This window comes from Lagopus muta, chromosome 3, assembly GCF_023343835.1.
Source record: "Lagopus muta isolate bLagMut1 chromosome 3, bLagMut1 primary, whole genome shotgun sequence".
NCBI classification, from domain to species: Eukaryota; Metazoa; Chordata; class Aves; order Galliformes; family Phasianidae; genus Lagopus; species Lagopus muta.
The window spans coordinates 51490535-51722509 of record NC_064435.1 but is presented as its reverse complement, the minus strand read 5'-3'; the positions used below and the strand labels follow the sequence as shown (position 1 = coordinate 51722509).

General features: G+C 40.1%; 5 protein-coding genes across 10 annotated transcripts; 2 read left to right on the top strand and 3 right to left on the bottom strand.

The window, feature by feature from the left end:
- Window positions 1–3821: 3821 nt before the first annotated feature.
- CIDEA (cell death inducing DFFA like effector a) lies at window positions 3822–16834 on the bottom strand. 2 transcript variants are annotated; one of them, XM_048939160.1, is made up of 5 exons: window positions 16626–16834; window positions 13152–13296; window positions 12798–12944; window positions 10822–11003; window positions 3822–7969 (listed from the first exon to the last, which is right to left on the bottom strand). In XM_048939160.1, exons 2-5 carry the CDS (start codon window positions 13242–13244, stop codon window positions 7837–7839), a joined length of 555 nt encoding a protein of 184 aa, XP_048795117.1. In that variant the 5' UTR covers window positions 13245–13296; window positions 16626–16834; the 3' UTR covers window positions 3822–7836. The 2 variants fall into 2 exon arrangements, with proteins under 2 accessions (XP_048795117.1, XP_048795116.1); XM_048939159.1 differs by lacking the exon at window positions 16626–16834 and adding an exon at window positions 15861–15988.
- Window positions 16835–30484: 13650 nt separating this feature from the next.
- IMPA2 (inositol monophosphatase 2) lies at window positions 30485–50437 on the bottom strand. Its single transcript, XM_048939157.1, has 8 exons — window positions 50206–50437; window positions 45227–45360; window positions 40882–40986; window positions 39487–39532; window positions 37004–37112; window positions 33522–33630; window positions 33226–33377; window positions 30485–32479 (listed from the first exon to the last, which is right to left on the bottom strand). The coding sequence occupies exons 1-8, from the start codon at window positions 50311–50313 to the stop codon at window positions 32364–32366; spliced, it is 879 nt and encodes a 292-aa protein (XP_048795114.1). The 5' UTR covers window positions 50314–50437; the 3' UTR covers window positions 30485–32363.
- Window positions 50438–50448: 11 nt separating this feature from the next.
- MPPE1 (metallophosphoesterase 1) lies at window positions 50449–77205 on the top strand. 4 transcript variants are annotated; one of them, XM_048939148.1, is made up of 10 exons: window positions 50450–50557; window positions 68714–69096; window positions 69709–69817; window positions 70145–70248; window positions 71506–71586; window positions 73084–73192; window positions 74025–74096; window positions 74205–74327; window positions 75206–75346; window positions 76731–77205. In XM_048939148.1, the coding sequence occupies exons 2-10, from the start codon at window positions 68822–68824 to the stop codon at window positions 76911–76913; spliced, it is 1197 nt and encodes a 398-aa protein (XP_048795105.1). In that variant the 5' UTR covers window positions 50450–50557; window positions 68714–68821; the 3' UTR covers window positions 76914–77205. The 4 variants fall into 4 exon arrangements, with proteins under 4 accessions (XP_048795109.1, XP_048795105.1, XP_048795106.1 ...); XM_048939149.1 differs by lacking the exon at window positions 50450–50557 and adding an exon at window positions 65138–66822; XM_048939150.1 differs by lacking the exon at window positions 50450–50557 and adding an exon at window positions 66859–67330.
- LOC125690616 (uncharacterized) lies at window positions 50569–64954 on the top strand. The gene is made up of 8 exons (XM_048939158.1): window positions 50569–53409; window positions 54167–54528; window positions 54622–57276; window positions 57550–57689; window positions 58292–58372; window positions 60752–60842; window positions 61764–61950; window positions 62738–64954. The coding sequence occupies exons 3-8, from the start codon at window positions 57244–57246 to the stop codon at window positions 62908–62910; spliced, it is 705 nt and encodes a 234-aa protein (XP_048795115.1). The 5' UTR covers window positions 50569–53409; window positions 54167–54528; window positions 54622–57243; the 3' UTR covers window positions 62911–64954.
- Window positions 77206–80159: 2954 nt separating the features above from the next.
- On the bottom strand, window positions 80160–191804 carry GNAL (G protein subunit alpha L). Of its 2 annotated transcripts, XM_048939154.1 has the most exons (13): window positions 191692–191804; window positions 190900–191209; window positions 190632–190704; window positions 189716–189770; window positions 189413–189532; window positions 135438–135535; window positions 91952–92006; window positions 89969–90042; window positions 88333–88391; window positions 87967–88087; window positions 87023–87153; window positions 85389–85456; window positions 80160–80406 (listed from the first exon to the last, which is right to left on the bottom strand). In XM_048939154.1, exons 2-13 carry the CDS (start codon window positions 191036–191038, stop codon window positions 80260–80262), a joined length of 1140 nt encoding a protein of 379 aa, XP_048795111.1. In that variant the 5' UTR covers window positions 191039–191209; window positions 191692–191804; the 3' UTR covers window positions 80160–80259. The 2 variants fall into 2 exon arrangements, with proteins under 2 accessions (XP_048795111.1, XP_048795110.1); XM_048939153.1 differs by lacking the exon at window positions 191692–191804 and having other exon boundaries at window positions 190900–191610.
- Between the last annotated feature and the right edge of the window lie 40171 nt (window positions 191805–231975).

Genomic DNA, 231975 nt, shown 5'->3' with positions numbered 1-231975 from the left:
CTACAGATAGAGCGCAACAGATATGTTTATGCTTAAAAACAAGCATGTCATTCTCCTCCCTTTTTCCTCAGTCACTGAGTACTTCTTCTTGGAACATGGCCTAAGGGAATCTAGGAAAGTTGATAAAAGGCCACAAGAAGAATAGCGTTAACAGAGCAGCAGAACAAGTTTCACGTGTTAATAGGAGAAAGGCACAGTGAAATAGCAAAAAGTATTGAGTGCTTGAAACTGGTGATGTTTAGATAATGGCATCAGGAGTAGAGGAAGATTTTGGTAGAGGAAAACTAGAGCAGTTTGAAAAGCGTTGGGAGCTTCCAAGTGAAAAGCAGAGGTTCTCTATCAGAATTTGGAATTTTGAGGCATCATGGAAACAGAAGTGACTTTTATCCACTAGGCTGCTACTGCCTTTAGTCACTGCTGATGCAGCTAGAGACAAGAACTGCTTTGTCTTCACTGATCACAACTCTTGTGAAAACTAAACATGGTACCATGTCAGCAGCAGATAAGAATAGGAGGTATTTAGAAAGCTGCTTACTGAATTCCATGGCCACACAGGTGAAACTCTATCAGAGAATATATGATTTTATCTAAATGAAATTCTACTTTAATGCGGTTTGCACACTGTGCTTATCATGGCAGGTAAAGACAGCTTGATTATCCTATCCAAACATGAAATGGTTTTCTCTATAGGGAAACTGGAATACTTAGCTATTTGCAGTAATTATTTAGTAATTTCTGATTTCAGACAAAATGGGCTTATCAAGTAATCATCTCAGAAAATGCAAGAGCTGTTCTGGAATATGCTGACTTTTATTGGGAAAGCATGTTCACACAGGCAGTCAAGTGCAGATTAGAACAATATTCTACAACTGCTCCAAGTTTTCCTGGCAAACTCCTTATGTAGGCAAGAAGGTCTGAAAGCTGCAACTGGCAGAACATAAGTTAAGGTCCTTTGGTACAGGAGTCGTTAAAACAATGCATTCTGCATTTTATATTTTTCAGGAGAAAAGTAGGGAACACTTTTGCAGATCTCAGTTTGTCTAGTTCAATAATAAATCAGTAGTTCTTCTTACACTTAAATAAAATTGCTTTCTTTCCTATTCTTTCCTGACTTTTGAGAAGTGGAAAGAACATTAGAAAGCATTATTTTATGAAGAGTAGCAGCAGAACAGTCAAGTGCCTATGCAAGGGAAGATGCTTTGTAATTAGAAATGCTTTAAACATGAAATTACGATAGATTTCACTGTCTAATTACAAAATGTGTCAGAAATAATTATACCTAAGTGGACTTTAAAGGACTTTTCAGATGTCTGAGGCTTCTCTGTTTCTATAATAGATAAACTATGCATGCCATTAAGCTAATGCTTTCTTAAATATTGTTGCTGTCTCAGGAGCTAGGACTTTTTTTGGTTTCTTTTAAACACACAACAGACTCACAACCAACCTGTAGCGCTGGCAGCAACTCTATTACTTTAAAAAAGAGGCATACCTCTTTTTTACCTCTAACTGTAACGTACAATGACTAATTATATAACAGACTTCTTGGAAAACTGATGATCGATCAACTTCTTATATTGGAAGTGCATGGAACACATTATTCTGATCCCATAGTTAATGTATCAAAACATACTATTTTCCTATTTCATTACGTTTTATAAAATAACAGTATTGTTTCAATGTTCCTCTTTAAAATGGTAATTAATGTTTATAAAAAATTATTCCTAACCAATGGAACCTAGTATCAAAGAACCACAGAATGGCTGGGGCTGGAAGGGACCGCAAAGCCCACTCAGTCCCACCCGGTGCCATGGGCAGGGCTGCCCCCCAGCAGCTCAGCTGCCCATGGCCCCATCCAACCAACAATTCACATTGATGGGTGACCTTAGATTGAGGCCAGTATATATTTTGTATCTCATTATTGGAAGTATTAGCCCTGTCGTTTATATAAATGCAGTTAGTCTCTGCAAACACAGCTGTAAAGAAAAAAATGGAAAACATGCTGAAAGGTTTGCTTCCAAAGTTACTGACCATCTATTGCAGAGACAACTTAGTTTTGGCTTACTGTTACTGCTGTTGTTTTGTCTTGTGGTGAATTAACATTGACTGGCTGCCAGGTGCTCAGCCAGCTGATCTCTTACTTCTCCTTCTCAGCAAGACTGGTGGGAGAAAAGAAGTTGAAAAAGTGTAAGGCCTGAGATAAAGATAGGGAGACTGTTTACCAACACAGACTTGACTTGGGGAAGATTAATTTAGTTTCTTACCAACTAAAAACAAAATTGCTCTCCTTCCCAGCACACCTTCATTCCATGCTCAATTTCACGATTCCTCTACCTCCTCCTCCTGCCTGAGTAGCAGTGCAGGACCATGAGGAACAGGAGCTGTGGTTAGTACCTAACACTTTGCCTCTGCTGCTCCCTTCTTCTCTCACTTTTCCATGTCAGCATGTGGTCCTTCACATGGGATACAGCCCTTTAAGAACTGCTCCCGTGCTGGTCCTGTCCGTAAGGTGCAGTCCCTCAGAGGGAGACTGTTCCAGGATGGCTTACCCATGGGCTGCAGTTCCTACGCTCTGATCCTGCCTGGGCTCTCCACAGGCTCACAGAAATCACACTACAGTTGGAGTTGGAAGGGCCCCTAGTCCAACTCCTTCTCAGAGCCCCTCAGAGCAAAGTGACCAGGCCCACACCCAGGTTGGTTTTGAAGATGTCCAGTGAGGAGACCCTGCAGTCTTTCCAGGCAACCAGTGTCAGGGCTCAGTCATTCTTACAGCTTCCTTCAGGCCACATCCACCTGCTCCACCATGAGCTCCTCCACAGGCACTGGGATCTTCTTCAGCACAGTATCCATTGGCTGCAGGGAGAGAGTCTGCTTTACTATGATCTTCTACAGAGCAAAGAGGTTGCAGAGAACTCCTGCTCCAGTGCCTGGAACACCTCCTTCCTCTCCTTTTTCAGTGACCTTAGTGTCTGTCCAGCTGTTCATCTCATGGTTTTTCATCATTCCTCTCTCTCACAGCTGGTGCAGTGTGCCTTTTGGTCTTTCCTTAGGTACATTTCCAGAAGTACCACTAGCACTGCTGATTGGCTCAATTTGGAACACTGGCAGGACTATTTTAAAGCATCTGAGACCAGCTTTGTTGAGCCCCTAATCTCTCCACTCTGAGACCACTCTGCTACCAAAGCCTTGCTGTATTGGGTTTATTTTGTACTCTCCTAAACTAGTAAGTCAGATTCCAGTTCTCTCCCAAGAAGGAAAAACTGTTCAGTGGTCAAGCTCTGTGAAACTGTCACTTAAGCTGAGCACAGGATGTACTCACCGGGCAGAAGCATCCTAGATTCATACCACACTAACATGCTATTGCTCCTTATGCACAAGTTAATTTTGGATTAGACAAATCTAATATTTCACAAAATTTAATGAATATTTTTATGCAGTCAAAATGCATACCATTGTAGCTGCAGGTAAATAACTGCAGAGAGTCTTTCCTTAGGTCATTTCCGTGAGCGTTTTATTTAGTGGCAACTCCTACCAGCTGTTTCCTAATCCCCTCCCTCTCCCGTACTGTATAGTGGGCAATCTTCTGCAACTTTGGTAAAAGACGGAGGAGGGCATTCCTTTTGTGTGAAAGGAAACATTCTGCATGGTTTCTCTGAGGCCAGAAAGTGAGTCAGCAGTAGAGAAGTTCAGAGCCACATAACAGCATCCAGTTACTTCACTACTGCGTCCAGCATTTGGGAATATTCTGCAGCAGACCATGGATCCATTAACAATCATGATCATTTCTGGAACAAATTATTCTGGAAATCAATAGAGACAACATCCAAAGCCACAATTTAACTTTATTCATGGACACTTACGCATTTCCTCAAAATTGGCACCACGTATCAGAAAATATTGCCATCACTCACATCATTCTCACCCATCTCAGTTTCCATAGCAAGTTAAACTACCGTGTTCTAGTTTTGAAATGGTAAAATATTATCTTTTCCTTTAGCAAAACATCAATTCTCACGTTCATAAATATTTTATGGCAAAGTATAGAAAGTAGCGATAATAGCGATAAATGTTAAACCCCACAAGGATTATTACTATAACTGAAGTACACTGTTAATTATGTTAATACCTCCAGTAATGAAGCATTAAGTTCAAACTCCTTTGTGCTTTGACTTTAAACTTTAATTAAAGAAGTTTGTGCCTTTAGTTCAAGTTCTACCTCTCTAAGAAGTATGCTGAAATGATTCAGAGTTATAATCCTAGTCCATTACAAACAATCATATGTTCACATTTAGAATTATGAACATTTCCTAAATAGTTAATGCCTACCTCCCTACTGTGCTGAAAAAGCTTCCAGCCCAAAGTCCTGTTTTCCTTTCTTTAACCCCTCCCTTTCCTACAGATAAGGGTTTGGGGTATTTCCTACAGCATATTCCTAATGCTCTAAGGAATTTAGACCCTGCCTTATCCCCTCCCCCAGGCAGAAGAATCTGTACTCCTGTTTCTCTTGAAAGAATAGGAAAGTGCAAGAAAGCAACTACTCTGTGAGTTTGTGAAAGGAAGGAAATTAAGTAGTAAGTTATACACACACAGAAAAGCTATTAGATCCTTCATCCTAGTCATGAAAAGAGCAGCTTTGTTTTGCCTGCAGAGCATGAGCAGTGCCTGAGTCAACAAGATCCAGTACTTCAGTGAAAATTCCTTTTTTGGTAACTACAGAGTACGACTTGGTGCATTGTTAGTAAGTGATGCAAAGCAACAGGGAAAGAGGGTCAGGGCAAGCAAGGAGGGAAAAAACATGTTTCATGCTTTTGAAATTTTAGTGTTACCAGCTTTGCCTGCAACAGTAACAAGTGCAGATTAACAGGGCTCTGGGAAAGAAAAAAAATAATAAATAAAAACACCAAGTAGAAAAGCTAGTTTCACTTCTTCACACTGGCAAAGAAGAGTCTGTGCTTTTATTTTTTGTAGCTTTCTGAAAGTTGGATAAGTGTTGTTCCCTGCTGTGTACCACATACAGCTCAAGTAAAAGCTACACATCTTAAGCAAGCTGTTTAAAAAGAAAAAAAACAAAAACCCAACAACCCTCAAACTGGCTCCAACTCAGGAAAACAAACTCCTCTAGGTTTGACCAGAAGCCAAAACCTTATCTCTGGAGAATAGTTGGTACAGCAGCAAATATCTTCTAAATACTAAATGTGTGGCAAAATCCAGATTCAGAAACAATGGAGTAATTCCACAAACTCCAAACTTTCCAAGACACTTCTCCCACCCTGAGAAAATATCAGTCAAGCTACTTTCTTCAGCTGTTTGCATTTGAACCACAGTGGAGATTGCAGCTCACATGACCTTCAGCAACTCAAGCATTAAGTGTTAGCCTGCCAGAGAAACAGCTGCTTAAAAACATTGCAAATTCACGTTGAGTTAGCCTTTTAGTCCTACAGTAACACCATTGGAAACTATGGAGTGTTAGCTTTGTGATAACTGCCTCTGGCTTTAGGAGGACAGAATTTGAGATCGACATGGTTCAGACTTACAAAAGCCTTCAAATTGTAGAAAGTTTAAGAAGCAGATGAATGCAATATTGAACTATGCAAGTATATTGTTTGCTTTTTTCCTACATTGATGCTTCCACCATTAGCTATGTATATATTCCTAGAAAGTTTTCTACATGTAATGTAATGTTTGAGGTGGGCTCGTTTAAATGCAATAAATGGTCCTTCAAAGCTGAAAGAGTCCCTGCACTACATCAGCTAAGCGCAGTTTCTTGATAGGGGGTAGAAAAATTCCAACATTTACCACAGTAACAATCATGGTAGGAGTGGGGGAAAGAACAATGTAGATAAAGTCTTCATTTTAACATAATCTCTCTCTCATCACCTGCTGAGTAGTCTGTTTTCTCCTGAAGGAAACCTAACAGTGTTGCAAGGTGCAGACACTCTTCCATGGGAAAAGATGAGTAAAATAAACCAGTCCACCTCTTGCCTGGAGCTGCATGCCTCACCACCCCTCTTTCCTCCAGCAAATATTCAGAAGCGTATGGGAAACAACAAATCAGGGGAAAAAAAAGCCACAAAGTTTCTTCCTTAGCTGTCTACTCATTTGTAAACCATTACTGAAGAGACAGGTAGAGACTTAGCAGACTTATGTCTGTTAGTCCTTAAGATCGATTTTAGGCTGCTTTTCACACAACACTGATTTGAAGGAAGCAGCTCCAGCTGGCTAAAAATCAGATCCATAAAAGGCAGGCAAAAAAAAGCATATGAAAGTGAACCTGGCAGATAAATGTGAGCAATACTCCCACGTACTAGTAACTTTTGAAGTAAAGAGATCCAGCTTACAGATAAAATGGATCCCACCAAACATGATGCTTGGTCATCTCAATCCATCTGTTCTTCTTTCAGCACATCAGGTTTTCCTCCAACTAATCAGTGCAGTTGATGTATGTGGTTAAAGGACTTTTGTCTCTGCAGAAGCAAGGCAAGCACCCTGGAGCCTGTGTTGGTCCTTCCACTCCTACTTTTTTTCTTCCCTGTCACCACAGTTTCTCTTCCTGAGTGGCACTTGCAATCAGGATATTTACCTGCATGTTATCTCCTTAATGGCTTTCAGTCTTAATAATGTAACTTATTAAAATTCATCATAAGAACGCAAATAAAAACCTCAGAAGCCACAACTATGAACAACAGGAATTGAACATTCCCCCTTCAACAAGTGTCTGTATTTTGTCACAACTGCCTACCACTACTTGTTTTCCCATTTGCCTTCACAGTCAAGGAGATCCTTTCCAAAAACCAGTCTGTTCACTAAACTGTATAAAGCTTTTTGGACAATTATATCCGAAGGTTAAAAACTTTTTCCTTTTATATAGTTTGTATTAGAGACTAAGACTGCAAATACCCAGTTTTGAGTATATGTTACACAGTAGGTAAGGTCCTGCTGTTCCCCTCAAACGCAGGGGCATCAAAATCCAACATTTCAAGTGCAGCTTGGAATGTAGTGTTATCTATATGCATAGCTGAAGAGCAAAAATTACAGAATTGGAGGTTTAACCCCCAAAGGAATCTTCAGAAGGTTTTCTGTAAGCCATATGGATGGATCTATGACAAGTTACTCAATGCATTAGGGCAGAGTGGAACATCACACATAGTAAAAAAAAAAAAAAAAATGCTTTTCAACTGGTATAAACTATATTAGCCAGAACTTCCTATAGACTTGAAGAACAACACAAGTAGTTATACAGAACGTTTACTTGTTTTAAGGGAAATAAGGCTAAATTTTAAGCTTCTGCATAGTAATTGTGCTTTGTTGAATGAGACTTCATGACAGTATTGTCACTGAACCAGTTGTATTGTATATTCCCATTACTTGAAAAAGAAAATAAGTACACTTCAGCTTTATGCACCCAGTGCCAGCTGGACACTAACACCAGCAGTGTTAAGGATAAAACAAAACAAAAAAAAAAGGACAGCCCTGTCTGTTCAAAAGGCAAGTAGACAGCCACAAAGAAAACAAACCATGTTTTGATCAGCACAAGGAAACGATCCACAAAGCACATGTTTCCAAACAATCTTATTTTCCACCAAGTTGCTGGGGTAAAAATCTGCCCCCCTCTTCTTTCTTTGCCCAGTCATTAGGCACCCATCCTTTTGCTGTGTTAAGAGCCCATGAACACCAAACACTTATTTTACAACTAAGGCCTATAAGCATTCCCAAACGGGGAAAAAAAATGTTAGTTCACCTTAGTGGATATCTCCCTACTAAAACATCATTACATTCAAATTTGGGCAAGAGACCATCCTTAAACAAAAGGATCCAATATCAGAAGTGCTGCTGTAGTCTCTACTTGTGCTGTGCTCTTGTACAAGTGGCATCTTCATCATATTCACCCATCAAATGCAACATGTATGTTCCAGTATAGAGGAGAAACTGTCCAGTTATTTGTGCCATGTGGGATATCATCTGAAGCACCTTCCTACAAGAAAAGCCATTTGTTAATTAAAAAGTCAACAGGGAAACACAGTCCAAAGCTCTCCCATCCCCCGCACCTTAAGGATGAATTAGACACATTTAAGAATTCTCTTATTCCTCTTCGTTTCTGAGAAGTCCATACATTCCATGGGCATTGACTGACAGAAAATTATTGATGTGTTGTAGACTTGGGCAGAACCAGAAAACACATTTAACAAATCAGTCTGTCATCCTGTTAGGCCGTCTGGAAAACCATCACTCAAACTATCAGAGCACCACAGAAGATTTAACTATGCCTGAAAGCCCAGCAGCATTCCTGCAGCATGTATGAATGCTTACCTTCAGGCCAGGAAGTAAGAACACTGCGTGCACCCCAAAGCTACAGATCAGACTTTATTAGCACTGAAGCTGAGCAATTGCATTACACTGAGTGCCCAACAGCAAAACAAGTGAAGCCAGCCAAGTTTACGCTGTCCAAACTGCAAATATTAAGAATTCTATTCACAGCTGTGTCAGTTTTAACACATGAAGAATCAGCACTCAGATGTATCACAAGGTGGAATCTGTACAGATCCAAAAATTGAGACCAGGCAAGTATCAGAAGTTTACAATACAGACTATGGATCCACACAGGATATCTAAGGAATGGAGATAATCATATCTGAGTGTTCATTTATTCAATTTTGTTGTATCTGTTTTTACCTTCCAGTCTCCACGAAACAATGGGGACAGTGCTGAGAAAGATATTTAAGCCTTGAAAGTAGGCCCTCAAACATGTGAGGCTGAAGCACTGGGGAAATGGTATACAAAAATCAGAACTACATCAAAATTGGAAGGGGATCAGTTTCTGAAGGTGCTAAAATGAGACTAGTGTCTCCTAGATTCCCCTTCTAGGGGATCTAGGGTGGAAGATTTTCTGAATTCCTATGCAAACAAGCAAGGGGGTTCACAATTGCAGTTTACTTCTCCTTTGGGCTCTAGCAGAGAACATAAAAGTTATCTTATAAATTCAGGGTTTGGTTTTTTTTCTCCCCTCAGTGTGCTAAAAGGTTTACAGTCCAAATCTAATGCTTCAAAACTGTTGATTACTCTGGGTACACAGAGTCTAGGAATCCTTTAAAGCACAGCATACCCTTTCCTATGCTTCCCACAGATATGCCACATTGATATGTCCTTCCCTTCACAAGACAGTGCATGTCAAAGGGCCACACAGTCACAAAGAAAGCTGCACCTGGTGCCAAGCTTTGAGCAGCTGCAGCGTGTCACTTGTACTTGAGACCAGTTGTCACTTAAGCCATGGAGGAAGTTATTTGTTGAACTGGACATTTGATCCTTTAGTTGGACAAGACAGGAGAAACTCTTAAGGGAAATGGACTAAACGGATCTGGCAGGTTTTGAGCCTCTCCCACCAATGAATAACTGCAGTATTTTAAAGTTGTTTCTCCTCACGCTCCACAGGTGGCTCAGAGGGAGCACAGAGTTAGCAATTTAGAACTCATTAGCAGAGAATACACTGAGAATTGAACGCCACGCGTCCCCCATTTAAATGGCAAGTTGAGAGAGACAGCCTCACTGTAGTATTTGAGAGCACCCCAGGTTCTTTCCTCCCCCTGCTCTTTGCTAGCAGACTGTTTTCCCACTGTCACACTGGCACTTCCCCTTCCACTCTTTGTAACATAACAGTGTTCTAGAAGAATTTCAAAGCTATTTCAGCTGTTTGCCAGCACTGTTTCTTTCTCACCAGCTGCACTGTGTTGGAAGCAAGGCAGAACTGTCACTTAAAATTCTCTTTGACAGTGCAAGTTCTAGTGCTGACACTCATCTCCATAACAGCCAGAAATCAGGAGTCTGTTCTGGCTCAAGAGGCTGACAAACACAGGAACTGCAGGAGTGCAGCTGTTTGAAGGTAGGTGTTTGCTTTAAAGAGACCAGTAAGACAGTACTGTACATGAGTGTAGTGTACAGCTGCACAGTCACTGCTGTAGTCTCATCTACAGTTACACAGGACTATAGCCTGAACGAAGCAAGGATTGCCTAGGCAGAGTGACAGAGGTCTGAGGCATGGAACGGGATCAGCAATACAGTGCTTAATATCTGCATCAATGAGTCTAGAGACTATTTGAAGACTTCATAGTAAAGATACGTTGTTTAGGTCAAGTAAAAACTTTGCTTACAGGTATGTAATCTCCTCTGTACAGAGTAGATCTGGTCCTCGAGTAAGAGAATGCAGTAATTACAGTCTTGCATCTCAATCAGATTGGAATGAGTCAGGTAGGGAAATTAAGGGCTGCTGCTTTAACAGCTGTCAAAAATCAAAGTACAGTATCTCTGTGAAGGAGTCTAAACTCAAGAAGTTTTCTTCATTTGGGCAGCTGGTTTTGACATGGCACTGACTTTCACAGTTGAAAGCAGTAGGCAGGACAAGGTGCTGTCATTCTGCACTTGCATGAGATGGTGTTTCCAAACAGCCTGTTTTACCAAACCTACAATTCACTACAGCTCGGTCCTGTAGAAGTCAGTGGTCCTTGCTAGGCTTCTTAGAGGTGAATTTGGCAGCCAGATTTAAGACCTCTGCCAGCAGATCTCCAATTCCTCCCTTATTTAATCTCACTGATGTTCCCCACCAGTGAGCTTTCTTCAGCACACTGTATTCCTTAAACAAGCCAAAGGAATCTGGGGAAATCCTCTAAGGAAAAGAGCATAGCTATACAGGACAGCTATTGAAGGAAGACTGGTTGGATGTAAGAATTAATAAAAAAAATACAAAGTCTATAAATATACTGGCTTCATAGAGCTGATAAGCAAACAGATGTTACATTAATGCCTATGCCTGATCAGTGATGGAAGCATACTTACCGCAATATACTTTTCGCTCCCATACACTTGATGTCATATGACACTGAGTAGATCTCATAGAAGGTTGCCTTCACATTTAAGCAGCCAATAAAATCCTTAGGGTTCAGCTTGTAGAGATCAAATGTGATGTTAGCTACTCCCATTTTCTTCTTTTGTCTTGCAGGGACAATTCCATTTCTGGTCTAATATGAAGAAGGAGACAGATCATACCATACACCAAGGAACTATAGAAAGACAGTTGTTAATGGTGCAGTTCTTTGGAGGCAGCTCACTCACTGCAGTCTTTGCAGTCTAAACAATCAGGACACTAAATTAACAGGATGTTAGATCCTTTCATTTAGGACAAAACACAGTACTGATCAGCAACCTTGGAGATGCTACATAGAGTACATGTTTCTCAGGTAAAGTAAAAACTTTGCTTCTTGCAAAAACTGTCAAGTTCTCATTTCAAATCCTGGCTCATAACACTTTTCCTTCTTGCTAAAGAATGACAGTAAGAGGGGATCACCATAGATTAGGCCTAGGTTTTAATACTGAATTTATGAGGAAAAAGGAGTATGAAAAGTCATTTTCAACTTGAAATTGACCTTCTTGCAGTCCTTTTTCAAGATTGGGCCATTTGCTTCAATAAGAAAAAGTTAGCAAGACCCATATTTATAGAGACATCTAGTGGATACATGGGTTACTCTGCTCAGCACATTTGATTCAAGGTTCGTATCCTAGCAGCTGCCAATCTGCCTTATGATTGCCATATGAAGCAATAAGGTTGTGCAAGACTGGAGCTTTTTATACTTGTCACCCCAGCGCTCAAATAGCACCACGATAAGTTAGTCCAAGTTAAACACTATGGTATATCATTAGCCAGCAATTTTATGCCTGATTTACTTTTGATAGCCTCTGAGCTCCCAACTCCAACAACTGGAACCCCATCAACAAAAGTTTTGTACACACAGTTGATAGCATTATGTTCATCTCCCATTAGCAAACAACATCTGGATAAAGCATGACAGAGTTGGTGCTACCCTCCAAATGACACCTGAAGAGAGGCAGCACTTACACTTGTCCTGCTGCCACGCCAAGCAGGACATAAGGCAAAAGAGCAAGGTGGAGTCACATCCTGGTTACAATCCCTTTTTTGGACCCTTGGTGCTCAAGACCAAATGTGCAGGTTGATAATTCAGTGAGACACCTTAGGGAAGCTGCCCACACAACCTGCCCACACTGCAAAAGCCCAAACAGTGGGGCCACACGATTGAGCTATGCACGTACAAACAAACAGCAGGCCTGCCTATAACTGACTTAGCTTTGCACCTGGTAGAAGAAATTTTGACACTAGCTTTCTAGTAACAACTATTTCACTGAAGACACTAAGGAGTTTGATCATCTTATTAATGTACAGGTAAACTACACTCCTTCACTGAACTGGATAGAGTGCACACTATTAGAAAACCAAAGCTAGGCAATTTTAATAGTTCTTAAAATATGTCAAAGTATAAAGACCAATGTTAGGTTCTGATGACAACATTTAGCTATTTGCAAGATTAAATTCAGGCATTTTTCTAATCTTCACTAAGTTACTATTGCAAACAAGGCAAAACTTGTCTTATACTGCTTAATTTGGGCATTTTCCTGTCTAAAATTAACTTAAAAGACAGTATTTTTAGCTTAAGGCAATGGAAGTCCTTATTTCTTGTGTTACAGGACATCTCAAGAACTGTTATTCCTGGAGCTCCGTAAAAATAAGAGCTTTCACCTTTTTTTTTCCCCAGTTGTAACATGTCAGTTCATGGCAGATCCTTGTCAACAATTTATGTCCAAGCAAGAGACAATGAATGGAGTGACTAACAGGGAATTGGTACTTTCCCTTCTTTAGGGAAAGTTTTCTTCCTCTTCTCTCCTATTCCCAAGAACTTTAGAGCAATTGACCTCTTCCCATACACTTCTGTTCAAGTAGGAGGGAGACAGGGAGCACTTACTTGTGTCCATTTCTGTCCTTTCTCTAGAACCATGAAGTGTGTGTTATCATCCAGGGACTGAAAGAACTCTTCTGTGTCCACAACTGTGCCATCTTCTTCCAAAACCAGAGTAATCGTGCCAGCAGCTATAAGGAAGGCTTCCAAAGTCTGCAAAAAACAGCAGATGACAGAATTCAAATGGCAGTTCCATCAACAGGATTTTTTCCCCACCCTTTAATACTTAGACTGCTTATCTGCTGCATTCTCCTGAACTTCCCCTCTAGTGACATTCAGAAGAACACAATTTTGTGGGTTGCCTTCCTGGGATACTGTACTTCAGTATAAATTTCAGCCAAGTGGGAATGTTTGCTGTACCTTGCTGATGAGTTCTTGCAGGCTGCTTGCAACAATTCCTTTCCGGCTGCTTCTGGAGGCATTTGATACACGGAAAGGTCTCCCTGCAGGCATGAGGGGAGGGAACAGGGTCTGTTTTGTTGCTGCTCCCACAGATACCAAAGATCTAAGATAAATAAAAATTCAGGGTAGTTATAAGAATACGTCAAGTACTGTGAGAAGGACGACTGTTGAGTTCAGTACATAAGCACATTAAACAAGTAATTCAGAGGTCACGGCACACTTGCAGAGCTTGCTCTCAAAAGCAAATACTACATAGCCCTATAGGAAGCTGTCTCTGAATCCTCTCTTGCCAGTGACATTAGAAAACCCTTCTCCAATGAAAACCATCTCAAGCAGATGTGGGCCAAGTTGCTGCTCAGTTCAGCTGATGTCAAGGTTGCAGCGAGGTCAAGAGGTTTTAACACAATAGTGAATTAGAAAGGCAGCGGCTCTTACTGAATTCAGCCATAGACATCACTCTACTTACCTTCAAGACAAACACTCGGAGGGTACACAAGACTAATTTTGACTGTGCATTAAGATGAGTTTCCTTTATGAAGACTGAACATATTAGCCATATTCAAAACACAGAGCTGGAATTCAAGTGGAACTTTCTGATAGCTACGCTTGATTTGCAAATTGCAAAAGTGTTTATAAATACCCAGAGAACTTCATTTAGCTTTGAAAATATCATAATAAGGCTTATTCACGCCCTAACATATCAAAGGAAGTCAAAGGCAATGAAGATCAAAGAAACTGGGAGCCTGCTCCAGTGCTGAGAGGCTTAAAGAACTGAAACGGAATGCCAAAAACCACCACCTGGAAGACTGATTTCCAGCAGTCATGCCTTTTCCACATCTCTTACGTGGTCTTTAGACAGACTTTCAGGATACACAGAAAGTCACTTTGGTGACTAGCTAGTGAGAGCTTCACTCATTAACTTTTTCCTGCTCTCATTCTGAACCATTGTTTCACAAGTCTTTGGGATATTACTTTTCTGGATTTTGCTGTTACCTATCTTTTGGGCTGGTGAGTTTCATTCCCACATTTCAGTGACGTGCACACTAAGGTGTTTCTTTTCCTAAAAAACTAATAAGCATTACTGGAGCTCTCATTTATTTTTAAAGGAGGGTGATGTTCAAGTGTTATTTCGAGCTGAACCTAATAGCTTCTAGGTAGTACTGTCTGAGCTCTGTCTCCTCTGGCTTTCACCAAATATATACATGGCATAACAGAGCGGGTACGCGTGAACACTCAGTAAAGGTTGTAGAAACCAGATTAAAAAGCTAAGTGTTTCCTTCCTGAAGGAGGACAAGATGACAACATAGCATTGATGACGGCATTAACTACCTCTCCATAGAAGAAAAATGTGCTAGTACAGGGCGTGTGTTAATCTCTACACTTAACTCCATGAGCAGTTCCCCAATCACCCTGTCAGGCTGCAAGCAGTTCCCAACCTGAATCACTCCAATCTACTCCTTGAGTATGAAGTGCATCCATCTACCTCCGCATCGCTGGGCACGTACATGCTGGAAGTGCAATACTCAAGATTCAAGAGACAGCACTTTTAGAGCTAGCACAGCCCATCCCCTCTCCACACATATGAAAACTCTTGCGTAAATAGTCACTTGAGTAATATATATAGCAATAGCACCAAGTTGTGGTTTTTTTGTGAATATCAGTCCTGTTCTCTTTCATTACTTAAGCCTTGTTATTATTCGTAGAAGACAAAGCATAAGGAAAGAAGTCAAACCACATATCCTGATGCAGAAGCAATAGCACTGGGGACACAACTTGAGGACTTGAGATCTTTCGGGAGCAAGGGTTCATCTCAGGCACCAGCAGAGCCAAATACATGCCATGCTTGTAGCTCTGAAGAGCCTTCCTCTGGGCTAAAGAACCACACATGACCTCACACTGCTGTCTAATTCTACCAGAGGGAAAAAAAAAAAAAAAGAAAAGGCTTGTAAACCAGGACTTATTTTTAGCTCCAGATTGCCACCTCACAACAATCCAGGACTTGGGTAGCTCTTTGAGGCTGATTTCACCCATGTGCTCCAGCATTATCCAGCTGGCCCTAGCTCAAGAGGGACCTGCAGATGCTGCCCCAAGCACTCAGCACAGCACCAGGGCTGATGAGACAGATTAATTTGCTTTTTTTTTTTTTTTTTTTCTTGGAGGCAAAGCCAGGGATTAAAGCCTGCCCTGAGCCCTGGACACTAATTTCACTTGTTATCTCTACTTGCAATATATCTCATATGTTTGTCTAAGAACATGGTGCAATGGTCTTCGGGAACGTTGCACAATATGCAGGGCTTCAGAATAAGGCACAGTATGATTTGTAGGTTAGAGTTCACAGACAAATGACGGTGACAACAAAACAAAGCCAAGAAAAAAAAAAAAAAGCTAGAAATCAGAGAGGAGACTTTGACTCCTGTCAGATCACAGTCGGTTCCTCTGCTAAAACCTAAGATCCCAGAAGAGGGTCTATTCCCAGGGCGCTCGTGAGGCACACCGCCGGACCTCCCCCCACGCAGCACACCTGAAATGCGAACACAGACACGGCACCACCGCCGTGCTGTCAGCCGGTACGAGCTATAAACACACGTGCACGGAACCACGAGCCCGGCACCGACTCCCATCCCCGGGCCGGCAGGGACGCGGCCCCGGTCGCACACGCTCACTCACCTCAGCACCGAGCCCACGCAGTCCCGCGCCACCTCCATGGCCCAACCCGGCCGTGCCGCGAGGCAGCGCCCGCCGCCACACTTAAGCGGGAGCGGAGCTGCTCCGCCCCTCCGCCCGGCCCAGGGGCGGCCCCGGCAGGAACGGAGGCACGGGCCGCGCTGAGTCCCGCTGGTTTGGTAGCCGTGGCGTTGGTCCGGCGTACCGGTAGGTGCGAGGCAAAGTGCCGGAGATGGAAGGTGTTTTTTGTTAAGGCTTACTTAAAAAAAGATTGGGAGCGATTTCTTGTTTCGTGTACAACTGATTGGCAGCTAATAGAGCAACAGCAGGAGCCAATCTCATTTGAAGCCTTTAAGCATTAGAGCAAATCAACAGATTAAACTACTTCAGCTTCTGATTTTAGAGCCTGGGAATAAGCTTACAGCTTGGATTAATGTGTGTAGTGGCTTCAGAGGAGGCGTTTAGCCTTCCTGGGGCCAAGGAGCAGCAACTTGTGGTTACAGAGCAGGTTCAAGTGCAGTATTTCCTTTTAACATTGGCCTCTGGGCCAACATAAAGTATTCCTCAGCTCAAAACCACACAGATAAAACAGCATGGGAGCCCCAGGGCTGGCGCTGCGCGATGCACTGATGCAGGGCTAGCAGCTCCCTGTTACTGCCCATCAGAGGTGACAACCCAGAGGTCTCCAGGTCCTAGGTTACAGCTGGCTCACCCAGTGGCCAGGATCGCTCTCTGGCCCAGCCTGTGCAACACAGAAGAACCACTCACCATATTTCCTCGCTTTCTGGTCTTCTTTCAGCACTCAGCCAGACCTAGCTGGATATCCTCAAACCTCAGCATTGGAACCCTTATCAGCTCTAAAACAAACCTGTTAACCTAAGGCAAATAATCCGCTTTGCTTGTTTTAGTTGTTTTTTTTTTTGAAGCTTGTCTTTCCAACTCAGAAGGAGTAAACTTCCCCCTGCCCCAGTAACAAAGCTCAGACCAACAGCCTTCCCACTATAAACTGAGCTCAGGCTTTTATTTCTTCCTATTCAGGCCACTTAGGGCTTACAGGTGTGAGGGTATCCTTCTCCATGTTAACCCCTTCTTTTCCTGTGCTCTAATACATGTTGCTCAGATTAGATACTAGGAGGAAATTCTCTACTCAGAGGGCAGTGAAGCATTGGCACAGCCGCCCAGAAAAGCTGTGGTGCCCCATCCCTGGAGGTGCTCAAGGCCAGGTGGGATGAGGCCCTGGACAGCTGAGCTGGTGATCCTTGGCACAACCAAAATTTTTTGTGCAGAGTGGGGCATTTATGAGGTGTTGTTTTGTTTGTTTGTTTGTTTGTTTGTTTTTCTTCCAGTACCCCTAAACAAGCAGCAATAAAACTATCAAATGGGAAAAATCATTGTCATGGGAGCTGGGCTCCTCAGCACTGAGGTATCTTGGAGCACCAGCAAGGACATCATCATACAGATAAGATCCAAAGCATGTGCAATGCTAATTATATAGCGAAAATGTTTCTGATGAGTGTTGTCTATAAACAACTACAGCAGGTACTGTAGATTGTCCTGACTGTCTCTCCTAGATAGGCAGTGGAAGGATTTACTCCATATGGAGTACCTCCAGTGGGGCAGGTTCTGATTCCGTGATTTGATTTGCTTCGTTGGAGAAAAATCTCAGTATGCGATGCTATGGTTTCTGGTGGGCTATAAAGAGGGCTTCTACTGCATTGTTACCAGTGCTTCCAGAGGGCTGGATGTTATTTACTTTTTTAATTAAGCACAGGAGTTTTACAAAGAAACACAGTTGTGTTTTTAAACTGCAGTATGTTGGACGTGACTGTGGTACAGAAAATGGAGGAAATAATTACCTTATCTAAAAGAAATCTTTTGGATTTATTTCTGGCTAGTGAAAAGAACTACACTGAGAATGTGGCAGTACAACTGAGATCGTGAAATGATAGGGGAACAGCAGTACAGAGCAATGCCCTTCAACAAAACAGACATAAGAAGTCTCTCAGGACTGTGGAACAAGACCATGTGGGATAAGCCTGAACTGTCATTTTCTTAAGGAAACATTATTGGTGGGATCAATATATTATGATGGAGGAAAAGATGATGGAGAAGAAATGAAAGAGGTTAAGCTGGTCAAATAGTGAACTGAAACTTAATGAGGAATCAAGTAGAAAGAATAAACCAGTCTTGCTAAGGAAGAGTAACAAACGGTAGCAGGAGCTTTGGCTCAGGTACATAAAAAGAATGAAATATTGTTAAAAACAGACTTGGTGAGATAACATTCAGTATAGGAACATTAACTGTAAGGAAAGCCAAGACAGAATCGTCCCGCTGTTTCAGTGGGAGAGAAAACCAACTAATCATAAGCTGAGGTAAGGAGACCAAAATACTCAGCAAGGTTGTGCTCTAGCCTTCACTGTAAACATTAATCATGCAGGGGACAAAGTACACAGATGGTATGAAGGGAGTGAACACTGGAGGTGGAGTTCAGTAAATAATTGTGCTGATCGATCCCACTGACTGCATTTCTGCCCAGCTGCCCCTTGGCTGGGTGCAGCAGCTGACGCCATACATCTCATTTGTGCGCCCTGGTTCAAGTTGAACAAGTTTGCTTGACCCACTTCTCACAGTAATCGTATCGTTATGAAAAAAAGTCTGAATGTGCCATGTTTTACCAACAGCAAGTTCATGGAATCATAGAATGCTTAGAGTTGGAAGGGAACCTAAAAGGCCATCTAGTTCAACTGCCCTGCAGTGAACAGGGACACCTACAGCTCTGTCAGGTTGCTCAGAGCCCCTCCAGCCTAACCTTGTGTGTCTCCAGGTTTGGAGCATCCACCACCTCTCTGGGCATGTAATATCAGAGAACATGTAATATCAGAGCAGGTTTTCAGGAAAATTGCTGACAAATCACAACAGACACAGAGTAAAGCAGATTGCAGATCCAGAAAACGTGGTGTGTGGGCTGTGTAGCTCGGGAAATAGGAGGAGTGGGTGGAGAGGTGAATCACAGGCTTTGGTCATGTCAGAGAGTGCAGCAAAGCATCATGTGTATTGCTGATTAACCCGTAGGAATGGAGAATAAAACTATACATTAGGAAACATTTTGACTGGGGGACTGATAGGTGTGAGGATCAGTTTCCTGCTGAAAGTGTGCAGTCGGTCACACACAAGCATTGCTTTGGGCAGCATTCAGGTGACACAAGGGACAAATCAGGAACCCAAGGATCAATTTGGACATTTCTTCTATTTCCTCAAGGCTCTGATAAATTATGTGAGTGAGATCAAGGCAGAATAAGAAGTTTCTGTATCCGACCAACCTTAGTCTGAGAGGGGAGTGCAGGAAGTAAACTGTGTTTACAGCAGCATTAGGAACAAGGATAGCAGATTACAAGGGTCAGCTTACATTTGCAAAAGCCGACCTTTTGTGCAGCCTTTCTGCCCTTTCCTGTTTTTGCTAAGCAATCCTTTGGTCTGATTTCTGCAAGAAGCACTCCTGAGACTCTCCTTAAGTAAACTCAATTCTTTCTTATTGCTTTCATGCAGACCCAGCATTCTATTCTCCACTTTGCACACAAAATATCTGTATTAATTTCTAAACTGCTCTTACTATTCAGTGGATTCCTGCCTGTGTTGCCTCTGGCTTTGGTTTATTTCTGCCAGGCCACATGCATGATATAGACAGGGTTATATGATAAAGACATTGCTCATTCTCAGTATGCTTTGAGATAAGACTGTGCAGTAGATGCTCTCATGATGTTACTTTTTACCATTTTCTGTAGTTTTCAAATCTCTGTTGATAAAGCCTTAACGCGTAATGCCCAACACATCCGCAGGAGTCATGGGGTTTTTATTAGCTGTACAGGAGAGAATGAGGCTCCTCCTGACGGTCATCTTGCTGCTCTGCAACACTATGCAGAAAAAGATGGAGGATTATTATTATTATTTTTTTTGCACCAAATAAAATCCTGTGTAATTGCCTGGAAACGGTTCTGTGGTCTGCAAAGATTCTGATTCTGAAAGCCTCTTTTGAACAACAGCCTAACCCTTTGCTTCACTGAACCATGTGGCCCAGAAAAAAAAGCCCTTTGTTGTGAGATTTCTTGGGTGGGTATTTTGCTTTGTTTTTTCTTTGAATTTGTCGATAATTTTAACAATAGCATCAAGATGGTGTTGATGGATGGGCACATGCACTGTACGTGGGGAAAAAGACCCTACCAAGAATATTTCAGAGGTGTGACGTTTGTCAAACACATGCTTATATGTGGGTGTTTGATAGATAGGGTGTTAAGATTGGAAGGTGGGGCTTTGCCCTGACTGCCCCCTTGGCAGTGCTGTGGATGTGAACGAATTGCAGATATCTGTGGGCAGCATTTGGCTGAAAGCTGACTCATGGGGAGCTGTATGATGACACTGCTAACAAAAAGCAAAAATTTTGCCCGTGAGATTTATTACTGGAGATAATGTACTGACTATTAATATTTATTTATTGTTGGATTGCAAGGATATTCTGAAATGCTTTATTTTACATTTCAAAAGTTGCAACTTCCAGAAGATATAAGCTCTAAATAAGACTGAATAGCTAATAGAAATGCTTCTGTTTCTAACATCTCTACAGTTTAGTGATACTCCCTCTAGGAAGAAAAGTGAACCTCATTCAGACAGAAACGTGACTTTTCATTTCATAAGCTTTACATTTTACTTTACAAAACGAGAGGCGATCAAGCATGGAAATGTCCCATGGTGTACAGCTGTGTTATGATTTTTATGGCAGACCTTGAAGAAGTTCAAGACTCCAGGAAACACTTCAGAGCTATTAATCCTCCAAACTCAACTGTGAGCTCAAGGTTTCCTGGTAGCTGCACCAATTAATTTTAAAAAAGGATATTTTAAAATATCTTATTGGGAAAGGAATGTCTGTATTTTACATCTTATAGTACATGTTTTAAAAGTTTAATTAAAAATATGTATATTTTTGACTTCTCTTTTTGTAAAAAGAAATGTTAAGATCAAGGCAGTAGTAGCCAGACAGCTTAATGGGTGATCTTCCTAAGGGTCCCACTGCTTTCAAACCAATGTTTTTCAGCCTGTGGTTTGTTAACTTCCAAGTCTGATCAATGATTTTTAAGGGATGTACGCTCAGGTTGTAGGTTCATTACACAGTAACCTACTGCTCTTGGTCACTTCTCCAATGCCATTGTCTTCCCCCATATCACAACCTCAGATTTGTGTTACTACCTCACACACCGAGCACTGTCTGAGCAGCTCTCTCCCAACCCATCCACCTCCTCAGCTTTGGCTTTGCTGATTTTGATTCTAACCATTGAGTAACAACCTGACAAACATAATTACCTTGGGTTTTGCTCCATTTGTATGTTACTATACTGGTGATGCTCCTTCTGTGCTAGGAACTGATACTTCATACCATGAAGTCACTACACCCTTCACTTAGAGTGAGGCTAGAGAAGGTGAGCATTGCTAGCCAGTCTCTGGCCTTGTTTTTCTGATGGCTTAGCAGCCAAGTTTTGCTTAATTTCTGAAATGAAGTGCATGGAATGTGTTGAGGAGAATATGGGTCAGCCTTATCTCATAGTCACGCTTGAGCCATTCTCTTATTGGCAGATACTAAGGACCTATTACTCCCACTGCAGACATGATAAGAGAGCTCTGAGACATACCCAGAGCTGGAGTATTCACTGTCTTATCCACATTTGATCCTGTGATGAATGACTAAGAATGAGTCTGTTCTTGTACCTTATTACAGAGTAACTTAGGAGCCAAAGAGCAGATGCAAATCTGGTTGTCAGTCATTCTCATGGCTTTCGTGAGGTTCAATAAAAGGCATTGTAGCCATTTTCACGCAACAGAGATCTCATCAGCTCCTTCCACATGAGTCATCAGTTACATACTTTGTCATCATTTGTTGCCTTTGGACTTCTATACTGAGCATACAAATCAATATGTTCTGAAATGCCACTGAACTCATGTTAAGTTATCATAAATATTAATTTTGTCCATAAAATTGATCATACTGAGGAAATATTGTCTGGGCCTTCTGCAAATCTGAAATTATAAAGTGATTTCTTTGGAATGGGAATCAGTAAAATCTTCTGGATGCTTTTGGAGGATACCTTTGGGCCTCAGTTGTGAGTGTGCCCATTTTTTGTGTAACCAAACTCAATGCAATTCATTGGAATCAGTTGGATCACCTTGGGCCAGGGACTGACTTGTGACGTTCATTTAGAACGAGATATTTCACCCTAGACAAAGGATAGCTCTTTGATGAAAATAAAAAAATAAACAAAAATCTCCCTCTCTTGGGCAATTGGTAGAGGGTATACTGTAAATCTGCAGTTAAAGCAGCTGTCTCTGGAGGAAATTGAAAGAGCTTTCCTTTTTCTGTTTGATGTCATTGCCTGGTGGAGTGTTGCCAGAGAAGTTATGTTTCCAGTCATTTTGTTAGATAAGGAGCCTGGTAAACAATTGTATGCTTTCAGTGAGAGTAAATGGCTCAAGTACTTTGTATCCCTCTGGCTTTGAGCTACTGGATTCACTGGTTGTATCTCCTTCCCATCGAAGGAGACTTCATGTCCCCTAAAAAACAGCAGTCAGCTATGTGCCCTTCTTCCCTCTACAACTCTGATTTTTCAAATTGTTAATAAAATTCCATGCTCTTACTTGTAGATGATTGCTCTAAAGAGAGGATTTGTCCTCTTATTAGAATGGATCCAATAGTCTGGTCCTCATAATTTTCTTGTCTCTATGGTGTCCCTCTGTTTTGTCCCCCACATAGTCATAGCCATGTATAAAGTGCATGTGGTGATACTGGATTCCTGTCATAGAATCACAGAATCATCAGCTTGATGTCCATATAGCTGGGGCTAGACTTTAAGATAATAAAGAGAGTCAAACAGTCACATGAAAACATTACTAATGTGTTACTAGAAGAGACATAAATATTACTCTTTTCCACTCCCAAACCCAGGTAATGTTACTATTCCTATGAATATATAGAGATCTTAAAGCAGCTCTTAGCAACTGAAGAAATATGCTTCTGTATGTAAATTGCAGTACATATATGTATACATACTTAACACCCATCATAATCTCTTGTTTTTTGGTGGTGCATTGTATCTACTTAAGGAAATATTTCACGTGGACAATGACTGTAGTTCTCAGGGAAGGTGAGAAATGGAGATGGACCATTCTGGTGATAACTAATTCTCTATCCACCTTATAGATTTTCTGCTCAGGCCCAACTGAGGGGGTTAGCAAATCAAAAACAGATGGCAGTGGATTATTTCAAATACTTCTTTGTTAGTGTGTAATCAGCAAAGATCCCTCCTTCCCACCCCCGCCTTCACTCAAGGCTCAGCCTAAAGCCCATTAAGTAAATGGAAAGACTCCTATTGATTTTGATGGGCACTCAGCCAAGGCCTCTGCCTCAACAACTTTCTCAGCTAAAGTTGGGCCTACTCATCATTTTAAAATGTTTTAGGATTTTTGTTTTTGTTTTAAGAAAGAAGAAAGAAATGCTGATATAGTCACATTTGGGGAGCACCGGGGTGAGAACAAGCTGTACTTTTATACGCCCAATATACTTCTTAAGTGTATCCAAGGTAAAAGGTCATCCTTTTTTAACTCTATGAGTTTTATGCCAATGAAACAGAATAGTTAGGGAAAGCGTAGGGGTGTGGGATCTGTCTGTGATATGTATCCCACCTCCCTTCGAAGAGGTAGATGATGAAGATGGATTTGGGCATGAGTACTAGAGTACTGTATTCAGTTCCAGAGTCCCCAGCACAAGAAAGACATGTTAGAGCAAGTATGGGGGAGGGCCTCAAAGATAATCAAAGAGCTGTGAAGAGAGGCCAAGGGAGATGGGCTTAGAATCGTAGAATCATAGAATCACAAGGTTGGAAACGACCTGTAAGATCATGTAGTCCAACCGTCTTCTCATTACTTCTGCTACCACAAGCACTAAACCATATCTTGCACGTTCTCATCCAGACAGCTTGTTCAGCATGGAGAAGAAAAGGCTGCAAGCATACTTTGTAGCAGCCTTCCTGTACTTAAAGAGGGCTGTATGAATGGATGGAGAGACTTTAGTGGGGAGCATATAACAGAGGATAATGGCTCTAATCTAAAAGAGGGTAGGTTTAGATTAGACTAGGAGGAAATTCTCCACTCGGAGGGCAGTGGGGCACTGGCACAGCTGCCCAGAGAAGCTGTGGACGCCCCATCCCCACAGGTGCTCAAGGCCAGGTTGGATGCGGCCCTGGGCAGCTGAGCTGCTGGGTGATTTTTGGCACAACCGAAATTGTGCAGGGCGGGGCATCTACAAAGTGGGCGTCTGAGTGCCGGTACACTGAAAAGCGGCATAGCCAGCCACGACAGAAATCCATCTAAACGTAGGACTGCCCTCTGTTGGCAAGACAGTTTGGCTGAGTTAACTTCTAAGTAAGGCTTTTGGGGCGTGGCCAGGTCAGAGCTAAAGTTAGGGCAAGGAGCAAGCTGGACTGCACGTGCCCTGAGCTCCAAGGAGGAGCAGGATGGCTCAGGTGCAGCCCCGGGCAGTAGCAGCCTGCCAGTCACACAGGCAACCTTGGAGGATTTGTGGAAAACAAGGCCAGAAAGGGAGCAAATAGCTGCATCAGGTTTTGTTAGGCTGCTTCTTTACAGCTCTGAGAAGGAAATAAACAGGTATCTGAGGGCTTCATGTGTACACCCTTGCTTATTTCTTCATGCAGCTCTAAATTGAAATAAACAAACACCGGTCATGAGGATTTGCTGAAAAGATCCTGCTTTTTCATGGCCGTTAGTCTTCATGTGTACTTGCCACCTGACACCAGAGCATGCACAGGTTATTTGGTATCATGGGTGAAAGCATCTGAGATGTTCACAGGTACATGAGGCAGAGCAGGCCAAATAACCAGCCTGCAAAGTGGTTTATTTAAAGCCCCAGACAGAACTCGTCTTTCAGAGTAAGCTACCCCAGCTCACCAGGTGGTTCTGATGCAGACGGTGGTTGGAGGTTGGTTGTGTTGCATCCTGCGCTTTTTAATCTGGATTTGGCAGCTCATTTCACTGCCAGACAGAAGGAGGGTGAGTGCAGATTTGGCTGACACTGAAATGAAAATTTGAAAGTGTTGGTAAATGCCAACAATTTTTCTAATATTGCATGCGCTATCTATGGTGTTTTACATGTATTTTAGGGTACAACAGGATTGCAGTGCAGTTGCACTTGATATTAATGGTCTGCTTTTTAGCTTTTCTCCCTCTTCTTGATAAAGAGCTGTAGAAAACTTACTATGAACTGCTGTTTTCTAGGAAAAAGAAGCTAGTCTAAAATCAGCATATGTAGGAATAAAATACTTATGTTTGCTAAGATTGACTTTTCTATTTTTTATTCTTTATTTTCTTGTTATCAGTATGTGTTATGAACACCACCTCGTTTTGACTTTAAGGATTTGAGAGAAATATACTTGGTTGTCAGCAGGTGGCTCCGTGCTAAGTTTGAGCTCTGTTCTTGGTGTGCCCACAGAACCCGAGCTACTTCAAGCAATCTACTTTATATTTTTTTAGCCAAGGACTGAATGATAATGAAGGTGTGTGATTTATCAGTACAAAAGGCGTTTGTTAGAATAGAGATAAGAAAATGAAAATCTTTTGTTTGAAGGAAACAGTGGGGTGCTGTTACAGAAAACAAGCAGTCATTTTAACAACAGCTGTGCCAGCTCTGCTCCATACACAACCAGGTTTTCAGGTAACTCAGCAAGATTTTATTTTGGAGTCCCTTGGTTGTTTTCTTTTAAAACTCTTGCTGTGTACACAAGGAGCGTATTTGGGGGTGTGGTGTCATCGAGTGACAGGAGTGCCAGTGGTTGCAATGAAACTTAGGATTTTATTTATCTAATTGCAGTGAATAGGGAATATTCAATTTCTGTCAATGGGAGCAGGGCTGGCTTCCCCAGCCCCAGGACTCACCGTATCAGGCTGCGGGGCTCTCTCGGGGAGCTGCAGACCGGGTGGTGTCTGGAGCTAATCCAGCTGCAGCAGCTTCGTGAATATATAACAGTATACCCTGTGTGAAGCTGTTTGTGTAGCGATCAAAATCGCGATCACGCCCCAGCCCAGGATGCTGTGCAGCTCCTGAGTGTAAAGGCCAGCCCCAGACCATGAGCACAGCGTGGGACCCTTGCTCCTCAGTTGGGTGTTTTTCAGCCTCTCTTTTTTGAAACTGAAATAGCATGCTTCTCTGCATGTGTCTTTTATCCAAAGGGTATTATGATTGAATTACTTAGATGGCGTATACTGGATAAACTGGAAGAATGCCCTTTCCCTGTGTTTTTCCAGGGCTAGTGTTTTAGTGGGGTGGTAGGTGAATGGTTGGACTAGATGATCTCAGAGGTCTTTTCCAATCTTGGTGGATTGGATTCTATAAGTCTTTCTTATTTTAATGGTGGGCAGGCATGATCTTCCATGAATGGGTGAGAAGATCCTCAAGATCATAGTCTCAAGAGCTCACACTTAAACTGGGTGGTGCATATGTTGTGAAAGTTGTTTACAGATAGAACAAAACATTCTTCCTTTCTTTTTTATTATTATTTTATGGATAAAATGTATTTGTGCATGAATGACGATTTCACGATGCTTGAGTTTTCCTAGTTTGCACGCTGGTCTGTTAATTTCTGTGAACACTATTTTGTAAGAAATGCTAGAAATCAACAAGAAACTCTTTAAAACTATGCTTGTGAATGGTACAGAACAAAACCACTGCTGCAGTACGAAGAATAACATTGCAAAAGAGAAACAGAAGAATGTAGCATGGGCACTTATTTTTTTTTTTGATAAATATGCTTTCATAATGAAATCGCTGTATGACAGACATGAGCTTAAATTCAGCAGATATCAGTGGGTGGAGAGCATTCATAGACACTGCACATAGAATCACAGAATCCTTAGAGTGGGAGGGGCCTTCAAAGGCCACCTATTCCAACTCCTCTGCAATGAACAAGGACAACCATAGCTTGATCAGGTTGCTCAGAGCCCTGTCCAGCCTGTACAAGAGGAATTCAATTTCTTGATCCAAACTAGGTTATCAGATAGAGTCCATGCTTGCCCTCACTTTATAAAAAAAAATCTAAACATAATTATTCTTAGCTTCCATTACATAATTACAGAAGAGAGATGCCATAGACAAAACTGTGAGTAAGAAAAGGAGTTTATATGAATTATTACGACTTTTTTATCTTGTATGTTTCCAGATGCATGCTACAGGCTAGCAAGCCAGTGGAGGGTGTGCTGGTGTAAATAACTGGTCTTAGTATCTGCTGAAGTCAGGTCACATCTGTAAGACCAATTCCTCCTCCCACTGTTGTTTTATATCTAGATGAAGTACTGCAGGGACACTGTTCATTATAGTAATCATCTGAAGTAATATCACTGAAATATGATTTTATCCCAAATTTTGGAGACACGTTATTAAAAATGTGTGAGCCTTTGTACTTTATTTCTCTATTTGCAAACCTAATGCAAAATACTAATATTCTGTTAATGGAGCATGTCTCATCCTTTTTAAAAACAATAAATGAATTCACCAGATGCAAGGCGGGAGTTGACCAGCTTTAATTTTCTATTTTACTATATGTAGATGTAGCGATTGTATTTTATGGAAGAATAATTCATTAAAATATTTGTTGCCTGAAATAGTAAGCATGACTCTGAGGCATGCTGAGTGTCTGGAGTAACAATGTGGGGTCACCTGGTGTTTCCAGACAGTCCAGCTACGCGTCACCCCATGGTGACCGGACTTACATGCCAGGAGACTTCGCTGCAATCTCAGCACAAAGACAACTGATGGTTTTGCTGAGTTGTAGTGGTTAGTCATGCTGTAGCCTGAGCTTCACTGACATCACCAAAGCTTTGTCCCCTTGTGCCAACAGTGCCTTTGGCCCATGTTTCCTTCAATTGAGTTTGCTGGCATTATCTGGTGGCTCTGCCCGATTACAACAGCATTAGACAGCACTTGGCAAGACAGAACATCTGTGTTTCTACACAGAACAATGTGTTGGTTATTACAAAGGACAAACAAAAGTGATGAGATTCTGATTTTAGTTCCATCTTGCCTGACAGCCTGAATAATAATGCTTGAATTCATTTCAAAACAGAATAAACCAGTATTCCTGTTATGAATATATCCAATTCATAGTTTTACAAACAGCCATTAATATCGCGGTATTTAGGAGGAATGCTGTGTCACTGATACAGCAACAGTGTGCTTGCACATGTAGTTCTAGTCTCCTAAATAGCTTGAAATTCAAGTACTGCCAAGGCATAGCTGTGACTAAGAGAAAGGCACTGCTGAATGGCAGAGACCTTTCACAGCTGAGGTTTCCAGCTTAATGTGATGAAGTTCATCCTTTCTCTACTGACCTCTTTAATACCTGGTGTAATCTCTCTGTTTGAAAAATGTGTTTGTATGTATTAACCGATCTCATAGCAGTTCACAAGGGAAATACTACACAATGTTGTGTAACCAAAGCAGTAACGTTTGGCATGCTGAGATACTGAATTCTGATTTTCTGTGTTGTGAAATACTCATCTTTCAATTTGTGTTCCTATTCTGTGATGAGAACAGACACGCTTTGTCCTTCGGTGCATTTTACTCTAAAATTCACTGTAGAAATACAATGGGCAGCAAAGTACAGAAGCACCAAAGCACAGCTGTAACACAACTTAAAAACAAAACTTCAGGAGCAAAACCCAAGGAACTCCAGAGTTAGCATCCTTAATAGTTTTTCCTCTCTTGAATACGAGCAGGCAGGTCTTTTGCAACTGGATCAGAGCATGCATATAAAATGCAGTGTGCTATAGTGCCACTGTCATACCCAGTGTGTGGACTACAGGAAAACAGAATTCCTCTTTTGAGTATTGGTGGGCGATTTGTCACATTCCTTAGTGCTGTGGAGATGCTTTATGAAAGACTTTAACTGTAACGCGTTGTAAAATGGAAACAGCTATAGGAGACATGGTTCTATCTGCTGTACGTTTTCAATCTTGGCCATACAATACCGAAACAGTCTTGCTTGCACTATGAATCTAATAGGAGAAAAGGGTGAGGGTTACATTAGTTTGCTATAGTGCATAGTGGCTTAAATCTCTTCATTTTTTGCAGGTTCTCTTGCACTTGTGTGTGCACACTGACCAAGTCCAGCCTTGCTGAGGAGCTAATATAATAACTCCTAGGTGCTGGTGGGTGGTAGAAAGTGATTTTGTTGTTTTAACTGAAGCCAACAGGAACAAAATGCTAGTTGAAAAACAGAAAACGCGTGCTACGTGCTGGTACTTGTCCTGTAAAAGCTGCCAAGCTCAACAAGACAGTGCAAAGGGCTCAGCCACTGACCGTTTTCCTGGAGCACACAGCTATTCCTGCTGCTGATACCTAAACATCCTTAGTCATGGCATGTGTGAGACATTCCGAACCACTGAGCTGTTGCAGGATGCCAAAATGAACCAGGATGATACAGGGAAACTGAGCACTGCTTGCTTCCAGAGGAAATGTAGACTTTTCTGAGCACAGAGGTTCTGTGCCAGCGTTAGCAGAGAAAATCCTCTGTAAGCATCCATCTCGGCTGCCTAATTACAGATGCGCATACATTCTGCATAATGTATTTAGTGGAAAACAGTTGCAGCATTTTATAACAGCCAGTAGGAAAAAAGCCCACAAGTTTAGCTGGACGTTTAGAGGGGTTTAGGGTTCTGGCATCTGTCCTATACAATGAATGCACACTCTGGAAGGAGAGCTGGCAGTTATGCCTGCTGAGCAAAGCTGCACTTCACCAGCAAGACAAAGTGACGGAAGGATTCCTGTACGGTTTATTTCTGTCACAATGTGTAATCAGGTGGCTTTAAAACCGTACTTTGATAAAAACTTCAAGCTGGTGTAATTTGGCTCTGCTTCTGCAGAGGAGCCATGCTGTTGGCAGCCTTGCTACCCCTCTGCTGCCTCAATTAAGCCCCTGGCGGTTGCCGGGGGGTGAGTTGGCTGAGGAAAGTGATACATCTGTAAAATAATCCTGTTTTTGTTTCCCGGGGTACTTTGCAGGCAGATCACTTCACTCTGGCCCCTTGGAAGGATTCAAACCGCCTGCACTGGTGCACAGCAGGCAGGGAAAGGCGGGATGGCTGCTTCCCACACAGTGCTGCTTGAATTGTGGCCCAGCCCCACATGGGTAACCAACACAAGAACTTGCAGCCAGTTTTCTGCCCCTCTCCCTTCCCACAACTTTCAGGGCTCAGTTTAGCAAGTCAATCTTGTGTGCCATTTCAGTCACCACCCAGATGGCCCAGCTCAGCCTAGCTCTGGGACTGGGTGGGTCAGGGCCTGGGGTTGTGCAGGCTGAGCTGCTGGGAGGCAAGCGGAGTTCCTGTCCTGGCAAGGAGAGGCCTGGTGGGGTCAAGCCTCTGCCATGCACGAACCCTACCAGTCTAAGCTTCCTTACACAGCTTATGGCATGAACAGAAGCTCCAGCAAAGCCCCTGGGTCTGAGTGCCTCAGGATCAGAGTGGTGCTGGCAAGCTCTGTACAGGTTGGTGCTCAGAAATTGGGAGAAGGGCAAATAAGAGACAAGCAAGACTATTAGTATTTATTATTTGTATTATAGCACCTCAGTGCCTAGTCACAGACAGAACTGCATCCTATGAGCACTGTGCAAGCCCCAAACGAAAGTACTACAGTCCCTGCCCCGAGAGGCTTACAGCCTAAGTTTCCACAGAGATGCGAGGAGATGGAGAGGTGAAAAGGAACAGTGACAGCACAATGACCACTGTGACAGCATTGTTTTGATGACAGGAAAGATCCAAGTTCCTAAAAGCTTAGTTATACTGTGGCTTTCTTCACCTGGTCAATGCTTTATATTTCTCATGGGGAAAAAAAAGCATCAAGAAAATCCCACAGAATTCGCGTTATATTCAGTGAAAACATTTGTCATTACAAGAAACACATATAAGGTTATTTTTACAAATTATCGTTCACTTTGTGTGTTTTAAGAAGGCATCTAGAACACGTTTACAAAGTCTACACATGCAGTGTAAAAAAGTTTTAGAATTTTTAACTGTTTCTTTTTGACTCATTCATGTATTTAATTTGCACTCTTGCAGAAAAGAAGTATCTTTTTTATTCAACTTTTTAATAAAAAATTAGAAGTGATTTCATTTCAACCACAACTGTTATGGGCACTGTTGTATCCCCTCTGTGCCCAAGATTTTAAAAATAACTTAAATAGAAACAGTCACCGTGGCATAATTAAAAACAATGCTAGATAGAAGGACAGGGAACAAGTGGGTATTGAGGAAAAATATATAACTGATTTTCAGGTTTCTCTGATCAAAATCTGTGATTGCAACTTTGTGTGAGAAGGGCATGTGGTTCACAACTAACTTTTTTGCAGCATATCTTATGTGCATATTAAGAATTTCCCCATAAAGGGCTGAATCCTGCTGTTCTTCAAGTTTCACTAAAACCAACCTCTCTGTGACGCTGCACTCTATTCTGCTACTGTGTGTCATGGTTAATACTGTAAATAACTCAGTGGAGTTCAATATCCCTGGTTTTAAACATCATTATTCTATGATACTAAGAGTTTGCAGGTGGCCTGCAGGACAGTATGATTTATGCCCATGAAATAGGATGAAAGGGGAGAAGAGTTATGTTGGACAGTTTATAAAATCATATAAGCACTTTCCATGATCAGCTCTGTTCTCAGCTATTGGTTAGCCTCCCCCGCTGAAGACATGTAAGTAACGTACGTTCTTCATCTGAATACAACTTCCAATATGAACTTTCTTTTATGCATTCTCTAAATTGCCATGAACATCCAAGATATCCATGTACATACGCACATAGACATACACGTGTATGTCAGCATGGATCTATGTGCGTACGCATGTCTAGGTGTACCTCTATACACAAACAGACATACACAAATATATATACCTACACGTATCTATGGATAATATAGCTATGACATAGTTAGGAAACAGCAATGTCATTTTTATTGCATCCTTAAGTATCATAGAACGAGGGTATTGTAGGCACACATCTTAATTACTTATCCTTACTACAGTCCTAAAAGCTCATTTACCTGAGATCTGCTTCTGTAAAAATAAAGTTCAATTTTTAGCTGCATGTTACAAAAGACTAAATATCAGCCCCACAGATATGAAATTACAAGTTACTTTGAAACTAGAGCTACCAGTAAAATACGCTATCCTGTAAAAAAGATACTGCCCAAAGAGATACATATTAAAAAGGAAACATGATTCTTACACGTTTAAAAATCTCTCTATGCCTTCCCATATTGTAATAAATTTATAAAAAATATTTGACACAGAAAATCTCCCAGAAAGCATTCTGCTGAGATCACGTACCCTTTAAGCCACTCATCTTGCAAAAGTTACATAGTTCAGGAGAGCAGACTCCAGATTACATGTACTTAATTTCCATCAGTTTTCATCATCCCGCCTGTAGTCAATAGTTTGTATTTCCTGAGCTATGAACATCGCCATCTCTCTGGTGCCCGCAGCAACCACTCGGCAGGACATGAGATCCAGAGGTCCTCCTGAGGACAAGAGGGTTAATGAGAACTGTCTTAGGTGACATAAAAAGGCAACGAGTTCTGAAATATAAACCACACTGTAATTACAAGGACAACCTAATTCAGGTCTTGAAATCTCTTGCACAAAAGTGATTTTATAAATTTCTAGAAATTCTAGAGTGCAACAGAAGTACTAGATGTTTAGATTTCTTCAGTACCCAACAATAAATGCAGTGTTTCCTTCATTTAGTAACAGGAAGGGATAGGGCAAAAATATCTTTCCATGATATTGACATACTGGTCACCATGAATCCATTACTCTGTGTCCTTGTATGTGTACCATATAAATGAACAAAATAATCCAGAGGCTGCGCTGTCCTTTATGCCCTCTAGCCATATTTGTTCAGACGTGTACCTGAGACTGCTTCTGACTCGGAAGGCTGTCTGCTGAAACTGTCTGGAGTCTGAGCATGTCTACCAAACTTGAGGGCTAGCTCTTTACAGTAAATCTGATGCTTTAAAGGAATTACACCAAGTCACTGAAATATAGTTTGACTCAGAAGACCTCTGATGTGATGAAACCCCAGGCTGGAATTACATCACTGTGGTATGATTAACTCAACAGAATCTAATGGAGAGTGCAGATGTTCCTGCCAAACACTGCCAGAAGTGAGACTGAGCCACAGGAGGACTGTACTGAGGTGACTCCAGATGCCTGAAACAGCCACATGATCCCCCAAAAGTCCATGAGACAGGAGTACTGCACTCACCTGAAGTGTCTATCACAGTGCCACCTGCCTCTCTAATGATGACAGTAGCTGCTGCCAAGTCCCAGCAGTGTAACCCAAACTGGTAATATGCATCGGCAGCACCAGATGCCAAATGGCACAGAGCCAGGGTGGAACTTCCAATCACACGGACCCTGAGCACAGCAAGGAGACAAAGAAACACCAAGCAGAAAACACCTTTGATTTCAATCTGCGTGTTAAGATTGAAAAACATGCAACATAGTTGATTATTTTTTCATGACTTTGGGTCATGAGACACATACTGTAAGATATCTTACCCATGCGCTTGGGCCTTGAGCAACCTCTCAATGTTACCAAGGAACAATTTCAAAGTTGCAGGGTCACGTTTTGGACCAATTTCTGTTAAAATTAAGGCCTTCGAGATATCTGCAATGGAGGTAGTTGCTTTCATTAATTCAACAGTTTCCTGGAGCTTCTGGAAATTTGTTTGAATTAAACACTAATGGACTCTTTACAGAAAAACAATTTTCACGTCCCCCCCTTTTTTTTCATCCCAAGCTCTAAGGTTAGGTTATGTGGCAGCTTCACATGAAAATTCAAGCAAGGCTATATTTCCGCTATCAAACGGTTTGATCTCAACACTTTTTTCTTTTAAAGAACAGGAATATTAAAAACAAGAAAGCATTCTTACATGTCGTCTGTTTCCATACATTGTTTTATTTCATATACCTGTCAGCTTTTGGAAAATTCAAAGACTTCGTCAGTCAACAAAAAACAATGCAGTTATCTAGTAATTATTAATGGCACTAAATTAATCACATTTAAAAACAGAATGGTTCCTGAATAGGAAACTTCAATGTAACTTGTTAATGAATTATAAGCACTTGGGGATACACTAAGATGAATGAAACATTTCTACTTAAAACCACCAGTCATCCAGTAACAGCTCCCTTTTGTTAGGACATTTCAAAGACTGAAAACATCTTATGACTGAAAAATCTTCCTATTACCATAAACAAAACCAGTATTTTACTAAATAATACTAATAAATGAGAGCTGCATCTGTACTGTGTTCAGCAAAAACCATGCCAGTCTCCACCAGGTGAGGATGTCAGCTCTGTGTACGGCCAAGACTCATGGTGACTTGCAAAGTGTTGAAGTAGACCTCCTGTGAGATCTGCATGTTGCTGGCATATAGCAAGCAGATGCCAATTTAGGTGGAGATGGTTGATCAAGTGTCAAGTGTTCCTACTTCTGCTGTGCCAGCTGAACTTGGAGGTTTAGCTGCAGATTACTTACTAACCAGGCTGTGCCCAAATGTCAGGTGTCACCTTTATCCCACATTAAAGGCCAGACATTCATTCACATAGGGCATCTCCACCTGGTTATTACAGCCAATTGCGTAAATTAAAGTTCTTAGCAGAAGTAGCAAGGAGATTTTCAAAAGCAAATTAGGATGGAGCAAGACATCACTTAATTAAACCAGCTACCAATGAATTTAGTATTGCAAAGGAACATGATGGATGCAAGCAATGTGGTAAGTGGTTGGTGAGTAGCAGGTATGTAATTAGATTAAAAGTTAAAGCATATCACAAAGCTGAAGTGTAGGAATATAGATCTAGCAATCACTTTTTAAACTACTGCATTAAAATAGAGGAACGGTGATCCAGACACACTGCAGGTTTTCTCTGTTTAGCCACAACTGAAAACTTGGGATAGTGAAAGCAATCTGCTGTATACATTTTTGTACAACACACACAACTTATAATTACAGAATATTTAATGCATGCCTCATTACTAAAATGCACCAAGCATTCAAACTACACCAGTCATAGATAGGTAGATAGGCTGTAACTAGGACAGATTTTCTTTTGAGTTATTGAGTATATTTCTGATGAATAAATGGATTTCTCCAATATTCTTCAGTGCTACAGCCAGGTAGAAATTGGATGAAGAGAGGGAGGTTGCTTCTTAGGAAAAAGGAGCTGGCTGATCACAAAACCCAATGGGGTTTAAAGTATTCAAGATACAAGAGAAAACATACTGACTGCTCCTCACTCTGGTACAACAGATTTAATAGTGATAGGGACACATTTGAGAAAAAAACAATTATCTTGAAGATAGAAGGTTATGAAAAGAAAATACACTTACAGTACTAGTACAAGTAAGGCCAGATCTGTATCTAAGCATGAGAAGAAAGTAAAACTCAAGGTCAGAAGGAAGATGGATCCTTCATTTACATGTATCCTGATTGCCTGGACTCCCAAACCAGACCTCTACAAAATTTGTCATTGACAAAGATTATTGCACATACTGTAATTTCAAATGATTAAACCTGAACAATGAATGCATAGCGTAGATCAATATTACACAATGCTATACAAGTAATCACATTTCCTGAAAACAAAGGGCATGAAGCAACATGACAGCCTATATCTCCAACATATCATTCATTGGTGAAGGCTACTTGAATTCCAGCTGTAGGTACATATATGCTCTTTTCCAGCCTTGTTTTATTTCACTGAAGGCACAGTAGCCACAGTCCTTATTGGAAAACAACTGTGACTGTATACACTTAAAACATCAACAGAACTGAGACTAAAGAAGATCCATCTTCACTGATGAAAGTGCCCACCACCAAATGATGTCTCTCAGAACAAAGGAAAATTCCAAAGCATTTGAAAGAGCAGAAGGCTTGCTTCCCTGGCTGCGTTCTACACTCCTACATAGACTGGAAGCCCAGAGAAAGGACAAAAGTGGCACGTGCCAAAATTATTCCTTACTTAACTGGAAACCATGAATTTTTGTCTGCAAAAGGGAGTAGGGCCTTTCTGGGAGCGGCTCAGCCAGCCCATCCAAGAATACCCCTAACTTTTCCTTAGTCTGCCTTAGCGCAGGCTCTTGTGGATTATGGATATTCAAGCACTGACAAAAATGTGTGCATAATAAAGGATTAAAAATTTAGTTGCCACTGACTTTACAATGTGCTCCATTTTTCCCAATAGGCAGATCCTGGCCCACAGTTTCACAGAAGTTTTGATGCAGAGTTTTCCTTGGGGCACTACAATGCACCTGTACTTTAAAATTCTTGAACTTACGGTGTGGCTCATTAAAATCTCTTTTGGGAGTGAAATGTTAACCACCTCCCACGTATGATGTCGTACATTTTTGGCACATGTTGGCTTCCGTCTAATAATTGAATATCATAAGGAAACTTCTCTGTAAATTTGTTTGCTGTTGATTTACCAGTAATACAATTCCATTAAAGTGTTAAGTGTTGCTAGCCATTTGTTTGTTAAAATACACCTCACACAGAAAAGCAAGCTGTTAAAGAACTCCTATGAAGCATGCATCCTGCAGTTCACTGGTAACATGTATATCTACAGACATAATACACTTTATGACATACAAGTTTATTGGAATAAAAAGTGAATGACAGTCAGCATAGTACAGTGAATTTGATTCACCATTCCCATTGCATCTCGCTCATAAACAGTGATGCCTGTCTACAGCTGGAATGAAACTGGTGAATCTATTAATTCTTCCTCATTTTAAACAATGTTTATGAATCAGAATAACATACGATTATTTAAGTAGTTCACATTCAGCTGTACATTTTAAAAAGAAAGTGAGAAAAATCGTGATTTTTGAGAAAAAATCAAACACATAACAAAATTATCATGCAGAAGAAATACCTTCCATCAGGATAATGATGTTCATTATCCTAATGATGATTTGCAACAACTCTGAAACAAAATTAACATATTCCTTTTAGAGTTCTAACAAAATCTAGACCAACCTGTCTCTTTTGATACCTGAAGCCTTTTGTCATTACAAAATGCCCCTTGACCTCTTCTACCAGTGTATAATCGTTCTTCAGTGCAGTGGTAAATTACACCAAATTCAAGCTTTAAGATTTTGAAAAGGAAAGAAATGAATGCAACTCAAATTACTCATCATAAATATAAACAACTACTAATGGCAGAAAGATCAGCAATATTTTAATTGGTACAGGTAATCAAAGATTATACTGATGCTAATAAAGTGGAATAATCTTACTATTACTGTTATATTTGAGATATAGGTCATATAAAATTCAGTTTACAAAGAGAAGTTAATTCAGTCTGTTCATGATCTTCTAAACTCTTACTTGCAGCTTATTTGCGTTCACATTAGAATAGATTAAATGCTAAGCTGATTTCAAATTCAATAAAATGAAAATAATCAAAAGTTCTCTACAGCCAGATTCTGAAAGCTTTTTTTTTTTTTCACTGGTGAGCAGTTCTGCCTAGAAGAAGTCCATTAACTTTGGCTGGACCCTAAAAATTTGCAACCCCAAATACACAGACATGATCAGTCAGGCATACAAACTCAGAAGTCAGGGTACACAGTTTACTAACAATAGATACTTTTATTTGCATTTCACCTTTCATGGGCATTTAATTTGCCTGTCTTTTCAACCAAAATAGTACCCTCCAGTCACTTTTCAAACGTCTCTCTACAAAATTGTTTTCTTTAAACATACAAGTGAGAATCTCATGAAATAACGAGACTCCAAGAGGGGTTTGAAGAAAAATATCAAATACTCTTTGTCAAATCTCTCAGTGAAGGCTTGAGATAAGTAACACTGGATTCTTTGTGGGAATATCACTTCATGAATGAGAGGATCCCAATTTGAACCTTGATTTAAACCCAGTGTATTAAATTAACAGATTTCATCAAAAGATCTTGAAGGACTTTACAGAGTTAAATGATCAGCTACTAAAATCACCCTTAGATAAGTACTACTAGCTACATTCTATTTAGAGGGGGACACATACACAAGCACTAAGTGACTTGCCCAAGGTTACAGAAGTTGGTAACAATATCAAGGAAACATCTCAGATGTTCTAGACCACAAATCTTTCCCTGCTGCCCTCCTCCATTCAGAGCAAGTAATCTCTGGTCCCTCCTCATGGACAATTCAAAGGGAATAGTCTGTAGTCTGTCCTTGCTTCTTACACTGAGGTCCCATGTAAACCAAAGATATTTTATTTTTTTTTGAGGAACACTATTAATAGACTCTCTCCCTGGAGACATCTGCAAGAATTTCTTCAGTACTGTTCAAGGTTTACATTCAGGCCAGTTCCCCTGTGTGTACTTTGGCTCCTTTTCAGCTTACTCGTTTTTTTTGTTTTTCCCATTTGTTTAGTGAGGGAGTTTTAACATCATTCTTTATTTTTGTTTCAGCTTTGTTTAGTTTACATAACCCAAAATATGCAGCATCAAAATCACGATGGTGTTCTAGAAAACATAAATATTAGATTAGAGAAAACTGTCTGGTAACAATACATAGTATTCAAAAGGACTTCTGGGAATGAATAAACTTGAGAAAAGCATGGAAGTGTTTCTTCACAGTTGCCATGTTTGAAAAGTCTAACCATAGAAGTACGCATTATTCTGTTTGAATCCATAAACGCTGCTAGCACATCTGAAAACTACGTTATTGCTGCACAGAATTCTTGCTGACTTCAGTTACAGCTATATGTATATATTTGAGATTGTGGATTTAGGCTGGAAGAGGTACATTTCTTGGCAATTTGAACAGCTGTTTCTTCAGTTTGTATCAAACTGTAAAATGGCAACATTTGGAGAAAAGCCACTAGCATGAATGAGTGCATGGTTGGATGAGATGATCTTAGTGGTCTTTCCAACCTTTTCCTTGATTGATTCCGTGATCTACGGAACTTAAAAAGGACAACAAATCTGAAGGCTAGGTACTTTTTTTTTTCGCCTGTAATCAAGCTCTCATGAGTGAAATACAGTCATTTCACTGTATTACGAAAACCTCAAAGGCAGATGAAGTAATCTAGACCCATCATTTTGTGCTCTTCATAGAAAGCAGCTCCAAATTGCCTTATAGTAGCAGTTAGTGTTCAGAGATACTGCTAGCAGGAAAGAAGCAATCATAATCAACAGAACACTGGGAGATACGGTTAAATTATGAATATATTTAACTTATCAGGGTTTTGTCCTATGAAACCTTCCTTACACCAGCACTTCTTTTTTAGTCACATAAATCCTGTAACATTTATAATGATTTATAAGAATTTTTCTGTAAATGCCAGTTTGCATAAGTGAAATTTTACAAGACTGGGATTGTAAGCTAGCAGAGTATGACAAAATGCATTTGAAAAGCATGGGAAAGCCTGAACAATGGTGGATTTATTTTTTAAGTTCCCACTTAGTTTTGAGGCTTTTAACCAAATCTCAGGTACTCATCCTAAAGAACATACTTCATACCTCTTTGTTAACAGCAAATCCAATGCTCACTGCCACTGTTGGAAATCTGTGACAAACAAGAAATGAAGTATTAGTGGCAAAAGTTCTCTCAACTTCACACTTACATAGATCACTTAAGCAACACAATCCCACCTGGAGCTCTGTATCAAAAAAAAGCTTTAATATTATGCTATTTCTCCTTCATCAGACTCTTTATCAGGTGAGTTTAAAAGTTGATTTAATATTTGAAAATGCAAGAAGTAAATACTTAAAAATATTAGGATCTTTATACTAAATGTGTTGTACATTTTAGTAATATTTTTGCTTTAGTTTAATTGAATCCTCCAGTGCTTTATAACAAGTCGTTGGTTTTTGAGAGCACATTTTGTTCCAATGAACTGAGAAGGTGAGATAGCAATTAAGTTGCAAGGAGATACCTTCTGCTGACATCAGCATAAAGAGAAACCTGTTCCTCTACCCTCTCTTTTGCCAAAGTGATGGTCACGTACTTAATTTACTCCTTTTAAATAAGTATTATTGTTTTTTAAACAATGAAATAAATTTATTTTTTCAAACATATTTCAAAAAGGATTATGAAGATCTAGAAAATATTGCCAGAAAGAAAAAACCTTCACTTAATTGCATCAAACAGCAGCATGTGACCTCCCCCTCCTTCCTCACTTCAATTCTATACAATGACACCAAAAGTCAGGGAAATGCTATTTTCCCCCCCTCAAATTGTAACTACAGTTAGATTAAACTACTAACTATAAAGCAGAACATAATTCAGTTTCTTAAGTTGAAGTATTATGAACAATCATAGGCTTACAACTCCTACCACTCAAATGATGAAGAAAAACTTTCATATTTTTGCAAAAATGATCCCTAGGTTTCTTATTTTTACAGAGCAGTATTACAGGAGATTAAAACCACCATCTGCATTCAGCTTAGTTTTCATCTAAGTGCAGCCTAGTTTTCATATGCCATGACTGTATTTCCCAGGAAAAATGAAGCACTTGTATTTGAAAGGGAGAACACACCAGTGCAAAAAGGAATTCATAACAACCACGTACCGAGTAAGGCCAAATGTCATCATAGTACAGCCTTGTTTCTTTGGTTCAGCTCAAGTCTCTACATGTTAATGTGTGATATTTATAAAGGAGCTGTGAGTCAAGAGCTTCCAGGTCATTAAGCAATCAGAAGACATATTATCTTACCTTTAGACAACAGTACAGTGCTCTCTCCAGCATAAACACACACTCCCACAGATAAAGCATAAAGTGACAGAGGGATGACTCCTACTTATATGTCACGGGTACAAATTTACCACAGTAAAATGCCTTCAAGAAGAAGGGAGGTTCTGTGAGAAGCTGAATTATGTCATTCAATGTATTTCTCACTCCACTGTCTACTTACCTATGTACAAAATTGCAGGTTCCATCGACAGGGTCAATAATCCAGGTAGGACTGTCAGTGAGGACACATTTTGAACCAGCAGCAGTGGATTCTTCTGCAATGAACCTGCATTTAATGGGAAATAAAAGTCTCAGAAAACTTGCTGAAATATGTGACTCAGTAATTTTAACTCCATCTTCCTGTCTTTTGAAGCAGTATTTAGTTTATGAATACATACAAATGTTATATACATGCGCTCATATATATATATATAAAATTGATGTATACACATATATAGACATTTCTTTCTTTCGTTGGAGAATGGAAAACTTTCACTTAAACTTTAAAAAAGAGTTCTTGACTTCATAGCATACTATTTTGCATGGTAAAAAAGATCTCCATTCATGTTCACCTTCTTAATACACTATTAAAAAAGTAATTGATACACTATTAAAAAAGAAAATTGATCTGAATTGGCACTCCTGGAACTCTAAAGGAGATTTCTCTGTAGAATGTAATTTTATGGTTGAGGTCTGTCTCTAGCAGTAAGTAATATAAACTGCAAAATGTAGTTGCTTCTCATTGCAGTTAAATTCAGTCAACAGGAAGAAATGAATTCTTACAAGCATCCACAACCTCACTCCTATTAGAATTTTTTTCAAGTAGTAAGAATCAGGAAATTAAAAGATTTACACAGTTGAACTTTCTTCTTCCCATGACCCAGAGAAAGAACAATTTTTTAATTTTTTTTGTACACACAAGGCACACATTGAAATTTGAGCTCATCTTGTTTTCCCATTTCTTTCATATCAATGCTTTTATTTTAATCTTTCTTCCCTGGGAAACGTACATCCAGTTCTGGGGTATTTCCTGCTGACCTTAATTATCCTTGCTCTCCCATAAACTGCTCAGTGTCTGTTTTTGTAAGAGCTGTGCAGGTTGCTACTCTCACAGATTTGAATATGGTTCTATATATACAGAGTGTGTATAATTGGACTGCTAGCACTAAATCTCACTTTTGGTTTCATACGTGCCACATAATGTTGCAAGAATGAGTTTAAAACATCCTGCAGATGGCACAGATGGAGAGTTCTTGAATTTTCCCAGTGCTATTTTGCTTTTTCCTCAGCCGAAAGAGACTATTTCAATGGTATTATGGATCTCCATCTGATATAAGAAGGGAAGCAGTAAGAGTTTGTCGCTATTTCATTCTCCATTAGAGCGAACAGCTGAGGAACATTTTAAGTGTTAGTGTGCAACTAGAAAGCCAAAAAGACTTGAACAAGTGTTCTCAGTCAAGCACAGCACATTACAGATTCCTTGCTCTATATATTCAATTATTTTGTCTCATGTCTTTTCCTTTCAAAAATCTTGTAATTAACTCCCACCATAAGCTCAGGCAGCACTCCTGGCTGCAAGTGAAACCCATCTTCCTGCAAATGGACGATGTGGCAGCTGGTCCTGTATCATCCACAAATCATGCCTCTGTTTCCATCTCTGCCACATCCTTCATTGTAGCCATTGTCTCACCAGTCAAAAGGAAGCTGAAATGGGACTCTCTTGAAGAACAAGAGTATTTCTGTAAGGTGCTTTACCCTCGTATCTGAGGGACAAATCTATCCCCTCCCTTTCCCCTACAGTGGGCTATGATGTTGTATTCCTCAAGTAAAAAGCTCTAACACAAAGCTAGGGTACAGCAGTGCCACTGCTAGGTACTCATGTCCAAGGTCAATTTTCCAAAATGGCTACAGGACAGCACACTTTATGAAATTTTTGCTAGCAGGTAAAATAAGCCAGTGGCTGCTACACAATACCAGGTACTAAATTCCAAATGTTAGGCATAGTTTAAGTGGGAGAGGTAGCCATGTTAATACTGTAAATAACAGTAGTTAATTTAACATGCCAGCCCTTCAGCTCTTTTGACCTCTCTCCAAATCTGGATTAAAGTTTTCTCCCACGGAAAACGAGTCCGGTAATTTTATCCTAGCCTTACTGGACATCTGTTCACGCCTCAAAGCCACTCTGAAACTCAGTGCTGGAACAGCAGGGAGGCTGTAGCACAGCCCAAAGGACAGAAAGAACCCTGAAGGTTCAAAACAGGGCTGCCCCTCCCCTACCCCCTTAAGGGGTCTGAGGGCAAAATGCTGGCAGCCAGGGTTGGATGTCAGCCCCCCTCATGTCCGAGTTCTGACTGGAATGGCTCCAGGATTAAGGCCACAACTGACACCAAAGATGACAGCTTGTGTAACAATAACACAGGCAAATGACACAGTACAATTTTTCAGCCAGCAGTCCATGATATTCTGGCTGTGCCTATCTGTGCTACGAAGATCAACCAGAAATCAACCAGAAAAAAACCACAATCTTTTGGGAATATTTCCTTGAAGCATTTCAAAGTGCCAAACAGAGTGAGAGCGAAGAAGAAAACTTGGTTGAAACATAAATGATGCATGTCCCTTGGCTAAGCAGAGAAAAGAAGAAAGAAATATAGGATGGAATCACATTTTTAACAGGTTTTCTTAACACTTCTGTACTCCTGAGTACATTGCCAACACCTCAGGATGGATCACTGCCACAGCACAAATGGTATAGATCCCAGTGAGATCTCTTCTAGGTTTTTTAATTCCCAGGATACATTTATAGAGTCAGATAACATAAGAATCAAGATAACTTAAGGGAAGGAGTAACAACAGAAACTTTCATTGATGCTTTCAACAGCCGGATTAGGGAGAGAATGAACACAGTTTCATTTTCCACTTTTTGGAAATGATCTTTTGATGTTTTCACTGTACTTCAGTTTAAACCTCGATTCCTTATGTGGATTCCTCATTGCAAGCATCTAAATTTAGTCTTCTAAATCTAGTTTTAATCTACTGTTTAATCTAAATGCATTTGCTGTCTGAACAAACTCCAAACAAAAACAACCATGCTATCAGCATAAATGAACTGCCTTGAAGAAATAGCAATCCTTTTATTTGCCTACAGCAATCCCTTTATTTGCTTTTGAAGTCAGAGGAATGCTGCACAGAGTTAGTAGAAGTTAGAAATTTTTCCGTTTCTTGGTCTATGTTGACCTTATAACTTTTGTTTCCATTTTGAGTCACTTGAGTGCTTCTGTTGATTCCAGTTTCATGCAAAATGTGTATGTTTTATGTTCTCTGCCAGGCTGTTCAAGGAAAAAAGAAACAAACAGTGCAGAGGAGAAAAGAGCACTGCCAGCAACAGTAGATGGAATATTACAGAAATAATAGGCTTGTAAAGCCTGGCACTCTCTGGAGAATCGCAGCCAAGAACCACACATTGTGCTGTACAGTACTGTCTCAATATGTGATCACATACACCATGTATTCAGAAAGCCATATTTAGTATATAATGTTCTTTCTACTTATTCTTTTTTTCTCTTCTTGTTATTTTCTTACAACAGCAGAGCTGACAAGCAGATTAGTGGCTGAACCCCCAGATTCTCATGTTTGTTGATTTCTGCACAGTGCTAGATTGCAAGACTCTTCCATTAGAGATGTAAGCAGTTAGAAGGAAGTCATGTAGTAATTCAGCAATACATAGGCTCTGCAGGCAGATGCATTTTATCCCTGTGTACCAAAGTCAACTGTGAAAATCAATTGCAGTGTCTCTGCATCAAGCCAAAACTGTCTAAGTAATACAAAACTGCTTTCTCATCTGTGCATGTGCTAGGAGGAGGTATTTTCAAACTGTAAAATAATTTATGCCTTGTTTATTTAAATGCACTAAGTGATGGTGGTAAACTGCCCTGCTTCTCACTGGTTTCAGGATTCTACAAAACAAGATCAGTGTGATTAAATACATTAATTGTCTTGCTCTAGCAAATGCTTATGTATGATGGTAAAAGAATGTGAAGGAAACTTCTGCAGGAGGTGATCTTTGCTATCATTAATTTCAGCTATATAGTAATACATTTTATTTAGCATAATCTTTAGAAGATAAGAGAACAGATTAGAATTCCAAAGATCATGAAGATTCATAGGCAAACTTCATACACAATGTCCTCAACAGAGAAATACCAATATTAAATATAGCCCAAGAAGTTAAGAAACAAGAATTTTAAGACAGGTCATGACAGAAATGTTAGGAAATATAAAGTGCTCGGTATTGGGCAGTGGTAGCAATTTAAAAAAGAATTCCACGAATGTGCCTACCATAAGAGGTAGGTAAAACCGAAAGAAGCTGCTACAAGTTAAGAAAAATTAATGTTTACTGACTTCCTTTACTGACTAATGTTTATCTGACTTCCAAGGACAGAATTTTAAAATTCCCTTTAAATGCTTGTCAGATATGCAGCTTCTATAGGAAAAATGGTCATTTGTTGTTTTCTTCTACAGACACTTACCTGTGGGAGGGAAATTTCTCTTTCAGAACAGAAATAATCAAATTTTCCACAAAATGATCAGTCTCAGTCACAAGATCTGCTGCAGATGTCTTTGTGGACACTTGTTTTTCCTCCGTTAGAGCTTTCCTAATAATCTGAAAGGGAAGTTCATAAATCAGTCTTCAATGCCATTCATGCAGTAGACACTAACGTAATACAATTACTAACAAAATTATAGTTAATCCTGAAAAACAATCACAGGTCTAATTCTACCAGAACCTATTTTAGCTCCTCCAAGTAAAACCCTTTGGAGATAATGAGCAGTCTTTGGGAATACGGCATTTGCAGGAACCTCTCTTGGCAGCTCAGAAAGGGATTGAGAATGGCATTCATAAAAGGATGATGGCAGTCATTGTGATTTAGGAAATTACAGAAGACACATGTAAGATTAGAAAGAACCTTGAGGCCCATAAATTTCCACACAAAGACATTTTTCCTTAAATATATATATTTACAAGATCAATAACTCACTGCTCTCTTACTTTAAAAAATATACATAAAGCAAACTCCACCATTTTCTTTTTTGCCAACAAAGACACACAATATTTAATTTTTCTTGTGTGTAAGACTGTTTGAATGTCCAAGTGCTGACCACCCATTAGTCCCAAAGAGTTGCTGTGTACATAACAAAACCAAAGATTTAGGCTTCTCCTCAGATATGGAAACAGTGATCTAACTCTGGAAAAATCTTAATCTCCTTTTAAAGGGTTTTACTGCTATAAGCTCAGAATTAAACCACATCAGTTGCAAATGCACGTATGGGAACACAGTCACTAAAAATGTTCCTTCAATTTTCCCATTTTCTTTCTCTCTTTTTTTCCCCTTCATCTCTTCATTAAAAAAAACCCACCATATACATATATATATAGGGAGTGGGATGATAATGCTCAACTAGCAAAAAGAACTGCCTTATTTTTTAACCAGTGACAACTATAGACTCTTTGAAATTAGGAAAGCCAAAGAAAAGCAAAGATTAAGTACTGTTTATTTCTACACAATTATATTAAACAAAAAACAGCACCAAGAAGACCAATATCCCACGTCCCTTCTACAACACTGATTAATTTAGTTACATTTCCATGGATCAAAGTATTTTAAAGCTACCTAAAGAGAATTGTTTTAGGACCAAACAAAACTGTTCTGTTTGTATTGTGTACAGGAAAGGAACCTGGAAATTCCCTAATTTCACCCTCAGCTATTGGGTTTTGTTGTTTAAAATATCACATGTGAAGGAGCTTCAAATGGTTCTGACACGTAACCGACTTTGCTGACTGCTGCCTTAGCATGGACTTGGCAAATGGACTAATGTTTCTGCTTCATGAGCTGTAAAGCCTCAATTTTAACTATTTATCCAAACTGGTGAAGACAGATCGGAACATTTTGCTTCAAACTCTTGCTGATGTTCATTATTGCACACCAAAATATTAACTCGACTTAATCATTTTAATTCCCTCAATGCCATGCATGGTTTTCTCAGTGCTTTACCCACACCACTGTAGAAGCACCACTTTAAGAAAGCCCTCAGGCTGCTCCTCAGTCCAAAGCAAAATCCAAAGTGCTGCAACTGCCTCAGCTGTGTTGTGTAACCTCTCTAAAAACATGCTATGCTCCCATTTTTTATTTTCATCACTCCTCTTTTCTATTTCCTGTGAATAAATGTGTTGCTGGACTCTGCCTTTCTTGCCTTTCTTAGCACCTTTGAAATATTAAGAGTCTGGAGCACAAGCCTTTTGGTGGCAGCTGAGATAATAGGGATTGATCAGTCTGGAGAAAAGGAGGCTCAGGGGAGACGTTATTGCTCTCTACAGTGACCTGAAAGGAGGTTGTGAACACTTTTCCAAGGTTACAGTGATAGGATGAGAGAGAATGGCCTTAAGCTGTGCTAGGGGAGGTTCAGGTGGGATATTAGGAAAAAATTCTACTCCAAAAGAGTGGTAAAGCAGTGGTACAGGCTGCCCAGGGAGGTGGGGGGTTGTGGGTCACTGCCTCTAGACACATTCAAGAACGGTGTGGATGTGGGGGGCACTGAGGGCACGGTGTACAGGCTGATGGTTAGACTAAGTCATCTGAGAGGTCTTTTCCAGCCTTAATGATTCTATGATTAAATCATGCAACAGAGAATAGAAAGGACAGAGGGCCCAAATGCCTTCTCAAGAACACCTGCCCAGACAACCACCTACAGAGAGGTGCTCATTACATGTTACAAATCTCATCTCACTGTTCTGCTTATACACATCACACACTTCTGGAAGTTCCAAGACAGACTGACTTGCTTGCAATACTGTCCTGAAATATTTGCTCACAGGTAAAACCATATGTCTAGATTGAAAGTATAACTACTTGTGTATAATTTGGGAAATAATTTGGGAAATAACCGTCTGTTTTGCTAGCAAAATCTATGCTCCATAGATCCAAATATCCTAAAAGCAAACATAGGGAGGAAATATTGGAAATTTCTTGCCTTCCCCCCCCAACCCCTTTCTTTTTTTTTTTTTAAGTGAGATTCTTCTGGGTCTCTCATGACATACAAAATTATTTTCTAATCCAAAAAACCTCCAAAAAGTACCTGTGGACTTCAACATGTTAGCCTCTCATCTCATCTTCTCACCCTTCTTTTAATCTCTGTGCAAATGTACTGACTTTGGTGAAATTTCTCTAGTTGTAATTGCAGAGAACTGTGCAAATATTACCCAGTGCTCAGAATAGCATCAGAGGTACAGAAACTGGTTATATTTGCTTCTCTTCAGCAGCAAGTCACAGGAAACCGGCAGGTGTACTTCTCACAAGCATAGCAAAAAGAGCTTACTCACAAAAAAAAAAGAAGAGAAGGCTGAAAAAAATTCAGTTGTGTGTGGCATAAGAGTGGATTAGACATAATTTTAATGCAGGCCAATGACACACATTACAAAACCTTGGCTACTCTATTTATGAAATACCCATTTACGTTAAAGGAATGCCTGTTACATTTCATAAGACTAATGGAACTTTCTAAGAGGATGGGAAACAGAAGCAATAACTTCAGCCTGGGAATGGAAGTTGCTCCAACATCACTCCTGAAGCATATTCAGGCACTCATTTATTTACTGGCCTCCACAGCTTAGAAAGAAGTTTTCCAGTGCCTTGAAAGAAGATATATTTTACTTATACTCATGAACAATACAAACCCAACAGTCATGTAAGCAAAAAAGAGGAGATCAGAAAACCATCTTGCTGGTTGACTTTTTCTCAAAACCCAAAATCCTGACTTCATGCCTTTCTTTGGGTTAGCCTCTATGTCAAGACTCTCAATGACAGTTTCTAACTAGAATCCTTCCTAACCTGCATTAGATTGGAGAAAATGAGGGCCTCAAAAAAAAGGCTGAGATGAGAAAATTGCATGCAGAGATGGATGGAGACAGAATTGAGTTCTGGGGAAACAGTACAGTCAGATCTCTAGTGAAGGCAGAGGTGTGAAGGACAGGAAGAGAAACAAAAGGAAAAGAATATGCCCACTGGAATTGACTGGTGATCAAAATAAGACTCAACTGTATTCATTTTCAAAAAATAGTAAATCTAGCCCCATAAAATCTAAGTTACACCCCACTTTGTATCCTTATCTCTAATTTCTTTTGGGAGTAGCAGGAAGTGGAATGACACTTTAATAATATACTGTCCTGCTAGTTGCAATGTAGCAGCACCGAAGTGCAAATGAAAATGACGCAAACATCAACCGCTGTGATCTTCCAGGTCATGAAGGCAGTTCTGGCTATTCCCAGAATTTCAAATTTTGAGAAATAAGGTGTGGAGGCTTGAGCAAGCCATGAGAAGCTCTCTTGTGAAATGGCTGGCAGAACCAGCACGCTGGGGAACTCCCCTCAGATCCTGTGAGTGCACAGCCTGTCATCCCGATTTGGATCATCCATTTACTCCTTGACTAAAGTCATCTCTCCCCTGGCATCCTGTTCATCTTTGTGTGCGCGCACGTGTGTTCTGTGAGCGGGAAAACGTGTTTAATGACACATGCTAAGGAAGCATTACAGGTCCTGGCCTCAAGATGAAAATGGAGTTCCTTAAATAACAGCATGCAGGTACAAAATACAGCAGAATGGAAGCAGAAGAGAAATGCATGCTGCTGAGCTTCATGTTCTATGCAGTTTCTCCTCTGAGCAGTTCGCTGACCCCACTTCTGGGCTCTGTTAGAGCCAGGGAAATTCTGCTGTGGTACACAGCTCTGTTAGAGCCAGGGGAAAGCGGCACACAAGGCCTCTCCCGAGGTGAGCGACTGCCTGCTGTAATGAAAAACAGCAAAGCCTCTGCTGGACTGCCCTGGTCAGTGAGTTTCAGTCCTTCTGAGGACACCGGACACTGGTACAACAGGAAGATGCAGTCTCTCTGGCACAGCTATTCTTTTCTGCACACAATCTGCTCAAACCCAAATGGTGGTATAGCAATGCACAGCAGTCCGCGTAAGCACACCGCGCAATCTCAGCTGTGCGTACATTCAGTCTTAGCATCACACCGTGCTCTGAAACGCCACAGTAGCAGAACAAGTGCTTGGCGTATGACTGGAAAAGGTACTAAAGCGGCAAATCTTTTTTTTTTTTTTTTTTTTTTTTTTTTTTTTTTAAATACGTACAAGTGCTGGGACCACGCACGCTGCCTGCTCCGCAGCCCGAGGTGACCGTGCACGGCCCCAGGTCCTCCCCGCACCGCTGCGGGGCCGAGAGAGCGCCGATAGCACCCGCCGAGCGCCCACACGGCCCTCCCGCACCCCCACCTCCGGCTCTTCCTTTTTTAATGCTTAACCCAAAAGCGCACCTCCGCAGCCGCCCGAGAAAGATGCTCCTGCCGCGGAGCAGCCCCTCCCCGCCCGTTCCCGGCTCTTCCCGGTCCCGTCCCGCCGCGACGAAGCCCCGCGGGTGGGCAGCGCTTCCTTCGCCGCGGGGGGCGGCGGCCCTCACCTGCCCGGCGCGGAGCGCCAGCTGCACTGCCACCTCCGCGCACTCCTTCCAGGGGTCCCCGCCGCCCGCCGCACCATCCTCTTCCTCCTCCTCTCCGCGGGGCTTCATTGCGGCGGCGGCGGCGGCGGCTCCGCTGCCCGGGGAGGACCGGGGCCAGGGGCCAGGGGCCGGGGACCGGCTGCCCGCCGAGGAGCGGCGCGGAGGAGGAGGGCGGGCGGGCAGGAGGCCGGGCCGAAGCTGCCGCTGTCACTCGGAGCCCCGGCGCCGCCCCGCGGGGAGGACTGGGCGGAGGGACGGAGGCCGCCGCGCTCGATGGGAAGGGCGGGCCGCGGCGGCAGGGCGCTAATTTTAGGTGAGCCCCGGGGGTGGAGAGGGGCCGGGGGTGGCGCGGAGAGGAGCGGCGAGAAGGGCGAAAGGCTTTGGGGAAGCCGCTGGCCCGACCCGACCTGACATGGCCGCCGCGGGGCTGGCAGTGCTCGGCGTGGGCTGCTGTGCTGTGTGGAAAGCGCCTAGCGGGCTGCAGGCGGCTCCTCGGCAACAGGCAAATGGGAGGGTGTGCGTTTGCTGCACGGCGTTGTGCTGCTCTGGGCGGCACTCTGGCCCACCTGTATGGGTTGGCTGTTGTGTGGGAGTGTGTAAGCCTTAGCGAGGAGCTACATCTGAACGTGCTGAGGGATGGGCTGACGCCAATGGTATGGCCTGCAACAAGGCCGAGTGCCAGGCCTGCCCTTTGGTCACAGCAACTCTGCGTATCACTACAGGACTGGGGATGGAATGCTGCACAGAGGAAATGGATCTGGGGGTGATAGTTGACAGCCAGCTGAACACAAGCAGTGTGCCAGGTGGCCAAGAAGGCCAATGGCATCCTGGCTTGTATCAGAAATAGTGCAGCCAGCAGGAGCAGGGAAGTGATTATACCTCTGTACTGAGCAGTGAGCTTCTTGAGTGCTGTGCTCTGTTTTGGATCCCTTGCTACAAGAAAGACAATGAGACCCTGGAGCATGCCCAGAGAAGGGCAATGAAGCTGTGAGGGGTCTGGAGCGCAAGTCTTATGAGGAGGGGCTGAAGGAGCTGGGATTGTTCAGTCTGGAGAAAAGGAAGCTCAGGGGAGACCTTATTGTCCTCTAAAACAACCTGAAAAGAGGCTGTAGTGAGGTGGGTTTCAGCCTCTTCTCCCGGGCTAGCAAGAGAGCAAGAGGTTATGGAAGGCCTCAGGTTGTGCCAGGGAGGTTCAGGGTGCATATTAGGAAAAAATTTCTACTCTTTATAAGAGTGGTGTGGCACTGAAATGGGCTGCCCAAGGAGATGTTGGAGTCACTGTCCCTGAAGGTGTTCAAGAAACGTGGATGTGGCATGGTTAGTGGGCATGGTAGTGGTAGGCTGACAGTTGAACTACATGATCTTAGAGGTATTTTCCAACCTTAACAATTCAATGATTTTATGAGTATATGATAAAACTTGCAGAGACAGGGTAGGTCCTGGAAAATGGGGGGCTGGCTGCAGAGTTGCATGTGTTAAAAAAGAAGGCTCACAATGGGGCCATGTGTGATGGTGTTGTCTGTCATGCTTAGGCTATGTGTGAGAGAAATGGCATGAAATGGCACCAGGAAGAACAAGGAGACAATGCAACAGGTTTTTAACATCAGGGTTTTTTTTGTTAGCATTTGAGAGTAAGTGTGGTAACAAATACATTGCTGTCTGGTTTTGCAGTTAGCTGTGTTGTACATCAGTTTGGATTCCTCAAGGGTAAGGAGAATGAAGAACTTCCTGCAGGAAGCGTAGGCCAGCGTACAGTGTGTGTCAGCCAGAGGAGTTGGGGGCCAGTACAGGCAGCTGAGCAATTCTAAATCTTCCTTATAGAGAAAGATGACCTGTGATGGATGTGTACCTAATGCAGTAGGGTGACCTGTCCTAAGTTACTTATTGTGATGCACATTTAGTGTGGAATTGAACAAAAGAGACCTGGGGATGGAGCAGAAAAGGAACTGTCGCCTTTAACTTTTTGAAACAGGCATTAAATACATTGAGTGTATGAAATTTGTTTTTGTCATTCAGCAGCTGCTCTGTGATTGAAGGTGTCATTTTCAGTGACCTTTTGGAATCTATATTAGTCTGGCTAAAATAAAAATGCTTTAGTGGTACCTGTATTTGCATTAAGAGAAGTACGTAACAACAAAACTTATTATCCCTGATATGATATTGACAATTTTGTAAGGACCAGGCAAAATTTAATTGGCATGGCTTGAGGTAATGTCAGGACCTTGCTGGGAGAGCTGTCCTGGGGCAGTAAGTGAACATACCAGTGAGGTGTCATAACACCAGCCTGAACTTTAGTAGCTTCTCCTCATGTCTCAGAGCTGCTACATTCGGAGGCTTGCTGTGGTTAGGCTCATGTCTGAAACATCTCTGGAGCTTGCATTTTACAAACAGTGCAGTGTGATAGTACAGTAGGTGGGAAGCAGAAAAAAACCTCACTGGAGGTGATGGTAGGAAATCCCTGGTGCAGTGAAATGCTGTTGAAACAATGGGAAGGTGCTCCCCCCAGTATTTTGCAAGCTGGAGTGTCCTCTCTTAAGTGAGATTTGAGTGGTGTTTGGAAAATGAGTGACTCCGTCTAGCTCAGTAGGATTTCCACAACTTCCTTTCCCACTAGTGGAAGGATATTAGTAAAAGAATCACAGAAGGCTGAGTTCTGAAGGCTGAAATAACAACTGAACGAACCCTCAGAATTTGCAAATTCATCTCAATAGTGGTGAAACATTGGAAAACAGAAATGAAGAGCCAAGAAGAGTACTTAGGAAATCATTGACTGGAGCTAGTATTTTAAGACCTTTCAAAATACATTGCAAAACACTACAGTTGCCTATAAGCTCTATAAAGAAGGCTCCTATTCACTGATGGCTGTTTTATTACTTCTGTTCTGAAGTTTTTTCAGGCTTCCCTTAGCCCAGGCCTGCAAGCAGTAGGAGCTTGCTGCTGTGAGCTGCCAGTTGCTCTCACACAACCGCGTGGTTTGGGGCACGCTGCAGTTGTTCTCTGCCTGCTGGCTCAGGCTCTGGGCTCACCTTTCATGGCTGCCAAGGTCTTTCATAACCTCTGATCTTTCATAACCCTTAGTGCTAGCCAGTTCCTCGCACACGCGTTTTGTAATCTACACACATGCCATGCTTTTCATCCCATTGACTTGCAGTAGACTCATCCCAGGTAAACTTGAAATACCGGTGTTTCTTGGGTCTGAGTTCTTCTGAGCCTGACCTCGGTCTTTCGCAGTTCAGGCTTCCTTTCCTGAGACCAAGAGTGTTCAGAGGAGGGGAAAATGCATTGCAAAACAGAGCATGGAGTGCATGCAGTCTTTGATTTCCTTTTCTCACAAGCTGTGAAGCCCTTGTGAGTTAAGTGTTAGCTAGCTGGAGGTGATGTCCTCCTTCATTTCCTTTTCTAAACTGTTGCGCAGCATTTCTCTGCTGTCTGTGCCTCCCAGATCCTGTTTGCAGCCAGCTCTGTCTGCAGTACTGAAAGTAGGGTCATTGAGAAGGGAAGCTGCTGCGACAGAAATTGGTTTACTTACTCCTCAACCATTCTCTTCTTTGACAGTAATTGCATGCTGCACTGATGCAATACAATTTGTTGTAGTTTTTAAAGAGAATGAGTGACCTCTTGCAGCTGGCCATCCAGCACCATGGAGGCTGCAGATGTCTTCAGATACTTCGCAGGTTTGATGGATGATCTCTTAATAGGAAATTAAATGAGAGAGCAAGTGACTAACAGCTTTAATAAAAACGGAGAGGGGGTGAGGAAGTAATCTGTTGGAATTATTAGCCTGATGGTGTGAGAGAGCATTTCCTTGGCATGACAGCCAGTGGCTTGCTGCACTTCAGCATGATTCCATACAGGTGGTCTTTTTACACAGCGTAAGATTATATTGGATTAGTCACATAAAATTGATGTTTACTGTTTCTAGCTCCTTTCTGTGGAACTTTTCCCAGTACTCCACCAAGAATGAAGTTTGAGGCTGACAGTCCTCTGTAAGAGGTAACCCTGATGGCAAACTTTTTATTGTTCAGAGTACTGCAGTGTGGCTGTAGTTTTAGTTTGTCATGTTGCTGAGTAGATTTTATGGCTGGTGAAGAGGATGCTTGGTCCAACTTTTTTTTTTTATTTTTTTTATTTTTTTTGGTGTTCAAGAAGAGAAGGTACATTGTAAAAAGACTTTCTTGCTGGATTCCCATGAAGAATCACACTTGTGCTTGTTCTGCTCCATCAGAAACAAAAAGAAGTTTCCAACAATGGCAGTATTTCACAGAATGCTCATTAGTGACTCCGGTCTGTGCTGCTCTCAGTGGTGTGTTAATTGTTGCCTGTGTTTCCTTTCTGTTGCTCAGTCATACCCTGACCGCATTTCTCCTCTGTGTCTAGGAGGCCCTGAGGTCGCTACTCACAGAGTGCCCTCCACATTCTCCTTCCTGCCACAAACTATCAAGAAGTTAGTCTCAAGCAGAATTTGACCTTCAGATCTGTTCTGGGAGTTTGATAATGTGAAACTTAAGATTTTTGGCTTCAAAATCTGACAGATTATAGCAAAATGGTGTCCTTCAGTGTTCTCTAGAATTTTCAAACTGGCTCCAATTCAAATCAAATCCAATCAAGTCCTTGTGTTTGATATACAGAAAATAGTATGATTTGACTTTGGATCTGAATTCTAAACTTTATAGTTTATAACTCTCTTCCACAGTTATGCTAGGGCTCAGCATAGCCAGGTTGCTTCCTGTTTAAAGGAAGGATCCTGAATGCAAACTGGATTTCTGCTTTCAGATCGAAGCTCAAACTGAAACTCCCCTGTGTTGGCCGTTTGGTTCAAGATTGTTCCAGGATTTTTCAGCAGGCATTTGTCCGTGAGATTGACAGGGCTGGTTGTGCCAAAGAATGTAATGTGTAGAAAGAATGTGTGAATGTTTCAGTCTCCCACACGGAAAGGGACTCAGGAGCCATCTTTGTTACAGCTGGTAGATGAAAGAGGGATTCATTTGAGGCAGATGAAATTTTTATGTGCTTTCACAAAGGCATCTAGATTTTCACAGGAGAGTTTAATTCCTGGAAAATCTCCTGAGGATAGTAGGTCTTGCTGAGAGTCAGTATGACATATGCTGCCCTCTAATCTGTCTGGAAAAAAAAGCTGTGCCTGGAGTTATTATGGGGTTGCATCAAGTAATCTTGCGCTCAGAGATTTTCTGACAAATTCAATCAATGATTTTGGTGCACATGTAGCTGAAAAAAGTGCTATGGGTCACATTCCTGCTGCTTGGCAATAAGTAGCAGGCTCAACACCAGTGGAATCAATGACATTTTCATTTGTGTGTGCCAGCATGAAATGTGTCTCTGCATACAAAGCTGTTAGAAACAAAAATGCAAGAAAAAAAAAAAATATGTGTTCAACAAACTGCTTGAATAGTTACATAGGGAAATGCTCCTGCAGTGACAAGTAAGTGTTTTTAATGGCACTTTATATTGTTGCTGACACAGACAAGTTTGTTAAAAATCATGTTGTTAATCTCTCTGGAAAATGAATGTGTTTCTTAATTAAGCACAGAAAATATATTTCTTGTTTGTATATCCATGCATGCTTACATATTTTGATTTTTTTGATGCTCCAATACCTGATGTCTTGTGCTACACAGCTTTGGGTTATGTTAGTAAATTTATTGAACATCCTTAATTTGGAAGCATGGATGCTTATTCTGAAGTGGAGCCACCCAAGATCAAGTACCACTTTTGAAAATGATTGTCATGTGCACGATAAAACCTTCAAATGGCTTTTCCAAGAGTTTGAAAATACAAGTATTTTTTTCTTGTTGTTTGGTTCAATGTTACTATTGTAACATTATGTGTTATTGTAACTGTTACTATTTCATCTGAATATATCACTGTTATCTTTCCGACTTGTGATCTATTATACACTTTCTCTTTTTGCCAGCAGCTATTGTAGCCACTTACTTTATAGTTTACATAGTACTAAATCTCAGTGCTGATTAGAGTATTGGTTTTGTTGCTGTGCGCCTTTGGGACAAGATGATTTGCCAAGGGCCTGAAGAATTAGTGGAGTCGTTCAGCTGCTCCTGGAGTTGTGGAACCTGTGAAGAAATCCTCACAGACTGGCCTGGCAGCTGAGAATGAGCACACCATTCCATCCCATGCATTCTGGGGATTGCTCCCTGCCTTGTAGCTTGTGTGTGGATCTCACGTGCCATGGCTTTTACTTTGTGTCTGAACCCAAGGCTAAGTGTGAGGAGTTGGCCAAGCCAGGGATGGGCTGATCCAGGGCAGTGGAGGGGATGGGAGCTGCTGAATGCCTCTCTACAAAGAGGAGCTCAGTGGAAAAGGAACTGGGGGTCCTGGTGGGCAGCAGGTTGGCCATGAGCCAGCAGTGTGCCCTTGTGGTCAAGGCCATGGGGATCCTGGGGTGCATTAAGAGGAGCCTGGCCAGCAGGTTGAGGGAAGCGATCCTCCTCTGTTCTGGCCTGGTGAGGACACATCTGGAGCCCTGTGTCCAATTCTGGGCTCCCTGGTTGAAAAAGGACAGGGATCTCCTGGAAGGAGTCCAGTGGGTGGTGACAAAGATGGTGGAGGCCTGGAGCATCTCCCGTAGGAGGACCCACTTAGGGACCTGGGGTGCTCAGCCTGGAGAAGAGAAGGCTGAGGAGGAATCTCATCACTGTTAAAATATCTAGAGTATGGGAATTAAGTCAATGAGAGTGGACTCTTCGATGACTAGCAGCAACTGCAACACAGGAGGTTCCCAGGGAAGAACTTTGCAGTGAGGGTGACAGAGCGCTGAGAACAGGCTGCCCAGAAAGGCTGTGGAGTCTCCTTCTCCGGAGACATCTCAAACCTAGCTGGGCTCATTCCTGTGCGCCCCCTGCAGGGAGCTGCTTCGGCAAGGGCGGGCTTCCTCGGCGGCGGGGCGGGAGCCGTCGCGCCTGCGCCTCGCGTGTGTAGGGCGGGGGCGGCCGGCAGCGGGCTGGGCTCAGCCCCGGGGCCACCATGGCGCTGCCCTCCGTGCACCGCTGCTTGCAAGTGAGTCGGGCCCGGGCTCTTCGCTTCGAGGCCTTGCGCTGACCGAGCGTGAGGTGATAGCGTCGGTTGGACTCCATAGCCTGTGCGCCTGGCCGCCGCTGTTGCGTTCGGGCGGTGGGTGAGGTGATTGGCGTGGCTGTGCCCGCGAGGGGTTCACGATGGACGCGGCAAAACCTGCAGGAGGGAATTATAGCCTGAAACGTCATCCTGTCCGTTAATACGTTATCTGAAAGTGTAGCGCCGTCCCTCCTTTTTGGTTCTTTCGCCTTTCAGCTCGGTGCCGAAAATGAGCAATTACTCAGGAAGATGAAAAAGCTACAAAGAAAGAATAAGGAGCTGGAAGAGGACTTGGCTCAGATTCAGGGAGAAGGGCGGCAGCGGCAGTTAGCACGTGGTCATGTCACCAGCAGGGAGTAAGAATTCATTGTCAAACTGATCTCCCTTTTTCCTCTCTCTCTCTGTGTGTGTGTGTGTGTGTCTGAAGGAGCGTAGCATTTCAGGACTTGTCCATCGTTAGCCCCCAGGCACACCGAGTCTTATCTATCCTTCCTTTGGTGGGGATGGGAGGATGCTGGGGGCAGATAAAGAATACCTGGGGTGATTTGGATGAAGTTGTCACTGTTATACCAAAGTAAACACTTCTGATATCACTGGGTAACAGCCCCGTGCCAGCTGTGCCAAACCATAAGAGCTCAAGAGGGTTTTGCCTCCAGACAGAGGTGAGAGACTTCAGTTGCATCATTTAAAAAATGCACAAGCGATTGCTCACCACCTCCTTGAGGACCCGAGAAACTGTAGTTGTAATGCTTCAAGAAGCGTCCTGCCAGCATTTACTTTAGCGTTTTTGCACAATTTTCAAGTTCAAGTTTGGTGTTTTCGTGATCTTGCCTGAAAACTTTCATTGTAAAATCAAACTGAAAAGGAGTTTAAACTTCTATTTTTCTGTTGTTTTGTATGAGCCAATTAAAATTGTAAAATCTAACATTATTAAGCTGTTGTGTTTCTTTTGGTGAAGCGTTCAGATTCAAACAGACACACACGTATGGCGTAAGGGTGGATACAGCAAGAATCTTAATCTAGAGGGTGAAAGTGCCAGGTGAGTTCTTGGAAACTGATTCTTCAGCAAATTAAACATATGCTTCTCTCTACAGTAGAATGTATTCTGCGTGGTTGAGTCAAATGTTTCCATGACAAATCTTTCATTGAGAAAAATCAAATTAAAACACTCAGTCATGCATATGTGCATGTTTTATTTATACACACGTACACTGCACAAGTGACTTCTTTAGATTTTTAATAACCTACAATTATACAATTTCCTTTTTTAAGAGGAAATTGTAAATGGCTCATTTTTTATGTATATAAAACGTATAGACTAATAGTTTTTTCAGTATGAGTCACATGATGAGTGGTTCTATATTCCAATCTTAATTGACTTGAGAAGTGAGCCGCTATTAACTGGAGTTTGCCAGTTAATGTTAAAAATGAATTTTTGTAACTGCTTTTTTTTTTTTTTTTTTTTTTTTTTTTTTTTATGCAAAAGGTAGGATTGCGTTATAAGAAAATGCATAGTGAAAAATTTCAGCAATTAGGCATTGTTATATAAAATGTTGGTCAAGCCCTATCTAACCTGGTTTTGAAGTAGGCTGCTCCATTCTTTCAAAAGCTTTTGTCCATTTACAGGAATAGATTCTGGTCTGTGCATCTTATGTAGATAGTAGCAGCTCCTGCTGCTGGGGATTCACACACACTGTTTCTAGTGTTTAGGTGGCCTGTATTTTTATTTTTTTTTTAATTGTCTTTAATATAATTACCTTAGAGCATACCAGACTCTTGTCAACTATGTAGGGTGGCTGGGTGTCTAGCTCTGGGCTTGGACTGTGTGATTTTGGTTGAAGATACTTGAATTATTCTTAGAGACAAATGCTGGCCATGTATTGTGTTAGGTTGTGCATCTGCAACTAACTTCACTTGTATCATCAGTTTGTTTGTTATTTACAGAGCTTTACTGTGCTAGTATCACTCATCCTGTTAGTGGTGCTGTCATAACATAGTATGAATGTCAGCTCTTATCCTAATTCTTAATAAAATAGGGAAAAATATCTGTTGATATTCATCAGTTGTTTCATGAATCTGGTATTTGTACACTGAATGCTATGGAATACCATGGGAAATTAGTGCAGCAGATCTTGATGCAAGGCAATATCAAAGAGAAATGTAATGTTAACTGTTCAAGTCTGTTAATTTAACATGGATTTTAGATAGGTTTTTGCTCACTTGCACTCATTGTGCCATAGATTTCACTCAGTCATACTTACAAGCAGTGAGGTGTGTTTAAGTGGTGTGGCCAGGATTGCTTGGGAGCAACATGGAGAGGTGGGGATGCTGCATTTCGAGTTCTCATTGTGTCTCTTGGGTTCTTGATGGGTGTCAAGAGCCAAACTCCTTCATATCCTTTAGTAGTTGTCTCATTGTTATTCCTATTATGCTATTTTTGATTTAAGCCAACAGGTGGCTCAACACCACACAATTGTTCACTTGTTCCCTCTCTTTCCCAGTGGGACAGGGGAGAGAATCAGGGAGGAGAGAGGAAAAAAAAACCAAAACAAAAAAAACCAACCAAACAAAAAAACCCAGGACTTGTGAGTTGAGATAAAAACTATTTACTAAGATAGATAAGATAAAGGGAAATAGTTATGACTGTGTGTGTGTGTGTGTGTGTGTGTAAATGTATATAACAGTGTGTAAATGTATATAACAAGATGCACAAGCGATTGCTCACCACCTCCCTGACCAATGCTCAGCTAGCCCCCTGGCAGTGGAAGAGAGCCAAAAGAGCACCCAGCCACTTCATAACTCATTCCACTTCATGTCGTATGGCATGGAATATCCCTTTGGCCAGTTTAAGTCAGCTGTCCTAATTCTGTTCCTTCCCAGCTCCTTGGGCCCTTTGTTGCCAAAGGCCTCGGCTCTGTACAACACTAATTGGCAGCAACTGTAAACATCAGTGTGTTATCAGCATTTTTTTCTCCTAGAATTAAAACATAGCATCATACCAGGCATTCTGAAGAAAACAATTCCGTCCTGGGTGAAACTGAGACAGGGTAACAAATGACAGATGTGATATATTGCAAACTTGCTGCCGCCCTCCTGTTCTGGGTCTTTCCCTCAGCGGGTTGTTTGTACTGAGTGTGACCATCTGGGCTGGTGAGAAGCACTGAGTCCTTGGCCTGTGTGATAGTGGTTCTTTGCATTGATGCAGACAGTTCTTTTATCTCTCGCTTTGCAATTTCTGCAGTGCTTTCTGTGTTGCTGATCAAACTTCATTTGTAACAATCTTAATATTTCCATTACAAGTCTACAGTAAAACTACTACCCAAAGGATTCATTTGGGACATGTATGGTACCTTTATGATAAAGCTTGTTTTGTTGGCGTTCGTATTTTATTGCAATTTATACATTTCTTCTGTTTTAGACTACTACAGCTGTATAGTAATCTACAGAAATGTTACGTTAAGGAAATGAAAACAAACCAGGAACAAAGTGAAACAATTAGAAACCTCACTGTAAGTAGAACTTGTAGGAGATGGTATCAAATAGCCAAACATAAGCTCTTTGGTAGACTGAAAAATCATTCTTAGGTTTGCAGTGTGGGTTTTGCAAAGTTTTTGTTTTTGTACTCATTGTTTCTTCCGTTTCCCGTGCCATTGGGATAATGGGAAGTAGTCTGTGTTCAGTTTGGAGGTGAACCATGTCCCTGGTATGTCTGTAACTTGTTCTCCTCTTTTGTTGCTTGTTTCTTTTCTCATCTATCTGCCCCTCCTACCAACTGTGTATGCATTCTTCCCTCTTTCCTCTCTGCTGTGATATTTTTCTGTATGTGTTGTGAGCCGATTTATTTCAGGAGCCCAGCAGCAAGCTAACCAAAAAGAGCGAGTATTTTTCAGACAGCAAGAGCTTCTGGCTTGCTGTACATGAGAATAGCATTAACTGAAGCAAAGGTTTGGTTGTGTGGTCAGGAGTGGCCCAAGAAGCTGCTTCAAGTGGGTTTTGCCTCTTCAGCCATTTAGTAGCATTGTGGCTGGCCAGTATAATGAATTTTTACCTAGGAGTTTGTGAATGTGTGCTTCCTTTGCATTTTGAATGTTTGTTATGACTGGATTATGTCTGCCTTTTGTAAAAGCTGGGAACTGCTGCCATGAGTGTATTGTGGGGAAAGGTTTGGTATCTTTGTGCATCTTTGTGCATCTTTGTGCATGAACAGTTTCTCTTTGTTGGCTGTGTGCTCAGTTACATATCTCTTAAAAACGTTTCTGAGGTGTGCAGATCTTCAGTTGCTGCATTTCTCCTCTCCTTTCAGACACTTCTAGATGAACATACCTAGTGATTGAAGGCTCTAGGTTTGCGTTCGGGATACATTTCCATTCATACTCAGTTGAACTATGTTTCTGCTATGCATTTTAAAATAAATTTTGGTCTCTTGACAGATGAAAATTTGTGAGCTAGAGCACAGTCTTCAAGAGCAGAAGCAAAGGATTGAGCAATTAGAACGTAATAAGGTTTTGTGGAAAACTCACGCTGTTTCTGGGAAAAGAAGTCGAACCCTAGGGGGAGAAATAGCGTCTCACAGAGACACATCTAAAAAGGAGGAGTCGTGCTGCAGTCAATACATAGGTAATGGTGTAGTTCATTTCGATGATGCTTCTTTTACTATGATCACCAGAGGGGATGAGTTTAGTTTCTGATCTGTAGGCACTCTCCAGTTATTTCTTACACTGCAGCATCTGAAATGCTGCCATTTGAGTATTGTATCTGTCAATCCAATTCTGCACTATAATCATGGGCATGAATGTGTGGTGCATTCAGTAGTATTCATTATTTATTCCATTCCAAACTTCATTTGTACAAAACTTAGTAGCTACATCCTTTGGCTTTTATGCAGCAATTCACAAGAGAAACTGTTTTTAGCCATAACACATGCAATAAATCCATTCAGTGTTGGTTTGTGCACGTCTTCCTCATGAATCTAAAGCTATGAGGTACAATTCCGTTCCTCTTCAAAGCATTATTAAAAAAAAAAAAAAAGTTGAAGAGGTCATGTACGTATAATTTTTCAGGAAGTGATCAACAGCTGCTGATGTGACCCTTTCTGAAGTCAGAAAATGGTAATCAAGCTGTGATGCAGCTGTTTTGCAACCTCTTTTGAAAAGAAAAATCCCCACGTTCTAGGAATCGGCTCAAAAATGCCCAATTTGCAGATTCTGATGCCTTTTCTAGCAGCTGGGGGTGAACTGGGCTAATTCTTAAGAATAAGTCACTGTAAGAAAAAGATAACTTGGAAAAGCTGAAGCATAATTTTCTAATACCAAAAATGCAGGCAGCTCTTTAGCTGCGGTCTGGTTCATGTGAGGGGGAGGCTGACTGTGATGGCTGAAGTCTGTATTTTGTTATTTGAATATAGAGCTGTTGCTAAAGGAAATTAAAAAGCTGAAGAAAGAAAATGAAAAGTTGTCTGAGGAAAGGAGAGCACTAAGGAAGGAATTAGCTGGATTAGACAAGGTAATTTCTTATAGGACCTGTTCTTACAAGAGCAGGTTATTTTTGAAAAATAAACTTTTCTATCTTGGCTTTTAGCAAGCAAAATACATTAAAAAAACCAGTGTATGCCATTCTGAAAAAGAAATGAATGACTCCTTGAAATACTCATATCCTGCAATACTGCTTGGCTGACCAAGAAGAATAATTATGATTTTTTTTTCTTTTTACTTTAAAACTGTGAATTTTCTTGTAGATGCTTTTTTTTAATGGCTCAACAGTTTAATTTCCTCCAAGTGTGATTCTTTGTCTTCTGTTGTTACAAGGTAAAAATTACAAGTGCTGGTAACTGAAACTGTGTCTGTGGCGGAACTGTGACCTTTGGAGGGCCATGAAGGGTTTGTGGCAGGTTGTCTCTGCAGTTATCAAAGGAGGAAGAGTGAAAGGTTGATAATTCTTGGATTGATACGGGAAGGTGGAGAGACCCTACTTAGCTGTAGAGGATTCAGTTTAATATTACTGGTCTAAGATTTTATTTTCAGCGTAAGACATGCTTTAATTGTTCTAAAAACAAATAATATTTGTTCACTTTCCTTACAGAGGTAGCGGTAAAACCTGGTGCTAATTCATTAGATGTGAAATGAGTAGAGCATTGAGCCTGGATAAGTTCTAGATTCCCCTTGCTTGGAAGTCAGGGACAGCTCATAACTGAAAGTTTGATCTTTCAGAAGAAGAAAATACTGCTCTGAACTTATGGACCCATTTTTTTTGGCAGTTTTAAGTCACTGTGCTTACTTAGGATGTATGTAGCTATTCCTTTTTTTTTTAAAAAAAAAAAAAAAAAAAAAAGTCAAGAAGCAGAAGAGGATGTCAAATGTAAGTAGATAACAGTGTTAGTTTGGTAGGTAGGACTTTACAGGTTTGGTGAAATGAAGTTTTGATTGCTTATATTCTGTTTACAGTCCTTGGGTTTTCCAACACCTTTTGACTTTGCTTACAGAGCGTCTGAACTGCTCAATAGACCTGAGCTGTAGAAGTTGAACAAGAAATAGTTTCATCTTAGCTGTGAGCTATTAGTATTGTAATAGCTGAAGTTTATTTTTATGAAGCTGAACTGATCTAGTTAAGTACAGATGGAAGTACTTGTTAAGTTATGTACTGTAATAACAAAAGGACTGCTGTGAGGAAGTGAATCCTATGGGCTGCTGTTCACCAGGACTAGTTCTTATGGCTTGCTTACTGAGCTGTTTCTGTGTTTTTTGCAGCCTCACATACTGCTCTCCTTCATTCCCAGCTTTCTTGCAAATTGCTTTTGTCTGATCAAGCTGAATCTGTTGGATGATGTTATCCATTTAGTGATCTATCTTAGTGCATCATAGATCTGTCCACTCCTATTGCAGTCGTCAATAATAGATCTGAAACAGCCATTCATTAACATGATGTAGCTGTACTGAAGGTTCTAAACTGACCCTAGCAATTTATAACAAAGTTCACGGATCGAAGAAATGTATATCCTTCCATCTCTAAATGTTGCATCTGTTTTTCCACTTTAAACTCTTCGTTACTGCCTTGTTCAAATGCTAACATTAGTATTGATAGTTGGCTCTCCTTACATCTCTTCTTGCCTATTTTCCCCTTTTATAGTCTTACTCCTTTAGTTTCTTCCAAGTCAGTGGCATGCTTTCTACTGCTGGCTGACTGTTTCAGATCTCATGGAAACCTTTCTTTTTCACTCTTCTCTGTATTTTTATTTCAGATATCCTTTGAACTTAGATTGTTTCCATGTTCTGTTCCTGTGTTGCTGTATTTTTGCACGGGAGAGTCTGTGACAGTGACATTATTTCCTTGTCAATTTTGGATTGCCATTTCCTATCTTTCTGACAAGCCAACTTTTTTTTTCTTCCTTCTATTTGTGTCTCTTGTATCTTTCCCATTATCAGTCTCTGTTTCAGGCTCTGAAGTAACTTAAATTGTGCTTGCATTCCCTCTCAGGGCAAAGCTTTTAAACTATTACACATGACTATAGTGGATGTGTGCTGTGTTTGCAGAACTTGGCCCTATCCTAATTAAAACAGAAAGTGTCTGAACGTGGGAACAAGAGAAACCCTGACCAGCTGTTATGGAGAATATCTTCAAAGAAACTGAGGTGATTATTTTTGGGTTTTTCTAGGAGTTTTTCCAAGAGATAGAAGATCTAAAGCGTGCCGTGCAGGAATCTGTGAAACTGAATAATCAGTATGAGAAGTGCTTGAAACAAATAAGTGTAATCTTTGGACTTCCTTTTACAGCACATTTGTAACTGCTGATAATCCAATGGCAAGTAGGTTTTCTACTTTTTTTTTAATACTACAAATTTGAAATGTAGTGCCACATTCTGATACTGTTAGGAAATCAGTAATATCAGCTCCGTGTAGGAAGCTGTTCTGAAGTGTTTTTGTATTTTATGCATTTGATTTTGTACGTCTGGTTTTTAAATAAACTGTGGTCTGCATAACTTCAGCCGAGTTCTCAGAGCTCTCTTTCACACTCATAAAATGCACCAATTGCAGCCGTGGTTGTGGGTGTTTGTGGGAAAATCAAATCTTTGTGTTTCAGTTTGAAGAATTTCCCAATATGGCATTTCCTGTAAATAAAACATACATATAAAAAAAAAAACCAAACAACAACAAAAGACCTTGTATGTATATAAAAACCATGTAAAGACTGGCATTCTACTGATTGACTCTATATGTGTATTTACATTTCTGGGCAGCCTGGTCTAGTGGTTGGCGACCCTGCCCACAGCAGGAGGGTTGAAACCTGCTTTGCAGGAGGTAAGCAACCTGCTTTGGCAGGGGGGTTGGTCTCGATGATCTCTAGAGGTCCCTTCCAACCCCTACAATTCTGTGATTCTGTGAAACTAGGTGATCTTTGAGGTCCTTTTCAGCCCAGGCCATTCTATGATTGTATATATTTAACTCATCAGAAGCTCTTATTTGATTGAAGAGTGAGTATTATTACTACTATAATAATGAAGCAATGATAGGGATTGAGTGCTGAGAGTCAGAGCACACAAGGTAGAAGTGTTGCGTTGCTTTGGAGAGAGAGGCTGAGAAAAACTTGGAATGCAAAGAGAGAACTCAGTTGTGCATTTCAAGAGGGAAAACTTGGACGTTGGAACCTGAACTTGTTTGCAACTGTTACGCTTTGAAGCACATATAGACCTTGAGTTGTATTCTCTGAAGGTTGAATGCTTTAACTTTGTGACATGCAATAGAAAAAGTGAGTGAAAATTGGAGTTTATCGTGAGGATAGAAATACTATGCTTATTTATACCCTCATGCAGCTTCTTCAGTGTAATAACAACACAGAGACTATCACACTGTGATAGTTTGATGGTGTAAATTAATAATTTGGCTTAAAAGAACATGAGGTATTTAGGGTTACGTGCTCACTAAGTTAGAGACAGGATAAAGCTCTGAGTTCCTTGCTTCCTGGTCTGTCTGCGCAGCATTGTATCTTGCTTCATCCTTACCTCACTTGTAAATAAAAGCTGGATAACCAGCTGAAAAATCTTGATCTCACCTTCGTGACGACCTCAGGAAACTTTAAAAATCATTCTTGCATTGGCCACTGCCATGTATTTCCATCTATTTAGAGAAGCAAAAGTGAGAAATCGCTCAGTCTCTTCTGCTGGCATAGCTCTGTGAGCCCTGGTGACAGCGTGTGTTTTGGTCCAACCTAAACGACCGGCCTTGTGAGCAGGAGGAGCAGCAGCGCTGCACAGCACCGTGTTGCACCACAGCTCCATCTTGCAGTGCATCTGTGGTCCCACAGCGCTATTTTTGGCCCTTCTGTCACGTGTGACAGAGAGAACAGCTTTCTTCCGTGTGGCCTCTGCTTGTCGGTGCCCGTATGTGAGGCTGGGACAACTGGTGCACGCGCTGCCATTTGGTGTGCAGAGATGCGTGGCTGTGAGCACACGGCGCAGGCGGGATGTGAGCAGCTGTCGGCTTGCAGGCTGCAGGGGAGGTAGGAGTGCGACACGGGCAATGCAGATGGGTGTTCTGTTGCAGGAGCTGTTTTTCAGCTGGTTCTGTCTCACATATTTTGGTTTCTCTTCTGATCTTTCACTGGAACTGTAGGATGCAGATGGGAGACCTTTGGGCATCTTCCCCACCCGGTAAACGGCTCCCAGAACGCTAACAGCCAGCAGCAGGAAGGCAGGAGAGTGAGTGTGCACACACTGGGAACTGGTGTGTGGGCAGCTTCTGAAGAGCTTGGATGTGTGAAAAATGGCATAACAAAAATCTACTAGAGAACACGTTGGTATTGGTAGCGAAGTGACAGGTTATATTAGTGCTAAGCTTTGTGTGGGCTGTGGATAAGGAGAGTCATGTGATTTTTCATTTTTATCTTATTTTTGACATGCCTAATGCAAGTGTATAAGCTTGCTAGCATTTTCTGTTCAATTCGGTACTGTTTTTCTTGGGAGTGGAGACTGTTTAGGACTACTACAGACTACTTTCCAAGTTACAGGGTAGGTACAGTTTGTGCAGGGTGAGTTTACCTACTTTTGTGCTTGTTGCTGTGTATGTTGGATGGACATTTTTGCTGTAACCCTGCCTTGCTGTGAGATGCACAAACAAGATCTCACTGATTTTTGCATTGCTAGTTGAAATGCAGATGAGATTTGTATTAAGTTAACCAGCCTTTATTTGTGGCTCCTCTGTTTTGTGGAACTGAGATGTCTGGCCAGTAGCTTTGTCACATAGAACTAAGTTTAGATAGAACTGGATTATATACTGTTATAAATCAGCCATGCTAATGTTAGATAATGTATGCTGGAAGTGTTACATGATGGAGAATAATGGTTCTTTGTCTTGAACAAGTACTGTGTAGTGTTTATTTGCAAGCTTATATTTAAAAATGTGTCTGTTATCAGATGGAGGTTTTGGTTGTGGGGGAAAAAAAAGATTGTCTGTTTTTGATTTCATAGAATCATGGAATTGGAAGGGTTGGAAGGGACCTTTAGGATCACCTAGTTCCAACCCCCTGCTGTAGGCAGGGACACCTCCCATGTACCGGGTTGCTCAAAGTCCCATCCATCTTACCACTAGGGTGCAATTTTGCTGTTGTAATAAGTGGAATAGGGGAATACGACAAGACTTTCTGTGGGTTTCTGTACAACTTTGTTGTTGAGGGTGTGAGTAGCACCTTGATAGCTACCTGGAGTCCCTGCTACTCTGTTGGTTGTTGGCTTTTACAAAGTGGTCTGTCTGATGCAGACTGAAGACCTGGGAAGTTGTGTTGGGCCCTGGCTGATTGCCCTTGGTAGGGCTGCTCTCGCTGCCCTCTCTCTTGCGATGCTCTTTTCTGGTACATATTGACACATGAGAGATTTCTGTAGTCTTGAGAAGTAGAACTATGAAAGTGTGTGTGTTTCCTCCTTAAGCCAGAAGCACTGAGTTTCTCTTAAATGCCTGTAAGCAAGTGAAATGATCCTTGAGTCCTGCTACAGTTGTGGATTATGGGAGTGAAGGTGGTCATTTGGATGAGCCCTCAAAAGGTGTAAAATAAAATTATAGTTTTAAAGGGAATAAATTCCTTGTTTGAGTTACAAGCTATCCAGGGTGGAAAAAGTTAGGAAACACAATGTGTTCACTAACTTAGGCTCATTTTCCCACATTTCACTTGTTTGGGGATAGTAAATTGTTTTTGTCCATGTGTATGTGTTGGCTGATGGTTGGACTTGATGAATTTTGCTGGTGTTTTCTATCCTAAACAATTGTATGATTGTGTGTATGTATATTTATACTTACTATCCCAAGGATTTCACACAAATGAGAAATGAGCCCTGTTGGCCTTCCACAGCACCTTTTCAGAGGGATTTTGGGTATTTTATTTTCTATTTTCTCCGCAGGGATTTTATGCTGATATGAAGCCTCTCGGCCCTCTGACCAAACCCTACTGTCCTCACCTCAGAGAGTAGAACTTAGCCACTGGGAAAGACTCCTGTGCTGATACTGCAATGCCGAGTCCCAGCTTGACCAGTGTGAAGAGCTGTCCTTTGAAGAAGAGGATCTATTTCCTGCTGAAACTCGTGTGCTTTGTCAGCTCTGTGCTGGTATTTTGTGAATTTTTCATTTATTACGTGGTAATTTTTCAATGTCGATGGCCGGATGTGAAAGGTGGGGCTCACACAGCTAATGAAGAGACCTCAACTTCAGTCCTGAAGGCCATGTTTTTAGCTGATACTCACCTGCTTGGTGAAATCAAAGGACATTGGCTGGATAAACTACGAAGGTAGTAATTTAAATTTTGGCTTGATCTCTATCCTGTCTTTAGTTTTTAATGGTAATTAATGGAGCCTCATAACTTTGATGCTTCAACATTTAATCCATTTAACTGCAGAGAAAAGGAAGCTGAGAGATATTTATAGTAGAAGAATGGGTGGCAAAATCATATCTAAAATCAAAGGTAACCCAATCATGACTACTGCATAAAGCTGTATTTTTGTTGTTGTTTTGGTTAAAAAAAAATGCTGAAAAAGTACTGATTCTATCATGATATGAACCTTATAAACTTTTGCTGAAGAAATAATAGTGTAGTAAAATTAATTCATTAATTTGCTATTCTAATAAATAGTTGTTTAATGGAATTGCAGTAGCAATAAACCAAGTTGACATTCCTTTTTGCATGATTTCATTCTGATCTTATTGCCGTGGAATTACCCACACCAGGTAGGAGGTACCTACAGCACTGAAACTCGATTTCTGAGTATTTAAATGCAATTTCTTGGCAACATTCTCAGCGTGGAAGAGCCATCTTCCCATTCCTGAAAGGCTATGTTCATGTATCTGCAGTGGGGGATGTAGAAGTTATGCACTAATGACCAGGTGCATGTTTTCCCTCTAGGGAATGGCAAATGGAGAGATCTTTCCAAACTGCTTTGTGGTTACTGCAGCCAGATATTGTTTTTATTCTGGGAGATGTCTTTGATGAAGGAAAATGGGACTCACCTCAGGTATGACATGAACAGCTCTCTTGTTTCAAAAAATGAGGATTTCTTGAAGGAAATGGATGGCAGAAGAAAACAGACTAGGTATGCAAGGCTTTGTTTTATGTTACTACAGTTTTCCTACTCGTAGAAGTTTGTAGTGTTTTAGATACGAATTGATGTGTTGTGATTCTCCTTCATTTTTAGTAATGTCTTGGCACTTTCCACCTGATAAAGAACATAGGAAACGTGAGCATTTTACTGAGTGCATGCTTCTGTATTATACACTTTGTAGTTCCTCCTATCCCTCCCATGTTGTGGAACAGCATTAATTTCTTCGTTTTTTTTCTGCAGGCATGGGCAGATGATGTCAGGAGATTTCAGAAAATGTTTAAGTATCCAGTTAGTACTGAGCTGGTGGTTATTGTTGGGAATCACGACATCGGGTTTCATTATGAGTAAGTCCTTTTGGTGCAAGAGATACACCAGTGCCAAGAATGAAATGTCAGCGTGCATGCAGTAACTGGTTTTGTGTCTGGATGACTTCCTGTGTTCATGCAAAATACTTTTGATCAAATGAGATGGCATTGTAAGTTAGAGCAAGATCTTAACAAGTACCTCCATCACACAGTGTACCATAAGAATTCGTTTTAGTACAGGTTTCATAGAATCAGAGCAGTTGGAAGGGATCTCTGGATATCATCCAGCCCAACCCCCCGCTAATGCAAGGTCCCTGCAGCAGGGCACATAGGAAGGTGTCTAAAAGGGTTTTGAGTAATGGTGATTCCATGACCTCTCTGAGCAGCTGTTCCAGCACTCCGTCACCCTCACAGTAAATAAGTAATTAAGTAAATAAGCTTAGATGGAAGATTTTTGCATTCAGTTTTGTGCCTGTTGTTCTGTCCCTGGGCACCACTGAAATGAGCCTGGCCCCATCCACTTGTCTCCTGCCCTATGGATGTTTGTAAGCGTTGATAAGATCCCCTCTCAGTCTTCAGTTTTCCAGGCTGAACAGCCCTGGGTCTGTTTTCTCATAGGGGAGATACTGCAGGTTCCCAGCCATCTTTGTAGCCCTCTGCTGGACTCTGTCTAGAAGTTGTGTCTTTCTTGAACTGGGGAGCCCAGACCTGGACACAGGTCTCCAGATGTGGCTTCGCTGGGGCAGAGCAGAGGGGCTTCATCAGCTCCCTTGACCTGCTGGCCACACTCTTTAATATGCCCTGGGATCCCGTTGGCCTCCTTGGCCACAAGGACACACTGCTGGCCCATGGCCAACCTGCTGGCCACCAGGACCCCCAGCTCCTTTCAGGCTACTTTTGTGCTTCTTAGAGCGTATGCGACGTTGTTCAGGGCTCACTTTTCTGTGTTGGCAGAGAAGTCTTGAAGTTTCTTTTCCTTGTGTTGGGCTTCACGGTCTGCAAAGTGCTCAGCCTAAGCATATTCCCTTTCCCATCTTCTTTTGCCCTGCGCTCCCCTGGGACGTCTGTGACTGGGACAGAACACAGTGCTGTCAGTGTCCGGGTGTCCCTGTGCTTGCTGGATGAATACGTGCTCTAAGTAACGCAGCAGCAAGCTGTGGGAATGGCTTAAAAAATTGCAAAGCAGCTCTGTCAGATTATTTAAGCATTGATTATATTATTATTTATTATTATAAACCATTATTTATCTACAATGCCAGTCTCTTACCTCAGTTGTATTTTTATTCTGTGTTGCAGAACAACCACTTACAAGGTACATCGATTTGAAAAAGTTTTCAACTTTACTTCAGGAAAGCTAATAACTCGAAAAGGAACAAAGTGAGTGTGTGTGTATATATATATATGTACATATATAAATGTTCTGCCCAGCTGTTAGTGGAATAAGAGAACGAGAACTGGAATTGAATTGCTAGGTAGGGGAATGCTTTGCTTAAATCTGATTATTGTTACTTTTACTTCATACCTAGCTTGCGTTATGTTTGGGGTGACGCACATACTTAGATCTGGAGGGAAGCTTTTGCTCTAAGCTTGGTCAATTTTCTTTCAAGTGGAAAAGTACTGAGGAGTTGGAATGACATTCTTAGGTTTGTATTTGTACTTCCTCGCAGCTGTTAATGACCCATGGCTGTAAACAGAGCAGAATAGGAGTTGGGAAAGAAACAACCAACTCCCGTGCTTGCAAGCTGAAAGTTTCATTAATTTTAATAACTTCTTTGGTCCTTGTCTGAGGAATTTGGGAACACAGCAAGTGTTTGGCCACAGGTTCCCCACACGGTGGGGTCATGCAGACTCTGTTTAGGCTGAGGCCCTGAGCACGGAGCTTGGTGCCAGAGCTGTTATTGGGTGTGTGCTCTTCGGTTGCTGTTATGTACCATGCAAGAGTCTGGTGAGACAGAGCAGTAGTGGGAGTGTGACAAAGCATTTCTCTTTAAACCTAAAGTGCTACAGGAAGGGAAGAGCCACTGCTGTTTTTTATTTGGCAGCATGTTAGGAGGTTATCATCACTTATGGGAGTATAAGATCCAGAAAGAAGGAGGTTGCCCTGCTTAATTAATTAAGCAGATGTTTAGAATATACCAAACAGGTCTAGCAGTGGTCTTTTTTGTCCCCAGGAAGATCTATGAGCTTCATGAATGCTCAGTATAATGCTGTTTGTTATATAGATGTAGGGTCCTACAGATACGTACTCCAAATCAGTTCAGGAACGTCTCTACATCTCCTTTCATATAACAGCACAGCAGGATTCCGGCTTTCAGTGGCAGACAGGCTGTATGTCTGCTCTCCTACTAACCGAGTGCTGCATTCTGCGAGGCTGCGTGGTACAAACCTGTGTGCTGGAGGCAGGCAGCCAGATGCAGTGCTGTGAGGCTTTTCAGTCATTCTGAAGGAATGGAACATCAAAAACATGTTTCTGTTGCCTGAAATGAGTGCAGAGAGAGAAGCAAAGTTCTCCTTTCTCTCAAAACTCAGTTTGGTTGACTTGTAACATTTCACTCAAATACTGCTTCGGTATCTATTACAGTAATTAAGATGGAGTAAACATAGAATACAGCAGCCAGTATATGATGCAACCTAATTAACAACTGATTAGGAAGCAGCCTACAAGACAGGCCAGTAGCTACAGGATGGATACTTGAAAAGGATTTGCAACGTGTGACATCAGAAGCTGCAATGTTCTGCAGTTTTGCTCAGCTGTGTCCCATTTTGGAACCCTTGCATTTGATCAAATAAGGCTTATTCTCATGTGCATGAGCAGCAAACACCTTCCTGTCCTTACCACCACTCCCTCTCAGCCCACGGCGTGGTGTTTTCCAGCTTTGTCCTCGTGAACAGCGTGGCCATGGAGGGCGATGGCTGCACCCTGTGCCGCACTGCAGAGGCGAAGCTGGTGGCGCTTTCTCACAGACTGAACTGCTCCCAGCAGGTAAGATCTGCTGAAGACATGGTGATAGCCAGCAACCTGCCTGCTGCGCTGGAAACGTCGATGCTGTAGCAGCAGTAAAGGTGTAGTGAAGGCTGTTGTCTGAAATAAACCTACTCCCATTCCTGCTGTAACGTGTTAGCAGAGCTCTCCTCATTTATCATCTTAGCCTGTTAATGGTGCTCACTTCCTCGTTATTGCTGTCAGCTAACAGAAACTGCTTTCTTCTGATCAAATAAGCCATGCATTTTGATTTTTGTTCACTGTTCTGCTCTGTATATCCTATTGTACTTTTCTGATTCTGCTCTGATCCTGCCTGGTTAGTCTGGTAATGTTTCAGTGGTATTATTTCATCAAATCCAGTTGCTTGCTTCATCCCTTTTCACCCTCTCATAGGAGACAATGCCAGGTGGGCGGCATCATATGCTGCATTGATAGTCTGAAACCATCTCCCAGTGGAAAAACTGCCTAACCCTAAATGCTGCATCTCAGGCTGCCTTCGATCTCTTGTGCCCTCCTTGTCAGTGGGAGCCTGTGGTTGCTTTCCACAGGAAAGCATTTGAATATCTTGAATATCTTCAGGAAGAGTGTAGCTCAATTCACACCATGTTGTGAACGGGAAAGCAGAGCTTTCCCTGTATACCTGCAGCAGTCTCCTAGAAGTTGGTGCAGTATTAAAACACCGTACTCTGAGCAGGTACTGCTTTTCTCAAGGAAGGAAACAAAACAACTGAAAAATCCAATACCTCAACCTGTAGCTGTTGTGTAAATCCCTTCCCCACCCCTTTGGTACACAGAGGTGAGGACAGTATGTATGGATTGATTTTATTCATAGGAACTGAACCATCCCGAGAAGAGGTGCAGTGATGCAGAAAAGCCTCCAGCTTCACAACCAATCCTTCTGCAGGTGAACTGGGGATGGGTGAGGCAGCGTGTCAGTGTGCTTCGGGTATTTATGACCTTTCTAGAAAGGCTGTGTCATTGACAACTCGTCCTTGCTTTGCATTTCACCCAGCATTACCCTCTCTATCGGAAAAGTGATGCAGAATGCAGTGGAGAAGATGCTGCCTCTCCGGAGGAGAAGACCATCCCATTTAAAGAGAAGTACGATGTGCTGTCTCAGGAAGCATCACAAAAGGTTTTCTCTATCGGCAGCTTGAGTATCGGTGGGTGGGTGGGTGGGTTGGAGAGTGGCCTGGGTCCCTGGCAACCTACTGGCTTGGGCATTCTGGAAAGGGCAAACGTTTGCTGAAATGAACTGCTCTTTGTGGCTCCTGCTTACTGTGGCCTCTGAGAGGCTGCTGAGCAGAGCTGTGGATCATCTCTTGAGGGTCAGCGTGATCTGGGCCTCGATTCTGCATGTGGTAAGTGCAGGTGCTCTTAAGCATGCTGTGCCACTGTTATCCTAGGGTACCATTCTGTAGTTTATATAATATGGCTATTAATGGCAAACCTAGCAGAAAGCCCCTGTTTGACAGTACTGCTTCAGCTGCAGGAGTAACTGCAAGAACATGTAAACTTGCTGTATGCCCCAAAGCTGTGTTGGTGTTTATCTCCTGCTGCATAAACATCTTCACTCAAGATGGGCAGTACAGGGTTCTCCCATGGATGAGAACACCCAGTCGTTTTGTTAAAATGGTATTTCTATCTGCAATGCTGGGAGCATGCTGTTAGCTTCGTTTTTCTGATCTGTGTGGATACAAAAAGCAGTATTTGGGTCTTCTCTGGAGATATTCAAGACCTGCAAGGATGCTTTCCTGCGCAGCCTACTGTAGGGAACCTGCTTTAGCAGGGGCTTGGACTCCATAAAAAGGGGCTGTTCCAACCCCTGTGATTCTATGACTATGATATCGCACTGCCAACATAAACCTAATGGAAAACAGAAGTTGATCCAAAACACTCCTTCAGATTGTCAGAATTCCCACATTTTCATTCTGTCAGAAGAAGAGACGGGCCGTGCGTGCGGTTCCCTTTTAGTTACGGCTCACTGCTGTGCTTTTCCATTGCGCACTGCAGCTGCTGTGGTGGTTCCATCCCCGCCTGATTCTCAGCGGGCACACGCACAGCGCCTGCCAAGTGCTGCACGCGGGGGGGATCCCGGAGATCAGCGTCCCATCGTTCAGTTGGAGGAATAGAAACAACCCTAGTTTCATCATGGTAAGGTTTTAATTATTATCTTTTTTTTATTTTTGTCAGAGAACTCTCATAAATAAATCAACATGGCAGTCAGCTATATTTTAAAACTGATTCTACCTGTAAAAACAAAAAATAAAAAAAATTGCCTACCCACCCGACCCACTCTGTACACTGCGTCCACTTTATAAAGCACATCTGTGGGAGCCACGTTCTCTGTGGTACAAAGCAATGCTGTTAAAGACCTAATCATTATCTGGGTACAAGCATCTGACATTTGCTTATGAAGAGGGCGCGTTGTAAACTGTTGACTTGTAAAAAAGAATCAGTATTGTGCACCAAACAGTAGAAAGGCTCACGTTACTCAGCTGATTTACCCACTCTAAACAAAGACCATTGCCACCCTGAACTTTCACGTGGTGGTGGTGGCCTTCAGCCTCAGGCACGGATCACTTCACACAGGGAAAGCGTTGCCTGCGTGCCCGTGGGCCGCCTCTTCCATCCAGTCCGCATTCATGCAGTGTTGGTTCTGCTTGCGCAGGCAGTTCCAGTGCTCAGTATATCATCAGAGGTAAATCAACACATTCCCCAGGAGAGAAAGAAAACAGAACTCTGAGAAATGTGGAGTAAGCACCAAAACCTGCACTCTGTTTATGGAGTATTCTGTGACTAAGGGGGCAAATCTTTAAGGTATTTTTCACTGATGAGTTTAGGCTCCTTAATACACAGATAACCCCAACCTTGCAATTCATTTTATTGTTAATCTTTCTTGTTGAAAATTAGTTGTGTTTATTCCGTATTCCTGAGAGCAGCTGCCTTCAAACTGTGTATGCTCTCTGTACATGCCAGACAAAACAAGAGGTTGGCCAGTTCAAGCAGCATCCTCCTTGCTATGGTTTTAGCTCAGCCTCAGGCTGCTGTAAACTTGAGTTAGATTTCAAGCCAAAACCCAACAAAGTTCTCAGTTGTTTAAGTTGTGTAGGCAATTTGGATTAGCCAACGTGTGTTTTGCAGTGTGTAGCGGGTAGAAGGAGGGCCTGGGGTGAGGAAGGGGCACATTCACAAAGTCTAACTCGAGCCCAGGAAGGCTGCCTCCAGGTTGCTTCCCTGCAGCTGGAGTTTGGCTTCTGAAGGCTGAGCTGAGGAGGAGCCCAGCTCCCTGGTTTCTCTAGCTGAGAAGCAGGCAGCTGGGTGCCTGGGCTGAAGATGGCTGCTGGCTGCTCCAGTTAGCGCCCAGCACTGCCACTACAGACTCTTCAGCCCCCTGGAGAAGGCACTGGTACTGGGAGCTGGCCCTAACCCTCTGCACCCAACACAGAACTTGGGAGCTGCAGGTCTGCCCGCTCTGGTGCAACTCCTGCTGTGGGACCCACTGTAAGAGCGCAGTGACACTGTCTTTCTTTTCCAGGGCAGCATAACACCAACTGACTTCTCCCTCCACAAATGCTTCCTTCCACGTGAGAGCAGAGTCTTCGCTATATACTGGGCAGCAGGAGCCCTGCTCGTCGTCCTGGTGCTAGCTCATTTTCAGCTTCTCACTCCACCATTTTATTTTGCTCAGCGTTTAATCAGTAAGCATAAAGCAGCATGAAGAGCCAGACATCTGCATTCAGTCACTGAAATACCAAAGCTGAGAACAGTCAAACATCAGACTATATTCATGCCAGCAAATGACCTAAATTTGATTGCTAGTCTGAAGGCAGGTTGCATTTACACATACCATAGAAGTCCTATACAGCTGATATGACTACTACAGGATAAATAAGTAACTGAAATGAACGTTCCATGCTGTACAAAAATACTGTATTCTACAATCAAATGAGTCCTTTTCCTGCTATAATTTTTGTATCAAATATGTATATTAAAAGTGTAACTGTACATTATGTAAATCCTGTTGCCTCATCACTTGTCTGCACTAGTGTCACACCCTGGTGGAGGCTCAGTGCTGCAAACTGGAAACATTTCTCTCTTTTATTGCTGCGTGGCCCTTCTGCTGTCACACGTCTATTTGGTAGGGTCAGGCAGAAGCAAGAGACATCGGCACTGAGAGATGCAGATTTCCATAACCTTTTTAGAATGTCCTACGCGAGGGACAAGAAACCTTGCAGTTCCTGTCACACCAAACTATTGGATGGCTACCGTTTAGCATCTACCAGACAGCAACACGAAGAAGCCTCGCAGATCCAGTTTGCTGGTACAACACCTGAAACCTGCTTAAAACAAAAGTAGGTTGACACCTCAAGCTGCTATTTTTAAAAAGATGTGCTATGATGGGCTTAAAAAAGAGGGCCCTATTGCATCCCAGAGATCTGTGCGGTGAGGGGCCCTCCGGCTGCCGCTCTGCAAGAAGGAAGGTCAACTACAGCTGCAGTAACGTTGTCCTGTGCCTCAGCCCCCAGCTGCAGGCAGGCGCTAGGGGCAGGCGCCTCCTGTTGCAGGCTCCCGCAGGGCTGCCGGCTCTTAGCGTTTCTGTAGTGTCCCACTGCGAAGTGCAGCGGCTCTGTGCTGGGGAGGCGGCAGCTGCAAGGAGTCCCCGGCCGGGTGGCAGCGCTGGAGCAGAGCTCAGCACCTCTGCGCACTGTGCCTAAGGGAGGGTGCCACAAACCTCACCGTGTCTCGCCACCCACCCCAGCAAAGCTCCTGCTGGTAGCTCTTGGGGCAGGGGCTGCTTCTGAGGCCGAGACCGTCTGCTGTTACTTGTCCCGGTACTTTCATTGGCGCGGGAAGCGAGAGAATCTCTGCATTCAGGGGGTTTGTTGACTAGCTCAGTCCACTCAGCCCTTCGCTTTCTGGGCAATATCTGATGACTCAACTTGCACGTATTAAAGTCTACACGTTTCTGAGAAGAAGAAATGGTCATATTGTCGTGTCTACAATGGGGTTGTTTGTCATCAAATAGAAACAAGGACTGCGGTGGGCCGCAGTCTGACTTGAATTTGAGAGGTGGTGGCAGGGGTTTGTAACCACCAGCGGTGCTTACAGCAAAACACTGATCGAAGCGCCGAGTTGGAGGCCAACGTCGGGAACGTGTCAGCTCTTAATCTCTCCCTAACTTTAAAACGAGGAGTGGGAACGGTCCAAGTGTGGTAAAACACTCTGTGAAGTAATGTAGTCTAACACTTCGCTAGGTTTCTGTTATTGCAACTGTAATTTTAGACATTTGTACAGGTTATCTTGGACACAGGAAAAGTATATAGTCACAGACAGAAAACACCTATGTATAAAATATAAAGCAGTGTTATAGTTACTAAAAAGGACATGCCTTATTGCTACAGCAATTCTTGCTTTTATATATTGTACTGTACCACAACTTGTTTTTGAGAATGTCATTTGCATAAATTATTCAAGTTTGAGAAATATTCACACATTTTGATTCTACAATATTTAAAATAAAACAATTTTCTAACGTGTCTCTTTATTAAAAGAGAAATAAAAATGTCATCTTGTAATTCTCTTAGGCCAGACACGAGGGTCGATACAACTTTTGTCTTCTTTCTCGCTATTTACTTGCACAATGAAAGCCGCTGTTGGTACAGAGATCGAAGAGCTCTACAGAATGCTGCTTTGCACGTTCACAATCGGTCTGTGCCATTGTGAAGTTCTATGAATGACCGAAGAATTACCGAACATATTTTCTAAACAGAAAGGAAAAAAAGAATAATAATAATAATAATAATAATAATAATAATAATAAATCCTCGGTTCCCATTAAAACAACACCAGGTTGCAATTTGGACACTCGAATGAATTCCAATGTTTTAAAGCTGAGACTTCGAAAGAGAAAGGCATGTTTGCTGCAACATCCGGTGACGGTAATACCTCACTGGGAAAGGTAAGTGGTTAATTTGCATAATTTATAATTTTTATACTAAAGAGCATTTTTATATAAACCAGAAAAAAACCCCTAAACTCTACAGATAAAGTTCTTACCTCCAGTCACTGCTGCAGGTAAGGTTGACATCAAGCTGTACAGCGCAATCAAAAACATACTTACATCTTAGCTCATTTTACAGGTACAGCCATAATCAAGGCACAAAGATCTTCTACAAGTATTTTTCTTCAATAAAGTTGTACAAAATAATATTACATTTTACAGTCTGTACAATATAATAAACCAGCAGTAAAACAAAAAAATATATATAGGGAGAGGACCGTCGTCCAAGAATGATCGGAACAAAAAGGATCATTTGTGGACAGCACAAACAACGTAAGTGAGGGCGGTCAATTTTCTGCCTAGATGCGACAGGCTGAAAAGGAGCTGTGATTCAAACACCTGAGGTGCGCAGAGACGCTGAGCTCCGGAACCCCAGAGAAATTGCTTTGTCTTCACTATTCCTCTCAGTATCTACTCTACTTCCTGCGCCAGTAACGGCTTAAAAGAGGAGGTCACCGTATCAGTTGACCTGCAACTCAGAAATGCTAAAAACTGTGACGGAGTAATAAATATTGTGGTGCTGCTACATTGTGTGTCTACTTCCTCGACAGTATTTAATAACCTGATACAAAGTGCATTAATCTTTTTCACCCATCAAGTACTCTTCAATGTCACGTTAAAAAGGAAACCCACACGGAGGGAGCGCCGTGACTTAGCGTCGTCCAGCCAACATCCCGCTCCGAACTGGCACCGACCCACCGCAACGCGCCGCGGGTCGTGCTCGCTTTCAACAACAAAACCCGAGGGAACAGAGGTAGCCAAAGGGCTTAGTGGAATGACGAAGAAGTGGCATGTCAAAATAAAGCACAAAAATAGTCCCAAAAAGCATGAAGGAAAACCAACCCAAACTCGCTTCAAATCAGCTTTACGGTTAAATAATTAAAGTAAACCAAGTGAAGAGACTGACATTTCTATAGTATATTCTTCCACCCTGTGTGGGGTAGTATCAAGAGAAAGAGTAAGGAGCAAAGAATTTAAAACCACAGGTTCCACGGCGATCCCCTCACAAGAGTTCGTACTGGCGGAGGTGCATCCTCTGGATGATGTCCCTGCAGTCGTTGAACACTCTGCGGATGTTCTCTGTGTCCACGGCGCACGTGAAGTGCGGGTAGCAGTAGTGCCGGCCGTCTCCGCTCGCCGTGCTTATCCTCTGTGGAAACAGGCAGGGAGAAGGGTTAGGGGTCCTGCTGGGGGCTGCTCCCTACCAGTTTCCCCTCCCAGTGACCTGTGGCCTTACTAGAGACCCAAAACCTGGGAAATGGCGCATCATATACCTAACAGCTGAAATAAAAAAAGGGAAGGACTTTGGGGTGTTCCAAAACGAATCACAGTTTTGAAATGGAGGGAAAAAAGAGTCATGGGTGATATTATGGGATGGGTGTACTGGCACTCTGTTCATCACCGTACAGCAAACTTGTGCTGTGGGCAGTGCTGCATCCTGCCAAGGTCTACCCTAGCAATTATTTTCTCCTTTTTTTTGTAGTACCATTGTGTGATACGTTTTTGAACTCCTGAAGACTTGGTGTCAATTCTGAGCCCGAAGCACGCTGGAATTCCCAGGACAGAGGCTAAGTCCCTGTGGAACAGCAGCAGGCACACAGAGCCAGCACACATCACACCACTTGGAGTTACACGTTCACTGCTGCACAACCCTTCAGGCTGCTAACTGAAGCTCTAACATCAACCAGATCTCTGGTTATCTTGTTAAAAAGCCTCAGCATCTTACAGTATGTTAAAAATTGTAACTTTGTTCCCTGCCACTGTGGGACTGACTGATGTAAGCCCATCCTGGATCATATATCTTGAAGACTATGCATGAAAGAAGGAGGTCAATTCTTGGCATAATCCTTTGGTAAATCCTCCCTGAATGTTGTTACAAGTTCCAGCGGTTAAGCAACAAAAGGCAATGCTTTTTTTCTATCTGGGCAATGCTTTTTCTCTCTGGACTGTAACACAGAGATTTGTTTTACCCATGGGAAAGGCCTTTTCAATATGCACAGCTAGATATGCAAATGACTGACATTTAAAAGCAATGATTTACATAATTAGATCAATAAGAAGTTGCAGAGATTTGCAGGAAAACGGAGACACTCTACGCTGATTAAACACAGGGCTTCTAAATATATACTAAACAAGAATTCCATTTTACTATGCTACATTTAATACCTAGCTCAGGAATTACCTTAATGAGAAATACAGATTTAACACCCTGTTCAGTTGACGGGTCAGTTGTTCAGACCATACCTGAAGCATGAATTACACTAAACAATAAAGAAACGGAAAAGTTTTACAAATTACTTAAATAGTGGCAAAATTCTGAAACTCAATTAAACTGCTAATTCTGTTTTTCCACGTGCAGGATACAGGCTTCCAAACCTGCTAGAAATGTTTGGGGAGATCACCATCTTGTAACTCTGGGGGTAACCAGAGCCTTAGTGCTGAACAGACAATGTCATGCCTGGAAATCAACTGTGGTGCTACTATAGAAACACTAAGAAGTGCAGTAGTGCTTCTGTTTTTAATGCATCATCTGCTTCTCTCTTTATTTTTTTTTTTTTTTCCCCTTGCAGATCTACATGATGGGTAACATGTCACTCAAATGCAGTAAAGAGAGTCCAGTTACTAAATCTTTTTCCTTGGAGGAAAAAGAAGAAAAGTTGGCCCTAAGATGATGGTCCAGCCTGGTTTTTTTTAGATCACTGCTTCAAATTACTGCTGTTTTTAGAATCATAGAAACATTGAGTTTGGAGAAGATTTCTAAGATCTTCCTGTCCAACCATCAGCCTACCACCACCACGCACTCTAACAATGTCCCTCAGCGCCTCATCATGAATCACCTCCAGGGATGGTGACTCCACCTCCTCCTTGGGCAGCTGCTTCCAATGCTGCGCCACTCTTTTGGACAAGATTTTCCCTAACATCCACCCTGACACTCTCCTGGTGCAACTTGAGGCCATTACCTCTCATCCCATCACTGTTAGATGGGAGAAGAGGCGCACCTCCATCTTGCCACAACCTCCCTTCAGGTTGTAAAGAGCGATAAGGTCTCCACTGAGCCTCCACTCCTCCACTGAACAATCCCAGTTCCCTCATCTGTTCCAGACCCCTCACAACTCCATTGCCCTTCTCTGGACACGCTCCAGGGCCTCTGTCTTTCTTGTAGTGAGGGACCCAAAACTGAACAAGGCACTTGAGGTGCAGCCTCACCACTGCAGAGCAGAGAGAGAGAATCACTTCCCTGCTCCTGCTGGCTGCACTATTTCTGATACAACTCAGGATGCCATTGGCCTTCTTGGCCACCTGTGCACACTGCTGGCTCGCATTCAGCTGGCTGTCAACTAACACCCCCAGATCCTTTTCCTCCGTGCAGCTTTCCATCCCCAGGCCTGTAGCCTTTCATTGTTGTGACCAAAGTGCAGGACTGAGAGTACACTCAATCCCCTCATCCAGATCATCACTGAAGATATTAAACATGACAAGCCCCAATACTAGCTGGCCATTATGGAACACCACTAGTGATTTGTGGTCAGCTGGATTTAACTCCATTCACCATCATTCCCAACTCAGGCACCCTAGAGGTCTGCTCTGACTGCTTGCAGGGATGCTCGACCCCTTTGCACTGAGCTCCACCTACTTCTGCAGCCTCTAACTGCTGCAGTGCTTTCCTCCTCCTTCAGGCAGTTCCCTTCAAGCAGCATGATCTCAGCACACTGCAATGAGCACAACAGCATCTCTGCACAGTGTGCTTACAGCAGCTGTTTGCTGGAAGGAAGCAAGACTGTCTTCAGAGCCAAGCCCTACCAATTTAATAATGTTCAGTCTTTTCCTTGTGCTTCACTAAAATAATTGTTCTTTCATTAAGTGCTTGCCTGTGCTTATCTTGTGCAGCCACTCCTACACATCACTGCTCTGGTGATACTTGGTCAAAGGATCAATTTCTAAGACTGTAGTCTTTGGGCCCTGGCAGGTCTCTCATTTAAGGTTTTTTGATATCTAGGGGAGGGGATGACAGTTCCCAGCGAGGACACAAGCATTCAGACACTGCCTTTGAACAGCAGCTCCTGAAACAGCTTTTTAAAAACCAGAATGAATCGGAGCGGCCATGCCTCTGATTTAACAGGGACTGCCTTCATACTGGCAGTGTATTAAAATATCAGCAGATGGAGAATGCTGTGTACAGAACACCAAAAGTGGGATAGGGAGGATGCTGAACAATGAGAAATGAAGAGCATGGGAGGAGAAAGGATGCTCCTGTGCCCTCTGCCCATGTCAGAAGGAAGGGGAATTTCCTATAAAGCACGTTTCCTGCAATGGGGGATGCCAAAGAGAAAACGTTGCTGCTGACAGCAGAGCTGATGGGAAGCCCAGCAGCAGCAGTGAGCTCCCTGCCAGGCCGCACCCAGCATTTTCCATGGTTAAAAATTAATGGCTCCAGTTCCATCAGCACTGCACAGCTGAATGCAGTGGATGCCACGGGCAGCTACACTGATTCCAATATCAGTGGCCAATGTATTTTGCCTTCCTCATGCTCACACATTACCTTGCAGCTGAATTTGTCGGAGAGGATTTTATATTTATCCTCCTGTATTCAAATTATTTGTTTTAAATTTACCAGGAACACAAAAGCATGTGTATCTACAGCCTGGTGAGCTGAAGGGGAGCTATAGGGTCTTGAAGCAGTTATGATTTTCACATAAATCCCTGACTTAAGCACACCTGCTCCCACAGTTAAGAATGATAATAAAAGAGTAAAATCAGACTCGTTTGAGTCATGGCTGAAAACATGGCAGGGCAGGACAAGGTCATAAGTGAAAAGACTTAGACAGAAACGTACACAAGCAGAGTCAAGAAGGCTGCAGGCTGAAAATGAACACCTCTTCCTTCCAGCTCCCCTCCCCACTGGATTGTTTCTCTCTATCCCCTCTGGTCACAGGGCCACTGACCTCTGACCCTGGCTGCCAACATTAAGAAGGATGCACACAGGCTCTTCAGACCACACATCTGACCAGAAATGCCTCACTTACAAGACTTCCTCTCAAACTGGTGCAAGGTTTAAAGCAACTGTTAAATGGCTACATCATGTTGAAAAATACAAAGCACAAAGCCAGGAGAGAGGCACCTGACAATTCCTCATGTAGGAGACACTCTCTGCCAGACCTACAGGGCAAGCTGTCTGCTGCTGGCAGGTGCTGGGCCCAGCCCAAACTCTTATCCTGCACCCATAGCACCTGTGTCTACTAAGAGCCTCTGCAGATGCATAGCTGGCTTTTCATGTGGTTGCAAAGCCCATTGCCTCTCTGCTTGGTTCGCAGGTGGCTTTAGTACAACGCACGTGAGTCATCAAAGGTGAGAATCTCGCCCTTGGTGTATTTATTTACACAAAAAGGTGAGGAGTCTTGCTCCAGTTTTCCTGTAATCTGGTTCTCTTGGACCCCCCTTCCAAACTGGACACCCTCAGTGTCATCTGCTTCACAGCACTTTGGCACTACTGCAGAGAGATTTGGCTCACAGTGTTCTTTTTTTGGTAACTCTTATTCAACACAGTGCAATCTGATTATTTTCCTCATAATCAGGAAGGTTAAGGCAGTGAATGGAAATCCCCAAAGTGTGAACATAATTAATTGCTTCTTTCTTTGCTGTTGATTCAACAGCTATAAATCCTAACAATATTTGTAAACGCATAATGACTTTAAACATCTTCATTCTAATGTTTAAACTTGTTCTCTGGAACACCCCCATACAGTTTCTATAAGTAGGGCAATATTCAAAGTTCTAAGCCTTAGTTCTGGTCTCCAATCCTGCTTGGCTAGATTGACTTGGTATGACTGAAGACATGAGTTATTTTGGATGAAGCCCCCTGGTTCTGGGAGGAAGCTGTGATTGCGTGACTGATAATTGCTTGTATCCAAGAGATAGATAGGAGGCAGGTGACTTCACAATAAACGGGCAGAAAAATGTGCAAGCACTGGAGAAAGTTCTGTAAGACAGGCAGCTGAAAAGAATTAGGGAATTGCCAGACACTCCCCTCTCCTTCGAGCTTTCTGCAAAACCTCGTCAGTTTTCCCTAAATAAACGATGCCATCTGCCTGTATTTCCTATGATAGGATCATACATAAGATCAAAATTACTCACTAAGAACTCATCCCGGATGAAGAACTTGGCTCTTGTGACTTTGGGGTCTTCTCCTGCATCTGGAGTTGCTGTTCAATTAAAAATAAGTTATATGAGAAACAGGAAAGGCAATCAATATTCTCTTTTTCACAACAGAAGATTTAGTGAGGAGGAAGTAGTCCCTTGATACAGAAATTAAAATACTGAATATCCACATGAGACTCTGGATACACAACTCTAAAATGGAAAAGTACTGTAAAATCTGAAACAAACTTCTAAGCATTTGGTATCTCTCAGGGACCTGAACATTACTGATGTTTTTGCAAGTGTCATTTCTCACACGTGAAGAGGTTTACTCACATCCATAAATTTGTTCACATAGGTAATAAAAGAAGTGGCAGTTGGGATTTATCTTTATCAGAAAATATGATTACAAGAACAGCTCTCTGGCTTGTGCAACACGAGAGCACCTCTGGAGCAGAGATTCTAAAAGCAGGAATTTGGGTTTAAAAAAACAGTGCAAGATTCAGTGCAAGGTTACACTTGAAGAAATGCCACAGCATTACAAATGCTTTATAAAAATGTATTTTTCTTCCAGGCCCCACGTGGGAAGATTACTTAGATGTACTGCCACTTAAACATACAAAGGGTCTGAGATTAAAATCTTGCTGTACACGAGACTCATTACTTGGTGCTGTCTGTCAGGAGGTTAAGTCATCTCTATCTACCTCTGTATTTACCCCAAGTGTGAAAACTAAACAGTGCAGGGAAGAGATAATCTATTCACTTCCCTTTGGTGTGGTTTCTCCTTGACTAAGATACCACATTAAATGCTTTTAAGTGTAATGTGATAAAGGACAGAATTTATCTGAATATGGAAATATTTTCTACTCTTATCTGGAGCAGCAGGGGTAAACAGAGAGCAGCTGCATAACCAGTGGCTTACAGTTCAGTGCTTTTGTCCTTAAATAACACTGTCTAAAGTTAGGGAATAAATGAGCAACCATGGGTTAAAGACAGAGAGCTGGTTTGTGTGTGGATATTCTGAATCACTCAGGATATCTACTGTGAAATCCTGCTGATAAAAATGAAAAGCTACCTTATTCTGGCAACTTGCTTTACTATGGGAAATGTTCATTTTAATAATTTACTCAAACTCTCAGTTTTAGTGGGGTCTACTCTTGGTACAGAGAGATTCGTGTGACAGTGACTGAAGATTTCTGGAACCCCTATGGTTATAAAACTAGTGCCCACCTAACTCAGATTTTGGGAAAGTTTATTTATCCTTTGCATTTGAAACTCATTATTAGACTCTCAATGTTTCAGCCTGAATGGAAGGTGCACACACCTCATTATTACCTTTACTTCTATAACCTAAGCTGCTGTTGATGGGCAAAGGAGGACGTAAGCCATGTCTCTGCCAGACCCCCCAGCACCAGAGCCTCCTGAGCCTGAGGCAGCACTGGGCCATGTGCCATGTCCTCGGCATCCACTGATCCACACAGGCAGTACAGGATGGAGCAGCTGCCTGACCTCACACACACTGAACAACAACATGTGTGTGTTTGTGAATGTGCATGTGTGTGTGTATGAGACAGAGCAATGGAACGGGCTATCCCAGCTAGCCAAACCCCTCAAGTGGTGAAAAATCTTACCATCCTCAGGTACGGTGTAATGCGCGTATTCAGGAAAGTAATCTTCAATTTTTGATTTCCCTGCCAAGACTTTTTCAGCCAGCATGTCCTGCTTATTCAAGAATAAAATGATAGAAATGGTCCGTAACCACCTGTCAGAAACAAACCATATGTTTGAATTATTTCTGACACATTTATCAAAGGAAACACATCACACCAATGGAAAATTTACTGGTTGTCCCTATGTGCAATATTTAGAACTTGGTTAACAGAAAAATAATGGAACTGGAATTATTATGTTAATTATTACCTGGGCTGATAGATGTATTTATAAGATCTGTGCATACATTTCTAAAATCTCCTGTAGATATCACTGACATGAACAGTCTTGAATCACTGTTTTCTAAACTCGATTTCTGAAATTAAGTTTGGAAAATGATGGCAGTTCCTGAAATTTGACATTTCTGTCTACTTCACTGGGTTTTGCTGAACCAAGAGACAAAGGCTGGAAAACTGCACTGTCTTAACTAATAGTTCATCCACACAAAGGTGCTGTCTGTTAAGATGACTTGTATGTGATGATCAAAAGTAGATAATCTCTCTTCTTAGCCAGTTAGTGCCTAACCATCGCTGTGACAACGTACCTTTGGGACCTGGCTTAGTGTTTTTCCTCACTTTACCATCAGTCACCTCTCAGTGTAGACCATCCTAAGAGCTGTATGCTAGAAACTTTTAATTACCTAATCCTGTGTGTTGTCATTACTCATTCACCACTAGGAATAGATTTATATTGCTATTTGGCTAAGTATCCATGCATCACTCTGGCCATTGCACCTCATGGCCTGGCCCTGCCTTGGGCATTTTCTGAACAGTCAATCTGACCATGTGCTAAAAGGAATCTAAATCTGTAGGGAGTTGGATTGTAGCTGAATTGCAGTGGGAGGAAAAAAAGAGGTGTATTTTACCTATTATTCCAGATACTTTTGAAAAGGTCCAGGGATTCCCGTAGTCTGTTTGTGTTATTGTCTTCCCTTATTACCATGTTGTAGCTGCTGCAAGCCACAACAAAGATTATAGCCGTGACATCTGGACAAAGCACACAGAAGAAAGAAGGGAGAGAGAAAGGAAGTTTCTGTTATCACAGCACATACTCCTCATGGTAATACTGCCATTGCTCCCCTATTGCCCCAAAGGCCTCAAGAAAATATTTATCATGTTGGACTTCCCTATTAGAGACACGCTATGTTCTCAGCGTAAGACAATACAAATGCTAAGCTGCTCGCTCCGCACAAAGCAAATTTGAAATTAAAATGTGGAACATTTTTACTTACCGTTAAAGCATTGGATCCATTTTCTTCTCTCATCTCTTTGGCCACCTACATCAAACATGCTGTTAAAAAGCCATAGGATGTTACGTCACTCATGTGCATTAGGAAAGTCACACGAAGCATGCATGCAGCACAAGGGTTCAGTTTATGAATCTGGCAGCTTTGAGGACAGCAGCAGTAAAATAACTGCCTGAAGGGAACAGAGGTTTGCAGCTGCTGTGCTGCATGCCAGAGCACTGCCCCACTCCGCCTGCCCCGCTCCCCCAGGGAGAATCACTGAATCATAGAATCCTTTGAGTTGGAAGGGACTTTTAAAGGTCACCTAGTCCAACTCCCCTGCAATGAACAGTGACACCTACGGCAAATCAGGTTGCTCAGAGCTCCATCGAGCTTGACCTTGGATGTCTCCAGGGACATGGCACACATCACCTATCTGGGCAACCTGTTCCACTGCCTTACCAGCCTTACTGTAAAAAACTTCTTCCTTATATCCAGTCTAAATCTCTTTTAGCTTGAAACCACTTTCCCTTGTTCTATCACAACAGACTCTGCTAAAGAGTCTGTCCCCTTCTCTCTTACAGCCCCCTTTTAGATACTGAAAGTCTGCCCAGAGCCTTCTCCTCTTCAGGCTGAACAGCCCTAGCTCTCTCAGCCCATCCTTGTAGTAGAGGTACTCTAAACCTGGGATCATTACTGTGGCCCTCCTCTCAATGCACTCCAACATGTCCATGTCTCTCCTGTACTGAGGACTCCACATCTGGATGCAATACTTTAGGTGAAGCGTCACCAGCACAGAACAGAGGGGCAGGATCACCTCCCCTGACCTGCTGGCCATGCAGCCCAGTATACAGTTGGCTTTCTGGGCTGCAAAGACACACTGCTAGCTCATATCCACCTACTATCACCACTACTCCCAAGTCCTTTTTGGCAGGGCTGTGGTCTATCCTTTTGTCCCCCAGCTTGTACTGACAGTGGGGGTTGCCACCACCCGGGTGCAAGAGTACTGCTGAATCCATACAATAAGAAAATTGCTGCCTTTGTGGTGTACAGAAATGCACATGGTATAGATGGTTGGGGCTATTGTATTACAAACAAACAGAGGTTTCATCATCTTTTGAAGTGTGGTAGAGAGAGTGCAGGCGTTCAAGGAGAAGAACACAAAGGCAACTTGTCCCCCACCAGCACTGCTACCTTTTTGGATGAGAACCAGTGTGGAGGTAGCCTGGCAGTACTTTAACAGAGATGCTGCACAACACAGAACTTGCAGCTCTCCAGAAGAAGAAAGAAGGAGCAAGACATTTAACTGTACCGGTATTCAAATTGTGGCTTGTGGAATGACACTAAGTTCTGCCAGATCTTATCCCAAAAGTATGAGTTTGCAGTGCTATCTAAATGAATGAGTTAGTAAAAATGTCCCCACAACAGAGCAGCACTAATACATGACTAGTATCATCTTTTATTTTTTCAATGAAGTATAAGGGAATTTTACTAGGATCTAAGGAAACAGCTACAAAAACTCACCTAAACCAAACAACCCTGACATTCACCCTATGCCCAATTATGCCAGGAAGACATGAAAACAGACATCTGAGTTGTTAAGATTAGTAAAACATTCATAAATCATTACTAATAGACTTACTGGAAATTTACTTTATCTACTTGAAACCTTGTTTCAAAAATCCCTGATGTCAAAACTCTGCATCGTAATAGGTCCTGAAAATGAGAACATGGAAGCTGATTAGTGACATTCTTTTCTATCCTGATTTTGCTTTAAAATGCATGCTATAGTATTTTCCCTGAAAAGATATGTTCTGTTTAATTAGAGTTCAATCAGACTTGCTGGTATACCTGTCCATTTTGACACAACAGATACACAAATATCGTATTTGAATCTGCCTTGTGAATACCGTATGCATGTTCTCTTTAGTGCACACTGAAATCTCTTACTGATTGTCCCACAATCATATATGTGACGTGGATAATGAATGCTGAAGTTACATAAAACTAAGAAAACACACTGTCTGTATTGTAAAGTCAAGTACTCAACTGCAAGAAAACTCCAGATTTACAGTTGCCCAGGCAACATTAATTCTGCCCTCTTTTGTACAGAATGAGACAGGAATCCTATGGAAATAATAGCTTGTGACTAAGTAATTAAAACTCTATTACAGTGCACAGGGGAACAGAATTTAGGTTGCAGGTAAATCTGGCATTTCTTTCTTATTTTTCATGCTAGTAGTACTTTATAAATAAATAACGTTTTCTAATAATTAAAAAAATGATTTCCTAGGTTCTCAAAGGAGGTAGGTAAAAGCAATTTATGGTGCACATCTCAAGCAACTGGCTCACTCTGTGCCATCACCATCACCAGCAGTTTTTTAGCCCTGACTACCCAGCACTGCTACTGGAGCAGAAGTTTTCTGCCTGCCAAATACCAAAAGCCTCTTCTGATCTTTGCAGACAAAGGACATTTCTTCCCAAAGGAAACATCAGGAAAAATTTTGAGACAGCTGAATAATGAAGCCACTGCCAAATCCTCCTATGATGAATGACTGCTCAAGGTAGAGAAAGACCCTGCAAGAACAAACAGGGCAACACTACAATAAATAACAAAAAGAAAAACAAGGCTTTGCTTTGCTGACATCTCCTGTCAGCAGAGTAATATTGATGCTAAAGTCAGACCACAAGGTCTATATGGAGTAAATTTCAACACAACTGCTTTTGTTTTAAAATGTATGGAGGGCTTTAATAAATTATTCTGGATCAGGTTGACTACATGAGTTTTGCTTTTTATTGCCTTCTAATTCAAGACACTTGTCTTTGTAATTGGACAGGCTTGTGGTTGTACACCTGAACTGGGTCTGAAGGTAGAAGTTCTGCCCCACATGCCTCCCTGTCTGATCTCTGGCGAGTCACTTTATTTTCTGAATTTCAGCCCGACTACACAATGAGAAATGATGATCATTACTGTTTTTTTTAATGAGCTCCCTTTCCTTATACATCCTGAGTAGACAGACTGAATTATCCAGGGTAGGGTTCTCCTTTACTATGTGTATTTGCAGTTTATCACATGGGTCACAATCTTGACTGAGACTACTGGATAGCAGTGGGACACTGGCACAGAGCAGTAACAGGGGAGGTGCTCCAGTCCCCTGATCATCTTCATGGCTCTCCTCTGGACCCTCTCCATCAGCTCTGTCTTTCCTGTACTGGGGGCTCCACACCTGGACACAGTACTCCAGATGGGGCCTCACAAGAGCAGAGTAGAGGGGGACAATCACCTCCCTGTCCCTGCTGGCCACCCCTCTTCTGATGGAGCCAGGATACCATTTGCTTTCTGAGCTGCAAGGGCACACTGCAAGGCTCATGCAGAACGTGAAGCAAGAAGAAATAACAGAAGTATTACAGGAATCACGACCTACATATAGCAACAATAAAACACAAGCTTACAACATTGAAAAGCTTCTTCTTCTTTAACATCCATTATTTAAACAGCTAGACTGCATTTTGTAATTACGTGGTTTGCTGCATTTCAGCTGCTGTTGGGACTAAACCAAATTACATAAAGAATCTGTACAAATGGGTGTCTTGGTTCAGCCCCTATCACATTAATTACACTAACCTGATCTGTGGGTGTATAGTCATCCATGCTGACGCTGTCGATTCTTTCTAAAAAGCTGGAAGAAAAATAAACATGCATTTAGATACGTAAAATCCTGTCTAGTACTGCACATTTTCAGTACCTTTTCTGGTTTAGATTTCAGCTGCAAAGTAGTACACGAGTGAAATGGTGAATGTATGAGCCCAGAGCTTTACTTACGTTGCTTGCAGTTCTAATTTCTGAGCCAAACAGCTTTTTACCCAGGCACTGCCTCAATATAGTGCTGTTACACTTATCGTTAGGTAGTACTCACAGACAGACCAAATGCAGTACAATATCACAATTTGGGAGGTCCACTTAAAAAATGCCTGTTCAGATCAGATGTTTCCTGCATCTGACCTGATTGAACACTGCAACTACAGCTTAAGAACTTGAAAAAAAACTGCATGATGTGGAGGTTAACAAGTCTTGAATCCTTACAATGCCAAAACTCAGTAAAATGCATACGGTGAGTGAGAGGAACTAAAAAAAAGGGATACCACGATCTCCAATGATTTTAAAGATCTTCAAACTTTAATTCTTTTCTACAACATGTTAGAATAGCAGTAACGAGGATATAAAAATGGGACTTTATATGCAGAGCTAAAATAGGCAGGTTCTCCTCCCTCACTTTCACCCATTTCTTACATTCTGTGTGAGCCCAGATGGCTCATTTTCCCTTACTGCCTGCATGACTTCAAACCTCTCTTGAATTTCTGCATTGTTATTTGGTATTTGGCAGTGAATATCCCACTGACTGACTCATCCTTCTACAGTATTATCACAATTTCTTTATCAACTGGCAAGTTTTTTTTCCCCCTGATTTTACTAGGGTGTGCATGTGGAATTTATTTAATTGCAGTGGGAAAGAAGGAGAGAACAGTGAACTCTTGCCTGGCAATGTGACTCACTGCTAACACCGGGGTCACACACAGAGACCAGTTGAAAACACCTCTCTAAAAGCCTGACTGTATTTCTCATAGTACTTTCCCACGGATGTTAACTGAAAGGAAAAGAAAATATGCTGCATATACATTTACTTATACTCTTTTTCCTTTCTGAACCTCCACTGTTACAACAGGAAAAAAAAAATCCAGTATGTACAGCCTGCATTATCAAGGTGTGATGTTAAAACACCAGGTTTAAAAACTCTTGTTTAGCACAACATAGGGGGTGCCTAATGACAAAATTATCCTGAATAAACATGACAGAAGAATAATCTTTTTACTTCATACTTTTTACTCCTCACCCATCAAAAGCAACCATAAATTTATGTGAAGATATAAAAGTACATCTTTATAGCAAGCTGTGGTCACCATGATGAAGCAGCTGCACTCAGGCAAAACCTGCTCAAATGTTTTTTCCTTGAGAACACCAAGCAAATCTCAAGCTTGCAGCACACAATAAGATGAAAAAAATGGCAATCCTACCCCCATTAAAAATGCTTCCAAGCTGAACCTCCTCAACAAGTACTCACTGTCCTTAGCAAAGCTGTATGGGCAGCATTTTAGTTTCTCCAAATATGTCCCAACATTTTCTGTCTAGTTTATAAACAGTTTGATATGGTTAATACTGTGGGCAAAGGCAAGTGTTTGTACACAAACATGACCCCATCCCAAATCCCACTAGACTAAACAAATCAGTACTTTTGTTGCAGAAGCATTACTGCTGGAGGTGATATATAAATCACATCTTGACTCTTCAACACACACCAACGTCGTGTTGGTAGCATTGATCCAAAATGATTAAGTAATTCAGTGGTTAGCACCGATGCACACCTCTCCCCTGTACACATGCATTTTAGGATGGTTATTGGCTGTTAGCATTGGCAGTTATGTTCTTGATATTGGCCTAAGTCACGTTCCAAGTAAAAGAATATGTTTCAAACATCCTTAATGGGAATGCCACAGGTAAGAGACAGCTCTGTTCAACAAAGTGCTTAATAAAGATCAGTTTAGATAGCTGTAACGTTTTTACGCTTCTAAGGCCGCTGGCCACATGTCATCTATACTGAAATGAAGGCAGTGTTTTACAGGGTTCTAAATGCTAAACACTCTACCAGGCTGCAGTGATACCACTGGCATCCAATAAATCAACATTTGACCACTATTAGGACTGGGCTAAATTTCTTAGCTTTACCTAACATTAACTTTTCTGGTGTGTGATGGTTTCCTAGGATTTCTTTTGGAAGTAAAATGAATGTGCACTGAGTTTTGTAGACTCTGGACTTCCTTGAAGGGAAATCAATTCTTGAACATCCTTCATAGAAGCTCCTTACTTGGCTAATTAGCACAGAATCAAAAAATAGCTCTGACAGGCAAATTTCTGTAGCAAGTACAAGTAATGGATTCCAGATGAGATAAAGAGTCAGTACTTCTAAACACATTAGCTTCAGTCTCGCAGCTGTATTAAAATGTGAAAACAATGACTTTTCTTTTTCTAAATAACATTAATTTCTACTAATATTAAATGCCTTTCATAATTATGGTCTGGTGTAATATACACTCTTACATATATGCAGCTTCAGATGTTGCATACCCGAGCAAATTTACAGTGCTTAAGATATGATAATTCCTAAATCTCGGCTCAAAGGATCAGTGTGAGGAAAACAGAATAGCAGAGAAAGGAATAAAAATGGACATCAGCATCACCAATCCTCTCTTTTTAACTCATGTCTTTTTCAGCTGACGGATAGAATTATTTCGACAGAACTACATCTTATCTCAGTACTGACAGGTCTTCTACTTATGCATCTTCTATAGAAAACTGCACTCAATACTGATGATAATTCTGCAACAACTGTTTTGCATGTAAATGCAATGAACTTTAAACTCAGGCTTCCAACTCAAGTGTGAATACAACTATAACACAATATTTGTATTTCTACTTCTCAGTTCTGGTTTTATTTTGTTGTTCTGATAATGAGTAGGACATCAACGTTCTCCTTAATTTTGCTGTAGGTTGGTCTGTATTACCTGATGTGCAATGGCCCAGATCACTTTTTTTTAAAAAATAAACTGGAAGGAAGACACTGAAAGGAAGGTCTGTTTGGAAATATAGCCATTTGGTACGCCAACAAATTAAAGCAAGAGAAAAATGGACAGATAAAGTTAAAAAAACAACAATCACGAGCTACTGACATTATTATATCTATTATTAAGCTGATCTGTAGTTTTATAAATATCTTCAGTGAGTTTCCTAGGAAACTCAGCTGACACTTAGTTTGACAAGCAATCTCTACGTTTTACATTATGCAAGCTGTGAACACAAAAGTACAGGTTTTAGATGTGCCTGCCAGTGCATGTGGGAACTATCAATAAGCATTATTCTCTTTAAAAACCATGGCAATTTGAGCAGCATTAGCAGCTACATAAGAATTTCTGAAAAAAGGATTCATAAATGCACAAATAAAGAGGAGGTAATCGTACATGAAAATCTTTTTCTCACTGGGTAAATCGCTACAAGGTTCTGTACAGATATCCTGACCCCACGAAATCGCAATTAAAAGAAAATCACGTCTTGAGAATAATACTACAGACACAAAAAGACATGCTCTATTTATAAGTGTATTTTGACATTCAAAGAATTGGAAAGATAAGGTGCTAAACAGCATATCGATACAATGAACTACACATTCTAATGAATCTTTTTCTAGCTCAACTGTTTTTTTTTCTGTTTTCCCCCTAATATTTCAAAGGCCTGGTATAAAAAAAATCTCTGCAGAAAACAAGAAATCAAGCTAATGCTAAAATCCTGGTAACACTATAGCTTGAAGCTGTCAGAATGAAGAATCTCAAAGTTATCCTCAGGTAAGTGGCTGGAGTCTGCAAACTTTCTGCTTCTGAAGGAACACAGAAGGCTCTGCAAATTCCTTAGCCAGGCTCCCAAACCAGCAGAAGCACCCACTATAACCTACTACATGATGTCATTCAAGACCAAGACTTAGAATTCTGCTATGCTTGGATTATAACTGTCATGCAAGTTAGGTATTTCACAGTGAGAACTTATCCCAGATCTCTAGGGAGCTGAAACTGACCCCCTTTTCTTCTTTTTTCTTTTACCTGCTAAAGTAATCAGAGACAAAATCCACATTTGAATGTTTATATACAGGTACTAATCAGTTAAGGGATTACAACCTTGTTAGTGCCCTGTGCACAATTTTAAAATTGGAAATTATGGATTTCTGGTTTGGAGGATACCTTTGGCTCCACAGCTGGGTATCGAGCAACCTCACATTATTCTCATATGCTTCATGGTTCCTGAGAAAGACATAATGCAAAGAGCCTCCAGTATCATTCTAACCCCTAAAGGATTTATTTTCCTAAGTCATTTACTGAAGATATCAATAGAAATCTCCCAAAAGACGTTGCTAGCATTTAATAGTTGAGGATTTTCCTGTCAAATGCAAACAGGCACTGTGCTTTAAATACAGCTCCCCTGCAGCAGCAGAGCGTCGCCCTCGCCCCGTGTGCTGCTTTGTGGCTGTCTCCCCTGAGGAAAGGTGTAGAACTGAGCACTTGCAAGGCAGGAGCACAGAGGGATGAGAGCTGTTCTGAATCCACTCTTTATTCTGATTTTCAATACCAATTGCTGCTTGAGCTGATGCAGAAAAATAGCCAGTGCAAACACTGAAGATGCTAGTGAAATTTTGTGTTTATTTATAGTCTAGAGATTTACGTATTGGTATTGATTGACGTGTATTTTTGGCATCTTCTAAGAGCACCGGTTTCCCAGGACTTCCCTCTTCTCCCTATTTCAATACTGACATTATCACGCTATAACCGTCTCTTCAGCCTGTCCTGTGGGTGGAAAGGGAGATTGAAAAATGGGCTTGGAAAAGAAAGCCGTCAAACCGCATGCATGCTGGGGCTGCGGAGCAGAGAGGAGAGAGACTGCAGAGGGCAGCATGTGCTCAGCCAGCTCCCTGCCTGCTGCCCGGCTGGCTGCAGCCAGACGCTGAGCGAGGCCTCTGTGGGCACGGCAATCGAGGACTGCAGTTCTGAATTTCACAGAATCGCAGAGCCACAGGGGCTGGAAGGGACCTCTGGATATCACCCAGCCCAGCGCCTCGCTAAAGCAGATCCCTACAGCAGGTTGCACAGGAAGGTGTCTAAGCTGGTCTTGAGAACTTCCGGAGAAGAAAACTCAACGTGGACAGCTGTTCTAAGCGTTGTTACCCTCACAGTAAAGAAATTATTCAATCTAGAAGAATTTGTGCATTAAAACCTCCTTGCCAGCCCTTCATCTGGGGCTCGTGAGACCATTGGAGACCATGTACAGGAGAGCTGCTTGACCTCCACGCGTGATCAGTATGTGAGCAGCATGTGGCTGCTTGGGATGCCTGGTTTTTCAAGATGTCGTGTCCTCAGAGCGAGAACAGCTGTTGCAACAAATGGGCTACCAAGGGAGAGTGGTGAACATACTGAGATGGACTCTGGGCAAACAACGGACCCTGGGTGACAGAACTGGCACAGGTTGCTCAGAGGCTCTGAGTCTCTTCCTTGGAGATGTGGTCCTGGGCACCCTGCCTCACATGGCCCTGCTGAAACTGCAACGTTGGATTAGTTAACCTCCATGCTCCCTTCTCACCCCAGGCATTCTATGATTCTGTGATCAGATCTACATGCAGCCCACTGGGGGGTACCAACAGTTTGGTTGGGAAGCATGTACCTGTCCCATTCTGTTACCGTGGCTACAACTAGCACCAAGCCACAGTGAAGTCATCCAGAGCAAAGACAACATGAGATGCTCTATCACATTAGCCTTGTGAAGCAGTAGAGCTCTAGTTTAAACACAATTCACAGATGATGACTTAAGATGACATATCAAAGGCAAAGACACAACTGTCAGTCACGACTATTGCAACCAAAAGCTCATCACAATTCAGCAGGTGACTCTCCCACAAGTCAGATGGCTGGCAAGAGTCAGAATCAAGTGTGATGAGGAAAGATGGATAAATCCTGTGAAAGAACGCTGCTGGCATATGAGCTTAGTTAAGAGAGCTTCCTAGTAGACGTTGATTTCAGCCTCAGTTTCTTAGCTGCTGAATAGTCTCTTCTCAATACATACTGCAGAATATCTCTACAAAAAGGATTTGCAGGCTTTGGCATATGTCCAACTATCAACCTAAACAAATACATGGAAAGCTCAGCTACATTAGATGTTTCAGATATGTATGTTGAGTACCTTTTTTCTGCTTAATAACAGCAATCTAATTTCTTTTAATTGAAAAAATATGAACTAAACTCAAAAATGAATAAACAGTATGACTTCCATAACTGCTTGCCACCACTGTTCCCTAAATTTGCTAAGAAGCAGTGTGAATTTTGGGAAATGCATTTCTTTCCTTCTAAATTTAGCAAACTAACCACTATTTGGCTTAGCAGATGTTTTTGCTTTTCGAGCGAGAGGCCCATGGGGATCATCATTAACCCTCTTCTTAACATAAACACTGGCTAAGACTTCAATCTGGAAAACTGTCACTCACACAGAAAGGTTAACAGGCTCCAGCAGAAATGAGACTCATCATCTGCAGCTTCTCTTATGAAGGATCTCAGAGAGAGAGATGAAGAACAGCACAAAGAGAAGGAAGAGGAAAGGTTACTTATTTACTTATTTTACGAAGGACAAAATTTTTCTACTGCGTGCAATCAGACATTTTATTCCCAGAGGTGCAAGCAGATGAGCTGCTGCAAAACACAAACCAAGAATGAAGCACTAATAAAACCAAAGGTTTAGACTGAACGAGGCAGACCCTCCTTGAACTGCATTCTCATCTGCTTGGATTCAGTGCATTTCTCCTTCCTTCTGAGAGGACAGTCTCAGGCTCATAATCTTTATATGTATATTGATAAAAGTATACAGACAGATCTTAGTTCTGTAACTAAGTTAATGTTACACAGAGCACATTCTGTAATTTTAAGGGCAATCTTGAATAAAGGACCAAGAGAAAGATCACATAGCATTATCCGGGGAGATCTGGATCCTGACTGCCTTGTGAGCTGATATTTGACAGATTGCAATCACTTTATCAACTATCTGAATGAAACAACTTTTTAGTATCTTCCAGCAAATATCTGGACAAGCTCAGCAAAGGAAGTAAAACATGTGAAACATCAGAGTTGCATGGGCAGAATGCAACGGTTCCACAAGATTCTCAAAAATCTACCTTTACAGATAATGATACATCAAGACCTTGTTTTCACTTGTTGCTAACTGCTAACTAAAGAGCATAGAACATCTCACGTCTGCCACTTAAGCTAAGTTCTTGAAAAACAGATTTGGCTTTTATGTTAAAGAAAGCCAAACTACAAGCAAAAGCCTTGATAGTACGTGGAGCTGTCAAGTGCATGAGGTTCACAAGCGCTAACTTTACACCAAAAGGTTGCAATGGGATGTCAAAAGTTAACAATGTTTATTTTCACAGGGTATTGCAAATGCAGCTTTCCCTGTTACTTACAAGCTTTGTTGCTGTGATATGGAAAAATTACTTCAGTGCAAGTTACACGCTCTGGTTGATAGTTTTGTTTTTAAAAGTTGTTGCACCGTGGATATATGAAATCCACCCAGTGCAGTGAGCCCTGAAGAATGCCAAATCCAGGTTGCTTGCTGGAAATGAAACATTGATTACTCCAATGGAAGTGGTTTGGAAAAATAAGTCTGCTATGGTGGCTGCCAGAAAGGAAAAACCAGTTTGACTAGAGTTTTCTATAGGAGGGTAATAAAAGAGAAAGCAGAAAAGCCCCAAACATGAGAAGCAAAAGTGACAAAACACAGGCTTAAAAGGTAGTCACAAGAAGTTTGAGTTTACCTGTGGCACCAGTCCAAGCTCACTGCAAGAGAACTTGCTGCCAAGCAGTCTCACATCTAAAAGACACACCAGATGTCTAAAAAGAGAATATTAATAGCCTCCAGAAAACCCAGATAAAGAAACGTGAGCTCTTCAAAATGCTGAATTCTCCCGACCAGGAGAAACACGAGCATGCTTATTATTCTTTTCAGATCTGTTTGTGACATGTGAGAGGAATAACGTGTTAAAATCCTGTGCAAAATGTAAGTGTTGACTTGACCCAGAGAACTAACTTTGCAGGAATTCTGGTGAGTGCTGGGGTTGAGCAGGAGGACTGGCATTAGTTCTAAGGCTTAACATTTGGATCACAGCACCAGTTCTCATGAGGATGTATTAGAGACTCCAAGAGACAGATAGATAGATAGATAGGATCTGAAATTCTACAGAAGCCTAAAATTTAAGGAATATGAGGGCTCCCAACACCCATCCTACTAGAGAAGAAACCTTTTAGGGCTACATATAAAATATGAAGTCCATTGACCTAAAAGCTAAAAAAACCTGAAAAATTTGCTTTACAGAAAAGTCAAGGAGATGTCTAGCTTCCAGACAGTGAGAACAGAGAAGCTGTAAAAGCAGACCCTGCAGAGCACTCAGTAAAATTTATTTTTACTTTTTCCAGATCATGAGCTGCAGCGGCAGGTCATTTGTCTTTGGCAGTCACTATTTTTTGTCCCAGCTCTAACTCTGCACTCTCATACCTTTACCTTGTGTGAAGGACATACTGGATGCAAACTCTATGAGCAACCCTTTAGTGTGTGCTGCATGGTTCACCTGCATACTCTCAGATACTGCTTTGTCAATGTTCAAGGCTAGAAAACTTAATAGGAAAAAAAACCAACCAAATGCCTTAGAAGCATGATGAGAACTGACAGCCTTCCTTTTAGCAGTTCCAGAGCAATTTTACCCCAAAACAGCCAACAGAACCATTGCTCAGATATAGACATTCTGGTTTTCTTTTTGCGAAGTATGAGAGGCATGGTAACCTCTCACAGAGATTACTGATGAGAAGTACACAAAACCTGCTCTTCCCCAACTTGTTCATGTCATGTGTCAGAATGAATTAGGACTTCTCTATGTGTTATCTAGATTGGACAGCTCATCATTCTTCCCATCCATACCACGTTCCAGAGCTGTACATGAAAAACAATGTGACATAACTATCTGTGTATGATCAGCTGTTTTAGAAATTATCAGGTGAATATAACACTATCATGCAAGGTCTAAGGAGTGTGATACAAGTGCTGGACGTAACTATTAGGCTCATAAGAAAGCTCTTCTATCTTTACAAACGATGCTTCTGAAATGTTTTCATTAAATCACCATTATCCTGTCCATTTCAAACCAGGATATATTTAACCAAAGAATGTATTCAAGCCACTGGTTCTAACACCTATAGTTTGACTGAGCGATTCAGAGGCTAGAAAAGATCTCTAAGATCACCCAGTCCAACTGCCCACCTATCACCAATATCCCTCACTAAACCATGTCCCTCAGTACAGTATCTAAATGACTATCTTGGGTAGCTGATGGAACGTGTGAAGCTGGAATGCAGAGAGGAACTGTTAATATCAAAATGTAAGGAAAGACACAGTGATCATGTCCAACTTACTAATTATTGGCTTAATTCTATTTAATAGCTAAAGCTATTTAACCAAGACACTGGTTATAAAACTCACTGTTCAAAACTAGCCCTGCAACCCTGCTACTTGTACATTTGTCAGGAAGCCATGTTAATGCTATCATTTGCTATGAATCAGGTATTTTGCAAAAAGCTTGCCTAACTGCACTCTCTGTACCTTTCTTCCACTCCTCTTTCACCATTTTTTTCTCTTTTCAGTTTACAGTACGTTTGTTCTATTAAAACAATACATAGAGTTGGGTTTGAGGAACGAAGAAAATAATTATGCAACAACCTGATTATGCCCTGCTTCAAGTTACTTTACATATTACCTTATGCTTTCCTTTTTAATTGCTCTATCCAGTACCCAAGCTGTGGTTGTTATTTCGAGGGCATAGTTTATAACAAGCTGGAGCAAAAAGATGTTTGTGGCTAATGGAGAATTCGGCATTATGGGTCACCCTCACATTGCTGCAGCTTTCCATGAGGGCTCCCTGCTGAGAGGCTCGCTGCCCATACCAGCACAGCACCTACCATCTGGGCTGGGAAAACATCAAAAGGAGGGGGCTGAACAGCACCTGGCTGGTTGATGCAGCACTGCCCACAGTGGTCTGAGAGCCTGATGGGAGCCACCTGAAAGCCTGGCAGGGGCAGCTTTGTGCAGGATCATGGCCCCACGTTTCCACTCCTTTAAGATATCATGGGTCTACTGAGAAGGCAACTTCAGCTGAGTTCAGAAGCTGCAGCACTATACAATATACTCAACTGCAAGGAAAAGGAAAATTCTGATAAAGTTCACTTCAAAAATCCATGGAGGCCAATTTTAAATCCTGGACAACTTATAAAGCTCCTAAAAACAGGCACAGAGAAGGAAGTTAAACTTCCTAATCTGTCTTCCCCACCCATACAGTTAGTGGAAAAAAACTGGGAAGATTTATGCAATAACATCTGGAAAACACTGAAGAGCAATATACAAATAAGGTATAAATGTCAGAAACCCAAAGCCACTTGTCAGTTCAGATTTCAAAATGTTGTATTTTCTCTCCTTTTCTTTTTTTAAGAGAACATTACAAATACCACTCACAACTTGCATGTAATCTGTAGAAATGAAAGCCAGGAGTGCTCTGGTATTTGTCCTCTAAATACTCTAAATATGGAAGCACCGCTCACGTGTTGATGTAATAAAATACACTTGGCATTGTACTGGCAGGTCGCACTATCATTGAGTTGTGAGCACAGGTATAATAAGTTTTACATTTTCTTTTTTTTTTTTTGTCCCTTCAAACCCAAGGCCTCCTAGGAACAGCAAATTCCTTATCAGAATATTTTTCCCACGAAACTTTGTGCACATTGCAGTGGATTCTAGGAAATGCACTGAAAAGAAATGTGCCCGGTACCTGTCCTGAGGGAGAGAACCAGTTTGTGATGGCCTCAAAAGACCCTTTTTTTTTTTTTTCTTTTTTTTTTTTTCCCCCCAGGAAAACCCATTAAACTGAATTCTAATATAAAAGTTCTTTACAATATTGCTTGGGAGAGTGCATGCCTTCTTGAGGCAGTGCCAGGAGGATTCTAAAGTTGAGTGTGAAGAGTGCTGACCTTTTGCTTTATTCTCTGGGAACTTGGCTCCACAGTGAGATGAAACTCCTAATCACAGTATGTTGGACATTTTTCAAACAATAAATCTGAGAAGTTCCACTAAGTGATACCAGAACTAAACTACAGATACCAGAGAAAAAAACCCTCAGCCCTGTACAAAGGGCTATCTTTTTTCAGGCAGCACTTTTAGGCTGCCCACAGGCTGTGGGGTCTCCTCCTTGGAGGTCTCCAGAAGCCACCTGGCCGTGACCCTGCTGCAGCATCAGCCACGCTGGACTCCTTTCATCCTATGGAATTACCACCTCTGTCCAATACCTCAAAACTTAATTTTTAAATTCATTGTTAAAAACACTCTTCCCCCCTCTAGAAAAACAAAAACAACAAAAAAAACCAACATCAAAAGCCCTACTTCAAAAAGGCTCTCATTAAATAATAAGGCGTATTGTAGTTCAGAGCAAATAGAATGATTAGGGCCCAGTCATGTTATTAACGTCATCACAAAACCAGAATCAAAACACAAAGTTTTTTTTGTTGTTGTTTGCTTTTCTGCTACCAAATAAATAGGAGTTCTGATCCCAAATACCAGGTATGGCAGCCAAAGCTGCTGGCATTTATTTTAATCAAATAATCACATAGATAATTGTTAAGCTTATAATCTCTTCAATTTGTTAGTAACCTTCGTAATTAGATTATGGATAATCCAGTCCTAACAACAGCATGGCAAGTACTGATCTCCTCTTAACAAACGTCTGTCTTGCAACAGGTTATCCTGCATTAGACTACAAAGCAGACAAAGTTCACACTTCCTTCAGACAGTTATTTTCCCCTATAGACCCACTAACTGACGAAAATGTTAGGTAAATGAAAAGGTACACATTTGCAATGTAACTGCGACGACATTTTGAAAACAAAAAAATGTTCTTTAGCTGGGCTGGAGCTGATACTGCTTCCATTTTGCAAGATACATGTTTAAGAAGGCCACAGTCCAGAACCACAAAGCAACACATTTATAGGAACTGCTTCTGATCCTGGTTTTCAACTTCATTATTTTGTTATGTATTTCTAACACCTTCAGTACAAATCCTTGAAAATTTGTGTTAAGTAATTCACCACCACACATTGCTTAGACATACATCTTCATTTACTGGCTGTATGTGAGATATCAGCCTGTCCTGATATAAATTCAGTTCAAGCACTGTAATGCACCTTTAAACAGATTCTATATCATAATACTGGACAAACGCTCAATCACAGAATTGAGGAAACAGGGAAGTTTCCAATTGGATTTTTTGCTTTTGTTTCTTCCTGTCTCAGAACTGAAAGGCTTTACGATGGGTTTCATTATGAAACCTTGCAAGGATCCTGAGCTACCCTCTACCCCTCCAGACAAGGTTCCAGAGTTGCATACACTGACTGCCATTCGGAAGGGGATCATGACTGGTATTAATCAGAACCATACTAAAAGTACATTGAAAAACTGTTAACCTTGTCTTCCAAACTGACATCGTTTTCAAGGTGACACATTTTCTCATAGAAGCTACAAATAAGAGAGAAATTTAATAACTGCAGAACAAATATAGGTAAAGTAAGTGAATACAAACGAACAACAAGACCACGGAGTGCTATTTTTTTCTTTTGTCAGAATTGTTAAATATTTCAGGTTCACAGAGGGACTAACAAATTCAGTGCAATCAAAGCTTTGATTCTACAAAGACTCACCCACAAGCATAGTTTTAAGGATATAAGTAATCCTATTGAATGCAACAGGACTTTGGAATTCAATGGCATGTCTCACACGCTTAAAAGATCAGTAATGTGCGCAAAATTTCGGACGTCTGGAGCCTGAAGGACGGTCTTTTCGTCACAAAATTGGTTATTTGGTCAGTGCAGGTTAACCTCCAAACATCCACGTCTGAGTGATGTGACAACAATGGCACCCAGTCCAGCAACATGTGACACTGCACTGCATATTGTAGTTACAGAGGTTGCTTTCTGTTCTGAGGAATGATTGCATCCGCGTGACTCTTCACAAGTACAATTATCTTGCTGTTGAGGGTAACCTGCACAATAGATTTTTCAAAAATCTGGCTGCTTTAGATACAGATTGTTAGCACAACCTCATACCTTCCAAGCAGCGTGCTTAAGGGAGGACCTAGTAAATACATAATTAAATAAATGTAAATGCAGAAAAAATAGCCATTTTGCTAGCACCTGAGCTATAGGAGTCTTCAGTGCACAGTGACATTAGTGCTAACAGGCTCCTTTGCAATCTGGCTCTAGCCATCAGGAACGAGACAGGCTCTACCATCACCTCCTGGTGTGGTACAGTATGTTCCTCAAACTTCTCCTCAACACATCCTAAATGCATTTAAATAACTCTATGAGGGCTCTGGAACAAAGCCAAAGCCCAGCCTTCTACCTAGGCAGTGTGGTTGCAGCCTGTGTGGCTGCAATAGGGTCTGGCCTAGGGCAGCACTGAATGGTGCCCAGCCCAATGCAGCCCAGGCTGAGGCCTGGCAGTTCTTGAGGAAACAGCCTTACATACACCTGATACACGTTTCGTATTGACAAACCGAATGAGGAAGCTCTGTATCATAGAATCATACAGAATCATAGAATGGCCTGGGTTGAAAAGGACCGCAACGATCATCTAGTTTCAACTCCCCTGTTATGTGCAGGGTCATCAACCACCAGACCAGGCTGCCCAGAGCCACATCCAGCCTGGCCTTACATGCCTCCAGGGATGGGGCATCCACAACCTCCTTGGGCAACCTGTTCCACTGTGTTACCACTCACTGGGTGAAAAATTTCCTTCTAATATCTATCTCAAAATGAGAGAGCAGATTTCTTTCAACAAGGAGAGGAGCCTGAAAGTAGAATGCAGGCTGAACCAATGAGGTCGTTTTCTGCATGTTCTGCTACAGAATACAGCCCAACTGAATACTATGAGGTGCTGGAACAGGTTCCCTGGGCGGTTGTGGATGTCCCGTTCCAGGTTGGATGGGGTGCTGGGCAGTGTGATCTAGTACTTGATCTAGCGGTTGGCAACTGTCTGTGGCAAAGGGCTTGGAACTTGATGATCCTTGAGGTCCCTTCCAAACCAAGCCATTCCATGATTCTGTGATTAACAGCAGTCAGGTAATAAGATGGCCAGAATGAAAATTTAGTATAAATAACATACAGACACTAAATGTCAAGGATAGGATCATGTACAAGGCCCGATCTAGCTGCACAGCATAATTAGGAATCACACACACATTTACATCTGTGTGGAATAATTTTGTTCGTATTTTTCTATTACCTACAGAACATCTGAAGGAACATTCCTGAACCCAGTAGTAGAAGGAAGAACGTGGAAAGAGCAATTTAGATAGAAATATATCAAAATTACCGTCATGAAAGAGAAAGGTTTGGTTATTTATAGTACCAAGAAATTTTGTCTGGTCAGGCCGTGGGGCTTTTTCTTTAGAAATTAATCAGGGAATTAATCCCTTCCCTTCCTCTCTTATAAAGAAAGACATTTTTATTTGTGATGCCAAAAGCTTGGTGTTTGCAGATTTGTCTGCTGTCAATTGTTAATCAGCCTCAAAGCAGTTATAAGTAGAAGGGTATCTCTTGATAGATTTAAAAAAACCAACAAAACAGACTTAGAACCAAAACTGAAAATTATATAAAGACAGATATATAGATACACATTTTAGCACTCTGGAGTACATTTCCAAAAATAAATTAGTCAAACGGACATCTTTCTAAAAAAGCTGATTGCATAAGCATAATTACACTAAACACAAGTACCTGTATTATCTCTCCACATGTTATAAATAGTTCAAAGTTACATTACACAGTCTTATTCTAAAATGCTATTGTTCATGTGTTCCCTCAAAATCCCTTCAAAGAAGGCAGCTGGCCTTCACCGCTGTCTCATGTACTGTTTTCCTCTTGTTGCTATATAACTTCTTGGAAGCTAAATATGTTATTTTCCCCTTGGTTATCAGAAGAAAAACAGATGATTCCAGCAGCTAAAAAAAAGTTACTTAACCATATTATTCTCTCTAGATTTCAATGATATAATAGCACTTATTAACCAACTCTGCTTAGAGCTTTAATTTGGTAGCTTAACAACTTTTGGTCATTGTGGAAGCACCAACTGTGAAAGGCATGCGTTTCTGAATGCCATTTATTAGAAGGACAAGACCCTGCTCAAAAACCTGAACTGAGACCACTGAGGAGAATACTGATTTGGATTCAAGAATCCCCCCTCAAAATCCTGGTAGAGCAACAGTTGAGGGCAACTACTCAAGCTGCTACCTGCAAGATGCATGGTGTGGAGCAAACTGTTTTTTTCTTCTCCTATCTTGCTTTATGACATGAATTATTATTTACTTTATTTGTGTAAGAAGGGATCCACTTCATTTTAGCAACAAGTGGAGTGTGAGCACAAAAAGCTTTCCTAGGAAGAACGAGGTTATTTGGCAACACCAAGTACTAATATGCAATGCCACTTTACCAATGTCAAGGTGTTATCTGGATGGATAAGATATTCTAAACATTTTTTCCAGTTACACAAATTCATTCTTCACTGAGCTATTCTGTCCAGGTAAGATACACAACTGCCTGACAGAAATTCTGTTTTTAACTGTTCTGTCATTGAAGGGTTAAAAATGGGAGGCCAACTCAACCCCAAGTAGGAAACCCTTGTGTCAGCAACTGCAGTTCTGCAGTAAGACACAAACATGACAGTGCTGTGGGAGGGGATCCTCCACATGACATGCTGCTGACATCAAAGGCTTTGCTTAGAATTTGAGAGTATAAATGAGCTGTGGTGTGCACTGCTGCTGATGGCAATCCAGATAACATCACCTAAACAGCTTTACTTCTGCATGTTGGTTGTGACAACATATTTACCATACATACTTCCTCCTATTTGTTGCATATAATGATGCATATAACAATATCTATTAGAAGTAAACCAGTTGACATTATTTAAAGCTACTGAAGTAACAGACTATGTATCTCTGAGAAAATGCAAAGGAGAAACAAATGAAACACAATCCATACCAGCAGGAAAACACCTGTATGCTTTACTTAATACACATTCAATATACACAAAATAAGCAATATAAAGGTCTTTCTGCTTCCTGTTGGTTATTTACAAGAAAGTTTATTTTGTTTTTAATCCATAGGGGAAGACTTCTTTTTGCTCTGCATCCCACTTACAGAATGGGTGTCTACCAACGTTTTAGACACTCAAAAGAATTATGCAGTTATGACCTGATTCTACCCACATCAGTCTCACCTTCTTGAACTGAATGAAGTGAGGCACACTTTGCATCTACCTTTAAAGTTCAGCAGGGTGTGGAGAAGCTGCTAAATAAATCACATTTGTAGAATAACTACGAGGGGCTTTCCCAACATGCTGCAAAACACTGGATATTATTAATAACTAGTGTCATCGTTTCAAATGATAAGAGCTGAGAATACACCTGCAAAATCTACCAGGCAGCTAAAAAAAGAGAAAGAGACAAATATCAAAGAAAGGATGGTTCAGATGAAGAAATGCTGAACTACAACTTAAAAAAACCAACCAAACAATAACACACACGGGATAAATACATAACCATGGACAAAAGAGAGAAAATTATAAAAGATATTATCTTCATGGTGATCCATAGACACAAAGAGAATTAAAGCAGATATCTACTGAAATCTAAGTCAACTCCTGCAATTATGGATAGCAGTGTATCTGTTATGACAAGACTTCAGCTACTGAGCCCAGTATTTTAGACAGGCTTATCCTGGCTCAACTGAAGCTTTCCTTTCTGTACAAGTGCCCAAACTGGTTAGGTTAATGGAGAGCTGTGTGTGTCCAGCCAGGCTGCAATCATACCTGTAATCTCTGTCAAGAGATCTAAGAACCTGAATGAGTTGGCAAAAAAAAAAAGAAATACAGAAAAAAACTTCAAAAATATATCCCATCAATAAAAATTAATAGTCATGTATAGCAGCTCCTGCACAAAAGATTATGGAACAAGAAAATCACAGCTATTGTGAGATGATTACAAGCGTTATATCCTTGAAAAGGTCCTGCACCTAATGCAAGTTTTTATGTGCTTACATTTAACTTACTACATAATTAAAACAGTTCTACAAGCCAAATTTAAGTGGTGATATGTTAACTCAGCATAATTTTGAAGAACTCCAATTATGTTGCCATGCTAATACAAAAGCTTTGTATAGCTACTTTTATTTACATTCATGTCATAACTGACCTGCTTAAAGGTTAGATTTCATAATTTCCCAGTAAAGAAGCATCTGTTCCAATTCTCCAGCTGACAACAGATTCACAGCAACCATTATTTTTCTTTAACTTGCAATTTGTTTGCATCACTCAGAAGATAACTCAATGCAATTATGTCCTAAGCGTGCCTTTCTGCTATTGACTTCACTCCATAAAAATGGCTTTATACTTTATAGATTCCTTAGTCATGAACTGAGAGGTAGAAGCTATAATGCAGGACCTGGATGTGATGTACAAGTTCGTTTTGTTATGCCTCCCATGTACATCATTTTATTTATTTTGCATATTACTGATAAGAATAAGGTGTGTGTTTGAAAGGCCTATGTGGCATTCCCCACCCTTGCGTGCTTTGGCTTCCTCTCAGAGCTGAGACAGGAAACCTGGTTGTTGTCATACACGCAACTCAGAATCACTTTGTAAGCAGCCTCAGCATTGCAAAGACTGCCTTGTCTTTGCCTGGACAAGAGCGTATCAGTGATCTGTACCCTCTGTGTAAGTGTAGTGCATTAGCTGAAATAAACAGCAAGTTATTTGTTACAATAAACTTTTTTTTTTTTGCTAGCATTAGCAAAATCACACTGAAGTCTTGTTCTCCAAATTCTGTTTTTCCAACATGTAAAAACACCATGAAATTTGTAGCTAAAGACACACTTCTTTTATGTGATTTATAGTTATTTAACATTGAATTCTTTTTTAAGTTACAACTGATGCTCGTAGGAGCCATTCTAGCAAAATCACATACAAGGATGTGTTGCAGGGCTTTTACTCCGCGCAACATTTGAGATGGGAAATACAGTGAGCACTGGAACTAGGAGGCAGTATCTCTGCCGAAGTAGATAACTCTTTCAAGTAAGGACTGTAGATTCCAAGTCCAGCTTGGTTATAGGCATTTGAAAACAACTATTTATTACCAATAGAAGTGCTGTTGCCTGTTTCTTTCAGTATGAATCAGGAATTCCTATAAATTAGAACAAGTATTTTTGGTATCTAATGCTATCTCACTGCTCAGGTTTCTCAGGCTGACATCCTTTTTCCTAGTCACCTTTCTCACTGCTATTTACTTTTACTGGAAGAGCAGCAAACAGTCTCTCCACTCCCCAGGCTCCTGAAAGAAAAACCCTAGCAACTTCAAACCCTGCAGTTCACTACAGTATGTGCACTTGTGGGACTGACAGAGGATGTGAATAGATGGTTTTCAGGGATAAAATAAGATTTTCTTTTTCCCTTTCAATTAAGATTTTATAAAGGCTACATCCCACTTCTTGAGTAACAATAAACTGATGCTACTGACTGCTGCATGCAAGTGATTTTAAGACAGCTTTTCAACTGCTGAGTTAAAATCTATCAGTGTCTTCTAAAGGATGCAAACACATGGAAACCAAAGCAAACGTAAAAATAGAAGTTAATCTTTGAAAGGTTCAGCGAATATTTACTTAAGTTAATGTATAATTTCTGAGAATGCTTGTAATTCTTGTGAAAAATCCATAAAATAATAAAAACTTCAATTATGAATGGAAAACATGGCAGCTAAACATGTCAATCTGATTGAAGTGTAAGAATAAAGCGTGAGAATCGCACACACACAGAATCACAGAATGGCCTGGGTTGAAAAGGACCACAATGATCATCTAGTTTCAACCCCCCTGCTACGTGCAGGGTCGCCCATCACCAGACCAGGCTGCCCAGAGCCACATCCAGCATGGCCTTACATGCCTCCAGCGATGGGGCATCCACAACCTCCTTGGGCAACCTGTTCCAGTGTGTCACCACCCTCATCACCGTCTGTGTGAAAAATTTCCTACTAATATCTAACCTAGACTTTCCCTGTCTTGTTTAAAACCATTTCCCTTTGAGCCCATACTGCTCTTTCCTGTGCTGAAAAGCAGCACCCCAGTATCAGTAAGGCAGTGTTTCTGCAGCAAGGACATCCCCTGCGCAGTGGCTCTGCAGACAGCTGCAGCTGCTTCTGCTATGCTTACGTGTCTTGTGACAGCAACTACACTTCATAGAAGATACAGCCAAAAAACAGATTTCTAAATAAAATGCCTCACGAAAAGAACTGCATCAAGGGAGACAATGGGATACCAGGAAATGCATTATCATTATTTTGCCTGCATGTTTTCAAAATAGAAAAATCTCCTAAGAAACACAGTCTGTAAGTCAGTGCATTTGCTCCTAGCGTGAGGCTTTGATTCGGGTTCTTTAGGTAGCTGCAGCTTGTTTTCTGACGGCGCCCTTGTTTTGTTTACAGCGCATTGCTGGGATACTCCCTTTGATTCAGCCTGACACACGTGACGCTCCGCCAGCTTCTGTTCTGCAGTGCTGCTGCACTAAAAATAGCTTCCGCTTGCTTTGGCTCCACATCTAATTTATGGAAACTCACAGAAAAGAAGGCCCCTCGCAGTGGGTGAGCGACGGACGATTCTGCAGCTTCTGCCGCTAATCTCGCTCAGCGTCAAGAAAGGCAGGGCTGAAAGTGCTCCATCTGAGGCTGCCGTTGATGTCGGTTAGGAAGAAAAAAGGGAACGCTTAATCCGTCCCATCTATTTCTAAGGCAGTTTATTACTAACTTAACTAAAAATGTAGGACGGCGAGACTATGCTGTGAAAAATCTTTAAAATCCAGAGTGAACATTTATAAAGGGCTACCAGTGACTATTCCTGCTTAGGGAAAATGCTGCCATTATTTTCTCAATTATTTTACAAATTGCAATCAAATTAGAAAGCTTCTGTCTGTTACTACAACTCTCATGTGCTTGGTATAAACTCCTTCACTGCGTCACAAAAGACCAAAGTATGTCTTTCAAGAAATACTGATTTTACAAGCTTTGCCACAAAAGTTGCTTCTGCACAAAACCATACTTCACATGTTGACCGCAATGCAAACTGGGCTTATATTTTTCTCTGACATCATCCAGGTTTATTTCAGAATTCAACACCAAAGTAAATTCAAGTCAGAGGCTATTTTTCTTCCTACAAAAGCAGGAGTTTGTTTTCTTGATCTAGATTTTTTTCAGGTAGCCATTTACAACAGCACTGCTCTGGAGCTAGTTTCAAGTGAAAATGGGATCTGGAATGGGGATGGTCCAAGCTTAGCGGCTGTGTTAAGGCACTAATTTTTAACAGCTTCAATTTCTGAAGACAGGAATGCTGAAGTAATGAATACAAATTCCAGAACTGAAAAGAAAGGCCTGTTTTTGTTTAAAAGTTTTTAGAGCGAGTAGCAAAAATGATAAGAAAATGGGATTCAGATTTTGTTTTAGATACAAACTTGCAAGTTAAGGAAATTCAGATGGCAATCAGCAGCTTAAGTAGAGAGAGATTTCAAGGCTTTAATCTTGTAAAAAACAGCAAATAAACTGACTGGCTTAGTCCAGAGAGGCTCCCGGCACAAATTTAGCAGTCTGTTTGCAAGCTATCAATTTAAGGATTGCTATCTCAACTGTTATCCAAGTAGGGACATAGCAACTACCATGGCTTACAAGGAATTTTCATAAGTCTCATGAGAGGTTATGATTTATTGACCAAAAAACTCAAACAAAATCCCCAAACCAGTTCAGGCTGGTTACAGTTGGCTTCTTACGAGTTAAGGATTAAGTAATGGTCACAGCGAGTCTGTATCAATTTATTTACGCAGAATGTACTCTGGTGAATTAATGTTAAAAGGTCTTTAATCGAACAGACAATCATTAGCCTCAACATGTCTTTTAGACAAACCCTTTTGTCATATCCCTCCAAAGGGGGAAAAACACAAACCAAAAACACATCACATGGAGACATGTTCAGAAAAAGGATAGAGCCTAAGCGAAGAATGAAAGACAGAAGCTCTGGAGCAGTGTTTCTGTACGCAACTGTATGTGAGTGAGGTAATGGGATGATTTAATGCTAGCAGGAGCGTCCTTTTTGTTTTTATTTTATCACAATTATTTTTAAAGAGTTCAAATCAGAGCTTTGAAAGCCTCTCTTTGTATCTAAAGTACACTTAAACATTAAATTCTGTTTACATTCTTAATTATAAACACAAATTGAAAATCCCTGGTCTATCTCCAAACCCAAATCAGTTTGATAGCATTCAAATCAATGTTTACAGTCTGGCACTTGTTGCTTCCCCAGCCTCAGCTCTGTGCCTCCATCCTACCAACACTGCCTTGCAGCACTGCATCCTGCAGCCCCACGCTCCTACAGTGAGAAAGCGAAATGGAGACGCAGTGCAGCCTGAGCGTAGGAGAGGCAAGAGAGCAGAGGCAGCCATCCCTGCAACCACACTGCATGTGGCTCTGCTCACCTCTGCTATCAGTGAGAGGATAACAGCACGGGAATACAAAGCTCGGCCCTGCCTTAATGTAATTCAGAATGTTACATAAGGACTTGATAAACAGAGCAGGCAGCTAGAAAGGAGATAACCTAGCAGTGTGTATATTCAGCTGACTTTGTATTTAGATTCCCAGCTAATAAGCTGTGACTGTGATAAAGGCAAAGAAAATGGCTGTAAATACCAATCACTAAAGGCATTCTTGCTTCTTTTAGGGTTCCTCAGTTTTTAATACTGTATACTGGATAATTGTGTCAAAATTTTAAGTATGGCCAAATTACATTTTGAATTTGCTTATTCCTCCCTTGCTTCTGAAATAATTTGTAATACAAGAAGCATTTAAAAATCATTTTCCTGCCTACCTCTAGCTAAACAGGGCAGGTCACATCTTTAACCCACACCTTCAGAAACACACCACAAACTTCACGAGGCTTTCAGCCCTTCTCAGCTTTACAACATTAATCACAGACAATTATGAGGACAGACGCTGCCAGATACTAAGTGTTAGCTAAGTGTTGCCCTTACCGTATTGTTCAAAACGCACGTGCAATGTCATAAGAGATCCCAGAATAAAACTCACTGATTTTCTAGTCAGGAAAAAAACATTTAAAACATTAACTGTATCTGCTGCCTCATTAGTAAGCCAGGTGACAGAAGTAAAAGTGTGAGAGTGAACTGAAATAGCTTCACACCGATAAGCAATTACTGAAAATGGTATATTCTTAATCAAGAAAAAATTACTTTTCTAAAAGTTAAAAAAACCCTTAAAATGCAAGTATACTGCTCTGGAGCAACAGCTAGAAAAAGTCAAGGAAAGAAGAATGCATGGAAAGCACTGATAAAAACAGAACAAAACAAATTGAGAACCCCAAATGAAGGTTTAAACTTCTAGAAACCTTGTCTAAGTTGTACCGAAAATACAGACCAGAATGCCCATTGCTGCTATCTGAAGCTCCCTTCTGTTGGGCCCTCTTCCTTTAGAGCAAACAAAGTAGTACTCATTGCTAGCCTTCCTCCAACTTCCCCTCTGAACAAGATCCGCTGGTGGATTCAGGCAACCACTGCCCCCAGTTCTTCAAACTTCCACATTTCTCTAATCCTATTCATTGTCTTGTGCTATTGTATTTCTAAGTGGCTTAACAACACATGCCAATATTTTTCATAACTCTTCAGAGAGGCGGCTGTTACTTCTCACCCATTACAATCCTGGTTCATATGCAAGGCACGAAGAAGAAAAAACAACCCTGACCTCTTAACTTCGGTATGACTGGGCTTGTACTTTCTCTTTGTGGAAGATACAACTTTTTCAGAACCATGGCTTTTTGGCTGCCCTATGCATAAAGAAAGGAAGCATCCTCCCACCTGCCATGTGAAGTTCTCAAGAATACAAGTTTTCAGTGATTTTTTTTTTTCTTAGGCAAAATAATCTGCTATGCAGGAGTCCTTAACTGATGCAAGGAAGTTGCACGCTGCCAGATCTAGCTTGTAGCCAGAAAACAGGACCTGTGGCCACCAGCACAGCTGCTACAGAGTTAGGGGTTGATGAAGCAATGGGATACAGAGACATATTCAACTACGTTCCACCTTCTGGAGCTCACAACAGGCTTTATGGTTCGCAGCTCCATACCTTGTTCTGTCTTGAGCTCAAGTGTTAGGAGAAAGAGAGACCAAATCCATCCACACGTGCAATTTTAGAGGCTTGCCATGGGTCGTCTCATCACCTGCACCTAGTTGGGTGGGCAAAGAGTTCTGGAATTTGAAGTTTGACTGGTGTTAGCCTTCCTCAACACAGAAAAAGTTATTTTTTTACTGTAAGTTGGGGATTGGTGTGCATTTATTGAGCACAAACATTGCATACATGTGAATTATACTGATGTCGGTTGGTGCAACTCTGTGCAATGTCCAATCAATATTTTCCATAAAGAGCTATTGTATAATTCAAACATACTGCTGTTCTTTCTACACTTCCTGGCCCTCAGAATTTATTCCAGTAGAGGTGAATTTACAGAAACACATCAATTTTGGAGGACAAGCTGCTACATGGACACAGATCAGCCAGCACACAGCCAGCGTCTTCAAGATCAGTTGGAAAACCCACAGCAAAAATAGCAAGGGCAGCTGAAAATTTGGGGATAACTGTGGAAGCTGTTCACACACAAACCTTAAATACAGACATGATTTACACTGGGACTATTTACTGTGTGACAAAGAAAAGAGTATAAGCCTCACTAGAGGAAAATGAGTTTGCTAAGACTTACTACTATTTGTTGCTTTCCTTCCCTGTTCAACTGCATCACAAATAGATGTAGATCTTTTACAAGCAGGTTTCAACTACCAACAAAAGCAACTGAAAGACAATAACTATTTTAAGAGGATGAAATACTGTATGGCAGCGAAGTCCTATGCTACTTGTGCTCTTACATCATAATGAATTCCTCTATAAAAATCAAAGCTACCCAAAAGAAATTTTTAAAAGGTCAGCTCAAACAAGGGACACTGTAAAAAACTGAAAGAATACTGAACCAGCTTAAGGAAATGATATTTCTGTACTAAAAAGCTTCGGAAATTATTTGTGCTTAAATGTGAGGCCTTCAAAAAACTTATGAAAAGATTCTTTTCTTTTTGACAGTCCTCTCTTTCTTCTTCTCTAACTCCACTTTGTTGTCCCATCTGCAGTAGGTGGTGCAAACTGCTGGACGCGAGAGCACAGCAGCACTGGCTGCATGAAGTGAGAACACAAGGAGGCTGCACTGCTGGTAAGAACATAAGAAGCCGCTCCCAGCATAGCTTGTGGGTGGGACAGATCACTGACGTCCCTCCGAGGCCTTTTCTGCTCTAGAAAAATCCTTTCTGGAAAATGTTTTTCAGAAGAGATCTCATATCAGTATAACTGTAGAAGGAGTTCAGCTCCACACTCCTCTTCCTGTAAAACCTCTGAGAAAATGTGCTTAGCCTTTTTGCTAAGCACAGCCCGTTTGGGTCTATTGCTTAGCAAGCCTGAAACAGACAGACGGCAGATGAGATCGTAATATTATCTAATCGTCAGGAAATCAAATAGCATACATAATCTTAGCAGTCACCCCTATAGACGAACACTCAATTCAAATACATATTACCTGTACTGCTGTATGCACTAAAACAAAAGACACCTTCCTGTATCTATTCTAAATGCAGCAACTACAGATTATTTAGTGTTGTCCATTCTGGGAGGCAGATAATTGTATCCAACAGTTCAGAGCTCTAAATGGTCGCTTTCTATCCAGGCTACTGAATACCTGGAAATCTACAGCAAACAACCACAACACGAACTCTTCTGGGAGACATGGGGGCTTTACTGTTTTTCAGCCTTCCCTGATGCATAAGGGAAATGCAGTCCTAACTAGCTACATTTGATGTGCTGTACAAAGGGAATTGAGAAGGACCAGACCTGTATCTGTATTGCACCAAACACTTTCCAGGAAGTAAGGAAAGCTATACTGATACTTTCTAGACAGAATAATGATGTCTTTGGCAAACAGCAGCACTAACAATTATTTCACAGCAATCAGAAAGACAAACCAATACCTATGACTGCACTGTAATGGAAAAAGCCTATGACTCCTTCAGAATAACCTTTAATATCAAACATAGGACAAGTTTATACAAGGTCTTAAGGAAGGCCCTACACCTTTCTCAGACAGGTAAGCCAAAAGACACGATGAACTACCTTGAGGCAAAACAAATAGCACATTATCCAGGATCAAGCTACAGCTCTAAGTACTTTTTCCTGATCTAGATTGCCCTTTTGCTTCCTCTGTGTGAATAAGGAAGACAAAAGCCAGAAGAAACTGAAATAACGCATAACAGAGACGAAAAATCAGCATGATACATGATTACAGCCTGCTGTGAGCAGCTCAGAAATTGAGGAGAATGCAAACAATAGCACATGCTCTATGACTTGGACATTGAGAATTCCCTCGACTCCTATTCATACGAGCAAGCTATTGAGAAACACTGACATTTGGGCAATAAAAAAAAAAAACAAACACGCCACCAAGAGAACATTGATTTCCCAATACAACTGCCATTGTAGTTCTCCTAGCTGTAAAATGATTCCTCCTCCCCCTCCACTGCCCATTTGTCACAGCAGCTTTAACTGGTGCTGACAACGAGCCATTCACAGCACTGTGCATTGTACAGACTGATCCTTAGGAACATAACTAACTGTACTCCAAACTACCAACATTATACATACTAAGCAATACACCATGATTCCCAAAAGAGAAAGCAAGAGGAAAAAAAGAAAAAAAAGAAAAAAAAAAAAAAAAAAGGAGAAATGCTTTCAGTGTAGTCCCATTTTTCAAATAGAGGAGGATATTACAAGCAATTGCCAAAAGATCCCCAAACCTGCATAATTTCCCTAAATGGGTTTACCAAAAGGCCTGCTGTAAAACTGACAGCGAAATAAGAAGAGTGAATAAGCAGCTTCCACACTGTTTTATCTTATCATAATCAGACAACTTACACTGTCAGAGAAAATATCAGCCTTGAGCTCTGCAAACAGAATGCAATACAATGCAATACAAGCACAGTCATTCCAAGAAAGCAAAGACAATTTACCTCTAATTTAATTTTGCACAAGGACAGAAAGTCATGCAGTGACCTGGAAGGATTTTTTTGTTTTGTTTTGTTTTTGAAATGAAGGAAGATATTCTAGAAATACACAGGCTAGTAGACTCTCACACTTTACTTCCAAGACTGTAGAACGTCTGACATTATCTGACTGTAGTATGAAACTGCAGACTTGGTTTTATACCACACCTTGGCATACTCCTCTGAAAACCATCACCCCATCATATTGGATATAAATTACATTATACAAAACATAAACACAAGTATTTTATATTATATAATACAGAAATATTGCAGCCTGCTCGATACCTATGAGGTAGAGACCAAACAGTGCCTTGGGGTGACATTGGTACAGGGGAAGAGGACTGAAAGGCAAAATAAGGGATTGGGGCAGATTACCGATCAATGTGCAGCAACAAGTAGGTAGGAGGCAGGAGAGCAGCTTATTTTCACAACCCCCTTAACTTCTCAAGTTAGTAGCAGATTCTGGTAGACATAGCTCTGGGATCTTCTGTATCACCTGTTTTATAACACACACGCATTTGCTCACTGCATATGTGGAAAAGAATGCCATTTTCAGTGCAGAAAACTGCAATCGGTAAGTCACTACTTTCTCAGAGCACTGATGAAGATGGAGATGAGTAAGGGACTCACAGACTTGCATGGGTAGCTGTGACCGTATTACATTTAACTAGGAGAGAGATGCTCTGACAAAGTTCTTGAGTGTAAGCATGTGAGCAGCTACAGGGCAGGTGTTCACAGGCTAACTGGGGTCTCACCACAGAATAAAAAAAGACAGCGAGAGAGCTGGGAATGGAAGGAAGCACTTCTGGACACCAGCTACCCCATCGTGCCACACACTATCCATCGTCATGTTTTGACTAGCTCAATACCTTCCACCATTGATGGGAAGTATTTTTGTCGCTGTTACTGTTTGTAGCTAGAGTGTTAATTTTCTTTCATTCACACTCCTCACTGGCTTCAAGCACACACAAACAGTTGATTAATTTCAATGCTTTCTTCTGCTTTCATTCTGAGAAACAATTAGAATTTAATTATTTCACCTTTTAGCAAGAGAGGAAGACATCAGCTAATAATAATAAGCTTCAACCAACTGGCCACTTTAGGATTTAAGAATTTCAGCTGAGGACATATCATTGGAAAAGAAATGATTTTTTCGACTGAAAACATAGTTACGTACCGAAAAAGAGTATTTCTCACTTAGATGAATATTTAAAGGGATTACGGTTCCAGGAATTCAGGTTTCTTTCCTGAAACCAGGTTCTATTTGTTACTTTATTTCTGCGAGGCTGCCATCATTTGAGAGATACTATAAAAACTTAATATTTGAATTGTGAATAGACAGAACACTATTGCACACCGTGCAATGTTTGGGAACTTCCAGCATACCTCCATGTGGCCTTCTGATGGGCTCTTTTTTCACTTGAGAGTCATGCTGTAAGAAACAACTTATTACAAAGCAAAATTTCTGTTCTGAACAAAAAGGTGATTTCTCCCTTTTTTCCTCCTGTTGGTGTGTTTTGTCTGATTACATTAGCAGAATGAGCACATATCACTTACTTTACAAGTGAGGTGGTGATGTAAGTGAAGATCTCAAGATGCCGGTGTCTTTTCTGCCACTAGGTTATGAGCTGCCTTGTGGAAGCAATCTGTGATGTATGCTCAGAGTGCCAAGAAGCACTCTACTGAATCCTCTCAGGTAGGGTAGGGAGGCCCTAGGGACCTAAATAAGCTGGATTGCTGCGAATGAATGGGATGAGGTTCAAGAAGGCCAAGTGTTGGGTCCTGCACTTTGACAACAAATACCTCATGCAGCGCTGTAGGCTTGGGGACGAGTGGCTGGATGATTGTGAGGAGGACAGGGACCTGGAGGTGTTTGACGCTCGGCTGAACATGAGCCGACAGTGTGCCCAGGTGGCCAAGAGGGCCAACGGCATCCTGGTCTGCATTAGAAATAGTGTGGCCAGCAGGAGCAGGGAGGTGATCAGCCCTCTCTACTCAGCACTGGTGAGGCTGCACCTCGAGTATCGTTTTGGGCCTCTCACTACAAGAAAGACATTGAGGCCCTGGAGCGTGTCCAGAGAAGGGCAACAAAAGTGGTGAGGGGTCTGGAGCACAAGTTTTATGAGGAGCAGCTGAGGGAGCTGAGATTGTTTAGTCTGGAGAAGAGGAGGCTCAGGGGAGACCTCATTGCACTCTACAACTTCCTGAAGAGAGGTTGTGGTGAAGAGGGGTTTGGCCCCTTCTCCCAGGCAATGAACAGGGCCTGAGGAAATGCCGCAAGTTGTACCAGAGGAGGTTTAGGTTAGACGTGAGGAAAAACTTTTTCTCTCAGAGAGTGGTCAGCCACTGGAATGGCTGCCCAGGGAGGTGGTGGAGTCGCTGTCCCTGGCAGTGTTCAAGAGGTGCCTGGATGAGGAGCTGCAAGATATGGTTTAGTGCTTGTGGTAGCAGTGACAATGAGAGGACGGTTGGACTAGATGATCTTACAGGTCGTTTCCAACCTTGTGATTCCATGATTCTACGATTCTAGGTATATGGTAAGGGTTTACACTCACAGTGCTTTTCAGCTGCCATTATTTCCCCGATTTATGGCTGACAGCTAGTAGGAAGCCGACTCATTTCAAAATGAAAGAAATACAGACTGTACTGCTGAATTTGTTCTAAAATGAAGTCTTTTCCCTTCTTTTCCTCGCCTCCCCACTTCTTATACTCAATTTTGTGGTTCCTCTGGAAACAGTGCTCCCTCTGTCATGCACGCCTAGATCTAGTACTCCTCAAGCAACTGGCTACATATGATACTCTGTTCCTTCATCACAAGGTATGAAGAAGCAGCCACATGTCTGGATAAAGTGGAGCTACCATAATGAGAATTATGTAGAAAGCAGACTCTTATCAATATATTTTTTACAGAAGAATGAAAAAAGGCACCTAATGTATTATGAGCAGTATTATGAAAAATGTAACTGTATTGAATAATAGAAAGGTAATTTAGCCTTTGGGTCAGATGGGTCAGATAATGGTTTGTTCCCTAATAAGATGCAGTAAGAAAATACAATTAAGAACTTCCTTTAGTGTATAAATGTAAAGCTTTTAGCTCATTGAAAACATACATTGCTATGTAGTTTTTAGATACGCAATGATTTCTGAACCCACAGCCCTGTATTCTGCATACGGAAATTACATACAATAGAAAGTATACAATCATTTTTTAAAAAGTCAAAGGAAGCTTGGGAATAGTAGGTAAAATGAGCCACCTTTACATATCCAAGTAGACAGGCGAACCTCACTGTTGACCAAACTGACACATTACCTATCCATCTCAAGAGCCATATCATAGCAAATGGTCAATCTGTCAAGAATAAAACAATGAACAAACAAAAGCGAGAAAAGCAAAGAAATGGGTCTGCAGATTCTATTAGTAGGTGGAGAGAAGGAAGAGAAATACAAATGTCAGCAAACAAAAAAAGAAGCAGTTGTAATCTGAATCAAGACCACAGGTAAGTCAGAGATCTGTGCATCAGGACAGATAAAAAGGACAGTGCAAATAAAATCCTCCTCTTAAGACTTTAAGCCAGTGTTGCAGTAACTGTTGCACATACGCAAGGTAATATTGCAGTCCTTCATACAGGGCAGAGTAAGAGCAGATTTTATGTTGAAATCTCTTCAAAGCACCATGACAGCAAGAGATGCCTCCGTCTCTATTTCAAGAGGTAAAACTGAAAAACATCAGTAACTTGTAACTTGCAAGGAGCTGGGGAAAGCAAGCAAGTCTTCTGATGAAATTACAGTCTCTTTGATAAGTTTTCAGGGACACCAGACAAGGTACATGAGATACAGAGTAATATTTCTACATAGCACTGATCTTGTCCATTTTTTGAAGTTCTCCCATGCGCTGTTTCAAAGCAAAGTGGACAGTAACACACCGGTTAGAAGGGAACCTCTCCCCAGTGCTCTGAGGTCCACAAAATAAAAGACTGCAATCAATCCTATTAAAGGCAGAATGTAAGTGGGACTATTCACTGGGAAAGTCTCTCAGTTTTCCCTCCATAAAGAAGCGCAGTTATGCCTCCAACAACTTTTACAGAAGACAGTTATCTTCTGGAGTAACAAAGCTGGGTGAGATGAAGAATCCAATCTTGCTTGGGGAGAAAGACACTTGTTTCAAGCTCATCACATGCACTGAAGTGTTCAAAAGATTAAATATTTTGGAACTTCTTCAGTTACTCCCTTTCCACATAATGTCTTCAGAATATTACTTTTTGTTGGAATTCTTTAAAAACATCTTGTCAATGGTATTTATTTCCTTACATATTTCACTTTTCCTTAAATCCATGATAACTTCACAATAACAGTGCTAATCTCACTTACTCTAACTGCTTTTTAGCCATGCTTACTCCTTGCTAGGAATGCAGCAGCATATTTACTCACATTTCTGAACAGTCATCTGCACTGTGACTCTTCATACTGCGTGGAAATGGAAGATCTCCCTAGCAAAGTTTTTCTTGGGTTGTTTTCAGGATTTTTTGTTTGTTTGTCTTTTTGTTTGTTTTCCATGGCCATTCCACTCCTATCAGGATGTAGCTTAGAAAGCCCGTCACTGTGCAATCCCTTACATTCAGCATTCTGTCTTCACTGTCACTGAAAAGACCTAAGAGACCACTTGCAAGTTCCAATGCCGTAAGACTTCACTCCTGCCTAAAAATAAGAGGTGTTTTATTAATTTTGCCTTACTTGGGAATCCTGTACTCATTATTTTTGCCCACCTATGATCTTTTATTTCTCCTTTACCACCCTCTAAATAGTTATGGCTTCTTTACAACTAATGAAAGAGCATTCCTAATATCAATTTTAATCATCATATAATCATTCTTTCAACAAACCGTATATTACAATGAGCTCCCTGCCAGATGTAGAGAGTTGTGTATTTATAAATAAGCTAAGCAATTTTCCTGAATATGCTTTAAGAGAGGTCTCACCCTTGCCAGTTTTACATAATGCATTTCGATGATGATTACCTTTTACCATATTTTCAGGTCAAAAACCTAAACTGTTGACTCTGTTGCTTGGAACTGATTGGAACTGACGTGCACTCTGCACTCCCTCTGCACTACAATCTCTTCTCTCTCACCTTACAGTGACAGCCCTACAGACATCAGGTGCTTACCAACTGCAGAGGACAAGGTGAGCTGAATAACCAGTGTATAATGCAAGTTAAGAAGTCATCTACACGTCTTAACAGAAAATGAAACTGGAGGAAAACCAGTGACTACATTTGTCTTCTCTCCCTTTATTTAACAGGAGTAATGATGCTGATACGCTGACATCGAGCTACTGTGACTGCTGCATAACCAAGTTTGCCAATTTTGCTGACTGCAGTAAATATCTGTAAACTGGTACCTGCTTCTTTAGAGAAAAAACTTTTCAAAGCAGAATCTAATATGCTAGTGGAGAAAAACTAGTATATGACACATTTATCAAATACAGTTTCTAAAATCTTAACAGCACAAGGCATTTTGCCAACTAACTCAATGAAGACAGAAGTTACACTGGATAAAGAAGTTCCCTCACCCTCCCTAAGCACAGCTTAGTTCTATTTTCCCTGAGTAGAACAAACCCCAGCAGCTACAGTACTCTTTCCTCACTCTAACACTGCTGCTCAGTTAATGAGCATATTTTTTTTTAACCTATTTTTAAATAATTTGACAGTAGCATTGGTAAATACAAGTTTGGCATAGTTGTGACAGTAAATAAGTGAAGGAATTACACCCATTTCTTCACAAAGTTTTTGGAAAGAGATTTAATTAATGAATAAGTATCCAAAATCTGTATAATCAGACTTTCTGAATGCTAATGTCCAGAATGCAGATTTTCTCAACTTCAAGTACATCCTTCTAAAAGATAGGAAAGGTACAAATGGCTTCTTCTATACATACAAAAAAACGAAGGAGATGAAAGAAGGGAGTCAAGAAGAGCACTACGTGTCATCAATCTTCAGCCAGAAAAATGTACTAAAGTGTTATTTGGATATTCATTCTAATTCATTTCTACGATAAAGTACTTGAAAAACAAAAATATGTCCCTCAACTTCCCCTGCAACATTCATGAAAGGAGACTATGTCTGAAATCTGCCCTCAGAAAGCCTAGACAGCTGATTTCAAGATTCGTCTTTTTATGTATTAGAGGCAACTGCTTAAGACCACTTGTATTTTCATTTTTATTACAAAATGAGGAATTTTCAAGAGTGCAAGACGAAGAAAACACTCATTTCTGAACCAATCCTAGTATAAATTAACATTCGTGGATTTTGTTCTCAAAGACAATTATTTGGTGTGCCAATTATACAGGAAGCCTACTGACACATTACTGCACATATTTTCTTCTCCACTGCTTTATTTATACTCAAATTAACTTTGTGTAAAAAGCCACCATTGCAACAAACATTTCTAATCAATTCAGAAAGAATACTTCTACAACAGACACAAACTGAAATGGTTTCTCTGAAGTCAAATAAACTTTTTCAAAATTCTGGCAGTATCACTGTTGTTTTGTATTAAAATGAACAAAATTAGATTTAACTTAATTATTAGAAGTAATGGGACACCATTAGACTCTTAGTCTCTCAGTCTGACTTACCTTAAAATTGGGATTACAACCAAACTGACAAATACTAAGTCTCCATCTTGGTTTAGTCTGAGGTGTAAAATTTCTTTTTCATGCACAGGGGCTTAGCCTCTACAATTTCCAACACAGTATAAACTTTATTGTATTTTCTTATTTCCTAACTCCTGCATTCCATCGTTTTTCTATTTTCAAATCTGTTGGTGTAACACTAACTTAGAAAAACACCACCACCCAAATCCTGGCTTCTCGTAGATCCTAACATAAACAAGGCTGAGCAAGTACGTTAGTTCAGAGGAGTCCATGTCTGCAGGGATTGATCTGAGAGTAGTTTGCCATGGAAGAAAAATGCCTTTTGGCCTTTTGTGATCCTGTGGTGTGAAACTTTCTACCTGGACAAAGAAAAGCTGACCATCTCTAAGTGAAAAAATGCTTGTAAAGTTTAAAGAAAGTCAGACCCCAACTGTAAACACAATTTGACAGCATCCATGTAACCCAGTATTAAATTGCTAGCACTCCTTTTTTAAACATTCAACTTACAGGTATTAAAGTTATTATAAAGTAACCGTATTATTAAATATTTATTACGTAAACAAATGTTTCACCATAGGTTAGGTTTAAGGCAAGAGAATATGCAACACACTTTTCTCTAGAGAATACTGAAAAAAGAGGAAATCTCACAGAAAAATCTAAAATACATTTGTGTTAAACAATAATAAGCTTATTAAGAAGTTAATATGTTCTTTAAGCAACTAATCTTTTCCATCAAGAAGACACATGCATTCAACGAGTCGTAAATGAACAGATCAAATTAAATTCCATATCAATCAACAGCAATTGGAGAAGTGGAATAAATATAAATGACTCAATGCTCTCTAAAGTATAACAAAGCTGGCTTTGGTCATACGTTACTCTTTCTCCCATGAGCACACTGCAGCAGTCCTAAACCAAGCAAAGCACATAAACAACACTGGAGCTGACAGAATGACATACAACTTCCTTCTGAGATGCACTTACAAATCCTGCATGCAGATTCCAGATAACCAACAATTGCAGTCTGACTTCATTTGAAGAAATTTTGAGGTACTGACACCAAGCAATGACTCACAATAAAGACTTCAAGAGTTAAGCTGCATCAGCACAATCACTATAAATTTTGCTCTTTCTTGCTAGCAGCGAATAGTGAGTTTCAGAGATTCTCTGTACTGGTAGTTATCTGTACTCTAAGTAGACACCAACTTTCAAGGCAACCTTCAAGGCCTGCTTTTTAACAATTCAATTATTTCACGTTGATACATCTGAAGCACACTTCATGTTATAGGTAATATACATTATACAAACAAGACAGACCTCAATGAAATCCAGTCCTACATGGAAGTCCTCCCTTCTCCTCCCTCTGCATCCCTGAAGCTGGTCATGGCTACTAGATACACTTGCCCACTGCATCTGCTCAGTGACTAAGTGCTGTATCAGCACCTCCTCACCTCAGTCCTGTAAGCTGTGGTAAAAGGAAACACAGCTTCTTTAATAATACATGCAACAGAATGCTCCTTCTGTGTGTTAAGGGAAATTAGCACTTTGAGAATCTGTACACTGAGGTTGATGCTAAGAGTGCTGACTCTTCAGCAGGTTTTGCTCAAGCTCTAAAAATGCCTGAAGTTTGTACTGTTAATGCATACAAACCTTTGCAAGTCTACAGTTCACCTCTGCAGAGGAGTATGGAAAAAATATATCCAAATTAAATACGGGATGCTAACACAGAAAAGTGAATGCAGATGAGCTCAGCTGATAGATCTCTCTGCCATCCTCTAATTTGCTAAAGGGATCATATATCCAAATGGGACTGAACTGCTGTGGTGGACTAACATGCTCTGCATCTACTCTGACAATGTGTGTGCAAACAGTCTGGAAAAATAAAAAAAGAAAAGCATTAATATGGATTCCAGAAAAACCTAAAATATTTTTGACTGGGCAGGTAAGAACACTTTCCTCAACAGGAAAGTCAGCTTTGCTATTTTTTAAATAAGAATCCAGTAATGTTTAATAAAATATCTTCAAAAAAAAAAAAAAAAAAAAAAAAAAAAAAAAAGATGCTTTCATGCTTTTGTATTAACTCCAAAAATCAGTGCATATCAATACTTAATGCTTTCTCTGACAGAAATGCTTTCTCTGACAGTGGGTAAGAGAAAACTCTCTGATATTCTGTATGGCAAAAAAACCCTGTGACTAAGAGGGTTATTCTTGTGCTTCTAAGGGCTTATTCTTGTGAAACCAATCACTTCTTTATGACCAGAGACATAAAATAAATTCAAATTCTTATTTGGATGTTTTATTCATCTGTGAAAGGAGAAAAACATAAAAAGTACAACTCTATTAACTACCTCAAACTGAGGTTAAGGCATATTTTGGTTTTCTGCCATACATTTTCAAACTTTCTGCCTATTCTAACACTTGCAGAAAACATTGCCACGCATGCAGAAGCATCTGGGAAAATGTACAGTTTAGTTTATGTTTGAGCATCCCATTCTGAGCTGCTTAAATGTTTCTCCAATTGTAGTTAGTTAACAGTAAAAATAATGCATCGTATTCAGAAGACAGAGGGAGTGATGTGTTTACAACCTATTTTTGCTCATATTTTTCAACAGAGAAATATATAATTTTTTTTTTCTTTAGGAATAGAAATCACTTACTTGAGGTGGCTAATTTAGGCAGAGGTGTCCCACATGCTACCCCACTGGAGACTGGGATTTTTATACTTCATACAAATGGGGAATACAAAAGCATCCAGGGGGATTTTACATCTGCCTCTCCACAGTTTTGTACTTCTAAGTAATACTGTTATAAGATCATGGTCACGTCAGTCACAATTAGATTAACAAAACGTAGATGGTATTGGTTAAGTTTGATGCTGTTTTTTCCATGAGTGGCAGTAAAAAGGGGAACAACAACAAAAATTCACAAGAGATGAGATGGTTATTTCAGAAAATTCCCAGTGTATATTTTAAGAAACCACAACTCTGCCTCTCAAGAGTGTGGTTTGTTAGTTAGTAAACAGTGAAAGATGTGAGCATTACGCTCTGCTGAACGACTTTTGTCCTATCTGGCAAACACCTTTGTTTAGAAGGCTCATTAGTAAGGCTAAAGCAACTATTCTATAATTATAACCTCTCCCCCTCTCTCTCTCACTCTCTTTTCTTTTTTTCCCTTGCTATCATTAAACAACAATTCACTGTTTGGTTAAGGTTTATATTTTAAATAATGTAAATGGAGAAAACCTGTTCATCAATTAACCAAAGAAAATATGCTTCTAACTTAAACACTGAAATTTTATGATTGAAAGTGAAAGAAAATGAAAAAAATTCATAATCACTGTGAACTGTGTACATATGAAACAAAAGGGAACTTTAGATGGAAGAAAATTATGTTATAGTTTTCATATATCACCATCAAAAATTCAGTAACAGAAGGAATTAAACATTTATCATCAATTATTTCTTGTCATCTTTTCTCTAAGTAAAAGGTATTAAGCCTTATATTTAAAAAGTCATTACACAATCTAAAAAGAATGGCTAGTTTTAAGAATAGTACTATTCAGCTTATTACCAATGGTTCAGCTTAATCTATCATACACACTGCATTACAATGAAGGAAATTTTATTAAAAATAAAAAGCAAAGATGGAAGGGGGTTCAGAACTGTTCCAACCTGCCGATCAAAAGCATGTTTCAACTAGCAGCTTGAAGTCACAGTCGTACTCTGCTACGTACATACATACATAAATGTTACAACTGCATTTAAAGCACTACAAAATGTTCCAACCACATTTCTTCGATTGGTATGCAGGAGAACCTCTTAAACCTGTATAATCCTTCTCTACCACCTCCCATTCTCCCTCAGCTCTCTGCCCTTCCACAACAAATGCATGATTTTAGCAGCCATATTTCATCAGTCCACTCCCCCTTCAATAAGCCTTTTCAAGAGGCGCACAAAGAAGCACCACAGCATCTTGAAAATGGGCAGTCATCAAGGAGCACAAGAAGAACTTTGCCAGCTCAGGCTGCTCATTTCAAGCTGCAGGCTGCAGGTGAGCAAAGAACCACAGGATCGTAGGGCTGGGAAGGGACCTCTGGAGATCATCCAACCCCCTGCTCCAGCAGGTTCCCCACAGTAGGTTGCACGCCCTCTCAGGTGCATCCAAAATCATTCCAAACACACAGCAGTGAAGAGGAAATAATTATGGATTTTTTTTCCCTCAAATGATGACATCATACACGAATACCATACGGTAGTTCCAGACAAAAACTAAATACATTCCTAAACATCTTTTCCTTAAATGGTGCAGATAGTTGGATAATTCATCCTTGCCACTTGCCAGTTTAAAAACAGCTTGCTAGACTAATGACTTCACAGACAATATATCTATGTTATCTGGAAGACAACAGTTTGTTATTCAGCTGTAACTGCAGTTGTATTTTCTGCTGCAGTTTTGCCATGCATTACGCAAGCACACCAGTTCAGCCTCCTCTGGCCTCATTCTGGCCATCTTCCTGAGAAACTAAATGATGGTGGCATGGCTCTAAGTCCCTTCAGCAATATAGAATGTGGGTGAAATCACTCTGTAACCCAGTACTATGAAGAAACCTGAGACCTACTAGAAAATACACAAATCCAACTCACAATTTCCAGGTACCTACTTTGACAAAAGCACGTGACATGGGATATGTCAAAAATCTTTGATGGACTGCAACAATCAGCCACTAACTGATACATTCAATCAACAGTGACAGTTTAATGCAAAATATTAAGCAGTTTGTAGCATTTTTGTACAAATTTTCAATTCAGATCTCAAGAGTGCACAAAGCACTATTTTTCCTCACATTTCAATGATCTTAAGTTAGGCAGAACTGAACGGTGTATGATGATGGAGACGCATGGGAACAAATACACAAAGGAGAGCACAGTCCCTCAATTTAATCCTATATGCAGCAGGGATTTTAAAACAAACAAAACACTGAGATGACAGAAAACACCTTTTCTGCTATTTGACTACCAAAGCTGGGAAAGCTGAAGCCTCACTTGTTATGAGAAAAGCTGCTTGCTGCCATCCTGACGCTGATAGCTGTTACTGTGTATGGAACTTTCAAAGGAGATAGAACTAGTAACTAATAACCATCCTGGTCTTGAAACGGTTAATTATCAAGAATTGTTCAGGTGGATTGGATTCATTGGAAATTGGTGTTGGGAGGGCACTACAGGAAGGACTTAGCCACCATTGAGTCAGCACAGCCTGTTTGTGACCTCTGCTTTAGCAAAATCCAATTTGGAGTATGATGCAGCCAATTCTAGCAAAATCTCTAGGAGAAGTAGCATTAAATGGCAAATCCTGAAGTCACACAAAGTGAAAGTAACATGAATTACCCGAATGCTAGTATTTACCATCATGCATGTAGCCTGTGTACATATCAACAAAATGAGGCTCAGGTGGTATGCTAGACAAAAGACACAGAGAGACAAACAATGATGAGGTAGGCTTTCTGACCTCAGATTGCAAGAGATTGCAAGATTGCAATTGAGAGATGACTTTATCCAATACTAATGGTTAAGTCTTATATCTAGAAGATATACGCATATTAGGGGGAGCATATTAGAGATATGCTTAGTTTCCAGATGTGCTGCTGAGACAAAGAGAAAGTTTTCACACATCAGGAGTTGAATCTATGAACAACAACTCAAACAATTTTTTTCTTTAATTACTTCATCTAATGCCTGGATAGATGCCCCAAAAGTTGGCTGAAACCATTCTCAAAGACAGAATAATTACAAAAAACAAACAAACAAAAAAGAACGTGAGATGTATCCTTTGCATGTATATTAGCTCAAATATAAAATCAATTTTCTTTGGCCAAGCTCACATCCCTTGTGTTTGCTTGTCTGAGAACTTGCATAATCAAGTTTCATTAGCACAAACGTTTGCACAGAGACCAATCTAGGCCTTCACACTCAAGTATATCTTTTATAAGGTAAAGAAGATCAGTGAGCAAACTGGGGTAAATTACTGGCTCAGAGCAGTATTCTCTTAATCTCCTGGTTTAGTTCTAAAACAGAGGAACTCAGCAAACAGAAGTACATACAACCTTTCCAGCTACAGCCACCTGCGTGCCCACATACACACACACGCTGTTATTTTGTGTGAATGCAATGAGATAAAACTAAATTCTCGAACCCTCTAATAAATCTAAGAGCAGTTATTTTTTCCTAACAAAGATGCCATGAGCAAACTGTATGTGACCTAGGAAGATAACCAGATTTTCTGCTTTTGTGGGTTTTTTGTCCCTAATTCTTGCCTACTCTTTTGTTTTACAACTCACTACCTTTCCCTGATATTGCCTAAGTGCTCTAAGTATCCCCACACCTCATGTCTCTGCAACCAAATTTACCCAGTCATCTGAGCAGCTGACATGAGTAACCAAGATCACTTAACTCTTATTTTAGCAAGACAACAGATGTATGTCACCAGACCAGAAGACCCCACTATTTTCCAATGCAGACAGAATTCCACAGAAGTCTTCAACTTCACTGCTATCACTGGGCCCATATATAAGTTTCTAAGTCAAAAGTAACTTCAAAAGCTTTTCCTGGATTACTAAAGAAGCCACCAATTAATGCACAGTACAGCTCACAATGAAGAAAGAGGACTTTAAAAGTAGAACCACTAGCATTAGAACGAAGTCATTCTCTTGCATGTATAATGTATAACAAATAGGTAACAAAAACCTACAACTCTACTGCAAGGCATGCTATTGAAAAAGAAAATTTTATATTTCTTCATAAGCTCAGCAATTAACATTCTCAGAAGATGCAAACAAATTTAATAATAAACTCATCAACTTTTCTTTTTGTAAGTGAAGGTCATCACAACTATACCTTTACTTCTGCTGATCACTCCTATATTCAAGGCAGCTTGCTTTGCAGTTCTCTTGCACAGATAAAATAAAATTTGGTTTTTCAATAACAAGTATGCAGAAGATAAAATATTTAAAGATGGATTTGCATTAATCTTACAGAAAACTATTCAGTTTTTAGGAAACTATTCCAGAATGACATGAAATATTTTGTGAAGATACTCTGGTCTACAGTATACATACCAAACAGTTCAGTGCCAACACAGCACTAAATCACGCGCAATCTGAAAATCCCTTACAAAGCTAGAATTTGCTGAATATAAAGTTTGTGAATATTTACCAAATCACAGTGGTTTTAAATAAGTTGAAGTTAATTGAGGTAAGACAAAAGAGTTATCACAGACAAAACCAACCCACTGAAATCTAGGTAAGCTGGATCTTAGTCCAACAAAACAAAATCAACTTTTAAAATTAAATTAATCTTGAAATTTAACTTGAAAGGAATACTGAAGCGGAAGACAAGGCAAACAATAACCTGCCACTGTTACAGTATCAATCAAGAAGAAATAAATATGTGAAGGTCATTGAGGAAAAATAAGTTTGACAGTAGTGCTCCCCTCCAAGAGTAACTTAAATACACTTGTAGTCAGTAAAGAAGAATAACTCAGATCTTTGCTTACGATCTATCTACTCTTGTTAGAGCACAAGGTCTCCTGGGTCACAGTTTCACATTTGCTGCATATACCATATCAGGCAGTAGTATGACAATAAATAGTGTAGATGTATGGAGCAGTCATGTCAGAATACTAAAATGGCCTGAGAAGCAGGCACTGACTTTCATTTCCATGGAGGACCAGGATCTTGGTAATTTAAAGAGGCATTAAAGATCAAGGAAAAGCAACTTTCAGGCCCAATGTAAATAAAGAATCTGTCTTTGTGTCCTTTTAGTACCTCTCTGTCCAGCAAAGTATTTCTCCCAGAGCAACAAAGAAAATTAGGTTAAGCTTTAAAAACACAGAAGCTCCGTATCATAGCCAAATTAAACCATTTTAAAATACAATGAATTTGTAACACACTTAACAGTCACCAAGTTGTGTCACTGACTATGATATATGCTAGTAAACTTTTCAGTATTTTAAGTCAGCAATCCAATTTGTAATCCAAATGTATTTTTTAATGCAAGCTGGGACTTTTTTGGTTTTGCTGTTTTTAAAGCCAAGAAATTAGTGGTAACTTACTGATAAAAATTTCTTCCTGTGACAAGAGGTAAAAGACTGGGATTTAGCTAAGAGTCTGAGATGCTTTCTCCCATAGTCTGTGTGATGAAAACAATGGAGATGCTTAAAAATCCCACAAGCAAGCATGTGTATCAGCATTACCTTCCTTGCCCACTTCTTTCTTTTTCTTTTCTTCCCCACTCATTAAATACTATGGACAGGTTATAAAAGTTACATCATCCCGTCCCACTGAACGAGAAGGACAGCATCCTCACTGTCACCATTCTGTGTGTGCACATGCCAAAACAGTATTGCACATGAGAATTGTATTTCTAACCTACACTTCTCTCATGTGGGGCAGCTATCAGCACCAGGAGAAAGGGCTGTTTGGTCAGGTCAGTGACACAAGTACTCCTGAGTTTCAAGTCTGTGCCAAGAGTGAAGGTTTGAAAATGTGGTTACATTGCTTAACTGCAACATTTTCAGGTATATCACAAATGTAAAGTACAAATATTCTTAAGGAATATTTAAATATTAAACACTACTTCATAAATCATCTTGAAGGTAGAAAATTATGCAAGTCTTCTGTTTACTACTACAATGAATGACTCCACCAAAAGAAAGTCAGTTGAAAGAGGTGGAGAAGATACATAGAAAAAATAACAACAACTATCTTACTTCAAGCTTTTAGAAAAAAAAAAAATAATTTATGTTTCAGAACAGTGGACTTCACTCTAAATCCACTTTTTTCAGAATTTCTGTTTTGTTTTTGAACAGGCCATGAGACTTAACCTTCTTGTCAATATTTGTAGTTAAGCAACATTTCAAAGGGAAAACACAGTACCAAAAAAACCCCACAGCGTCTTTGGCTGGTTCTTTAAGGCTCTTTTTCCAAAGACTGGGAGCCATATGGGTCTTTACTGATCAGTACAGTAAGCTTTATATCCATTTACCTTAAATATATGTCACTATTTGATTTTATTGTTCTGAGATATTACTTGAGCGTATTAATGGACAGCACAAAAAGTCAACCCGGACTTTTCAGCAAGCATAGCACAGTTCTGTACCATGGAGGCGGTGGGCAATGGCAAAGGAAAGACCCACTGATTACAACTCAGGACAACTTTCTGTGTGCTTTTATTATTATTATTATTATTATTATTATTATTATTATTATTATTATTATCATTATTATTATTATTATTATCATTATACGGAACCACTGTCAATCTTGACCATTGCCAGGCTAACACCCAAGCTTTGGTAAACTTAATCCATTGAAGTCAAATGAGTTCCTTCCTACACATATGCATTTTTCCCTTGCTTCCATGTGCTGATGAATCATCACTGGATCCTTCTCTTTTCCCAAAATAGTCTGGAACGAGGGAAAAGAAAATACTCTCCACAGCCCCAAAATTCCCCATTGTGGCAGGAGTGCAACAATTCCTTTAGCTACACAGGCCATTTTCTCTGCCTGAGTTTAGGCATTGGGAGCAGAGGACAGAAAAACAAAACGCTGAGTGCTACAACAGACTTGTGGTATTGTTACTGACCATACTGCCAATTAGACAAATCATAACACACTGGAGTGTGTTCTCTGAAAACCCTAAATCACATAGCAACTCTAAGAGTATACATTTTCACAATAGCTATTCACATGAAATGTGTATTTTTGGTTGAAGTCTAACTCAGAGCTGAGTTATTGCCAGGACAGCAGAGTGCTGTAGTCCTGGCATGTTAATATACTACTTCCTGACTAATCTACTTTCATCAATTACTATGTATTTATGATTTGCACCTTCACAAGCTTCTACACATTTCTTCTCAGAACATTAGTAGTCACACAAACCTGACCAGGAGTCTCTACTGTGTTACACACAAATGTACTGCTTGACTTTATGTATACGAAGGTGAGAAAAACAAAAATAATATTAATTTTACTGAAATACTGCTTATCATTTTTTTCCCAGAGTATACATTAGAGATGCAATCGTAATGCAGGTATGCATCTTGTTTGGTAAAAAGTAGAGAAGTTTTAATGAAATGTAAAGAAAAACAGCTATTTTCAAGCACTGCCTGAGTCACAGAATTTAAAACACAGCATTTTCCTTATATTGGTTTTGAATTTTTAAAGCTGAATCATTTAAATCAAAATGATTCTGTGCGTATCTATTTCAAATAATACAGATATTTAAAACTCTTTAATTTGATATTTTCTTTCACAGTAGCTTTTGTAAACTGTTAAATATCAGAAGCAGAAGATTCAGTTGTACGAAAAAGACAGACTATCATAAAACCAGCAATTAGAATTAGAACTTTAACTGCTGCATTCCAAAACTCCTAGATCTTGCAAATGCAAATATATTTTTAAGCTTCATAGACAATTACATCTTTGGCTATTAAATCAATAAAAAGAAACACTTACTACTGTGCACAGTCAATCAGTTGATACTCGTTTGACCTCTCGAAGCATGCTTTCACGCCTTCATCATCCCAGAGCTTTTTCGCATGTTCAAAGAATTCCTGAAAATTGGAAACACAACCAATAAGAACATTTTTAATCTTCCAAATCCTCAACCTATACGTGTTGCTGTTTCTCCCAACCTTCCTGCTTTTTAATAACGTGGAATGATAAATTACACCTTTAAGAAGAAAAGGAAAGAAGCATTTATTAGCAGGTTGCTGACAGTTTCCAGTACATGGTATATAATGAAGACAGTCTTCAAAATTCATACGAACCCCTATGAAAAAATGAAGTGTAAGTAGTTCTAGTGGTTGGAGACTCTGCCTGTTGCAGGGGGTTTGAAACTAGGTGATCTTCATGGTCCTTTTCAACCCAGGCCATTCTATGATTCTATGACACAAAAGCATGCTCACTTAGTCTTAAACTGAATTTAAATTTCTGCGGAGGAAAGCAATGCAAAAGGCTGTTCAGCTTATAACCACTAGCTCCTCAGAGGAAGAAGGAGCCTGTAACTTTAAAAAGATTGTGTAATTTTTCCTGAAAAACACAACTCTCTGCTGTTCAGTATTTTCTCATGCAACATAATTTAATTGCAAGAATTCAGAGCCTTTGCTCAACACCGCTTCCTCTGAGCCTGGCACAACATATTTTTCCCAGCTATCCCAAGCAACCCAGCCCAGAAATATGTGCCGACCAGCTTATTTCAGAATTATGTGAACAAGAAGCCACAGCCATCCTCAGTGATAGTGAAGCTGCAGCTCAGCTTATAAAACACATGGGCACAGAACAACTCTGACTGACAGCCTCTTCACTCCCTGTGCCCTGGATGCAGAGCATCCTGCACTCCAGCTCTTTTTAAAGCTGGGGGCTAGTTTTATATTAAATCTTTCTAAAATCAAACAAAGTTGGACAAACCAAAGAATCTGTATTTTTCTTTATTATGAGACCGAGTCTTTCTCTGAAAGCTTTTTTCAGGAGCTTTTGAAATTCAGAGAAAAGTAGATGCTGAAGCAGTTGTGAAAAATCTGCACAGAAAGTCTTGGAAGAAAATAAGAAGCATGACTGAAAACTGGTAGATAGATACTTATATTGCCCTTGGAATGATTTCTTCCTCATGATGAGGACATGTTTATCTTTCTTTAGTGACTTATGTAATGATTACTTAGAACACTGCAGATTCACCTTTTGAAGACAGGCTATGGCTATTATAAACTCTCTGTTCCTACAGTAGAAAGAATGCAAAAACAAGCCCGAGAAAGGACAAGTTAGCAAACCAAATAAGTAGGACAAAATGGACAAATGTAATAGATAACACTGCTGGAAGAAACAACAAAAAAAAAAAGATCTGGAAAAGCGAAAGGAGCAAAGTCAAAATGAGAAATTCCAGAAAATGGGAAACTCTTCCACTCTTCTTTGTTATTTAGCCCATCAACCGAATGCATTCGCTTGCTGGCATCTCTGTCTAAACACAGGCAATTCCTTTTTGCATGAAAGAAATTGCCCTGCACAAGTAACACTGGTCCCAAGGCAAAAGGACTTGTCTGTCCTACTGTGTGGAATGGGCCGTGTGAGGCAACTACAGCCTGTTCCCCTGAAAGGACCTGAGCACAGCCTGCCCCTTCCCTGTCTTCCCATCCACCAGCATGTGGGAGTTCCCATTCCTGAGGGGAATACTTCTGCATTTGAAAAATGGTTCCATTCAGCCTCTGGCAGCCTACAGGATGGAGATGAGAAGAGATCAAGGATGCTAGCGTGAAAACTTCCTTTCCTATGGTATGGCATGGACTGAGAGATGGCTGTAGATGTGAATAAATACATTAAGTAGAAGAACAAAATTAAACAGCTATGGCAGTTTCTAACTTCACATCTGTTTTTTTTACATCCTTTGCATGACCTTAATTTACAATAAAAATCTCTTCTGAAGAAGAGACAATTTTCTGCTGAAAATAACTCCGCTTCTAAAACCCTACAAACACGTTGCAAATACACAGCTTCCATATGATATGCTTCAAATATTTCCCCCTGACCATTATATCTCAAAGCAGTCTATCTAAGATGACTTCCAGAGTTCCAGTCCAAAGCAAATCCTATAAAACAGAGCAAATATACTTACCTCATTAAAATGTACCGATCGACTGCAGAGGAGTACACTTGCCTGCAAATTGCCTCCCACACAGCTACCCAATCCTTCCTTCCCAGGTGACTAAAGCCTTCCAGAAAAATCTTCCTTCATTTCAAGACACGAAGTGCTACGATCTAACTTTTCACACTTGTTTTTAACCCCTTTCTTTTCTCTAAGTTCTTCAGCACTTTTTTCTCCCCCTCAGCTGCTGAAGGCTCCCACTGCACACGGGATGATGGTGATGCTCGCACATACCAAAAATGTACCTGCTCCGTCCGGACACAAGCTGCCCTCTATCACAGGACAACATTCTCCCAGAGCTGCAGTCACGTTTGGCACTGCCTGTCCTGGGAAAGCACCAGAGTCTTTCAAGGGATGGTGAAGACACATTTGCTCTACTTGATAAAAGAAAATGGGCCGAAGCTTGGTCATTAACATTTTGGTCAGGCAGGGAATTAGAAGCGAAACATTACTTTGGATTAGTACAACATAAATCAGATTGCGTGAGTAAATTGTGACCTCAGAAACTTTCATAATGAGAATCTCAAAGTAAGATTTTCTTAAGGGTGCTGATTTCTAGGAGGTGGCTATCCAGAAGATCTTAAAAGTCAAAAGGTTGGATCCTCTAAGAAACCTCAGCTGGAGTATGAGAAGGCGGCAACATGAAAAATCCCTAGGGACTTTTGATGCTCTCAGTTTGCAAACAAGCATGGCTGACCTCCCTCAGATAAAGTCAGTGAGATCTACTACAAATACTTAGCATACTGAAAAGAACTGGAATAATGTGCTATGCATGAGAGCAAAAAACACCTACATCATAACATACCTAACAACACAAAGCACAACAGAACTGTCCCACCCAAACTTCTCAGAGACAGCAGCATGCAAATATTTGCACCTATAAATGCACGTACAAAATAAGCCCATAAATATATATATTTGAATATGTATAATATGTATACATTTGAAACAGCATCATAATTAAAGCATTAGAGAAATAAATGATAATGTCTAGGGTATCATGAAGCATGAGACATGGCCCTGGGCAGAGTGATCTAGTGGGTGCCAGCCCTGTCCATGGCAGGGAGATGGAACTGCATGGTTGTTAAGGTCCCTTCCAACTCAAGCTATTTTCTGTTTCTATGTTGATTCTACTATCAGTTACAGGTACTTCAATTTACACAAGTTTTCTATGAATGTTTTAGCAATCATCAGGCCATACAAATACAAAGTTTGATGTGATAAAAAAAAAATGATGTGACTCACAATGCTTCAAATGTTCACCAATACAAAACCATCTCAAAATTTTTCACCTTTCCCCAGAGTTCAAAAAACCTCACCTCCACACTTTCCAGCTTCTTTTTCATTTGCATATAAGTTTTGCTAGACATAAACATTTACAAATCCTCTAAATAGCAAAAAGTGACATAAACAGGTAATGATCTTTTTTTTTTTCAAAATGGTAAATTTGAGAAACACCCTGAACTGATGCCACTGACATAAATGGTATTATATTTTTACCACATTTTGAGAAGGTGTTGTATAACTACTTCTACTTGCCCATTCCAAGGTAGAAAAAAAAATAATAGAGGGAATATATTCCTACACAAAACTTGCTAAGAAATCAATAAAGATACAAATACAGATGAACTACAGCTAATTCTCAACCTTATCCTACGTGAAGATACGTCATGGTCTTGAGACTTATTTTCCTTATTTTGGAAACAAATTTATTGGTAGCTTAACGTAGAAACCTCCTCCCCTCTTGTAACTCCTACAAAAATTTGGAGTATATATAAAATGGAACTGCTTCACTGTCAGCTGTTTAAATTAGGAATACATATGAGTGAAAATTAAACAGTGACATATCTTCATAACAATTCTTTATGCATTTTGGAATCAGATTTTTTTCCCCTGATTGCTTTACAGACCACAAAAGTTCATGCCAGGTCAGTAATACAATTTTTATTCTTTTAAGATCCCTTCCTGTCTTACTTCCAGATGGAACATAAATTTAACAGTTATCCTAATGTCACCTTCCAGTCTCATAGAAGCTGCAGTATGGAAGACTCCACTTTATTTTGTATTCCACATATTCCTTCTGTTAATATATTGTAAACCTGGAAACATCTGGTGAGATCAACAGGAAGTAAGATCCATTTCCCTCAAATTAAAATTCATTTTCCTAGCCTTCAAGCCTAAGCTGCAAGATAATTTCTCATCTAAAATACAGATTAAACCTGTCTGATCAGTGTGACAACCACTTAAAGAAGTACAACCTGAGTAGCAGCCGTTACACATTTTCAGCATTCAGCCAAAGTGGGTGTGAAATGAACCTGTCACTTCCATTCTGAATTTCAGTTCTTACTTCTTTTTTTTGGCTGCTAAGTCACAGGAAAGCTAAACCCTGTGACCCACAACCAGGTGGCAGCCAACCACTCCCAGCTCCCCACAGCAGGTGACTATTGCTGCCCCAATGCTACTCGTCAACCCACTTGGCTACAGGAAGGTTTTGGTGGAAAAAGAAGGTGACAAATGGATAATGCTGCAAAACCATACGCATGACACCCTGCGGAGTGTGGGTTTTCTAAATGAGAGGTGCTTGGCTCCACTGCCCAGATTTTTCTTATTGTATAAAGTCAAAACTGATCCAGTCCCTGCAGTGCAGCAGAGAGGATGGGCAACAAGGCCCAAAGGCTGTGAGGAAGCCTCTTTTCCTGCAGTGCTGGAGGCAAGACTACAGAGACCTAGTCCCCAGGGAAGGGAAGCTCAGCCAAGCTCCCCTGTCATGACCAGAAGACTTTGTTCTGCCGCCGCTCCGGCTGCAATTGATGCCTCAAATCAGATTAGTGCACTGGTATTACGTTCGTGTTTTTAGAATGAGCCATGTGTAGCCTCAGAAGAATGGCAGTTAAAAAAAGTTTGTATTTCAGCCAGGAGAAACCTGGAGAAAGAAAAAGTGACTTTTGCAGCTCCAGGACTCTTATAAGACTCAATACTCTCTTTTTGCAAACCAAGCAGGTGAAATCTATTTTTAGATAATCAGATTAAGATGAGGATAATTTAAATTTAAATTTCTGTATCCACTAGCTAGTTTTTCTTGATATTAATTTTCCCATTAACTTCAGGCTTGTGCATTTGGGAGCAGAGACAAACACTCAAAGCACTGCTATCATGCTTGAAATTTAACCTTCTCTACAACATAGCGTGTTAAGAATAAAAGGAAAAAACAACAAAGCAACTCCGTGATTCTAAACATGCATCCTGACCAGTAAAATCATTAGAGAGTTAAAAATCTGCTTCAAGCATCAAAAGTCTTTTTTCCTTTGGAGGCTACTGATACATCCCAACACACTGGGAATTTCTACAGTCTATCAATATGCTTCCCTAATATGAATCTCTTAATCTCCAAATAAGACAGTACTACTATACTTAATAGTTTCTTCATCTTTGACAGTGTTTAAATCACATACAATTACATTTTCTCTAAGATACACGGGATATCTTAATATAATCCAACAGCTAAGACTTCCTACTATGTAGAGAACAATCAATAATGTGTTGTGTGGTTTTGTTTTTTTTTTTTTTTTAATTTAAGAACATACAGAATAAAGGTAATAATGGAAGCATGCTGAGTGAATAAACTCGAGGGAATAACACGTAGGGCTTCAGATGAATTATGAAAATAAACAAAGGTGTCAGTCAATGCCATCTACCCTGTACAAGAAATGGAGTAAGCAGAAGAGAGATGAGCTGATTGCAAACAATCTTTAACTATATTTTTTTATATGGTATTTATTTCCATTGCCTGGGCTTTTCTTTGCTATGGGCGAAACATGCCCACATAGAAAAAAACACCAAGAATTTGATAAGCAACCTGCACAATCTTCCATATAGGAGAGTTGCATAGACAATCTTAACTTTTGGAGTCTAAATTTACACTTTTAACTCAGTGTTTAACTGAGACAGTTGTTAACTGATGTTACAAGAAACCTGCAAAGGACAGTGAAAGACAATTTGTCCCAGTGCCTCCTATTATTACTGGTTTGCTTATCCAGTATAGCAACTCATCTTCCATTAAGGATACTCATCACCCTCCAAAATCTACAAAGAGTAATTTTAAATGTAGGGACAGAAAACTTTAAATGGTCTTAATGCTGAAATTACAGGGTATCAAGTAAGAGATCCATTAGAGAAGGGAGTCTGCTTAGTTACCCTCTCCACTAACAAGTACAGTCTCTTGATAATCAGCCTCTTGTTTATGAGACAAAAGTGTCCCCTATGGCTCAGGCAGTTCTACTTAATCCTTTATGAAACATTCAACTTAACGAAGGAAGAGTTTTGCTGCAGGTGTAGAAAATGCAGCTGCTCAAACTCCTAATGACCATAACAAAGACAAGCAAACAGAGTTATAATCTAATAACAGAAACAGAATGCATGACTTGAACTTTTCCCATAGAAATGGTATCAAAACCTTTCATCAGCACTCAAGCATTAGTGCAAGAAACACCAAAACCATTTGAGAGTGGCAAACTGGCACGCAAGGATCATGCTTAACAGTGGGGTTCAGATCTTTTTAAAGTATCAGAACTTACGGCAGATCAATTATACAGAAACCTTAAGGGAAAGCATAACCTCCGCCCCTGCAGTGTATCTTCTGTAGTAATTTGTGGGTGTGCAATAATCACTGCAATTCCTTTGTGAGCTAGTGACTCATTCTGATAGGCAAATCAGCAGTTTGGCCTCTTACTCTCCTCCAAAACCTAACTCTGGATATATCAAAGAGAACTAAAAGTAATCTGTCCCCATCTACCTTCACTCTTCACTGGAGTTGTTTTGCTTTTCTTAGCCTTAAAGCACAACCATTCTGCATAAACTTCTGTTATTCAAAACTGAACATAGCAGGATGGTAAAAAAACACCTTCGCAGAACACACTTATGTCGGTGCACCTTAAGTTCCAAGAAAACAAAATCATTTATTAGCTCCTAGGACAATCCTATATAACTTCTAAGTGTAAGGAAAGAACCTGGGGGAAACAAACAGCATTTATAAACATATAAAAGCACCAATTTCATGGAGCTACCACATACTGCTACATCTAGACAAAACTGATGATTGTGGAGCTAGCTGACAGTGTTGAAAAGCCAGAAATGAGCAGCCATAGAACATTTTAAGTATCTTGAACTATTTTTGTGACTTGACTTTTAAGCTTTCCCTCAACCTTACATTTCCAAGAAATGTGTACAGTTACGGTATCAGCCTGATTGCCTGAACAGTTTTTTTTCTGCATTCTAGAAACACATTGTATCTGTGCCATGATATTTTATAGAAATCAACAAGTTCAGTTCCACAGATCACAACACTCATCCACTAAACTTGAGAAACAGATTTAAACACTTTCCAAACTTAAAAATGTCAAGAGATGCTTTAGAACGCAAAAAGAGGTCTGAGAATACTTAAGATCGTGCTAACAAAAGCAAAAATAAAATCACAATTTTGTGTTTTTGCTACACCAGTATTTGGAGACCAGCACTGTGGTAAGACAGGCTTTGAGGTCAAAAATCAGAAGTCAAACAGCAGTTTTTTGTTTTTCCTTCACTATTTATTAAACAACGGCTTTTTTCTTTCTTCTTTCTTTTTTTTTTTTTTTTTTTTTTTTTTTTTTTTTTTTTTTAAATGAAGCTTTTATCATATTTAAAACAACCACTGATTCAATCTTCTGGTTTCCATTTTAATTCATTTTAAAGTGTATTTTGACAGTCTGCCATCATGAATGCCTACCTGCTATCCTGGGGGGAGCCATCAAGCTCTCTGCTAAGGAAAGTAGGACAAATAATTTAAGCAAATTATTTAATGTATGTGAAACCTAAAAAAGATAATGTGCCAGGGATGCCAAACTCACACATGACCTTCTCCTTGAAGATATTTCTACGTTAGAACCTCTCCCTGAATGCATAAATGTTCTCAACAATCTTCTGTCTTAAAATATTTGTTAAATTAACTACAGATGTGCTACACAGCTCTGAATCATCGCTGCCCTTCGTTTTTCTGCAGCACTTGTAAAAAGAAAAAGGTAACTATTGTTATAATTCCCTGAAGACGATTTTTTTCTGAGGACAGCATGAGGAAAAGCTGCAAATGGTGAGCAACACACAAAACCCCTCCATACGGACAGAAAAGTTAGAAATATGCTAATACTTTACAAAATTTGGCAGCAGGTAGTTTATTACTATGATCAAGATGCTGACTATACAGATTTCTTTCTAAAGCATCGACCTTCCAAACTCAAAAATTACTGAAAAACATAACACAGGTGTTATGTGTACTAGAAGAGGTTTGCTTACTCTTTACTAAAAACTGTAGCAGTGTTTTGTTTGTCAAAATTTGATTCTTCACCTCACAAGAACAGTGGAGACCATTCAGAATAGGGGCTAGCAATCAACCCAGAGCAGTTCTATATTGATTCTCTTTCTGTAATAGTTTAAATTCTGGGCCTCTGTGTAAAAAATTGTAAAGAACATGATACTTCAGTATCTTTAAGTCAAGGCAACATTTAGTTAGTGATTCGTTAGAGGGTGGTGAGACAATGGAACAGATTGCCCAGGGAGGCTGCAAATGCCCCCTTCTAGGCAGCATTGAAGGCCAGGCTGGATGGGGCTGTGAGCAACCTGGTCTAGTGGGAGGTATCCCTGCCTATTGCAGGAGGTTGGAACTAGGTGATCTCAAAGATCCCTTCCAACCCAAACCATTCTATGATTCTATGATGATGTACAGGCCATTCCGCAATACTTGATGAAGGGATTAAGTAGGTACTACTATTAAACATCTATTATAAAGTGGCAAACTTCAGGTTTTCCACACTGCTAAGTATTATCAAGACTTTTTTATTTTAAAATAGAAGGCAATAATAATAACTTACATTTGGTAACATGTCAGTGTTAGATCTGTATCCTCTATGGTTTTTAATTTTGAGTAACATTGTATCTGATCACTGTTTTTACTAGCTGCATGGTAACAACAGCTGTGTTTTTCATGCCACAGTGCACTTGAATCGGAACAAAAAAATTGAGATCTTCTGGAGGATTATTATTTCAGTCATCAGAGAAAACCACGTAGTGAACTCCTGGCTGCTGCTTTGGAGATACAAAGCCAAACACGTGCTTTGTCACCTTTTGGGGATGAGAATCATGACGTGAGTTATTCATGGGTTGCTCTCAGCGTTTCTTGCAAATCTGTTTTCATTACTCAGATGGTGGGAAAACCTTCAATTACTTGATGTGGTGGATGCCCCATCCGTGGAGACGATCAAGGCCAGGCTGGACGGGGCTCTGAGGAACCTGATGGAACTGCGGTTGTTCCTGTTCACTGCAGGGGAGTTGGACTAGATGACCTTTAAAGGTCACTTCTAACTCTAAGGCTTCTATGATTCGAAGTCAGAACAGTGGGTTACGAAGCTGAGGGACTCATCACTGCTGCATCCGCAGGCAGCTGGCCTGCCCTGACCATAGGGAACCCCTGCTGGTCCTGTAAATACAGCTCCATAGTGAGGACAACCATCAAGCGAACTGAAAAAACACGAGCTTGCAGAGCTTGCAGCTTATTTTTCTGACAGTGTGAAAGGTTTCTACTACTCACAGCTTCTGCTGTTTTCCTTCAGCCAGTTTTGAAGGTCATATATTAGGGAACTATTTCATGTTCTAGTACAAACTTCATTATTTGTAAGAGATTTCCTACCAGACAAGTGCTTTACAAGGACTGAGAACTCTCATTTCCTTTTATAGATTTGATTTGGAAATAAATGCTGGCAACATCACGTGACTAATGAGCAGGATCCACAACTTAAGCAACCCTCATGATTAAATCAGAAAGTAATGTAAAAGTCAGTCCATTGCTGCTACATCTGTTTAGCCTAGTCTTCCACACATTTTATCTATATTCTTCAACTTCATCTCTCTTTTTTGGTACTTCTAGCTGTTTTCAATCATGTGCAAAAGATTGACCAGCTTCAACACAGCAAATTACTCATTCTAAAGTATGCGATACAGCTAGAAAAGGAATTAGAAAGCTTTATTTGATATCTCTGACTGATTTGCAGCAAATGGATTTTTTAAAATTTTAGTTAACAACCACAAACATATATATGAATTTACAAACAAGAGATTCAAAGGAAAATGTTATTTGCATTTCTGTATGATCTTGCTGCTTTTAAGAGCTATTCAGGGAAACAACTATGAATACAACTGTAGGAACTAGCAGTTTTGACTATCTGAAAGCAACGAATTTTAAAGGAATCTCATCATTTAAAAGCAAGTACTCACAACTTCCACAGAAGCAAAGCTACTGTAATACATCTTACTAATTAATAAGACAAAAATTACTTAGTAAAGCACTGAAAAATATGACAAATTCCTGAAACTCTTGGCTACATTCTATATGAATTTTTTTAAATCCTATTGTCAGCACCCATGAGTTCTAGTGCTGATGAGCCTTATTCAGATTAATTCAGAATAAATTCAGAAAGAGATTTTAATTCCTAGTGTTTTGTTCTTAATTTTCATTCTGCAAATTATATCATTTTGAAGAACTGAGATAATCACATCTCATTATATGTAATATAGAAAGAATGGATATATTGTAACAAATGAGGCATCAGAACAAAAGTAAGTTTTATTAGTCCATAAATATTCTTCTAACTCAAAAACAATGTCTTACTCCATCTCCTAGGAGCTCAGAAGAACAGCCTAGAAGTGAACAGAAACCCGTATCAGCAGGGACAGGAATCTGATCTGTAGGCATGTAGTAAATCAGAGTGAGTGAGTAACTTGAGGATGGGAAATTCTGTTTAAATTTCACAGCTAGAGGTTGTTACAAGGGCTCAGCTTATTAGGAAGCAGACTTGTACAGGATACCTGAAAACAAACCTCTATATAGCCTACGCTTGCATCTTTCCTTGCTTCCCGGTCTTCTATTTACTATTCCCTGCAGGTTTATTTCTCACTTCCAGAGTAATTTAAGATGAAAGCTGTTGATCAATATTGTAAACAGATGATTAGTGTCTTACGACTGCCAGAGAACTGTTAATGAATCTCAGCACACGATAGTAAAGCAAGGACATGGAATTAAATAATTGAATTGAATGAAATAATAAAAGCAGGTGACTTTCTCACTTCAAAATATGAATATTGCTACAGTTCCTTAAACAGGAAGATTCACACTTATTTCAGAAGTGGTAGGAAATAAATTTCTTCAGATTAATTAAAATCTGTCACTGCCACTATCTGAAGCATTGTCTACCTAAGTAAAAAACAGAAGTACTAAATTTAAAGTCAGTGTTGTTGGATTCCTCATCAGACCTTCAGCATCTGAGGTATGACCACCCTGCAAGACCCCATACAGCATCCAAGCGCTTTCGTCTCCTGCAGATAGTGCTTGCACCAAAGAGCCTGTCAGGGCCACAAAAGCACGAACAGCAACCTTCATGCAGCACTTCCAGTTGTCTATGAACAAAAATGTTATACCTAGCAGAGGAAAAAATCTGATAGAACAATACTCAACTGATTTTGAGGCCCGAAGTGAAAACTACAGTTATGTGGAAACTGTGAGGCAACTGCCTTGAAACAACCCAAAGACAATTCAGACAAGGAATTTTTTTTGCTGTCTGTTACAAAACCCAACCAACTAAAAAATTAAATAGAGAAGCAACATTTTTTACAGCATCAATCACTCAAAGTTTCTAGGAAGAATCCCATCCACATTTTTTCAGATCTCTCACTTCCTTGTGACTGAAAGAGATCTCATCACACTTTGAACCCATACAGGCAATTCCTGACTCACTAAGTATCTCCTGTAAGGATACTAAAAATAGGTGCATCGTAGACTACAACCTTTACAAAGCCATGAACTTATGAGAATGCATCACCAGTAGCAAAATCACCAGTAGTTTCTTTATTTTTAAGTAAAGAAACAAATAATTCCCAAGTTTTGCTTTCTTCTTATACACCACCGATTCATTGGTTTTTGATCTATAGCCTTTTCCAAGGTGAAATGCATTTCACCAGTTGGGAAAAAGCCTTCATTATTACCATAATAGGTTTCTTCCCCAGTTAAATCAGAAAATGCACGTAAACATCAGAAGTGAAAGCTCCATTTATAAGATGAGGAAATTCAATTAAAAATATTCCTTTCAGGTTCTTTTCAAGATCATACTTTGAAAATGGATTTATGCTGTAGATGAAGTAAAAAGTAAATAATAAGGCCTTTTGCCTCTTGACCTTTGGTAGGATGCTATTTTTCCACACAGGATTCTTTATGAGAAACTGTAATAAAATGTGGAAGAAGTGGAAAGTGCTCTTCACATCAGAATAATGATCCATGTGATTAAGTTTTCTAATCAAAACTAAAGGGCATCCATATTCCCTCTGTCAGCTACGTTTTTAATTGCTCTATGCTTTTAATTGTAAGTTAATTTTAATTCTACTTTTCAGAAACTATCTAGGAATCTGACAGAGAATAGACATGTATCTTAATAAACTGGATCTTCAATATTTATAAAAATTACAGTTTGTTAATGTTTATACAGTGCAAAACATTTAGCTTTGCCTTTCTGAGAGACACATGGCTTCACCCAAAATGGCTCTGCACTCAGCCCACATAGGCCTCAGAACAGCAGGGGGAAAAGATGCTTTGCTTTCGTACTCCCAAAGATCTGCTGCAATTGGACCCTGGTGTTAATTTGAATCTTCAGATACTTTGATTAAATACACAAACTACAACTGTTAACTAAGGTTCCATCAGCCAGCTGCAATTTGTCCCATCAGATCAGGCAAGGCTTTTCAAGTACTGGCTTGCTTTTGGGATAGGCTGTATCCTAAACACTAATGCTGCGTCAAGGCTAACACAGCTACAAAAAGGAACTACCCAATTCCTTCTCAGTTTCTTCTGGAGAAGACAATTATTGTGATTTCAAAAAAATTCTGCACTCTGTTGAGCCCTGTAAACCAACACTCTAAAAAGAGCCCCATGCAAAGTATGATTGCTTACTAGTAACAAGCAGGTTGGCCAAATTGTGCCCTCAGCACAGCCTGAGCAGACTGCTGGTAGCTCCTGTGCAATTATTTAGAAATTAGTCAAAACGCTGAGCTCTTAAAAAAGCATTTTAATGCAACAGAAATCTAAGATTATGACTTCCGCTGATGGAGACTGACACATCTATCAGTGCTTCATTTTTGATTTCCAGTTGGCAATATTGACCAAGTCGATCCACAATAATGACAGAATCCCACATACGAAGATAAAAATGTATGTGCATAGAGAAGGACTAAAATAACATTAATAAACATGTTGTATATAGTCAGTAACTGACTATGACTGCACCTGTTTATTATACACTTGCAAATTACAAGTCATTGTTCATAGTCCCTTAACGTACAATTACTGTCTGGTTCATTACTTGAGATATTTCTAATGGTATGAGCTGGTAAAACAAAAGATAAATATTATCTAGAGAATACTGAAAAGTGTTTTTCCCTTTAGAATCAAGTTACAAGATAAACATAAGAATACATCTGTTCCTATTGAGGAGCACTAGAAAGCAGGGTTTAAGGTCCAGTTCAGTTTTTCAGTAAAGCGAAAGAGCCAGAATATATACTATTGTACTCACGACGGTAATATCAAACGGACTCTTTCTAAAACAGGTGGCTAAGTTTAGACAGCCAACTGAACAAACTTCATATAGCTAATAAAAAATGCTAAGGGGCTCACATCAACTGGCTTCAGATAAGATGAATGACAAACATTTTAAAAAGGAGAACTGCAATACGTTTCTAAAAACAGGCTGTATACAAGAAAAAAAAATCATCCTTTTTTACAGAGAAGAAGACTACAAAATACTATGAAGTGCCACTAAATAGATCCAATTTTTCTAATAAAATATGCACCTTGGATATGGAACTCAAATACTATGCTGGCCTAATCAGCACAAAAACACAGTTTTTATCTGTTGGACAAACAAACAAAAGCACACCTAAGTTGCAACTCTGGCAGCTTAATTGCATCATTCAAAAAGAAAGCATGATTACCTTGATGGAAAAACTCCTTTGGTCAGAATGCATGTCTATGCTAAGTGGATCCATCAACAAAGACAGACTAGCAAGTACATATAAATTAACTTCAGAGACAAGTGGAGACAAGACTCGAAGAAATTCAACTGATATCACATTTTCACATATTTAAGCTCCCTTGTGAGTAGAACAAAACAGTTAAACCAGTGAAATGGTGACATCTAAAAACCTCCTCCACTAATCCTATGGAATTCTGTATTTTTAAAATATATACCAAATGGTTCTTGCTGAATTTCAGTTCTCAAAATTTCTAGATTTGCAAACATAATCCAAAACAAGCAAATCTTAAACATTAAGTTGTATGTATTTGATCACTAATTTAAATCAAGAAGTTCCAACGATAACTTTGAAAACAAAGTTTGCAGTATCCATCTATATATGGATAACTATGCTCTTTAAATACAGTACAAATCCAGTACATTCTAAATCAGAGTCAAACCTTTGGCATGGAAACTTTCTGTTCGCAGATTTATAGCTGCATTAGCAACTCCCAAATGTAATTTATTGCTATATCACACTATATTCCCATGTAACAATTGTAAAGATATCTGCTCATAATGTTCTTAGCAGAATGAAAGATAAAATTTCCAGGAACTAAGTTAGAAAACCTACAGATTATCTAACATACCTCACAGAAAACAGCTGTTGTATCACCCTATCATCAGATTACATGTCATAAAATACACAGGCATTCACATTCATCTTCCAGCTCCCTTGTTAAAACATAAACAGAAAAAACAATGCATCTAAATCTGAAAGCATTTCCCTCATCTTTTGTATTCTGCTACGCATCAAACCTTAATAAAAATACAACCAAAATAAAACACGTGAAAAAAAAATAAAGCACACGAATTAAAATTTTTCCTAATATCCAGCCTGAATCTCCCCTGGTACATTTCGCCATTTTCGCTCATCCTACCAGTAGTCACCTGGGGGAAAAGGCCAAGCCCCACCTTGCTAAAACTTCTTTTCTGGTCATTGTAGAGAGTGATAAGGTCTCCCTGGAGCCTCCCATAATTCAGACTGAACAGCTCCACTCCCTCAGCTGCTCCCCATAAGACTTATGCTTCAGACCCCTTACCAGCTTCCTTTGCCCTTCTCTGGAAATGCTCCAGGGCTCTCAGTGCCTTTTTTGTAGTGAAGGGCCCAACACAGAGCACAGCACTTGAGGTATGGCCTCACCAGTGCTGAGTACAGAGGGATGATCACTTCCCTGCTCCTGCTGGCTGCACTATTTCTGATACAAACCAGGATACTGTTGGCCTTCTTGGCCACCTACGTACACTGCTGGCTGGCTCATATTCAGCTGGCCGTTCACTAATTCCCCCAGATCCTTTTCCTCCATACAGACTTCCAGCCACTCTCTCCCAAGCCGGTAGTGTTGCATGGTGTTGTTGTACACAAAGTGCAGGACCAAGCACTTGGTCTTGTTGAACCTCATGCAACTGGCTACAGCCTCTTCGTTCAGATCCCTCTGCAGGGTGTTCTTATCCTCAGGCAGATCAACATTTCCTCCCGATTTGGTGTCATTTGCAAACTCAATGAGGATATACTCAAACACCTCGTGCAGAGCATCAACAAACATAATGAGCAGGACCAGCCCCAATACTGGCATCTTGGGGATCTTGAGGTCCCTTCTAACCCAGGCCATCTGTGATTCTGTAATTCTGTAACTGCATTTAACATTCGATACCCTGAGTCCTGCCATCCCCTAGCTATGGGACAGCAGAACTTAGTTCACACATTAAAGCGTTCTTTTTATCTCAACTGGACTTAAAGATATGTTTAGATTTTGACTAAGTGCATACTCCTCACTGTAGTTCTAGTTTCACTGACACAATTTAGGCTGATCCTTATTTCCTCAATTTAAATTAATCAAGCAAACAAAAATCTATTGACAACTTTTTGCTCAGATCTCTTATAAAAACTAGCAACACACTTAATGGCCATTACCAAGATCTCAGCTGAAGGTTAACATCTGTTTTGCTCTTATCCAATATAATGTGTGTGTCTTCAGAAATACGGGAAGGTAAGAATGCATTGCAAAAGAAAAAAAAATAGCTGATATATACAATATATAGCTTTTTGGTTGGAGAGAGTCACTTAAAAGCTTTTCTTCAGTGGTTCTGGAATAGTGTTGTATGTATTTGCTTTCCAACTTGTATCACCACTAGCCAAATTAAAAAATGATCCTTGATTTCATAATGCTAGACATAACAGAGAAGGACTTTACACAATAGTCTGTCTTGGTGATGTTAAAAGCCAAAATATATCTATTATGTTTTGTTCCTACTGCCAACTGTAATTTTATATTTAAAACACTAATTAAAATGTATTCCGTAATTATTTACCATGAAATCTTTTTCCTCATTTGACCTGCCACTTCAGAAGTTACCACTATTTAATACAAAATAAATCAAAATTAAGCTGCAGCTAAAAACCACATTTTTCTCAATTTAGCAATGCCACTACATGAGGAGAATGTAAGCAGTATCTTGATTTCTGTATACATGTTTGCATAAAGAGAAGGAAAACATTCTGTAAAACTTTCACAGAATATTCTGCTCAAGACTATTTCTGCAGTTCCTAATGGTCTTAAATGAGCCACACGTAACTGGAAAAATGCATTCTGTGGAATGTACACATGCTTGCACAAGTAGATTGTTATGAACACTAAGATTCATAATTTGCAAATGATTAAACCACAGAGACTAATAGGGGGTTGATTTTTGTAACTTGAATCTGTTGCCCAAAAGGATTGATGAGGACTTGGGACAAATGTCAACCGAAGATGTGAATCCCCATTTTAGGAATCTATTTACTTTAACAAAATTCCTAAGAGAAACTCAATTTATAAGAATTAATATTTTCTACGGTCAAGGAATGTTGTGGTTATTCTTTGTATGGAACATAACTTCTGTATTTTTATTCAGTTTCTTATGCGAGGCTTACTTGAGATCTTATTTATGAAGTGATTATACTTGGGGCTCTGTTTTTCTTAATATTCAGAAACCAGGAATGCTCCAATGTTTTATTGTATTATCCTATCCTACTGCATCCTACATCTCATGCACATATGCTCATCCTAAGAAAAATACACTGTAATTCTTCTACATCACTGCACAGATGTTCTCTTGCCATCTTAATTCTCTACTTTCTCTGTGAGAACTAAGTCCAGAACAGCCATTTTTCCCCCTGCCCTTCCAAATTGTTATGATAGCTAGCACAGTAACACTTGTGAAAACGGAATCATATATGGAAATATGCAGCATGTAAATTTTTACAAATCAACCTATCACATCAACATCCAGCTATGCAGCACGGGAGCCAAGACTACACTGTTTTTAGTCTGAAGGCCTTGGCACGTTGGCTATGATTATGGGAAGAAACTAGTTGAGGGTGAAAGCGTTTTCTAGCAAGTGAAAGGGTAGGTGAAGAGCATAATACATACCTGACCCTGTTATTTCCTGGTTACTGTTCTCTGCTGAGGGGACAGGCATTTTAGCAACAACAGCTCAAGCAAGGGGAGACTCTTCTTAATGGATTTAGATGATTTTTCCTTATAGAGTGATCTTCACTTTCTGTTTGGTCAGTACTATGACACAACACTATGAACTGTTGCTGTGTTTGTTTGCTCTTCCACTAAGAAGCCTCTTTTATGATGTATGTGCTTAAAAAAATAGCATGCATCTCACCATACACCACAGTTAAGCCTATACTTACAGCCTAGAACAGAGAAAGAGTTCAGGCTTATCCCACAAGCTGGTAGTCCTGCTGGTTCCCTGGGTAAAGTAAGACTTTGCTTTGCCCTCTGAGTGAAAACTGGGCTGAGAGGAAATCTGCATTTCCCAGCCTGGAAAGTTATCCCAGGCTGTTTGTTCAGCCTGTTTTACTAGGAAATGCTTTTCCACATTTTGTTGGATTCCTAAAAACTTCTTGTTTCAGTAAGTCAGCACTTCGAGATGAAAGCCTATTGCCCTAAAAACATAATGAGCATCTGCATTTATAATAATCGCAGAAGATTCCGTTTATCAGTTCTGCAGTTCCCTCCTGAACTGCACAGTTAGCTGTGTATTTCTTGGCTGTTCAAACATGCCCTCCGCTCCAAATTAATTTAGGATTTAAGTAAGTTTAAGTAAGATCACTGGGAACTTCTAATTTTATTGCTTCAAAGGAACTGTAATCTCAAGAACATGTATTCCTATGATATTGATGTATTTGTGACATTATAAAAATGAGGATTATTACAACTTGAATATGAAACCAGTCATTTCCTCTTATAGACGTGGCTGCAAAGTATCAGCCCACAGAAGAGGACACTCCACTGCATGAAATAACCAATATATACTTTAAATGACCAATCTGTTCCCTTTCACGCTGTAATAGTTAAGAATAAACTATACAGGACTTAAGTGTTTTAAATGCTTCATTAAGATACACATTGTTTTTTGCTGCTGTACAGCAAATTCTACAAAAGAATCACTTATGATTTTGTCATTTTAAACACATACAAAATGTTTCTTCAGGGTACAGTCAGCACTGCTTTCTGATAATTCTCAAAGGCCTATTCAAGTATTTGAGATTAAAAACACTGTAATTTGTCGTGGACTACAGAAGACCATTCGTGACCTAGCAGAAGACCATGAGATTGCATTAAAGCATTTGTCCTTTCGTTGCATGGGGGATCCATGCAAAAGATTGCAACGTACTAACTGTACCTAGCAGGCAGGAATGGAAGCCATCAAACATGAAAGAATACCCATTTACATGTGTCACTGCTAATCCAAGTACTGCTTTGAAATCAGCGATGACTGGCACACAAATACAGCATACTACTATAGTCCCAAATAAGCAGAATACGCAATAATAAAACAATTTCCTGAACTCAATGCTTGAAGTCAACAGCACAGCAAGTTGCTGCTGCCCTACATTTCCATTCACATGCTATTGCTAGAACGGACATGGATAAGCAAGATCTGTGGTAGCTCACAACTGAGTATTACAGATGCATTCTGATGTTACTACAGGAAACTATGGGTTACTAGAGCAACAGGAGCCATTTTTAAATTTAACTCAGTTAATTCAGGGTACTGCAGGTAAATTAAATATATCTTATGTCTCCAAAATCAATGCCATCCCATCATTTTAAAAAATCATTGTGTAATTATCTATTAAATCATACTATTCAGAAACACGAAACAGAATGTTTCAAACATAAAATCAGTCCACCATACTTTTCTGAGAAAAAAAACCCAACACCTCTAAATGCAAATAATCATATTTAATTTAATAGAGAAGGACAAAAAATATCAAGTAGTAGATTGTGACACATGAAAAACACTGTCCTGTACTTTTCTATGACTGCCCTCTCAAGACAGTACTATGTTTCTTTAGCAGCTAAATTGCTGCAAGTAAATGTAGGCAGGCAGAGCAGCATTTTCTTATGAAGGTTTCATTGCTACTAAAATACCAGTAAAATAGCATTCAGATTTCAAGCACCCATCTCCAACTGGAGCAATACATACTGCTTTCAGTGAAGCATGCCTGGAGTGTGCATTGTATGCAAAGCAGAACAGTGACATCTAAGTGACACCTATGTCCAAAAGAAATAATTAGTACACACAGAACACCAGCTCATATTTGCAGTAGGAAAACAATGAAAAATCATTTAGAGAAATAACTGTGGAAAAGCCCAGTACTTATTTTTGGACTTCAACATTGCAAACCTGGAGTTCTAATGGAAGGAAGAATTCTTCAGCTACAGTGCACCATGTATTTCTGGGGAAAAACAATGCTCTAAACAAGCAACATGCATTTCTTAAGTTTTTCACCTCTCAGGGAAATCACATTGCAAAAGTTTACGCTCAGGTCTTAATCTTTTCTTTTGCAAGCCATTCTTCTAAGGCACGGCTTCTGAAAATTTTATGGCTGATGACACCATACCTGTGCTTTGGATCTGCCACTGATGTTGCAACAAACAGAATGAAAACAAAGAGGATCATTTTTTTTTTTATAGTATTAAAAGAACGTACATTTTTCTTCCACGTCAATTAACTGAAACAGCATCACTTAAAATAAATAACTCTTGTAAGATTGAAACTGTTGCTGGAACATTAAAGGATCAGTCAAAATTACTGAAACCAAATTTTCGACAACCAGAGACTTACTCTTCTTTGACACCAGAAAACAACTGAAATAACATATTTAAATTCTCAGCAGTTCATTTTTGAAGCCTAAGAGAAATGGTTCCATTCAGCATAAATGGAAACCAAAAAGAAAAATAAACAACAGCAGAGCACTGCAAAAACTTGACTTCATTTGTAAAAATTGTGAAAGTCTACCACTGCCTGGAGTACTAAATAAGTAAACAACCCTCCCCAACCAAGCAGAATGTTGTGCTTTTGAAGTTACAGAATATAAATGTGCCCAATCAACTTCTGGACAAATTCTGTGAGGACACAGTGATGCCATTTGCTTCTTGCTACAACTGCTTGTGGTGAACCCCAGAATCTGGTAGCAAGTAGGAATGGAATCAAACCATTGTCCCTGAGATGGGCTCCTGCAAGTGACCACAGACTTTCTAATGAGAAATGTAACTCAAACTTCTGCTCAATGCAACACATAAGGCAACTGCACACTCTCTTCATAGTATACATGACTCGAATCCAATCTAAATGTGGAAGCTGGTGGCCCTGCCTGTGGTAGGGGATTGGAGTTTCATGATCCTTGAAGTCCCTTCTAACCTGGGCCATTCTGTGGTTCTGTGTGAATATCTTTTGCCACAACTGTTTTCTCTTTGTTACACGTGTGCTGTGCACATGTGCACACAGTGCATTTTTAGTAAGAATGATGTATTGAAGACATGGGGGAAAAACAGAAATTAAAAATATCTGATGATTTTATAATTGAAGTTCAACACCATCATGCCTTTTTAACATAAACCCACAATTTCTAGTGTCATAACAGTTTCTGTCATAATTAATCTACTTAGCTACTATTTAAGCCATTTCACACATAATCCTTGAATTAAAGAAATGTATATATCACCAAGAATAAATTAAAAAATTACCATTAGGAATCAGGCATCTGTTTTCAAAATCTCAGCACAAATACAGACAAAATAGAAACAGTCTTTTGAAATCATGAGAATTTTTGTCAGATTTCTTGGATATCATTACAATACACTAATCCAAGAAAATCTTAAGAAAATCCAGCAAACCCGGTTTCTCTTTCTTGCAATGTTATCATCAGAACAGAATATTAATATAAAAAATATCACTTGAAAGGGAGAAGTAAATAGTTCCTTTTTCAATATAAGGAACAGCTACTTACTGGCTTCTAAGCAATGGTGTGTAAAGTTAACTTCCAGATCCTGTGGATTTGGAGTTCACACTGCATTCACTGTATTCACACTGTGAATAAATTTGAGACAGTGCCCCAAAGATAGACTAATAATCTTAAAATACACAAAAAATGGTATCTTTTAATTGTCAAAGGTGACTTAAGAGATTTGCAATTAAGTATTTAACTCTGAAATGAGCTTATGCAAAAAAGCATCACATTTGAAAATGAATGCCAGCAATCTCATGAGCCAGCAGTATGTCCTTGCTGCAAAGAAGGTTAATAGTGTGCAGGGCTGCATCTGGCTTAGCACCGCCAGCAGGTCGAGACAGGTGATCCACTCTCCTCAGCACCCGTAAGGTCATACCCGGAATGCTGGGTCCAGTGCTGGGCCACCCAATACAAGAAAGATACGAACGTACATCCAGTACGTACATCCAGTGGTGAAGAGACTGGAGCACTACTCTTGTGAGGAAACACTGTAAGGTGAGACTCAGCCTGGAGGCGAGAAGGCTCAGAGGGGATAAATGCGTTTAAATACCTGCAGGAAGAGCGCAAGAGGACAGGTCCAGGCTCTCTTCAGTGATGCCCACTGCCAGCACAAGAGGCCATGGGCACAAACTGGAGCACAGGAGGTTCCCTCTGAGCAGCAGGCAGCACTGCTGTGCTGTGCAGGTGACGGAGCACTGGCACAGGCTGCACAGAGGCTGTGGGGTCTCCTCCTTGGAGGTCTGCAGAAGTCACCTGGCCATGGGCCTGGGCACCCTGCTCTGGTGGCCCTGCTGCAGCGGGGCTGGGACTGGGGGACCAGGAGGGCCCTGCCTGCCTCAGACACGCTAGGATCTTGGGATGTGTTGCAGGCGCACAATTTCAAAATCAACTGCTCAAGATTTAGACAAATGTCTGACACAAGAATTAAGCATCACAAAAGAAAATAGTATGAGGGTAGAACAGTTTCTTTTCTAAAAAAAAAAAAAAAAAGCAAAAAAACAACCTAAAATAAGATCATACAGCAAATCAATTTGGCTAATCCCCTAGGATAACTGGAGTATGTCAGGAACTTTTCTGTTTTGACTATGTTTGTATAATTAGTGCTTCTTTGCACTATTTCATTTTACTTGCTCTCCAATGAATAAAGATAGCTAACAGGTATATAAAGCATTTGTCCTTATTCTGTCAAGAATTCCTAGGTACCAGGCTGTTTATTTCCCCAGTTTGAGTAAAAAGTAGGAGAATACACATCCTGCTTGTTTGCAGAGAGGTCTCTATCAGACTACAGGGTAACACCAGTACTGCACTATTATCAGTATGCATATCTTAAGATCACATATGAGGATATCCCTGCATTCCAGCACAGCTGGTTCACAAGACAGAGATTGCTGATTACATCACTTGCTGAGTGCAGCATTTCCACCACAGCACTGTCTACTTGCCCAGCGGAATAGGAGACACTCCTCCCTAACCACTTTCACCACCTATCTCAAGACAAGGGTTGTCTGGAACAGACTGGATTATGCAATGACAGAGATGAGGTAAAGATCTGACTTGGTTAACAGGCTGCTCCCCAGGTCTTGCAAAGCCTCTAAGTGTTGAGGCAGTAAAAGCATGCATGAAAGTGATTCTTACTGGTAACCAACTGTGCTGTTCTGGATTAACAGAAGTGGCCATTTGCCTCCATAGCTGCAACGAGGCTGATGTAAAGTGACACCAAAGGCCACAAGTCATAACCTTTTCTTAACACAATAGAAATAAGAGATCTTTAGAAACATTCCCTCTTGAACATGGTCTGTCTCCTTCAGTGTGGAACACTGACCCATGGGAAAAAAAGGGATGGAGAGGAGAGCAACTGCTGTCTTTTTTTTTACAGTCCACCTGCAACTCCAATTTCTGAGATGCGAATATGTAGTTCTCTTAGATGGCATTTAAGAAATCTGAGTCAGGAGCGTAAAACTATGACAACACGTAAAGAAATAATTATATATCTAGTGAGAAAGGAATGTATGAGGGAGGGATACTCTGTCAGGCTGCCAACCCAGTGAGTAACAGCAAATGGCTCAAACCAGAAGGGCCTTTCCCCTGAAGAACCAGTTGGTCTCCTTTGATTGGAAGTTTCAGAGTCTTCCACAGGTTTGGGGCTCTGCAGTAACCTGCTCTGCATTCCCTGTGGATGCTGTGTGACCCACGCCAACCTACTGGCTCCTGCCAGGCCTAATCCATTCTGGAGCTTTGAGATTTACAACTGGAAAAGTCTCCTTTTTTTTCTATACCTAGCAACAACCCCTTAGAAATAAGAGCAAAACACTAAAATAATCCTGTCTTTTTGTGCTATGATGTACAAGCATATAGACATGTAGCCATGAAATGTTTTCAAGCCATGTATCTTTATATTACTAGATACCTTCACTTTTTATAGCATACGAGGGTTCAAAACTACATCAACATTTATCCTTCTCAGCAAATACAGAAAAACAAGACTTATTGAAATGCAAATATTAGTGGTGAAATTTCTTCTCGCAGCACTGCTTACCAATAGTTTGACTGCTGTTTCTGGAGTTAAAACACTAAAGTACTGTAAACAGAAAATGAAGTGTAACTTTGCAAAAGAAGACAACCAGAAACATTCTAAGTTTTCCATAACTGTCATCTCCCATCCTCATGTATTATCTAATGATCAGGGTATAGGAAAAAAAAATCCTCTGTTTCACAGCTGCTACAATAATAGCTGTCTTATATTTAAAAAAAATTCTCCAATATGCTCAGTTTTAGGTAATCATCAGATCTTCTAACTTTTGTCTAAGCAACAGAGTCTCATAAGATGCATGTAATGACCTGACAGCAATGAGAAAAAAATTTTAGAGAACTTTATCTTACGTTCTGCTGACAGGTTTCCTATGCCTTCAAAAACATCCGGGAACTGATTTTCCACATCTATCCTTTCAGTGGATAGCATCTCTAAACAGTCCCACTGTCCAATGCCTTTTGATTTCAGAACAGGAATTTCTTCTAGAACAAAAAAAATATTGTTGTATTCCCTCTTTGCCCAGTTCAGATTACTCTCTGTAGTTGCATAGGCATACCTAACACAGAGATAAACTCACATATTTTCTTCTCCAGTCATTTATCTTCAGGCAGGTATCACATTAAGCTTCTGCATCAGTGTTCACTCCGACCAGAACAGTTCTGCTCAGAGACCCTCCTGATTGCTGCTGCAGCTGTCCTTCTTGGTTAAGCAGCGCTGAAGTGTCCTCACATACAACTGTTTTTCTTTAAATATTTTTTGTCATTTCAGTAGGCTTTTGCAAACCTATTGTAGTTTCAGTAAAGTAATATAACTTAGGTGAAAAGAGATGCCCAACAGAAAAAGCAAAAAAACTTCTGCTCATACTACAAAAACTTGACATCAACCAGAACCCCTTCTAAAATTTCAAGGGTATCCTATACAGCTAGCCTGCTATGCAAAACTAACAGCATCAAGTAAGACTATTTTGCTCTGTTCTACAGCAGTTTTGCATATATCAATGTTCTTTCTTCTTATATACAAAACAGAATGTCCAATAATGGCTTAAGTTTTGATATACTTATTAGTAATACTGCTAATAGATGTAACTTCCCGTTCAAAGATCTAAGATCTCTGTACAGCTGCACAGTTTGGGAGAACTGAAAACTAGTATACTTGGTGTAATTTAGATGCTTTCCTTACTGCTTTTTTATATGTGCACGAGTGAAAAAGACTGGTTTCACATGTTACTTCAGTTTCTCAAGAAACAGAACTGTGGTTTTAGTGGATTGCTGTGGCTGATGAACCCTGAGGTTTTGCCCTGACTCCGGTAGCTATTCTTCCCACTAACCCATAAGGTAGGGGAAGTTCTTCAAAGGAATGCAGGAAATGGGACTTCTCCTTTTTCACTCTGCCTGGTCCTTTCAGTTTGAATGACTTCGGTACACCACAGATGCTTGTTTAGAGAGAAGGGAAAGTACTTCTGAGAGCTTATTTGTTTGTTTTTAAATCAGATACTTAGGAAGATGTGAAAATTAATTTGTTTTTTTTTTTGTCTGATGAGAATCCAGCTTCTGAATATGAATTAAATTTTGTATGAAACATTCTCATCCGTTGAAGGCTGGTCAGTAGAATCCCTCAGTTTTTGTTTTCACAGAATGGTTAAGACTGGAAGGTACCTCTGGAGGTTATTTGGACCAACCCCTTACTCCAGTAGGGACACCTAGAGCAGGCTGCCCAGGACCACGCCCAGTTGCCTCTACAACCTCTCTGAGCAACTGTCACCCACACAGCAAAGAAGTGTGGGAACTTCCTGTTTTTCAGTTTGTCCCCACTGTCCCATCCTGTCACTGGACATTTTATTTGTGTTCTCTTTTCAAGTATTTTAAACCCATTGATGAGAACCCCATTAGACTTCCTCGCAGTAAAGGCACACTGCTTGCTCATGTTCAACTTGGTGCCCACTGAGATGACCAGCTCCTTTTCTGCAGAGCTGTTTTTGAGCTGGGTGTCCCCCCCCAGCACATTCTGGTGCAGTCTGTTGTTATTCCCTAGGTGCAAGACTGCATCTCTCTGTTTTGATTTTTTTTCCCCACATGCAGTATGCAAGGAGTCTTTTGGAGATCAACAATAAAGCAGATCTATGTGCTGTACTTCATATTAGCTCTATTACCTTCTAGGGAAAAAAAAAAAAAGTGAACGCTAATTAACAAAAATGACAAATCTGCCTGAAGAATTCGATTCAGCAGACCTTGCTGACAAAACCTCTTTCATAAACAACACTTTGAGCTTCGTGCCCTTTGCTCAGAAGTTCTGCAAACTCAGCATTTTCAAAGGGTTCCACTGCAAGTCAGCCTGCTTAGTTTTTAGAGGCCTCAGCTGCTGAAAGAACAAGGCATGAAAAGGGTCATAGCTCTTGACCCTTTAAAATCAGGCACAGAATTTTACTAGCTGAAGAAAGTACATGGAATTATGCTTGTAACTTCTCTCTAGAAGTCTAAAACTTCACAATAAATTCAACTCCTGAATAATTAATACAAAACATCTGATGGTTACAGTTTGCAGACCTTACATCTATTTTACATCCATTAGATATAACAGAAAGAAACCAATGAAGTTATGCTGTCATCTTCTTTGACAGCCTCTGGTTCAAAGTAAGTGTTAAGTAAGGCTAATATGGCAAGCATATTCGTGTATATGTTGAAGTGGGAAAAGGGGACCTGCTTTCAAAAGGCTTTACATCTAACATCATGGAGAGACCCTGGAAGAAGAATAAAAAAGCAAAGAGAGCACTAGCCTAGAAGCCAAATACTGGTTATCTGCACTGTTATCTGTACTCACAATAGGTCCAGTGTTTTCAGTGGACACTGTCAACGTTCTTAGTCTTAAATTACAGCAAGCAGCTGTTTTAGCGTACAGCTGAGCGTGACATAAGCCTGTGTAAATACTCTCTTCTGTCACATTCTTCTAAGTGGATGAGGGCTGTTTTTTCCCTCCATTCATGTACAGCAATCCTCCTCCCCAAAACGTCCATATAACTCTTAAATCGCACCTCAATTCTGCCACTGGAAAGCGAAAGCAAGAGCAGGGGGATAATGCAATTTGTCAGATGGACGTGTGCACCATGTACCAAAATGTCCAGTTTTAAGGTCAGCAGCTCTGACAGCATTCCACAAACACATTATCCCTACTCCCTCAAGCCTAAGTTTTCCAATGTCAACACGTCTGGTAGATTCTAAATCAGTTTTGAAAATAGCAGTGATAGGAAATCCTTGCTTCTGGATTCTGCTACTTTAGTACGTAAAATAATCACATAGCACAATGTCACGTGCTTTGGTACCTACAAAAAATAATGGAAGAATCTTCTCCTCTACCCTTAAGTTTTCATATACTTTTTTTGCAGCATTTAGAGATCAGGCAGAGAAACTTGAGAACATACTCCAATAAATGAGCAACAATTTTCACAGTACCAAAGTTATTAAGTTGAAACCATGACATTGATTTGCATGAATAGGCAGCTGACCTCCATCTTATGACTTATTTTTAAACCAAACGATCTTTGAAGCTGACAAAGACAGATAATTGTTTGCTCAGTCCTCCAGCTCTCAGTTAAAGTCTGTAGAGATGGGACAGTCCACAGCAGTTGCCTGGCTCCTTTTCTCTGTTGTAGAGAGACAAAAACAGTGGCATTGGACAACACTGGCCATCAGAGAAGATGGAGAATTCCTCAGAAAGCTATAGCAGAAGCAATGGGTCATGGGGAAGATGCTGCCAAACTGTGAAAGCTGACAGTCTAATGCTACATTGCCTAACTCTTACTCTTACATTCTGCCTCCTTAAACACACAGTCTCTTGAAGAAGCTCCTGTAATTACTCTGTTGCCCTGGTGTTTGTAAAATGTGCATCTTCCTTCTAAATGAATTGTTTTGGGGATGTGAAGGATGATGGCCAACAAATACACATGGACTTAAAACAGAGGACAGTGTAACCTATGCTACTTAAAACAGATGAGCAACACTGACACAAACATACACCCTGGCAATCAATTATCATCTCACATCATCACCACCATAGCCATGTCTTCAGAGGTTTACTTGGCTCTCAGACAACCAGGACCCCTGCAGCTGAACTACAATCGTTCATCAGCTGCTATCTAGATGCTTTTTGTTGATTCAATCTGCGTAGATCGAATGTTTCATAAGATACTCCTTCTAGCCAAGTTCAAGAAAACAATCCAAGAGTAAAAACTCCACCCATTTATGAGTTGTTCAAGCTGTAGAAAATCATAAGCTTAGATGAGAACAAAAATACATGAGCCGTCAATTGCTTCAGAATTTCTGGTTCTGTTGTCAGAGGTTGTGTCTGCTGAGTGGTGTCTCACCTAACTCTGTACACCTGAGAGAGGTCTGGCTCTGTTCCCTTAACTTCCCTCCTCCTTCGGGCAAAAGTTACTGTTATTAAATCCTGAATTCTCCTTCCCAGGCTAAACAAAATTATTCCTTGCAGCCTCTTCTCACATGCCGTGTGTTTCACCCCCCTAGCTTTGTGGTTTCTCTACTGGACAGACTGCAGACTTTTGACATTCCTCATCCTCGATGAGTGAAAAGCTGGACGTATGCTCTAGATGTGACCTCATGACTGCTATGTATAGGGGGATAATCCCTTCCACTGACCAGCAGACACTTCCTAAGGCCACACAGTATGTGCTGAGTATATGAGGTCAGTATGTGCTGCTGACTCACGTTTAACTTCTCTGCCAGACCTCTAAGGCTGTTTTTAGCAGAGCTGTTACTTGCCCAGCAGGTTGCCTGTCCATACTGATGCTCAGGGCTGTTCTGTCCCTTGTACTGGATGTAGCATTTACCTCTGCTGAACCATCTGAGGTTTCTGTAGCCCGCCCTTCTGAATGGCATTTCTGCCTACAACCTACTTACTGCTTCCCCCAGTTTTGGAGAATACCAGTCAATGTCCATTCCAGCCATCTGGTTTATCTACCCTGCAGTTCCTGCAGAATTTCAGCCCTGCAGATAACTACCTATTTGGGAACATAGCTACTGTAGCAATGTGAATTGAGGAAAGCTGCAGGTGGTGAGAGTTTAGATTTATGCTACTAAACTCCCCAACAAAACATTACGATTAGCTTGGACGCACCTATATTACATACACATATTATGGTAGAACCAAATCCCAAAGAACTGAAAAGCCATGAAAATCTTTCCCAAAATAGATGGAAGCAAAAGGGATTTGCACTAGGAAGCAAAGTAAATTAAGAGGGACCAGAAAAAGAGTCCTAGTTCTAGTCATGAACCTCCTCTCCCATCTGGCATGCTACACACACACGTGCACATACATATGCATATGCAAGTATATATATATCTCCTCTGAATTTCAAGGCATACAGACAGTAACAATTTAGCAATACAGATTTCAAAAGCAGATAAAATATTTCTTTAGACACTATTCAGACATCTGCAAGCAGTTATCAGAAGAAGGATTTTTTCCTTTAAATCAGATTGTTTGCCTCAAGCATACACAGAAGAGTTTTACATTAAAAAGTACACTATGATGCAAAGAAGAACCGCTAAAAATGGAGGCAGAGAAGAGATTGTTCTGCTTGGTAAAACCAGTTAGCCTGGAGAAGAAAAGATGGCTCAATGCAGCCAGCTATAGCATTACCTGTCAAGCAAGCTACTCTCACAGACTGGGAACTAGCAAGCGTGAGACGCAGCCAGTTGGCTTTGGTGGAGTATTTATGGAGGATGCAGAGGCTTATTTACTGAATAATCTGGAGACCATCTGGTGGTATCCAATGACAAGAACACTGAGCTGAAAGTGGAAAAGCCTGAGCTCTATTTCTGGCTCTGTCAACTATTCTCTGTGACCTCTCATGGCTCAGTTTCCCCCATCTATAAATTAGAAAAAAACCTTACTGCTATCTCTAAGAATTTTTTAGGTATTCCAATTAAAAATATCTTGTATATCATGTATTGCTATTTTAGGGTATTAGCGGCAATTTCAGAGGTAATTATTGGAATATTATTTTGACTCTAAATCTTCCACCTATGTTAACAAGAAAATTAAACCAATCTCAACAACGGTTGTACATAATTTGAGGTTGAGACAGAAAAGTATGCCAAAGAATTTCAGAACAAGCTGTGCAGTTTTCTTCTACATTTCAAAAACAAAGAGTTGTTTTTGTTTTTTTTTTTTTAAAAATATATATATATATATATATTTAGATGTTTCTTTAAAAAAGAATGTATGCCAACCAGCAAAAGTCAAGTTTTATGCAGTTGAGACATTCCTAACGCCCAGGCCAATGCTCACTACCATACTGACTTGACAAAAGGATATTGTTGCCATCTTGCTGAACCTACAAACTAACAATCTGTAAAGGATAAGGGCAGTAGATTAACTAGTCCAATACCACAGGACTTGTTGATTCCCTTCCTCACAACCAACCTATTCTGTTCAGAAGATCACAGACTTTGTATACTAGAAACCTTTTTACACAGTCTTAGATGTATTATTAGAAGCACTGCTATATTAGTTTTCTTCAAACTCTATTAACAATTTAGGTCAAAGAGACAATGTAAAACCATACACAGCCAAGAAAAAAGACCCAACATCAAGAAAAAGCACCTTTCTGAAAATGCAAAAATGTCTAAATTACTAAAAACCACCAGTAATCTGGATCCTACCTGAAGTCAAAAAAACAATTACTGCTGCAAGCAGAAGATGGTTATCCTTATTTCAAGAGTGTCGCTGGATTCTCCCAAAGGTGATAACATAATGGAAGGGAAGTTTCTGCCTACTAGGATGATTCCAACACATGCAGAATCCAGGCATGTCCCACTTTCTCCCCGCTGAACTGGTCACCCTCATCTCATCTCCTTAAGTCATCTGGTGTCTCACTGGGGAAGTGCTATCTAGGACAAAGAAATCTGTAGGGATGCTGGCAATAGTGGAAAGTGAATCTTGTGACAGAGTACACTGGAGCTTGGTTGCTCAGGAAAATGAAAATAAAATGGAAGAGTTCTATTTTTAATGGAGCAGGAAAGAGGAAGAAAGGTAGCAGAAGGACCAAACCTCCCTCAGTGGGGAGGGAGAGGAAGAGAGAGAGGAAGGAAGAAATGTACTTCTCTTCACAGATACACAGGTCAATAACTAAACACATAACAATGAGGTTTAAATATAAATGCTAAGTTATTTTTCAACAATGCTTCTGCATATGATAGTTCCAAACTATGACCTTTCTTTGCTGAAACTGGAAGAGATCCAAGATATTTCAGGAAGAAGTTGAGTCTTCAGGTAAGTAGATTAACTTTTATGTAGTGTGTCAGATTTTCCAGACAATGTGTGGATTGGAAAAAGGGTTCTGCCGACATCCACTTTTCTTAGGAAGTGGAATAAAAACAATCAGAAGCCGTAGCAACTAAACTGAGTTCCAGAAAGTCAGCATTAGGCTTCCAAAATAAAAACAAGGAGTATTGCTTCGAAAAGTATTTCAACGGGAGAATAATGTGCATTTAAAAAATGGAGTCTTATTTACATGTACTGCAATTACACTACTGCCTTAGCTTGCATGATACTGTGTATTTTAGTGTTGTGTATCCCTGCAATCTTCAGCACGGGTTAATAAATTATGGCAGGATATTCTTACAAACTACTGAGGCTGCTTTACAGTTCAAGCAACCCTGCAGACAAGGGAACAGGAAGGGGGAAAATTCTTTGTTATTCACCCAGTGGACTGAAGAAATGACTTTATGAGCCAGGAGGAACGTCTTTCAGAGATTAGTAGAGACAGCATATTTTAAGCCACCTGCTAATTCCTTATATTCTTAATGGCACAAACAAGCCATAGTAAAGAACATCCATAGAAAAGTAACATCCAGCTCTTTGCATTTAATTGCAGAGGCTCTTAATTACCAGAAGTACACACTGCATGATGAAATAAGAAAAATTAAATAAAAAATCTTCTGAAGGATTTTTAAAAGTCACATTTCTAAATCTGCTTTCCTAATGCATCTTACAAATACGCTTACAATATGTTTATATGAAGAAAGATGACACGTTCTTCCAACGTACTTTCAATTCTGCTAAACTAAAATCTAAATCTGTATATCTAAATATACAAACTAAATATATAAACTAAATCTGTATATTTTATACAGATGTAAATGTCTGTAACTATCTTATTGTAAGGACTTAATGCTATGCAGTTAAAATCATAAACCTGGGAATGCAACATGAGTTGCTAAAAGCATTACTTAGCGAGCTTTTTCTTTTTTTACATCATTTTGTTTTTTAATGTATACTTAAAAGGGATACACAATTAAAATGCAGTAATTCACTAATTTGTACGAGTAGTTAAGAACACTCTGATTTTTATATTATAAAGGTCTTTTCCTTAGTGACATTATTCTCTTTAAATAAAATCTTCCAGGTAAGTACCAGAAGAAAAATCGAAAAAGAAAAAATAGAATAGTACACAAATGCAGCTGTCACACATTAAAAGTTGCTTAGAATTTCTTGAGGCAGTTACTCTAAATCTCACTGGTAATGCTACACACGAGCCCCAGCCTGTACTCCCTTCTCCATCTTACTGTACACTTCATGTTGAATACACTGTAGATACAAGGCAGGATCTAGCCTACTACCTTTGGCTACAAAATATCTTCCTCTGCAGTATGCTGCAGGAAAGTTATCTCCCTGTTCTATTTAAATAATAATAAAAATAAAAGTTCTGAACTTTTATTCTCCATGATCAGCCATGTAAAATGTTGCATTTGCATTTACTTCTGAAAATCTGTCCTGTACAGTGTGCATAATTAGATGGACAGAAATCGGGGTGCGTTAAGGTTCACTGAAGCAGAATAGCAGAAAAGCCCATACAAAAAAAATACAACAAAAGGGACAGCTAGCCAATACCAACAGCTTACAGGCTGTTGGAAAGGTGAAAGAGATGCACTGCCAATGAAGACACGAGACTCACTTCTGTACAAAACACTGGTTGGAAAATACTAAACATCTAGCCCAGGCAGGCTCAAGTAGCAATGAAGTGGGACAACTTTTAAAGTCTCTTACAGAGTGGAAGATAATCCTTTCTCCCTGAGAAGAACAAAAAATACAACATTCCATGTTTCTTAAAAGTCATATTATATCCAAAGGAGAATGATTAGCTGCAGAAAGAAGCATAAATGTTACATTTGTATTTCAGTCATAATATAACTGTTTAAACCCTACTGAAACAAGCTGTCAATTTGGCTTGGTTTCTTTAAGAAAGGAATCTTACGATGCCATACTGTCAGACCACCAACCATGCCCTCTGACTGTAGAACATATTGGCCAATTCCAAATCAATGGACCAAAGAGAAGGATGCAAAAGCGCCTCTTGGTAGCAAGCCTCTCAAAACCATCATTGCCTGGAGAAAGGAGCTGGTTCGACACTGATATTAACACGTAAGGTTTAGCTTGATTTCAGTAGGTTACCTGCTTTACAGCTGACTAACACACATAGTCTGAGCAGCCAGTCAGACTTATCTACCAAAATCCAGAGGGGGACTGGGACAACTCTGAGGAAAATCAAGCAACAGGAGACCTGAAGGAGAACAGATGACTGACTGTCATTGGTAGATGGACAATATGCTGGACACCTACAATACATTCAGAGGGAACCTGAACTTGTTAGCTCCATCACTCATTACAGCATAAAGGACTGAGAACACTTTGAGCTCCCAGTGAAGGTATAAAAGAGCACATTACACTATAACACACACTTTTGCCGAAGGTAAGATGAAAGGTAGGAGAAGGAACGGAGAAAACAAGATTAAGTCACTTTCTGGAATCACATGAGATCACTGCTGACTGCCAAAACAGGTCTTCTTTTTCCATTTGAGGATTTTCTACTGACTCAAGCTATAGTTCAAGTCCTAATACTTTATGCCAAGGATGGCTGTGTAAAACTGTGACCAGTGTGCAAAGACCAAAGGGGGCATAATATGACAGAAAAAAAAAATCCACAGAGAAAAACAGCTAATAATTTTGAAGCTTACAACTGCATCAACAGAAAAGATATATCCATAAACTGAAGTTACACAGTTCTGCATTTAAGTTCTGCATTTAAGGCTATCAGTTCATAAAAAAAACCTTTTTGCTTAGTGTTTGCTATGCTGTAACATAAGGTTTAAAAAAAAAAAAAAAAAAAAAAAAAAGCACTTCTAAAATTTATTTAGAAGAATGGCAAATTTTCCAGACTAGCCAAAAGCTTCCAGCACAGTAAATCTGGTCATTATTTTTTTCTGGTACCAGTGCTTCCTGTTTCCCTGTTTTCAAGCTCATTATTTTTTTTTAAATATATTGTGACACTCACACATAGACACAGGCTGCACTCCTAGCTCTTAAATGACCTGCAGTGCAATTTACTATAGTGTGTACTGTACAAAGTTCTTTGGTATCCACAGGAACAGTTACCAACTGATGTGAACTTCCTTCCCTAAAGAGCTTGTTTTGAATAACAAACTACTCCAGGGGGAAATACATTATCTTGTCTAATCAAATGTTCGAGTGAGGTTCATTTCATTTCATTCCAGGGTTTTACTATGTGTTGTGGAAATGTGTGTGACACTGACCTTTAATTAAGCCTCAACCCTAAATGAAGACAGTAAAAGCCAAGCAGTCAAGACTGCATGACTTTAAAGCCATTTTTAATGGTTTAAAGAATTAATTAAAATTTACTTTTTTTTTTTTTTTAATGCCCTCTCTAAGACATGTATTTTCACATAATATGTGTAAAAGTGGTTTTGTAAATAACAGTTGTTATTTGTTCTTACTTTGTAGGGCAAGTTTTAGAATACAGATGTTGAGTGTATCACCAGACATATAGTTTGTATTATCAACATGCCTCCTTTTATCCAAGTGTATTCATTGTTTTTTCATTAGTTAAAAATGTTCCCCACTGAGTAATGCCTACTTTAGACAGAAAACAATTCAAAAGGACAGCACTGCATATACGCAAGGCAGAAGTTCATGTTTCATGTGAGCGAGCTTGTGTTAGGTAAAAACGTAACTTGGCCTCCTGTGACAATTCTCTCCGTAGTTGGCATGAAGCTGAAACAGCCAAGCACCATCTGGAGGCCGTTTTCTGGGAGCCTCCTGCTCAGGTCCCAGGAGGGAAGGAATTGAAAACCTGGGACAGGGCAGAATGAAGAAACCAAGGGAGATACTGGGTAGCCTTCCTCAGCATACCTCTTTAACTTCATTCCACAGCAGATGTTTCTAAGCAGGAGATGAGAGGATCTAGGAAGCCCACAGAGAGGAAGATGGTTACACACTAATGAAGGAGGGCCACAATGATGCCCAGAAAGCTGGATCACCTCTTCTATAAAGAAAGGTTGAGGGAACTGGGCTTGTTCAGCTGGAGAAGTCTCTGGAGATATCTCACTGCAGCCTTTCAGTACTTGAAAGGAGCTTATAAGAAAAACAGAGGCTGACTTTTTACAGTGATACGGAAAGGGGGAATGACTTTAAACTAAAAGAGGGGAGATTTCAGTTAGACATTAAGAGGAAATTCTTTTCTCAGAAGGTGGTGAAGAGCTGGCACAGCTGCCCATGTAAGCTGTGGTGTCCCATCCCCAGCGGCACTCAAGGCCAGGTTGGATGGGATCCTGGGCAGCTGAGCTGCTGGGGGGCAGCCCTGCCCACGGCACGGGGTGGGACTGGGTGGGCTTTGAGGTCCCTTCCAAACTAAGCCATTCTGTGATTCTATGAAATAATCTGATGAACAAGAATGTAGCTTCATGATGTGTATCAATGGGACAAAAAACATGCACAATTATTTTGGTTAAACAGATGACAATACTCAGTTTTTTGCCATTTCTTTTGGGCAATAAAGGACACTACAAATACAATGAACACTACAATAAAAATATCAAAACATTAGTACCAAATTTGTCCGGTACTATATTTTTTAGTGCATTGGTCAAAATGCTGTGCTGTTAGCAAACACCTCACACATGCACATAAGGGCCAATGGTTCTAGCAAAGATTAATAATAAAAAAAAAACAATAATATTCCAAATAAATACTTCGATTGATACAGAACGACAGCACTACATCCCTTGAACAATTTCGGCTTGCAAAGTGAAAACAAGTTTAAAGCAACTAAACTCTTCAACACAGCAAAGCTGCATCTTTAAAAACATTCATACTTTAGAAATAATAGAAGTAAATCTTTAGGAAGAATTTTTAAAGTTTTTCTCTGTTCTGGGAAAAAAAAGTCTTCCAACCATATAAATGGGAAAACAAACTACCATTTCTTTTTTTTCCTCATCTACAATTTTGAGTGGCAGAGTTCAGTTCTGCAGCCAACTAAGTCAGATTGTTTTAAATGACCTTTCTCACCCACTGTTTTGTAAACCTTCTTGGAAACACATACACTGATCTTAAAAAAAATAAAAATGAGAGAAAAGCCTGCTTAAATTAAACCTTTAATTTTGAGCTAAAAGCAAATTCTGCTTTCTTGGGTACTTCTCTAAAATAAAGTAACAATATTGGCTATTATCAATGCATCATTGTACTAATTTTGAACACATATCTGTATACTTATATTTTAGATAATTTGTGTTTGGACACAGCTGGAGTGTATTTTTATTCAAGCTTAAAGATGCCCAATTATTATTTTCTTAAAACAAACCTGATGATAAACATGCTCATGCCAATCTTCTACTGCACATAATTATAAAAAAATTAATTTCCTTTCCCAGTGTCTCTAAATGCCCAGGAAACATCACTGGGACATTTTCCTTGACATAATACAGCATTCAAATTTTAGAGAAGTGAACGTGGAAACTAAGATAAAGAACAGCAGTAATACAATTTAAAACAAATTACAAATACTACCAGATGCAGCAAAGCCTCCAGGCTACCCACAGTTCTCATTATTCAACTATTGGGCTAAGACGGTCTTTGTATTTTTGTGAAGGATATACTTCCTTTCTGTTTATTTCAGGTTACATAAATCCCAGATGAGATCCAAGAAGGACATTTTGTTTCTTCCTCCATGTTTCCATCAGTGAGAAAAGATACGATTATTTAACGCTCATGATAATACAGGTGCAGATACAAGAGGTTATTTAACATACTTGGTTTTATGAAGACAAAACACTGGAGTACACCGCATTTGCTCTCATTTCAACCCCTAAACAACAACTTAGCTAAGCTCTGAGCTAACCCTCAGGCTTTTTAAACATATACATCAGATCGTGTATACATCACATGCAAGTGTGCACCTGCTACAGCAACTTTGTAAAGCTCGTGAAACTTCAGAAGTTTTATTATTGAGCATCTTCAGAATGGTCTGACTCTCTGAAACTCCTATCGTGAGCAATTTCCTCTTGAGCCAGCCTCACACTATGTGGTTACAGCCTACAAACAAAGACAGGCTGAGAGACACAGTGTTAAGATTCCCTTTCGGACAGAGATTCTCCTAGCTTACAGAAGGAAAACCATCACACATTCTGCTCAGAAAGGCAGCGTGCTCTCTCACACTCATCGTGTTGTAACTGGAAAAAATAAATAAAGGCTAATAAGGGAATCTTACTGGCACATCAGGCAAAACTTTCACCTGAAAAACTGCTGTGGTTTGTTTTTGTTTTTCAGTTAATCTATTTAAAAATGAATTACCATAGCAATGATTTAGGAATGTTGGAAGGTTATTCACTGAAATGACTTAATAAAACGTAACTTAAGAAGGTGTGAGTAAGGCACCAGAGGTCCTTCTGGTCCACTGTGCTTCCTCCAGCAATGGGAGCCCAATAGGAGAAAGACAAGCCCAAGACCCCCAGAGAGTGTGCCAATTTCCTTGAACCAAACCATGTTTCTACACACTCAGTAGCCCTCAAATGACTTCTGTGAACTTGTGCTGTCTCCCCCAAAGGCCGTGACAACTTTACAACACAGCTTCACTTTTACATGCTGCCACTGACATGGCATGGACTGCAACAATGCCCTACTGTCTTTCACATTACTAGCATGTCTTTTATGGCCTAGCTGTCGTGCATGGGATTTCTGCATACCTATCCGTCATGTTCCTAGCAAAGATCATACAGTAACACAGAAGAAGTGTCCTGCAGTTATTCAATGAAAGAAGGGAAGAGTTCTTGTTACATGGGACTACAACAGCTAGGAAGTCTTTTGTACACTACAGTTCAGATTAGTTAGTTGCTTTTGAAACACATCAGACTAAGCCTTACAGCTTCTGCCCACCAAGTTAAGTTTAGGCATGAGCAAAGGTGGTAGTGTTTATTTATCCAGAGGGCAAGGGTGAACAAGACAGACCTGTTCTTATACTACCCAACCTCTGCAAGAAGTAGCAGGCAGCAAATCACAAACAGCAAAATTAACACAGCATGGGGTTTCTCTGAACATGCAGATCTTCACTGGCTTCTGGTCTGACCTTAATCTCTGACTGTAGATGCAGGGTGGGAAGATTTAGACAGCATTCACTCTCCCATTACATCCTACCATTCATTCCTACCTCCACTTTCATTTTCCCCATCTTGTGTCACTCCACATGTTAAACTGGGGGAATGGTCCACATTCAGAATAAGCTCTCCCATCCACTCAGCTTTGCCAGGACACAGCTGAGGGTGTGCTGTAGGTACAAAAATAGGAAACCAGAGTGGACGGAAACAGGGGAGGCTGTCAGTGGACGGAGGCAGGGGAGAAAGAGGAGGATAGCTCAGCCTGGCTGCACAGCTTGAACAAATGCTCATGAAACTGCACCGTGTTTCTCAGCATGTATGCTTAACAGCAGTGTGATTCAGATTAGCCTAAAAGTATGAAACTTGGGGAGAAAAACAATGGATGTAAGAGGAAAACAGGTATTATATACACATAAGCAACTCAAAAAAGGTAAATGAACTAGGCTGCCTGTCAGACAGTAAAATACCTTCCAGGTTAGAAATCCACATCATCAGGTCCCAACAGGAACTCACTCTAACAACACTGGGAAAACCTGCCCAGAAATAGTATACACTGATAGAAGTCAGCCAGTCAGTGAGTACATCAAACAAAGAGTACTCAGAATAAAGGAACTCTCTTGCTGGGAGCAAATGCCTGGAATTCCCCTTGCACTCAAGCTAACTGTCAGAGGCAGGACTTTCTCCTCATTATATCCCCAAATTCCAGAAAGCAGCCCTTCATAAACTGATTAACAAACATTCTGCTTCACATTTCCCTTTTGGTGTCTGAAAGCATGCAAAGCAATGTATTCTTAAAAACAAAACAAAAAAACAAACAAAAAAAGAAGAACCTTGCCTAATTATACTATATGCAACAATTTTTGTTTGTTTTTTAAAAGAAGGAAAATGTAAATGAAAAGAAACCTTTAATTTACTGCAAACTCTTAAGCTTCTACCCTTAACTTGGGTATACAGCAAGTTCACACCTGTTGTGTAAGCATGGATCAGGAATCAGTATGGGGCAATGCTCCTAATCATTAAGGAACAAAAATAAAAATAAAAAAAGTTGATACACCTTTCAATGTGTTCATACTTTAAATAATGGTACTGCTGGATGTATTTCAACATCTTTCTCTCCTTAAACGTTCTCCATTAGGAAAATAAGAAACTAGCCCTAACAGAAATACAAAACGCTTCTCCTTTCTACAGAATTTGGTAAACTGATTATGATAAATAATGAAAACTTTTTTCACAGATTTATAGCTATCTATATCTATATCTATATATCAGCCTATACATATATATGGCTTGGGTTGGAAGGGATTTCTAATGATCTCTGTCCTTAATTCCTTAAACTACTTGCTAGCAATGTCAACAATTTTGCTAGAGCTCTTCTTTCAAACCTCCCCTAAGTATCTCAGTATACAACATATACTCTCAAAGTGACAGCACTTACCACAAGATCCACACATGGACCTTCCTGCTGCTAGAACAGGGAGCTGTCACCGCTGCTTCAAAACTACTCACCTGACACCTGGGATCAGGAGAACTCAGCATTAAATGCCTGAAACTGGGCGTTCATATCTCAGTGTATCTGGAAGATTGTGATTCCTAAAGTCACTGTTACAGAACATTTTGAAAATGCAGACCTCTGTACAAAACTGAAAAGAGGAATCTTCTGCTTTCCTCTAGTTCATTTCCTTCCTCTAAATAGGTAGACTGCTCCAAAGGTAATGCCTCCTATTTATTTCCATGGAAACTACAGCAGATACAAATAGAATAATAAATGCTTGATAGAGAAGACTCTCAACTACAAAACACTGTTATTCAACAAAGTCACCACCATTAGCTCTGCATTTTCATCCACAATCAACAAGAGCCTGCGTGCCTCACTCACACAAATCTACACCAGCTGAGGTAACCCACTGCTGCTGTTGTCACTGCCGAAATGCACCACCCACTGTCTCACTGTGCTCACATCCACCAGTTGGTCTTCACAAACATTCAGCAAGCATCAATGAATGTCAGCAGGTGCCGCTTTGTCCACATGGAGAAATCCAATGACACTCCTTTGCTTCACACGCACTTCCACGTCAGACGCCATTCTGTCAGACTGCCCCTTGGGGGCCATCTGTCACATGGCAGCACGTATAATGGAATATTGGTGGTGGGGTTCAACCTCTACTGCTGTATCACCAACATCTATCTGTGATGTCGTGGGCCAAAACAATAAAATAGCAGGCTCTACTTTTGGAGCAGCCCTTGTAGACAGGCACAAGAAGACATAATTACAGCTTTTAAAATACTGAAAACTGTATTAATCTCCCTTTGTCATTCAAAACAGAGTGTTCTTTTCTCAAGAGTTTCCTCTGTTTCCTTAGTCTCTCCTTGTTCTTGATGCTCTGAAGAACATAAGAAAAAAAAATTGGATTTTTTAATTTGTTTTTTGAAGTTCAGTTCCAACTAGGATACAATATTCCAGCTGAGGACTCACTAACGCCAAAGAGAATGACATAATTAATTCATGTCTCTTTTGTAATTCATGCTTTGTTAATGTAACTCAGAATGAGTTAACTCATTGTTTGTGGTCCCCTATTACAACAAAGAATTTTTCCCATACTACCAGCAACTATTCTGCATCCCAGGTCTTCTCCACCCCTTTCCTAGCAGCCTTCTGTTTGTTCCTGAGAGGCTGTCAAAAGGGGATCAGCGCTCAACCTGCTGGAAACAACCATGCTTGACAGACTTAAATGGTATTATCAAGATCCAAAGGCAATTTGCTGTTCTAAATTCTCTCTGAAGAGTACGAGTCACAAGGACTAACAGAAAAAATATGAGAAATGAGGATGGACATTTTAAAAAGAAGGAAAGCCAAATGAAAAAGTATTTTAACAGTAAGACTATTTCTTTTCTAGTAACCACTCCTTACTATTTCTGCTCCTTTAATCATAATCTACAACTCTTTTTTTTCCCACAAACCTCAAGTGCTGAATCATGTAAGACCTAAATTGACCTAAAAATAACAAAATTCTGCTACTTGCAGCGTTTCCCCAAGGGAGATCAAAAAGTTCAAAACATTTTCTCTCACTGACACACAGGGACTGCAATAAAGCAAAAACAACAACAAAAAAAAGGGCATCCTGATCTTCTAAAATATTCTTATGAGAAGGGTTTCAAACAATGATCTTCCTTTCTGCTAAATTAGACAAATCATAAGGAACAATTAAGGAATGATGAGCAGATTTGAAAGCACAAATGTCCTTTGTGGTACTGTAAACACTGTCTCCAAAATCAGGCTGAAGACCAATTTTTTTTTTTTTTTTTTCCATTTTAAGAAAAATAAAGTGTGTTCTCCTTCTGCACAGAAGAAAATATTAGTCATGGTTAATAATTTAAAAAATGCTTTTTCATAAGGGACACATGGCAGCACAGCAAATGTGAAGACATGTCACTGCCATCCAGAGGGACCTAGTCAGGCTCAAGCAGTGGGCCCAGGTGAACCTCATGAGGTTCAACAAATCCAAATGCAAGATTTTGCACCAGGGTTAAAGCAAACCCCCCCCCTTACCAATACAAGCTGGGGGATGAAAGGATTGAGCACAGACCTGCTGAATAAGACCTGTCGGTACCAGAGGATAGCAAGCTGGACATGAGCCAGCAACATGCCCTCACAACTCAGAAAGTCAACCATACTAGGGCTGTATCAAAAGAAACGTGGCTGGCAGGTGAAGGGAGGTGATCCTGCCACTCTACTCTGCGCTGGTGAGGCCTCACCTGGAGTACTGTGTCCAGATGTGGAGTACTCCGTATAGGAGAGACGAAGACCTGTTGGAGCATGGGAAGAGACACAGAGGAGAGCCACAAAAAGAATCCATGGAACGGAACACCTCTCCTACAGGGACAGGCTGAGAGAGCTGGGGCTGTTCAGCCTGGAGAAGAGAAGGCTGTGAGGTGACCTGATAGAAGCCTCTCAGTATCCAAAGGGGAGCTACAGGAAGAAAGCGTACAGACTCTTTAGCAGGGTCTGCGGTGACAGAACAAGGGAAAATGGTTTCAAGTTCTAAGAGGGTAGATTTAGGTTAGCTATAATGAAAAAGCCTTTTACAGTGAGGGTAGGGAGGCACTAGATCAGGCTGCCTAGCGACGTGGTTGGTGTCCTGCCCCTGAAGACTTCAAGGTGAAGCTGGATCAGGCCCTGGGCAAGCTAGCTATGATGTCCCTGTTAACTGTAGGGGATTTGGACTAGACGATCTTCAGATGTCTGTTCTAACTCTTAAGGATTCTGTGGTTCTATATGACAGAATAAAACAATTGAATGCAATGGATCTTTTGAAAAAAAATAGTCAAAATACGTTACAAGGTCACACTCAGGTCACACCTGAGAAGAATAAGGGTAACTGTCATTAATGGTAGCCTTTGGGCTGTGATGGTGTTGTTGCAGAGACCTTCACACGTATGCCTCTTACCTGCAACTGTGTTCACATTCTCTTAGAATTATAAGTCGTTTACTCTAATTCTATAAAAATACAAAAACAATTCTATAAGAAATATCAAGACAGTATTTATACACTACTGTGTAAACCCACAGTGTACCTACACCTTGAACATTGTGAGCAGCTACAACCTTAAATTGCAAACAGGGCCTGGTAAAAGTCAGAGAAACATGGAAGGGTGAGAAGAATGAGCAAAGATAGGGAAGGAGTCCTGCGAGAGAACCAGTTAAACAGACTTCTTAAGCTGAAAGATAAATATTTGGAGGGATATGGCGTGTAATGAGGAGGACAGTGTGGAAGAGATGAAATAACAACACGACAAACCAGAGAAGACAGACTGGCTTAAAAGAGAAAAAAAATATTTTGAGTGGTACTTCCTCACACATACAACACAAACTTAAAACTAGGTAAGTATTTAAAATGCCAAAAAATACCTATAAATCCACGGGGACTAAGAGAATAAATGCAGGAAATTTTACCATGCCTATTGTACGCTTGCCCCACTCTTACAGTCTTTTTCCAGTGCTGCTACTGGCCATCATCACAGATGAAACTCAGTGCTACATGAACCCGTGACCTGAGCTCACAGTTTTCTTATGGTATTATCAAGCTTTGCAAATCAATTTAAGGTAAGTTATCTAAGATCCCATGCATGAGCCCCTCCCTTCGGCACACAAAGTTATGCTGGTGCAGCCTACAGTTCTGTAAGCCTTTTAAAGATATTATTATTAGAAAAAACACAATATGAAAATGAATCACAGTGATTATTGAAAAGACCTACTGTTCATAGCTTAATAGCATCCAGAGAACTGTCACTTATCTGAAGAAGATTTTGCTTATTTCAAGTTTTGTGCCAATCTCTAACCTACACAAGTTTTCCCACCCCCATGAAAATCCATAAAAGAGCTCAACGACCTCCCAAATATATATTTAACATGAAAAAATGATTTGCTGATTTTGTTTTTCAGTTGAAAGTGTTTGTGACTTTGGTATTAATATCACTGCATAACCGGATATTCAGCTGCAAGCACACAGAGCTAACAGTACACCAGCAAGGCATTTAAGTCCATCTACACGCACACATTTAAGCATTTGCAAAACTGGACTGTAGTTAACACAAGATTTTAGGATGAGCTCTATTTTTGTGGACCATTCTACTTCTTGCTAGGCTTTCATTCATCAGTGAGAAGAATCAAAACCTGCTCTGCAGAACTTAAGGAAAAGCACCAAATTTGATCCTTTATATCTGCAGAAGCAGAGAAAAAATTCTTGCAGATTAGATTTTCCAAAATACGCATTGCTACTTTCCTCTAGTGATATATTTAATCAATCAAATTATTTTCCAATTGTGATTTCTGAGTAATCATGATTCCCTGACTAATTATTATTTTTGTCTGTAATATACCCACACTGTTGTTTGTTGGTTAGATTTTTTTGCTTTACTGTTGTTACAATCTAGAGAGAAAGTCAGCAAATAATAACAAAGACTAAAATGATAATTTTCTTTCTAAGAAAGGAAAAATAAAAGCCCTACTGTTCAACTAAAAGTGTGTTGTCCCAAATACTTCTGTCTGCTCTTCCCCAAGGAAAAGGCAATGCTGGCATTAAAAAAAAGCAAACCAAAACAAAAATGAAGCGCAAGATGAAGTTCAAGTTAAAGGATGCCTTTCTGCCAGAAAAAATATTCTTATCCCAATGTTCAAGGTCTACCAAACTCCACCAGGAAGCCTCACTGTTCTGTAAGACCTCCTAAAAATCTGATGATTAATGATATGCTTGCAGGAACAGGTGGAAATACATGATCTCTTCCTCTCTCTAACAGAAAAATAAAATAAATGACCAGATATTTGTAGCATAAGTGCTTTCTATTTTTGCTTCCCTTCTGCCTTTTCATTCTGACTTGGGCTGTGAATTCCTCCAAGCAGCTAGCCCAGACCCACAGTGCTCCGGAACTGACCTCCAGGTCCCACTGCTAGTCCTGGCCAGCTCCAGCTCTGCAGGCAGAGTTGATGGCTGTCTGCAGAGGAAACTGAGGTTACACTTCTCCCTGTTTTACTTTACCATTCTTTGCCTTTTCATGTTTTTCCTACCTGACAGTTCTTAAATTTGATATTATTTAGCTGATATGAAAGAAAGAACGTGGGTGTAAGTTAAGAAAAGAATGATCTGCACAGCTCTGTCACTTAACATCCTATGGAAGTGAGGGTGGACGTGATCAAAAAGCGTTCACCAACTTAACAGAGATAAGAGGACTTGCGTATCTTTAGCCTATTTTATCTTGCTAAACAATTTCACAGTTTCAAGCAGTGGGATAATTATATTGCATTAAAATATGCTTAAGTCTTACTGACAGCAATAAGAAAACTCAAAGGGAATGAACTGGCAGGAGTGTCAGAGAACGTTTACTTTTAAAAGATTTAAAAGGCAAAGTTCATCTCTAATGTCGACATAACGGATAAAGATTCCAATATTCTTCTTGCCTAAGGATAAATATTCTTTCAAAACATCCAACACAGGTCTTTAAAACAAATTCGAGTAGATTAATTACAAGAGTCCACTTTAAACCAACTAAAATTAATCTACTGATTTAAAGTAAGAAAGCCTAATCTCCATGCTTCATATGATAGCTGGCATGTTTACAACCAGATGCAGCTCTGTTCCGAGAAATCATTGCAAGACTTTCCAAAGTAAAAGACAATATAAACTTAAAACCGTATTGTACAAATTACATCCTTAAGAAAAGCTCCTAGAACTGGAATAAAACACTTGAATCTTTTAACAGAAAAAGCAAATGAAATTAAATAGGTGGCAGAACAAAGATCACAGCTGTAACATCCAGCAAACTGCAAACACACATTGTTCTTGCCACTCATCTGCTTTACTGCCCTATTTACATTTATCATAAAAAGCTGCTTCAATATGTGAGGGGAAAATATAACACTATATAATACTTCTGTGTTTTAAACTTATTTACTTCATTTTAGGCAAGGGAGGCACAGAGTCTTCATACTGCTGAGCTCATTCTCTATTCCTCTGCTGAAATTGGTGCCTTCCACAAACTGAATATCCAGTATGCTGATGTAGACTACATTGACATTAAGGGGATAATCCACTGTTGACCATAAATACAATCAATCAATGATGAAGCCATAGAAATGATGGAAGAAAAAAAAATCTGCTAAGGTCTACGCTGGCAGTGCTTAACACTGTTCCAGAAACTCCAGTTCGAATTTCATCACATGCTGAAGAAAGGGCATGCAGCTCAGATTTATGGCTGCTGTGCCAATGAACACTCACTTCTTTGAACCTCTAAACAATGACACTATTATTGCATGAGTAGGTGATATCTTCTGGTCCATAGGTCTCTCTGGCTTCAGTGACAATGTGCATGCATGTGATTATTTATCCTTAACGTGTACTTTAATTTAAACCATAGCCACGAAAATAAAAAGATTCTCCCTGACTAGTAAACACATTGATTTTACAAAGCACTCAAAAATGGCAAGAGCCATCATCAACAAGTCATCTTCGGATTAAGAGATTAAAAGAATTAATTGATAATGAGAAGAACTGTTTAACATATTCCACTATGTTTACAGTTTCACTGACTGTGATGGAAAATTTGTTTTAATGCAGCTTATAAATAATGACAATTCATCAAATATTTCACTGCCCTTCCTCTGAAAACTGCCACTTGTAGAAGTCTGAAATGTCGTCATCATCCTCAGCTTAATTGGACAGTATGTCTTCATTAAGCAGTGTGGTTACTCTTTGCACATATTCATATTTAGCTTCATTACAATGCGGTTTTAACTACATATGAGGGAACAAATAAGTTCTTGCAAAGGAAGATGCAGAATCAAGATCAATCTGTGATAGAGAGGCTGTTAAGGCTGTCCTTCAGACACCAGACAGCAATGCCTGTTCTTCAACACCTTGCAGTCTGAGATGGAGGACTGCTGCCACATGCACAGCTTACAGAAGGCACCAAAGCAGCTGTCAAGAGTTTGGGAACGAAGGCAAAACAGCAACCACAACTGAAAATACATCCATGTTCATGAAAATACATGAAAATACCATGAAAATACAGCCATGTTCACAGATCTGTGGCCAGTGCAAAAGCAATGGTCATACAGGCTTTAACCTCTCACTGTCACCTTTTTTTTTTTATTATTTAAAATTAGGGTATACACTGAAAAACACCTGATGAACAAAAATATTCTGAGGCTCATAAATGATCATGTAATATATTTTTGGTTCTGTGATGAAAATCAGTCACTCCTACTTAAAATGATAATTGGAGTTATTAGTCTTCCAGTTGCCACCAAATCAGTATATCTAAATGTAGAAGTAAAAATATTTTCATCCTTATAAAGTGCTATGGAAGTATATAAAGTTTTCAGCTAAAATTGTATCGAAAAAACACAGAATATAAAATAAGTATGTGACTTGCTGCTGGCTTGACTCTCAAAAAGCCCCCAATTACTGAAGCATTCACTGAAGTAATACCAGTAAATACCAACAATTCTGAAGACTACATAAGTTTTAGTACTGCAGAAGTTACATAGGGACTAATAAAATTAGATATTAACTGTTTCTTTTCACAGTGAAAGTCTGTGTCTCATGTGATGATAATAAATAAGGCAAGTTGGGTAAGAGTGAATGCCACTTCACTACCTGTGAAATCAGATTCACAACGTAAGGTAGTAAACATTTAATTTGGTGTTACTGTGATAACACAGGATTGAACATAACACTGCTGTTGATTCATAAGCAGCACTATTCATCACCCTCTCTTGAGTAATTGTTTTTTCAGACTGAAATTCATTATTTTTCATTGAAAGCGATGTAAAAACATATTCTAAAAAAGACAAACATATACAAGAAAAGCAAACATATGATACTGAGATAGGAAGAGCTAGAAACAAACTCAGAAACGAACACCTACTCTTTATTTTTTCTGAATACTGCCGCTCATTTGCGATAATACATAGGACTTCCTATGGCTCCCAGTCTCCGTCTTCATGCTGTTGGCACAAGAGCTAGAGTCTATTCAAACCACTCCAATTTTAAGCCCTAATTGTGTTTTCAGTAAAATCTGGGTATTTTTCAAATAATTAATATAAAGAAATTAAAGACAATTGTGGCAGATATTTATAATTTTACAGTTCCACAATACCTTATCACTTCAAGAAGTTGTTTGTTTGTTTTTCAACACTGCACTAGACTCGTTTGCAATTTGAACCCCATTCCCATTTTCTGGTTCTGCAACTGTATGGCTAAAGTAATACTCTGTTATTTCTGAAAGCACTTCTGACTGACCAACCCATTAGCAGCAAACTTAATCCTTCAAGAGAATAGGAACAAGGCAACTTGTAACATCAAGGTATTCATTTGATTTCGGGTATGAAATGTTTACAATTTAGTACTTGAACACTGACTAATCAGGACATCAGGGATTCAGCTTAATGAAAACCAGACACACTTCCATGAAATCTGTATGCAAGCAGGTATTTCATACTGAGGGAAAGGTGTCACAGGGCATCAGCAGAATCTGCTCTCAGCATGAAAAGAGCACAACTTCCATATCTGCTGTTAATTAATCGCATGCATACAATATCAAAATGAGAGCTACTGCAGAAAAGAAACGTTATCTCTTGCATAACTGCTACTTCTCCCTGGTATCCACTACTTATCCATATCAGTCTTCTTGACAATATTAGTCTTTGCGTGAAGAACAAGGAGTTGCCAACGACTCGGTTAGCATACACAATATCTGCAGGTGCTCTTCTTCGACAGACTTCTTCCTTTGTATTTGAAGTTGTTCATTCAGGTTAGTAATAACACTGTTGTACCCACACAACTTAATCATTACCTGGCCTTCTAATTCTTTTCCAAGTTTGTGAATATAATAACAGCTGAAGAACCACCAGCACGCAACTGAGACCAAGAAAAAGGCAAATGACACTGTTTAAAAATCTACTTGATTCTTAGAAGTTAATTTGGAATTCAAACTACAGTAATGTTAACCATCACAGGTTGCTATAAAAACCTGTGGCTGTTCATCCTACCCTAAATGATAAACAAAGCCCTGAAGTAAAAACCTAACTGAAAAATCAAATGAAGCCACTGGTGGCAATATTCACTGCATTCTGTTTTTTATACATTTTCATGTAAAGCATGGTATATTTTCATACTCCCGAGAAACATGGAAATACTGCAAGTTATTTGAAAACCAAAAATGAGGTGAGATGATGTGTGTTCTAACTCCTTTGGGCTCCGTGAAGTACATGTTACAGGGAAACTTAAACACGTTGTGACCAAATAGCATATTGAAGTCACAGCATTAACTGTGCAACTGAAGGAAGTTTAACCATATATGAACCTCATTTATCACATTTTTCATCTTTTATTTAAGTATTTAGTGTCAAGATTTTCTGGTACCTAGAAACACACTTCAGTAAAATCTCCAGTTTCTTCAAACACAGTGACATGTTCTGTGTAAACCAGCAATCACCATGCACTAGCGTCAGTATGAATTTGAATGCTACATCCAAGAAGGAATGCCTAAGGAAAGTCTATGCAACTTCCAATAATGACCATCATTTTATTTCTTTCTCCTGTTTTTACATTACAGAAACAACATCCTCGTTTTTATTAAGAAAATGTGGAGGAAAATTCAAGTCATGAAAATGAACTCAAATGATTGTATCTAAAAACGCAGAGCAAACCACAGGCCAGCTGAATCTGAAGCACTTTCCCTGTCAATGCCTTCATATTAACATCTCACTTTTGAAAGCTGAGTTTGCCTGATTGATGAGATAGCTTTACATATTACTTTTAAAACCAGCGATCTAAAATGAGCACAAGGAACTACATTTGCACAATTCAGTGTTTCATGAAGGTTTAACAATATATTTTGTTAAAATATTCTTCCTAGAAACATTCTTAGCAAAGGAAAATGAGTCCTTTGACAAGTCTCCCCACACCCCAAATAACCAGATGAAGTATCTGCATGTTTTCTACTAAGCAAGTGATTCACATTCACTGGTGACTAGTTCATATAGGCAAACGTTAGAGTACACACTTTGATCGTAGCTAATTGACTGCCTGCTAGATACATACATCAAACTGACCACATGAACCTGATTTGAAAGAATACAAAGTTAAAGGACTTAAGCACCATGCAAATGCCTTGCACTCACAAAATTGAAATACTTCAGTGAAGACAACTGAACTTGAATACACACGCGCTTACATAACACACCATGTTTTTCCACAGCTACCAGCATAATATGCCCTTAATATGTTCACTCTGTTCCACAAAGGACAAAATAAATCCCCATCAATAAAGGATTAAAAATGGCACAGGTCAATTCCTGTTAACTTTAGTAACTATCAATCAACACTTTGCCAAAAACAACAACAAAAAAATCTTTCCCGATGTGCTGTGCATGCTTCCATTTCAGTTTTAAAGCCTTTCTGCTGATTCCACTCTGGAACACGGTGCTAAGTAGTAATTAGAAGAAAAATTATCTTGACTCCTTTTACGAGTTCAAGGAAGAAACTACAATGGACACATGACCTACTCATGTTTATTAACTTCTTAAAATATACATATATATCAAACCTTAAATGTTGTTATTTATATAACTAGACCGCACCCATCGCTTGGCGTATTTCGGTAAAAATTCCCCAGTCCTTTAACAAAAGTAACAAAAAGCACCACACAAATCATAATGGAAATCAAGAGACCTTTCATTTTGTTTTATATGAATTAGGTAAATCATAAGGTAGCAAATCTAAAAAAAAAAAAAAAAAAAAAAAAAGTAAAACCACGGGGGGCAATTTGCACATTCTTAAAGCAATATTAAAATGTTGTAAAGAGGAAAAAATTTCTTTATCACTACAAAAGTCAGCTGTTTGCCTTACATTTTGTAGAGACCAATGCAACTAAAAGACCCAACAAACAAAACCCCAAAATACAGATTAAAAGTAAAAATGTGAATCTCATTTTCAGTCAAGTTCTTGGAACTTCCATTGTGAATTTAAATTAGAATATGGCTGTACCCACAGGAAATCAGTAGTTTCAAATCCACTTATTTTAAAGGCCAACTCCCACAATTAAACACGTATTAGTTAATTGGTATGCAATTTAAGTTTGCATATCCAAGCATACCCGATGTGCCACAAATACACTTGAATTAGTGCACAGGTATTGGCCATACTGCGCCTTCCATGAAACTGCATATCATCAGCTGCCTCTCTTTAAAGACTTGTGATACAGTGCATTCATTTTCAAATAAGTTTGATGCAGAATGTTTAAAATACATCTCAAACTAAAATGCAATGATTTTTAAGACAAAGATTTACATGACTAATGACCTAAAAATAACACACCTGTAATTTACATTGCAGCAACAGAGGCAGCTACCTTTCACAGCTCAACACCATCCATATTGTTAAAAATCCTAAAATTACCTCTTTCCTCATTCAAAGAAAGAAGGGTCCCATTTATCACGTTTTAGAATGCTCCAACATTTATCCTTGAAGCAATACCTGAGCTCTGCTTAAATCAGCTTTTTTTTTTTCTTTCTTTTCCTCCTTTAGACTTGCTTTTAAATACAGATAATAGAATAGCAAGTACTGAATGAAGACGGTTAAATACCACACGGGTTTCTCTGGTTCAGAAGGCCTCATTCCAAATCAGCAACGCTTAGCGCAGAACGCTTACTGTTTGACTGATGATTACTATCCGAGTATTTCTTTTTTCATTTGCCCTTGTACCAAAACACTACTTGGGTTGAAAGCTATTTCAGCTGGAAACATAATTTTATTTTAAGTTATCATTAACTTAAACTGGAGTAGAATCAAGCCCTGAAGCACAATAGCACATTTTTTTAAAAATCTGTCTTGCTCACACATCTTCCTGGAGAGAAACAGCATGCTAAAGCAACAGGAATTAAAAAAGAAAATCTAGCCCTTCTATACATTTTACACACACATTACCTATGAATGGCACAGAAAAGACAACAGAGAGGAATAGATGAAACTGACATATAAAAGCCATTTACTTCTAAAACGCGATCAGATTTGTCTTCCTTTTTTAAGCTTGCACTGTTTTTTTTTATTTTTTATTTTTTTGTTTTGCTAAGACGTATTTCAAATAACATCAGTTTCATCAGAAATCCTACTTAATTAAAAAGCAGTATTAATCATTTATTTTTGTTTTTTACTTTAAACCAAAATTGACTTTGAATCAAGATTTCAAATGAATTACTACTTGCTTCAAAAGTCCCTGAGGCCCCATTCCTTTTTTCCCCCCCCATGAAGAATAAGCTTTTCACTTCTATGAGGTATCCAACAGTTAGTTCAGTCGGCCCACATATAGTTGGCTTCTCTGAAAAATGGAGAAATTTTTCAAAATCATAATTAAAAAAAATGCTTCTCCAATGTCACAGGAAGTCCACCTTTTATTTCTCCCCCAGAAACTCAGAAAAAAAAAAGTACTACAGAGAATTGCAAAAGATATATGTCACCAGTTATTTTACTCAAATAAATAACATATCAAAGCAAAAAAAAAAAAAAAAAAAGATGAAATGAGCAAAAATGCCTCAGAACCGAAATATGTACAGAAGGCATATTTCATGTCAAACTCAACTTCCATTTCTAAAAAGAGTTTCTCATTTCTACTAACTTGCATCAACCAATTGAGTAACTATGCCCCATGTGGGAGTACCTTACAGTCGTTTTCTTAACATCTGCATTCTGTGTTAAATTCTAACTGAACAAGATATCTGATATTTTTTCTTTATCTTGAACCTTCAAAGTGGTAGCTTTACCAGAGGCGAAACCACGCACCAAAGAATATGAGTCATATAATAAAGAAACGACTCTTCCCCTTCTCCTTCCACCCTGGAGCTATAATAACCTAAAGACACTGTATTGTAAATGGCTTCTTTGGTAATACTAATAGCACGAACAACTCATAATCACGTAGCCAATAAATGAAGATTTTTTTGTAGTCCTTACTATATCTGTAACAAATTGCTCTTGATACATACTGATACATGCATACATATATATGTAACTCTAAGGTCAACTTTAAATCGTGCTACTAGAAATATAATTTTCAATAATATTCACGTCTGTGCACTTGCTTTCATATCATGCACAAAATGCAGAATAGATTACACATTTTTTCCATAAACAATAATGTAAAAAGCAAATGAAAGACATCAATTCGAGTTAATCCAAATGGTACCTCTAAGTTGTCTCAGAAGAGTAACCTCTATACAGAAATCCCTCCTTTGCTTACAATTCCATATCAAAAGATGGCAACGCTCACGTGCAATGAAACCACTGCTCAGGCCAACTACAATAAACAGATAAGGAAGCAAACCACCTTGCTCGACCACTGTTTACATGAATTTCCGCTCTGAAGTGCAATAATATGGAAAATACTACTGGGGGCACTCCATTCTTTTATTTCCTTTTATATCGTTTTCTGCAGGCGAACCGTAACTCCGCAGACTGACACCCAGCATTTATTTCCACATAGGAAAACAGCTTTTGACAGTCTTATCTGAAGCGTCAGTAGGTACAACAGCATCAGAAATATTAAAGAGAAGAACTGGACACAAGAACAGCATTTACAAATATCTGCAAATAAATCAGCAACAACAAACTAACGCTGAAAACAAACGCTAGAACAGGTGCAACCACCAAAGCCTTGAAGGAAAGTTAAGCCAGAGGTAATGCTGGCACGAGCTCTCCTCAGAAGCATCTCCCAAAAAGTAAAAGAAAACAAGCCACCAACAAAGCAAACAATGCATCAGCAAGTCAAAGCTAAGAGACGCATTCCCCCTTAGTGCAGAATAAAGCTGTGTTTCTCTTCTTACCTGTGTATAGTCAAAGTCAGAAAGAGGAGCTATGCTCTTGATGTAGTCCATTCGAAATTGGTTTTCTGGGTTGGCCAATGGAACTGGGGGTATTAAAGTGCTCATAGCTGAAACTATAGTCTAGAATTGGATAAAACAGAAACAAACACATTAATCTGGATAAATCTAAGATGCGGGATCAATAGAAGATAATCCAATCTGATCAGCAAAATAGGATTTCTCTCTGCACAATCTTAGAGAGCACAATTCTGACCATTTCCGCTACGCCCAAGCATTTAAGAACAGTATAAAGTGTGTTCTTACCACAATCGCATCTTTAACATTTTTCCGAATATCCAGTATTTTCTGTTTCTTTTCTCTGCGTTAAAACAGAAAGATTAACACTTTGAATTTGATTCCCAAAGCACTTCAGTCACTCGCACCTATTTTTTTTTTTTCCCCACTGATTGTTTGTTTATCTGCTTTCCAATCGCTATACCAACAAACTGAAAACAACAGCAAGGCAAATATATCTTTCTGCTTATTCCTTTTCTCGCACAGTACGAAGAGCAATGCCCATTCATCCCTCACATTTTCTTAAACCAGAGGATCGCAGCCACATCTGCAGAGCCTCCCCTGACGGAACTGGAAATCATTCTCCCGTTTTATTCATTTCCACGGCATGCTGCGGACATTCACTAAACGAATAATGCACAGCTGAAAGTCAGCAGATATCTGAAATTAACGCTATGGATTAATTGTGATTTCCAGGAAAGGGTGCTTGAGAGAGAAAAATGATGCACCCTCAGAAATCAGGGTGATTTCTAACAAACGTGCCAAATTAGTTTCAGTTTTACGCTAAGCCAAATACCGGAAAAACAGCAGCCGCTGTCATCCTGAATGCGGCTTGACATATATTTTTGTATTGCAGACAGATGCAATATTGAGTTATTTGCTTCTATGTAAAAGTAGTCGCCATGTTGTTGCTACACAGGGCCTGTCAAGCGCTGCAGTAGCAACAGTGTAAGGTACAGCGAGGGGGCCACGCACAGAAACACAAACAGGCAGCAGCAGCAGCAGCAGCAGCAGCGATTTCCTTATTCTCGCTCCCCTGTCCCCCTCCCTCCCCAAAACGCAGCGCCGAGCCACCGGAGCGGAGGATGCGGGCAGAAATTTCCCGACCTCAACCAGCTTCCAGCATTTAACGAAAAACAAGCCCCGGAGCGCCGGCGATCCTTACTCTGAGTTGAACCCATTGACGTGCAGGATCCTCATCTGTTTCACGATGGTGCTTTTCCCCGACTCGCCGGCCCCTGCAAGAAAAGGGAGAGGGCGCGCGGTGACACGCGGGCCGGGCTGCGGGCGCGCAGCATCTCCCACCTCCGCCGGCATCCGCGGGTCGCGGCGCGCCCGGCCCGGCCCTGCGCGGAGCTCGGGCAGCTCTCTGCCCCTCCGCCCCCCCCCCTCCCCCCGTCTCTGCCCTGCCCTGCCCTGCCCCGCCGCCTTACCCAGCAGAAGCAAGCGGTGCGTCGCTTTGTAAGCCAGCCGCTCCTTCTGCAACTGCTTCTCTATTTTTTTGTTGGCTTCTCGCTGCGCTTTCTCATCGATACGCTGATCCTCCGTTTTGCTGTTGCCCAGACACCCCATCGCCGCCGCTCGGGAGGGATGTCAGGCTGCTGCCTGCGCGCACCGGGGTCTTACGGGGGGAGAGGGGAAGGGGGCGGCGAGGAGCAGGCTTTAAATCCCGATATCTCCGCGGCGCTCTCTCTTCGCTTCTTCCCCCCGCTTTGCTCAAATAAAATGGTCTCTGGCCGCTCTCTGATCAAAACAGAGTTTGTTTGTTTTCCTCCCCGAGAGGGATGCGAGGGGCCGAGGTGGCCGTGCCGAGCCGGGAAGGGCGGGGGGAGAGACCCGCGCAGCAACGCCTAACGAGCACCGAGGGGAGCGGCGCGGCGAGGCGAGGCGAGGCGAGGCGGGCTCCTCCTGGCAGCAGCCCGGTGCCGCTCTCCCCGCTCCCTCCCCGCCGCACGCGCGATCCCTATATTTCTCCGTGAAGGGCTATTTTTGTCTCTCGAACTCAGCACTGCCTCTCCCTGCCAGACCAGGAAACGGGCAGCCCGCAGCCCCTGCGCGCGGGGAAGGCGGGGGAGAAAGGTGGGAGCCGGACCCCGGCACCTGAAGCCCCGCCGGCCCGAGGCCTGCCGCCTCCGCGGGGCCCGCGCCCCCGCGCCCGCCGACCCCCGCAGCCCCCGGCCCCGCCGCGGCCCTCGCCCGCCCGCCGGCCCTGCCGCCGCGAAAACCTGGAGCTGGCATCCGCCGCCCGCTGGAGGCAGCCGGCGCGTCGGCCCGCGGCTCCCGGCCTCCTCCTCCCGAGGAGGCGGCCGGCCGCCCCCCGCTGAGCCCGCCCCGCCGCGGGAGCGGCGCCCGTAGCACCGCGGCCCCGACGACGCGCGCCGCTCGGAGAGCCGCGAAGGCGCGGGAGCGGCGAAGGAAGGGTGGGCGCGGAGCCTCCCGCGGCTCGAAATACCGGCGCCCTGAATTTCCGAGTACAGCTATTCCTCCAGACTGCCGAAGCTGCGCTCCCGCTGTGGAAGCGCAGACGATGAAGGAGAACAGGCAGTCCTCCACCTGTGCTTGCCTCTGTTTTCAGGAGGCACTATGGCACCCAGGTGCCATGTACCTGTGCTGATGGCCCTGCTTGGTCTAGAACATGGACACTCTTTTGTTCTCCTCCGTGCTGCTCCTCATTGCTGTTTCCTTTTCCTCCCTGCACAGGCAGTGTGTGTGTGGGGAGAATACTACAGGTAAAAATCCATAGGTTCTGCTGGGCCAAAATACGCGCTTGTTAGCATCAGACTGCCCATTTTTTAGAACCGAATGTTTTTTCCCTATTTCTATTTTCCTGTCCTCTGACACAGGTGGGACTGAAAGCACAATTCATGCCACCTGCAGTTTTTGGGGCTGCAGGTTGAACAGCTCAAGGGAGGAGACACACAACTTGCTGCTCTTCGCTGGCAGAAGAGATAGGATAGGATGCACAAGATGAGTGGAGCCATATTTATTTCCTATTTCAATGCTTAAGTTTTGCTATGTTCCAAATCTGCCTGGTTTTGGCCTTGTTTCTTCCCCCAGTTCCTCCTTAGCAGTTTTGTTTCTGTATATATTAAGGTGGGGATATTTGGTGCAGGTTTATTCCTAGCTGAGACAAGGCTTGGGGCCAACAGGACTTGACAGGATCATGGTATATCCTGCTTTTACCTTTCTCCAAAAGAGGGAAAGTGTTTCTCATTTCCTCTCTCCCCCTCGCAAACCCCATGACCCCTTTGCGTCTCTTCCTCCTGAGAAAAGATCACACAGTTGAAGAATGACACGTGCAAGCGACCTATGCTCAGAAACAACTTTTGGCTGTAATTATATTCACACTCTTCCTATTTTTTTTTTTCCTTCCCAAACGCAGAAGTCCTTATTCAGGCACATTCAGAACTACAAAATCCTAGAAATAACAGCAATCACAGAAGCAGCTCTCACCCTCTTTGCACACTGCACATTCTTTTTTCCCCAGAGAGAAATCAAAGTTATCACATGCATGTGTGTCTTCTGCACAAAGAAAAACCCAACTGTGAGCCTAAACAGGATGCTATCAACCTGCCTCTAGAAATGGTTTCAGCAATGCTGTTTTAGGAAACAAGCTTCTAGAACAAATCATACATGGATAAAAGCCAAATCTTGGGAATCCAAAGAAAAGGAAATTCTCCCTGCTCTTCCCAGTCAGCCAACATGGCATCCTCCTCGTCAAGTTCATGGTCCTCTTGAAAGCAAGATATTTTGCACTGCTCCTGCCCAGTCAGATTGTTATATATATCTACATAAGTATGTATATATAAAAACTCATGTCCCACTCTCCTTTGCAGGTTCCTACTCAGACTGAGTGCTGGTGAGCCCAAGCTATAAGCACAGAGGTTGTGCTCATACATTTGAGTGGAAGAAAACTGGTAACTCAGCTATTGCCCCTGCCACAGAATCACAGAGCAGCTTCTTTTGCCCATTCTGTTTGGACTAAATTGTCCACAAAGAGGGACAAAACTCAGTGGGAACCAGTAAGGATGGTGCTCCTACAGATACAGCTCCACTGATGCTGTTGCTCCTTACTCCTCTAATCATTCTAAGGAATGATGCAGAATATTTTCTTGAAAACATTACGTAGAGGCAGAGGAAGTTTTTCAACAGAAACCCTGCAGACCCTTTGCAGGCCATCTTCCCTTATAAAGTCCCTTCTGTGGCTTTTGGTCTGTTTCTCAAAGACAAAGCAATGAAGAAATGGATGTTAATAAAAGCTTTCGGGGGAGCTAAGCAGTGGGAAAACAGACTCTTCCTGCTTGTCAGTCTTCCTGCCTCGGCTTTCACAGGGGTCTCTGACCTCCGTACTGTCACTGTCCTCAAGTCTGGGCACTGCACTAGCTGGCTAATGCTGCCTGACCTGAGCTGCCTCTCCTCACTGACCTCTCTTTTTCATGCTTTTACTCTACCTCATCGTCAAACCACAGTCTGAAAAGAGAAAAATAAATGGTTATTTGCATAAGTATTCAAGAAAAATAATTATTTCTCCCTGGTAATAAATTCTTGGTAAGTTTGTCTCCCTGCAGCTGTCAAATATTAACACAAAAGTACACACTCCCTGGAATGCTACATTTGGATTTTTGTAAGATACACGAACCAGGAACCTGAAAAATTATGACTCTGGCTGTATGAAAAATACTGACTATGGATCTGGTAAATACACAGCACACGCTATGCAGAGAAGTAAATGCCACAGTAAAAAATCTAACCTTTTGCCTTGTGTGTTTAAACCTGTCACCTCAGAGAAGTCCTTATAAAAACTTGGAGGGGAGCTCTTCTCCCTGATGAAGAAGGAAAAAGTCTGAGTCCACACTCACTCCGAATAGACCTCATTCCATGGATTAAGGACAAGCTCAGCGATGCAGGAAAGAGTCAGCCTCAGGAGGGGGCAGTTCTGTGGCTCCCTGACCCAGCTGTAGCGTCCCCATTCCTATGCCACACTCCTCCAACTACTGCCAAATCGCTGGCCTGGCAAAGCAGCTCACCCCTCTGCTGCTCCTTTGTGAGGCACTGAAGAGCACAGGTGCGCACAGCAAAAGGAAGGTGAAATGGTCTGGTGGAAGTCCGTAGAGTAAAAGTTATAAGGTTTGAAAATAAAGCAGAGTTTTCCAGAGAAAAACTGCAGGTAGCAGCCAGCAGAAATGAGGATGATAGCCTTTTGCTCCAAGAGAGCAGTTGTGAAGGGAGGCATTCGCTCCAAGAATCATAGAATCATAGAATCAGAATCACCAAGGTTGGAAAAGACCTAAGAGATCATCCAGTCCAACCGTTCACCTATTACCAATAGCTCCCACTAAACCATGTCCCTCAACACAACAGAAGCGTGCTAGCAGGCCAGATGCACCACAGAGGCCTGCAAGGAACAGCATCAGGTGAAAAGCAGCTTTGTGGTATGATCACATTAGAGAAAGAGGAAAATCCTCTTTCACTCAAGCTGGTTATTCCTTCTCCAGGCTAGTTACTCCTTGTCCACATCCTGGAGGAAACAGAGAATGGGGAACGCCTGGTGGGGAAATCCCAGTCAGCTCAGTTGATGTTCAGACTGGTAAGACAATTCATGTGCTTATGACTTGGTTTTTCAGACTAGAAATCCCTTTCTGCAAAGACCGACTCGCACGGCAGCGCTGCACACACTTCCATCTGTCAGTACTCCAAGCAGAAGTTGCTGACTAAGACTGAAATCCAGCAAGGGCCTAGTCACACTGAATAGGCTGAGTAACCTTGTGTGGTTCAAGTATTACATATTACAGTCAAGTAATACTGTTAAGCTACATGACACAGAAGCTTTTGCAATACGCAAAAGGGCAAGCTCTCATTTCGTGAATTTGAGACCCTCTATTATGGGATATGTTGCTGGTTAGAAAAACAGACACTTTCATGGCAGTATCCACAGTTATGAGAGGTTTTCCTTGATTTGGGTCTCTAGCACATAAACAAATATAAAAGTAGTGCTAGAACTACTAGTACTAGCTAGAAGTACTAGTACTAGTAGAACTACACAGTACAGTGCTAGAATTATTGCTGTGGTTGCTACTTGAAAAACTAGAGGAAAGATATCTATATGGGGAAATGTCCTGGATTCTCTGCAAGGTGCTGACCAACACCTTGCACAGCTGTAACAGTGAAGCTGAGTAATTTATCTTCAGTTTATAATGAATTTTGTATATGATAAAGAATTCTGAATGTCATAGTAAATGCTCCGGTTGACTATCATGATCACCCCATTTGACCAGAAGTGAGAAACTAGGGAAAAAATATCTGTTATGACACTGAACATATTGAAGACATACCTTAGCATCACCTCTAACTCACATGTACTGGCAGAACTGTGACAGTCACAGCATATTCTGACACTACCTCCATTTATTAGACCACATTCTGCTAAGATAGCTTGTCACCACATTTACCACAATCGCATCCGATCTGTAAGTTATGTGTGCTCGTATCACCTCTCATCTTGATGTAAATACAGAGATACACTTCAGCTTTTTGCGTTTTAGCTCTTCTGCCTGAGAAATTAAGATAATTAAGGCTGACATTTTTATAAAAAAAAGTCTCTACCTAGTCATGTTATTGATGCCCAAATTCAAAGTCATGCTGTAAATCTTCTGGATGCTGTAATGGTCAACAGCGTCCCCCAACAAATTAAGGCAATCCTCTTATACAGGTCTGTTCACACGAATCAAGGAATTGGGCAACTAATTTTTTAGTAAGTACACATTAATGCATCTGCAAGACCCAGAACCACTGCTAAGTTCAAAGTAAGTCCATGTTCAAACCATGCTTAAGGATCCCTACATGTTACTGCACACGAGTAATTGGTAAAAATGGCTTCAGGAAATAACGTTGCCAGGCTGTGTGTAGCCTCATACCCTGATCTGCTTCAGCAGTCTTTATTGCAGGAATACAACTTGTGCTTCACTGCATGAGTCTGGACTAGTAAACCCAGATGAAACATCACAATCACTGACTAAATACGCAGTGTTTTTCTCCTCATTCATCTATCTTATCTTACCCCATACATTGCTTGTAACACATACTTGTTGTGTTATGCTCAGCTTGGCCTTCTGTGGTATAGATCTTAGGATTGTTATAGATATTTGTGTGTAAAGCATATGATCTCTTGGATTAAATAGCTATCACATGTTTACTTGTAATTGAAGGGACATGACTTGTTGACCTAAGCAGTCTTTTCTAAAACCAGGTTTATGCTGGAATTCAACTTCTGTGCTTTCCAGACGTGAATTTCTTGGACAGCTGAAATAGCAGATATGAAGACTACTTACATGATTTTATAAGTATTCTGTCTGCATACCTATGGAGAGATGGAAAACCTCTCCTGAATAGGAGAGTGTGACCATTTCCTGTGAGAGTCCTACTTTATCTATTTTCTTATTCTGCTATTTTTTTATTCACTTGTCCTATTCCCTGCTTGTCCTGAAATTACAAAGGTATTCTGATGGAACCCATACAGAATGCTTAATGAAATACAAACCCATATAATTTTACTGATCTATTTTTACTAAAAAGCTAAAGCTTTCTTTCAACATGCACTGGGCTGTTTGTGTGGCATGGATTACATTCTTTGGAGCATATATTTGTTTAGTTTATTCTAAAGATCAGGAGCATGGATGAAATCTCACAGGAGTAGATCCGGATCATTTTATTTGAGACGAAAGGTGACAAGAAATATAGGTGTATGCACGATGGAGAAGGGGAAAATGTTGGAAAGTCTGGAGAACTTGCAACAATTTTGGAACAGGCCCCTTATAAATAATAAATAAGTTATTGTGGAATCTGAGACTTGCAACAGTACAAACGCAAAAGTGAAGTGGTGTAATCCAGCAATCTCAGCTGATACAGCTGTTCATACACCACACTGAAGTGTGTAACAACTCAGAACAACCCTGTCCTAGTCCTAATTTTCATACACAATATGTAAATGTGAACCAAGCCTGACAGACTTTAAGTCTACGTATGTGCAAGCTCTTCCTGCTCAGAATCAGCTACAGCAATCTGTCACCTGAGTCACTAAACACAATAGCAAGATGTGCTTCCATTTCTTTGCAGCCTATTCTTCATAACAGGCAAATCTTTAGGAACTGCATTTCTGATCTTGATGCTGTGGCACAAAAGCTACTGTAATAAGAAATGGCTTCACCTGTCAGCCACACTGTCAGCACAATTAATAACACTAATAAAGATACGTTCATAATCTGCTAATAAAGGATCATTAGATACATGATGACTATTGTGTTCTTTAACGTAGCTCTTTTACATGGACGCTAATTGAGTACACTTGATTTCAACAAAAATAACTACTATAAATTTCAATTTACAAATCTGTTCCTAACCTTTAAACAGCATAGGGTGCTGCCTGCTCATGTAGGGAAATCAGCTATTAATAGGTTACTCCTGCAAAACATTTACCAGAAATACAAACTAGTGTAACACTCTGCCTACAAGACAGCTTGGAAGAATGCACTTCAGGATGATGCTCTATCTGAACATGTAAATGACACTGAGCTGGGTGAAAACTTTCTTGTGCTACTGAAATGTTTGTGCTCTATACCATGACTTACAGTGCTTGGCAATGGACATCTGTATGTTCAGAAAGATTCAAGGATTACACCAAGGAAACACAGTACGTCACATAAACGTTTTTCATGTCATTCATTTTAAAATTATTCAGGCCGCAAAAGCCAATGATAAGATAGCAAATATCCAAACATGAGTTGTCACTACATCTCAGATGCAGCTCCTCTGCATGAACGTATTGTCATACAGTCATCATTATGAAGATTGATTTCAGGATAAATTTGACCTCAAAATGACCATGAGCTATCAGAGTGCCACACCATGAGAATGAAGACTGGATATACGGAAAAAGTTCTGCACCAGACGGCAGTGGGCATGGAACAGTCTGCTCAGGGCAGCAAGCATGGCCCCAAGCAGCCCGAGTTCAAGAAGCATTTAGACAATGTTCTCGGACATACTGTTTGAATTTTGGGTGGTCTGTATGGGGCTGGAAGTTGGATTTGATCTTTGCAGACCCCTTCCAACTTACGATATTCTGTGATTGTATGAAACAAAACAAAGCAAAACAAAACAGCCCAGTAAATGTCAAATAGGGTATTCCTCATATTCTGATATTAACTGTGGTCTCCTCCATTCAAGAGAAACAATGACAAGCTGGCACAGGTTGAGAGAAGAGCTATGAGGAGGTAAGGACAGCTAGTATCAGAGAAGAGACCGGGGGGGTGAGATGGATCAGGCCAGCGATCCCTGTGGCTGCCAGCAATGAGCATGTAGGGCATGCAGTAGCCTGGGCCACAAGGGCTGGGGCCTTCTGCTTTCTCATGACAAAAATCAAAGGTATAACACTGCTTTCAAGGGAAGTACAAGAGAGCATTCCCACAACTAGAGAAAACCACTGAATACAATGCAATGCAAACTGCTTCATCTAATTTAATAATTCTATCTTGAGATGCAATGAGACCAAAAAAACTAGCATTGTGAGTCCTCAGAAGAGCATGGACTTGGAAGAGGTGACTGCAGGAAACCACATCTCCAGACCGGCCCTCAGTACAGAGTGGCTCTGCTGTCCTAGGGAAGGATGAGAGCCGGAGATGGAGGCCCCTCTCCTCAGCTGCCTGTCACCAGGCTGGCGTGGAAGCCCTGTCCTGCTGAGTGGAAGAGGCCACATGTGGCAGGCGTCCACACACCTTCCGAACTTGTTCCTTCTATTGTGTCAACAAACAATAGCCTCGGCCCTAATCTATGAATCTCCTCAGGGTTGCTTCATGCCTTTACCACACTGCTTCCCTAACTTGATTTACCTCCTCTATTTTTTTACAGATTTCTAAACCATCAGATTACTTCTCTGTGTTCTGCAGACAGTGAGTAAAAAGAAGAAAAGCTATCAATGAAGTGTCAAGTGTGTAAACTTCGAGATTTAATACTGTTACTTTCCATACATTGTCTCTAAGAATTTACATGATTTATAATGTGAGCTGGTGGTTGTCTTCAATGAACAGCACAGAGCTCACAGCCAAAGATTAACCCCATCCCACCAAAAGTGATGCTGAGTCAACATACCTTCAATAGTGCCAAGTTCTGTGTTTCTCTTCCTGTAAACTGTAAATACTTTCAATTGCCTGTGGAAATCTGAACTAGCACTAGTGCTAGTACATAAGTTGTATTACATGATGTTAGACCTTATATTTATGGCATTTTGTTGCCATGAACTTACTGAACGTGCAGGAGATATTCAATCCCTGTCTGGATGCCTATCTGTGCAACATACTGTAGGGCACCTGCTTTAGCAGCGGGTGCTCAATGATCTCCTGAGGTCCATTCCAACCCCTGGGATTCTCTGTATGTTTTTTGGAATAAACTGAGTGGATAGATTGCACTTCAAAAATTCAAAATATTGACAGATATACAAATGCAGATACATACCTATTAAGTAAGGGACTTCTTCGCTTTTTCAAATTACACTATCAGATTTCAAGAACTAAATCTCAGAACTACTCAAAGAATTAGAATTACCTTAGAAAATGATTGTTCAAATCTTTTGTTATCAAAACAATTAAGATAATGTAAAAACTCAATCTTTATCACTAATTAATACTTTGGCACTATCTGGCTTACTTATAAGTTAGTCAACTCCATGCTACACTATGTGTATTAAATTATAGCAACATAATGAATTTTTTTAACAACTTGTTCTGTTCCAAATTAGTACTACAGTGCTTTCATTTATTTATTAATTTTTTATTAGACATCTGAAAACTCTGACATCACTATGAATATTAAGCCTACGCTTGGAATCTGCTCACTCAAACATTTTGGGGGCTAATATTACATTGCTGGGAAGAAAAGCAACCTCTGCTATGGGCCGCACAAAAATAAGCTATAATCATGCCTAATAGGGACCAACACTATGTCCACTAAGAGTTAAAATCATATGCAAGATGTTATCAATACCAAACTTAACCAGCTGCAGTGAAAAGTATCAACTCATATAATGCAGTTCTGCTAGCTAAATGCTGATTGCTACAGCCAAGCTTCTTACCAGCTATCAAGCTTATATAATAGATCAAATGTGGGGTGCAATGTATCTCAGTAATGCAGATGCTTAAAATCCAAAAAATTATGAACATTACTATATTATTATCTAATAGATTTCTCCCCTGAAAAGCTTATTTCTCTACATAGAATATAAATGGATTCAAGGTGAGTTAATCTAGAGATATAATCATCAGTGATCAGAAGTCATTGTGAAATGGAAATAAAGGTTACTAGCAGGAAATACAGTTGAGCAACTGCATTGCATGGCAGCAAGCCAAAACGAGTGTATTCCTAGTGATGTGTTAATAACTTGGGAAGTAAAGCTGGAGAGCGGGTGACCAGCAAGTTTCACCATGAGAAAAGCTTTTACACTCATTTTAGCACTTCTGCTCACGACCAATCATTTTCAGTGGCATTTATGAATCCACTTCTTTCATAAGAAAACAAAATGTATTTTGATGCTTCTCTTCACCTAGAGCAGTTCTTTTGTCATGGTGCTTTCCAGCATGCTTATCAGTCCCCGTGAATCCACCGGCTCCGTCAGTCAATAAGTTGTCATTGACCTGAGCCTATGAGAAATGCCACAGGGGCAAACAACTCACATCTCCAGATGTCATGAAACTACCCCTACCTCAGTGATCCTTCACAAAAGCGAAGGCAGAAAAAAAACAACCACCATTATAAATTACCCTGCAGTACAGATATTGTGGCCATGTGTCGTTTCTTTGAGAAGCTGTCATTCTGACCTTTTAGAGCCCGATACAATTCCCTCCTTCCAGATCCTACCACAACTATGGGTTTGTACAATTTGAATAAAATGCCCCATGAGCACTGATGCCAATATGTATGAAAATTAGCATTTACCTATCAATGCACTGTGGCAGTCTTGAATTTCCCTAAAGATAAAACTGAAAAGCAAGCAGCAGATAACAACTTCCTCCTTCTCCATGTGGAATGACGTAAGTAAAAGTCTAAGCTAATAGGTATGTTGTCAGTGTATTACTGACAACACACACACACACACGCACAAGAATGTTGGTCTTTTGGTACGAATTCACCTCACATGGCTCTGTTTCCTTCAAATCCTTTATCTGTTCCTTCTCCCAGAAGAAAACTTCACTAATAAAAATAAACCTTTGCTCTGTGTGCCAGACCCACGTGTGAGTGAATGTTTTTGCACTCTGTTGGTGGCATATCTTGTATGAGAGTTCAGAAATAATTACCTTGTGAGTTTTAAACTAAGAAATTAAAAGTTGAAATCCAAACCTTCTTTTAATGACTGAGTCTTTTCAGAATAGGAGACAAAGTACGTGGCCAAGTTAAGCTATTTTAGACAAACATCAGCTTGAAACTTAAAAAAGATCATTGTAGAATGCTGCAATTAGGTTACAACGGACTTTATGAAAATAAAATATTTGTTGGTGATCACTGTATTTCCTCAGTGGCGGATGAAAATTGCAGTCAGCTTTCATTCTAAAATAAGGATGGGGTCTTTACATATTGCAAAATTATGATAATTAGTTTCTCAGAACTCAGAACTGGAAACAGCAGTTAACTGATGGGACATATACATGTTTGTTGTCCTTCATATCTACAGAAGGACATATTCAGATAAAGCTTTTCAGAGTATTGTTTCTAAAAATATGTCCAAGAGTGTCTCAACTTTTTGAAAAACAAACCCAAAATTCCAGTAGGTTTAGAGCAACTTTTTGTAGGTAACATTATGCTTGAAATCCAGAAGTCACACACTGAAATTTTTCAAAAAACTGGATTGACAAACACTGAAAAGCCATCATTTTTCATAATCTTCCACCACCAGCTAAGCCAAATTTATTAAGTTTATGAGAATCCAGTAGAACACCACAATCTCATTCTGATATTACATTAGAAATATTTGTCCATTCATAGTCCACAACATCTCCTCCAATCTCCAGCACCACTTCAAGCCAGAGACTTGAACTACGTTTTTCTCCTACGCCACTTCTAGATAAATCACATTCATCTTGATCAAAACAGAAATTGAATTGTCTCTCATAAACACTCAATATTATCTTTTTTTTTTTTTCCTATCATGGGTTTCTTAACTGACTATGCATGGTACACTTGCCACTTTCAATTTTTGGGAATGCCTATTTTGCTTTGTCCATGACCAAATTAATTTTCTTACACCAAGTGCCAAACTCCTATTTTGCAGCTCTACCCTCATTCGCATTTTTGAGTTCCTTTCACTCTCCCAGCTACTTTATGAGGTCTTCGCTGTGGATCCTGACTTCTTGTACTAAAAGAGTTGTCTGCATACTGAACTGCTTACAGCGCGGACATACATGTTCCCAAGAATCCTGCAACTAAAAAGACAGATACCCCTTTGAAGAGTACCTAGATCTGTGGTTACACACAAAGAACAGCTTTCAAACTTGAAACTAACAGGTTAAGTTCAAAGTATCTGTTTATAGGTTTGAGCAATTGGAGTCCACCTGCAACTTCCAGGAATTTTGCCATGCTGCTTCACTGTTCAAGATGGACCTCGCTCTTCCATATTCCCCTTCCGGGGGACAGAAAGTGGCATAAAAGAAAAAAAAAAAAAAGGATCTGTAGTTCCTATGTAAAAATCCCTCAGAACCTCCATTCAAGCTATTAAAAATCAGCAGAAATTTAGCATGACTGGCTGTGCTGCAAAATGACAGCACAGTGATGAGGTTAACTGCAAGAGAAGATGCATCCTCACTCGTGTTTAATCCTTAGCTCCTGACAGGCCAGACAGCCCAAATATGAATTATTGCAGGGGTGACAGAACTGGAAAAATGACAGAGGTTCGCTTTGAACTTAAACAATCTGCAGCAAAGGACTCAGTACAGTCCCCAGATTTTGCTGAGCTGCTGATGGGTATTCACACATCTCTCCACAGCAGCTCAGACAGCGCTGGTCACAGCAGCGACTGCCTCATCGCAGTCAGTAGCAAGGCAAGGTCAAACAGCTGGTGCAAACTGAATACATCCTGGTCTACAATTGCTCTGGAACACCACTGAAATTTTTATTTAGATGGCTATCTTTAGAATAGGAGGCAAGTGCATTAAGCAATACTACCTCCCTTCTCTTTCTCCACCCCAGTCTCTTTTACTCACTTTCCATATCTAATTGTCAGAACTCATCTATCATTTTTTGAAAGATACATTCTCTAATTCTTATACACTCCTTTCTCAAAAAAATTGCTTTTCTCTTTTCTTTAAATGACCTCTACTCTTACTTTCACTCTTTTTACTTCCTTACTTGGGACCCTTCCATACCTGCCATCCACAGCGACAATCAGTGCTGGCAGCGTCAGAAAATCACACAGATGATTTCACAGAGTTGTGTAAGAGCTTGTAACCACTATAAAAGAACACAATAAACTTCCCTAAACCCTCCCTCCCCAATTTTCATGCTTATGAGATGAAGCTGTCAGTAGAAGTCTGTTTTCCTTTCTGACACAAATGATACACATTTCAGGAGATTGCGCTGAGTATGTAATTACCTAGCGACAGGAGCTAGCCCTTGAAACTCTCCTTCCTGATTTATGGGGCATAGAAATCTCTCCGTCAAAGGAGGCAATAAGTAAGTCTTCCATTTCCTGAAAAAGTTAAGTTCAGAGATCAGTACATAAAATGCTAAGGAGCAACTCCATTTTTCGGTGTACCTTTTAAGTGGCAAATGAGGATTGGAATGATCTCTAATAAAAGAAAAGCAGACACTCCCTACCCTCAAATACATCTTTCAAGACTAACTTGATTAGAAAGTTCTTGTTTAGAAAGAACCTGGAGTACTCAGAACAGAAATGAACATACACTTGCTAGCCTGTTGTTATTAGACAGAGCGTGTTGTTGGATATCTCCCAAACAACCACTGTTGCTGAAAAATCAGGTTGAAAACAAGAAAAACATTGCAGATATTCTGGCTGCTGGATTACTGGTTTTTGCTCAAACAGAAATACATACTCTTAAAAATGCTTTTCCTATCTTTCAGAGCCCTCTTCATAACTTAGCAGTAGATGTAGTTATCATCAGCAATAATAATCAGTGCATTTCTGTTGGAGTGCAGAATGAATAACCTTCAACCTAAGGCTGAAGGCCAGGTGGCTAACCTGAGAGAAGCAATTTACATTGCTGCTTTTCAAATGCATGTTATGCCGTATATTTAATTAAAAAGTTTTAGATTCCAAGTCTGTAACGGGGAAATAAATTAAACATAATAAACGTGACTTATGGAGATGACCTCATAGTTAGAGTATAGGAGGGACTTGGCTATGGAACAAACAACTCCTGGAGCAGTTCCAGGACAACAAACTCCCTTTATTTTTTCCAATTAGATGATCTAACAGACCCCGTGATGATCCAGCACAACAAACAAATTGTCTGAGGACATGCCAAATAGTAAAAAATAAACACTAAAACATGAGTTTTGGCTCTTAGTACCAGGAATTCACACTCATTAAAAGGGGGCTTTTCTGCAAATAAAATCCAGTACTGTAATTTGGAGTACTGGATTCCACTCTTATGACTACAGTAAGATCCTCTTGTTCTAAAAAACTGACAGAGCTCATTGCAAGAGATTAAGAAGTAGAGCACAGGGATCTGCCATTCATCAAAGATGTGAAGTGTTTACCAAGCTTCCAATTCAGACACATTTCAGCATTTAGGAAGAAGACAGTTCAAAAGAAAAAACAAAGGAAAAACAAATCCTAAAGAGGATTGTCTAAGAACTGATCACTGTGTAAAAACTGCTCATGTGTTTGATTTTCAATTTTGACAACATAGCACAGAAACCTGAGAAAAAAGGTACGTGCACACACACTCTCCTGGGCATGTAAGCATCTAGACTTTAAAACAATAAAAATGTCCAGCCCAGAAGTAAGCTATAGGTGAAATAAAGCCATAATATATGCAACACAGGAAAGAAACAAAAGCAGTATACTAGTGGGAATAAAGTGCTGCACAGGACAGAGCTGCCTGTCTCCCAGCGTGGCCCAGCGCACAATTCATGCATTTGAAATACATTTTCCCCCACTTGCTTTCTCAGCTGAAAAGGTAATGAAGTCTCAACAAACAGACTTAAGCTCAAACATCATTAATTCTGCTATTAAGGTATATCACTCAGAGGTTCTCCCACTTATATAGTTATCAAGAGCTTGGCAACAAGACATTCATAATTCATTTCTCTAGAGAAGGAAAGAAAGACCGGATTTTTATTGCAGATCACTGGCTGTGTAATTCTGTACAGTTTCAAACACCAGAACAGCAGCAACAAGACAGAAACCCCAAAATAAGAACACAATAGGCTGCTGCCAAAATAGCACCAGCAATTATGCTATAGGTTCACACAACAGAATGCATCAATCAATCAATCATCCAAAGTACTGCTTCTGATAAAAATTAACAAAGGCCTTCAGAATATGATAATATCAAGCACCTCTAAGACTTCAGTGAAGCCACAGCATCATACTATGAGTATGCCAGCGGAACCATATACAAAGCACAACCAAGAGGTGTCTGCTCCAAAAGCTAGGCTGAAGAAGGCCTGGTCCCTGTAGCCATTCTGTACTCTCTTCATTCCAGTCCTCTTTACTGCCCTACTCCTTCTTTGTCCATGATGTCTTCACTGCCACACGCATCACTGGTCCAAAACCCATGTTGCCGTATGTTTGGCATGCTTTCATCACAACAAGCAGTTATGTATGACTTCTTCCAAAAGCATAGCCAGTATGAGATGTGGGAGTCTGCATTTTGGTCACAGAAGACATGTGCCTGGTTGTTTCATGGGAAGTGACTGTAACACAGGAGACTCTCCCATAGGCTCTTGAGGACATGTAGGTGGTAGCCTGCTCCAGCTGGAAATGGGCATCACCACAGACAGCAGAGTGGTTTTGGCATAAGGCACAATGGGGGGGGGGGGGTTAAGTTGTACATCCCTCTTGAATATAAAAAAAAAAAGGGATCTAAAGTTGCGTGGAACATTTTTGTTTCCCATTTAATTTTTCCCAGTTTAAGACACACTTTGGCCCTTACGGCAGTAAAGCTGAATGCCATGTAAAGAACTCGTGAGCAGCAAATTATTGCTCTAAGGTACCAATAAGCAATTAGGGCTGTCCATTGTGGGTTCTTAAATGCAAAAAGACTGGTTTCCACAACAGCTGCTCCCTAAGCTCTCTGCCTAAATGAAAGGGAAAAAGAATAAACAATCCGTTAGTTTTTGGGATTTAGCCTCCAGGCTTATGCAAGGTGATTGCAAAACACGCTGTAGGGTTGAAGTGTGCAATACTGTACAGTGTGAAAACTGAAAAGCCCTTGTAAATGATCATCTTGGAGCAATATTTACACATTCAAAGAGTTTTCAAGAAAGCTTTCACGGTACAGGCAGGAGATCGAACTGTGAGGAACAACCTCTTTTTTAAAGACTCCTGGAGCACTTGATGCTGCACAGTTAGTCCTGGTTGTAATATCATCATCTAGATAAAGCAGTGATGGTGGCTGACGTTCTGCTGTTAGTAAGCAGAGATATTTGACCTCAGGACAATGGCTTCCATGAACGCAGATCTCGCCCATTGTTTGGGATTATGGAGAACAGCAGTTCTCTACCTAATCATACATTTATTATATAACACAACAGAATTGGTAGGTGGTCCTATTAACCTTACTGTGTTACCACTGCCACCACATTCATGCATACATCCCAAGGGAGGTACTCCCCACCACCACCCTGCTGCTGTTTTTACAGTTCCAGTTCTTCCTGCTTTCCCTATAAATCCTCCAATCCCAGCATCAACCCATCCACCTCCCACAGATCCATTTCCTGCCTAGAACATGTCATTAGAACACTTCTACTCATCTTATTTTCTTAATCTCTGAAGAATACCTGACAACCATTGAGGTTGAGGGGGCAGAATTTTTCCTAGATACCTCATGATTTCATTAACATTTAATTTCAACATTTCTTTGATCCCCTCTCTGAAAGCAGTTTCTACAAACATCAACTCGAGAATCTCTAGTACTGACATCACAGCAAGGATCCAAATTTTCTCTCTTAATCTATAGGTACATACGTATTGAATTTTAAAATACTGACATTTTAAGAGGCATCTCTAATGTACTTACTGATTCTTCTTTCAGCTCTAGCTTGTATGTTGCTCCAGAACACAGGTATGAAGGCAACGTTTAAAACTGTTCAAGTATTTCAAGGTAAATTTTAAATCTAAAAAAATTTTGGTAGATAAAAGAGAAGGATAACAGAGATTACACTGAGATGGAGGGAGGTTTGATGCAAAACATCAACGGGAAGCGTGAGTAAAGGAATATGTATCTGGCCAGGTCTCAGCACTGCACTGATTGGAGATGAAATACAACTACTGAGATGCTGAACAGGGAGATGCAGCAGTGAGAGGACCACCGTGAGAAAGCAGCTGAAATGCTATCTGCTATCCACATCAAAGTTAGAACACTTCAATTTAAGCTCAGCATACACAAACAAGACTGAGATCTGTCCAGAGCAAACCCAGGAACAACTGTAAACAACAGATGGTGAAAAGAGTTTAGAATTTGACAACAGGCACTTGAACAGCTTTTTGAAATTAAACTATTTTGTATACTTTCTTTTTAAATGCAAGTATACCACTATATGCCTCAAAAGCAAAAAATAAAGCTTTTTTTTTCTCTTGCTATGCTAAAATTATAACATCTCTGATGACATGAATGTAGAGATCTTCAAGCTGATTCCCCTACTTTGGCCCCTTTCTGAGCTCCTCAGCCTTTTCTTGATTTGAGTAGTCAAATAACTCCCTTTATCTACTGACAGATATATAAAGATATTCTTGTAAATCCATTGTTAAAAGAGAGAATCAGACAAAACATAACTGTCATGACAATAATCTGCTACTCTTCCCCTGGCCATTTCAGTTCCTCAGTTAACCTTCCCAATGAAACTTACAGAAGGCCTTTTAGAGTAGAAGAATTGTCTGATGATTATCTTTGATCCACTGCTCCCTAAGCACATTCAAAGAACTATAAAAAGAGCAGAGAGATGATACTCCCCTTTGCAGAAATCATGCTGCCAAGAGGAGTACTTACGTCTTCCTAAGTAGCAGAATAGTTCATCCAAGCAATCCATCCCGGGCTCTATTTTTGTTTATGACAGCATTTTTAATCTGTAAGATTTTAAGATGGATTGCTTGACCAGAAAGTACAAGTTCTATCACACAGTGAGAAATGTCAAGGATTGTCTTGGATGAGAACTACGAAAAGAATGTTTTTATATAACTAGCAGCTGCCACTCCCCCCCAGATGAAGAACCACCTCTTCAGTAACTCTACAAAGACAAATTTCTAACATCATATGTAAGCAGGTAAGCGCTTTCCATTTAAAAATACACTTTTCAATAGTTCAGAAAACAAAACATACGGCTTTTCTAGACTACCCTAAAGTCTAGCACATTCCCTGGGGATTGGAGCAGAGGCAGGGAGAAGGATCTGTTTGTGTTGATGCTGCTAACTCGAGCATCTCTAATGCTGAGACATGATTAACTTTCTCTTTTCCTCTCAGATTCTCTTCAAAACTTTGCTCTTCTTTGTTCTACAGGATGAAAGTGCCAAATCTAACCATGCGCTCTGACTATGAAAACCGGTCTCAATGCTTTCCCCCATGTTCAGAGTACGGCACTCACTGTGCAGTCAAAAAAGTAAACAAAAAACAAGATCTGGAGCCCAAATGTTAGCCCAGGCACAAGCTTTATACTCATGAGACAGCACATCTGCAAAAACTATATACCCAAATGAATTCCTCATCAGTTTTCATTCACTTGAGCAGAGTGGATGGAAGAGACAGGCTAAGCACTGAATTTGAACCAAGCTCACTTTGAATGACTCACAGTAATTTGAAAACTAGTGAGGAAAATGGTTCAATTGGCACATGTCAATATTATTTTTTAGTATTTAAGTAATGTGTTAGACTATAACAAAATTCAGAAGAATCAAACTAGTTCTGAAAGGAAAACTAACTGCACATCTATTTGCAGGGCTGAGAAGATTAAACAATGAAGAAAAAAGTTGGTAAGAAAAGGCGATTCAAGCTGTGGTGAAAGATGATAGAAATAAAAGGGTTATGAGCAGCAGCAGTAAAATGCAGCTCAGCTTGGGGAGGAGGGGAGAAGAGAGAAGATCCTGATCCAGATCCAGAGAATCCAGATGACAAAGAGAATAATACAGGTATTTGACAGAAGAGGGAAATGAGTGGGAGAAATGCCTGTCATCTCCACGTTCCCATCTCCTCCATGTAGAATCTGAGTAACTCTTTCCTTTCAGTTCAAGACCATTTCCCTGCTCCCTGAATGTGAATGTCACACTGTCACTGATAAAAACCAGGGAAGGGAACAGGGTTGGTGGCGTTGGGAAGGGAGTGCAAGGGGATTTGCCTACATTTTAGAAAAGCCATGATCCTTTCAATAGTTTTAACCTCTTCCCTGACCAACATATATTTCATGATCTAGGGGAAAATGAAAGAAAATACAAGTGCTAGAGTCCTGGCATTCAGGGACTAGATTTAAATGCTGTCAAATATGTCCCGCGTTCCTCCCCATGGAACGAAATACCTGCCAAATTGCAGCTTCTTCACTCTTATGCCACTAACAACACACTTTTCACTAACGTCTCATTAAGCCTCCAAACCACAATCACCTCTCCTTCACTTCTGACAGACATTTATGAGATCAGATCTTCTAAAGAACATATGCACGATTTTCCGCATCACATTACAGCCGCGGTTCTGCCAACTCTCTCCAGCTGTTCCCGGCACCACTCAGCAGAGCCGCAGGGCAGCTGCAGTGCTCCCACGAAGATGTCTGGGTGCTGCTGCCACTCAGCAGGGACAGATGGCATGCGTGTGTAGCTCACGTGTTACTCCCTGAATTTTACACACTCACCACTCTGCAAGACCATGAACTACCACTGCAGAGCCTCAGAACATGTCACATCTGCCCTGCAAATTCTGGGCTATGACACCTAATATGTAGCACATCTCATTGCAGAGATGTACTCAGGACTGCATCAGTTCCAGTTGCATGTACTTGTATTTTTTCTGTTTTTTCTGCTTTATTTCTCTCTCTCTTCTTTTTTTTTTTTTTTTTTTTTCTTTTTTTTTTTTGTGCCACATATTTAAAGTTTCAATATTTGAGAAAAGGATGTGGTTATTTTCCTCCACATCAACAACCTCTACATTTCTAATACAATAACTTGAATGTAATTCCTTTCTCCACTATCTACACAAATTACATAAATACAGTGTTTTAAAGTAAAAGAGAGGAGATTTAGGTTAGATGTCAGAGGGAAATTCTCCACTCAGAGGGCTGTGAGGCCCTGGCACAGCTGCCCATGTAAGCTGTGGTGCCCCATCCCTGGAGGCGCTCAAGGCCAGGTTGGATGCGGCCCGGGGCAGCTGAGCTGCTGGGGGACTGCCCTGTCTGTGGTGGGGGATTAGTATTGGGTGGGATGTGAGGTCCCATGCAGTCCAAGCCATTCTGTGGTTCTATGAGTGTATTACACAAATTACATAAGTTGCACTACATAAATACAATATATTACATAAATCATTGAACAATCCAGCTGGGAGCATTAGTGAATCAGCCAAGATGATGCTTGAAGTTACTAGTGATTCAATGCCTCAGCAGACTCCTGTGAGTACTGCACTAGTGAAAACCTTGGCATTTTGGAAGGGAGGAAGAATAGAAGTAAGAAAGGGTGAAGAACTGGGTCAAGCCAAACAGTGAAATGAACTATTACAAATAATGCAAAAAAAGCCTACAGAGAATTCCATGCTGTTTTCTGGAGGTGGGAAATGAGGCTGGTGTTCATCCAAAACAAAAAACTTCATCTGGAATCCTTACCTAGCGATTATATTCTTCTTAGTTTTCATCTCTCTGAGTGAGTGCCTATCTGCTGTTAAAAATTAGCCAAACTACCCCTGCTGTATTTAACCACTAAACAATAACAATGTATTTCCCTCCAAAAAACATACTGCCACTCTCTCTAGTACAAGTCACTCAGCCTTTTAATACTTCTGATGAAATCAAAATTTCTCTTAGGAAAGCATATGGAGTAAGTTATACTATGTATTTTTTAGACTAGAAAATATCAATGCTTTATACAATATTGTTAAATGAGGAAAATGTGAAGAAAATAATGGGAAGACGGCGTTTTAAGTCAAGATCAAAATCACTCCATTTTACTGGCTGAATTGAAACTTGGAGATGAGCGTAAATTCTGGACAGAGTTTAGCTCAGTCCAAGCCAGAAGAGCCTCAAGCAATTCCACTGTTCTGAATTGTTTTAGCTTTTCTAAACAAATCAGAACAGCAAGTGCTATTGGAGGCATAAACAGATTTCCTATTTAAAATGCTCAACTTTAAGGCTATTGACCACATTCCCTCCCTTCCTGTCCCAATTTAAACTTGGCTTTCACAGCTCCTGCTGAAACCTGAGGTGAGCCAACTTTGAACCGAATTTAGTTTTGTCTGCTTTTAATTTGATTGCACTGGCTTTTAAAACAAACCAAGCAAACTCTCACAACACGGGGATTTGAAGTTGCTGAGCTTGTTTTGCACAATTTCCCAATTTCTATCTCAACATTACATCTTATTCAGGGCTCAGAAAATAGGAAAAATGTATTCTCAGAAGGAGTTTATGTTTAGAGGTTATGAAGCTGCTTAAGAAAATGAAGGGTAAGAATTGAAAATTAAATGAATATGCTCATTAACACTCCTAAGTAACACTCAGTGCATATAGAAGATGAGCAAATGTGCCTGATGTTAGAGTTGTGAAGACACTCACTGATAGCGAAAATAACCTGAAATCAGGTAGTGTTTAAAAGCATCACTATGAAAAAGATCCCTCTTACCTTTTCCTGGCCAACAAGGAACATTCTCACAGGCTGGCAATTCTGAGTTGCTGATATTGCCTTACCTACAGCCCTGCTCTTGGATGCCCCACTGTTTTCTCCCCCACTAACTCCCAGCAAAGATTATTAAATCTTGTTAAAAATAACCCAGTGTGATTATTAAGCAGAACTCTGACAGCTAGAATACCATTTCTTTGAAAAGTTCAAACTGATCCTTTCTTCCAGAAATAATCCTTCTCCAGCACATACTGTTGTTTTTACGACAGATATCCTACCACTGCATGGATTAAACAGCTAGGCATGCCATCCTTGGCATGAATTTGTATGGTAAGCTGGAAATACAAAGGAACGAGATACTGCAAGATACAATTTGCCAATGAAAATAATTCTTAAATCACTGAAGACTGAATTACTGTTCTTGTGTCACATAACTCTCAGGAAGTTTTGTCTAACTCTGACCATCCCACTCCCTTATACTGCAGGAAGAGCCTGGAAGAACAAAGGGAGTAAGTACCGTCAAGAAAAGACGTCGAAAAAAAATGGACTCATCAGTCAATTTTTCCTGTTGCTTGCTCAGATTTATCTTATGCTCAGAGACATATGAGCTGTATGTAAAGTCAAAGAAAAGCTTCTACTGACCACAGTGGTACCAAGGTTTTACTATTATTACTCACCTGTTTAGAAAGCAAGGAGAAAATAGTATGTTGTGAAAATTAACTTGTAAGCTGTCTGTCTCCCAAATAAGTATTCAAGGTAATCTAAGGAAATGGGCATCTAACTAAGGAAGCAGTTTGCATTTCAGGCTATTATTTAGGTGATAGTCTAATTATACAGTTTTAAAATGTTATGTTGCACATGCAGGTAATATAAATACAGCTGGGCTAGCAGGAAAGATAATAAAAACATCTACTTTGTTTTATCATTCATATTAGACTTCAATGCTCTGGTAGGAGTATGTTATAATCAGGCGAATGGCCAAACAGTAAACCATTAACCCCTGTTCTTTTTACTCCTGCCAGTGCCTCGTTTTTGGAGTATCACCACCACTGGCTCAAAAGCAACAGTTAGTCCAGCTATTGCTTTAATCTCCCAAACTCTTTCCCCAAGACCAGTGTTTTGCAAACTTTCACTACCGGTCCTCTCCAAACTGCATTTCTTATCATGCTGTCAGGTGCCAGTTTCCCCAGGTGTGGCCATAATGGTGTTCTGTGCTATCCTCTATGAAATTATTTTCTATCTCCTCCAGGTTCAGCATAGGTTTGTTATTTCTTTCCCATACACTTCACACAGGAACAGTTTCCAGCACCAAAATAGCTCTTCCACCACTGGGAAAAGAGAAAGTAGACCCATTTTCCTGTACACTTCTTGAAAAGGTCTTCTTGCCAAGCATTGTTTCTCATCTGTTGTGGAACATGACACCCTATTTAAATGTCAACAGAAGTTCAACTCAGGCAACTAGCATATTTTTGAAGTGGCCATAGTCAGAGCTTCTGCTTCACTACAGGCAGCCTACCAACAGACTGTGTTTACGGTCTCTGGATTAATAATAACCCTAATGTGCATGTTATTTTAACCTTTATATACAGTGAAGTAGAAGGAACTGTTAAAGATTTCTCACAGCTATTGGTATCACTATGCAGCAGAAGCGCTTCTAAACCTGCAGACACCTAATAGCTCAGTGGTCTATGAGCCGAAAGAGGACCGCTTGCTCCTCTACACTTTGGCTAGCGTGGCTCACTTAAAAAAATGCAAGGATCTGACACAAAAGTCTAAATCTGCAATGGTAAGGTTCCAAATTTAGCATTATGAATGCTAAAGCATGAAATATTTACCTTAAAAGCAAGACACAAAAAGTACTGTTTAGGTGGTCACTTACAAACTACACACTTCCTAATTCTAAAACACTAAAAGTGTGAGAAAATCTCACTTAATAGATGTAGGAAAATACTTAAATACTACTGTTTTAGTAAATCTAGCATTCCTTTGAATGTTTGCTCAACTGCTTACAGGTGATTACTTTATTAAGGTGTAAATTTTCCTTTCTTTTCAAATAACTGCACTATATCAAACGTAACTATTAAGACATGAACAGAGCAGGGCTTTTTATAAATCTCTGAATCCTCAAGCTCTTTGATCGGCTTCCAAGAGAAAGGCCAAGCATAAAAAATACCATCAACTCATCTTTAAAAATAAAAACAAAAACCAAACCAAAACAAAACAAAAAAACACAGCAGAACAAATTGTCTGTTTAACTAATATAGCATTTTAATATAGCTTGAGAAAGAAACAGACCTAATTCAGATCCCAAAATATGTTACCTTTACATGTTCCGTTTTTCAGCTTTTGTACCATAACTACCAACAGTCAACATTTGAGAGGAAAACCAAAAATAGTTTTTTCTTTTTTCCTTCTGCTTATTTTTAGAGTTTGTCTGTTAAGCAAGCACAGCTCTCAGTAAACACGCTGATGTTCCTGAAGTGACAGATGAACTGCATGGCATTTGACGATTCTGGTAAGAGACTCTGCTAGGAAATCAGAGAAGATTCTACATAGTGAGGGCTAGCTCCACTTGTGACCTTGGTGTACCGAGAGCAATTCAGAGATGTCTCTGAGAAGAGAATTTTCTGTTGCTCAAGCACACAGCCAAGTGGAGCCTGGCTCTGTGAAAGAGTTCCTCAGGAGCAGTCCTGGTAAAGTACTCGGTCACAGGGAAGACACTGACACGGTAACAAATACAAGCAAGCCTAACTCTCAGAAGGCAACAGGTTTCCTACACTGAAATCTCAGGATTTTGGTAATGGTTCAAGTCTTCAGGTACCTATTCTTTAGATGCTGTTGGTAATATGTATTCTTCTTTCAAAGATAACTTCTGGGAGATCTTTATAATGAAACCAAGTGGCTGAAACACACAGGGTTATTTTGCGTACTCCTTCAAAGGTTATTTCAAAATCTATGCTGGATGACGCAAAATTATCTTCAAAAGAAGACATATATAATGTCTAAGCAAATTAAACACATTAAGTACATATCTATCTTATTTGAGAGTATAAAATACTTTAAGAGAAATACAGAGGCTTAATGAGCAGTGAGTGTATTGAAATAATGGAATTTATTTCACAATGGAAGGTGCTGGAATAGGGAGAAAGTAGTCCAAATCAGCCAGTATGAAGTACAGCAAGATAACTTCCCACAAAGGCTTTCAGGTCCCTAACAACAGCTACCTTTCTGAAATACCTACAGTTCACAATTGACAAAAACAGAAAAACAGAATTCACAAAGAACTCTGCACCATAAAACTCATTATTGTATTGCGATTTGTAATTTGTGCATATTCTTCCATTGCTCTTAGGAAATGTTAAATCTCTTGTCTCAAATAAACTAAGTCTTTGGTTGTCAGATCTGATTATTAAATTACAGAAACTATACTCAAATACTATTAATGACACTGATAAAAGAGAGCACTAAAAAATAAAAGGATTATAAAACACAAAAAGATGCCAGAACTTTTTTTTGGTCCTTTCTGTAGACAGGAAGATTTAAGACAACTGAAGATTGATGTATCAACATTTCCACAGAAGCTCTAATTTCTTTCAGTAAGACAGCTGCTTTCAGAACCACTCAGGGCAAAGTTAAAATCTGCTTTTAAAAGTTGTCTGAGTCCCACTTCACCTTCATAGAATGCATGTGGAAGTGCATCCATAAAATGAAAGGACAGCAGCAAGGAAAGGCCATAAAGCGTCCCTACTCAAATAATACAAACAAACAGGTGGACAAGGAAAGCATAGCAGGGTGAAAAAACAGCTTGCCTTATTTCAGTACTTGAACTTTATTTTGGAGATCTGAAGTCTATCCTCTTCTCTAGATCCCACTGTAATTATGCCACTTGATGGACATCTGATTTGAGAAACAGTGATGCTGAGATAAAAGAGATTGGTTGAATATCTATTTGGTTGTTTTTGAATTTAGAAACATTACCTGGACATTTGCCTTATTATTAACACACTGAATTTGCTAACAAACTTAGCAATTGGTTTTTGTACTACACAACCACCTCCTGGTTCTGTAAAATTACATACTAGAAACTTCTTCCCTTTAATACATCAATTAAATCCTAAAACATTTCATTTTTAAATAATAAAAAATTAAACACATATAAAACATCAAATCTTTGGTTATGAATCTTATAGATGGTGTGACTTATTTCATTTGATTTCTACTTCTTTTGTATCCTATATAATCAGAACCACAGTGATGTAGAATTGTTTTACAAATTTCTGAAACAGAGTGCACCTGAGCTTGACACCCGTGTCATAGCAACGTGTAACACTAAAACACTTCTACTGCCAGGATTTGTTGTCAACTTATTATCATGAACTATGAATTTTAAATGAATTGTTACACATCAATCGCTCATATTCGAGGTCCCAATTATTTCTCCTTCTCTCAAAAGCTTTAGTTCCTAAAAAAAAAAAAAAAAAAAAAAAGTTCTTGAAAAAAAAATAACACCACCTCTTACTGGCTTCCATTTGTGGACCTAATATTGCAAAATGCCTTAACATAAATAGATGTACAGAGTCAGCAGAAAGCACTGCCTGCTCTGAGGAACAGAGAGCGCTCACAGCTACAACCAAAGCCAAGGGAAGGTGGGGAGGAGGGCGGGAGAGCTGGCCGAGGGGGTAGGGAAGGAAGCTGCACTCTGAAGATATGGTGGAAATTTTGTAATTGTTTAAAATCTGGCAAAGGACAAACATCTGGCAACCTCAGCTGCAGCAGGTTCTGAGTCCTGCCTATCTCTCAGTCCCTCGTGCAGTGCAACAGGAAAGCAGTCACAAACTTGATCTAGCCTGAAATCACAGTTCACTTCAGTAATAATAACTAATAATAACGACTCCGTTTCCCAGTCAAGGTGAAACTAAGCCTAAACACACAAGAACATCAGTTCTGCTAGTGTATGTGCCAACATGGAAAATCCACGCTCAAAGAGTCTCACAGAACTCGAGAGTAGACATATGAATAAACTACATCCGACTTTCGTGCGTTTAATGAATATTTATTTTTATGGACAGAGATTTGAAGAGTATCTTTTCTCCACGGAATCTCGTCTCCTGAGAATTTAGGTCTGCTTAGGCTTTGCTTTCCACATTTTTCTACTAATTTAGAAGCTATATATATAGTTAATAAATATAACAAGCATAAGCCATGCCAAGCTACCTTTTCAATATTTTTAGATTTGGCTTAATATATTAACATGGTTAGATGATGGTTAGGTAAGGGCAGCTCTTGCTGCAATAAAAAGAGCAAGGTTTAACTTAGCTGTAGGTAGTGTAGAGGTTCTTCTGTTCTATAAAAAGAAGTTGCCCAATTTGGCATTTTTAAATTTAAATATGGATTTTGAACTTTATTTTAAGGGTAAGTTTTCATTCTCAAATGAGTGAATGCTTGATCTGAGGCCCTTAGAGCTTTAGAACACTTTTGAAAATAATTTTCTTCAGAGAAAAAAAACATTTTTTCATTTAAGAAATGATAGGAAAAACGTTTTTAATATTACAGCCTTGACTGAAAACTTTTGTCATAGATTTTTCACTGTGAGAACAGTATTTTTCAAAAGACTTCAGTCAAGGTGTGTTACTCCATCCTAAGATTGTCTTTGGAAAAATCATTCACTGTCTTCTCCTCATTTCAAGCTAATGAACTGGAAAATGCAAAGAGGGGATGTTCTTTGGGAATTGAAGAAAGAAAATACTGGGCACTGGATGGAAGGATATCACTCACAGCTCCCAGAGATGGTGACAGAAGGCAGAACACACCACAAACAATTGTAATGTGTAAAAATAATATTCTATTATTTGCTTGATTTGATTTAATGGCAAAAAAACATTTGAAACTGCTCACCCTTTTGGTTTTCTATAAGCACAAAGAAATCAAGTTTGCTTTGTGTCTCATTTAGCACAGATAAGGCAAAATGCAAATATCAGCCTCCAACAAACACCCTGTTGAGGGCTTCCCCACTCACCAAAAGCAGTCTGCTTTCAGACTAACATATTCAAGCTGCTTTCACAGTATGCTGCAAATTTTAAAAGCTTTTAAAATGCTGGTTTCCTTGAAGGTGCATGGGTTGCTTCCTGGCCAGCTACACAATAACCAGGACACAGTTACACAGCAATGTCCTGTGATACGTATTTGTCAAATATTTCTTGTAGAAGATATGCCTATGAATAGTGAAAGAATAAAAAAGGTAAGGTATGCACAAAGCATATCACAGAATAGAATCACAGAATCATTTATGTTGCAAAGGATCGCTAAGACCATTTAGCCCAATCATCAACCCACCAACATCATACCCACTAACCCGTGTCCCTCATGGTTTAATGCACTGTTCTTTCTCTCCTATCCACAAAGAAAAATAGACAGTTTTCCACAATTTTAACGATTCAGTAGGTGAAACAATGTTTGGCTACAGCAACAGATACACTGAACATTACCTTTCAAATTTATTTTCCATCAAAACATACTCATACAAAACATACCTCCGCACCTCAAAAGCAGAAACTACTATTCCACATAACACACACACACTTCCACCCATAATTTCATTGAAAAGCACCTCAGTGTAGCCCTTTTCTCCCTAGCATCAAATACTCAAGTTTAACTCCTGAGCACTCTGCCTCCCTGGGCCTGGCGTTCTGCAGGAGCGGTGAGATAAGGATCACTACATGGCCAACACAAACATCCTGTTCAGCGAAGACGATGGATGCCCACAGGGGCCAGCAGCAATGAGGCCAAGCCTAACCAGCTTGCTCAGCCCCAGATGGCTTTGTAGGTGGGAGAGTGCTGTCAGGAGTGGCAGAGCAATGGGGCCTCCATCTTGGGCTGGCATGGGCACTGGGCAGGTGACCTGGTTTGCACATCAGTAGCTGGAGGGTGAAATTCGGCAGAGCAGATGTGTGTGAAAAAGGAGTGGGAAAGCAAAGAAGGAGCACAGAACTGTGTTTTGCTCTGGAAGGAGCAGGACCTGCAGTAGACAGGGAGAAAGCACCCAGCTGGGTTGGTGTCCATGTTAAGAGCAGTCAGAGGCAAGAAAACATGGGGCTTGTGATGCTGAAATGGGTGTTGAGGATCCTGGAGGTGAACAGGATCCTCAGTAGGATTGTTGTCTGCTCTGGAAATGACACGTGTGTGTGTTCTGGGACTACCATGGTTGTCTGGGATTTCCTTGCTGCAGCTGTACTGCACAGCTGATTTACACATATGCACAGAAATGCCTGGGATTTCTTTGTTTATGGCAGCCTGATTAGATGCAGCACATGATAGCTTGAACAAGCTTCTCAAAGTTTGGAAATCCTTAAGAAAAACTCAGAGCCTGCTTTATGCCTGAGAATGTTAAAGACAGGGATGAACGTGCAGTTGTTGAGAGCAGTGGGAAGCTGGAGGTTCTTCCACCAGCGCTGCTGACAGCAGCAGCTAAGCAAACAAAGTCTGGAAATTCCTCATCCATCTCTTAGCCCGAAGGCGTAATTTCTACATGGGGAAGAGTAGGAGAAAGATGACAATACTAGGCATGTTAACATAATTACAGAGCAAAGCATTCAGCCATATAGAAAGCAATTACTGCCTGACCATCCAGCCCCAGAACACACGCACAGGACGAATAAAATGTCTGCTGCAGGGAACAGGGCACCACATTATCCCTGAAGTGATTTAGATCCCCTCAGAGGATCAGCAGCTGCCAAAAATCTATTCTTAGCTATTTAAAAAAGTTACAGCATATTTGAAGATGGGATACTTTTCTAGTTCATAAACATCATTTTTATTTTTGCGGAGAATTACATAAAGTGCATTATTGTAAGCCATATTTAGTAAACCTCTAAGGAAGAGATGCAAATCCATTCCATCATATACCAAAACATTTTGTATGAAAATAAATTTGAAAAATATAAAGGTACAGTTGGAGCACAAAATCTTAACACAGTTTTCTGGCGAGCTGGCCCATATAGAACTCAGTCCTCTCTCTAAAATGCATAAACAACCTCTCCCTCCACACATTAAAATAAAGGAGGCTGGGGGATGAGAGGTGGACATATGGACAGTAAAAGATTCCACCACAGTCCTCACATGCCATAGGGTTTTTTTTTAATTAGAGGGACATCATAGGTATGTCCCTATAATGCAAGTTAAAACACTGTTTCAGTACTTATTTGAAACTTCCAAGCACCAGCATAACTGATATTTATAAAGAAGCAACAAAGGAAATAGAGAAAACAAAAAGTACATGTGAATGATAGTAATCTGAAACGTCATCTTCAATTGCTTAAGGAAAACTTCCCCAAAAAATAAGGAAGACAGTGCCTAGTACAGGCAAAAGAAGCGCTTAACAAGCCACAAATATAGCTATTAGTTCATGGAACTTAATTGAAGGTAGTGCCACGCTGTTCATAAAACCCAAGCCATCTGCTCAAAAGATCTAAACTGTGAAAACACAGACGAGAAAACAAAATAAAACAAAACAAAACAAAACACCATCAAAATGGTTCTTGCAAGAGCATTACTGAAAGGAGAATTTCTTCAAGAACATTTTATTTTTGGAGCCAATAGTCTTTGGATGTGGATTGCCTGTGATGTAGTACACTTCTTAAAACAGGTTAAGGAAGATACTCTAGGAAAAATAAGTACACAGGTATTGATCACAGTAAGAGGAAATGAAATTATATAGGTAGATCGGCTAAAGAAAGGCTGTAACTTCAGAGAACTTGGCAGGACTGCCTTGGCATCCAGCTGATGTGACAATTCTCCCTAAGTGCCTTTCCTAGCCAGAGAAAGAGGGAAGTTTCCACCTTGAACAGTACAGAGCAGGTGGGAGGGTACCGATCTGGGAAAATTAGAGATTAGAAAATTAGAAATTTCCTGATACAGGAAAATTAGACTTCCATGACTGTAACACAAACCGCTTTGAGGTACCAACTGGCTGCCCCTTAGAAGCTGTCCTAAGATGCAGAGAGTTACATCACATTTAAAGAGCCTGAAGTTGAGCATTCTTAACACCTTTACGTTTTGATGGTTATGTAAAAGTAGATCTTTCACTTGAATACATTTAATACAAGATTTCTTGAGACGAACATCTATGGAGTGTTATACTTTTTCTTGTTTTGCTGAAGTACTATTTCAAACATCTGCCATGGATGGTCTGTGATACAAATTTACCTGTATTTAATGTTGAAATTCTTTCCTAGACAGTTTGCTATCAGGCCTTTTACTCTTGCACAGCTTGAGGAGAGTATTAAAAGAACTCCTCAAGTATGCTGGGTTTTGTTACTGTAGAGAATACAGTGAGGGAGAACCCTCCTCCACATCCTAAATAGTGTGCCTTGAAAGAATTTAAACTTACATGAATTTACAAATGCCAAATGTTTTAACATTATCGGATAGCTATCTTAAACCTAAGTTACAAAGTAGAACACAGATTTATTTCTTACTGTAACATATTTTGATTTCTTTATTCCTAATTTTAATGATTTATCTATTAGATTTGAATTATTTGCTATTGCGATAATATTATATTCAAAAATGAAAACCATGAAATGCCTAAAATAAATTCTCCATTTAACTTCCTCTTAGAAGAGAGATCTGTTGTGGTAAAAAGTTACTATTTTGGGCAGAAAATCAGATAAATATCTGTCTGCCAACAAACCAAACAATATGCTTGTAGTTACTTATTTTGTCATAAATGCCTCGATACTTCTCGTTTCCTATAAATCTATGGATTTTAATTATAAAGGGTTCTACGAACAGATAAATTACATGATCAGTAATAAGCCTATACTTACTAGGCCTGCTGAGAAACTCATTCTCTAGAGTATGAACATAGTTATTGCACTTCAGACTTTGTTTCAAGCAAAACATATTTTACACTAAGTTATTCAATGTGGTCAGGAAAAATAACTAGAAAGAACTTTTAGTGTTATCCATTTTAAGGAGTTTAGCATGTTTCTGTATTAGTTCAGTCTGTGCTTGTATAAATCTTTTCGAGCTCCTTTTTTACCATATGTCGAATACATTAAAAACTTAGTCTACATACTCAGTATTTCCTTGTTGTGGTATTTTTGACATAATTATAGCTTTTTTAAAAATAGGCAGAAACATGTTTTGAGTATTTCCTCAAATTAAAAGAAAACAACAGCAACAAAAAAACTTCTAAGGCCTCATGGTCTTGCAAATGAGTTACAGTGAGCAAGGACAGAAGCTTTTCCCAGCCTTTGTGTTGGCATGAGCCAGTGGCGTACCAAAAATGTCCTGAACAAGGAAATTTTCAAGACATGGGACACACAGGAGGTGGAGAAAGAAGTGCTTGCTGCTAGGAAAAGAAATAAAGGTCAGCTTCCAAGAGAAAACAAAATGAAAACAAGACACAGAACCACATACAGGGATATGGAAGCAGAAGACTGCAAGACAAGACTGCATCCACCAACTCATGCAATCACAAACAGCCCTTCAGCACAAAACTAGTTTAGTGGAGTCCAGAGTGTGCTGGCAGAGCTCACTTGGCTCCACAGGCCATAAACATAACATGCTGATCTATGTGAAACGTGTCAGAAAAGAGCAAAAGTCATAGCTCCAGTTTGTTCCAGGAAGAAAGGCAAGGCCGAGGGCAGCAGCGGCAGCCTGGGTTCCTGCAACAGCAGGAAATGCGGTGGGAAATGGGTGAGCAGCACGCTCCAGCTGGGCACCTGGAGCCAGCAATAAAGCACCGACAGCAGAGTGTTATGTGTTTTATATCCCAAGCAAGTCTTCTGCTTGGAAGACTTTCTCCTGAATATTTCCTTGAAAGACAAAATTACATGCCTGAACTCCAATTAGACACTAAGTGTAATTTAAAAAGGAGAGAGAAATTCTCCACAAGCCCTTCCAAATTAGGAATACTCAGAATTAATATTACATAAATACAATGAACATAAACAAACCAACAGCCTTCCCGCCTTTCAAAACTCACTGAGTATCTCAACAAAGATAAGGATTCCTCTCATTTTCCACCTAGAACTTCTCTAATCCCTCATTGCAAATTAGTGGCCCATGCCACTCAACACTGTTCTGGAAACTTTTCATTTCTATCCTGATGTTACTTGTCACCAGCCCACTTACAATCACACTGTAAGTAAAAAATTAAAAGCCATGATGGCAAGAAGTCAAACCACCATTCATACAGCATATGGATGTTCTAAGTAACACTGAAGTGGTTGTGCTAGTCAATGACCGCCATACCACCTGCTAATAGACTGTATAAACCCATTTCTTTTTCTGAATGTTGAATAAAGATTTTCAATGGAAAAGAGAAAATACAACTATTAGGCAGAGGCCGGATTCCTTTTAAACATTTTACAAGAGTTACGGACCAGATGAGTTTTCACAAATCAGTACTGGATAAGTCTCTTAGAACAGTGTCCAAAACCATACACCAAGAGGTATGTAAAACCCTATCGGTGAAGAAAGGCTTAAATAACTGTGTTTAACACAGATGAGATCAAACTGAGAGAAAAATTAAATACTTTCTTTTTTTCTTTTTTTTTTTTAAAGTTCCAGGAGATTATTGCAATGAGGATACTGATGAACTCCGTCAGAAAGAACAGGAAATATTCAGCTTAGTAAGAAAACAAGCAATGCAACTAGTTAATTTGAGAGGACACAAAATCTTTAGCACTGGACAACTTTAAGCACAAGTTGGACACATGCCTGTCCAGTAGAGCTTACACATACCTCTTCACTGGGGAAACATCTATCTGAAAAGTCTGCTCTAGTCCCGTGTTTTGATGATTTTAAAACCTTATTTTACTCTACATCCAACTGCTGCAAATCAAATGTCTGCATAGCATACTTTGAATTCTAAAAAGGATATAGAATATGCTAACAGAACGGAACTTTATAACAGTTAATCAGGGCAGTGCATTATTAGAAGCCTGATCTGTGTTGCTCCAACAACCACCCTAGTCTTTCTTTTGCTTTGATGGATATAAGCTCAGCTTCAAGTCTATCATTATTATGATTATTTTAAATAATGACAAACACCTGAAATTTTCCAAGTCCAAACTTCCCTGCAGGCAGGAAGCTATGTGTGTAGTTATGCACTGACTTTCACGGCTTAAAACAGCTAAGGCTGCAGTTCCTATTTTAAAGAGGATACACAGGCTATCAGCATTATTGAGAAGTTACAGTTGACATCTCAATCCAAATACAGTCTCTTTTTTTGAATCCAGACTTCCTAAGAATACTGCATGGAACACATTCATCACCAAACAATAAAAACAATTTGAAAATTTAGGTGGACTGCCTAATTGTAGACATTCAAAAACAACCCATAGAACTTCTTATAATCCCTAATCTATCAACAAAACCACATAAATGCTTTTTTTTTTTTTTCTTTTAATGGACAAGGTTTAAACATCGTTAAACATACCATACTGCTGTAAAAGCAACATAACTGTTTAATTCAGTGAATATCATCAATGACCATCTACCTAAGTTTTAAAGAAAAGCGCTTACACTTCAGCAGGTTATGAGGCAGGTAGATGACAGCAGCAGCAAAACTTTTTGGACTGCTTCATTAATATGTTTGTGAAAAACTACAGATCTTTTAAAAATTGCATTTGTATCTCTGTAAAACATAAATAAAACTGTGCCCATCACATTACTCTTAAATACAATGTGTATTGGTGTGATAAACGAAAGAAGAGAGGTATACATGCCCCAAATCAGACAAGACAGTGAACAGTGGGGTTTAAACAACTACCTTTTAATTGACTGCAAAAAAGTTAGTTCATAGAAGAACAACGTATATTTACAAAACTGAAGACTTCAGCAACAAGAAACTTGCTGGCAACATTTACATGAGATTCCTTCTTTTATAGTCAACAGTAAAATGAAATTTTAAATTCTACACCTTCAGATTGGCGGTGAACACTCCAAAGGAGGGAGGGGATATTCTCACCTACAATGCAACTTTCTCTACTAGCACGTGAATTGAAACAGAATCTTTAGTAAATCCAAACTTTTTTTTTTAACAAAGAAACAAAAAAAAATTGATTGATTTATTTACAGCCTTGAGTTTTGAAGAACAGATAAACACTAGTTTCACATTCAGGGTCAAAGGTGCAGTAGCACCTTTGTCACAGGTTCTTCTACCTTACACCTTGTGTCTCAAGCATAGGAAAGATAATCTAGTATATCTCTGAAACTTATCTTAAGTAGAAACACAATGAACAAGAAAACATCCAGGAAGCCAAATACTAGAACTAGTAAGATGCAGAAGCTAAACTTCTATGCTAAGGACACCTGTGAAACATTAATTACCTCTTTAGCATCATCTCTCCTTTGGCTGACTGATGACGCAATCTCCAATTAAATGGCAACATACTGCTTTTCCCAGTAGGTTTCCTTCCTTATTCTAAGAACACAATTGACTTCCACTGCAAATGAACAAGTGCTACATTGCAAGGGATACTTGTTTCTAGGACTCTTCACTGTTCTCTTGAAAAGCTGTATTGAATGAGGTCATGAATCGCAAAAGTAGTTACAGCAATTGAACATTTCTTAGAAACAAAAACCATAGAAAGAACTTCTGACTTCTAATTTCACAGGGCTTCACTGTGAATTCAGGCAAATAGTTCAAGCCAATGATACATTTCATGGAGTTTCTCATGTTTTAAGTGCTGGACTTGGCACTCAAGTCATTAATATCCTGCATTATGCTCTTAATTCCTAAAGCCTAATGTTAAAATTTAAGTGTTTGTTAGACTACAAAGAAATGAGTTTGAGCTGCCCTAAAAGAGAAAAATACCCCTCTTACCTCTACCAAAAAGAAAGAAAGAAAAAAAAAACAGATAAAAAAGAGTGATGACCGATGAATGGATTTTCTGAGGGCCCTATGTCTCAGCTCACAGGCAGCTATGCCACTAAAATCTCATCTTGACAAGGTCTGCAAATAAACTCATCAGTGCTTGTGAAATCCATATATCTAGTGGTGGTGAGACATGTAGGTATCTTCAGAACTACAATTCAGTCTTAAAAATCTTGTTTAAATGCTCTGTATCCAAGCCAGAAAGGACATATGACACCTTTCCTCATCATACAGTTGGATTACTATCTATTTTCATTGCCTTTGACCTATGAAGTCTGTGCAAACAAGGCTGTATGAAGCCAGAGAAGAGCTCACTCGTGTCAATGATCGCCCATAAAGGACGATGTCTGAAGAAAAGATGGCTAGAATCTGAGCCATTTAGGCAGCTTGCCTCTTAACAGAGCAGCCAGGAGTGGGTTCATCAGTAGGCCTGTGGGCCACAGGCTGGTTTTCCCAATAAATAAAATGAGAGCCCTTACAAAGATAAATAAGAGAAAACTGAAAATTAGTTTTTACACACATTCTGTGCTCACAACATTAAGAGTTACAAACGATCTAACACTTCATTTCTGCTTTGGAAAAAGTGAGGTGTCATCAACTTTAATTTACAAACAGGAAAATGAGTTAGGAGGAGCTCATCCATGCCCAGAATATTCACAGCAGTACAGTGGCATTCTTCCGACAGAGAACTACAGCCTTTCAAAGAGGTATTTCTCATGTTTAATATTCTAAAAAGCTGATTTCTAAGATGAGAACATTTTCACTTATTTCTGTTCACTAAAGTTTAGCTCTTCATGCAAAAATGATTAAAGAAAGACTTCAAGGACATTAAGCTGTTAACTGACATGTGAGTTATGACAGCATACATAAACTCCTTCTAAAGCAATCTTTGGAAATTGTTAAAACACATTTCCAACATTTGACAAAAACAGCTTTCAGACCAGTGATATTTGCTGAAATACATGCAAATCTACTGCATTAATATTATGAAACAAAGAAGCAAAACCCAAGAGTTCTTTGATACCTTAGACACAAAATCAAGAGATTCCCAGTTCACAAAATAAATCCAGTAGTCTGCCCTATAAACTCCAAATATAATCCATTTGGTAGCACCGAACACCATGTGGTGACACTAGAACAGACCCTGAGATCTGAGATCCTTCTCTCTATAGCATTTTCATACAAAGATTTCCAAAGCTTTGGAAAGCAAGTGCATGGGATTTGTGAATTCTAAAACATTTAATGAAACATTACACAAGCATTTAGAATGACAAGTTAAGTAACCTTAACTTAAAGCAGACCTTTAGCACATCAAAAGTATATTTGGATTTTAAAGCAGCCTGATTTATCATTTGAAAAACAATACCTAAAAATGGGTGCAGTGCTAGGTCAGGAGTTAACTTTCAATGGTAATGAAGTACACAGCTGTAGCATTCATTTTAATTTGTCTTTTTCCAGCCTCATTTGAGTCCATTTTTTTACTAAAGAAGCACTCAAACCTTAAAACAAGATTGTTTATGGGGGCACTAACTTGCAGCTCCATGAACATTTCTGCCATTTTTCCTACAATGCACCCATACTTTTCACATAACTTTCCTGTGTTTTCAACAGTACAGACGTGGCACAGTGTATGAAAACACTGCTGGTGTTCAAAATTGGTTACCAGAAAGACATCTGGGAATATAATATACGAATCAGATTTTTCCTTGATTTTTCCGGTGAAAGAGAAGAAAAAACACGTTTTTTCTAAGGAATCTATTAAAAATCAGTAGTTTCTTTTGATGATTGCTCTATTGAAGATAGGTCAGTGCAATCAGTGGTTCACCCTTGCACTGAGCCTTCAAGGTACTCTAAGGAGAATCAATGTATAACAAGTCACTTAAGGTACTTATTTATTAGGTAATGTTGAAATATAGTTCAACATCAGCTCCCAAGGTACTGTTGTCAAGGTTCATTGTACCCTGTAAAACAACAACTAGTGCTCTTTAAGAGCTTTTTTGTTGTTGTTGGATACTGACTACTTAAAAAATAGCTGATTAAAAATTAAAAGATCTAGCATTTTTTAATTCCAAGTTATTTTCTTTAAATGCGTTATAAGAGAAAAGAATGCTTGAGTTCATTCCAAGTCACATTAATAAAAACATTAAAGTAGAACAGATTTCCCGCACCCAGGATAAGTAATTGAGGATCACAAGTTCAGGAGTTCACGACTTAAATCCTCTTTTGGATGCAAAGACCAGCATTTCATCATGTTTCCTTCTTAACTCCTTACTATTCCCTCATGGAATTCACAGTCTAAGCAAGACTGAACTCTGGCACTGATGAAAATAAATCTGTCTCATTAAAAAAATACACATTAACCCCAGCTATTAACTTGGAGGACTATTGGCAATTTCTCCCTTGCAAAATATGACCTGAAAGTTTAAATCATTCCTTCCCTAGATAAATAATTATTTTTAAAGTGACAATCTTTTAAGACTATGAAGACGTACCTGTCACAGTAGGAACGTATACCAAAGATAATTTTCTTTCCTTTTGAAGAGGTTTATTAGCCATGACCAATACGATACATGTAAAAACTGATAAAAACGTAGCACTTGATGTATTGCACATTCACATAGGGCCCTGTGACATCATAATGTCCACAAAAGCTCTCAGAATAATTACTTTCACTCTGTTTCTATAAGGGTTTTCAAGAGTTTCAGCCACTTTTTCAAAATATGGTAGAAGATAAGCCCTCAAGAAGTGTGCTTTGTAAAGAGAAAAACTGACATGCTGCTAACTCGACATTGCTCTGAGACTTATTTTCAAAACTTAAATTCAGTATCAGAGCCAGTATATCCTTCTCATGTAAATCATTAATTTCACATATTCTGAAAACATGCAGCCATTCATTAAAAGCTGCTGTACTCATTTGTGGCAGAACTGAAATACTCTCGAGCGGCCAGTAGATCTTTCTTTCAGCAACGCACTAATGCTTAATTATTAGACCAGCATTCCCAAGTCCTTCTGTATGCTGTGTAGCACACCATAAGCTACTTTTCCAAGTGGGAGACAGTGGCTCAAGCACAGGCAACTGCCAGCCTCCTACCGGTGGCTTTCTTAGAGGCAGTTTCTATGCTCAACCCTTCTGACAGCGAGGTGCCTCACAAAAAACTTTTATGAAATCCTGATACAGATGACTTAGTGCTATGATTTTGTTTTTTATTTTATTTTTATTTTTTTCCCCAGGCACTTACATACAGTTGAAAGTTATTAATTACCAAAGCATGGGAATAACTTTGCTGCCAGCGCCCCATCTTGAACTCTCTCAGGAAACTTGGGGTAGAAGGTGGAGCAGCCATGACAGCCGACTAAGGCACCGGCTTCCTAGGGGGCATTCAGCAGCCCTCATTCACTGCTCTTTGCCAGTCTGCTTCAGATCTCCCATGACCTTTTGTAAATCCACTTAATACCTACCCACGCATGCTATTACCGCCAAGGTTGCTGCAATCTTTAAGCCTTGAGTTTTGCATCATTTGTGCAGGGCACTCTGGAACATAAAATGATTTCAGGACCTTCCTGCCGTGCTTAAGTTATTTTTATAATAGATCTACCTCTCCTTCAGCTGCAAGACTGTTTTCAGACTCACCAGCTGTAATGCCAGTTTTCTTGCAGCAATGAATGCCAGAAGATCCTAGAGATTCAAATGAAAGTGAATTCTGGAAATCCCTTTTTATATTCCTGAGGCAGGCTGTGTTAGTGGAAAAAGGGAGTTGAGATGGCATGGGAGTATATTTAAAATAAGGGGGTGTATTAAAATAAAAGCACAACACCCTGCAGCTATGATAAGACACTGCCAAGATTTCAGGAAAGTGCATTTATCTGTCATTAAGTCTGGAAGGGAAGCTGATCTACTGTCTGAATTCCCATGGTGCCGGTTGAAGCTCTACCCGTTGCTAAAAACGTGCTGCACTCAGCTGAGCAACAGATGAGGGAAAAGTTGAGTAACACCTGCACTCACTGCAGTGAGTTTTACTGAAGAACAGCTTTGCAAATTGCATCTTTTTGCATAGCATGGTCATAAACAGGCTGCAACATATCGTATTCTCCCAAAGGTCCCACGTAGGCAAGATTTCGTCTGACTAGTTGACAGAAGAGATTATTTCACTTAGGCACATCATTAGAATGAGTGTCACATTTCTTGCAAGCACAAGAAAAGGCCCAGATTGTAGTAGAAAAAAGACCTCACTTTACCAACCCTGGTTGAAATGTTTTTTATCACCTCTGGTGAATTCAAAGGTTACCAGCCAGAATTTTCAAAAACTCATCTTTAGGCAGAAGAGATTTTTCATGATATGGTCCACCTCCTTCTCATTATGCTAAGAAACAGGAACAAAGTATGTACTTAGCATAACCCTGGGGAAAAGGAAGGACTAGCTTTTCTCTTTTATTAATATTAACTACGTTGCTCTCAGTTCACTGCCTTCGAGACCAAAGAGAGAAGCAAGCAATCAACCAACCGAGAAAAAGCACATCTGTCTTCTGCAGCACCAGGTACTCCTTGGACTTCTTACTCTTCCTTATTTCCTGTGGTCCAGGCTAAATCTGATCTCAGGGATTTTCTTACCACGGCCCTCCGACAAGAAGTCAGTAAGTGGGAACCATTCCATTGCTGATGCCCTGATGAAGCTGAAGACAGTTATAACAAATAATTGTAAAGGAGATTTTCTGTTTTAAATTGCATAATATCTACCTTATGAAGGCGTTTTTACTGAAGATTGACAAGTGTGGGAAGTGTGAATTGTGCAAGCGTTCACAAATTATAAGGATCCAAAAAAAGTTGAAATGCATGTGTTATAATATTGGGGAGAGGGAAAGAGTGGAGGTGTCAAAAAAAAAAGGAAAAAAGAGAGGCATTTTGTGAAAAAATTTACCTAGAAAAATTAAAATGGTACCACTGCTTCATTGAATTTCACATTTTGCCAAACCCCGCATCCAGTGCTTCTCATGTATTTATCTGAACGTACATTCTAGAGTCATGAACTCCTTAAAAATTCCTTTTTATAACAAGCATTAATAGCAACTTCAAGATTGCATAATAAAAATACAGCACTCTTGCAACATGTACAGTTTATCTAACGCATTTATCTGAGGTCTACAGCCACATATTCAAATTAAAAATTAATTTACCTAACTCACACTTTCTTTAGAAAGTGCAAAATCCTGGGAAATGCTAAACAAACAGCTATTATTAAAATATATCACTCAACATTAATGAGAAATACAGATAGACTGCAGTAGTACTGTCACAACTTTTAAAACACCGAAATAGAACATCTTTGTGAACAGTGCATATCCTTAAAGAGCAAAGATTCTGTATATTTAGATGAATTATTGAAATAATCCTATGTAGCTGATTATACTGATGCAGCTGGTACCCTCTCAGGCTCTAATTCTGTAGTGTCTGTTTATGAAAGTACCAAAATGGCTTAGTATTGAAAAAAAAAACAAAACAACAAGGTGTAAGAGTGCTAAGGAAGCTGCAAAGTTCAGTAAACTTGAGCTCTATCTCCAGTAAAGCATAAAACTGATTTGTGAAAGGCATGGCTCTTAAAAAAAAAA

Excerpts from the sequence above, each read along its gene's own strand:
- LOC125690616 (XM_048939158.1), top strand. The coding sequence starts at position 57,244 with ATGGCGCTGCCCTCCGTGCACCGCTGCTTGCAA. Across the intron at positions 57,277-57,549 it reads CCGTGCACCGCTGCTTGCAA|CTCGGTGCCGAAAATGAGCA; the intron begins GTGAGTCGGGCC and ends TTCGCCTTTCAG. Across the intron at positions 60,843-61,763 it reads AAACAATTAGAAACCTCACT|ATGAAAATTTGTGAGCTAGA; the intron begins GTAAGTAGAACT and ends GTCTCTTGACAG.
- CIDEA (XM_048939159.1), bottom strand. The coding sequence starts at position 15,898 with ATGGAGGTGGCGCGGGACTGCGTGGGCTCGGTGCTGAG. Across the intron at positions 13,297-15,860 it reads TGCGTGGGCTCGGTGCTGAG|ATCTTTGGTATCTGTGGGAG; the intron begins GTGAGTGAGCGT and ends TATTTATCTTAG. Across the intron at positions 12,945-13,151 it reads TGCAAGAACTCATCAGCAAG|ACTTTGGAAGCCTTCCTTAT; the intron begins GTACAGCAAACA and ends TGTTTTTTGCAG.
- IMPA2 (XM_048939157.1), bottom strand. The coding sequence starts at position 50,313 with ATGAAGCCCCGCGGAGAGGAGGAGGAAGAGGATGGTGCGGCGGGCGGC. Across the intron at positions 39,533-40,881 it reads ACCTGCAATTTTGTACATAG|ATTTCCAACAGTGGCAGTGA; the intron begins GTAAGTAGACAG and ends TGTTTGTCACAG. Across the intron at positions 33,378-33,521 it reads CTCAAGGCCCAAGCGCATGG|GGTCCGTGTGATTGGAAGTT; the intron begins GTAAGATATCTT and ends TGCTGTGCTCAG.
- MPPE1 (XM_048939148.1), top strand. The coding sequence starts at position 68,822 with ATGCCGAGTCCCAGCTTGACCAGTGTGAAGAGCTGTCCTTTGAAGAAG. Across the intron at positions 73,193-74,024 it reads GACTGAACTGCTCCCAGCAG|GAACTGAACCATCCCGAGAA; the intron begins GTAAGATCTGCT and ends TTTTATTCATAG. Across the intron at positions 74,328-75,205 it reads CTCAGGAAGCATCACAAAAG|CTGCTGTGGTGGTTCCATCC; the intron begins GTTTTCTCTATC and ends TGCGCACTGCAG.
- GNAL (XM_048939154.1), bottom strand. The coding sequence starts at position 191,038 with ATGGGGTGTCTGGGCAACAGCAAAACGGAGGATCAGCGTATCGATGAG. Across the intron at positions 189,771-190,631 it reads GTCAATGGGTTCAACTCAGA|AGAAAAGAAACAGAAAATAC; the intron begins GTAAGGATCGCC and ends GTTTTAACGCAG. Across the intron at positions 90,043-91,951 it reads ACTATACACCCACAGATCAG|GACCTATTACGATGCAGAGT; the intron begins GTTAGTGTAATT and ends TCTCATTTTCAG.